This window comes from Mustelus asterias, chromosome 1 (assembly GCF_964213995.1).
Source record: "Mustelus asterias chromosome 1, sMusAst1.hap1.1, whole genome shotgun sequence".
Lineage (NCBI taxonomy): Eukaryota > Metazoa > Chordata > Chondrichthyes > Carcharhiniformes > Triakidae > Mustelus > Mustelus asterias.
In genome coordinates, this window is record NC_135801.1 from 49,672,281 (window position 1) to 49,916,073 (window position 243,793).

Here is a 243,793-nt window from a genome sequence, read left to right on the forward strand (position 1 = left end):
TAGTACATAGAACATAGAACAGTACAGCACAGAACAGGCCCTTCGGCCCACGATGTTGTGCCGAGCTTTATCTGAAACCAAGATCAAGCTATTCCACTCCCTATCATCCTGGTGTGCTCCATGTGCCTATCCAATAACCGCTTAAAGTGTCTGACTCCACTATCACTGCAGGCAGTCCATTCCACACCCCAACCACTCTCTGAATGAAGAACCTACCTCGGACATCCTTCCTATATCTCCCACCATGAACCCTATAGTTATGCCTCCTTGTAATAGCTCCATCCACCCGAGGAAATAGTCTTTGAACGTTCACTCTATCTATCCCCTTCATCATTTTATAAACCTCTATTAAGTCTCCCCTCAGCCTCCTCCACTCCAGAGAGAACAGCACTAGCTCCCTCAACCTTTCCTCATAAGACCTACCCTCCAAACCAGGCAGCATCCTGGTAAATCTCCTCTGCACTCTTTCCAGCGCTTCCACATCTTTCTTATAGTGAGGTGACCAGAACTGCACACAATATTCCAAATGTGGTCTCACCAAGGTCCTGTACAGTTGCAGCATAACCCCCCAGCTCTTAAACTCCAACCCCCTGTTAATAAAAGCTAATACACTATAGGCCTTCTTCACAGCTCTATCCACTTGAGTGGCAACCTTCAGAGATCTGTGGATATGGACCCCAAGATCTCTCTGTTCCTCCACAGTCTTCAGAACCCTACCTTTGTCCCTGTAATCCACATTTAAATTAGTCCTACCAAAATGAATCACCTCACATTTATCAAGGTTAAACTCGATCTGCCATTTTTCAGCCCAGCTTTGCATCCTATCTATGTCTCTTTGCAGCCTACAACAGCCCTCCACCTCATCCACTACTCCACCAATCTTCGTGTCATCAGCAAATTTACTGATCCACCCTTCAGCCCCCTCCTCTAGGTCATTAATAAAAATCACAAAGAGCAGAGGACCAAGCACTGATCCCTGTGGCACTCCGCCAGCAACCTGCCTCCAGTCCGAAAATTTTTCATCCACCACCACCCTCTGTCTTCAATCAGATAGCCAGTTACCTATCCAATCGGCCAACTTTCCCTCGATCCCACACCTCCTTACTTTCATCATAAGCCGACCATGGGGGACCTTATCAAACGCCTTACTATAATCCATGTATATGACATCAACTGCCCTACCTTCATCAACACACTTAGTTACCTCCTCAAAAAATTCTATCAAATTTGTGAGGCACGACTTGCCCTTCACAAATCCGTGCTGACTATCCCGGATTAATTCGCATCTTTCTAAATGGTCGTAAATCCCATCCCTAAGGGCCTTTTCCATCAACTTACCAACCACCGAAGTAAGACTAACCGGCCTATAATTACCAGGGTCATTTCTATTCCCTTTCTTAAACAGAGGAACAACATTCGCCACTCTCCAGTCCTCTGGCACCATCCCCGTGGACAGTGAGGACCCAAAGATCAAAGCCAAAGGCTCTGCAATCTCATCCCTTGCCTCCCAAAGAATCCTAGGATATATTTTATCAGGCCCAGGGGACTTATCAACCTTCAGTTTATTCAAAACTGCTAGTACATCCTCCCTCCGAACATCAACTTCCTCCAGCCGATTAGCCTGTAACACCTTCTCTTCCTCAAAAACATGGCCCCTCTCCTTGGTGAACACTGAAGAAAAGTATTCATTCATCACCTCTCCTATCTCTACTGACACCATACACAAGTTCCCACTACTGTCCTTGATTGGCCCTAACCTCACCCTGGTCATTCTTTTATTCCTCACATAAGAGTAAAAGGCCTTGGGGTTTTCCTTGATCCGACCCGCCAAGGACTTCTCATGCCCCCTCCTAGCTCTCCTAAGCCCCTTTTTCAGCTCATTCCTTGCTAACTTGTAACCCTCAATCGAGCCATCTGAACCTTGTTTCCTCAACCCTACATAAGCTTCCCTCTTCCTTTTTACAAGACATTCCACCTCTTTTGTGAACATTCCTACAGGAATAGGCAAGTCAGAGGTAATAGAAAGGGTAGAACTTGCAACAATCAACGTCGATAGGGCAAAGGGACTCAGCAAACTATTGGGATTGAGGGCAGACAAGTCCCTCAGGCTGATGGCCTACATCCAAGGGTATTAAAGGAAGTGGCAGTGGAGATAGTGAATCCATTGGTTATAATATTCCAAAATTTCCTGGACACGGGAAAGGTTCCAGTGGATTGGAAAAATGCTAATGTAATGCCCTTATTCAAAAAGGGAGGGAGGCAAAATGTGGGAAATTACAAACCAGTTAGTTTAACATCTGCTGTTGGGAAAGTGTTAGAATCAATTATCAAGGATGCAATATCAGGACATTTGGAAAGTCAAAACGCTATCCATCACAGTCAGCATGGTTTTATGAAGGGCAAACCATGTTTGACTAATTTGCCAGAGTTCTTCGAAGATATAACAAGCAAAGTGGATAATGGGGATCCTGTAGATGTACTATATCTGGACTTCCGGAAGGTGTTTGATAAGGTGCAACACAAAAGGATAATTCACAAGCTTAGATCATATGGGATTATGGGTAATTTCTTAACTTGGATCGGTGACTGGCTGATGGACAGAAGACAGAGTCGGGATAAATGGGTTTTTTTCTGCATGGCAGGAAGTAAATAGTGGGGTGCCACAGGGTTCAGTCCTTGGGCCCCAGCTATTTACAATCTATATTAATCTGACTTGGATACAGGGATAGAAGGCTCTATAGCCAAATTTGCACATGACACAATAATAGGTGGGACAGTAAGTTGCAATGAGGAAATAAGAACATTACAAATGGATATAGATAGGTTAGGAGAGTGGGCCAAAATGTGGCAGATGGAATTTAATGTGGATAAGTGTGAGGTCATGCGTTTTGGTCAGAAAAATGGGAAGACAACTTATTACCTAAATGGGGAGAGACTTTGGGGTGCTCCAGTGCAGAGGGATCTGGGTATCCTCATTTATAAGTCACAGAAAACTAGCATGCAGGTACAACAGATAATAAAGAAAGTGAATGGAATGTTGGCATTTATAGCTAAAGGAAAATAATATAAAGGTAAGGAAGTATTGTTGCAACTATACAAGGCATTTGTAAGACTGCACACGGAATATTGTGCACGGTTTTGGGCCCCTTATTTGAGGAAAGATGCAGTGGCATTGTAGGCAGTTCAGAGGAGGTCACTAGATTGATTCCAAAGAGGAGGGGTTTGAAGAGAGATTGAACAGTTTAGGCCTATACTCTCTGGAATTTAGAAGAATGAGGGGAGATCAAATCGAGATGATAAAAGGTATGGATAAAGTAGACATGGAGCGGATGCTTCCTCTTGTGAGGGATTCTAGGACGAGAGGATAAGGGATAGAAAATTTAAAACAAAGTTGAGGAGAAACTACTTCTCCCAAAAGGTTGTGTTACCCAAAAGTATGGTGGATGCTGGGACAGTAAGTAAATTTAAGGAGGAGTTAGACAGATTTTTAATCAGTAATGTGTTGAATGGTTATGGGGAGAAGACAGGAAAATGGGGATGAGGAGCATATCAGCCATGATTGAATGGCGGAGCAGATTTGATGGACTGAATGGCCTAATTCTGCTCCTGTATCTTATGAATTTATGAACTTATAGACACATACATAACTGTTAGTAGTGAATTTTGGACAAATATTGTATATCTAAAATGTAGCTTTAAATGTTTTGTAAACTTTGGCCAAAAGCGACCTGCCCTAAAGCTTAATGGGAAAAAGCAGAACCAGGCAGGCCACATTCTCTGGAAACAATAAGGTCTTGAAATATCAGTGAAAGGCCTTGCAGCTGGAAGCTACCAAGATTATAAATGAATAGAAGGATTCAGTTTCTAGTTGCAATGAATATATGTATTCAGCTTCCATTGATAAGGGTGACTCCCTTCTCATTCCCATGGCTTGCAGGTGGTGAGAGGGATCCTTGAACCTACTGGATATGCATAGGTAAGGTTGATAGGCACTGGGGGAAAGACTTTCGGGTCTAGTTGACCAGTGAATTCCTAATTCTGTTAGGTGGTAGAATGCTATTGACCAAGGTAGATAATGTGTATCAATGTAATTGGATGATCCAGTTTGGATGACAGATTGGATGGGAGAAACGAATCTTCAAAAATGTGTATTCGTTTTGCTCATGTGTTGTAACATCAGAGGGAAATTAGAATCCTCCAGCTGTCTCTCTCCCAATACATGTTGGTCAAAAAGGAACATCTTTAACTGCATACTGTCTTTTGCAAGTCTTTGTGTTAGCTGAGATTGGCTGAATGTAAGAACCCCCCAGAGGGAAACCCCCGAGAAATCCCCTTACAGTAATTCAGCTAGGTTCTGCAATCTCGTCCTCTCTTTTCTCCATCATTATGGATCAATTTGGTTATATTCTTAAAATGCAATTCTTAAATTAGCGAAGTGAAGGCCACTTATTTGCAGATTCACACGCCATGAATTGTTGTAGAGGTCGCATGCCGGTGCTAGAAACTGTAACAGTCTACTGATTTGCAGTGCAGTTAGCAATCCCAAAACAGCCACAATCAACATGCAACTTGATAGGCTGAACATTGACATATCATCCCTACAAGGCACATGGCTTTGCAAGAACAGATCATTGAGTGAAAAATATGACATTCACCTGAAAGATTTCAGAAGAAATACAGAAGGAACTCACTCCTCACGAAGATCAATTCCCCCACAGATGGTTAGGAACATGTTCTCTCCATCTACCTCTCAACTCAAACTAAGCCAGTTTACCTCAAAAGTATTTATACTTCAATGCTCAGCTCCCCTACAGAGACAAAGGAATTACAAGGAATTTGACACTACTATCAGCAGAATTCTTAAGTCAGAAACATCCTTACCTTTCAAAGCAAGAGTGATCACAAACCATGAGCATGGTCCTCCTGCTTTGGACATCAAGGCCTGGGAAAGATAAGAAAGAACAGATAAAACCTACTTGACTAACAAGAGCATTGTGTAAGCATTGAACAAACCATGCCATGGAGTGTTCTGGAGACCTCCAAGATCAGGGCATTGGCAGCAGCTGGATCTGGTCATTGCCAGATGTAACTCTCTGAACACCACTCTCAACACACACAGCTGACTGTGATACAGATCACTCTCTAGTGTACTCTGTTGTAAGGTGTAGGACATAGTCGGTAAGTCTTATAAAGGCATTCGAAGTTTTAGGTAGTTCAAAATTTATCATCTACTAAAAACTATATACATAGGTACAGTAAAAGTCCAAGCCAGTCACAAAGACTTGCATGTTTGCTTCAACACCATTACAAGAAAAATCTGAATGAGAAGACTCTAAATGCATGTTTGCTTCAACACAAGTCTCTGAACAACACTTCACTGATCCCTAATAGCAGGTCATGTGTTCTGACATCACTGTGTGGATCCCATGTTAACTCTTTATGTGCCAGACGCCATGCACCAGGGTTAGGATGCAATCCTTTTTCTTCATTCAAAGTGCTATCCTGGCATCAACATCAGACATACTCCCTCCCCAGATAAAAAAAAAAGTTCCTCAACTTGATTGAATAGGCACTCTCTGGCATTCCCACACAGATCACAGAAATGAAAAGGGACATACTTTGTGGCACCATCTGTAATACTGCACTCTCAACATATGGGTAGCAAGAGTGGAAAGAAATGCTGACTGGTTCGAGTCTAACATCACCATGTTGGAAGTTGCCATTGATGCCAAGCAGTCCACTCTCCTTCATTACAAGAAAAATCTGAATGAGAAGACTCTAAATGCAGTTAAAAAAAGTCCACCAGACTGATAGGCAATGCGCCAATGACTACTGATCACAGTTTGTCTGAGTATCCAGATGTCCTTCAACAGGGAATGCTAGGAACATATAGAAGGAACAGGTCCATCAGCAAAGAAAATGGCTCCATTGAAAATAAAAGCAGCTGAGGTCTTTATTAGACTGCAATAAACAGTTGGAGAAGTGGGTGAAGTGCTGCTGTGAGTTGTGCTTTGAGGAGAACAATGTCACCAAGTTAGCTCTAGATACCATAAGAAGCCTGCCTGTCATAGCAGAGCTGGATAATACTCATTGCCATGGGGATAGCTCTAGGTGCTGATGCTATATACTATCTGAACTCAAAAACTGGCACTCCTGCAGCATTTGGAGGGACAGGAGAGTGCCCCAGGATGTGCATGATGCAAAGATTGTGACCTTGACCAAGAACAAAGGTGACCACAAGAATTACAACATCCTTTGAGGCATCTTCCTGCTAAATATCATGGGAAAAGTATTATCCAATGTTGCTGTTATCAGACTGCAGCTCCTGACTGAACAGCTCCACGCGGAATCTGTGTGTTTCAGAACTGGAACATCCACAATTGACATGATCTCCTCAATCTGGCAGGTGCAAGAGAAATGCCCTGAACAAGAGACCACAATATATTACCTTCATCAATCTCATCAGGGCACTGAACCACATGAACAGAGGCAGTCCGGTTAAGCTGCCGAAGCTGCACAGTGTGATCTCCTCTCTCTATGACAACACAATGGCCAAGGTTAGCTATGATGTGGAGATGCCGGCGTTGGACTGGGGTAAGCACAGTAAGAGGTCTCACAACACCAGGTTAAAGTTCAACAGGTTTATTTGGTAGCACAAGCCACAAGCTTTCGGAGCGCTGCCCCTTCACCAGGTGAGTGGGAGTTCTGTTCACAAACAGGGCATATAAAGGCACAAACTCAATTTTTAAAATAATGGTTGGAATGCGAGTCTTTACAGGTAATCAAGTCTTAAAGGTACAGACAATGTGAGTGGAGAGAGGGTTAAGCACAGGTTAAAGAGATGTGTATTGTCTCCAGCCAGGACAGTTAGTGAGATTTTGCAAGCCCAGGCAAGTCGTGAGGGTTACAGATAGTGTGACATGGACCCAAGATCCTGGTTGAGGCTGTCCTCATGTGTGCGGAACTTGGCTATCAGTCTCTGCTCAGTGACTCTGCGTTGTCGTGTGTCATGAAGGTCGCCATGGAGAACGCTTACCCGAAGATCAGAGGCCGAATGCCCGTGACCGCTGAAGTGTTCCCCAACAGGAAGAGAACACTCTTGCCTGGTGATTGTCGAGCGGTGTTCATTTATCCATTGTCGTAGCGTCTGCATGGTCTCCCCAATGTACCATGTCTCGGGACATCCTTTCCTGCAGCTTATCAGGTAGACAACGTTGGCCAAGTTGCAAGTGTATGCACCGTGTACCTGGTGGATGGTGTTCTCACGTGAGATGATGGCATCCGTGTCGATGATCCGGCACATCTTGCAGAGGTTGCTGTGGCAGGGTTGTGTGGTGTCGTGGTCACTGTTCTCCTGAAGGCTGGGTAGTTTGCTGCGGACAGTGGTCTGCTTATGGTTGTGCAGTTGTTTGAAGGCAAGAAGTGGGGGTGTGGGGATGGCCTTGGCGAGATGTTCGTCTTCATCAATGACATGTTGAAGGCTCCGGAGAAGATGCCGTAGCTTCTCCGCTCCGGAGAAGTACTGGACGACGAAGGGTACTCTGTACGTCGTGTTCCGTGTTTGTCTTCTGAGGAGGTCAGTGCGGTTGTTCGCTGTGGCGCGTTGGAACTGTCGATCGATGAGTCGAGCGCCATATCCTGTTCTTATGAGGGCATCTTTTAGCATCTGGGGGTGTCTGTTGTGATCCTCCTCATCCGAGCAGATCCTGTGTATACGGAGGGCTTGTCCGTAGGGGATGGCTTCTTTAACGTGTTTAGGGTGGAAGCTGGAGAAGTGGAGCATCACGAGGTTATCCGTGGGCTTGCGGTACAGTGAGGTGCTGAGGTGAACGTCCTTGATGGAGATGCGTGTGTCCAAGAATGCAACCGATTCCGGAGAGTAGTCCATGGTGAGTCTGATGGTGGGATGGAACTTGTTGATGTCATCATATAGTTGTTTCAGTGATTGTTCACCATGAGTCCAAAGGAAGAAAATTTCATCGATGTATCTAGTGTATAGCATCGGTTGAAGGTCCTGTGCGGTGAAGAGGTCTTGTTCGAACCTGTGCATGAAGATGTTGACATATTGAGGTGCGAATTTGGCCCCCATGGCTGTTCCATGTGTCAGGATGGAGAACTGGTTGTTGAAGGTGAAGACATTGTGGTCCAGGATGAAGCGGATGAGATGTAAAATTGCATCTGGAAACTGGCAGTTGTCGGCGTTGAGTACTGAGGCAGTTGCAGCAATGCCATCATCCTGGGGGATGCTGGTGTAGAGTGCTGAGACATTCATTGTGACAAGGAATGCTCCATTATTTTGTAAATTGAGTTTGTGTCTTTATATGCCCTGTTTATGAACAGAACTCCCACTCACCTGATGAAGGGGCAGCGCTCCGAAAGCTTGTGGCTTGTGCTACCAAATAAACCTGTTGGACTTTAACCTGGTGTTGTGAGACTTCTTACCAAGGTTAGCTATACCAGGCAACATCAGAATACTTAGAGACCCACACTGAATTCAAGCAGGGTTGTGTTCCAGCACCAACTATCTTTGGTATATTCTTCTCCTTGCTGCTGTCTCTTTGCTGCTGTCATATGCCTTTAGGCCATCTACACAGGGTGACCACTTTTACATACCACTTAGAAAGTTGTTGAGACTTGTTCACCTGAGATCCAAGACAAAGGTGCATCAAGTCCTCATCAGAGAGCTGTTCTATGTTAATGATGTTGCACTAACATTCCAACACCTTCAGTTGAAAATGAACAGGCTCTCATGCCTGTAAAGAGTTTGGTTTGACCTTCAGCATCAGGTGGACTTATGCCATGTTCCAGGATGTTGCCACAATGCCATCCATCAGCATTGACAATGTACCACTGGATGTTCTTGACAGCTTTACATATCTGGACTCCACAATCACTAACAATCTATCACTTGATGTTTAAATCAACATACATATTCCAAAAACTGCAACTATTATGTCCAAGCTAAGCAAGAGAGTGTGGAACAAAAGCAACCTGACTGAGAACACCAAACTGTGAGTCTACCAAGCCTGAGTCCTCTGCGTACTCCTCTACCAAGGTAAGACCTGCACAACATATGCTAGGCAGGAGAAAGTGCCAAACAGTTTCCATCATTGATGTCTAAAAAGTGTACTTGGCATCTTTTGACAGGACAATATCACCATGCAGCATGTGAATTCCATCAGCGTGCAAAGCTAACAACACCTCCACTGACTCAGCCACATTCATCAGCAGGACAATGGCTGTATACCCAAAAACCTTCTGGACACTGAATTGATCACTGGTCATGACCTCTGCAAACAGACAACTGCAAGTAAGATATGAAGATGGTCACTGACAGCTGAGGCCTTTGTGTTTCACTGTTTTCGAAAACATTGGAAGAGATGAGCAGAAACAAGAAAAACTCAGCTGGCTGAGGAAAAGCTCCAGAGAAAATAAAGACCAACAAATCATACACCTTCTCAGCCCTCGGCCCACTACAGCAGCAAAAACAGCAGAGATGGCCATGCCAGAGTGTGGCTCCTGAGCTACATCAGGTGATGCTTAGCACAAAGTTGCCCACCGTGGCACCAACTGTCATCTTACAAGGCTGCCACAAAGTGCCCAGTGACATATCAATATAGGCTCTGCTTTGTTTTAAATACTGAAGAAATTGGACTCTCAGCCACTGAATGATCCTAGAGAATGAAAGGTGGGAAGAAGAACAAAAGTGAAGGTCTGTGATCAGGTGCAGGACAGGAAAAAATAATTGACAGAGGTCTCATGTTGTAAGACCAAAGGAGTGGTAATGGGACAATTTGAGAGACGAGTAGCGTGTCTTGTGGGAACTGTGAATGGCAGGAGAGCAGCATCTGAACAAAAGGTAAAAGGATTATGAAAGAAATGAGAAAAAAATGAAACAGCAAAAAGAGAAACAAAATGGACCAAGGTAATGATTTAAAATTGTTGAGCCCAATGTTGAATCCAGAAGGCCCGGTTGAAAGTGGAGGTGCTGTTCCTGTAAGCTTTCTGTGCCAACAACATTCATGGTACTAAATTGTATAGATCTCTTTTTGCACAATAACTGCAACTGTGCATTTAAGTGCAAAGTTGCTACATTACTACAGGGAACTTCCAGTACTTGTATCAATGTTTATTATCGTTTTGAGAATGGGTACTGGCACCAAAAGTCCTGCCTGCCTTTCTCTGCAGAAGAGGGAATGGAAATGATTATATGAAAGACTGTGAGAAATGAAAAGACTTGCAACTAAAATACTGACAGAGTAAACTTCCTAAAATAGCCTCTTCACGCAAAGTAAATCTTTGATTTGAAACTTATAGAAACATAGAAAAACTACAGCGCAAAACAGGCCCTTCGGCCCCACAAGTTGTGCCGAACATATCCCTACCTTTTAGGCCTACCTATAACCCTCCATCCTATTAAGTCCCATGTACTCATCCAGGAGTCTCTTAAAAGACACTATTGAGTTTGCTTCCACCACCACTGACGGCAGCCGATTCCACTCGCCCACCACCCTCTGTGTGAAAAACTTACCCCTAACATCTCCCCTGTACCTACCCCCCAGCACCTTAAACCTGTGTCCTCTTGTAGCAGCCATTTCCACCCTGGGAAAAAGCATCTGAGAGTCCACCCGATCTATGCCTCTCAACATCTTATATACCTCTATTAGGTCTCCTCTCATCCTACGTCTCTCCGAGGAGAAAAGACCAAGCTCCCTCAGCCTATCCTCATAAGGCATGCCACTCAATCCAGGCAACATCCTTGTAAATCTCCTCTGCACCCTTTCAATATTTTCCACATCCTTCCTGTAATGAGGCGACCAGAACTGAGCACAGTACTCCAAGTGGGGTCTGACGAGGGTCTTATATAGCTGCATCATTATCCCCGGACTCCTCAACTCAATCCCTCGATTGATAAAGGCCAGCACACCATATGCCTTCTTAACCACCTCCTCCACCTGTGGACCCCAAGGTCCTTCTGATCCTCCACAGTACTAAGAGTCTTTCCCTTTATATTGTACTCCTTCATCCCATTTGACCCGCCAAAATAGATCACTGCGCATTTATCTGGGTTGAAGTCCATCTGCCACTTCTCCGCCCAGTCTTGCATCCTATCAATGTCCCTCTGTAACTTCTGACATCCCTCCAGACTATCCACAACCCCACCAACCTTCGTGTCGTCGGCAAACCTACCAACCCATCCCTCCACTTCCTCATCCAGGTCATTTATGAAAATGACAAACAGCAAGAGTCCCAGAACAGATCCCTGGGGCACACCACTGGTGACCGACCTCCATTTAGAAAAAGACCCATCTATACCCACTCTCTGCCTCCTTTGGGCAAGCCAGTTCTGGATCCACAGGGCAGCAGCCCCTTGGATCCCATGCCCTTTCACGTTTTCTAGAAGCATTGCATGGGGGACCTTATCGAGCGCCTTGCTAAAATCCATATAAACCACATCTACCGCTTTCCCTTCGTCAATGTGTTTAGTCACATTTTCGAAGAACTCCACCAGGCTCGTAAGGCACGATCTGCCTTTGACAAAGCCATGCTGAGTATTCTTGAGCATACTAAACCTCTAAATGCTCATAAATCTTGACCCTCAGGATCTTCTCCATCAGCTTACCAACCACTGAGGTTAGACTCACCGGTCAGTAATTTCCTGGGCTATCCCTATTCCCCTTCTTGAAAATAGGACCCACATCCACAATCCTCCAATCCTCCGACACCTCTCCCGTCTCCATTGACGACGCAAATATCATCGGCAGAGGCTCTGCAATCTCTTCCCTCACCTCCCACAGTAACCTGGGGTACATCCCATCCGGACCCGGTGACTTATCTATCTTGATGCCATTCACAGATTCCAGCACAACCTCTTTCTTAAAGTCCACATACTCAATCTTTTCAGTCCACCGCAAGCCCACAGTACATCCACCCAGGTCCTTCTCCTCTGTGAAAACCGAGGCAAAATACTCATTCAGCACCTCTGCCATTTCTACTGGTTCCGTACAGACTTTCCTGCCTTCACCTTTTATAGGCCCTATTCCTTCACGTCTCATCCTTTTACTCTTCACATATTTATAGAACGCCTTAGGGTTTTCCTTAATCCTACCTGCCAAGGCCTTCTCGTGACCCCTTCTGGCTCTCCTAATTTCCCTCTTTAGTCCCTTCCTACACGCCGTATACTCATCTAGATCCCTATCTTCGCCAAGCTCTCTGAACCTTTTGTACGCTTTCCTTTTCTTCTCGACTAGGTCCCGCACAGCTTTCATGCACCACGGTTCCTTTAACCTACCAACTCCTCCCTGTCTGCTCGGAATGTTGTCCTGTAGAACTCGAGACAGACATTCCTTTAAAAACTGCCACCTCTCTTCAGTACATTTCCCCGAGAGTACCTCCTTCCAATTTACTCCTCTAATTTGCTGCCTAATGTCTTCATATTTCCCCTTACTCCATATAAACACTTTCCTAGCTTGCCTGATTCTCTCTTTTTCCAATGCAAGCATAAAGGAGGTAGAGTTATGATCGCTATCCCCAAGATGCTCTCCCACTGAGAGATCTGACACCTGTCCAGGTTCATTGGTCAGTATCAGATCAAGTACAGCCTCTCCTCTTGTAGGCTTGTCCACGTGCTGTGTCTGGAAACCCTCCTGAACACACCTAATGAACTCCTCCCCATCCAATCCTCCTACCCTAGGGATATTCCAATCTATGTTTGGGAAATTAAAGTCTCCCATCACAACAACTCTGCTATTATTGCAACTCTCCAGGATCTGTTTCCCTATCTGCTCCTCCACCTCCCTGTTACTATTGGGCAGCCTATAGAAAACTCCCAGCAATCTTAGAAACTTATTTTGCAAGCACAATGGGCTGGATTTGATGGTGTGGGTGGGAGGGGACACAAACGGATTGTTTTTGTTCCTTTCACTGGATGGGGGCATCCTGCCCATTCCTAATTGAGAATTTTACTGACAATCCTAACAGCTGCCTTATGACTAAGGCTTGATTTGAGGCATTGCGCCTTGCTGTTGCTGGCCTGCCCTGGGTCAAGTCACAAACCTACTCACCCATGCCTGCTCTGCCCGGTGGCTGACCCCACTTGGTGATGGTTTCCCGTGCCTTGTGCCTCACTGTTGCTGGGTCACCTTTCACAAAAACAGTAAAACCTCAGCAGCCTCTGGCTCTCCATCCTCACCTAATCATCTCTCTTCATTCCTTGTGCACGTATACCTCAAGTTAACTGTTTGGATCAGTGTTTTTCTACTCTTTCAAACTCACCAGAGTCTGAATTTGCTCAATGAGCCTGTCAGCAAATGCAGAGTAATCAGGCTCTGATTGGATGCCCAGTGCACTGGTCGGCGTGCCCCCCACATTGGTCAGGGCCCTGTGCCTAGGCATGGTGTGTTTCAATGTAAACCCACCTCTGCCCCTGACAGTAGGCTCTCAATTAACAGAAAGCCAATTGGGCACAGAGGTCAGCTCAAAAAATTCATGTCCTTCCAAATTCTCTGTTTATTAACATTAAAAAACAGGAATGAGAAAAATTCAGAACTTAAAAGTTTGTCCTTTGTCATTTTATACTATACTGTGAATTTTTTTTCAATAGAAGGTACACGATCCACCTTTCACATTTTGTCACATACAGAATACATTCAAACTGTGTGGGTGCGCACAATAGGAACTTGAACTAACACTTACCATTCCAAAATCCAATTTAGTTTTGTTCAAGAATGGAGGTAAGACTATTAACCTAATGCCCACATCTGCTCTTGGCTTGTGATCATTTTGCAAATGATGCATGCTTTTAGCATGCTTTTGTTACTGATGTGCCATTTTACATTTTTATTTTATCATTTTTCCTCATTGCTTTGTGCCAGTTTCCAGTATGTGGAGGTTTTATTTTATGTACAACCAACACAAAACCATTACAACCCTGTAACCTTCGTGCAAAGTATTAGAGACATGAAAATTGAGCCCTTGGTATCAACAAGATATGTGTGTGAAAAATACAAATGAGAACCATTATTTAAATCCACAATTACTGTTCAAATGGTTTATTTGAAAAACAACAAATGCTAAAATTAAGTACAGGTCAGCAACAGGGAGAAAGGCCTATACAATTGCATAATCATTAGGGTGGCAAAAAGGCAATAAATTATAGCTGTGATCGAGGAAATAATTATTTGATGCAGACTACAAATGCAAGATATTAAACGCTTTGAAGACTGTCGTGTCAAATCTTTGAAAGCCCACACTTTTACAAGATGAACATTTTCTCTTGTTTAACTTTAAAAAATTTCCCAGCCACGTCCTCTGGTCTTTGTTAACAAAATCCTTAATTGTTTCATTCCCTCCCTACGTTTACACACGCTCCAATCCTGCATCATATACCTGTCAATTCCTTATCTTGTTTGCCTATGAATTTGTCCTTTCTGCTGCTCATTTTTCAGTGACAGGCCCTCCCAGTCTTGTTTTCTGACATACCCTCCACAAACTGTAACACAAACCCTTCTATCCTGCTACCTCTCTCCAGACCTTTTAAGTCTCCTCCGTAACTACCTATTTGTACAAATTGGGTGTAACTTTGAAAGATGCGGGGGAGCTCCTCAGTACTTCAGAAGTGCAAACTTCCACTGGGCAATAGCCTGCACTGAGAACCATCTGAAAAATGGGATTTAAAAGGATCACACCATGAGTGACCCTGAAAAAGTTAGAAGAATAAAAACCTCTTCTAACTTCTGGGTAACTATTATATAGACCCAGATCAAATTTCCATGGGATTCCAGCACCTCCCCCACCAACACCTCCCCCCCACCCCCCTCAGCCCCTCTCCACCTCTAAACCCCAGGTTGAATGACAAAACCATTGAAAGGCTGATGACTCAAGAGATAGAATGTGAACCTTGTCAGGACATGTGAAGCAGAATAAACTATTGGAAGGATGTGGAAGTGTTGGAAAGGGTGCAGAGGAGATTTACCAGGATGTTGCCTGGTATGGTGGGAAAATCGTATGAGGAAAGGCTGAGGGGCTTGAGGTTGTTTTCGTTCAAGAGAAGAAGGTTAAGAGGTTACTTAATAGAGGCATACAAGATGATCAGAGGATTAGACAGGGTGGATAGTGAGAGCCTTTTTCCTCGGATGGTGTTGGCTAGCACGAGAGGACATAGCTTTAAATTGAGGGGTGATAGATATAGGACAGATGTTAGAGGTAGGTTCTTTACTCAGAGAGTAGTAAGGGCGTGGAATGCCCTGCCTGCAGCAGTAGTAGACTCGTCAACATTAAAAGCATTCAAATGGTTATTGGATAAACATATGGATGATATTGGAATAGTGTAGATTAGATGGGCTTTAGATTGGTTTCACAGGTCGGCGCAACATCGAGGGCCGAAGGGCCTGTACTGCACTGTAATATTCTATGTTCTATGTTCTATTGGGCCACGCAACTAGGTTTTGATTTGAAATAAAGATTTTTTTTAAATTGTAAAGACCAAACCTATTAAGGGCAAAGAATCTGTACAGGAAAGGATTTAATTGAAGGCCTGAAACCTGGAGACTAGAAAAAGAAGGATATCTTGGGGGGCGGGGGGAACGTGGCACAAGGGACAATCGGTGGTGGGTTCCGATGTCCATGTGGAGGGGTGGGGGGGAAATGGCAGGAGATCTCCAGTTCACTGGGAGATCGGGCGCATGCGCACTGCTGTCCCTCAAACTCAGCAGCCAGCTTCCCGGTGAGATTAGGCTTTGCCCCCTCCCCCTGCTGGTGAGAATTGCATTGTGGCTCTCTTTTTCGACTAAGCATCATAAGTTGCATTTTTCAACTCACTGGAAAAATGAGTCTGAAACTCTCCTGTTTCCTCGCTCGTTCAGCATTTAGAATTTTTTCATAAGATTGCCCCCTTGGTCTACCAATTGCCTCCTCGCTGTCTAAACCAGGATTTCTTTCCACCACTCCCATTTGCCTTGGGACTGCCGCTGCCCACTTTGGCCCAGACTTCCAAATGCAAATAGCAGCAGAAGACTATGATCCTTTGGAAAGTCTTCCTGCTTCCTGGGGCCATCACTGGGAAAGGAGATCTGGGCCTTAGGGAGTGATAACAACAGCCTCAAGGAAAGAGGATACACGGATGTGATAGCATGGCCCCTGTGAGGGGCGGTTGTTCATGGGTAACATAACCCAACTTGGGACTATCAGAAGAAGCATGCAAACTGTCACCTATTGGGTGTCCTCATGGGAGGCAAAATTCAGTGTGAGCCCAGGAGTTGAGGGGACCAGACCTGTATCTGTTCTGAGCTTGCTTGTATATAGTTTTAACTATTCTTCAATAAATCACCATTGTGATTCAAGGCTTCCTCACTGTGTTACCTCATACTACAATAATGGAGAACTGTGCCATGGCCACAATTTAGACAAAGTTCGAGAGATTAGCTGAAGCTGAGTATATCAACAGAACTGTAAGTAAGTACTGGACTTGAAAGATTAAGAGAAAGGATGAGGAGCACCACAATATAGAAGAGACTACAAATTAAGGTCACTTGAGAAGCAGAAAATGACAGGGAAGGGATGAGACGAATTGAATAGCTTGTTCAAAAAGTGGGCTTAGGCCCGATGGACTGAACGGCCTCTTTCTCTGGGATTTTTCAGTCCTGCTGTTCCAGCCTGAAGTCAATAGACCTTTGTTTAGACCATCAAATCTTACATCCTGTTTGTGGCGATTCCTCTCACGGCTGGGACCAGAAAATTCTGGTCTTTGGTTCTATAAAAAAAAGTCACCAGCAGAACAGCTGTGAAGAAAATAAATTCAGAGAGAAACTGAGGAAATTAAGAAATAGAACAAAGTGCAAGAATGATAAAGTACATGTAAAACGCTTGAAGGAAAATTTGGAAATAGAACTGTTAAAACAAATGGTGAGAAGAAATTTCCAGTGTTTATCTGGAGTAAGGGGAAATATGAAGCCATCAGGCAGGAGATTAGAGGCGTAAATTCGAAGGAGGTATTCTCGAGGAAAAGTACCGAAGTAAGGTGGCAGATTTTCGAGGAATGTTTGTCTGGAGTTCTGCATGACAACGTTCCGATGAGACAGGGAGGTGTTGGTAGGTTACGGGAACCGTGGTGCACGAAAGCTGTGCTGAACCTAGTCAAAAAGAAAAGGAAAGCGTACAAAAGGTTCAGAGAGCGAGGCGATGATAGGGATCTCGATGAGTATACGGCTTGTAGGAAGGGACTTAAGAAAGAAATTAGGAGAGCCAGAAGGGGTCACGAGAAGGCCTTGGCAGATAAGATTAAGGAGAACCCTAAGGCGTTCTATAAATATGTGAAGAGTAAAAGGATGAGATGTGAAGGAATAGGACCTATAAAAGGTGAAGGTGAGAAAGTCTGTACAGAACCGGAAGAAATAGCAGAGGTGCTTAATGAATACTTTACCTCGGTATTCACGGTGGAAAAAGACCTGGGTGGTTGTACTACAGGATTGCGATGGACTGAAAAGATTGAGTATGTGGACATTAAGAATGAGGATGTGTTGGAAATTTTGAATAGCATCAAGATAGATCAGTTGCCGGGACCGGATGGGATGTACCCCAGGATACTGTGGGAGGCGAGGGAAGAGATTGCAGAGCCTCTGGCGATGATCTTTGCGTCGTCGATGGAGACAGGAGAGGTTCCGGAGGATTGGAGGATTGCGGATGTGGTTCCTATATTCAAGAAAGGGAATAGGGATAGCCCAGGAAATTACCGATCGGTGAGTTTAACCTCAGTGGTTGATAAGTTGATGGAGAAGATCCTGAGGGACAGGATTTATGAACATTTAGAGAAGTTTAGTATGCTCAAAAGTAGTCAGCACGGCTTTGTCAAAGGCAAATCATGCCTTACGAGCCTGGTGGAGTTCTTTGAAAATGTGACTAAACACATTGACGAAGGAAAAGCGGTAGATGTGGTTTACATGGACTTCAGCAAAGCGTTCAATAAGGTCCCCCATGCAAGACTTCTCGAGAAAGTGAGAGGGCATGGGATCCAAGGGGCTGTTGCCTTGTGGAACCAGAACTGGCTTGCCTGCAGAAGGCAGAGAGTGGTTGTAGATGGGTCTTTTTCTGAATGGAGGTCGGTCACCAGTGGAGTGCCCCAGGGATCTGTTCTGGGACCCTTGATGTTTGTCATTTTCATAAATGACCTGGATGAGGAAGTGGAGGGATGGGTTGGTAAGTTTGCCGACGACACGAAGGTTGGTGGTGTTGTGGATAGTTTGGAGGGATGTCAGAAGATGCAGCGTGACATAGATAGGATGCAAGACTGGGCGGAGAAGTGGCAGATGGACTTCAACCCGGATAAATGTGTAGTGGTCCATTTTGGCAGGTCAAATGGGATGAAGGAGTTATAATATCAAGGGTAAGACTCTGAGCAGTGTAGAGGATCAGAGTCCGGGTCCATAGGACTCTTAAATCGGCCTCGCAGGTAGAGGAGGTGGTTAAGAAGGCGTATGGTGTGCTGGCCTTCATCAATCGAGGGATTGAGTTTAGGAGTCCGGGGATAATGATGCAGCTTTATAAGACCCTCGTCAGACCCCACTTGGAGTACTGTGCTCAGTTCTGGTCACCTCATTACAGGAGGGATGTGGAAATTATTGAAAGGGTGCAGAGAAGATTTACAAGGATGTTGCCAGGATTGGTTGGCATGCCTTATGAGGATAGGTTGAGGGAGCTCGGTCTTTTCTCCTTGGAGAGACAAAGGATGAGAGGTGACCTGATAGAGGTGTACAAGATGTTGAGAGGCATAGATCGGGTGGATTCTCGGAGGCTTTTTCCCAGGGCTGAAATGGCTGCTACGAGAGGACACAGGTTTACCGTGCTGGAGAGTAGGTACAGAGATGTCAGGGGTAAGTTTTTCACTCAGAGGGTGGTGGGTGAGTGGAATCGGCTGCCGTCAGTGGTGATGGAGGCAAACTCGATAGGGACTTTTAAGCGACTTCTGGATGAGTACATGGAACTTAATAGGATTGAGGGTTATAGGTAAGCCTATATATAAGCCTAGGTAGGGACATGACCGGCACAACTTGTGGGCTGAAGGGCCTGTTTGTGCTGTATTCTTTCTATGTTCTGTGTTCTAAATGAGCTTTTGGTGACTATTAAATTTGCTTTGTGTCAGTATTATTGAGTGCACTGGATCCAAATTCAGAAGAACTCTTTCCATTGTCACTATGAAATTGAAAATGTTGCAATTATACAGCATCTGAATAAGAAAAAGACAGGTTAATGATACGGGTAGAATCTGACAGGTCATGACATTGAAGAACATGGAATCTTATCAGTTCTGTTCAAGAACCAAATAATCAGTTTGTTTCTCTCTCTTTCCATATGCTGCTCTGCAGTTCCAGTCTTCCCTGTCAATTTTGTTTGTATAATCACTAAAGATATGCACTGACTTTGAAGATAATAGCCAGAAAAAAATCAACAGGCTATAATTGCAGCAGATATGCCAGGATTGCTCCAGTTGGTATCTTCAAGAGCTGACCCCGATGGGTAGGTGGGCATTTCAGGGGCTGGTAGATACCAGCAAAATCTTGTGCAGCTCCAAGGTTCCCACCTGTTCCACTGTGTTGGGAAGTCTAGTGAGTGGTTGCGGCAGGGGAGAAAGGAGGAGTTTGCTAGGCCCCAGTACAACTCTTCACTGTTGCTCTTTCGTCTCTCCACTGGAGGTCAAACAGGAAAATGCATGCTTGACCTTTATTTCCTTAAACCACACTTCAGCCATGCTAGTCCACATTTCTGTCCCAGGTTTATTGCTAAGAACACCAGAGATCTCCTCAAACAGAGGTTAAGGTCAGGCCTCTCCAAAATATGTCCAACAAAATGCCCCCTGCCTTACAGTGTTACTGCATCCTGCACAAGCTCGCCATACAGGGAGGCCTACCTTTTGACGAGGCAGAGCATCAGTCCTCACTGGGTGAGGAAGGCCAGTGTGAAAGCAAGGAAGCAGCAGGAAGAGGACCATGTTGATACCTTCAAGCAAGAAATGTCAGAGAGGGGTTAATTGCTCTACAAATCTTGTCACCTGCTCCTTCTCTAGAAATTGCTACAAAACCCCTCTGCATTAACATTATTCATTATATTCTTCTCCATTCCCTTCATCCATATAGCGGAGCTGAGTCCATGAAAAGATTGTTTTACAGATCTATCGCAGTGGAGGCAGGGCCATATAATGCAGCAAACTTGCCTTCAGCAGGACCCGAAAATCCTGCCAGCGGGAGAGGCTGGAACATTCCACCCATAATAGTCTAATGTTGAGTAAATAAGAACATAAGAACTAGGAGCAGGAGTAGGCCATGTGGCCCCTCAAGCCTGCTCCGCCATTCAATAAGATCATGGCTGATCTTTTCATGGACTCAGCTCCGCTTACCTGCCCGCTCACCATAACCCTTAATTCCTTTACTGTTCAAAAATCTATCTATCTTTGCCTTAAATACATTCAATGAGGTAGCCTCAACTACTTCACTGGGTAGGGAATTCCACAGGTTCACAACCCTTTGTGTGAAGAAGTTCCTCCTCAACTCAGTCCTAAATCTGGTCCCCTTTATTTTGAGGCCATGCCCCCTAGTTCTAGTTTCGCCCATCAGTGGAGACAACCTCCCTACTTCTATCATATCTGTTCCCTTCATAATTTTATGTTTGTATAAGATCCCCCTCATTCTTCTAAATTCCAATGAGTGTGGTCCCAGTCCACTCAATCTCTCCTCATAAGCCAACCCTCTCAACTCCGGAATCAATCTAGTGAATCTCTTCTGCACCCCCTCCAGTGCCAGCACATCCTTTCTCAAGGAAGGAGACAAAAACTGTACACAGTACTCCAGATGTAGCCTCACCTGGAGAAGATTATATTTCACTTCAATAAACTGATAGTGCATTTCTGTCACAAATGATCACCTTGAATCAGAGAAGTAATTTAAATTTGTAAATGGACCATCAGAAGTTCCAGGGTTTTAAATCTAATCTTCTGAATTCTCCAAACTCTCATTCTTAATTATTTTGTGTATCTCCTACATCAAGCTCCTAACAGTCAAAGAAAATCGAACATTATAAAATATAGGGTGGCACGGTAGCACAGTGGTTAGCACTGCTGCTTCACAGCTCCAGGGACCTGGGTTCGATTCCCGGCTTGGGTCACTGTCTGTGTGGAGTTTGCACATTCTCCTCGTGTCTGCGTGGGTTTCCTCCAGGTGCTCCGGTTTCCTCCCACAGTCCAAAGATGTGCGGGTTAGGTTGACTGGCCATGCTAAAACAATTGCCCCTTAGTGTCCTGAGATGCGTAGGTGAGAGGGATTAGCGGGTAAATGTGTAGGGATATGGGGATAGGACCTGGGTGGGATTGTGGTCGGTGCAGACTCGATGGGCCAGCTGGCCTCTTTCTGCACTGTAGGGTTTCTATGATTCTATGATTTTTAGGTATTAAATCAAGCCATTACATATACTGGAGGTAGAGCTGTCCATTAAAAAGAATAAAACAGCAGGAACTTTACATATTTTGGCAAAACAATTGTCCCATATTACCTCAAATGTTCCATTGAATAGTGGCCTTTATTAGCTTTCCCTCAAATGTGTATACAATGTGCAAACCCTATAAAACTTTAATGAGTTAAGACCTTTGTCTGATCTGATGGCATTACAGACTGCATGACAACATTATTTTAATTGAATAGTTTCTATGAAAAATTGATAAACAATATTTCCTTTTTCCTTGTTGATGTGATGCAGAAATAGATATAGGAGTATAAAATAACACTTTTCGTACTGTTCACTGCAGTTCTACTGACACTGGGAGTTAATATAACAAAAAATGAGACAAAAAAAGATTTCCATTTGGCAACCCCGTTTTATACCTAACCCACATCCTTTGACAATTAAAAAACGTCTGAATAGTAGGAAACTTGAAAACATTGAATTAATTTTTTGTATGAGGGTTTTGATAGAGTGCATCGGGAGCTGCAGGCAGAAGGCTCAGTAACCAGAGCACACAGATTTTCAGTAATTGCGATAAGAATGTAGGTAACATGAGGATAAAGTTTTTTATGCAGTGTGTCATTATGATCTCGAAAATACTGTCTGAAAGTGAGCTTGAAGCAGATTCAATAGCAACTTTGAGAAGGAAACTGGACCGCTATTCGGAGGGGGAGAAATTGCAGGGCTATGGGGCAAGAACTGCATTAAGCTCTTTAAAAGGCCTGGCACAGGCATAATTGGATTAATTGTCACCTTCTGAGCATTTCATTCTAGAATTCTATGCATTAGCTCTGTTCTGAGTATCCCCCCGCACGGATATTAAATCTAGGATGAGAAATTGGACTCATTAGTGCCTTTTTTTAGGATAACATGAGTTCCCTTATGGCTATAAAAAGTCAACGTTAGCAAATGTATGCACTTGTGGGGTGAATCGTGTCAGACGCCATGTTCACAGATGTGGTGATGCCGACATTGGACTGGGGTGGGCACAGTAAGAAGTCTCACTCACCTGATGAAGGTGCAGCGTTCCGAAAGCTTGTGATACCAGATAAACCTGTTGGACTTTAACCTGATGTTGTGAGACTTCTTACCATGTCCACAGAATCACAGAATTGTTATGGTGCAGAAGAAGGCCATTTGGCCCACCGTGTCTGCACCAGCTCTCCAAACGAGTATTATGACTTAGTGCTATTCCTCTGCCTTTTCCCCAAACCCCTGCACATTGTTTCTATATGAGTAATCATCTAATGCCCTCTTGAATGTCTCGATTGAACCTGCATCCACCACACTTCCAGACAGTGCATTCCAGACCTCAACCACTCGCTATGTGAAAAAGTTTTTTCCTCACATTACATTTGCTTCTTTTGCAAATCACCTTAAATCTGTGCCCTCTCGCTTTTGATCCTTGGACGAGGGGGAGCAGTTTCTCCCTATCTACTCTGTCCAGTCCCCTCATGATTTTGATCATCTCCATCAAATGTTGATACAGGAATTATTGTGTGCGTGGTGAATATACTCTGAGTAGGGAATAGCAGTGTATAGATTGGCATGGTAGCATCATTACTGACCAAGTTCTGAAAGACATATCTGCCTGCGGCAGGTGGTGAGAGAATTAGCTTAAGGCAAAAACCAATTGTCCTCCTCAACAAGCTACCTGTCGCAGGTGCATCTTGTTGTAATGTGCTTTAAGGGATAACAGCATGCCATCACTGGAAGGGAGTGTCATGTGATCCAGTCTCAGTTTCACTTTGGTCTGTGAGCAGAGATTACACACACAACTCCCTCCTGGTGTCTTCATGTTTTCTACTTTTGTATAAATATCTTCATGTGCCTTGTCTAAATAAATAAACCCGCAAGGTGTTCACACAGTCCTTTTGAGTGATTGGAGCCTTTAAATCAATATTACAACACCACAGACTGTTCAGTGGTAATCAAATAGAGATCTCCACATCATCAAATAGAGTGGCAGGAAGAGTAATTACAGATAAAATATAGTAAACAGTTTTAAATCATGCTACATGCTATGAGAGGACCCTTGGCATTTTGGTCAGACTGCAACAGGTTTACAGCACTGGAGAGTGTTGAATATGTAGCTTACTGGCTGCATAGAAAAGCTTTGAACACACATGGGGCGATTCTCCCAAAAAAATTCTAAGTGTCGAATTTGCGTAAAAACTGGAGTAAATCACAGTTTCAGTGGGAGTTTCAAAATGAGTCTCCCACACTCTGTGCACTGCAGAGTGCACCAGTGTAAATCAGTCCAACAATCAGGGGGCAGAGCCTACTCCCGCTGGAGAGGCCGGCAACATAGCGCTGAGTGGGCCACTGCACATGTGTCGATTTGTCAGCGTCGAGGTCAGCACATGCCCACTGGCCCTGTATTGCCAGCCTCTCGACTTCCGCATCACTGACTGTTTGAGCCCCCCACAGCCCGATCATTGGCCCCCTGAATATGCCCGGGCCAGCCTCGACGCCCCCTCTCCTTCAGCCCCAATCTCCTGATCCACCCCTAACCAACAGCCCAAATCTCCACCCCGCCCACCCCCCCAACGGAAGCCCCGACACCCCCCCAATGGCTAACCCCGATCGCTGGCCACCCTCCCTCTGTCACTCAGTCCAAATGCTGAGTGGCAGCAGGACACCCCACCCCCACCAATTGCTCCCCCTTGGCACTGCCTGATGCTCAGTGTCCAAGATGCCCCCTGGGAATTGGCACTGCCAAGATGGCAACGGCCAGGGGGCACCTGGGCGCCCGACCCTCTGGAGGGGCTCGATAGCCCCCCCTTCACTCCAGGAGGGTCAGGCCACCAGCTACCCGCAAGTGGGGAGCTATTGTAAACCCCGCTGGAGTGAACCACTCCTGGCAGGGTTGGGGGGTGAGGCTAACGGGCCCTGAGATTTCAGCCCTGGGCCCACTAATGAGATTTAAAAGAGATGGAGATGCGCATCTACATAAATTATTCAGCTCCGTGCCAGAAATCGGTGGTACAAAAGCAACACAGCGGGATGGGAGAATCGCCCCCCCATAGTGCTAGGATAGTGCTGATGGCTCCTTCATCATGAGATTGCAGTGCATATAAAGAACAAAGAACAAAGAACAATACAGCACAGGAACAGGCCCTTCGGCCCTCCAAGCCCGCGCCGCTCCCCGGTCCAGGATTGAATCCTGAATCCAGGATCCCCGCCCAATTTTCCAGCCTATCTACATCCTAATATCCTATCCACCGAGCTGTCCCTCACAGCTACGATGCTTTGTTCATCACAACCTATTAACTCACCCCCACCCCCCCATTCCAGACCATGTGATCTCCAGGGAGAGGCGAAAACCCAGAGTGAAAACCCCAGGGCCAATATGGGGAAAAGAAAATCTGGGAAATTCCTCTCCGACCCCCTGAGGTGATCGAAACGAGTCCAGGAGATCACACTGGCCCTGATCAGAAAATGCTTCCCAACGCTATTCATTTCCACTTCTGCTTTACGAACACCATCTGAATTCCCTGCCCCCGAGACAGGTTCCCAACTATCCACAGTCTCGCTCTGTACTGGCACCAGCAAGATGATCATAGAATGAAGCCTTGAAACGAGAAACAAAGAACAATTAGCCCGCGCCGCTCCCTGGTCCAAACTAGACCACTCTTTTGTATCCCTCCATTCCCACTCCGTTCATATATTGCATAGCCTGTCAGTTTCATGAGTAGGACAGGATGTTGAGAGGACCAGCACCGTTTAGCTTAGTAGGGAAATGTGATGGACCAGGATGTGGGTTGGAACAATAGCAAATGATTTGATTTATTATTATCATATGTATTGAGATATAGTGAAAATTATTGTTTCTTGCCTGCTATACAGACAAAACATACCATTCATAGAGTACATAGGGGAGAAGGAAAGGAGAGGGTGCAGAATATAGTGATGCATTTACAGATAGAGTCTTGCGAAAGATCAGCTTAATAAATGGTAGGTCCATTCAGAAATCTAAGGGCAGCAGCTGTTCTTGAGTCAGTTGGTATGTGACTTCAGACTTTTGTATCTTTTTCCCCAACAGAAGAAAGTGGAAGAGAGTATGTCTGGGATGCATGGGATCCTTGATTATGCAGGGGGTGTCAATGAGGGAGAGTCAAACAAAAAAACAACAAATATTGTCATAAAAGTCAGACCAGTGGAGGTTGCGATTAAAAATTATGGAGTTTCAGAAAAGTGCAGGAAAGCAGCTAGTGATACTGATCCAAGGAGACAAGGTGATGACAGAAGATTGCTTCAATAACTGGATGCCAGTGTCCAGTGGAGTGCCACTGGGATCTGTATTGGGCCCGCTATTACTCATCGTTTATATAAATGACAGAGGTGATGATGTGGGGGTAGGATTAGTAAGTTTGCTGATGACACAAAGATTGGCTGGGTGGTTAATAGTGGGACTGAGTATCTTGGGTGATAAGAAGATATAGACTGAATGGTCAAATGGGCAGAAAAGTGGCAGATGGAATTTAACAATGAAAAGTGTGAGGTGATACACTTTGGAAGGAGTAATTTGACAAGGAAGTATTCAATGAATGGTAGGACACCAGGAAGTTCTGTGGAACAAAGGGACCTTGGTGTGTTTGTCCACAGATCTCTGAAGGCAGAAGGACATGTTGGCAGGGTGTTGAAAAAAGCATATTTTGAAGCATGTTGAAAAAGCATGTTGAAAAAAGCATAAAAAGCACTTGCCTTTATTAGGCATAGATTACAAAAGCATGAACTTGTATAGAACTCTGGTGAGGCCACAGCTAGAGTACTGTGTGCAGTTCTGGTCACCACATTATCGGGAGGATGTGATTGCATTGAAGGGAATGCAGAGGAGATTCCCCAGGATGCTCCCTGGGATGGAACATTTAAGTTGTGAAAAGAGGTTGCGTAGACTTGGGTTGTTTGCGATTGAGGTGTACAAAATTATGAGAGACATGGACTGAGTGGATAAGGAGCCACTGTTCCCTTAGTTGAAGGGTCAGTCACGAGAGGATATAGGTTCAAGGTGAGGGGCAGGAGGTTTGGGGGGATGTGAGGAAAAGCTTTTTTTACCCAGAGGTTGGTGATTGTCTGGAATGCGCTGTCTGGGAGAGTGGTAGAGGCGGTTGCCTCACATTCTTTAAAAAGTATCTGGATGATCGCTTGGCACGTCATAATATTCAGGGCTATGGGCCAAGTGCTGGCGGATGGGATTAGGTGGGAGTTCAGGTGTTTCTAATGTGTTGGTGCAGACCCGATGAACCAAAGGGCCTCTTCTGCACTGTATGATTCTATGATACAGATGATGAACACTTCCACTGAGCCAAGCTAAAGTATGATGCCCTGAAGAAAACAATTGTTCACCTGCAAAACAGCTGTGCAATTGACATTTATATCTCCCAGATTGATGAATTACAAAGCTGCAAAAAAGATAGTTTGAGGAAGTGATTCAGTTTCAGATTCATCCCAAGAGGTGTGTAGCGTGTGGTATCTCTGACAGAGCTATATAGAGACCAGAAAAAACTATAGAATCACTGCAGAAACCATAAGCAACACTTTTCAAGAGAGCACTTCAATGACCCTCATCCCAGGATCAGGTTGGTGCAAGTTTGACCTTGTCATAAACATGTACATCTTCTGCCCCCTTGTGGTGGATTCCAATAACTGTGCAACATTCACCTCACTTGTGAAATGTTAGAATTTCACTCAGTTATTGGGATCCATTTTAATTGATTCCACGCTGAAATAAATGGACATGGAATTTAATTATTATTTGTGTGCAAGTGTCTCAAGTGCAAGTGCAAGTATTTCATCGATGGTCAGCTTCTTTTTCTGTCTTCAAAACTGAAATATCCAGCTGCTGTGTCTGGATAAAAAGGTTCAGGTTTTGAGAATGAACACAACTTCAGTTGCTGACCAAGCCGTGTATTTCTGTCACTCTTTTTGTACTTCAAGATTTGCAGTTTCTCCCCTTTACTCATTCACCTGTGACTTGTGGTTTTAAAACATCCTCAGTAACTGCAATTTTCAGGCTTCCCGCTGTTTAAAGTAAATAAATTACATACTAACAACGTTATGTAAATGGATTTGTTTGATTTTCATTGCCTGCAAAGTTTAATCCAGAAAGGCAAAATACAGAGATTGTTTCAGTTTTAAATGAAACTTTTATTTTAAACACTATTAAATAAAGCTGGCCCAGCTCTGCCTGTTGCCATAGAAACTGTTGGTTTCTATGGCTCTTCCAGTTTTGAATGTTTTTGTGAGTCTGAGAAGTTGAACAAGACTGGTGCTTAGCATGTCACTGAAATGAAGAAACACTTGCTCAAATATGACTGGGACATGACAATTTCTATTGGAATGATTACCATGGTACCAGGCAACCAGCTACAAACCCATGAGAAGAGTAAAGGTATACATCACTCACCCAGCTCAGAACTTTTAGACTGAGTTTGAAAACACACTCGATGTAGATTCAATAGCCAATCAGCAGCCAGTTTATAGAAAAGAAACATAGAAACATAGAAAAATACAGCACAAAACTGGCCCTTCAGCCCCACAAGTTGTGCCGAACATATCCCTACCTTTTAGGCCTACCTATAACCCTCCATCCTATTAAGTCCCATGTACTCATCCAGGAGTCTCTTAAAAGACCCTATTGAGTTTGCCGCCACCACCACTGATGGCAGCCGATTCCACTCGCCCACCACCCTCTGTGTGAAAAACTTACCCCTAACATCTCCCCTGTACCTACCCCCCAGCAGCTTAAACCTGTGTCCTCTCGTAGCAGCCATTTCCACCCTGGGAAAAAGCCTCTGAGAGTCCACCCGATCTATGCCTCTCAACATCTTATATACCTCTATTAGGTCTCCTCTCATCTTACGTCTCTCCAAGGAGAAAAGACCGAGCTCCCTCAGCCTATCCTCATAAGGCATGCCACTCAATCCAGGCAACATCCTTGTAAATCTCCTCTGCACCCTTTCAATCTTTTCCACATCCTTCCTGTAATGAGGCGACCAGAACTGAGCACAGTACTCCAAGTGGGGTCTGACGAGGGTCTTATATAGCTGCATCATTATCCCCGGACTCCTAAACTCAATCCCTCGATTGATAAAGGCCAGCACACCATACGCCTCCTTAACCACCTCCTCCACCTGCAGGGCCGCATTTTAGCATCCTATGGACCCAGACCCCAAGGTCCTTCTGATCCTCCACAGTACTAAGAGTCTTTCCCTTTATAATTGTACTCCTTCATCCCATTCGACCTGCCAAAATGGACCACAACTCATTTATCTGGGTTGAAGTCCATCTGCCACTTCTCCGCCCAGTCTTGCATCCTATCTATGTCCCGCTGTAACTTCTGACATCCTTCCAGACTATCCACAACCCCACCAACCTTCGTGTCGTCGGCAGACTTACCAACCCATCCCTCCACTTCCTCATCCAGGTCATTTATGAAAATGACGAACAGCAAGGGTCCCAGAACAGACCCCTGGGGCACACCACTGGTGACCGACCTCCATTTAGAAAAAGACCCATCTATACCCACTCTCTGCCTCCTTTGAGCAAGCCAGTTCTGGATCCACAGGGCAGCAGCCCCTTGGATCCCATGCCCTCTCACCTTTTCTAGAAGCCTTGCATGGGGACCTTATCGAACGCCTTGCTAAAATCCATATAAACCACATCTACCGCTTTCCCTTCGTCAATGTGTTTAGTCACATTTTCGAAGAACTCCACCAGGCTCGTAAGGCACGATCTGCCTGTGACAAAGCCATGCTGAGTATTCTTGAGCATACTAAACCTCTCTAAATGCTCATTAATCTTGTCCCTCAGGATCTTCTCCATCAGCTTACCAACCACTGAGGTTAGACTCACCGGTCAGAAATTCCCGGGCTATCCCTATTCCCCTTCTTGAAAATAGGAACCACATCCGCAACCCTCCAATCCTCCAGCAACTCTCCCGTCTCCATCGACGACGCAAAAATCATTGCTAGAGGCTCTGCAATCTCTTCCCTCGTCTCCCACAGTAACCTGGGGTACATCCCATCCGGACCCGGTGACTTATCTATTTTGATGCCATTCAAAGATTCCAGCACAACCTCGTTGTTAAAGTCCACATACTCAATCTTTTCAGTCCACCGCAAGCCCACAGTACATCCACCCAGGTCCTTCTCCCATGTGAAAACCGAGGCAAAATACTCATTAAGCACCTCTGCCATTTCTACTGGTTCCGTAGTGATTTTCCCACCTTCACCTTATCTTCTGTCTTGACTTCTCTATTCTGCTGAAATCAAGGGAAGGGAAAATCAATCGGGATGGCAACCTGATTGGCCATCACCATTTCTGAGATACTGCCAAAAGGTCAATTTCACCCTCTCAGATTCCAAGCCTTCCTGAAGTGCTGGACACATTGAGTAACAGAGAGATAATGCTCCCTTTATATTCGGCAAACCTCTAGGTTCTGGGTAATATAATACACTACACAAATGATGGATAAGAGAAGATAGACTGTCCTACACAGTTATGATGTCCCATCCATCACAATAAAGTTATTCTCTGAGCTACATAATCTCCTGATATCGGCTAAAAGATCTTTCCAAACTCTGTAAGAAATCCAAACTAGTCCAGGAGACCACACCGATCCTGATTTATATTATTAGATATCCACAAGGTGAGGCAGATGATGAACCACAATTATACTGAATGGCACAGCAGGCTTGAATGAATTGAACTGGGGGAGTCTGTAGGAAGGCAAAGGGACGTTTGGTAAGTGGGAGGCTTTCAAAAGTGTGTTAACCAGGGTTCAGGGTAAGCACATTCCTCTTAGAGTGAAGAGCAAAGCTGGTAGAAGTAGGGAAACCTGGATGACTCGGGATATTGAGGCCCTGGTCAAGAAGAAGGAGGCACATGACATGCATTGGCAGCTGGGATCAAGTGAATCTCTTGAAGAGTATAGGGGGTGTAGGAGTAAAGTTAAGAGAGAAATTAGGAGGGCAGAAAGGGGACACGAGATTGTTTTGGCAGATAAGGCAAAGGAAAATTCAAAGAGCTCCTACAAATACATAAAGGCCAAAAGAGTAACTAGGGAGAGAGTAGGGCCTCTTAAGGATCAAGGTCATCTATGTGCAGATCCACAAGAGATGGGTGAGATCATAAATGAATATTTCTCATCAGTACTAACTGTTGAGAAAAGCATAGATGTTAGGGAACTTGGGGAAATAAATAGTGATGCCTCGAGGAGTGTACATATTATAGAAAAGGAGGTGCTGGAAGTCCTAAAGCGCATCAAGGTAGATAAATCCCCGGGACCTGATGAAGTGTATCCCAAGACATTGTGGGAGGCTAGAAAGGAAATTGCGGGTCTCCTAGCAGAAATATTTGAATCATCGATAGTCACAGGTGAGGTGCCTGAAGATTGGAGGGTGGCAAATGTTATGCCTATGTTTAAAAAGGGCTGCAGGGAAAAGGCCAGTGAGCCTTGCATCTGTGGTGGGTAAGTTGTTGGAAGGTATTTTGAGAGACACGATCTACAGACATTTAGAGATGCAAGGACTGATTAGGGACAGTCAGCATGGATTTGTGAGTGGAAAATCATTTCTCACAAATTTGATTGAGTTTTTTGAAGGGGTAACCAAGAAAGTAGATGAGGACAGTGCAGTTGATGTTGTCTACATAGGCTTTAGCAAGGCCTTTGACAAGGTACTGCATGGTAGGTTGTTGCATAAGGTTAAATCTCACGGATCCAGGGTGAGGTAGCCAAATGGATACAAAATTGGCTTGACGACAGAAGTCCGAGGGTGGTTGAAGAGGGTTATTTTTCAAATTGGAGGCATGTGACCAGCGGTGTGCCTCAGGGATCAGTGCTGGTCCACTGTTATTTGTCATTTATATTCATGATTTGGATGAGAATTTAGTTGGCATCGTTAGTAAGTTTGCAGATGACACCAAGATTGGTGGCATTGTGGACAGTGAGGAAGGTTATCTCAGATTGCAACAGGAACTTGATCAATTCGGCCAGTGGGCTGATGAATGGCAGATGGGAGTTTAATTTAGATAAATGCGAGGTGATGCATTTTGTAGATTGAACCAGGGCAGGACTTACTTAGTTAATGGTAGGGCATTGGGGAGAGTTACAGAGCAAAGAGATCTAGGGGTACATGTTCATAGCTCCTTGAAACTGGAGTCACAGGTGGACCGAGTGGTGAAGAAGGCATTCAGCATGCTTGGTTTTACTGGTCAGAACATTGAATACAGGAGTTGGGACGTCTTGCTGAAGTTGTACAAAACATTGGTAAGGCCATACTTGGAATACTGTGTACAGTTCTGGTCACCCTATTATAGAAAGGATATTATTAAACTAGAAAAAGTGCAGAAACGATTTACTAGGGTGCTACCGGGACTTGATGGTTTGAGTTATGAGGAGAGGCTGAATAGGCTGGGACTTTTTTCTCTGGAGCGTAGAAGGCTGAGGGGTGACCTTATAGAGGGCTATTAAATAATGAAGGGCATCGATCAGCTAGATAGTCAATATCTTTTCCCAAAGGTGGGGGAGTCTGAAACTAGAGGGCATAGGTTTACGGTGAGAGGGGAGAAATACAAAAGGGTCCAGAGAGGCAATTTTTTCACACAGAGAGTGGTGAGTGTCTGGAACAAGCTGCCAGAGGTAGTAGTAGAGGCGGGTACAATTTTGTCTTTTAAAAAGCATTTAGACAGTTACAAGGGTAAGATAGGTAGAGAAGAATATGGGCCAAATGCGAGCAATTGGGACTAGCTTAAGGGTTTTTAAAAAAGTGCGCCATGGACAAGTTGGGCCGAGGGGCCTGTTTCCATGCTGTAAACCTCTATGACTCATAAAGTCCATTCCTGCTGTACCACTTATGCTCTTACATTCTTGTGTTTTTATGATGACAGCTATAGCCAGAAACAAGTCCAGCTTTCTTTCAAGTGATTCAGTAAATTCACTGTGAGCTGGATACCTGTTCTGCAAGACCACGAGCGAAACCGATCCCTGTAGAACTGCAATGATAACCGGACTCCAAACACATTCAAATCCATTGACTTTCTCCCTATGAGCATTCAGCTATTTCTCAATCCACTGCAGTGAATTTCCATCAATTCCATAAGATTCTATCTTCCAGAGAAGCCTCTTTTGAGATACCTCACTGACAATGTCTATGAGTTATCCTCCTCAGCTATCCTGGAGACTTCTAAAAGAATACATCAAATTTCTAACACTCGACCTTTCTTTCTGTGGCCTGTCCTAATTAGTTTCTGCATTCACCCTCTAGGATTTGCAAGTGTTATTATAATCCACAGGGTTACCTCCTCCCTGTGATCATGGTATTCTTTGTGTCCTTGCTGCACTGATGGATCACTCCATTACATTTGAATGTCACAATGCCACTTTTTTTTCTTGGAATGCTGTTACTTGCTGTTTTTTTGATGTATGACTGCACTTATTTTCTCCTTGTGTGTCACATTACATTTCCACCATGTTATATACGTTTGCAGCTCTGGTTCTTACATGCTTACAACATGGCTTCCAGATGTATCCTGTCCAAGAGAGGACTCCACCCTCTGGGATGATCACTCACTCTCTGTTCCCATTCATCCCTCAGGCCAGGTGACACTCTTCTGTTGTGCTGTCTTAAAGCGACAGGCCCCACACTCACTACATAAACAAGCATTTTAGGTCCAAAAGGATCTAAAATGTAAAAGTATTGTGCGCATTTTGTGTTGGTGTCCTGGGTTACAACAAACTTAATAAGGCAGCCATGCATAGGCCACTTTTCAAGATGGAAATTAAAACCTGGCAGCTGTTTCAGGATCCAGCTATAGAATTCATCAAGTGCTGGGCCTGTTCCACTCACATGGTCTACACGCCAACAATCATTAAAGGTGCCACCAAATATATATATTCTCTTTGCATGTTTAGCTTGATGTGGTTTTTCTCCAGTGAGACTGTGGGTTGCTGCTAGCCCCATCTCAGCTGTCAGCCCGAGTGAGTTAAATTAGATTGGGTTCTGGCAGAGTGACGGATGCCTCTGTGGGCTACTTGTCCCAGAAGCCCAAGGACCAATTTAGGATGGGCCTTAGGCCATCTTCTTTGGTCACATGCTTGGAACCGCTCAACCAAGTTATGCATCTGAAAACAGGCCACAACCAATTTAGTGCCCAAAGCTCTCAATTATGAAAGATTTGTGAAAAAGGAGCTTTTGCTCGCTCCAAAACTGGAGCTATCTATGCAGCACTAACTTTACAGCTTCATATTGCTCTGGCTGAATGTTTGGAGCTGAAGCTGATTGTAAAGTTGAGAGGAAATACAGTTCACCCAAGTCACAAATATTTACCCAAATAAACAGAAGCACGAGACAGTTTTTGCTTTAATTTATGAAATGTATTATTGTCTTTAAAAAGAAATTCAGCAAAGTCTGTCACTTAATCCATCAGAATGCACAGTCAGAGCTCATGATAACAATAGTTGCTTCCTGCTATCAGTTCTCTGTCAGATGCTAACTGACTTGCTGTATATGTTGTGTTTCTAGTTCAGTTCTCCAGCACTGGTGTTTCTTGTTTTTTATGCCATTCTCACATTCCCTGAATCTGGCTAAAGCTCAGGTAAAGTCAATAAAGAGACCCAAGTTAGTTTCCTGTCTCATGGGCTTTGACAGTATGTGTCTGTTCCTTTGTTAAAGAGTAGTTTCAGTTAAAATTAAAACTGCAAAATCAATCACCATTTCTAGTGTCAATATTTTGCAGTGACTGAATTAAGGGTAATTCTGCTTTGTAATATAAAGGATTCCTGGATATTTGCGAGATTCAGATTCCATAAATTCATCTTGCAAGTTTCAAGTCACTGAATAAGTTGAATTTACTTATGGGAATGGTGTTCCATAATAACATTCATTTTTGAGTAAAAACCTCAAATTGTTTTGAAAAGTGGAATGACCTTTTCTGATTACCGGAATCAAAAATCTTCTGCTCTTGTTACTACAGTGGCAAAGTAGAATGTTGAGGTAATAATGTCATAACATGAATCTGAATATATAAGATTGTCCACGTCCTCTAATGTAATACAGTTTACAAGTACCATACATTCACTGAATGTACACATCAACAGTTGTTATAATTAACAAAGAAAGTCATTCAAGTTTTGTTTTATACTCAGATTTACACTAAATGTAGGACTTCAAAGTCCAGCTATAAAGCACCATCATGTGTGGAGAGATTTAACAACCTGTTTCACTGATATACCAGTTTGAACTAAGCAAAGCATTAACAGGATTCATGTTTAAGACAAAGGAGCAGCAGACTGAAAACATCTTCAGCATTGAGTAGTTGCACTGAACTCACGTTACCAAAAAAAACCACAACGGAAAATCAATCAGTGGCTAAGAACAAAATGACATGAGATACATTCTGCAACAATGAGCTCCTAAGAAATTCACAGTGAGCGAAATCATACCAAAAAATGGCTGTGTTGTTTCTGGTGAGAAAACCGGCATGTTTCTCTCAGTAAACCGGTTGGTTTTCCTCCACTGCTCACACTTCCAAAAAAAAATCTGGGGGCGTGATTCACACTGTCATAGAGGTGGGCGGGGCTCAAACACTCCAGCACATGTTGGCACTGCCAGGGTGGCATGGTGCCATCTTGGCAGTGCCAAGGAGCAGTACCAAAGAGCATTACCATGGTATTGCCTGGACATGTCCCTCACACCTCGGGATTATACTTATCTTTACGCCCCCGGGGAGACCCCAATGACATGTTCACATCTGTGTGAACTAGCTGTGAATCGTGCTGTGACATCATGTCGGTGCAGTAACAATATCTGGTTCGGGGGGGCAGGGGTCACGATACGGCGGGTGGCAGGTTAATAGTATGGAAATACATTCTAATGCATGCAAAGCAGATTCCTGCCCGCTATGGGCATGAACTTGATGACGTTGCCTGTGAGGGGCGGGGAAGATCCGAAGTTGCTTCCTCGCCGGCGAGAACTGCAACTCCGGGATCTTGAGCCTCCCGCCAGCATCCTTGCAGACGGTAAAAATGGCAAGATTTTGCCCAATAAAACTGTCTGTGTGCATTCCACCAGTGTCTGGATTTAAAAGTGAGAATCTTCCTGCTCCACAAAGAGAATGAACTGACTCATTTTCACCCAAAGAGCAAAGATTTGTAAAATAAATCAGAGAGGGGTATTGTGGTTAATGTTTGAAATGGGTCCAAGAGGCATGGCAATGCATTTTGGAAGGAACGAAAAGATTGAAGATTCTGCTGAGAAGATGGGTGAATAAGATTGAAAGAAAAAGGAATAAAGCACATGTTGAGAAGTTTGGTAAATGTCATTGAGATGTAAAGAATTGAAGATATAAGAGAGTGGATGGATGAGATTGCAGAGAAAGTGACTTGAGGGATAAGGGATAAGGTTATGTAATGTTGAGGTCTATCAAAAAGGGAAAGGCTGGTTCAGCAAAATAGCCTCTTCCCATTCTAAACAAATGTTATATTCTCATGATTTCCATTGTTTTGTAATCTACAGGCATTAAATCAGGATGTATATGGCATTACAAACATACATTTACAATAGTTTAAAATTTATACACAGCAATCACACACAAGGCCTCTTCAAGTCTGTCAGTGTGTGTTTGAAACCTCCTGCTGGTTCTGGTTAGCTTATTCTTGAGTCCTCCCACATCTCATCACTCTTGAATTTCATAACAATATATAATCCTAAGCATTCACAGCTATCCCAAGAAGAGGTATTAAAGTAGAATGTTTTTTTAAAAAGCTAAGAACAAAAACGAGCTAAAATCTGCACAGGTAATACAAGCATTACAATACATATGAATAACCATTATTAAGAATTCAAGGTTCAGGTATTAAGAACTAAAAGGAAACAGAAATCATTATAATCCCTTTCCAAGAGCACCAGGCTGCTAGGCATCAATTGTGCCACATATTTCACAGCATCAATTTAGCCACTAAAGAGATGGCATTCAGCCCCACCAATAAGTGGATATCATCAGCTTCAAACACCAGAAACAAAACAGCAATGTGTATTAAAAAAGTTAGAGGGTACAATCTCACAGTGCCACATGCTAAAAGAGGATGCTACTTTCCAAACATAAATTACTTGTTCAAATTCAAAACTTGTCATTAACTCTTTGCCATTTGTGCCAGATGCACCCTAACAAGAGTTTTACAGTTTTCGTTCCTCAGGTCTCACCATGAGAGAAAAATTAAACAATCATTTGCCATTGTTGCTCCAAGTGTTCATGCAAGGCACTATGGGATAAGGCACTGAGATTTTTCTCTTTTTCAAACAGTTTTTTCTGTTGAAGTCACAGTGACAGCTCTCAGCACCGTTAGACCTCTGAACTGTCAGTGCTGTAGCTCTGTCCTGTGGTCATTGTTTCATTGCTTCCAGCCCGTTTCTCGTTCGACGACTGCTTCCCACCAGCAGTGCTGTTCCTGCGCTTCAACAACAGGACAATGATGGTGGCCATACAGACCAAGAGCAGCAGACCGCCAGCTCCACTAACCATGGGGAGGATACCACCTTCCAACTCCTCATTGGTGGTGGGCTGAAGTGGTTTCTGATACTGCTCACCACTGGGCAGGTAGTCCTTTTGAGTGATGATGATTTTATTGGCACGGTCCAGTGCTATATGCTGGATATTAGTGCCTCGGCTATTCTCTGCTCCAATGTCCTGGGCCAAATCTGGTTCCCTTTGAGCTGATCGCCGGCTGCGGTTGAATACCAGGCTGTTGGAAAGGCTTCCTGTGGAGGGCATTGAATGGTACAAAAACTCCACACTTCTCTTGCCGATTCCTCTAATGGAATTCTCTTTGGAACGGACTGTGTATATAACATGGACATACCACTCTCGGCCAGCAGCTACCTGGAAGAGAATTAGAGAAACACAGTTTGAACAAAGAACAAAGAAAATTACAGCACAGGAACAGGCCCTTCGGCCCTCCAAGCCTGCACTGACCATACTGCCCGACTGAACTAACACCCACCTACCCTTCCGGGGACCATATCCCTCCATTCCCATCCTATTCATGTATTTGTCAAGACACCCCTTAAAAGTCACTATCGAATCTGCTTTCACTACCTCCCCCGGCATCAAGTTCCAGGCACCCACCACCCTTTGTGTAAAACACTTGCCTCGTACACCTCCATTCAGAAACACACTCTTCCACTGCTACCCTCTGCCTTCTATGACCAAGCCAGTTCTGTATCCACCTTGCCAGCTCACCTCTGATCCCATGCAACTTCACCTTCTGCACCAGTCTGCCATGAAGGCCTTACTGAAGTCCATGCAGACAACATCCTACCCTCATCAATCATCTTCGTCACTTCCTCGAAATACTCGATCAGGTTAGTGAGACACGACCTCCCCTTCACAAAACCATGTTGCCTCTCGCTAATACATCCACTTATTTCCATGTGGGAGTAAATTCTTTCTCCAAACATTTCCCTACCATTGACGTAAGGCTCACCGGCCTGTAATTACCTGGATTATTCTTGTTACCCTTCTTAAACAAAGGAACAACATTGGCTATTCTCCAATCCTCTGGAACCTCTCCTGTAGCCAGTGAGGATACAAAGATTTCTCTCAAGGCCCCAGCAATTTCCTCCCTTGCCTCTCTCAGTATTCTGGGTTTGATTTGGTCAAGCTCCTTCATTTGTACTGTAAATTGAGTAAAGTTAGGTGCACTATAACTGAAGCAGAAAATTTCACTGTTATGTCTTCCAAGAGTTTTTTTTTCATTATGATTTCATTTCCTGCAACAAGCCTCAGCAATGATCTAAATATGGCTCCCCAGAGTTTGGAAAAAAACCTGAGATAGCATTATTAATTTTTAACTGATTGCTTTCCATGCTTTCCACTGTTTAGAGCGGTTTGATTGCACTATCCTTTATACAGCTATCACCTCTGTTAGTGCCTGAGGTACCTGACCTCAGTTGCAACTGAGACACATCTTAACTGCTCTTTACAGAAGTTGATCAGGCAGATTGATTGCTGGGTGTCTATTACACATACTCACTACCCTGTGAGATAAAACATTCTCTCAATCTCTGGTTTCAATAGATGTCGATCGATTTTATTTTCTTTCAACCTGTATTTTCAGCCTTTTGAAGGCCTGAATCACTTGGACAGAGCAAGGGAATGGGACTGCTTGACAGAGAGCTAGCATTGACTCAGTTGGTCAAATGACCTTCTTCTGTAGCATGATGGATCAGTGATATCGCCTGTCCTTGTTCTTTATTCCATTGGGCACACACCCAATTCCTTCAATATTCTTATCCTTCCCACTCTTTCTGAATCCTCTGAGGATGAAGGGAGGCATTTAAATTTACAACTGTAAAAGGCACACCTGGGCCATCCGAAGACTAGCCATAGACTAGCCATGGGATGAAGGAATACAATATTAAGGGAAAGACTCTTAGTACTGTGAGGATCAGAAGGACCTTGGGGTCCGGGTCCATAGGACTCTAAAATCGGCCCCGCAGGTGGAGGAGGTGGTTAAGAAGGCGTATAGAACATAGACATAGAACATTACAGCGCAGTACAGGCCCTTCGGCCCTCGATGTTGCGCCGACCAGTGAAACCAATCTAAAGCCCCTCTAATCTACACTATTCCAATATCATCCATATGTTTATCCAATAACCACTTGAACGCTCTCAACGTTGACGAGTCCACCACTGCTGCAGGCAGGGCATTCCACGCCCTTACTACTCTCCGAGTAAAGAACCTACCTCTAACATCTGTCCTTTATCTTTCACCCCTCAATTTAAAGCTATGTCCCCTCGTGCTAGCCAACACCATTCGAGAAAAAAGGCTCGCACTATCCACCCTATCTAATCCTCTGATCATCTTGTATGCCTCTATTAAGTCACCACTTAACCTTCTTCTCTCTAACGAAAACAACCTCAAGCCCCTCAGCCTTTCCTCATACGACTTTCCCACCATACCAGGCAACATCCTGGTAAATCTCCTCTGCACCCTTTCCACATCTTTCCTATAATACGGCGACCAGAACTGTACGCAATACTCCAAATGCGGCTGCACCAGAGTTTTGTACGGTTGCAGCATGACCTCCTGGCTCCGAAACTCAATCCCTCTACCAATAAAAGCTAACACACCGTACGCCTTCTTAACAACCCTATCAACCTGGGTGCTAACTTTCAGGGATCTATGCACATGGACACCCAGATCCCTCTGTTCATCCACACTCCCAAGTATCTTACCATTAGCCCAGTACTCTGTATTCCTGTTACTTCTTCCAAAGTGAATCACCTCACACTTTTCCACATTAAACTCCATTTGCCACCTCTCAGCCCAGCTCTGCAGCTTATCTATGTCCCTCTGTAACCTGCCACTTCCCTCTGCACTGTCTACAACTCCACCGACTTTAGTGTCATCCGCAAATTTACTAATCCATCCTTCCACGCCCTCATCCAAGTCATTAATAAAAATGACAAACAGCAGTGGCCCCAAAACAGATCCTTGTGGTACACCACTAGTAACTGAACTCCAGGATGAATATTTCCCATCAACCACCACCCTTTGTTTTCTTACAGCTCGCCAATTCCTGATCCAAACCACTAAATCACCCTTAATCCCATGTGTCCGTATTTTCTGCAAAAGCTTACCATGGGGAACCTTATCAAACGCTTTGCTGAAATCCATATACACTACATCAACCGCTTTACCCTCATCCACATATTGGTATGGTGTGCTGGCCTTCATCAATCGAGGGATTGAGTTTAGGAGTCCGGGGATAATGATGCAGTTATATAAGACCCTCGTCAGACCCCACTTGGAGTACTGTGCTCAGTTCTGGTCGCCTCATTACAGGAAGGATGTGGAAAAGATTGAAAGAGTGCAGAGGAGATTTACAAGGATGTTGCCTGGATTGAGTGGCATGCCTTATGAGGATAGGCTGAGGGAGCTCGGTCTTTTCTCCTTGGAGAGACGTAGGATGAGAGGAGACTAACAGAGGTATATACGATGTTGAGAGGCATAGATCGGGTGGACTCTCAGAGGCTTTTCCCCAGGGTGGAAATGGCTGCTACGAGAGGACACAGGTTTAAGGTGCTGGGGGGTAGGTACAGGGGAGATGTTAGGGGGAAGTTTTTCACACAGAGGGTGGTGGGCGAGTGGAAGCGGCTGCCGTCAGTGGTGGTGGAGGCAAACTCAATAGGGTCTTTTAAGAGACTCCTGGATGAGTACATGGAACTTAATAGGATGGAGGGTTATAGGTAGGCTTAGAAGGTAGGGAAATGTTCGGCACAACTTGTGGGGCCGAAGGGCCTGTTTGTGCTGTAGTTTTTCTATGTTTCATACCACTGCCCTGTGACAGGTGAAATGTCTGATGTTACCTGAAGTGCTTTATCTAGGTTAGGAGGCTAGGAGTGAATCTTTTCAGCATGTGGGCAATAATTACAGCCAGGTCTTTAAACAGATTTTTATAAATTGGCAGTCCATCATTTTGTCTGACCTTACACATCAAATAAACAGGTTTATACATCAACTTCCTGAACAGAGGAGTACTGCAGAGCTGTGCTGAGACACATTTTAAAACTGTTCTAGGTTTGCTACTATATATTATTTGTCAATCACTGCTGCATTGATTGGGATATTCTTGCCTCAGGAAGGTTTATTTTTCTTTTGTGAGTAAGGCTCTGTTATACACTTTGCATTTTGCCCTCTTCCTCTTTGTAATTTCCAAAAATTCCACTAACCCTATTGAATCTGACCACTTGAGAGCAGCCTTGGTGATGTCTTCATTGTTCAGCATCTCTGCATAGAGACTAATTAGGCTGATTTTTAACCTAAAATAGTGCTGGGTTTGGGTCAAAATGGGGAGCAATTAAAAGTCTGATAATTTAGTTTCCTGACCCAAATCCACCTCCAACTTGCCCTTTTCCAACTTAAACTGAGGCTGGAGATTGGAGGGGACAGCTAATGTGCTCCAAGGAAATGGATTGAAGTTTTAAATAAGTTGAAGAACTTCATCATAATTCAGGATTTTAACCTTAACTCTGGTCAGCCAGCTTTCCTAAGTGTTAGGCTGACAATTTCACCGAGGTGATGACTTGATGGATTCAGGGGACGTGCCTTCACTCCTACCTCCTGGATCCATCTGCCTGCCAGAGGAGCTACCTCAAATGGGCTTTCTCGTTTGAGGTGACTGATCACATTCGTTGATTCCATCCCCCACCCAAAATAAGGCTTTCGACGAACTCTGTCCAACCTTCAAACTTTGATCCACTCCCCTGCCCCTAAGGTATTCCCCATCCTACTGAGACCTGTGATCTTCCCCAGTCACAATGTGTCTGACACCCACTGCCTTTAGAGCGGCAGGTGACCCACCCTATCAGAAACCCTCATATTATCTTTCCAATTGAGGCCCTCCCCTATCAGCTCCCCAATGCCCCCTTCCCCCCTGAATCGCCCTCCCTCCTAATCAGCAGCCTTCCCTCCACGTACCTGCGAGAGTTATCTTCTGCCATGATTTTCACTGACAAACCCCACTCCCCCCCCACCCCAACCTGTCAATCAGTGGCATCACTGACATGCTTTGGAGTTAATACTTTACAGTGTGTGGCGGAACCCTGACTTGCAGTTCTTTGTGAGTTAGATAAGCAAGTCTCCCCCCAGTGTGCAGAGGATTTTAGCAGCAAACTTCTTCATGTCACAGCACTGCACACCATTGCTTCCAACAAGCTGCAAAATTCAAAGTTCCTTCAATTGTTGTATTTTAAGTGAAACAACATTACAAGATAGGATAAGAGTGCCAATTCTCCTTAAACACGTTGGAATAACTTGCCAAAATAAACCATTACAAACTGTCCAACCCCTCATTTCAAAACAAATGATAGTCACAGTATAAGAGTAACCTAAATTCCATCAGGAATGCAGGGATTAATATCAAACATTCACCTGGAAAAGTGGAGCAGAAGCGAAGCTGAAACCATCAGATCCTGGCTGTTTCACAAGTGGTAATGCATCTGGGGCATCAATGGCCAACTTGGCATCGAAGGCAACATTACCAAAGGCTGGAGCTTGGGACTCAGGCTGAGCTCTGTCCTGAGGAGGGCAAGAGAATTTATGTTGATGCTTGGCTACTTATGAATAAGCAATTTGAATTACATTTCCATTTTTCTTCCCAATAATTAACAGAATCCAACGTACCAGAATCTTAAACCTGTATAATAAAGATGCGGAGTCAGCCAGACAACCAAATTCCCGATTTGTTGGGCTGTATTTGGGAACATATCCATCTGCACCAGTACAAAGGAAAACCTTCTCAATGTTGCAAATGAAAGAATCTCCCAAGTTCTGGACTGGGTCTACCATGACACGTCCATAAATGAGTGAACCTGAACAGAAAAATCATAGAAGACATCAAAATGAAAATAAATAGATAGTTAGAGGACACAAGAAGACCATTCAGCCAACTGCATCTGTGCCAACCTTGTTAGAGCAATTCAAAACTAATTCAGCTGCCCTATTTTCTCTCCACAGCAATGCATTTCATCCTGGTATTAATATTTGCATTGGATTGAGACAGAGACCATTGCCTCTTTTAGAAAACAGTTCAACAAGAGATAATTTAGATCTATATAATATATCTATATAAATATATCTATAGCTTTAATGCCCTTCCTATAATGGGTATCTAGAACTGCACACGGTGCTCCCACTGTCTAATAATGTTGTATTGTACAATTTTAACCTCACCCCTCTGCTCAGTTCTTCTAAAATTATAAAACCTCTTTTACACAGGAGAAGGGGAGAGATCAGAAAAAAGTGGGTAAAGTAAAATAAGTTACAACTTCAGGAGAATGTCCGTAATAACGCCTGTTAGTTGGAAGGAAAAGGTTAATAGATTGGCTCCAAGTTCAAAGAGTGGAAACCAGATGAGTACGATACTCAGTTTCAATCAGTCACAGGCAATCACAGCGGGACAGGAAAAAGTCCTTCTGTGGCTGAGCCAATCGAAGAAAACTTTGGAATATGGTAAACAACTGACAGCCAATCATGCGCCCAACTAAATAATTTGTATGTAGAAAACATTTTACATGAGCTCTTCCAAAAATTGAATTCTGAAAGGATGAGTGGTGTCCCAAGGGTAAGGTGTTGGATTGGGGGAAGGCTAACTTTATTGGGATCAGGCAGAAATTGGCAGCTCTTGATTGGGAGAGGCTGTTTGAGGGTAAATCCACATCTGGTATGTGGGAGTCTTTTAAGGAACGGTTGTTAGGGCTACAGGACAAGCATGTGCCTGTAAAAAAGGATAGGAAGGGTAGGATTAGAGAACCGTGGATAACCAGGGAAATTGAGGGACTGGTCAAAAAGAAAAGAGAGGCGTATGTTAGGTCTAAGCAGCTAAAAACGGAGGGAGCTCTGGAGGAGTACAATGAAAGTAGGAAAGTACTCAAACGGGGAATTAGAAGAGCAAAAAGGGGTCACGAAATGTTCTTGGCAGACAGGATTAAGGAGAATCCCAAGGCATTTTATTCATACGTTAGGAACAAAAGGGTTGTTAGGGAAAAAATCGGACCTCTCAGGGACAAAAGTGGGGACTTATGCTTGGAGCCCAAAGAAGTAGGGGAGATCCTAAATGAATACTTTGCGTCGGTATTCGCAAAGGAGAGGGATGTGTTGACTGGGAGTGTCTCTGAGGGGAGTGTTGAACCGTTGGAGAAAATCTCCATTACAAAGGAGGAAGTGTTAGGTTTGTTAGAGAATATAAAGACTGACAAATCCCCAGGGCCTGATGGAATCTATCCAAGGCTGCTCAGGGAGACGAGAGGTGAAATCGTTGGGCCTCTGACGCAAATCTTTGTCTCGTCACTGGACACAGGTGAGGTCCCAGAGGATTGGAGGATAGCCAATGTGGTCCCGTTATTTAAGAAGGGTAGGAAGGATAACCCGGGTAATTATAGGCCAGTGAGCTTGACGTCCGTGGTGGGGAAGTTGTTGGAGAAGATTCTTAGAGATAGGATGTATGCGCATTTAGAAAGGAATAAACTCATTAACGATAGTCAGCATGGTTTTGTGAGAGGGAGGTCATGCCTCACTAACCTGGTGGTGTTTTTTGAAGAAGTGACCAAAATGGTTGACGAAGGAAGGGCCGTGGATGTTGTCTACATGGACTTTAGTAAAGCGTTTGACAAAGTCCCTCATGGTAGGCTAGTGAAAAAGGTTGGATCCCATGGGATAAAGGGGGAGGTGGCTAGATGGGTGGAGAACTGGCTTGGTCATAGAAGACAGAGGGTGGTAGTGGAAGGGTCTTTTTCCGGCTGGAGGCCTGTGACTAGTGGTGTACCGCAGGGCTCTGTATTGGGACCTCTGCTGTTTGTGATTTATATAAATGATCTGGAAGAAGGAGTAACTGGGGTGATCAGTAAGTTTGCGGACGACACAAAACTGGCAGGACTTGCAGATAGTGAGGAACATTGTCAGAGGCTACAGAAGGATATAGATAGGCTGGAAATTTGGGCAAGGAAATGGCAGATGGAGTTCAATCCTGATAAATGCGAAGTGATGCATTTTGGTGGGAATAATGTAGGGAGGAGCTACACGATAAATGGAAGAACCATAAAGGGTGTAGAGACGCAGAGGGACCTGGGTGTGCAAGTCCACAGATCTTTGAAGGTGATGTCACAGGTGGAGAAGGTGGTGAAGAAGGCATATGGCATGCTTGCCTTTATAGGACGGGGCATAGATTATAAGAGTTGGGGTCTGATGTTGCAGATGTATAGAACATTGATTCGGCCGCATTTGGAATACTGCGTCCAGTTCTGGTCGCCACACTACCAGAAGGACGTGGAGGCTTTGGAGAGAGTACAGAGGAGGTTTACCAGGATGTTGCCTGGTATGGAGGTGCTTGGTTATGAGGAGAGATTGGGGAAACTGGGGTTGTTCTCCTTGGAAAGACGGAGGATGAGGGGAGACTTAATAGAGGTGTATAAAATTATGAAAGGCATAGATAGGGTGAACGGTGGGAAGCTTTTCCCCGGGTCGGTGGTGACGTTCACGAGGGGTCATAGGTTCAAGGTGAAGGGGGGGAGGTTTAACACAGATATCAGAAGGACATATTTTACACAGAGGGTCGTGGGGGCCTGGAATGTGTTGCCGGGCAAGGTGGTGGAGGCGGACACACTGGGAACGTTTAAGACTTATCTAGACAGCTATATGAACAGAGTGGGAATGGAGGGATACAAAAGAGTGGTCTAGTTTGGACCAGGGAGCGGCGCGGGCTAATTGTTCCTTGTTTCTCGTTTCAAGGCTTCATTCTATGATCATCTTGCTGGTGCCAGTACAGAGCGAGACTGCGGATAGTTGGGAACCTGTCTCGGGGGCAGGGAATTCAGATGGTGTTCGTGGAAGTGGAAATGACTAGGGTTGGGAAGCATTTTCCGATCAGGGCCAGTGTGATCTCCTGGACTCGTTTCGATCGCCTCAGGGGGTCGGAGAGGAATTTCCCAGATTTTTTTTTCCCCATATTGGCCTGGGGTTTTCACTCTGGGTTTTCGCCTCTCCCTGGAGATCACATGGTCTGGAATGGGGGGGGTGGGGGTGAGTTAATAGGTTGTGATGAACAAAGCATCGTAGCTGTGAGGGACAGCTCGGTGGATAGGATATTGGTATGTAGATAGGCTGGAAAATTGGGCGGGGATCCTGGATTCAGGATTCAATCCTGGACCGGGGAGCGGCGCGGGCTTGGAGGGCCGAAGGGCCTGTTCCTGTGCTGTATTGTTCTTTGTTCTTGTTCTTTGTTCTGTATGTAAACCACTGTAAAATCCCACATAGATGCATCCAAGAAAGATGATGGAGATACGTATCGATGGGCAGTGTGTGGGCGAATCAGACAGGAAGATCTTGCTCAAAGATCACTCATACCTGTGACCTACAGTCACCTCAGATTGGCTACCTGAGAGGTAAATGTATCATTTAATTGAAACTATTTTGTTTAAAATTCTCAATATAAGCATTGGACATCATTCTGTCAAGCATAATTTTCAGTTGGCGTGGTAGCTCAGTGGTTAGCACTGCTGCCTCACAACATCAAGGACCTGGGTTCAATTCCAGCATTGGGTGACTGTGTGTGGAGTTTTCATGTTTTCCCCTTGTCTGCATGTGGGGTGCTCCAGTTTCCTCCCACAGTCCAAAGATGTGCAGGTTAGGTGGATTGGCCGTGGTTAATTGCCCCATAATGTCCAAAGATGTAGATTAGGTAGATTATTCTTGGTAAATGTGCAGGGCTATGGGGATAGGGTGGAAGGGAGGGCCTGGATGGGATGCTCTTTTGGAGAGTTGGTGCAGACTCGGTGAGCCGGATGGCCTCTTTCTGCAGTCATCGAGTCTGCCCCAACTCTCCGAAAGAGCATCGCATCCATTTCACTCTGACATGTTAGTTGGGACATTGTCGAATATTGACCCAGATATATTCCTGGATTCTCTGTAACTAAGTTCAGATCCTTTTTAGGTGAGATAACATTACCCCATCTATAGATAATGTTGCCCCGTCCTGGCCTACATACGTAATGTATAAAATAAGAATGACTGACCTGCTTTTATTAATATAAATTGCCTCTGGGTCTGAATCAGAGGATCAACAGCTCATTTACCCTTCAATTTACTAATCCTAATTGTGGATTCATATCTGATCTTCTGGATCAGAAATTTGGGGAAACGTTGATGCAAATCAACATCTCAACTTAACATATTCCACAGCAGAAATTCCCAAATCAATGTTTGCCAAATCTCCCCCTGCTATAATGATTCAACCTGATAGTGTTGGAACTCCTGAAAACATCTTTTATCATCTACTTTGTTTGCGGGCGGCAGTGAAATGTTAAGGGGTTAACATCCCATGAATCTCCTATGATCTTGGCCATTTGTAAAAAAAAGTGAGCTCCTGCAAAAATGCAAACGCAGCTGGTTGCTGTAAGATAAAACATTAAAAGATAAAAGTTATTCTGAACTGTCACCCCGGCCTTGCAAAATAACAATTCCTCCTCGAGTAAACCGGTTTAGAGGAGACTCAGTTGATACATACATGATCTGCTGTCCTTGTTTGAAGGAGATAACATTCGCTTTATGGGCAAAGCAGCGTCCCAAGATATATGGGAACGGTTGCTATCTCACACTCGAGCAATGGTGGACGTGCAGTTTCGTTTCGATGGCAACCGGGGCTGGGTTTTCGACATATTTATGGTTTTACTCACATACTGTCTTTGTATTTACTCTTGCTGTTGCTAAGCACGTGATCTGGGTGAAGTTATACTGTGTGTACATGACTAATTGCTGAAAAAATAGTACAAAGGGAGAGACTGCTCTCTGATTTGGGGAGTATCGTTCGGCGAAGCTCAGCACACTGTGCTGAGTTAGTAAAGTGACCCTCCATAAGCTTGTACTTGCTTGAAAATAAAGGACTGGGTTTTCTTATACAGATCAGGTCTTGCTCTTGCATCAAGTGCGTAAGGGTCTCTGAAAAACGAACCTGACATTTGGCGTCACGAACAGGATTCCAAGATATACAGCTGTCCTCTGAGGCGGACTGAATAAGTGATCGCCTGGGTGTCGGTGGCGTGAGACGGACGGGCCCACAAGGTAAGATCTCTCTCACGACACTAAGACTCAGTCGACCCCTCATCCCCCGAGGCTCTGTGTTGACAGAACCCTGAGACGACGTACGTCCTTGAACACTGACTAGTCCTTCACCGGGAGGTTCGAGTCCCCCGGTTGCCCTGGTGGTTAGAGTCCCCAGGTTCGGGGTTAGAGTCCGCAGGTTGGTTCAGTGAAAAGGTCCAGGGTTAGAGTCCCCAGGTAAAGGGTGGTTAGAGGCCCCTGGGTTCGGGGTTAGAGTCCCCAAGTTAGAGTCTTTCGGTGGCTGGGGTGCGAGTCCCGAGGTCGGTAGAATTTGAGGTTCGAGTCCTCTAAGACGTAGTAACAGGTGGGAATTACTGGGGAAATATTATAACTTAATTGGCAAATTGATTAGAGAAAATCTAAGGTTGACCTCATAATTTGAGTAGTTTTTGTATTTCAGTGTGTTTGTGTGGTGTGGTTGCTTGTCGAATGTAGGTGGTTGTTGTTGCATTAGATTGAAAGCAGGAGTTGTTAAAGCATGTTTGTCTTTGTGGAATATTTATTCAATTGTTTTCACAAAAAAAAAGAAAGGGTGGGAATTAGGTGAAGTTGGGGGCGTGACTGCTTGTGCCGATTGAAAGGAGATGCCTGTTTCAAACGCGCAGCCTTAGACTGGTTGTTGAGGGGAAATCCCCCACGCGAAGGTCAGGACACTGAAGTGGGCGTAGAGACAACAAGGCACTGCAGATCGTGAAGCACAAGTGGTCAAAGTCTCTTAACAATGGGTCAAACTTTGGATAAGTCAGGGGATGGGACCCCTTTATATAAAATGTGTCGTGAAAACCCAAAGGACGAGGAGCAACTCAGACGCTTGTCAGGGTGTTTAAACAAAAAACTGGGAAATGAAAATTGGCCACTAGGGGGAACTTGGGATTTGGACAAGTGTATTAAAGCAGAGGAGACTATTTGGAAACGCAATGCGGGAAATAGATGGAAGATTTTAATGTCATCTTGGAGAAAAAGAGCTGAGGAGTTAACCGAGAAGTCAAAGTTGGCCAGTTGGGTGGATAACGCACGTAGAAGAGGAATTAGCGCCTGTGATAATGAGGGGAAATTCAAAAATTGAGCGGCAAGCCGAATTGATGAAAGAGAAAAAATTGGAGGTACCTCCTGACATATCTGGTCTGCTGATGATGTTCCAAAATAATGATACGGATGAACAGCAGGGGGAGGATTGGTGGAATCGACCCAGTGCCCCACTAGAACCACCACCCCAACCGTTGTATCCACCTCTGCCACCACCAACTCAACCCCTAGCCCAGCTTCAACCCCAGCCTTCCTCCAATTATATCGTGACGGACTGAGTCCTGCGCACCAGGCGATACTAAAGACAGGGCTGGTACCTTTTAACAATTATGATGATTTGGAAAGTTGAGCAACGGCTGTAGATAACCACCAGAAATCTACGGTAGCCGTCATTGCCCCGATGAATATAACAGACACCGGCGCCTGTGCCGCTGCAAAGACAGAAGGGACTCAAATCAGGTTAAATTGGTTGGTCTGAAGCGTGATAGACCAAAGAGGGGAGTAAAGGGTTAAAAGAAACAAGCAGGCACTGACTGTATGGCACAGAGAGAGAGAGAGGATGTAATTGTGCGATCGAGAGCCTCATGTGCTGGAATTGGGTATAACAGATCAAAGTGAATTGCTTCTGTGTGTGCGAGTTTAATAAATTACTTTCCCTCAGTTGAAATTTTATGATAGTGCAATTGAGGCAGGGTCAGGATTCCTTAGTCTTGGTGGCCATGGTCATTTTCAAGAGTAGGAATCGGACAGAGATTTGAGCTCTGCCATGTGGGAAAGGTGGCATTACATTACATCTGAAAGGTTGTAAGGAGAGTTAACCATTTAGGCACACAGTAGATTTGAGCTTGTATCTGCCTGTGTTGGTTACAAAGGCAGAGCGGGAGAAATAATTAATCATGCACATTTTTGAGCGCCCCTCCAGATGAGTTCTTAGAACCCCCACATGACTGCTTACTAAGGAACCAATTTCTAACCGCTCCCCGCTGTAAGTTTTAGGGCAAGTCCTCCATGATTAAAGAACCCAGGGATAAGGAGAATGGACAATTTGTTGAAATGGCCTGCTGGCTGTCAAAACTCCCAAGCGCAAACCTGTCGGTGGACCTTTACAAACACATGAATATGCAAGAGGCTGGGAATAACGAGAAGGTCGAGACAGGGATGATCTAATCAACCGGAAACAAAGGAGAAACCATGGCCAGCAGACGAGGGGTAAATAGCCCAGCAGCAAGACAATGAAAACGGAGATCAGCCCATCCACGGAAAACATTAAGACCCATCTCGCTGATGGGATACCGATCAGGCCGATTCAGAAAACATTAAAAAAGACATTAAAATATCGATTAAGGGCGGCCCCGACAGTTCCGGCCCTTTGTTCCAGTCGATCGAAACTACCAGTGATCAAAAATTGCTTTGTGCGAGAGAATCACCGGGGAGGCTTAAAAAGGACAAGCGAGCAACGGCTCGCGCGCTCTCTCTCTCTCTCTTGCTCTCGATGTGTGCCCGCTCTCTCTCTTAGCTTTTCGCCTCTTCCTCCTGGCACTTGGCTCTTCAGCTCTCGCACCATGTGTCCCCGCTCCTGCCCGCCAGCCGGACCCACATCAAGACAAGTAAAGCCGCTCTCAAAGTTGTAAGTACCTCCGCCGGCTGAAGTTCCCGATATAAGGTAGAGGACGAGGGTTGAAAGGGGGTGGTGTTTAGTGAAGTTAAGTGTGATAAGACTGTGTAAAAGTAAGAATTTACGTTGTGCCGATAGTGTTTCCTCCCATAGAAAATAGTTTAAAGTATAAGCTTTGTTATTGTATGGTGTGGTGTTGGGAAGGTTGATTTGCTGTTTGAATAAATTATTGTAACTTTGAAACCCATTTGGAGTTCGTCTTGCTTTTCTGTTCTCTCATCCGTGTACTCTGGCGGGGTCACAATTTCAAGGGCTCTCACCGTAAATCCGGAGTCTAGAACCAGGGGTGATCTGAGCGCCTCGAAAACGCTCACTCGGGGGAAACGACTGGTCAGGGATAAACAGTGCAGTTTCCCTCTTTCTCTCTCTCGTGGAAACTACCCAAGTGAGGTGGTTACAGGGTGGCCGTTTGCTCCACCAACGAGAGAGAGACTCACCCAGGCGTCAGTGGTGGTCAGGATACCTGGTGTGGAATAAGGTCCAGGTCACTGGTTAGGTATAAACAGTGAGCCTGGCCCAGCGCTCTCTCCAGCGGAAACTGCCCCAGTGCGGCGTTCCTCGGCTTTGAAGTTTCAGAGCCCGCTGGAAAGAGACCCCACAGGCATTGCTGTACACCGATACCAGCCTGTGCGTGGAGTAAAGGAAACAGACCCACTACACCGCCCAGACCTTACTGACGTCCCACTCCCTTCTTTGAACCTTATCTTGTTTGTTGACGGCAGCTCATCTATGTCCCCCTTGGGTACCCCCCTCTCTGGATACGCGATTGTCGATGCCGCCTCCACATTAGAATCGGCGGCGTTTGACCCCCCGGTGACTGCTCAGAAAGCAGAACTTTTTGCCCTCACCCGTGCTTGCATTCTAGCCTCAGGAAAGTCAGCAAATATTTACACTGACTCTCAGTATGCCTTTGGCATCTCCCACGACTTTGGCCAAGTATGGTCTCAGCGTGGGTTTTTAATGTCCTCGGGCATGCCCATCCAGAATTCTTTGTATGTCCAAAACCTTCTCCAGGCAATCCTCCTCCCGAGATAATTGGCTATTATCAAATGCGCTGCCCATGCCTCTGATGACTCTGCAGTTACTCAGGGCAACGCTCAGGCTGATCAGGCTGCCAAACAGGCTCCGGCAGATCAAACTTTTATTGTGCCCTCTATGAGCAAGCAGGCGATAAATCGCTCGCCTTCTTCGAACACGACGGGCATGCCAGATATTGTCACTGTTCAGCGCTTGTAGGGGGACGCCCCTGCCTCTGAAAAGGACATTTGGAAGGCGCATGGATGTTCGCATCCTGCGTCATCAGGCCTTTGGGTTACTCCAATCGGCCAAGTGTGTATACCTGATGCTTTGTTGCCTTTGCTTATTGATTGTCTTCATTCTGATATCCACCTTGGCAAGGAGGGAATGAGTGGTATTATGCTCCGTACCTGGTGGCACCCCCGACTAGCTGAGGCAGCCCAGTCTCGTATAGCATCATGTTTGACATGCCAGCAAAACAATGTTGGTCAAGGGGTGAGATGCTCACCAGGAAGAACACCCTTGCCAGGTGGACCGTTTGAATGTATTCAGCTAGATTTTATTGAATTGCCGCGTGTACATTGCTACAAGTATTGTCTTGTGATTGTTGATGTATTTAGTCGATGGATAGAGGCTTTCCCAACGACAAAGCCTCGACGGTCGTAAAATTGTTACTAACTGAAGTAATACCAAGGTTTGGGGTGCCTCGACAAATTAGTTCAGATAATGGCCCCCACTTTGTAGGAAAAGTCAATAAGGAATTGTGTGATGCGTTACACATCCAACAACAATTCCACTGTGCCTACACCCCCAGGCAGCAGGAATAGTGGAAAGAGCTAAAGCTAAATTGACTAAGTTAACGTCCGAAACCGGCCTTAACTGGTTAAAAGTTTTGCCCCTAGCTCTGTACCACATGAGAATAACACCCCACTCTACTACTGGACTCTCGGCGGCAGAGCTAATTTATGGCCGACCCAGTAGATCACCTTGGGACGCCAATACAAGCCCGCCCACCCAGATAGACTTCAATGTTATGGGTGAGGAAATGCAGAAGTACTTCCAGCAGCTAACGTTGTCTCTAAAGTTTCTCCATTCACAGGTAAAGTGTGCCTTCGGGCCACCCTCACGGATATCAGACCAAGACCTTGAGGATCAGAACTGCTCCACATGGCTGCAGATAGGAGACTTTGAGCTGATTCGAGATTGGGATCGCCCCAAACTTGGACCAAGGTGGAAAGGACCGTTTCAAATGCTTCTCCAAACTCCGACGGCAGTTAAAGTCAGAGGACAGAATCGCTGGATCCATTCAAGTGACTGTAAAAAGTGGAAGCCAATTTCAGCTAATAAATCATGAGGATCATCTTCACCATCTTCAGCCTTTCGGCTATTTTCCTGTCACCAGGACAACCGGATCAACGGAAAGATAGACTGACTAATGGACGATTTCACTCTAACACCTTTTTGTACATGTGGTGTGACTAGTGGTGTTCCGCAGGGCTCTGTATTGGGACCTCTGCTGTTTGTGATTTATATAAACGATCTGGAAGAAGGTGTAACTGGGGTGATCAGTAAGTTTGCAGACGACACAAAAATGGCAGGACTTGCAGATAGTGAGGAACATTGTCAGAGGCTACAGAAGGATATAGATAGGCTGGAAATTTGGGCAAAGAAATGGCAGATGGAGTTCAATCCAGATAAATGCGAAGTGATGCATTTTGGTAGAACTAACGTAGGGAGGAGCTATACGATAAATGGCAAAACCATAAAGGGTGTAGATACGCAGAGGGACCCGGGTGTGCAAGTCCACAGATCCTTGAAGGTGACGTCACAGGTGGAGAAGGTAGTGAAGAAGGCATATGGCATGCTTGCCTTTATAGGACGGGGCATAGAATATAAAAGTTGGGGTCTGATGTTGCGGTTGTATAGAACGTTGGTTCGGCCACATTTGGAATACTGCGTCCAGTTCTGGTCGCCACACTACCAGAAGGATGTGGAGGCTTCAGAGAGAGTGCAGAGGAGGTTTACCAGGATGTTGCCTGGTATGGAAGGGCTTAGTTATGAGGAGAGATTGGGTAAACTGGGGTTGTTCTCACTGGAAAGACGGAGGATGAGGGGTGACCTAATACAGGTGTATAAAATTATGAAAGGCATAGATAGGGTGAACGGTGGGAAGCTTTTTCCCAGGTCGATGGTGACGTTCACGAGGGGTCATAGGTTCAAGGTGAGGGGGGGGGGGGAAGTTTAACACGGATATCAGAAGGACGTATTTTACACAGAGGGTGATGGGGACCTGGAATGCGCTGCTGGGCAAGGTGGTGGAGGCGGACACACTGGGAACATTTAAGACTTATCTAGATAGCCACATGAATGGAGTGGGAATGGAGGGATACAAAAGAATGGTCTAGTTTGGACCAGGGAGCGGCGCGGGCTTGGAGGGCCGAAGGGCCTGTTCCTGTGCTGTATTGTTCTTTGTATGTCTTACGAGTATGCTGTAAAGTTTAATGTAATTGGGTGTTGGGTCTGCTCACACATACCACCACATGTTAAAGAAGGGATTCCTCTGTTCCCTATTCCTCTCAACCTCCAGGAAATGATAGAGCGGATTTTGTATCAAAACAAGACTAAAAACGGAATGAGGGCTGTGTTCGATCCTATAGGCTTCATAAAAGTTAACGGACTCTATGTGCTAACGTCCCTCTATGGGTACCTTCGGGCAAAAATATTGCTCAACTTGCAGAGAGCTGTAATATAATGAATTCTTTTAAGAACCATTACCAACCCAACTATGATAGATCCCCACCCCACTTTGTTGTAAAAAATCAACAAAGAGGATCTATCTGCCTGATAAGAAATGGAACCATACCCGTTGGCCGTAGCTACTGCATTCAGCAGTTTAATATTACCTATCCCAGTCGGAAAGAAAAAAAGGTTTCTTGTTCCACTACACAAACTGGGATGTTCATACAGAACGCCTTCTTCTTATCAAAGGAATGTGAAGGTTGAGGTTGGGAAGGGAGAAAAATTACATGTCCCAATGCAACAGTTTGCCAGCCAATCCTAGCCTATTAGACGATAAGGTAGCGTACAATGGCACCTATTTTGTCTGCGGAGATTACACCTATCCTTGGCTTCCCTGGGACTGGTCCGGATCTTGCTACCTAGCATATGTGGTTCCCTATGTCCGACATTCTGACTCCCTGCATCTCCACCCCAAGATACATCTGTTAAGATCTAAACGGGCCATCACCGAAGCTCAACGGGTTTTGGATGATAGCCTTTCCTGCCTATGGGATAGCAAGGGCAGCTCGAGAGCTGATCAATATGGCATCAGCTCTTGAGAAAATAGCTAATGATACTGTGGATGGATTAGAGGATGTGAGCACCGCCATCTCTGAAGTTTCAGCTGAAGTCATAGCTACACGGACGGTGGCACTCCAAAATCGAATGGCTTTAGATTACTTGTTGGCAGCAACAGGAGGCACCCATGCCCTAATGGGCTCTGAGTGCTGTATATACATTCCAGACTCCTCCCACAATATCACTGATTTTGCTGAGCATATTAAAAAGACCGCTGACAAAATTAGGGCTGAAGGGCAAAACTTTAAGAACTACAATCCTCCTGGCTGGTGGCCTTTTGATAACCTCTTTGGAGACTGGGGAGGGATGCCGATGCACCTGGGAGTCATTATCCTGGTAGTTTGCTTACTGCTAGGCTTATTGAAGGGTGTCTGCCAATGCCTAGCATATCATAGAGCACAAGTTCCCCTTTAAAGAGGTTAGTGTTATCATGGAATGATAAAAGGAGGGAATGAGATGTTAAGGGGTTAACATCCCATGAATCTCCTATGATCTTGGCCATTTGTAAAAAAAGTGAGCTCCTGCAAAAGTGCAAACGCAGCTGGTTGCTGTAAGATAAAACATTAAAAGATAAAAGTTATTCTGAACTGTCACCCCGGCCTTGCAAAATAACAATTCCTCCTCGAGTAAACCGGTTTAGACGAGACTCGGTTGATACATACATGATCTGCTGTCCTTGTTTGAAGGAGATAACATTCGCTTTATGGGCAAAGCAGCGTCCCAAGATATATGGGAACAGTTGCTATCTCACACTCGAGCAATGGTGGACGTGCAGTTTCGATGGCAACCGGGGGTGGGTTTTCAACATATTTATGGTTTTACTCACATACTGTCTTTGTATTTACTCTTGCTGTTGCTAAGCACGTGAACTGGGTGAAGTTATACTGTGTGTATGTGACTAATTGCTGAAAAATGAGTATAAAGGGAGAGACTGCTCTCTGATTCGGGGAGTATCGTTCGGCGAAGCTCAGCACACTGTGCTGAGTCAGTAAAGTGATCCTCCATAAGTTAGTACTTGCTTGAAAATAAAGGACTGGGTTTTCTTATACAGATCAGGTCTTGTTCTTGCATCAAGTACGTAAGGGTCTCTGAAAAACGAACCTGACAGCAGAACCATCAAAGTGAGGAGCACAGGCGTTACCAGTGATGAAAATACAATCTCTCAGATCTAATCTGTTCAGTTACAAAAGCACATTAGCCATACAGAACATATCAGGGCTGCATGGATGACTCTGCTATACCAGTACATTAATCAGCAATAAACATCTCGTCACTGATAGTGTCAATGGTGTGCATGTGTGTGTAGGGAAGTTTCACTAGTTATGTTGTGTGTGCGGGCAAACCTTGGGAAAATGCGACATCCGTTCCTTCTCCAAATCCCATTGAGCCATCAGACAGCCAGAGTTCTCTTTTGGACAGGAGGACCATCTGGGTGTTCAGGCTAAACTCAGCAGCCACAGGGTCACTCACCTTTTACAAAGAAGAGCAGCAAACAGAAATGATTAGGTTCTGCCATGGTTATATCATATGATGTTAGATTAATAATTTTAGTTAATTATATTGCAATTAGAAAATATCACATCATAGTTTCTATCAATGATGAGGTTAAACACTATATCATAGACGCTATATTATGTACATTCAATAAACTACAGACAAATGTCTGCAGATATTCTACCATACCTGCTGGAATCGAATATCCAGATCAAATGTAATGGGTTCTCGTGGATTACAGACAATTGGCAGATTATACTCCAGGTTGGGTGCTGAGCTGCATGGGATAAGTTTCACTGTATATGTACCTGAATAATCCCTGATCTGGAGGGAAAAAGAACAAAGAGATATGTGGATAATGAGAATAGTAAAGTTACATGTTGGAGCGGAAAGCTCTTTAACACTGATTCAAATGCACACCTCTGGTGTAGAATTTTAAATGATTATTGTGGCTGCAGTCATTTTGGTGGCTTATTGTAGAATACCGGCTGTGAAACCACAGAATCATTTGAAAATCAAACAGATACAAAAATGGACTGCAGGGTCTTCCTTGTTAGATGGCCTCTCTCCTGTGTAAGTATTTTGTAATATTGAACCTCGAGGCCTATGTCTGCAAGTTGCAGCCTTTGCTTCATGAAAACACTCTTACCTCTGACTCCGAAGGCAGGGGTTCATCCTTACTTCAGAGATTTGAGCATGTAATTAAGGCTCACACTTCAGTACAGTATTGTGGAAATGCTGCACTGTTGGAGGAGTAATCTTTCTGATCAGATGTTGAACAAAGGCTTTGACTGTCCTCTCATTGGGTGTAAGCGATCATTATGGCAGACGAGCAGGAGAGTACTCAAAGAACAAAGAACAATACAGCACAGGAACAGGCCCTTCGGCCCTCCAAGCCCGCGCCGCTCCCTGGTCCAAACTAGACCATTCTCCACAGTGAACTTCTCAATCTTTATCCTTCCATCAGCAGCACTAAAATTGATTATAGGATTCAAAGAATCCCTACAGTGCAGAAAGAGGCCATTCAGCCCCATCGATGCTGCACCAAAACCAATCCCACCCACACCATATCTATTTATCCTGCTAATCCCCCTGACACCTACTATGGGGCATTTTAGCATCTAATCCACCTAACCCGCACATCATTGGACTGTGGGAGGAAACTCACGCAGACACGGCGAGAATGTGCAAACTCCACACAGACCCGAGGCCGAAATTGAACCTGGGTCCCTGGTGCTGTGAGTCAGTAGTGCTAACCACTGTGCCACTCAGAGTAGAACCCAGTTGTCATGGTCCACAAACCAATGACATAGGTAGAATGAGGAATCATATCCTGTTGAGAGAGTTTGAGGAGTTAAACTCCAAATGAAAACTCAGAACTTTATCAGACTTTGATTTGTTACCTCCGCCATGTGCAAACTGGCAGTTAAGCTGTTTAGAGAAACAAATGTGCGCTCAACAATAGGGCTGCTCTCAGATATCCCCAGGGATATATCCCCGGGGAGCATCACGAGTGAGTAGATGGAGGAAAGTAAGGCAGTGTTAGCTGCAGGCTGTCCCCTTTGGAAAATGGAGAACAGACACAGCCATGCTTCATCGAGTGATGAGGCTGGACCTTTGGTGTCCAGACAAGGAGGGTCTCTCTGGAGAATTAGAGGCAGATGAGTGTCGGAGATTCCCAAGGCACTCCAGAGGCCATGGGCTGACAATAGAGGAGTCCATGTAGCACATGTGCTCTATCAGGGCTTAGAAACTTGACTACATGAACTTTGAGAGAGTAATTCTGATGGTGAGCCATATATACCACAGGGTGTAGGTGCAGCGGGCTGACATGCACAGCAAGACTTAGATTCCCTGTCACATGACACACTCCGTGCTGTTCATGCTGCAGAGATATGAGGAGTCAATTACATCCCAGCTGGTAACCTCATCCAGGTATCACTAGAACCATGAAAGGGACGGCTGAAGTAGTTGGGGAGGCTAATGATTAGACCACCCCATGGGGGAGCACTGGCGTCATCCCTCTCCTCCCCAGAGAGGACATCACCCGACTAGTCCGTGCAATGACAGCACATCTTCAACATGTGGGTGGTCTGCTGAGTAGGATCTTGTTAGTAGATGGCTCTGGTTATAGTGCCTCTCTGCTTCCATGTCTTGGACAGGAGTCAGGAGCTACCTCCACAGGGGATAATCCCGATCCGCCAGCAGCTTAAACACGAGGGTGAGAGTTTTAAATCTGAGGCACTGAGTACAGGCAGCAGCTATGAGACATTGGCAGCAACTTGCATTCAATCCATGAAGGCAGGAATGGAGTGAGGAGTCGGTAAGGGATTCAGGATGTGGGAAAGGGTGCACCAATACCTTGACATAGTAAACTTACAGCAAAATCGGAGATGAAACTCCACTGTTGTGTTGGCTGGTTGTAGGTTGGTTCACTGCGCACGAGACTGAGTGTGAATGTAAGGCCAGGGTGATCAGCAGACATTATCATTGATGCTAATGAGGTGCCTGGAACACAAAGCAGTAAAGACATTACTTCAATCACCATTAGTAAGGAGTAAAAATGCAAAAATAAGAGCATATGCAGACAAAGCTTAAGTAGGACACCAAAGGATTAAGGATCAATTTCTTTCCTCTGGCCATTTTCTTAGGAAGTTAATACAAGTACCAGTACAAAGAAGACTTCATTACTTGCAATTTTTCTGAAGCAATTACAGGAGGTAAAATGAAGGATTTGTTTCATATTTAGGTGGCGGCAAAGCATTTGGTAACCGGACTCATTTATAATGGAGAATGTGTGGAAATGATAAGAACATTTAACAAATACAGTATTTGTGTCTGTGAAACACAATCAAAGTAGAAAACTTTCCTAAAGGATCTGTTTGGATTGTGTGCATTTTTACCTGGGTTTGAATCTGAGTGTTCCCAGCCACTCAGAAGCAAATGGGTGGATTTCTCCATTCTCCATTTTTAAGACTAAGTGAGCAGCGTCATTCTTGCTGGCCAGAATGGAGGGATCCTGCTTCAGATTCTACACTTGGAGCTTCATTAATTATGCCAGGAATGTTCCCCTCTGAATTTCCTGGCAACTGGTGGGTTTGAACATCCCACTGCCATACTTAAACATCGGTTCAGCACACTGACATCACTCACTCCAGTCCACCTGCCTTCACTAGACCAGGCAGGATGTCAGCAACCCAGAGTGAAAAGGCTAGCAGCCTCAAGAGAAAGTCTGTTTCTGGATTCAACCACCCTCCCTGCGAGCCCATCACCTGCATGGCACCCATCCCCCACTTGGACCCCTATACATCACATCTGGAATCTTTGTACATCCCTTCCAATAAACGATGCAGTATCCCTTGCCTCCCCCACCATGCTTGTGAGCTCTTCATGAGGTTTTGTTGTGGTCTAGCTTCCTTCCTCTTGATTTTCGTCATCTTCACCCACTTCCTTGTCCCTCTGCCTGCCATTGTGAGATCTCACCCTTCCGCCCCCTCCTTGCACATTCCTCCTTCCACATTGCCCCCTTGTCTTCGTCTGGTCACACCTGACCCCCCCTCCCCCCACCCTGTGTGTGTGGCATCAGGCTGAAAAAAGACACTGCACTCCCCAACCCCGGCCCAGTACTGATCTGAGACAGTGACACAGGAGGGTCCATGGGTCCAGCAACACAAGGCTCTCCATGAAGACCAGCTCGGTATGGAGATAGAGGGCAGGAACCGGCAGAATGGTGAACAATGCATCAGGAGCAGCACAGTGTGCAAATCATTCTTTGGCAATTGGGTTTTAGATTGATGTAATTTTCCATTTTCGTGACGCAAGATTGAAAGGCCTGATGGGACACGTGGGAAGATGGTGGCAGTGTGGTATTATCAGTGGACTAGTCATCCAGAGACCCAGGGTAATGCTCTGAGGATCCGGGTTTGAATCCCACCACGGCTGATGACCGTGAAACCTTTGTCGATTGTCATAAAAATCCTTCAGGGAAGGAAATCTGCCGTCCTTACCTGATCTGGCCTGCATGTGATTCCAGACTCATGGCAATATGTTTGATTCTTAAACATCCTCTGAACAAGGGCAATTAGGGATGGCCGAGCCAGCGACGCTCATATTCCATGAACAACTAAAAGAAGTCCATGTGTTGGCTTGTTTGTGGAATCCAGAACACACGATTTAACACTAATAGAAATTATTTACCTGGGTGGGACATGACAAACTGGCCTCTGAATCGAACCTCCGTCTTGAAATTTACCACGAGTCGCCCTTCTTCATTGATCCTCATACTGGTTGGATACAAGGCACCTGCACAAAGTAGTCCAAACAGTGCAGTTCCTCATTCAACGTTTCCACATCTTAGGGAGTTATATCACACAATCATATTAAAGTAACAATTGTATTCTACTCAGGAACTGTGACTAATCTACAGGATTATTAGTCAAGTACTTCACTCTGTTTTCTTCAGTTCTCTTGTGTTTAGGCTTTTTTAATGCTTTTGATAACAGTTTCTGTACCTTTCCATGCCTTTCACAGCTTTTTAAAAAATCACAGCTTGGTTTCCAACAGATAATTGTTTTGTTGCTGTTCGCACACCAGCTGAGCTGAATGTCCCCCCTCCTCTGCACTCATCTTTGTCCTAAATAGTCTATAGTTTGACACTTGCTAGATTGTCTAGAATGAACTCACTACCTAAAATAGGTGGTGAGTGAGGCTGTCAATAATCTCATGAGAAAATTGGATGGTCACTCGGGGGAAATAAACTTGCAGGGTGATGGGCATACAGTGGGAAAATGGGACAGACTGGATTCATCGACAGAGCTGTCATGGACTCAATGGGCTGAATGGCCTTCACAATGCCATTGTGACTTGATGACAGTAGCTTGAGCCAATTGATTTAATTAATTAGATTCTTCAAAATACACAACTTAGACTACAAAGAGGTAGACCCCATAATTCCAAATGCAGGTCCCGATTTCAATCTTGAAAACTTGCTCTGAATAGTGATGAACAAGTAAAGAAGGAATGGAAATATTTGCATTTATATAACATTTTTCATTACCACCAGATGCCTCAAAGCACTTTACAGCAAAGTAATCACAATTGTTATTTGTCATTTATATTAATTATTTGGACGGAGATTTAGGAGGCATGTTTAGTAAGTTTGCAGATGACACCAAGATTGGTGGCATAGTGGACAGTGAAGAAGGTTATCTAGGATTGCAACGGGATCTTGATCTATTGGGCCAGTGGGTTGATGAATGACAGATGGAGTTTAATTCAGATAAATGTGAGGTGATGCATTTTGATAGATCGAACCAGGGCAGGACTTACTCAGTTAATGGTAGGGCGTTGGGGAAAGTTGTTCATAGCTCCTTGAAAGTGGAGTCACGGGTGAACAGAGTGGTGGAGGCAGCATTTGGCATGCTTGGTTTCATCGGTCAGAACACTGAATACAGGAGTTGGGACGTCTTGGTGAAGTTGTATAAGACATTAGTAAGGCCACACTTGGAATACTGTGTACAGTTCTGGTCACCCTATTAGAGAAAGGATATTATTAAACTAGAAAGAGTGCAGAAAAGATTTACTAGGGGTGCCACTGGGACTTGATGGTTTGAGTTATAAGGAGAGGCTGGATAGACTGGGACTTTTTTCCCTGGAGCTTAAGAGGCTTAGGGATGATCTTAGAGGTCTATAAAATAATGAAGGACATAGATCAGCTAGATAGTCAACATCTTTCCCTAAGAGTAGGGGAATCTAAAACTAGAGGGCATAGGTTTAAGGTGAGAGGGGAGAAATACAAAAGAGTCCAGAGGGGCAATTTTTTCCACACACAGGGTTGAGAGTGTCTGGAACGAGTTGCTAGAGGTAGTAGTAGAGGTGGGTACAATTTTGTCTTTTAAAAAGAATTTACACAGTTACATGGGTAAGATTGGTACAGAGGGATATGGGCCAAACACAGGCAATTGGCACTAGTTTATGGTAAAAACTGGGCGGCATGGACAAGTTGGGCTGAAGGGCCCGTTTCCATGCTATAAACTTCTATGACTCTATAAACAATCAACATGAGCTCAATAAACTCCCACACAATGCCAGGTGATCTTTTTTCTGTGATGTTGAGTGAGGTCAGGTCACTAGGGATAATCCCCCTGCTCTGCATTAAAATAGTGCCATGGAATCTTGGACTTACCAGGACAATCACAAGAATACCAACGTCAGGGAAACAACAACTTTATACTGTGTGAGAACAGTTGATTTGCAAGTAGATTCTGATTGGAAAGGCATTACTATGGAGAATGCACCACTTGATGGTGACTGACAGTTAACTATCAAGTACTGTTTGAAATTTCATGCAGGCAGCTTGACTCTGATTGGTCAAGGCATTGCCCTGAGCATTTAACCAATGAATGGCTGTCACTTATGTTGTTTCACTGAAATAGACATAATGTTAAATACAGTTAAATGGTTATTCATTTTCTTTCTCTATACAAAGAACAAAGAAAATTACAGCACAGGAACAGGCCCTTCGGCCCTCCAAGCCTGCACCGACCATGCTGCCCGACTTAACTAAAACCCCTACCCTTCTGGGGAACATATCCCTCTATTCCCATCCTATTCTTTTACTCGTCAAGATGCCCCTTAAAAGTCACTACCGTATCCGCTTCCTCGACCTCCCCCAGCAACGAGTTCCAGGCAGCCACTACTCTGTGTAAAAAATCTGCCTTGTACATCTCCTTTAAACCTTGCCCCTCGCACCTTAAACCTGTGCCCCCTAGTAATTGACTCTTCCACCCTGGGAAAAAGCTTCTGACTATCCACTCTGTCCATGCTCCTCATAATCTTGTAGACTTCTATCAGGTCACCCCATAACCTCCGTCGTTCAAATGAGAACAAACCAAGTTTCTCCAATATCTCCTCATAGCTAATGCCCTCCATACCAGGCAACATCCTGGTAAATCTTTTCTGTACCCTCTCCAAAGCCTCCACATCCTTCTGGTAGTATGGCGACCAGAATTGAACACTATATTCCAAGTGCGGCCGAACTAAGGTTCTATAAAGCTGCAACATGACTTGCCAATTTTTAAACTCAATGCCCCGGCCGATGAAGGCAAGCATGCCGTATGCCTTCTTGACTACCTTCTCCACCTGCATTGCCACCTTCAGTGACCTGTGTATCTTTACACCCAGATCCCTTTGCCTATCAATACTCTTAAGGGTTCTGCCATTTACTGTATATTTCCTATCTGTATTAGACCTTCCAAATGCATTACCTCACATTTGTCCGGATTAAACTCTGTCTGCCATCTCTCCGCCCAAGTCTCCAACTGGTCTACATCCTGCTGTATCCTCTGATGGCCCTCATCGCTATCCGCAAATCCACCAGCCTTTGTGTCGTCCGCAAACTTACTAATCAATCCAGTTACATTTTCCTCCAAATCATTTATATATATTATAAACAGCAAACGTCCCAGCACTGATCCCTGAGGAACACCACTTGTCACAGCCCTCCATTCAGAAACACACCCTTCCACTGCTATCCTCTATCTTCTTTGACCGAGCCAGTTTTGTATCCACCTTGATAGCTCACCTCTGATCCCATACGACTTCACCTTCTGCACCAGTCTACCATGAGGGACCTTATCAAAGGCCTTACTGAAGTCCATGTAGACAACATCCACTACCCTACCCTCATCAATCATCTTCGTCACTTCCTCGAAAAACTCGATCAAGTTCGTGAGACACGACCTCCCTTTCACAAAACCATGTTGCCTCTCACTAATACGTCCACTTATTTCCAAGTGGGAATGAATCCTGTCTCGAAGAATCCTCTCCAATAATTTCCCTACCACTGAAGTAAGGCTCACCGGCCTGTAATTACCTGAATTATTCTTGCTACCCTTCTTAAATAAAGGAACAACATTGGCTATTCTCCAATCCTCTGGGACCTCCCATGACTACCATCGACACCGCAAACTGCCGGCTCCAAGTGGAGAGGATCTCCAAGAAGATCGCGCATATCGACACAGACATCAAGTTTCTACAAAGATGCAAGAAAGCAATGTGTTTACCTCCCATGTAGCCAGTGAGGATACAAAGATTTCTCTCAAGGCCCCAGCAATTTCCTCCCTTGCCTCTCTCAGTATTCTGGGTTATATCCCATCAGGCCCTGGGGACTTGTCTACCTTAATGTTTATCAAGAACCCCAATACATCCTCCTTTTTAATCTCAACATGACTCAAACTATCTACACATCCTTTCCCAGACTCATCATCCACCAAGTCCTTCTCTGGTGAATAGTTACGCAAAGTACTCATTCAATACCTCGCCCATTTCCTCTGGCTCCACACATAGATTCCCTCCCTTGTCCTCAAGTGGGCCAACCCTCTCCCTGGCTATCCTCTTGGTCTTTATATATGTACTGTTGACATCCTCCTGTTCTTTCAGCATGTTCAAAAGCATGATATTGAAAGCTCAGAGGTGAAACTGATCTGGCGTGGCAGCACAAACAGGCCAATAGTGAATCAGTTGCCTGCTCACAACTCCCTTCAATTTTCTTCTCCGCTCAGTTCAGTAGGAATGAAAACAGGGCAGGAATAAAATGCCAATTCCTTATTGCCTGTTTTGCATTACCACCCAAGACCAATTTCACCTCTTCATCTTTGTAGTGTTAGTGTTACTATTACAGACAAGGCACTTTGACCTGGTGACGTGATTTGTACAACAGTATTGTGGCTAGTGCAACAACTTTCCAAATATGACTTCTAATAAAAGAAATGGAAATCAAAAGCATTTTGACATTTTGTGAAAGATTCACTGGCAGCAGATATAAAGCCTGAAGCAGCACAATCGTACTACATGGGACAAACTGATAGTCCTGCAGTGTAATAGCTGGAAGGACCGGTTTAACATGTGTAGAAGTTACAAAGAAATTATAACACAGAAACAGGCTATTTGGTCCAGCCAGTCTACACCGGTGTTTAACCTTCACCTGAGCAATAGTCCTAAAGCCCATGTGTGTGCCTATTCCATATCCTTTTGTTCTCTTTCCCTTCAATCACCTAAATGTTGACCTGGTCTTTGCTCACAAGTCTGTGTAAAAATGCTTCTCCTGCTCTTTATCCTAAACATTGTGCATTTAATCCTACATTAAGATCAAGGTGACTTCCTAAATAAATCAGTCTTTTAGACTTGTTTTTTTCAAATTTATCAATATACACCAGAGATATTCTTGTTGGAAGCAGCATAGATAGTGTTTTTCAGTGGAGGCTTAAGATTTGCAGCTTTATTTCTGAATGGTGTATTGCTGTAATGTTGCTGGCTGTTTATCATCACATCCCCACAGGAGTAGTGATGCCTTCATCTCCAATGGACATTTCATGCAAATCAGAGGCTGAATGAGAGTGATTATAATTCTTTACTGGAATGAGAATCAATTTGAAGGCACCAGTAATTCATGTTGCTCTCAATAGGAAAAAGATTAATTTCACCTAACTTCAACATGTCAGGTGAGGCGAATTGGGTTTCGTTTTTTGATGTTATGTTTTATATTTCAAATTGGCCGTGTTCTCCCTGTTATTACACATTTGGGCAGCAGTTTTTAAAAAAAATATGCCCAGATATTGGCATTAAAAATTTAACTACCCCAGCCAAGAAACAGCTGCAATCAGCTGGTCTATTTTCATACACCCATACCTATCAGCCCTGACAATAATGAAGTAGATTCTTGGACATAGTTTGTTTCAATCTAAAACTATTCAGCCTATGGCAGGCTAACAAACAAAATAATTGTAAGAATTTCTCAAAGATGTTGTGAGCATGGGCACTCTGTAATCCGAGCAACTGCTGAACCACTTTTTTCTTTTAAAATACCTTGTAGCTCTGCCTCTGGCGGGCTGCCGATACCATCCTTCCACAAGATGGCGGTATCATACACAAAAGTGAGCTTCAGTTCAGATTGCAGGTCAAAGTGCTGCCAACCACCAACAGCTGCAGGGGAGTGGAAGACATAGGAGACGAAAAGTGGCACCCGAAGTGTGACATACGACTGGACTAGGTTCAGAACCTACAGGTCAAACAGAAATAAAATTGACAAAAATGAAGAAGAGAGAAACTTAACCCACTGAGATCCATCAGTGTCCTGAAGCATAATCAATGCTTCAAAGTGAAAACTTATCCTTGGAAATCTGCAAATTTAAAAATGTTTAAATCTACTTAATTGCCATAAGAACAACAACAGTTGCCTTTAATGGACTGAAATTCCTTTCATGGGTGCAAGAAGAAGTTAGATCCAAATATTCCTGCTGAATTCTGCTGATATTTAGTTCTACTCGAATTTCCTGCAATCTCATTAAAATATGGTGAATGTAAAAAATGGGGAAAAAGGAGCATGAACTCACACCATGTATTCCTCTTCTTTAAAGCATGGAAATTCAAGTTTCAATTCATTGCATTCAACATTTTGTGATCTTTTCAGGCAGATAATTGATTTGTGCTCAAGTTACATGTGTCTCTGGACGCAAACACAGAAGAAATTCAAAATCATACTGCCCAAACAAAAATAACCACATTCAGTATAATATTTTGAAGAAGGTACCATTAATCACTGAATCATAGAATTCCCACAGTGCAGAAAGAGACCATTTGGCCCATTGAGCCCACCCCGGCAACAATCCCACCCTGGCCCTATCCCTGTTTACCCTGCTAATCTCCCTGACACGAAGGGGCAATTTAGCATGGCCAATCAACCTAACCCGCACATCTTTGGATTGTGGGAGGAAACCCAAGCACCCAAAGGAGACCCACGCAGACACGGGGAGAATGTGCAAATTCCACACAGACAGTGACTTGAGACTGATCCCTGATGCTGTGACGCACCAGTGCTAACTATTGTGCCACCATGCCACCCACTGGTTGTTGTTAACTTAGTATAAAATTCAGTCAGTACCATTTTTTATGTCAAATATTCTTCAAAGACAACAGTCACCAAGTTTACACATCACCCTCTGTTATGGAATCTTCTGAGTGAAATTCAAATTAATTTGAATCAAGTAGAACAGATTTCAGTCCAATTATCAGTGGATATAATGGCAATAAAAGCAGTAGAACATAGAACATAACAGCGCACTACAGGCCCTTTGGTCCTCAATGTTGCGCCGACCTGTGAAACCAAACTAAAGCCCATCTAACCTACACTATTCCAATATCATCCATATGTTTAGCCAATGACTATTTAAATGCCCTTAATGTTGGCGAGTCCACTACTGTTGCAGGCAGGGCCCTTACTACTTTCTGAGTAAAGAACCTATCTCTGACATCTGTCCTATATCTATCACCCCTCAATTTAAAGCTATGTCCCATCGTGCTAGCCATCACCATCCGAGGAAAAAGGCTCGCACTGTCCACCTTACCTAATCCCCTGATCATCTTGTATGCCTCTATTAAGTTATCTCTTAACCTTCTTCTCTCTAACGATAACAGCCTTAAGTCACTTAGCCTTTCCTCATAAGACCTTCCCACCATACCAGGCAACATCCTGGTAAATCTCCTCTGCACCCTTTCCAATGCTTCCACATCCTTCCTACAACCAGAACTGTACGCAATACTCCAAGTCCGGCCGCTCTAGAGTTTTGTACAGCTGCAACATGACCTCATGGCTCTGAAACTCAATCCCTCTACCAATAAAAGCTAACACACTGTATGCCTTCTTAACAACCCTATCAACCTGGGTGCCAACTTTCAGGGATCTATGCACATGGACACTGAGATCTCTCTGCTCATCCACACTACCAAGTATCTTACCATTAGCCCAGTACTCTGTATTCTTGTTACTCCTTCCAAAGTGAATCACCTCACACTTTTCCGCATTAAACTCCATTTGCCACCTCTCAGCCCAGCTCTGCAGCTTATCTATGTCCCTCTGTAACCTGCAACATCCTTCCGCACTGTCCACAGCTCCACCGACTTTAGTATCATCCGCAAATTTACTAACCCACCCTTCTACACCCTCATCCAGGTCATTTATAAAAATGACAAACAGCAGTAGCTACAAAACAGATCCTTGCGGTACACCACTGAACTCCAGGATGAACATTCCCCTTCAACCCCCACCTCCGTCTGTCTTCTTACAGATAGCCAATTTCTGATCCAAACCGCTAAATCACCCTCAATCCCATGCCTCCGTATTTCCTGCAATAGCCTACCATGAGGAACCTTATCAAACGCTTTACTGAAATCCATATACACCACATCAACTGCTTTCCCCTCATCCACCTCTTTGGTCACCTTCTCAAAGAACTCAATAAGGTTTGTGAGGCACGACCTACCCTTCACAAAACCGCATTGACCATCCCTAATCAAATTGTTCCTTTCTAGATTATTATAAATCCTATCTCTTATAATCCTTTCCAAAACTTTGCCCACAACAGAAGTAAGGCTCACTGGTCTATAATTACCAGGGTTGTCTCTACTCCCCTTCTTGAACAAGGGGACAACATTTGCTATCCTCCAGTCTTCTGGCACTATTCCTGTAGACAATGACAACATAAAGATCAAAGCGAAAGGCTCTGCAATCTCCTCTCTAGCCTCCCAGAGAATTCTAGGATAAATCCCATCCGGCCCAGGGGACTTAGCAATTCTGGAAAGTGTGAAAATAGATAACACCTCCTCCTTATGAACCTCAATCCCGTCTAGTCTAATAGCCTGTATCTCAGTATTCTCTTCGACAACATTGTCTTTTTCCTGTGTGAATACTGACGAAAAATATTCATTTAGCGCCTCTCCTATCTCTTCGAACTCCACGCACAACTTCCCACTACTGTCCTTGACTGGCCCTAATCTTACCCTCGTCATTCTTTTATTCCTGACATACCTATAGAAAGCTTTAGGGTTTTCCTTGATCCTACCAGCCAAAGACTTCTCATGTCCCCTCCTGGCTCTTCTTAGCTCTCTCTTCAGGTCCTTCCTGGCTAACTTTTAACTCTCAAGTGCCCTAACTGAGCCTTCATTTCTCATCTTTACATACGTCTCCTTCTTCCTCTTCACAAGAGATTCAACTTCTTTAGTAAACCAGTAGTCTTGATCTATTTTCTTTTCCCTCCCAAAAATACATGAACAACAGGCACAGTAGATTCAATTCCAGACAGACTTTATTTTAGTATGATTCTAATGCTACAGACTATTTAGTGGGAATAGTGGGAAGATAACTAATTAAAGCACCACATACAGGCAAATGAGCTTGCAGTCCACTGTTTTTCCATAAAACTTCAGTGTTCATTAGGATCATTCGTAGATGAATTGTGAAGGAATTACTGAGTAGGGTTTTACCATGCATCATTGCAAATGGGATCCTCCAGATTCAATTATCTTAACCAGTTTCTCACGATCCAATGCTAAAATATCTTGGCATCACCCTTGACCATACATTGATGTATCCGCAAAACATCCAGAACACCGGAACCAAGCCAAGAATGAACCTTGTATGAAAGCTCGCAGCGACTTACCCGAGGCAGCAGAGTCAAAACACTACTCACTGCTTAATTTGCCCTGGTCTACCTGATAGCAGAGTACTGCTACCACACAAACATGGTTGTTATCCCCCTTTGGGAAGGCATGAGGATTATTGCTGGCACAGTAAGACCAACGCAGCTCAAGTGGCTTCCTGTGCTAGCACACAATGAACCTCCTGATGTCCAGAGGGAAAACATCCTGCTCAAAGAACACCAATAGCTGACAGCTAGCAGAGTATTTCCATTGACACAGGACCTCAAAGAAGCCCTGCTTACTCGAATGAAATCCTGTTGTCCCTCCTCAAACAAACTACAAACTGACGACTGTCCCATCTCTCAATGACACACCTCTTGGTTGACTGAAAACATTACCAACCACAATCTGGTAAATGACCTGAGTAGTCAAGTCCCAGGTTTCAACCTTCCATGGAAAATCTAGATGATCCTCAACCACTTGCAGATGGGCCAAGGAAGATGTGACCGTTTGTTCCACAAGTGGAAAATGAGGAACAGCTCAAATTGTGATTGCAGCCATTCAAATCAGTCGATTTCCCACAGACTGAACTCCTGCCCTGAGAGGTCCATTCCTGGTGGCAGCATTCACACTGAATAGATTGTTAACCTCAACATCCAACTGTAACTGCTAACCCAGCCATACAAATAACAAATGTTACAATAAGTTGAAGGTAGTAACTTTACTTTTAAGTAGTCACTTTCTGACTGTTTCAGGAGGAAGGAGCTGTGCTCCGAAAGCTTATGGTATTTGCTACCAAATAAACCTGTTGGACTTTAACCTGGTGTTGTGAGACTTCTTACTGTTTCAGGAGATACCAGAGGGGCAGTGTGTGAGGGGCACCCAGTGTGTGTGCTGGGTCAGTTTGGAGAGATTATCCCACAAGTTAAGCATATCCTTTATTGTTCATAATTCGAGATCCAAGGTTTAAGCTGTAAAGGACCTCCAAGGATTAAAGACTTAGGAGGAGGGAAGGTATGTCAAATAGTAGTAAAGTGAAATGAATGTGGGTTTTGAAAGCGTGATGGTTGTAGGGAGGTAAGGTGTTACATTGATTTGAAGTTCTAGAGAAAGAATGATGCAGAGTGAGAAATGATACAACGAGCCTTGGGAATTTTCTCTGAGATGCTATTCATTGGCCAACAACATGGTTGGAGCATTCAGTAATGATTGAACTAGGTGAGAACTTTACTGACTGCAAAACAATAAAGTTCATGAAAATCTAATGAAGCAGCAACACTTTGCAATCTTATATTAGTCACCAATCTTATGCTAGAAGGTACCATATTTTTTGCACCCAAATAACAATAACTCATTCTGGTATGTTTGGACTGGTGAACAGGTTCTCTGATGAAGTGTGTACGCACCAGTTTTGTTATAATGGTGTAAGATCATGACTGCACTGTGGTCTTTTCCAAGGATGATATGCTGGTTGTTCTCACACTGTAATGTGTTACTAGTTAACAAATGCCAATAAATTGCGTTAATCCCTAATTTCCTCACTTGAATGAGGATAGTTGGACCGAACAAACCAAGTAAATGGCTCAGTCTCAGGACTAGCTTGGTTAGCACTGCTGCCTCACAGCTCCAGGGTCCCGGGTTCGATTCCCGGCTCGGGTCACTGTCTGTGTGGAGTTTGCACATTCTCCTCATGTCTGCGTGGGTTTCCTCCGGGTGCTCCGGTTTCCTCCCACAGTCCAAAGATGTGCGGGTTAGGTTGATTGGCCAGATTAAAAATTGCCCCTTAGAATCCTAAATTGCGTAAGTTAGCGGGTAAATATGTGGGGGTAGGGCCTGGGTGGGATTGTGGTCGGCGCAGACTCGATGGGCCGAATGGCCTCCTTCTGCACTGTAGGGTTTCTATGGTTTTTATGGTTTATAGGTCCCCAGTAATAAATGTTAATCATACAATCATTTACTGTTTGCTTTAAACAACAATCCATAAAGTCAAGTTACTAAGTTAATAAACACAAACAAGTCCTTCACATCTATTTGTATCAGGATTTGTCAAGGCTATTTATTTTTGCAATTGCACTATTTGAACCTCAATAGAAGGTAGATGGCAGACGAATTGAGCAAGTATTTTGCATCAGTCTTCACAAGAGGGGATCCAAGTAACGTCCCAGGAATAGCTATAAATCAGAAAATTTACAATCACCAGGGAACAGTAAGACATCTCACAACACCAGGTTAAAGTCCAACAGGTTTATTTGGTATCACAAGCTTTTGAAGCGCTGCTCCTTCCTCAGGTGAGTCACCAGGGAAGTGTTACTGAGCAAATTGTTGGGGCTGCAGGCTTTCAAATCCCCAGGTCCTATGATCTTGAAAGAATTGGCTAGAGAAATAGTTGATACATCGGTTTTAATTTTCCAAAGCTTCCTAGTTTCAGGGAAGATCCCAATAGATTGGAAAATATCAAAAGTACCTCATTTATTCAAGAGAGAGGGAGACAGAAAGCGAAAAACTCAGCTTAACATCTGTCATAGGGAAAATGTTAGAAGCTATTGTTACATCTTTTATAGCAGGACAATTAGAAAAAGTCAAGACAGTAAGACAGAGTCAACATGGTTTTGTGGAAATTATGTTTAATCAATTTATTTTCTCTGAAGGAGTCACATGTGCTGTGGATAAAGGGGAACTGGCGGATGTCATAGAGGTTTACAGCATGGAAACAGGCCCTTCTGCCCAACTTGTCCATGCTGCCCTTTTTCTTAAACCCCTAAGCTATTCCCAATTGCCCGTGCTTGGCCCATATCCCTCTATACCCATTTTATCCATGTAACTGTCTAAATGCTTTTTAAAAGACAAAATTGTACCCGCCTCTACTACTACCTCTGGCAGCTCATTCCAGACACTCACCACCCTCTGTGTGAAAAAATGCCCCTCTGGGCCCTTTTGTATCTCTCCCCTCTCACCTTAAACCTATGCCCTCTAGTTTTAGACTCCCCTACCTTTGGGAAAAGATATTGACTATCTAGCTGACCTGTGCCCTCACTATTTTATAGACCTCTATAAGATCACCCCTCAGCCTCCTACGCTCCAGAGAAAAAAGTCCCAGTCTATCCAGCCTCTCCTTATAACTCAATCCATCAAGTCCCGGTAGCATCCTAGTAAATCTTTTCTGCACTCTTTCTAGTTTAATAATATCCTTTCTATAACAGGGTGACCAGAACTGTACACAGTTAAAACGTTTATCTATTAGTCTCACAAGTAAGGCCTACACCAACACCGCAACAAAGCCAGTGTGAAAATCCCCTAGTCGCCACACTTCGGCACCCGTTCAGGTCAATGCACCCTAACCAGCACGTCCTCCAGACCATGGGAGGAAACTGGAGCACCCGGAGGGAACCCACGCAGACACGGGTGTTTTACTTGGATTTCCAGAAGAAATTTAGTAAGGTATTACATTGAAGGTTATTGCACAAAATAAAAGCTCTTGGTATTTGTGGTAACATATCAACATGGATAGGAGATTGGTTAGCTAACAGGAAACAGAGTACGGCACGGTGGTACAGCGGTTAGCACGGCTGCCTCATAGTACCAGGAACCAGGGTTTGATTCCAGCCTTGGGTTGAGTGTGGAGTTTGCACGTTCTCCCCTTGTCTGCATGAGTTTCTCCTGAGTACTCTAGTTTCCCACATAGATGTGTAGGTTAGGTTGATTGGCTATGCTAAATTGCCCCTTACTGTCAGGGGAACTAAAAGGGTAAATATGTGGGGTTACGGGGATAGGGCCTGGGTGAGATTGTCATTGATGCAGTCTTGATGGGCCAAATGGCCTCTTTCTGCACTGTAGGGATTCTATGCGAGTAGGCATAAATGGGTCTTTTTAGGTTGGCAGGATGTAATGAGTGGTGCACCACAGGGATCAGTGCTGGGATCTCAATTTGTTACAATTTATATAAATGACTTGGACGAAGGGACTGAAGGTACGGTTGTGAAATTTGCTGATAACACATACGTAGGAAAGTAAATTGTGAAGAGGCCATAATGATGCTTACAAAGGGACATAGATAGTTCAAGTGAGTGAGCAAAGATATGACAAAATGGAAAAATATGAAATGGTCCACCTTGGCAGAAAGAATTGGAAAGATGCATATTATCTAAATGGTGAGAGATTGCAGTGCTCTGAGATTCAGAGAATTCTTGGTCAATCACAAAGTGCTAGTACACAGGTACAGCAAGTAATTCGGAAAGCTAATAGAATCCCTGCGGTGCAGGAGGAGGCCACTGGGTCTGCACCGACTCTCCAAAAGAGCATCTTCACAGGCCCTATCTCCATAACCCCACATATGTACTCTGCTAATCTCCCCGAACTACACATCTTGGGACACAAAGAGGCAATTTAGCATGGCCAATCCACCTAACCTGCACATCTTTGTGGGAAACTGGAGCACCCAGAAGAAACCCACGAAGACACAGGGAGAATGTGCAAACTCCACACAGTCACCGAAGGCAGGAATCGAGCCCGGGTCCCTGGCGCAGTGAGGCAGCAGTGCTAATCACCGTGCCACCATGTTATCATTTTTTGAGAGGAGAATTGATTACAAAAATAGGAACATTGCTTCATTTGTACATGGTAGTGATGAGACCACATTTGGAGTATTGTGTATAGTATTGGCCTCCTTATTTAAAAAAGAATGCAAATGCATTAGAAGCAGTTCAGAGAACTAATATCTGGAACAGGTGAGTTGTTTTATGAGGAAAGGTTGGACTAGGTAGGCTTAACTGAAAGTTAGAAGAGTAAGAGGCAACTTGATTGAAATCTTCAAGATCCTGATAGTGTGGTTTCCTCTTGTCGGAGAATCTGGAACTTGGGATCACGGTTAAAAAATTAGGGGTTGCTTATTTACAACTGGGCTCCTTCGCTCAAGTACCAAAATGTATGTTGACTTATCACATTAGCAGCTGCTCCAATGTGTTTTTACATCTTAAGAGGCTTTCCATTTACCAAGAGCATTACAATAATGGGGGCTATCTTGCTCACTTTCACATTAAACAGAGAGTGAACATCTAAATAGTTGGTGCTCGCTTCTTCCACGTTACATACTGGTAACGCTCTACTTAATCAGCTACTGGGTAGACTTGACTTGCTTTTGCACCGCATCTTAAATGGCCTTTTCTGTGACAGAAAAAAAAAATTCTGCCTCTTCATAGCAACAGGATTCAGGGGAGTAGTTTCCCCCAAAATGATAAAATTCTGCTTCAATATTTGCAGATTTCCTCTTCTAAAGCTTGTTTTTTTATGGCTGAATTCACTTCCCACTTTTACTTTTTTTTTGGCACCACTGCTGACTGAAAGTTCCTGTCCTAACTGATGAACAGCACCATTTTGCATGCTTTGTAGCTCTTGTGCACCCTTTTCAGTGCTCTCCATTGCCAGTATTATCTCCAACACACACTTAAAATATATATCCACCTTTACTACTAACTACCATTGAATAGCCTCATTGTTCACCTTGCAGACTAATCTGTCCCACAGCATATCATTCAAGATGGTTCCAAAGTGACAGTGCTCCAAGATTTGCTTCAACTTGGTGATTAAGTCGCAAGAGCTTCCCTGGGACTCTCCCCCCTTGATTAAACTGAAGTCTCTGCAATATGACTGATGGTTTTGGTTGGAAATGTGACTTTACCAATTCATAGATCTGTCTTGGAGCTGTGAGACTGTAATTCAAATTGTAAACCTGAGTCCCAGACACACACAGGATTGCCTTTCTTTTCCCTCCTCCTCTATTTCATTGGCTGAAAGTAACAGTCCAAACACTCTATGAATTGTGTCCAATCCTCCACAGAAGCATCAAAAGGATCCAAATAGTGGCATTTTTGTAATTACTCTTCGTTGTCTCAACTTCATTGGAACTTGTGTACTCACAGTTCAAGGCTCACTTTTACAATCATTGCTCTTATTCACCTGTATAGGGAAAAACAACACACTTATTTACAGGTAGACTTGCCTCCCAAGAAGGTTCTGGAACAGCAAGCCCTGCTGACTAGGGAGATGCCCCACCCTGTTCCCTGCATCATCTGACCTTACTCTGCAGATTGATCCTTAAAGAGACAATCACCACAGGGAGCTTATACCTAAAAATGCAATAGGTTTTGCAGTGCATCAAGCAGTTCAGTGCACACAACCAAAAACTCTTTCTTTAATCATTCATGTCTTAGCTATAACTGAACTCTTTACCATTGAAATTATTGTGAATGACATTAGCAACAACAACTTATATTTATGTAACATCTTTAGTGAAATAAAACAACCCAAGTTGCTTCACAGGAGCATTACAAAACAAATTATGATACTGAGCCACATAAGGAGATATATCAGATGGCCAAACGTTTGGTCAAAAAGGTAGATTTTAAGGAATTACTTAAAGGAAAAAAGGCTAAAAAGCAGGGTCAGAATTTCAGAGCCAAAGGCCTAGGCAGCTCAAACCACAACCACTAATGGTGTCAAAATTAAAATTGAGGATGCTCTTGAGGCCAGGATTAGATAAGTGCTGACAGGACTTTAATGTAATAATACCTTGTCTGCTACTTTGATAGGGCCATTATCCATTTATTCTAAAAGGCCAGATAAGAAAAACTTTATTACCACAGAAATAAATAACTACCCATACAGGTTTGAACACAATCCATCTTACCTGTCCATCAGTTCCAATGGTGCCTCCACACTCAGTCAATAGTTCAGACATGTCATAGTAGCTAGTGAATTCCCAGATACATGCTTCAAGATTGAGATTACGGTAGAATCGAAGAGTACTGGCAGAACGCAGGGCAGTGCTGTATTGATATGGAGATGTTTCTCCAATCACCTCAGGGTTCTTTGTGGCATCATTAATGAAACCATAACGAGTGGGTATTTCATTATGATCTAAAAGATTGGAACATTTATGGTTACCAACTCGGGTGCCATCCGGGCTTAAGGTCAACTCGAAATTGGACAGTGGCCTAGATGAGATGACAGGGAGCATGCCTGTAAATTAAAAGACAGTCAGTTAGCACATGCTACAGAAGAGATCATTCTAACTGCAAGAGATTACACGTGGACTTGCGGCAACGTTCAAGCTTTGAAGTACAGGTTGAGTAGCCTGCATCTATAAATCCAAAAACCAAACACATCCAAAATTTTATTGACCTTTAGTGCGGGAAGTCTAGTCCTTTGCCTGCACTGTGATTTTTGTGGTGAACATGTCAAAAAAGCTTATTACAGGTACCTTGTATTTATTAGTGATGCATTTACTTTTCTAGCCATTTATATTAATTTAGACTCTAGCTAGCCCAGGCTTAGGCTATTATAATACATGTTTATGTGGGGTATCCAAAACCAGAATGATCTGAAATCCAAAATGCAATCGGCCCTGAGGGATTCGGATAAAGGATACTCGAGTTATAAAATAGACCACTGTCAGAGGGAAAGCTCAGCTGCCAAACAGATATTTTGATTTGACTAATTCAGACTATAGTTTTAAATGCCTGGTGAATTACACTAAAACTCGAGTTTTATAACCTGCTAATAAACAGCTTTAGGAATCTCTGAGGCTACGTTTTAAAGGAGGCAGAATCCTATCTTTTTATCTTCCAAATGGCATTTCAAGCTGCGGTTTTCCACTTGTGTGCTCACAAATCTGCATTTATTTTAATGAACAGGAAAACTGTGGGCTGGTGAACATAGAGCTGGGAATCTCCAGCTTCCCCCCGTTTGCCACCAGTTATTTTCCTGATATTGATCATTTGCTGTCTGGTAAATTATTACTGTCCGGTGCATCCTCTTTCAGCTTCGATGTCAGTATTCCTTGGTGGTATTTCCAAATGTTCTTTCATTATTTCACATGGAAATCTCTAATAAGACACCAGCCAAATATGAAAAAATAAGTTAGAGCATAAAGCTCAATTGTGAGCTGAGCAAAGCATTGTGAGGGGAAGGCCAGTGCACATGAAGAAATTCAATGTCTGAGAGCTGTAATGAATTGATGTAAAATTGGTTGTTTTATTATAATTCATTTTGTAATTACCAAAATCTCTATTAATTGTGAGTTGTTGATCAATATCTGGCCTAAGCCACAAGTGCCACAACCATTCTCAACATGAGTGTTCTACTGGGCCTCGTCTTTGGCTGAAGGACACTATTGCTCACTTACTGCATTCAGAGCAAATCCCTTTCTCTGCTAATTTACTGAAGGCAGTAATCAATTAAACATAGCAGAGAGGAACTTGATGGAAGGGTAAATGGCAGCATTGCTCACAATAAATTCTTGACAATAATATTACCGTTTGCAGCCAAAAGCTGGTCCTGTTGATACATCTGTGCCCTATAGTGAACCTACTTTTTCCATTTTTGATGCAAATGCAAAATGTGTTATCTATTTTTATTATTGACCATCAGCTGTATCGGTTTGGAGAGATGTGCCTGTGTGCTAGTGTTACGACTGATCTCTTGTTCTCTTTGTTCTTTGATCAGCATTTATTGGCAAGCTGAGGCCTCCTTTTATTATCCAACTCCAATCTCTGACAGTGGAGTCAATGAGACGGAATATCTCATGGGTGTAAGAGGGTAGTCATGATGTGGAGATGCCGGCGTTGGACTGGGGTAAACACAGTAAGAAGTCTCACAACACCAGGTTAAAGTCCAACAGGTTTATTTGGTAGCAAAAGCCACTAGCTTTCGGAGCGCTGCTCCTTCGTCAGGTAAGCGGGAGTTCTGTTCACAAACAGGGCATATAAAGACACAAACTTAATTTACAAAATAATGATTGAAATGCGAGTCTTTATAGGTAATCAAATCTTAAAGGTACAGACAATGTGAGTGGAGAGAGGGTTAAGCACAGGTTAAAGAGATGTGTATTGTCTCCAGCCAGGACAGTTCGTGAGATTTTGCAAGCCCAGGCAAGTCATGGGGGTTACAGATAGTGTGACATGAACCCAAGATCCCGGTTGAGGCCGTCCTCATGTGTGCGGAAGTTGGCTATCAGTCTCTGCTCAGCGACTCTGCGTTGTCGTGTGTCGTGAAGGCCGCCTTGGAGAACGCTTACCCGAAGATCAGAGGCCGAATGCCCGTGACCGCTGAAGTGTTCCCCAACAGGAAGAGAACACTCTTGCCTGGTGATTGTCGAGCAGTGTTCATTCATCCGTTGTCGTAGCATCTGCATGGTCTCTCCAATGTACCATGCAGAGACTGATAGCCAAGTTCCGCACTCATGGGGACGGCATCAACCGGGATCTTTGGTTCATGTCACACTATCTGTAACCCCCACGACTTGCCTGGGCTTGCAAAATCTCACTAACTGTCCTGTCTGGAGACAATACACATCTCTTTAACCTGTGCTTAACCCTCTCGCCACTCACATAGTCTGTATCTTTAAGACTTGATTACCTGTAAAGACTCGCATTCCAATCATTATTTTGTAAATTGAGTTTGTGTCTTTATATGCCCTGTTTGTGAACAGAACTCCCACTCACCTGATGAAGGAGCAGCGCTCCGAAAGCGAGTGGCTTTTGCTACCAAATAAACTCGTTGGACTTTAACCTGGTGTTGTGAGACGTCTTACTGTGTAAGAGGGTAGCCAGGGCATACTGCCTCTTTGTAAAACTGCCTAAGCTGAATTTCCATCCCTTTCTCTGTTGTCAGCTTCCTCTCTCTCTCTATTTATCAATAATACTTTGACTAGTGCTCCTCTAAACTTTAATCCCGTCTTCATTGTTGACTTGAAATCTGCCACCTTTCACACTTTTTTCCTCTGACTTCATTAAAGCCATTATTTTCCAAGATCTGAGTTGCAGGAATCCTTAATTTATCATGCTTTCCTTCTGTCTTTTAAAACCCAAGTTTTGTGTCATCTAATCACTCTATTATCATTTACTTCATTTTCCCTTTTACTGTTTAAATAAACTAAGTTGATGTATGTTTTTAACAGTTGCTGATGTTTCTGTTATTCCCATAAATACCAACAGTTCTGAAGTTGGCAGGGTTGATGCTAAAAGCAGCAACTAAAAGAGAGGATGGTGAAATGGACATTAGACAAATACGACAGTGAAGATGCAGTTACCATCCATGTGAGGCATTGTCACAGTTAGCTTGATAAGGTTTGGATGGTCAGGGTCGTCTGAGCCAGTGTAGCGCAACTTTGCAGAGAAAGGTTCTGCACCAACTGCTCCCGGAACACGTGACTGGCAAAGACCTGCAAACAACAATCATATGGGGATTTCAGGCTGTAACCACATAAACCATCGAAAATAGCATCACTAAACCAGCACGTCTATTCAAAGTATGGTGACCGTCACTTCTCCACTGTTGGAAGCAGTGTAGCAACAACTTTTATTCTTGGTGTTGTGTGATATTTATTGCTAATTTTATAATCCAAATGGATTTTCAGAGCTTCTTAACTCAAAGCATCAGGATTAAAAATAATTTATAATAGAATTCTTTCTTTCATCAAGATGTTCTTCAGATACAAATTTCTTGTGACCAATTAGACTTTAAAGCAGGAGCTGTGTATGCAAGACAAGTCAATCATGTGGTAAGTATAAAAGCCAAGTCACTGAAATGACACGAGAGTAAGGCAAGATATTTGATTTCAAACAATAAATGAAACTCTTCTCTCTATTGTTTATTTGGAGTAACATCAGTACTAACAGTACATTAGTAAAACACAATGAGGATTAAAGTTTAAGTTATAAATAAGTGCTGCATTATTTGTCTGCTTAAAATAAAGACGTGGAGGATGAGCTCAAGAGCTGGAAGTAAATGTTCTTTTTCTAAATTATTTTTCGCTGATGTTAAGCTTAGCTTTGTGTTTTGAAACATCGAAGCTATCTCTGTTATTTGAACAGTGATTTTTACAACTCAGAGGAGTTATAAAAATACAAAAGGCTTCTGTGGGGATTTGAAGTGAAACTTCTGAAATAAGCAGCTAAAAATGGCCATTGACCTCATTTCGCCAGGGATTCATAGAAACCCTACAGTGCAGAAGGAGGCCATTCGGCCCATCGAGTCTGCACCGACCACAATCCCACCCAGGCCCTACCCCCACATATTTTACCCGCTAATCCCTCTAACCTACACATCCCAGGACTCTAAGGGGCAATTTTTTAACCTGGCCAATCAACCTAACCCGCACATCTTTGGACTGTGGGAGGAAACCAGAGCACCCGGAGAAAACCCACGCAGACACGAGGAGAATGTGCAAACTCCACACAGACAGTGACCCGAGCCGGGAATCGAACCCAGGACCCTGGAGCTGTGAAGCAGCAGTGCTAACCACTGTGCTACCGTGCCGCCAATTCTACAAATTCCTCCAAATGGGGTGTGAATTCAAAGCTGTGGTACTTTGAAGGCTTCCTAATATAGGCCTAATGCTAGAAAAATGTACTATTGAGTCCAGAACTAGGAGTCATAGTTTGAAGATAAGGGGTAAATCTTTTAGGACTGACATGAGGAGAAATTTCTTCACCCAAAGAGTGGTGAATCTGTGGAATTCACTACCACAGAAAGTAGTTGAGGCTAAAACGTTGTGTCATTTCAAAAATAAATTAGATATAGCTCGAGGCTAAAGGGATCAAGGGATATGGAGGGAAGGCAGGATCACCATATTGAATTTGATGATCACCCATGATCAAAATGAATGGCGAGTAGGCTCGAAGAGCCAAATGGCCTACTCCTGCTTCTATTTTCTATGTTGACGGCACAACCTAACTTAATTATAAATTTTGACCAGCTTTTACACTCTTAGACCGTAAGACCATAAGACATAGGATCAGGATTAGGCCATTCGGCCCATCGAGTCTGCTTGCCATTCAATCATGGCTGATATTTTTCTCATCCCCATTCTCCTGCCTTTTCCCCATAACCCCTGATCCCCTTATTAATCAAGAACCTATCTATTTCTGTCTTAAAGACACTCAATGACCTGGCCTCCACAGCCTCTGTGGCAAAGGGTTCCACAGATTCACCATTCTCTGGCTGAAGAAATTCCTCCTCATCTTTGTTTTAAAGGATTGTCCCTTTAGCCTCAGGTTGTGCCCTCTGGTTCTAGTGTTTCTTACTGGTGTAAACATCCTCTCCACGTCCACTCTATCAAGGCCTGGCAGTATCCTGTAAGTTTCAATAAGATCCCCCCCTCATCCTTCTAAACTCCAACAAGTACAGACCCAGAGTCCTCAACCGTTCTTCATACGACAAGCACTTCATTCCAGGGATCATTCTTGTGAACTCCTCTGGACCCTTTCCAAGGCCAACACATCCTTCCCTAGATATGAGGCCCAAAACTGCTCACAATACTCCAAATGGGGTCTGACCAGAGCCTTATAAAGCCTCAGAAGTACATCCCTGCTCTTGTATTCTAGCCCTCTCGACATGAATGCAAACATTGCATTTGCCTTCCTAACTGCCGACTGAACCTGCACATTAACCTTAAGAAAATCTTGAACAATGACTCCCAAGTCCCTTTATGTTTCTGATTTCCTAAGCATTTTTCCATTTAGAAAATAATCTATGCCTCCATTCCTCCTTCCAAAGTGCATAACCTCACACTTTTCCACATTGTATTCCATCTGCCACCTCTTTGCCCACTCTCCTAACATGTCCAAGCCCTTCTGCAGCCCCCCCTGCTTCCTTAATACTTTGTATCTTTGTATCATCTGCAAACTTAGCAACAGTGCCTTCAGTTCCTTCTTCCAAATTGTTAATGTATATTGTGAAAAGTTGTGGTCCCAGCAGACCTCTGAGGCACACCACAAGTCACCGGCTACCATCCTGAAAAAGACCCCTTTATCCCCACTCTCTGCCTTCTGCCAGTCAGCCAATCCTCTATCCATGCCAGGAATTTACCCTTAACACCATGGGCACTTAACTTATTTAACAGTCTCCTGTACGGCACCTTGTCAAAGGCTTCTGGAAATCTAAATAAATCACGTCCACTGCTTCTCCTTTATCTAACTTCCTTGTTACCTCCTCCAAGAACTCTAACAGATTTGTCAGACATGACCTCCCCGTGTTGACTCAGTCCGACTTTATCATGCACTTCCACTCTGCGATCTCATCTTTAATAATGGACTCTAAAATCTTGCCAATGACCAAAGTCAGGCTAACCAGCCTATAATTTCCCATCTGCTGCCTCCCTCCCTTCTTAAACAGTGGTGTTACATTAGCTACTTTCCAGTCCTCTGGTATCCTCCCTGCCTCCAGTGATTCCTGAAAGACCACCACCAATGCCTCCACAACTTCCTCAGGGATCTCTTTTAGAACCCTGGGGTGTAGTCCATCCGGTCCAGGTGATTTATCCACCTTCAGACTTTTCAGTTTCCCCAGAACCTTCTTAGTGATGGCCACTACACTCACCTGCGGCCCCTGACTCTCCTGGAGCTCTGGCATCCCACGGGTATCTTCCACCATGAAGACTGATGCAAAGTAACTATTCAGTTTCTCTGCCATTGCTTTGTTTCCTATTATTACTTCTCCAGCCTCATTTTCCAGTGGTCCAATGACTATTTTTGCCTCTCTCTTACCTTACCTCTATTTTTGCCTCTCTCTTCTCTGATGGAGTGAGTTTAACAGCTTTGGGACTGGGACAGGCAAGATAAAAAGCTTCTTCTACAGGTCTGGCTCCTGCTCAGAGCTGATCAACAGAGCAATACATGGATTCTGATTTGCTTGCGGCCCCACCCACGCCCCCCTCTAACCACATTTTTTATTTTTCCATGGGATGTGGACATCATTGGCAAAGCCAGCATTTGTTGCCCATCCCTAATTGCCTGGAACTGAGTGACATTCCAGAGGGCTGTTAAGGGTCAACCATTGTTGTGGGTCTGGAGTACATGTAGGCCAGAGCAGAGCCGGAATTTGTCCTCAGCCAAATCTCCGTTCACTGCAGTGGGACCAAAGAATCCCAGCTGTGGGCGAGGTTGGTGAATCCCAGCCCCAGGTAAGGGTGGCAGATCTCCTTCCTTAAAGGACTTTACTGAAGCAGATGGGTGGTTATAACAATCAATGACAGTTTCACAGTCATTATTACTGACATTAGCTTTCAATTCCAGATTTATTGATTTAATTCAAATTCCACCGGCTATCTCTATGTCTCCAGGACATTGGTCCAGGCCTCTGGATTACCAACCCAGTGATATTGCCACTGTGCCACCATCTCCCCATTATAATAGAACAATAACAATTCAAGACAAGGAAAAAAAGCTCTCTCAGTGTCTGAGTTGCTGAAGGAACAGACCAAATTCAGACATGTTCTACAGTGAATTTGCTAATCTCAGCAGAATTGCACTTGTCTTCACTGACCCTTAAAACAAAAAGACAGATTTCACGGTGTCCCAAATTGCTTCACAACCAATGAAGTACTTTTGAAGCTGATGTTGTGTAGGAAACATGGCAGCTAATTTGCACACATCAAGCTTGCACAGACAACAACCTGATGATGGCCAGATAATCTGTTTTTATTGTTGATTAAGGGATAAATATTGGACAAGACACCAGGGATAAATCCCCTGGTGGAAAGTTTGCATGTGTGGGCAATGGACAGTCAAATTTAACTGTGATACCCCACCTCCCCCTTGGGCAAATAGTTTGCCAGCACTCACACATGGAGAATTCCCACCTGGCTGAGGTGCAAGAGGTTGGTACCCAAGCAATGATTCAACACTCTCAAAAAACAGGAAGAGAAGAAAAAATATGAGAAAATTAAACAATTTTTTAAAGGACAGAACTGGTGAAAGGTGTTAAAATGAATCTTTCAAATCTTGGCTTGCTGCACCCAACTGCTTACCATCTTCCATGCTGATTGTACTGATGGGACTGAGAAGTTCGAGACCTGCTTCACCAGTGGCAGTAAAAGCTCGGGCAGCACACTGCACCCTGGAGCCTGCCTGGAAGTAGACAGAGTCCAAGGTGATGAGCTTGGTGCTGGTGAAGAAGGTGTTGGAATCCACTTCACGCATGGGACTGGTCACTCCATCCTGGCCGCTAGGAGCACTGACAAGCCAGCGGTATTGGGTCAAAGTGTCATTAATATTCTCAGCTGAACAGATCGACCCAGTCTTATCATAGTCTGAATATTTTGGATTGCAGGCCTGCAGAAGGAAAGATAATGTGTAAGCTCTGTGCCTAAACAGATTAAATTAAAACACAGGCTATTAGAGAGTGGCAGGAGCTGTATTTCATAGAAACCCTACAGTGCAGAAGGAGGCCATTTGGCCCATCGAGTCTGCACCGACCACAATCCCACCCAGGCCCTACCCCCACATATTTACCCGCTAATCCCTCTAACCTATGCATCTCAGGACTCTAAGGGGCAATTTTTAACCTGGCCAATCAACCTAACCCGCACATCTTTGGACTGTGGGAGGAAACCGGAGCACCCGGAGGAAACCCACGCAGACACGAGGAGAATGTGCAAACTCCACACATCTCCTAGTGGCCAGTGGCACTGAAGCATTTCTGGACTGCCTGAATGCAGACTAGGTGTCCACTATAGGGCCAAGGGAGCTGTGTGGAACAGGTCAGTAGGAAATATCAAGTAGAATCATAGAATCACTATAGTGTAGGAGGAGGCCATTTGGACCATTAAATTCTGCACCAACAACAATCCCACCCAGGCCCTATCCCCGCAAGTCCACGTATTTAATCCCCTTGACACTAAGAGGCAATTTAGCATGGCCAATCAACCTAACCTGCACATCTTTAGACAGTGGGAGATAACCGGAGCACCCGGAGGAAACCCACGCAGACACAGGGAGAATGTGCAAACTCCATACAGTGACCCGAGGCCGGAATTGAACCCGGGTCTCTGGAGCTGTGAGGCAGCAGTGCTAACCACTGTGCCACCGTGCCGCCCACAGTAGATTGCGGTGATAAAATCTGTTGCCAGGTGGGTGTTTAACTGTTAAAGCAGCTCACCGAAAAGCTACATTTTCTAATTTAATTTCTTTATATTATTCCCAATAATAATGTGACACTAAAAGCAGTTTTTTTTTTAAACAGCTTTTACCGTAACGCAGACAGTGGGGTAGCCAGCTGGTGGGTTGGGAGTTTCTTTTGCTTTGCTGGTGTCATCGTACATTAGCAGTGAAACGACCTGTGGGACAGCTGGGAAGGTGACATCAGCCACACTGTCCATTTCTTCAATGTACACAATAGCTTTGTTCATCTGAATAAGCAGCAAACAAATAAAACACACGCACAGTCACTGATATGGAATAAATGAACATCACACTCTAATTGGAATGTTTTCACTAAAGCAGCCAATAGCACAGAATCATTAAAACTAATACAACGACACTCTTTACTTTCACAATACATCACAACATTTTGGTCAGCAGAAGGAACAGCATTCACGAGGTGAATACAGGAAATTTCACAATGCCATTTCAACGACATTTAGAATTATGTCACAGATAATAAAAGCATCAAGTGAAACGAAAAGATACCAGAAAGTATGTTGAGTAGTTTACCAAACTGAATAGCACTTATATCTCCAGGCTGATGAATATTAAAATAAATTGCTGTTATAATCCCACAGTGAACCCACGTTATTGGCATCATTCTGCATCATAAACCAGCTGTCCAGCCAACTGAGCTAACCACCCCCATAGAATTATACACTACAGGAGACCATTTGGCCCATCACTCATATGCAGGCACTTTTGTAGTGCTTTCCAATTAGTCCCATTTCTCTCCTCTTTTCCCATAGCACTGTAATATTTTCTCTTCAAGTATTTATCCAATTGCTTTTGAAAGTTATTTTTGATTTGCTGCCACCATTCTTTCAGGCAGTGCATTCCAAATCACAACTTGCTGCAAAAAATATTTTTCTTCATGTTGCCTCTGGTTCTTTTGCAAGTCGACTGAAATCATTGTCCTCTGGTTACCAACCATTCTGTTACTGGAAATAGTGTTTCCTTATGTATTCTATCATGAGTTTGAACACTTGTCAAATCTCCTATTAACTTTTTTCTGCTCTGAACAGTTGCCCAGTAAATCTTAGACAGAAAAATCCTAGTCTAACACCTTGATAACTACAGAACTGACCCTCTTAATCACTCATATTGGAGACCCCTCGCCCAATTCACACTGACCCACCAACTATCACCCCCCGACTACACCCTGCCACCCAACTACCACCCTACGCACCTACCGCCTCACCCACCTACCAATTACATTACCCATCTACCACCTCACCCACCAATTACCTGAACCACCTGCCATCCTACCAGCAACCACCTTACCCAACTGCCACCCTACCACTACCACCTCACCTATCTGCCACAGTATCCACTCATCCACTTACCTAACCCATCCTGCCACCCCACTTAAGCCATCCTGCCACCCAACCCTATCACTCATTCACTAACATTCACAATGAACATACAAACTTACCAACTGGCAGCTAGCACCCCAAAACTGGGATGTGTCCAGTCTTCCTCTGGACACTCTACTACTGTAAAAATGTTTTCCGAGGGATGCTGTACTCCACATTCCTGCCGAATCATAGAATCCTTACAGTACTGAAGGAGGCCATTCGGCCCATCGAGTCTGCATCGACAACAATCCCACCCAAGCCTCTAACTACCCTCCTAATCTCCCTGACACTAAGGGGCAAATTTAGCATAGCCAATCAACCTGATCTGCATAACTATGGACTATAGGAGGAAACCGGAGCACCCGGAGAAACCCACGCAGACACAGGGAGAATGTGCAAACTCCACACAGTCACCCAAGGCCAGAATTGAACCCGGGACACTGGCGCTGTGAGGCAGCAGTGCTAACCAGTGTGCCACCATGCCGTCCCTGAGAAGCCAGACATAGAAGACCCAGTAAGAAATGAGGAGTTGTGTTCAGGGGTGGAAAATTTCAAGTGGAGTGCAATCTAATAATGATTGCTGGTCAGGGGAAGATTGGGCCCTGTGTCTCTGTTAACAAGGTGAATAAACCTATTTACTTATTTTAACAGCCTTCTCAACCTGTCCAGCCACTGTCAATGACTTTTGTGCCCACCGAGAGTTTTGTCCACTCACAACACCCATGGGAATTCCACCCATAGTTTCCCATTTATAATCATTGGAGAATAGTGTGTCAAATGCAATAAGCACTGCCAGCAAGGGTGGCTCAATTGTAGCAGCATTGAGTTGGAAGATTGCTGTTCATTTCTGGGAATGTAGCAGTGCCTGGGTGAACAAAAGTCCTTGCTTCTGGAATTCACTCAGTGAATTCGCACAAACCGTCTTGACTTCTATTCTTGAGACAGTGGAAAAATAAATGCTAATTCCAGGGGACTTTCTCCGAACTTCCACTGTAACTTTGGGAGAAGTCGGGAACAATCCAAGGCAACAAAATAAACAGCTTTCCGCTGATTTTCCACTGAAGTTACAGTGAGAATTGGGAGAGGCTTTATGGAAGTTACAAGTGCACATGTGACTTAGCCTATAAACTACAAACCATTAACGATAAAAAGTAAACTATAATGGAATGTCAATACAGCAGACTTTACTTCATTACAGGACTCATGCCAGGTAATTAATGACTCACTTGATAACTCATTCAACTAATATTAAACTTGAACCAGTTTTTGTGACAAAGCCTATATGCCAAGTTTCATGCCTCAACCACAAGGTTCCTCATGGGTGCAGGGCAGTGATGCAGAAGATATATATTAGGCAAAATATATCTCTCATATCCTCTGAAATTCAAAACGGGAAATCAAAGTAGTTTCTTCCTTTGTTGAATAAAGCTTACCAAATTAAAGTCGTGACTTAAAAAGTTGGGTGTGTGGCTTTTGCAGATACCAAGGTGTGTTCCAGATGTGGGCACTGCTAGAGGAATTTTCTTTTGTCATTTCAAGGTATGGTGGGTGAGAGTGTGTGCTGGCTTCCTTCCTGACATACTGAGGCTTCGGTAAGTCTGCCGGCCCCCAGAAAATGCATCACATTTCTCCATCCACATTCTGGACAGAATCTAGTTCCATAATTTTACTAACCCCTTTACTTAAACCTGATTGATTTTTAAGCCAAACCAATGGAATGTTTTACATGGTTTGAAAAAAAATCCTTGCATAGCATTAGTTATTTTCCAGTAATATTTTGCACAGAGCAATATGCATTCACTTCAAAACTCAGCAGACACAGACCCACATGCAGATTTATTAAGCCTAGAGTGTAGAAACCCAGCTATCAGCAGCAGAGGGACAAACCAGTACCTGTGTTTCAGCCACCATGTTCTCATCAGGCTTCAAGTGAACAGTAAAAGCTTCTCTCATCTCCCGTTCTCCATCATATACAACTTCTATATGTATAAAATGTTCAGTCTCCCCTTCCTTAAACTCGATATCTGAAAAAAAGGCCACAGTAAATAAAATAGCTTCTCCTTATTAGATTGTTGATACCATCCGGTTTTCCGTTCTGACACTGGTCTGCATTAATGTATCTGAATGAATGATTGCTGTGTAAAGGTCCAGTCATTGCATGGTGGCATCATTTATTCAGCCGTTTAAGAAAGTTGTTGCATTACTATCTCACTAACCACAAAATTCAATTATTATTTGTTAAATTGGAACAAGTTTAGATTTTGCATACAAATTATTGACAATATATTTAGAAATATCTAAAACAAAAGCAAAATACTGTGAATGCCAGAGTATTTTTTAGAGAAATATCTAATTGGGGGCTGAATTTTCATGCCTCTATCCATGTCGGAAAAGAGCAGGAGGGCTTTAAAAATAGTGGGCTGGACCCGATTCCAGTATTCTAACCCCTATTCCCCTTCCTGACAAATTTGCCGGTGTGGAACAAGAATGCATGTCATGAGCCTGTACTCAGCACTCCTGACCTTACAGGATCCATCATGGGGGTGGACATTTTAGACCAAGCCCCAATTTTGATGGAGTCAGGCCGGCTTTTGCAGGAGACTAGGTTCACAGCACCTTGGACGAACTCTCACAGCACCTTGGGGAACTCTCTTCTGGAATCTTGAACTTTTTGACAGGTAAGTTTAAAAGGTGTTCATGGTGTATAATATATATTTTTAAGTATTAAGGTTGTGTTTAATGCTTTTTTATGGCTTTAAGTATGTTTTCAATGCAGTGATAGATCGTTGGGCTCTGTCCTTAAAAGATAAGGGAGCATTAAATTTTCCAGCACCGTGCAAGGGTTCGGATGCATCAGAGTCCTTTCTCCAGAGGAAAAAAAACTCTCTTCTGCATTCTGCAATATGGAGATTCAGATATTAATGTATGTCAGAGACCTTGGATGGGATTTTCCAGCCTCGCTTGCCCCAAGACCGGAGAATCCCGCCCAAGGACAACAGACCTTTGCATGGTCCATGTCCTGCCTGTTACAGTTCCCATAGCAGGTAGGACAGGAAAACTCCACCCCTCGTGGCTTAATTTTCAAATTCATTTAATGTCCTGAAATGCTCATGAAATAAACAAACATACTCAGCCATTCAAAAGTCCCTTTGAAAAACATTGCCGCATTCACATAGAACAGTCAAACGCAAAAGTGAAAGATGTATTGAAGAAATCTTTAATCCTCTCAACACCTCTTAATCCTGTCCAAATATACAAATGAAAATCACTTTAAAGACAGATCAACCAAATAAAGCTAGCAGTCCCCTTTGCAACTGTGTTAACAGTACCCCCGCCACCCCCACAGGCTGAGTCCATAATTTTTGGAGCTCAGCGAAGCATTGAAATAGGCTGAACAGATAGCCAGGCATTTGTTTTCCCAGAAGGCCTCAGTATGAAAACTTGGCTGAGTTCCAAGACTGACTAATTCATTTAGGCCATGGTGGGCGGGTTACACAACTTGGATGGTGCAGCTAACTTTGTTTGATTGGTAAGTTTATTAATTTTTAACATGTTTTGTTAAAAATTAATTTGAACTGGTATTTCAATGCTTGTGTGTTTATTTGGATAATATCAAGAGGTATGCCAAGGATTAAAAGTTTCTTCAATAGGACTTTCACTGCATGTGTTTGATTGGCAGTGTTATGTGAATATGGGAGGGTCAATGTTTTTCAAAGGGATTTTTGATTTTTTTTTTAAATTTCATGAATATTTCAAAGATTTGCAAGTGTTATTACATGGCTCAGTCGTTCTCTAGTGCAAAATAAGTGAGTGGGCATAGAGAGGAAATGACAAAATTAAGGGGACATTGAAGTGGCTTGGGATATGGTTGGCGAGTGAGGACTAAAGAGCTTAACGGCCATGAATAGAATGGAGTAAAAGGAGGCGAGTTTTCTAGTCTCACCATCTTCCTCCCCAGTTGCCCCTAGGCCAGCCATAGGAGGCAATGTCCCTGACTCCAGCCCATGCCGACCTCCTCAGTTGAAAATATGGAGGGCAGGCATTGCAAGGATGGAGGTCAGATCATGAAATTGGGGACATTCCCAATTCCCACTTCGAAGTTGAAAATCTCACCCTGGATGTTACATCCCGGTTGAGAATATTTTCATTAATTTATTAGTGTAAAGCTGGCATGTTAAAAATAAAATTCACACCAGGTTGTAACTGGAATGTCATTTCAGACTGTAAAGAGAGCAGTTTTTCTGTTCGTTATCTGACCTTTAGATATTGGGTTGTAGTCTTCACCAGATGTGGCTGAACCATCTTTGGTGTGAACTCGTACAATGGAGACCTTTGATGCATCACCCAGACGTAGCACAGGGATTGTTACAATTGCTAATTCCCCAGCTTCTTGAGGTTCTTGAATGCTGTACTTTGTTTCAGAAAACTTTATAATTGGTTCTATTGAAAACAAAGTTGTGTGTCAGTCACTGATTTACCTTCAAAAATAGCAAAGAGGGATAACGAATACACAAGTCAGAAACGTACTGTCGCCTTCATCCGTGATCGTGATTAGTGTTTCATTCTGCTCTCCCAAAGAAGCCCCAAACGGTGATTCACTTTGGGGTGTCCCAAGTACCAGCCGGAACTCTTCCTCTTCTTCATAAATGGTATCATCCACAAGAGGGACGGTGCAGGATTTTTCTATCTCCCCTAGGTAGCAAAGGCACAATGTCCGTTAAAAAAACTCATTAACAAGTTTGGCCAACGTTTTGCAGATCACTGCCAAAAACCTGCAGTACAGGCATCATCCAAATTAATATTCGTGTAAAGAGTACTTTCAAAGGAAAAACGCAGCACAGATCTGATGTCTGATTCCCTGAACTTAAGTGGAAGGAAATATGAATCAGTACAAGGGGTTAATTAAGTAGCTCAGCAAGCAGTTAAAGACAAACGTAAATGTATTTAATCATAAAACAATTTGAATGTTACACTGGTTGAAGCACAGCCTGGTAACTGATAGTAAATTCAAAACTGGCAATACTACATGTGAGCATCATCATCAATCGTGAGTATAATGCATGCTGACACCTGTAACTGAAACCAATACAAATACAAAAATAGAATCAAAAATTCAACAGCATATGTTTGAAGTGGCAGAGTGCATGGAGTGAGTTCAAGGCTGGACTGGAGGGTTGAGTTTGGATGACAGTTATGAAGTATTAGGACCAACTGGACCCTCTCCACTAAGACAAATTGCTCTAGCATAGTTAGGGGGTAGAGACTATTCTCTCCACACAAGAGCATGACGCACAAAGACTTATGCCTGCCTGGTAGCAGGTTTAAGGACATCTCTTCAAGGTGGGACAAGAACTTGGGAGTGGGTGGGGAAGGATCAAGTTGTTGTGGTCCACATGGGTAACGATGACATAAATAGGACTAAGAAAGAGTTTCTGCTAAATGTGTATGATCAGCCAGAGGCTAAATTAAAAAGCAGAACCACAAAATAATCTCGAGATTACTACTTGAGTCATGAGCAAATTAGCACAGGCAAAATAATCTCAGGCAGTTGTAAGACTGGTGTGGGAGAAATGGGTTTTGATTTGTGGGCAACTGCTGCAGTACTGGAGAAAAAGGAAGCTGTGCTCTTGGGATGGCCTTCACTTCAACCCTGATGAGACCAGTTTCCTGGAGAATCAGATCACTAATGCTATGCAGAGGGTTTTAAATGAAACACATGGTGGCAGGAGGAAAGGGTTCATTTGAGGGGAGATTTAGAAAGTTAACGAGAAAGGACAAGGTTAGAGTGCAGAGTAGCAATATGGGGAATGATAATCAGAGTTTGAGAAGGAAGTGACAGACCATACAAACGTTAGAGTCAACCTGGAAATAAGATCTGATGGCCTGATGAAGTGTATCCCAGGACATTGTGGGAGGCTAGGGAGGAAATTGCCGGTCCCCCAGCAGAGATATTTGAATCATCAATAGTCACGGGTGAGATGCTTGAAGATTGGAGGGTAGCAAATGTGCCTTTGTTTAAAAAGGACTGCAGGGAAAAGCCTGGGAACTACAGGCCAGTGAGCCTCACATCTGTGGTGGGTAAATTGTTGGAAGGTATTTTGAGAGACAGGATCTATAGGCATTTAGAGATGCAAGGACTGATTAGGGACAGTCAGCATGGCTTTGTGAGTGGAAAATCATGTCTCACAAATTTGATTGAGTTTTTTGAAGGGGTTACCAAGAAGGTAGATGAGGGCAGTGCAGTTGATGTTGTCTATGATGATGGACTTTGACAAGGTCTTTGACAAGGTACCGCATGGTAGATTGTTGCATAAGGTTAAATCTCACGGGATCCAGGATGAAGTATCTAAATGGATACAAAATTAGAGGGTGGTTGTACAGGGTTGTTTTTTAAACTGGAGGCCTGTGACCAGCGGTGTGCCTCAGGGATCAGTGCTGGATCCACTGTTATTTGTCATTTATATTAATGATTGGGATGAGAATATAGGAGGCATGGTTAGTAAGTTTGCAGATGACACCAAAATTGATGGCGTAGTGGACAGTGAAGGAAGTTATCTCCGATTGCAACGGGATCTTGATCAATTGGGCCAGTGGACTGACGAATGGCAGATGGAGTTTAATTTAGATAAATGCGAGGTAATGCATTTTGGTAGATTGAACCAGGGCAGGGCTTACTCAGTTAATGGTAGGGCGTTGGGAAGAGTCACAGAACAAAGAGATCTAGGGGTACATGTTCATAGCTCCTTGAAAGTGGAGTCACAGGTGGACAGAGTGGTGAAGAAAGCATTCAGCGTGCTTGATTTCATTGGTCAGAACATTGAATACAGAAGTTGGGATGTCTTGTTGAAGTTGTACAAGACATTGGTAAGGCCACACTTGGAATACTCTGTGCAATTCTGCTCACCCTATTATAGAAAGGATATTATTAAACTAGAAAGAGTGCAGAAAAGATTTACTAGGGTGCTACCGGGACTTGATGGTTTGAGTTATAAGGAGAGGCTGGATAGACTGGCACTTTTTTCTCTGGAGTGTAGAAGGCTGAGGGGTGACCTTATAGAGGTCTATAAAATAATGAAGGGCATAGATCAGCTCGATAATCAATATCTTTTCCCAAAGATAGTGGAGTCTGAAACTAGAGGGCATGGGCTTAAGGTGAGAGGGGAGAGAAATCTATGATTTCTATGATTCAAAAGTATCCAGAGGGACAATTGTTTCACACAAAGGGTGGTGAGTGTCTGGAACAAGCTGCCAGAGGTAGTAGTAGAGGCGGGGACAATTTTGTCTTTTAAAAAGCATTCAGATCGTTACATGGGTAAGATGGGTATAGAGGGATATGGGCCAAATGCGGGCAATTGGGATTAGCTTAGGGATTTTTTAAAAAATGCGGCATTGGCAAGTTGGGCCGAAGGGCCAGTTTCCGTGCTGTAAACCTCTATGACTATGACTAAGATGAGAGTGAAGAAAAATGGCAAAAGGAAAGAATTCATAACAAGATGGATGAATTGATGGTACAAAATGAAACAAATGTGTATGATATGATCACCTTTAAAAAATTTGGTTGCAAGATGGTTAAGGCTGAGAAATGAATATTTAAGGGTATTTGACAGTTCGGGAAGATAGAAAGAAAGAGAAACAAAGTGGGTTTGCTCTGTTAATAAAGCATAAGATCAACACAAAAGGGAGAAGTGATCTTGGGCTTGGAAGGCCAAGATGTAGAATCACTTTGGGTGGATTAACAAATATCAAGGGAAAGAAGTCACTGGTTGAATTAACTTATAAGCCCTCTATCACTACACTGTAGGACCCTTTTGCCCCTTGTCATTCAATGGCGTTATCATCACTGAATCCCCCACTATTAACATCCTAGGGGTTACCATTGACCACATAACTATATAAATACTGTGGCTACCAGAGCAGGTCAAAGGCTAGGAATCCTGCCGGGCTTAACTTGCCTCCTGATTCTATAAAGCCCATCCACTATCTACAAAGCACAAGTCAAGAGTGTAATGGAATATTCTACGCTTGTCTGAATGAGTGCAGCTCCATCAAAACTGAAGAAGCTCAACACCATCCAGGACAAAGCAGCCCGTTGGATTTCTACCCCTTCCACAAACATTCAATCCCTCCACTGCTGATGAACAGTGGCAGTTCTGTGTACCATCTACAAGATGCACTGCAAAAACTCACCAAGATTCTTTAGGCAGCACCTTCTAGACCCACAACCATTACCATCTAGAAGGATAAGAGCAGCAGATACCTTGGAACGCCACCTGGAGTTCCCCTCCAAGTCACTCACCATTCCTGAGCAGTTGCTGGGTCAAAATCCTGGATTTCCCTCCCTAACAGCACTGGGGATGTACCTATACCTCAGGAACTGCAGCAGTTCAAGAAGGCAGCTCATCACCACCTTCTCAAGGGCAACTAGGGATGGGAAATAAATACTGACCTAGCCAGTGACACCCACATTGCGCAAATGAATTTTTATAAAATCAAGAAATAATGGTTTTTAAGAAAGGTACTGCAATAATTTTGAGTGATTTTAATCTTGATATAGATTGCACAAATCAAATTTCCAAAGGTAGCCTTTAGGATGACTCCATACTGTGTATTCTGAACAGTTTCTGCAGGATCTAAGGAAAGCACACAATGTTATATTTTAGATGTGTAATGAGTCAAGATTAATTAATGATCACATAGTAAAAGATCCCCTAGCAAGAGTCACAATATGATAGAATTTCATGTTCAATCTGAGGGTGAAAAATGTGGCTCTGAAACCAATGTTGTAAACTTAAATAAGTGAAGTGATAATAGTATGAAACCACAGTTAGTTACAATAGACTAGAAAAACAGTTTAAGTGGTAACATGGCAGAGAGGCAGCGGCCAGTGTTTCTCTACAAAGATGTATTCTATTGAGAAAGAAAGGTTTGAAAGGAAGAATGCACTATATGTGCTAACAAAGGAAGTTAAGGATGGAGCCAAATGGCATACGATAATGCAAAGATTAGCAGTAGGCCAGAAGATTGGGAAAACTTTAGAAACCAGCAAAAGGTGACTGAAAAAAGAGGAAAAGATTCGGATGAGAGTAAACCAGCATGAAATATAAAGTTGTCATAGCTTGGAATGAGGCCATTCGGCCCACAGTGTCTTCACCAGCTCTCCATATTAGCAATTCACCTGGAGTCATTCCCCCACCTTTCCCCCGCAACCCTGCACATTCTTGCTTTCCAGATAAAAGTTTAATTCCCTCTGGAATGCCTCCACCACATACCCAACTCCAGAAAAGAGAGTAGCTAAAGTGAGCAATGGCTTCTTCGAGGACAAGACTGGTGTGTTAATAATGGGAAACAAGGAAATAGCGGAATCATTGAGCAAGTATTTGTATCTGTCTTCATGGTAGAGGACACAAAATACATCCTAATAATGACAGGAGAAAATCAAGGAACAAAGTGAGGTCTGCAAAACAATCACCATCACAACAGTAATGTACTAAGAATACAAATGGCCAGAAAGCGGTGGAGGCTGGGCGACTGTATATATTCAAGGTTCAGCTAGACAGATCTTTGATCTACAAGTGAATCAAGGGATGTTAGGTTAGGGGACTGGTAGGAAAGTGGAGTTAAAGTCACAATCAGATTAGACATGATCTTAATGAATGCGGGAGCCAGTTCGAAGGGCCAAATGATCTCTTTCTTATGCTCTCGTGTTCATTTGAAGTAACTATATTAAAATAAAGGGGAAAAGAAATCTGATGAATGTCTAAAGTGTCCTTATGATAATATTTTCACATAAACCTTGGGCAAATTTCAGTTATAATTCTTAAAAGTGTGGGGCCAGAAACTCAATTCGCATTCTCCCAGTTTCCGGCTATAACTTCAGTGGTGAAGCGGCCAAGACCCCAGAGAAAAGACTGTAACGCCATTTTGCTGGAGTTGTCTCAAATATCCCACTGAAATTACAGAGATTGGGAAAACATCTTCCTCTAATGAAACTTCAAAACCATGAATATCCTCTTTCTTTATCCAGTTTATATTCCCTCCTCATTTAGTCTCTCTTCCCTCTCCCTTGGCTTTTTATCATTCATAATTATGATGCACAACTCACAAAATGCTGCACTGGAGCCTGTCACTTGTAGAGTATCCCAAGGTTGCCTGTTCACTATGTGTTCCCTTCCATTCAGTGTAACGAAGCACAGAGTCTCGATGATGGTGGATAGGGGATTTGTAAATGACTGCGTGGTGAAATATCTACAGCAAACATCATAAAACACACAATGCAAAGATATGCAGGGGAACACCAGCCGTTTTGCACTGTTCACAGGTCAAGGCGTTTTCAAAGAATTAGTCTGTTAATACTGCCTACTTACCAGGTTGGAAAGTAACGCTGGAATCATCTGTGTTTGGCCTTTCCTCATAGTCACTCATAACCTGAGCAGTGCCTTGGCGCGTGTAACAACGCACTGTGGACTTATAACTAATATCCCCACTGCGGTAAACAACAGCTGTAATCTTGCCAGCTTTTTCCTTCCCCACATAATGAAATTCTTTGAACTGCATCTTAGGCACTGAAGACACACAGGAAGAAAAACAAAGGCACTTTGGTTAAAATGAGAAGAATCAGATGATGTGGTTGAGAAGATGGGTAAGACAGTTGGTTCCTGACTCCAAACTTACAATCAGACGTGGAATCATTAATGGTCACTGTCGTCTTGCTAGGTTCCCCAAGCACTGCATTCATTGGCATACGGAGCACAAGCTCAAAATTCTCAGGCCCCTCGAGGACAGGCTGGCCCAGATCATCCAGAACAGTGACGCGGAATGTCTGCATCGTGACGCCAGGAGCAAAGTCCAAGTTCCGGCTGATTCCAACATAATCAACTCCAGCTTGTAAAACAAAATCAGATGACTTACATTATCGTGCTTCTGTTTTTTACATGATGAAATAGGTAAGATTTTTACAAAGCCTCCTTTAAGTTTGGTGCCTTCCAGTACAAATGCTTAGCTCAGTGGGTCATTCTCACCCCTCTACATCAGCAGGCTTCAGGATTTGAGCACAAAACTAGGCTCACACTGTACCGAGAAGGTGCTGCAGAATCCTGGGGATAGCCCTTTGGATGGGACTGCAGCAGTGTCTGCCTGTTCAGCTTGACATTAACGACTCCTTGGTACTGTTCAGCAAGAAATTCTCTTAATATTTTGATCAATTGCCATTTGTGGGAAACTGCTGCGTGCAAGTGTGGCTGCTGGATTTGCATTGAAAATACAGTGATTGAAATTCAAATTGTGTGATGAGATTTGAGAATTTCTGAAAAATGTTCTAAAGCATTTTATTAATTTAAGATTTCTTTTGTTCTTATATATTTCCATATTAGCACGGTTAAGAAAAGATACACAGGACTAACTTTTGGAACGCATAATTAGAGCATGGTCTCGTACCTCCCAAATTCTATGATCTCCACCAGTCCTACAAACTTCCAAATTGTCTCAGCTTTTTAAATTATGGCCTCTTACGCAACCCTGATTTCCACATTCCCCCATTACCATCACTCCCTCCGTTGCCATAACTACTGCTCCCCCATTACCTTCACTCCAGCATTACAGTCACTCCCCCATGGCCATCACTCCAGCATTACCATCATTCCAGCAGTACTGTTTGTTCTCCCATTACTATTCGTTCCCCATTACCTTTCACTCCCCCATTACCGTCACTCCAGCATTGCCAGCAGCTGCCCAGATTTTGGGGGGATTTTCCACCCACATTTTCGGTGGGCGGGAATGCCAGAGGATTTGGAGAGTCCAGTGGACATCCCAAAATGCCTTTTGCATTGGTGGGATTTTCCATTGAAATTGTCTCCAACCCCGCCATTGATGCAATGGGGTTCCTGCCATAAAAGGTTAAAACCCATTGGCATACATTAGCATCCACTTAGCAGGCCTACATTCTTCACCATACTGTCAGACAGGGATTTCCGCACTCCCCCTCCCCACTGAGTTTCCTCTATCCTCCAGCAGGGTGAATAATGTTGAGCCTCTGTTGTCTCATGGCATCTGACCTGCACATTTCACGACTCCCGTTTAGGCATTTAGCTTGTGGCTGCAGTGAATAGACATATTCAGCTTTTACTGATAAGGGGTAGCCATCAGGTAGGATGAAATGACTCCCTCTCTGTTCCCATGGTTTGCAGATGGCAAGGGCAACACTTGAACCCACTGGATTTGCGTAGGTAAGATTGGCAATGGGGGGGAGAAACGTGTCCGGTTGACCAATGAATTCCCAATTCTGCTAGAAGGTAGAATGCTATTGGCCAAGATAAATAATGTGTACTAATGTAATTGGATCATCCAGTTTGCATAACAGCTTGGGTAGGAGAAATGAAAAGGTATATCTGTTTTACACATGTACTGTAATGCAGAAAGAAATTGGAATCTCCGACTGTCTCTTCCCAATGAGTGTTGGTCAAATAAAGAATGTCTTTAACTTCATACTGCCTTTCATGAGTCTTTGTATTAGCTGAGTTAGGCTCAATACATGGAACTAGAGGGAAGCCCCCAGAAAACCCCCTGACAACTGGCTTAGTCGGCAGGATCAGTCACCGGCGGCAAGATATGTTTCACAGAAGTGACTAAGTACTTTTTTAATTACCACCCAGTAGTTCGGGGATTACACGTCTGGCAGCCAGAAGCCATAAGTTGAATGATCTGAACCACGCTGCTATTCCCACACACAGAAGGGTCTCGGCTCAAGATTCCAAATGTCCGCCTATTATCTATCAAAATCCTGCATGATTTTAAGCAGCTCTACCAGGACACTCCTTTGCCTCTTCTTTCTGGAGAGAAGTGCTCCCCAGCTCAGGCTCCCCTGTACCATTTAGTTTTGATAAATCAATTTTGCACCTTCTCAACTGCCCCTACATCCTTTGTAACAAGGAGACCCAACTGTGTAAAATCCTCCAAGTGTGCTTTGGACAAGGATATACACAACTTTAATGTAACTTCTTTGCTTTTAAGTTCTATTCCTCTGGAATTTAGCCCCAGTGCTTTGATTGCATTTTTACTGCCTGCTAACCTGAATTGCCCCTATTAATAATTTGTACCCCGGATCTCTTTGCTCCATTATCCATTTAAATATATATTTTCCCAGGAGTATATGGTCGTCTGACAAAGGTTCATCCAGACTTGAAATGTTGGCTCTCTCCAAATGTTGGCTCTCTCCATTCGCCACAGATGCTGTCAGACCTGCTGAGATTTTCCAGAATTTTCTGTTTTGGTCCTATTATTTCTCCTCCCAAAGCACCACACACACACACATATATACATATATATATATATATTAAAATTCATTTGTCATTTACACACCCATTCTGAAAATTTATTAAGATGCAATTTTCCACAAATAATTTCTAATTTAAAAAAAAATTGCTTCTTTGCTGAAGTTCTGAGATGTAGAATATGGTCCTGGAAGTGCCAATCCTTAGTGCATGTCTGTTACTAATTTCCAGTTGGAAGAAGAGAAAGAGAGGGGGTTGGATTCTATGTTATGAGTGGTAGAGGGTTTCACTTTGATCAATGATCTCTGATCTCAGTGACGTTTCACTGGTTGGAATAATAACAGAAAGATTGACTGGTGAGATAAGGTTGCATATCTGTCAGTGAAATTCATCTGCACAGGGTACACATGAGCTCAGTGCCCCTGGGCTACAGGAAGCAAAAATAAAAATCAACCTTTGGTGCACAATTTTTACCCAGTGACCACCGCTAGAAAGATCAAAAGTAGATTTGAGTAAAGATGAGATTAGACTTGATTGTGATGACCCCCCGGGGTTAAATGTTGTCATGCACTGTCTAGGTTTTCACATGTGGAGAGTGAAATAGCAGAAGGTTGCTGAGGAGGCTGCAGGTGGGGATTATAAAAAAACAAATTCAGTCCACAAATAATACAATTCTAACATTAAGCTCAAATTAAATCTTTAATGATGCAAGATGGAAAACATCACCTATAGCCTTGGAGACTCACATACCTTCTGCTGACATTGGTTCAGTTTTGCGGGAACGCACAGTGACTGTAGCAGTCTTTGACAGGTCAGTTCCTGTCCTCCAGACACGTACGTCCACATAGCCAGCACTTTCATCGACCTGATATTCTGTGTCTCCAAAGTAGAATGCAGGTTCTGTGCACAGGGATTGAACAGAAACAAGAGATGGTGAAAATCTAGCACAATGTTAAAATGAAGCTACTGAGGCTCTTCCAAATAACTTCAATCCACAACTGTATTTTTTCTGAGTGGCAATGTCATCTTTGATCTTGTAAAAAGCCCAGGTAGTGTTGCAAAAGGTGATGATTTCGGAAACTTCTAATCACACATCCATGTGGCTACTGAATGCTGATGAAAGGAGAGTATCATGTTACCATCAGCAGTGTCCTTTACCTATCCTATCTGATGTTGTAATTAGCTTCATTGAATAGGGCTGCCACTCAAACTTATTCATTATAACAAACAGGCCTGACTGATTGGTAAGAAGTTGATAGGAACAATCAATTTGCCCGAGAGAAAAGAGAAAAAACCTGGATTGTCCCTCTTTTGAACCTGCGATCAACTTTAGGGTGAAACATCAAACAAGTCAGTTTCCTTGTTCAGAACAATCTCCTTATCAGTAAGTAAACTAATTAACATGACTTGCCACTGGCACTCCACAGCAATCATACCAGACAAAGGCTGCACAGTAATCAATAACTTCACAAATGAAACTATCAGCAACCAGCCACCTTCATAATGATTATTTTTGTTCTTAATCAGCATGCAAATTAATACACAGCACAGTATTAGATACAAAGATGTATTTTATATATTTATTTAAAATATTAATGGCCCATTATTCCCACAATTTAAATAATATTCCTGGTCAAAGAAGGTACCTGCTGCCACTGATATGATCACCATCAAATACAACAGACAAGAGACTGGACATCCTCCAGTAAACAGCTGGAACCTCTTCCTACCTCATCTGCACCACAACCACGAGTGTACCAAACACCGGCTTACTTAAGCATTTCAGATTAAATTGGAACTCCAGATGAAGAAACTACAGCTGTGATACAAAAGGGATTCTAATTTCCCTCAAATTCCTGAATACTTTTGTTTACTGTGTAATTGTTATTTTCTTTCAAGACAGATCGGGTAGAATTTAACTCAGGCGATGGGTTACTTGTCCACTGGCTGGAGAGGCAGTGTTGTCTCCTTTGGAGAAAATCAATCACATTAAGGCCAAACACAAACCTTCCCTGGAATCAAAGATCCCAGCGTGGAAATCCCATAGTCCGAGAGCTGTTGACCAATCAGAGGCAGCAACTGTTCATTGCAGGCAGCACCAGTGAGAATGCAGCAATCTGCCAGCAATGCCAATGCACTCACCAAAGGCCCAGGATCCGTGAAGGATCCAGGTCACAGGTGAGTAAAGGTGGATAGGGATTGCAGGGTAGAAGTTGCTCTGCCCCCTTCCCAATGCTAAGTTCCTTGAGCAAGTACTGAGTGCCTAACAGCGAGGCATCCCCCGGGAGTTCGCAAACAAACAAAGCGGTTTGCTTTTCCGGTTCCATGCTTAGCAATTGCCCTCCAACCACTAGCTGAACACCAGCAGTAGTGTGATGAGCCCCTTAGGAGAGCATTACTTGCCTGCTTAGGGGCCTCAGTCAATAATGGAGCAGAAAGGCCATTCCTTAGCCTTGCTGTTCTAGATTTATTCAGTTCCTGTACTCAGCACACTCTAGCCTGATTAAATAAATGACCACATCTGAAGTCACCTCAGGAAAGAGCATTAAATTTTACCCATAATTGATGCAGATATATACTTGAGATAATCAGCTTGAGACAGGCACTGATTTACAATTGACACCTGTTGTATAATTGTTGCTTCTGGTTTACAGTAGAGTCCTGTTGTAGTCATGTGTGCAAGGAAGTGATGTAATGTGATGCAGAGTGGGAAACACCTGGGGCGGCGCAGTGGCACAATGGTTAGCACTGCTGCCTCACAGTACTAGGGACCAGGGTTCAATTCCCGGCTCGGGTAACTGTCTATGTGGAGTTTGCATGTTCTCCCCTTGTCTGCATGGTTTCCTCCGGGTGCTCCAGTTTCCTCCCACACTCCAAAGATGTGCAGGTTAGGTGGACTGGCTATGCTAAGTTGACCATAGTGTCAGGGGATTAGCAGGGTAAATATTTGCGGTTAAGGGGATAGGGCCTGGGTGGGATTGTGGTCAGTGCAGATTTGATGGGCCGAATTGCCTCCTTCTGCACTGTAGGGATTCTATGATAAACAGAGAAGCAGCAGGTTTGAGGATGAACTCAAGACAATAAAGTTATGTTTGTTTATCGAGTGTTCCTGAGTGTCATTCTCCAAATACACAAAAAACTGATGATGAGGATAACTGAGGTGCACTTACTAAACCACTCAAAAAAAGAGGTTTAAGCAAAGAAAAGTCAGAATGTGGTTTCACATGTGGTGCCAGATTGCTTATTATGGAGAAAATCAGTTGGCTTGTGTGGACGCTGGTAAAAGACACCCTGAAAAACAGATCCTAAAGCTGGCTGTAGTAAATGACAGAGTGAAGCTCAAATTAATGCCTTGTGTAAATAAGAAAACTGAGGTAGCTGCTAGTAATGTGGTTGCAAAATACGCATACAGGAAACTTGCATGAGGAGTTTGGGCATCATTGGAGCTTTTGATGAGAAGGCGGAACAGTGGAGTTCTTATTCTGAGCATTTTGATTATTTTGAACTGGAAAACAAACTGGATGAAGACATTCCTGAATGTGATGGGAGGAAAAACCTTTAACCTCCTCTGGAGTCTTGTGCAACCTGATAAGCCAGGAGGAAACTCTTTACTAAAACAGACAAGCAAATTGTGGAAATTTTGCAAGCACATTTTTCATTTAAACCTCTGGTAATTGTAGAGCACCTTAGACTCCATAAAAGAAATCAGGAGGAGGGGGATTCAATCACACAATTTGTTGCAGTGCTTAAGAGACTTGCAGAATTTTGTGAATTTGGAGACGTGCTTAATGACAGCATTAGTGACAGACTTGTTTGTGGTCTGTGCAGTGAATCAACACCGTAACTTATGTTAACTGAGAGTAATCACACTTTGCAGAAAGCCATTGAAATCACTGTTTCTGACTGCAAAGGAAGCCCAGCAGTTGAATTCATTCACTTGGGGGTCCACTGAATCAACACCCAAAGCTGTCAGGGCCCATACATGCTACCAGTGTGCAAAGTCACGGCATTCTGCTGCTGAATGCTGGTGAAAGGACATGGAATGTCGATGCTGTGGAGCAAAAGGACACAGAGTGTGCTTGCAGGAATAAAAAGCCAACTATAAATAAAAATAAAATCAAGAACAAAGCAAGACAACATTTAAACAAAATAAAAGGAGAAATGTCCATGCTGTACAACAGAGTCAAGAAGAGTGAAGTAACACACAGTCAGAGGAGGAACAATCACTACATGTGTTAGCCAGCATCGGTACTACACACAGAAGTAAGGATGGAAGTTGACACTGGGGCAGCAGTCTCGCTTTTGCCAGAGACTAATGAGAAATTCCAACACATTCCCGGCATGGTGGCACAGTGGTTAGCACTGCTGCCTCACAGCCAGGGACCTGGGTTCGATTCCTGACTGGGTCACTGTCTGTGTGGAGTTTGCACAATTTCCGTGTGTCTATGTGGGTTTCCTCCGGGTGCCCCGGTTTCCTCCCACAGTCCAAAGATGTGCGGGTTAGGTGCATTGGCCATGTTAAATTCTCCCTCAGTGTACCTGAAGGTGCCACATTGAAGTGACTGTGCAACTCAATGGATAAACAGCAGATTTGCCTCTACACAAAGTGAAGGGAAACTACCCAGCGTTGATGGGGTGGCACAGTGGTTAGCACTGCTGCCTCACAGCGCAAGGGACCTGGCTTCAATTTCCAACTTGGGTCACTGTCTGTGCGGAGTCTGCACGTTCTCCCCGTGTCTGCGTGGGTTTCCTCCGGGTGCTCTGGAACATTTGGAATATTGTGTGCAGTTCTGGTCACCTCACTATAAGAAGGATGTGGAAGCGCTGGAAAGAGTGCAGAGGAGATTTACCAGGATGCTGCCTGGTTTGGAGGGTCGGTCTTATGAGGAAAGGTTGAGGGAGCTAGGGCTGTTCTCTCTGGAGCGGAGGAGGCTGAGGGGAGACTTAATAGAGGTTTATAAAATGATGAAGGGGATAGATAGAGTGAATGTTCAAAGACTATTTCCTCGGGTGGATGGAGCTATTACAAGGGGGCATAACTATAGAGTTCATGGTGGGAGATATAGGAAGGATATCAGAGGTAGGTTCTTTACGCAGAGAGTGGTTGGGATGTGGAATGGACTGCCTGCAGTGATAGTGGAGTCAGACACTTTAGGAACATTTAAGCGGTTATTGGATAGGCACATGGAGCACACCAGGATGATAGGGAGTGGGATAGCTTGATCTTGGTTTCAGATAAAGCTCGGCACAACATCGTGGGCCGAAGGGCCTGTTCTGTGCTGTACTGTTCTATGTTCTATGCTCTGGTTTCCTCCCACAGTCCGAAAGATGTGTTGGTTAGATGCATTGGCCATGCTGAATTCTCCCTCAGTGTACCCGAACAGGCGCTGGTGTGTGGGGACTAGGAGATTTTCACAATAACTTCATTGCAGTATGCCTACTTGTGACATTAATAAATAAACTTTAATAAACTGGGTTGTGCATGGCTGGGGAAGATTCAACTGAATGGTGCTGAAGTCCACATGATGGCAATGGAGAATCAGGCCTGATGAAAATTTTTTAAAAGCACATTGTTGTTTTCAATGGAGGATTAGAGAGCATGAAGAGCATTACAGTCAAAATGAAAATAAAAGAGGGAAGCCAAGTAAAATATTAGAAGGCATGGACTGTACCATTTGCTGTTAGGCTGAAGGTGGAGGCTGACTGGAGTGGCTTGTGAAGACTGGAGTTCTGGAACCTGTCAGCAAATGGGCTATGCCTATTGTTCCAGTCATCAAGAAAGATGGCTTCATGAGGATCTGTGGGGACTTTAAGATGACCATAAATCCAGTATTGTGTGCTGAACAGTACCCATTGCCTCACATTGGGGACCTGTTTTTCGGATTGGCAGAAAGCCAAAATTTCAGCAAAATTGACCTGAGTCAAGTCTACCTGCAGAAGAATGTGGACAAGTTACAGGAACTTATAACAGTTGTGACACATAAGGGCAGCACGATGGCACAGTGGATAGCACTGCTGTTTCACAGCACAAGGGACCCAGGTTCAACTCCAGTGTTGGGTGACTGGGTGACCCAAGACTGGAGTCGAACCTGGGTCCCTTGAGTGTGGAATTTGTGTGGAGTTTGGACGTTCTCCCCGTCTCTGTGAGCGTTTCCTCCCAAAATCCAAAGGTGGACAGGTTAGGTGGAGTGGGCATGCTAAATTGCCCCTTCGCATCCCAAGATGTGTAGGTTAGATGGATTAGCCATGGTAAAAGTGTCACAGGGATAGAACGGGGGAAAGGGCCTAGGTTAAATATTCTGTTAGAGTGTCGGTACAGACTCAATGGGCCAAATGGCCTCTTCTGCACTGTAGGGATTTTATGATTCTATTTCTAAGATTTTTTTCCAGTACCGAAAATTGCCATTTGATATCACATCTGCTCCTGCATTGTTTCAAAGGGCTATGGATCAGATCCTGAGCAGACTCCAGTGCTGTCCGGACAACATCCCAGACACTGGAAGGGATAAAGAGGAACACCTGTGAAACTTGGGACCACTCTTCAGAGATTGGAAGACTATGGTCTGAAAGTCCATAAGGACAAGTGTGAGTTCATCCAATCGTAAGTATCTGGGACATGTGATTGATGTCACCGGTCTTCACCAATCTCCTTCTAAGATTAAGCCATCACAGAAGTGCCTGCACCTCAAGAATATAAGCCAGTGATGTTCCTTCCTGGGATTGTTGAATTATTATCAAAGATTTGTTCCAAACTTGGCAACAATTCTGAAGCTATTACATAACCTCTTGTGCCAGAAAAGACATGGAAGTGGTTGGATCAATGCAATAACACCTTCACATAGGCCAAAGAGGTGTTACTTAAATCTGAAGCTCTCACACATTTTGATCCTACTTTACCCTTACAGTTAGCTTGTGATGCATCTCTTTATGGTGCAGGATCTGTGGTCTACCATATCATGCCATTGCATTAAGGAAGACTCACAGCTTTTGCTTCTCCCAAACCATAAGCAAAGCTGAGATTGAAATAAAAAGCTAGAACATATTCTTCCAGTGCAAAGATAAGAAATCTACCCCCCTCAGTACCCCTGCATCCATGGGAGTGGTCTGAAGCGGCTTGGCAATGTGTACATGTGGATTGTGCAGGATCTTTCAAAAGACACATGTTTTTAGTAACTGTTGACGCTCACACCAATTGGCCAGAGGTCGCTATGATGACATCACCCTCATCTCAGAAGACCATTGAGAAGCTGCGAGTCGTATTTTGTCACTCTGGATTTCCAGAACAGCTGGTGAGCGACAACAGACCTCAATTTGTTTTGCAGGAATTTGAGAACTTCCTACAAGAAAACAGCATTCAACACATTACATCCGCTCCATATCACCTTGCTATTAATGGGTTAGTAGAACGCTTCATTCAAACCATGAAACAAACCTTGAAAGCAATCAAAGAATAAGGCTCTTGTCAGTGTGAAGATGAAAATACGAGAGGTTTGCTGCCAACCATTCTGAGTGATGACCTCCAGACCACCTGAATTTATTGTCGTGACTCACCCATTGACTATTGTTCATGTTGAACTTGTTTTGGGAATGTTCAAGTTAAGGGGGAAATTAAGGCTCACCATGTAGTCATGAATGCAAGGAAGTGATGCAATGTAGAGCAGGGCACAGAAAAGCAGCAGCTATGAGAGAGAACACACCACAATAAAGTTATGTTTGTTTATCGAGTGTTCTTGAGTGTCATTCTCCAAATGCACAACAAAACAGGTCTGCCTTTTCCCACTGCTTTTTGATTTCTTTGAGAAATTGAAGGAGATGGTCAAGGTTCTCAATGAATATTTCTGTGTTTATTGTGGAGAAAGACATGAAGACTTGTAAACCTGGGAAAGTTAGTGGCGATATATTGGGGACAGTTCGCATTATAGTAGAGGAGGTGATGGACATATTAAAATGTATGAAGGTGGATAAACCTCCTGGCCCTGACCAGGTATATCCAAGAACACTGCTTGAGGCTGGAGAAGAAATTGCAGGAGCCCTGACTGAGATGTTTGCATCATTGTTAGCCATGGGTGAGGCACCAGACGACTGGAGAGTAGCAAATGTTATGTCCTTATTTAAGAAGGGTTGCAAAGAAAAACCTGGGAATTATAGACCGGTAAGCCTAACATCTGTGGTGGGTAAGTTATAAGAGAGGATTCTGAGGGGTAAGATATACAGGCATTTGGAAAGACAGGGTTTGATTAGGAGGAGTTGGCATAGCTTTGTGCATGGGAGATCATGTCTTACAAATTTGTTAGATTTCTTTAATGAAGTGACCAGGAAGGTTGATGAGGGCAGGGCGGTAAACATAGTCTATATGGACTTCAGTACGGCCTTTGATAAAGTTCCACATGGTAGGCTGCTCTAAAAGGTGAGATCACATGGAATCCAGGGAGAGCTGGCAAATTGGAATTGACTAGATGGTAGGAAGAGGGTAATGGTGGAAGGATGCGAGTCAGACTGGAGGCCTGTGACTAGTGGTGTTCCTCATGGGTCAGTGCTGGACCCATTGCTGTTTGTTATCTATATCAATGATTTGGATGAGAATGTACAAGGCATGATCAGTAAGTTTGCAGATATCACCAAAATAGGTGGTATTGTAGACAGTGAGGAATATTATCAAAAATTGCAGTAGGATCTTGATCAACTGGGGAAGTGAGCCAAGAAATGGCAAATGGAGTTCAATACAGATAAGTGTGAGTGTTGTATTTTGGAAAGTCAAATCAAGGTAGGACTTTCACGGTGAATGGTAGGATCTTAGGGAGTATCGTGGAACAGAGGAATCTTGGAGTTCAGCGGCACGGTTCTCTAAAGGTGGAGTCACAGATAGATAGGGCAGTGAAGAAGGCTTTTGGCATGCTGGCCTTCATCAGGGCATTGAGTATAGAAGTTTGAAAGTTATGTTGCAGTTGTACAGGACGTTGGTGAGTTCTGTGTTCAGTTTTGGTCACCTTGCTATAGGAAAGATGTTGTTAAACTGGAGAGAGTGCAGAAGAGATTTTCAAAGATGTTGCTAGGGCTCAAGGGACTGAATTATAGGGAGAGATTGGACAGGCTAGGACTTTTTTCTTTGGAGCATCGGAGACTGAGAGGTGATCTTATAGAGGTGCATAAGATCATGAGAGGAATGGATAGAGTGAATGCACTCAGTCTTTTCCCCAAGGTTGAGGAATCGAAAGCGAGAAGGCATAGGTTTAAGTTAAGAGAGAAAAGAATTAATGGGAACCTGAGAAGCAACTTTTTTACACAGAGGTTAGTACGTACGTGGGATGAGTTGCTAGAGGAAGTGGTTGAGGCAGGGACATTGACAACATTTAAAAGGCATTTCGACAGATACATGGATTGGAAAGGTTTCGAGGGATATGGGCCAAATGCAGGCAAATGGAGTTAGCTTAGATGGGCATTTTGGTCAGCATGGACCAGTTTGGGCCGAAGGGCCTGTCTCCATGCCGTAGATTCTATGAAATATTCCATCGACATGAATATTTCATTCTGCATCACTAAGCACAATGGACCATAGATCTTCCCACCACACAAGTCTATATTTGTAGAATCCATACTTTTGATGCATTCTGCTACATTTTGAGAGATGACCCACTTGCTGTTCTCCTTCAAGTCTGGATGCAAAGCAAAATATGGACCGATGTGCAGCAGTAATATCGATGGCTGCCCAATGCACGCTCTCCCAGCTTTGGTTCAATTGGTAGTGAATCAGAAGGCTTTTCCTTCACATTAACAGTGACTTTACTTCAAAACCATTTAATTGTCTGTAAAAGTGCTTTGAATGTCCTGGTGCCAAGAATGGCGCAATGTAAACTCCATGTCTTTCTTTCTTCTCCGGTAGCAACCTCCCTGGAAGACAGGCCAATGCACTCTCCTGCAGGGGTCCTGTGAGCTGTAAAATCACCCCATTTCTGAGATGCAGCAGAATGAGATGTTACAAAGTGGGAACACCCATCCTGTAGCTGACAAAGGATTCACTGTTATGGGCATCACAAAAGGTACCATGACATTTCCATGAAATGCCTCACCCATTAGCATAAAAAAGAAAACTTGCTACAGTAGCAAAAAAAATTGCTTCAGCTACAAAGCTAATAAAGAGTTTTAAAAAGAGCTTTTACTAAGTCAATCGAACCACTCACAAAAGCATGCACAAAAAGCATGACCCCAACACTTTTAAACTGAAGAAAATAAAAACAAAGCAAAAGAAATAAAAACATTCATCAATTTAATTCCTAAACTGCCGATCGAATAAGGTTTTAGCTGAATATACTGAATTGCAGCATTGCCAACATCTTTGCAGTTCAACTGATAATGTGCAAACCATCGAAACTGCATCTAAATGCAGTTATGTACCTTCAATCTATATACCCACAATGTAGTCCATTTATAATTACACATTGTATTAGGGTAATTAAAATGGACAGGTCATGTGATTCCTCCATCCACCAAGTGAATTTACCTAATGAGCAGTTCATCCACACAGACCGGTGAGGTCGAAGGTACAATCCACACTCCATGCTGAATTGACTTGACTCAATGGCATACAGCTACAATTATCCTCATCAACTCTAGGTCATGGACAAAGAAAGTCAATCAGGGTTTCTTCCACTGACAAGCACTTAATAATGCTAGGTGTTAGTGCATGAATGTGGGCATAAAATGTAAATAGAACCATGTTCTGCAGTGATACCCCACATAATTGAATAGCTTGCCACCTCCTCCTGTCAAGGTTCAAAAATGTGTACTGGTAACTAGGAGGTGGGTAATCAATCACATCCTAAAGCAACCAGTGTTAACTGCCCCAAAATACTGAAGGGAATATTTGTGGTGTGGTCTCACAGGGCGGGTGGAGCAGATCATGTGTTTTAAAAAGAGAAATGAGAGCAGAAGCAGCCTTAAAATTGTAGCCTACCTTGGATATCTGCCCACAGAAACAGGCTGTCTAATGCTCAAGTGATATGACAGTATTGTTTAAATAACTGGGCTTCTTTATATTCTAATCAGTGTAGGCCGTTGACATTTTCAAATGATTTATATTAACTGTCTCCTTTTTAATCTAATCTGTGTCCGGGGTCCCATCAGACAAAATGGAACGCAATTTCTTCATGTCAACTGCTTCCTGAATTGAAGCCCACAATTTAGATAAAGAACCCATTACAGCTAACTGAAAGCTTCACCACTGGCATTTAATTAGACCTTACTGAGTTTCCATGGCACTAATAAGCCATAAATATTGTTCACATTTGTCAAAGTCATCAGTTATATCAAACATTCGTACAAAGAGACACGTAGTCAAGCATGCTGCCGAGGCACTGCTGAAATGTCTGCTTCTATTTATGTGACTGTTCCAACATCTGTTCGACACTCCCTGTCACCAGGCAACTGTTTGGTTATTTTCGCAAAGACCCTACCTGAAAGAAATACTTTGAACACTCTTTATCTTAAGAGGTTTTAGGGAGCAAACTATTGCAAAAACAGGATTCATCCACTGCAACGATGTCTTTTTACTCGTAATGGAATTCATAAGAAAATATACAAGGGCTTCATACAAAACTCCACTCTGTATATATATAAACCACTAAGGTTATGGGACAGAAGTAGTTATTTATATTTGGGAAAAGTGAACCGACTCACATCAGCTTCTACTAATACACATGCAAATATTCTGTCAGGGATGTGATCACCAGCTGCTTGTGTTTAATGAACTATGTCATCAATTGATAAAGGTAAGGTTTCTTTTTCAATTTTCTGCCCTTTCATAGAATCATAGAATTATACACCACAGAAGAGGCCATTTGGCCCATCAAGCCCACACCGACACATTAGAAATACCTGAACTCCCATCTGTCAGCATTTGGCCCATAGCTCTGAATGTTATGATCTGCCAAGTGCTCATCCAGATACTTTTTAAAGGATGTGAAGCAACCCGCCTCTACTACCCTCCCAGGCAGCGCATTCCAGACCCTCTGGGTAAAAACCAGCCTCCCATCTATTGACTCTGTCTACACTTCCCGCTGCCTCGGCAAAGCAGCCAGCATTATCAAAGACCCCACGCAACCTGGACATTCTCTTCTCCACCTTCTTCCATCGGGAAAAAGATACAAAACTCTGAGGTCATGTAGCAACCGACTCAAGAACAACTTCTTCCCTGCTGCTGTCAGACTTTTGAATGGACCTACCTCGCACTAAATTGATCTTTCTCTATACCCTAGCTATGACTGTAACACTACATTCTGCACTCTCTCAGTTCTTTCTCTATGAACGGTATGCTTTATCTGTATAGCGCGCAAGAAACAATACTTTTCACTGTATGCTAATACATGTGACAATAATAAATCAAATCAAATCAAAACGCTTTTCTTCACATGTCCCCTAAATCTCCTGCCCCTCATCTTGGACATATGACCCCTCGTGACTGACCCTTTAACCAAGGGGAACAGCTGCTCCTTATCCACTTTGTCCATGTCCCTCATAATCTTGTACACCTCAATCAGGTCGCTCCTCAGTCTTCTCTGCCCCAACGAAAACAACCCAAGCCGATTCAACCTCTCTTCGTAACTTAAATGTTCCATCCTAGGCACCATCCTGGTGACTCCCCTCTGCACCCCCTCCAGTGCAATCATATCCTTCCTATCAGGTGGCGACCACAACCGCAGACAGTATGCTAGCTGTGGCCTCACCAATACAACTCCAACATGACTTTTTGCTTTTGTAATCTATGCCTCTATTGATAAAGGCAAGTGTCCCATTTGCCTTTTTTACCACCCTATTAACATGCTCTTCAGAGACTGTGGACAAACATGCCAAAATCTTTTTGTTCCACAGAACTTCCTAGTGCCATTCCATTCATCGAGTACTTTCTTGTCAAATTACTCCTTCCAAAGTGTATCACCTCATGCTTTTCAGGGTCAAATTCCATCTGCCACTTATCTGCCCATTTGACCATTCCGTCTATATCTTCTTGTCGCCCAAGACACTCCGTCTCACTGTTAACCACTTGGCCAATCTTTTTGTCATTCACAAACTTACTAATCATACCCCCCCACATAGTCATCTATGCCCTTTCATCTTCTGCTGACAGCAATGACTCATGATATGGCACAATTTCTGGTAGCTGGCCCAAAATGCTAGTCTTAATGAGTGAGCTTCAGTAGTGAGCAGGTAATTCATAGAATCATGGAAACCTTATAATACAGAAAAAGGCCATTCGGCCCATCAAGTCTGCACTGACCACAATCCCACCCAGGCCCTACCTCCATATCCCTACATATTTACCCACTAATCCCTCTAACCTACGCATCCCAGGGCACTAAGGGCAATTTTAGCATGGCCAATCAACCTAACCCGCACATCTTTGGACTGTGGGAGGAAACCGGAGCACCCGGAGGAAACCCACGCAGACACGAGGAGAATGTGCAAACTCCACACAGACAGTGACCCAAGCCGGGAATCGAACCCAGGTCCCTGGAGCTGTGAAGCAGCAGTGCTAACCACTGTGCTACCGTGCCATCCACGGTAGGTAATTAGCCATTGTCCACAAGGGACATGATGTATGGTGAAAAGCTGAATATTATTGCACTGTGTTTGATGGCCAATTTCAAATATTTGCAATGTTCTTTCAGATATTTTACGAATAAAGTATACTTTTGAAAAAAGAAATCTCTATTAGAAAAAGACAATTGATTATATATTCACACTATTAACAAAGGTTGGGTGAGAAAGCAGGTCCTGAGTGTACCTTAGCTTGAACCTGCACTGTTGACATTATTCTGAACCACATGCTAGCCACCTAGCTTCCAATTGCTTCCGTATAGCCAATATACTTACACTGCCTGGACCGCTCTGCAGGAGTCCTGCAGTATACAGCAGAAAATGCAGCATGATTCATGGTCAACTGCTTGAAGATCTCACTATCCAGTTAAGCACTATCTTCTCCTCTCAATTGTGCCTCTTGGTGCTCTTTTTGTTCATACTTTCTTTTGCAACCAGTTTCAACACCTACTCTAGCCTGAATGCACCTGCCATTTAAGAGGTGCAAGCTGGCTTTACCATAGAAAATTACAGCTCAGAAACAGGCCTTTTGGCCCTTCTTCTCTGTGCCGAACCATTTTTTGCCTAGTCCCACTGACCTGCACTTGGACCATATCCCTCCACACCCCTCTCATCCATGAACCCCTCCAAGTTTTTCTTAAATGTTAAAAGTGACCCCGCATTTACCACTTTATCCGGCAGCTCATTCCACACTCCCACCACTCTCTGCGTGAAGAAGCCCCCGCTAATATTCCCTTTAAACTTTTCTCCTTTCACCCTTAACCCATGCCCTCTGGTTTTTTTCTCCCCTAGCCTCAGCAGAAAAAGCCTGCTTGCATTCACTCTATCTATACCCATCAAAATCTTATACACCTCTATCAAATCTCCCCTCAATCTTCTACACTCCAGGGAATAAAGTCCCAACCTATTCAATCTCTCTCTGTAACTCAGCTTCTCAAGTCCCGGCAACATCCTTGTGAACCTTCTCTGCACTCTTTCAGCCTTATTTACATCCTTCCTGTAACTAGGTGACCAAAACTGTACACAATACTCCAAATTCGGCCTCACCAATACCTTATATAACCTTACCATAACACTCCAGCTTTTATACTCAATACTCCGATTTATAAAGGCCAATGTACCAAAGGCACTCTTTACGACCCTATCCACCTGTGACGTCACTTTTAGGGAATTCTGTACCTGTATTCCCAGATCCCTCTGTTCAACTGCACTCTTCAGAGCCTTACCATTTACCCTGTACGTTCTACTTTGGTTTGTCAGTTTAGGTAGTGCAAGCATAGCACAAACTTGGAGACCCTGCCGAGGTGTGCAGCCTCTTGGCAATACATTCTGTGCTGTCTGCAAATCAGCAGACAGCATGAGGTTTATATGCTCCGTACCGAGGAAGCAATGGATGTGAATAAATGACACATTACAATGTGTGCACTATCCAGTCTAACTTTGAGAGTTTTGCGTTATCAGCAAACTTAGATAGATGGGCCAGAATTCTCTGGCCATTCACGTCGGCGGGACTCACCGTTCCTGCTGGCAGTGCACCTCTGCCCGTGGTTTTCCCACTGGTGTGGGGTAACATGAATGGGAATTCCCACTGAGACCACAGAATCCCACTGCTAGCAAACAACACGCAACCTCTCGCCGATGGGAAACATGCGCTGGGAGGCCAGAGAATCTTGCCCCTAGGGGGAGGGGGGGGATTTTCCGAAAAAAAAGTGCCCAATGGGCTGGAATACAGGAGTTTTTCCTAGCCGTTATTTGGGTGAGCGGCCAGCCCAGCACCCCCTCCCCATGGCTAGCCCGACCCCCCCCCTCCCCATGGCTAATGGCCAGCCTGACCCCTGTCCCCATGTCCAGCCCGACCCCCCGCCCGTCCCCATTGCCCATGGCCAGCCCGACCATCCCCCCCCTCCCCATGGTCCATGACCAGCCTGACCCCCCCTCCCCATGTCCAGCCCCAATCGCCTCCTCCCTCCCAACCACCGATCCCTAGTGCAGAATGCACAGCATGTCCACCCCCTCAGCACCTCTGATTGCCCCCACCTACAGTAGGACCCATCCCCCTCAGGCCCCACCCCCTTGGCACTGTCCAGTGCCTGGTTGACAGTGCCAGGGTTCCCAATAGACACTGCCAATGTGCCAGGCTGGCACTGCCCAAGGGGCACCCCCCCCACCTCCAACCTCCCGGGGAGAAAGGGGAGAGGTGGCCTCAATGTCCTCTGTCCCCACCAGTGGGGTGATCATGTCTTGTCCCCGTTGATGGGGCCCATCCCCACTGGTGGGAACCTCTCCTATAGGGGGGGAAACGATACCGTGCCCGGCTTACGAGTCATAGAGTCACAGAGGTTTACAGCATGGAAACAGGCCCTTCGGCCCAACTTGTCAATGCCGCCCTTTTTTTAAACCCCAAAGTTAGTCCATCTTATCCATGTAACTGTCTAAATGCTTTTTAAAAGACAAAATTGTACCCGCCTCTGGCAGCTTGTTCCAGACACTCACCACCCTCTGTGTGAAAACATTGCCCCACTAGACACTTTTGTATCTCTCCCCTCTCACCTTAAACCTATGCCCTCAAGTTTTAGGCTCCCCTACCTTTGGGAAAAGATATTGACTATCTAGCTGACTATGCGTAGATATAGATAGAACAGTACAGCACAGAACTGGCCCTTCGGCCCACGATGTTGTGCCGAGCTTTATCTGAAACCAAGATCAAGCTATCCCACTCCCTATCATCCTGGTGTGCTCCATGTGCCTATCCAATAACCGCTTAAATGTTCCTAAAGTGTCTGACTCCACTATCACTGCAGGCAGTCCATTCCACACCCCAACCACTCTCTACATAAAGAACCTACCTCTGATATCCTTCCTATATCTCCCACCACGAACCCTATATGTATGCCCCCTTCCATCCACCCGAGGAAATAGTCTTTGAACGTTCACTCTATCTATCCCCTTCATCATTTTATAAACCTCTATTACGTCTCCCCTCAGCCTCCTCCGCTCCAGAGAGAACAGCACTAGCTCCCTCAACCTTTCCTCATAAGACCTACCCTCCAAACCAGGCAGCATCCTAGTAAATCTCCTCTGCACTCTTTCCAGCGCTTCCACATCCTTCTTATAGTGAGGTGACCAGAACTGCACACAATATTCCAAATGTGGTCTCACCAAGGTCCTGTACAGTTGCACCATAACCCCACGGCTCTTAAACTCCAACCCCCTGTTAATAAAAGCTAACACACTATAGGCCTTCTTCACAGCTCTATCCACTTGAGTGGCAACCTTTAGAGATCTGTGGATATGGACCCCAAGATCTCTCTGTTCCTCCACAGTCTTCAGAACCCTACCTTTGACCCTGTAATCCACATTTAAATTAGTCCTACCAAAATGAATCACCTCACATTTATCAGGGTTAAACTCCATTTGCCATTTTTCAGCCCAGCTTTGCATCCTATCTATGTCTCTTTGCAGCCTACAACAGCTCTCCATCTCATCGACTACTCCACAGGCCCCTCATAATTTTATAGACCTCTATAAGGTCACCCCTCAGCCTCCTATGCTCCAGAGAAAAAAGTCCCAGTCTATCCACCCTCTCCTTATAACTCAAACCATCAAGTCCCGGTAGCATCCTAGTAAATCTTTTCTGCACTCTTTCCAGTTTAATAATATCTTTTCTGTAATAGGGTGACCAGAACTGTACACAGTATCCCAAGTGTGGCCTTACCAATGTCTTGTACAACTTCAACAAGATGTCTCAACTCCTGTATTCAATGTTCTGACCAATTAAACCAAGCATGCTGAATGCCTTCTTCACCACTCTGTCCACCTGTGACTCCACTTTCAAGGAGCTATGAACATATACCCCTAGATCTCTTTGTTCTGTAACTCTCCCCAACGCCCGACCATTAACTGATTAAGTCCTGCCCGGGTTCAATCTACCAAAATACATAATCTCGCATTTATCTAAATTAAACTCCATCTGCCATTCGTCAGCCCACTGGTCCAATTGATCAAGATCCTGTTGCCATCTGAGATAACTTTCTTCACTGTCTACTATGCCACCAATCTTAGTGTCATCTGCAAACTTGTTAACCATGCCTCCTATATTCTCATCCAAATCATTAATATAAATGACAAATAACAGTGGACCCAGCACTGATCCCTGAGGCACACCACTGGTCACAGGCCTCCAGTTTGAAAAACAATCCTCTCCAGCCACCCTCTGGCTTATGTCATCAAGGCAATTTTGTACCCATTTAGCTACCTCATCCTAGATCCCGTGAGATTTAACCTTATGCAACAACCTTGTCAAAGGCCTTGCTAAAGTCCATGTAAACAACATCAACTGCACTGCCCTCATCTACCTTCTTAGTTACCCCTTCAAAAAACTCAATCAAATTTGTGAGACATGATTTTCCACTCACAAAGCCATGCTGACTGTCCCTAATCAGTCCTTGCATCTCTAAATGTCTGTAGATCCTGTCTCTCAAAATATTTTCCAACAACTTACCCACCACAGATGTGAGGCTCACTGGCCTGTAGTTCCCAGGCTTTTCCCTGCAGCCCTTTTTAAACAAAAGCACAACATTTGCCACTCTCCAATCTTCAGGCACCTCACCTATGACTATCGATGATTCAAACATTTCTGCTAGGGGACCCGCAATTTCTTCTCTCGCCTCTCACAATGTCCTGGGACACACTTCATCAGGTCCTGGGGATTTCTCTACCTTCATGCGCTTTAAGATTTCCAGCACCACCTCCTCTGTAATATGTACACTCCTCAAGATATTACTATTTATTTCCCCAAGTTCCCTAACATCCATGCTTTTCTCAACAGTAAATACTGATGAGAAATATTCATTTAGGATCTCACCCATCTCTTGTGGATCCGCACATAAATGACCTTGTTGATCCTTAAGAGGTCCTACTCTCTCCCTTGTTACTCTTTTGCCCTTTATATATTTGTAGGAGCTCTTTGGATTCTCCTTTGCCTTATCTGCCAAAACAATCTCGGATACTGAAATGTCGATTTCCATATTGTAATCAGCCTCACGCTGATTTCCAGCATGAGGCTGATTACGTTTAAAAAAAGGGCCAAGGAGAGTCACAATCAGCTGGACACCGGTTGGGAATCCCGCTACAGGTCCCCCACATATTTCCCGGCCCATTATACTACTCGAGCAGCACAGCGGGCCGGGAAAATCACGCCCATGCTTCTTTATTTCTTCTTTCAAGTTTTTATAAGCAGTGAAAAGCTCTTGCCACAGAGCTGTCAGTTTGAGTACTTACCCATTACCACTACTCTCTGTCTGCCACCACTTAGCCAAATTCCTATCCACGTCAACAGGCTGCCTCTAATTAAATGTGCTTTCATTTCTGCCGAGAGGTTCTTGCATGATCAATTTGTATCCCTGGTACGTTATAGGATTGCCACTAACACAATTACAGACATGCTACCATTGCAAGTGATGACATATTGCAAATAGAGTGGAGCCCATCAGAGAGCAGGGATCAAATCTCAGACTGGGTAGGAGGCTTCTGATTGGTATATAAAGTAAAATGAGGTTGATGAGGTTGCAGTGAGTACAGAAAAAGATCAACATGGAATATAATTTAAAATTAAACTACATGAGCAGATATAGGGGACTGTGATTCAAACTAACGAACTCCGCAAATCAGCTGATGTGAGAATCTTCCAGCCCGCTACGCTAAAAGATTAGCGCAGCGGGATGGGAGAATCGCGGCCCTTATGCTTACAACTCTGCCTTTGCACCTCCAGCAGTTTTGCGACAATTAAGCCCAGGGATACATCATCGATAAGGGGTCCAGCAGAGATCTAGCCTCCGGCATCCCTCTGAGTGTCACTTCCTGGGATGTTCCTTCCTCCTCCTCAGCTGAAGTGCTCACCAGCGAATGACCCAGAAGCCTGTCTGCTTAGTAAAGCCACTGAGGTGTGAGTATCTGCGCTGGTGTCGGGTGCGGGTGACAGCTGTAACGCCTCTTCATGGAGGGCCTCGTGTCTGGGATTGGCAACCCCAAGGTGGCTGGGTGAGAGATGGAATTGGAGCTGCGAGGGGGTCCAGAGAGAGACTGGAGGTTCCTCATTTACACTGGCTGAGCAAAGAAGATTGGTCTTCTCACACTTGTCCTGTCCTCTTATGCAGTGAGCTGGAACTCACAAGGGCTGCCACTGCATTCCAGGCGGGAGTGGTGGCCTTGCTGGAAGGCCTTTTTCTGGAGTGGGGCTAGAGTGTGCTTCTGCTGCACACCATCCAGCAGTAGGTCAGGGCTCCCTCTGAAAAGTGAGTTGCAAACTTCTTGGCTGCTATCTCTGGGATAGATCTGGAATGACTAGCAGGATAAATACATGGGGTTATGGGGATAGGGTCTGGGTGGGATTGTTGTCAGCGTAGGCTCGATGGGCTGAATGGCCTCCTTCTGCACTGTAGGGATTCTATGATTCTATCATTCTAAATACTGGCGAGTCATTTATGGAGCTCCCCGGTGATTACAGCGATTAGGTTGTGGCAGAATGGGCGAATCAGAGGGAGCATGCCACGGACACGGTGTGATTCTCGAGTGCAGAAAATTTTTTACTAATGAGGCATAAGATTCGATCAGAAATCATGCTGGAAGCATCAGTGCGAATCATTCCATCTTTTACGCCAGAACCAACACTCTGCCAAAGTCTGATCATTTCCTACCCTGTGATTTGGAGTATTGTTGAATGTACCTTTGGTGCAGTGACAATTACACCAAAACATTTCCATTGTAGATTAAGTTGGGTTAGGTTGGCTCTAAGGACACAATATTCAGTTTCACAGCACCACTTTCCAGGGGTGAGTAGTGTTGCTGGACGGCGCAAGTGGTGAGGCCTGTTCAAAATGGTGCTCTTGCAGACACCCGAGCCTAATCAGCTGATGTAACATGAAGATCCTTGGTTTGAGCTCTGCTACTCCTGGCAATGGATCTGCAGTATGTGGCCTTGCACTGGTGTTCCTTAAAGGGTCAGGCGCTCAAAGTAATTTCTGACAACTTTACCCTATTGCAAAATACCTGAAACTACTCTAAAATGTTTCTGAAGGTTGCTCATATTGTATTTGGCAGGGAGCGTTGCTGCATTCTCCCAGGGAGGACAGCAGAGTAGGTGACCTGCGGTACAAGAGTATGAGGGCAAATTGGCAGTACTTTTGGGTCTGCAGCACACAAACAGGAAGATGGAGGCAGGGCTGCAGACAGGGCAAATTGCATGCCGTTCCCTTTTACAACTTGGAGCCAGACCCCTCGATGTTCCATCACATTGACAGGCTTCATATCTTCCAGCATTTGGGAGTACATACCCATCAGTGCTTTCCTGAATACCACACCTTTGAAGCCCTCATTTGAATCCTTGGCAGCAGAATCTTCTCGGTTCGCTCTCAGGTGAGCTGACAAATAAACACTACTTACTCTTACCCTGATTGCAGCCCACTCATGTCCAATTCATCACATGCTGATCCCAACTTCTTACTAGCCTCCAAGATACATGCAGTGCCAATAGCTGAGAACGTTCGATCAAGTGATAAGGCCTCTTGGTCAATGCCGTTGCTCTCTCTTCCTCCTGGAGCTGCTGTGGCTCAGCAAACACCAATTCTTGGGTATCTGATAGCAAGAATTGACTGGCTACGGTTAAGCTGAGGGAAGGAGGCTATGTGAAGCTAGGGTTCCATGGTGATACCATCAGCAGTTTGCTCATCATGCCAGATAGTGAGGTGAGAATGAGCTGGGATTGAGAAGGAGCATAAGGCAGGAAGATGCAATCATCCTCAATGTTCTTAGTTGCTCCAGATATTGCAGGTCCCATCACAGCCAGCATCATGAAGCTGAGGAGCATCTCGTCTGTAAGATTCAGGAGGTACAAGTGCCCTGTCTTTCATCGGTTCTACTCTCTCTTCAACTGTGTGTTACCTTGTCTTGCAAGACAGCGAACAGGGTGTCAGTGATTGTGTTGCATTGTACCCTGGGTGATGCGCCTGACTAGTTGGATGTGTGTGAATGCGAATGTGTGAGAGGGTCAGCTGGAGTATCTGGACATTGGGTGTAAGCCCCGAGTATCAGGGCATGCTGCTGGGTGAGTGCATTGAGACATGAGAGGCTGGTGGACTGGGAGATACAAGATGTCATGTGAAGATTCAGTCACCGATTTTAACCACTCACAAGAGATCATTAGACATCTTGAGGCACTGTTGCCCAGTCTTTGGATCCAGACTCCAAGAGTTGACTTCCCCAGCTATTTACTCCCACTCCCTTCTGTGAGATGTCTTTGAGAGTCTCCTCCCTACCCACAGAAGCACAGCATTGTTCTGCCCACCTTCCAACTAGAGAGGGAGCTATACTGGACCTAGTACTGGGGAATGAGCCCGGTCAGGTCATCAAAGTTTCAGTAGGGGAACATGTGGCAAATAGTGACCACAATTCTGTAAACTTTAGGACAGTAATGGAAAAAGATGAGTGTTGTCCTATGGGTAAGGTGCTGAATTGGGGGAAGGCTAACTACAGCCGGATTAGGCAGGATTTGGTGGCTGTTGATTGGGAGAGGCTGTTCGAGGGTAAATCCACATCTGGCATGTGGGAGTCTTTTAAGGAGCAGTTTATAGGACTGCAGGACAGGCATGTGCCTGTAAAGAGGAAGGATAGGAAAGGTAGGATTCAGGAGCCGTGGATAACCAGTGAAATTGTGGGTCTAATCAAAAAGAAAAAAGAGGCATACATGAGATCCAGACAGCTAAAAACAGATGGAGCACTGGAGGAATACAGAGAAAGTAGAAAAGAACTCAAACAGGGAGTTAGAAGGGCAAAAAGGGGTCACGAAATGTCCTTGGCAGACAGGATTAAGGAGAATCCTAAGGTATTTTATACATACGTTAGGAACAAGAGGGTTGTTAGGGAAAGAATCGCACCTCTCAGGGACAAAGGAGGGGAATTATGCTTAGAACCAAAGGAAGTAGGAGAGATCCTAAACGAATACTTTGCATCAGTATTCACAAAGGAGAGGGACATGTTGATTGGTAGTGTCTCAGAGAGATGTGTTGACCCGTTAGAAAAAAATCTCAATTACAAGGGAGGAAGTGATAGGTTTCTTAGGAAACATTAAGACAGACAAATCCCCACGGCCAGATGGCATCTATCCTAGACTCCTCAGGGAGGCAAGAGATGAAATTGCTGGGCCTCTAACAGAAATCTTTGTCTCTTCACTGGACACAGGTGAGGTCCCAGAGGATTGGAGGATAGCAAATGTGGTCCCGTTATTTAAGAAGGGTAGCAAGGATAAACCGGGTAATTATAGGCCGGTGAACTTGACGTCCATGGTAGGGAAATTGTTGGAGAGGATTCTTAGAGATAGGGTATATGCGCATTTAGAACTGAATAATCTCATTAGCGATAGACAGCATGGTTTTGTATGAGGGAGGTCATGCCTCACAAATTTGGTTGAGTTTTTTGAGGAGGTGACAAACACGATTGACGAGGGAAGGACCGTGGATGTCGTCTATATGGATTTTAGTAAAGCGTTTGACAAGGTCCCTCATGGCAGGCTGGTGCAAAAGATTAAATCTCACGGGATAAAAGGTGAGCTCGCTAGATGGATGGAGAACTGGCTTAGCCATAGAAGACAGAGGGTAGCAGTGGAGGGGTCTTTTTCTGGTTGGAGGTCTGTGACTAGTGGTGTTCCGCAGGGCTCTGTACTGTGACCTCTGCTGTTTGTGATATATATAAATGATTTGGAGGAAGATGTAGCTGGTGTGATCAGTAAGTTTGCAGACGACACAAAGATTGCTGGAGTTGCGGATAGTGATGAACATTGTCAGAGAATACAGCAGGATATAGATAGGCTGGAACATTGGGCGGAGAAATGGCAGATGGAATTTAATCCAGATAAATGTGAAATGATGCATTTCAGTAGATCTAATGTAAGGGGGAGCTATACAATAGAAGGCAGAACCATCAGGAGTATAGACACACAGAGGGACCTGGGTGTACAAGTCCACAGATCCTTAAAGGTGGCAGCACAGGTGGAGAGGGTGGTCAAGAAGGCATATGGCATGCTTGCCTTTATTGGACGGGGCATAGAATATAAAAGTTGGCATATAATGTTGCAGCTGTATAAAACGTTGGTTAGGCCACATTTGGAATACTGCGTCCAGTTCTGGTCGCCACACTACCAGAAGGACATGGAGGCTTTGGAGAGAGTGCAGAAAAGGTTTACCAGGATGTTGCCTGGTATGAAGGGTCTTAGCTATGAGAAGAGATTGGGTAAACTGGGGTTGTTCTCCCTGGAAAGATGCATGTAATATTAGGTCGAGGGGCGACCTAATAGAGGTGTATAAAATTATGAAGGGCATAGATAGGGTGAACAGTGGGAAGCTTTTTCCCAGGTCGGTGGTGACGAACACAAGGGGTCACGGGTTCAAGGTGAGGGGGGCAAGGTTCAACACAGATGTCAGGGGGACGTATTTCACACAGAGGGGGTGGGGGCCTGGAATGCACTGCCAAGCAAGGTGATTGAGGCGGACACGCTGGGATTGTTTAAGACTTATCTAGATAGCCACATGAACAGACTGGGAATAGAGGGATACAAACGAATGGTCTAGTTGGGCACATGAGCGGCGCAGGCTTAGAGGGCCGAAGGGCCTGTTCCTGTGCTGTATTGTTCTTTGTTCTTTTGTTCACCATTAAAGCCTCCAGCGCCACATCCATGACTCTGGAACCTCTCCACCCTGGTGCTCACTTTGCCATCATTTAAATTGCAGCAATGTTATTTAATCGAATTTCCCTTTAAGAGGGCAACTTGCCTTTAACAAGGCAGGCTGGCTTCTGAACAACAGTGCCAAGTGCCAAAATACAGCAATGTGGGACCCGCTCAGTCAGAAGCTACAATCTCAAAAATCTGCATTATGCCAATCTCAATCTGAATGGGTGTAGATTGTTCATGAAATACGGTTCTTTCAAAAGGTCCCATTAGATTAAGTTGTACATGGTTTGTGAAAGGAATGGTTGTGATGGGATGCACTCAAGCTTGGGACAGCCACGACAGAGGCACAATGAGGAAAGGCCACTGTCTAAGATTTTTCACTGAGAGTTTTAACAACACCAGGTTAAAGTCCAACAGGTTTATTTGGTACCAAATAAACCTGTCGGACTTTAACCTGGTGTTGTTAAAACTGTAAGAAGTCTCACAACACCAGGTTAAAGTCCAACAGGTTTATTTGGTAACAAATACCATAAGCTTTCGGAGTTCCGAAAGCTTATGGTATTTGCTACCAAATAAACCTGTTGGACTTTAACCTGGTGTTGTGAGACTTCTTACTGTGCTTACCCAAGTCCAACGCCGGCATCTCCACATCGTTGTTAAAACTCTCAGTGTTTACCCCAGTCCAACGCCGGCATCTCCACATTAAGATCTTTCAACCACAGTGAACTGAGGGGAGTGGGATTATATAGAACCCCTCAAGCTGCATGGCTAACATTTAATGCACACAGTAAATATTACATGCATCACAATTATATTGAAGCATCTCAGAGAGCAATTTGATCTATATACACCCTTTGTAAAGAGCACTTTGAAATGTCTGTCATTTTTATTTTGACTGTATTCATAGAACCATAGAAACCCTACAGTGCAGAAGGAGGCCATTCGGCCCATCAAGTCTGCACCGACCACAATCCCACCCAGGCCCTACCCCCATATCCTACCCACTAATACCTTTAACCTATGCATCTCAGGACACTAAGGGGCAATTTTAGCATGGCCAATCAACCTACCCGCACATCTTTGGGCTGTGGGAGGAAACTGGAGCACCCGGAGGAAACCCACGCAGACACGAGGAGAATGTGCAAACTCCACACAGACAGTGACCCAAGCCGGGATTCAAACCCAGGTCTCTGGAGCTGTGAAGCAGCAGAGCTAACCACTGTGCTACCGTGACGCCCAGTTGTACTCTGAGGTATTGAAACACCTCAGAATACAACATGTATGTAGAAAATCTGAATATCATCGCACTTCCTGTGATGGCCATTTTGAAATGTTTGTAATGTTCTTTCAGATATTTTACGAATAAAGTATACTTTTGCAAAAAAAAGTAAATGCTATTCTTACATTGTTCCTATGTCTCCACGGCTCCGACAGACGAGTAGAAGATCCCTGCAGAAATCTACCTCCACAAAGATCAAAAAGCAGATACCAAAGTCACTGAGTACAACAAAGCAGCTGATGGATTTTCTGAGCAGAGAAAAGCTACTTGCAGACAACGTTAGGTAGACCAGGGATATGATGTGGGGGTTGGGAGGGGGTGCGTGCGTGCAATAAAGTGACAGTTTAAATATAAAAGAAAATGAATGTGAGTCCAGCTATTCATTCAGCTGGAGTACAAACTAGGGAGAAAAAGTATCTTCCAGTTATTAGCTTGCTCTTTTATTTCAAATGTTGTAACAAGGTAATCAGGACTCCAGAAAACTGAGAGAGGTTCCATATGAACAGCTTTAAGAATCCTCACAATCTTACCTGTCAACAATTCCGATTTGTTTACTATTTACACATGAATGCCCAGTGCTTGCCAAATGTTTTAAAAGATTAGGACTGCTGTCTTCTAACTGGCTCAGTTCATTTGATCTTTACAGCCTAAATGCAGAGGCTAACTTTTCAAACACTGCATGCATACGGTAAAAATCGATCAACTTGCCTAAAAGAATTTGGCGCTTAAACAACAAATTCCTGTGTGCTCTTAACCCGTGGCAATTGATTTCAAAGGATTAGAAAAACACTGTGGTATTTCAAGTGGCAGTAGACTGGAGTTAGGCATCATGTTATTATGCCATGCATTTACTAACCTCAATCCCTTACTAAACTAAGTAGGCACATTCCTTCACTAATTTTGGAAAGGTTTGACCTGTGTGGCAGGTTTCAGTTACTTTTGAAAATTTCTAAATATTTACACATTAATATTTTTGGACAGAATTAAAACATTTGGCTTTGAGTGCCATGGCTAATGCAAATGGTTTAACCTTACAAGAAAGGCTGCCTTGAAGCTGTCATTGAGGTGCTGTGAGTGGAAACTTATTCCAGCATTTTCCTCCCTCCCCTTTGGACACCCACAAAAAAAATAAACTTCAGAGCAAATTTTAGGATTTTGTATTTCCACTCCATGATGCTCAAAACCAGATGCACTAAGTCTTAATATTTACCAATTAAATTTCACCTCAATCAAATATTTTAGATTAAACCCTAACTTCTTCCTTATTGTCAACAGAAGTCAAAGGATCATTCAAGTGATAGTGACAATATGAATTAGATGAACTAATATCAAGTTACCTAAGCATTGAAATATATACTGTGTCTGATAAATCTGTTGAAAAGAATACTCATTCATAAATCATGGTATAATCTCTGGAGAAAATTGTTTTTCAATATTTGGTTTGTCTCTGATGATTCCCAACTTCTAAAAACATGATTAATGAAAATTAGTGAAAAGACATGCCAAAAGCTGGTGCTTGTTGAGGGTCAAGATGGCACGGCCACTTTCTACCCACCATCTCTTTTTGAAGAATGTGACAGCCCATGCAGGCTCGCAATGTTGTTTTCACACATTGCTCTGTGTAGTCCTCTCTCGTCAGCTGGGCAGACCCATAGTCAATACAAATCCATGATCTTTCCCCAATCTTATTTCACACAAGCCTCTGGGGAGACAGTGGTGTAGTGGTAATGTTACTGGGCTAGTAATCCAGAAACCCAAATGAATGCTCTGGAGACAGTGGTTTAAATCCCACTATGTGTTGCATCCTTTCCGGTTGTATCACAGCTTGGTATGGCTCCTGCCCTGACCAAGGCCGCAAGAAACTACAAAGGGTTGTGAACGTAGCCCAGTCCATCACGCAAACCAGCTTCCCGTTCATTGACTCTGTTTACACTTCCCGCTGCCTCGGGAAAGCAGCCAACATAATCAAGGACCACACGCACCTCAAACATAACCTCTTCCACCTTCTTCCGCTGGGAAAAAGATACAAAAGTCTGTGAACACATACCAACCAACTCAAGAACAACTTCCCTGCTGCTATCAGACTTTTGAATGGACCTACCAGATATTAAGCTGATTTTTCTCTACACCCTAGTTATGACTGTAACATCCTGCACCCTCTCCTTTCCGTCTCCTCTATGTACTCTATGAATAGTATGTTTTGTCTATATAGTTCACAAGAAACAACGCTTTTCACTGTATCCCAATACACGTAAGAAGTTTAACAACACCAGGTTAAAGTCCAAAGTTGGACTTTAACCTGGTGTTGTTACACTTCTTACTGTGTTCACCCCAGTCCAACGCCGGCATCTCCACATCATCCCAATACACGTGACAGTAATAAATCAAAATCAATGCAAAGGTTTAAATATTTATTTATTACTGTCACAGTAGGCTTACATTAACACTGCAATGAACTTACTGTGAAAGTTCCTCGTCGCCACACTCTGGCGCCTGTTCGGGTGCACTGAGGGAGAATTTGGCATCGCCAATGCATGTGGCCAGCACATCTTTAGAACTGTGAGAGGAAACCGGAGCACCTGGAGGAAACCCACGCAGACATGGGGAGAACATGTAGATTCCGCATAGATAGTGACCCAAGCCAGGAATCGAACCTGGGTCCCTGGCACCTGTGAGGCAGCAGTGCTAACCATTGTGCCACCCTACCCACATCCCAATGGTGGGATCCCAATTCAATGATGGAACTTAAATTCAATTAATTAATAAATCTGGAATTGAAAGTTAGCCGCAGTAATAGCGACCATGAAGCTATCGTCAATTGTTATAAAATCCCATCAGGTTCATTACTGTCCTTTAGGGAATGAAATCTGCCATCCTTACCACTCTGGCCTACTGTGACTCCAGACCCATACCAATGTGGTTGACTCTTAACTGCCCTCTGAAATGGGCTAGCAAGCCACACCGTTCAAGGGCAATTAGGGATAGGTAACAAATGCTGGCCTTGCCAGTGATAACCACATCCAATCATGAGTTTGTGAGGAAAGGGCTTTTATCCTGGATTCCTTATCAAAGGAAGGATATCCACAACTATTCTAAAGTAAGAAGATGTTTTACATTTCTTTAGAAGCCAGTAGTGGAAGTGAACAAACACCAGCACTGAGGATAAGCAGATTGTCAGTTGCTTTCATCTATCTCCACAGAATATTTGCATTGTTCATGCTGAGCAGAATCACCACTATTTCTGGACTGTGGTAGACCTTTGTGCCATTTTGAGCATAACAACAGGGGCTTTGTATGTATGGAGGTGCTTGGCAACTATTCATTTCCTAATACATCAGCTATCAATTTCCTTGCCTTGCATTTCAGTCTAACTTGTGAGTTGGATAATGTAGAAACATTGCAGTGTGGACAGGAATAGATCATTGATCCACTTAGCCAAACCTTTCAAACCTCCCATGAGCTTTCCTATTGTGATTCTGGAACTAATAGCTCTAAATCCCAGGTATTAACAGGAATTTGTCCAGTTTTATTAAAAAAAATACATTTTTTTCAGTACCACTAACCCTGCTAGTTCTGTGTTCCACAATACTATCACCACAACACTTTCCGCTGGCCTCTAAGTCTAATTCATCTGCCTGACAGAAGATCTTTCCTGAGTTGGGATTGTCCTTAATTGTAAAAATCATATAAAGAGCTTTATATCAGGCCTCTCTCTTAACCTCATCAGAGACCAGGGACCTCAGTCTCTCATTGCTTCTCTGTTACCAATCTTTCTTTATCACTCAGCTTTGTTATTTCAAGAACCAGATTCATTGGTCTGACATTGTCTCCAAAGTCCCTTCTTAAATGATGCTCTTGTTTACAAAGCAATGGCCCTCAAATCTATTTCACTTCAGAATATCAAAGGTAAGTCGACAATTTACCAGCTGCTTACAAATTAGAAAAAGAGTTTACGCTCCCACCTCAGCTTTGGATTGTCACTCTCCGAAGAAAAGAGAGGCAAAACCTCTGCTGATAGTTAAGATGTTCCTTAGAAATGATATATTCCACTTTGTCATTTTGTTTAATGAAGTGCTAACCCACAGGCCCCAAACTTCACATCTGATTTTCTAAAGAGGAAGATCAAGACTAATTTCTCCTCAAAGCTCAGAGAAGTTTCAAGATGACAAGATTCGAGTGGTGCAGGCTCAAGGGGCCAAAGAGCCTACTTCTTCTCCTATTTCTTATGTTTAAATATCATCTTCCATCTCTGTTTATCTCATTACATACCAAAGCCTGGGTCAACATTACAAAAAAGACACTGTTGGCCAGATGGTTAAGTTCTTTAGCTAGTTATCCAACCAATTCAACTGCCTTCATTTTTGTTAATAACTTTTCTGCACCATCTCTTGGGACCAGCATGGGGTATCAGCAACTCTGATTAATCTATTGATGGCAGATTTGTGTACAGGAAGTGGAGAGAATCTATTCAGCCTTTCTGCATCATCACAGTTGTATTTGTGTGGCCTTTAAATAAAATCCCATGGGACAGGCATTCTCAATGCTTTTCCTCTTTCCAATTTCAGAGTCAGACATGTAATCATTTTAGGCACTTCATGATATCTTATCTCCCTTTTTACTCCTTAGTGAATAAACCTAAGTGATTCTAATTACTTTATATCTTGTACTGTTTTCTTATTTTTCAATTTCCCAACTGCTTCGATTTTTGAATCATTTTCTTTGGTTTGTGTCAGGGTTTTTTTTGCAGATAGGGCAGAGATAAAATCATCAGAGGGCAATGAGGGGTTAAATTCAACTTTGATAGAATTTAAAAATGTGCGGCACATCCCACTCAATCTTTTTTTCAATTTGCTTACGCCTCAGTTTATGTCAAATTTCCTCTCAATGTGTAATTTCTGATTTTTGACCTCTGCTGAAAAAGTAAACAACTTCAGTTAATTGCAAAAAGAATTTAATTCCAGTTTTTGCAACACATCCATTCACTTGCAACCTCTTCCTGTTGCACATATCAAGCACTACCTCTATCTTTCCAATCCTGATCAATAATGCAATTCCTCACATTCCATCCAGCTTTGTCTCCAACGGAGAGAGAAAAACAGTGTTAATTTTTCAGGTCGATGATTTTTCGTCAGATCTGGGACTGTTCTGATTGGCAAGTTCTAATGAAAGGTCAGTGACCTGAAACTTTGGGCTGAATTTTACTGATTGGGTGGATGACCCAACATCAGCTGGAAAAGTGGTTTACCAGCACACACTGGCTGCTGGAAAGATTTCCAAATGTACAGAGAGTGCAGACTATCCTTGCACTCACAGTCAGGGGTGAGAGAGTGTAGACTATCCTTGCACTCACAGTCAGGAGAGAGAGAATACAGACTGTCCTTACACTCAGAGTCAGGTGTTAGAGTGGGCCATGCTACAGGGCTCGGTATGGCACATATGGTGTACTCCTGCTCCAGGGAGGGATAAGGTTTGTGTGTTCATATGGGATATTGCACAGCTTGCTGTGCAAAGCGCTTTCACACTCTTTCCATTGGTTTGTCTGACTCTGTACTGGTCTGTAGATGGGATGGTAATGGTTATAGAAGGCATCCACAGCTTGTATGTAGGGAAAACATAATAAGGGGAGTGAGCTATGTGGGGCGTTCTTAGGTAGGGTGAGAGTCCCTGTAGGTGATCGTGCACACAGCCTCTGGATGGGGTGGGGGTGGGGGGGAACGGGTAGAGGTCCACATGGGTATGGGTACATCTACAGGGATGGGTTCGGGAGGAGGGTAATGTTGACCACAACAACAACGGTGTCCAGTATTAGTGGGGAAGGGTAGAGAATAACAGGAGGGAACTCTACATTCACATTGTGAGGTTCCAGGTAAGTATGGTCAGTGAGAGGGAGTGTCAAAGCTGGTCTCAAAGTAATAGCACAGAACCACCATCTTGCACTCTCGAACTAATGACACAGTTACAAATTAAAATTAGAAGCAAATTTGCACAGGGTGGTCTGGGGCCTGTGAAGAGTGCACGGCTAGACTAAGGAGCCCTTTCTAGAGCATCCTCTAACTTGCTATGCCACAAGTTTCAAATGGAGTCAGAGCTGAGAGAAAGGAGGTGTCTCTCCTTGAGACACTAGCTCTTGGAACCCATGCCTTTTGCCACACTGTTAAAGGGGAAATGTAGGAGTCACTGGTTTAACATCAGTCATTGCATTTCAACATGAATGTGTATTTTGGGAATGCAGACAATAAATAGTTAAAGAGGTACAGATGCTGCACATATGGCAGACCATCAATGAAAGACTTTCATATCCTCTCCAGAATTGGAATTCATAATGGGCCAAAGGGCATCCAGTCATTAATCATAGAACATATAGAACATAGAACAGTACAGCACAGAACAGGCCCTTCGGCCCACAATGTTGTGCCGAGCTTTATCTGAAACCAAGATCAAGCTATCCCACTCCCTATCATCCTGGTGTGCTCCATGTGCCTATCCAATAACCGCTTAAATGTTCCTAAAGTGTCTGACTCCACTATCACTGCAGGCAGTCCATTCCACACCCCAACCACTCTCTGCGTAAAGAACCTACCTCTGATATCCTTCCTATTTCTCCCACCATGAACCCGAAAGTTATGCCCCCTTGTAATAGCTCCATCCACCCGAGGAAATAGTCTTTGAACGGTCACTCTATCTATCCCCTTCATCATTTTATAAACCTCTATTAAGTCTCCCCTCAGCCTCCTCCGCTCCAGAGAGAACAGCACGAGCTCCCTCAACCTTTCCTCATAAGACCTACCCTCCAAACCAGGCAGCATCCCGGTAAATCTGCTCTGCACTCTTTCCAGCGCTTCCACATCCTTCTTGTAGTGAGGTGACCAAAACTGCACACAATATTCCAAATGTGGTCTCACCAAGGTCCTGTACAGTTGCAGCATAACCCCACGGCTCTTAAACTCCAACCCCCTGTTAATAAAAGCTAACACACTATAGGCCTTCTTCACAGCTCTATCCACTTGACTGGCAACCTTTAGAGATCTGTGGATATGGACCCCAAGATCTCTCTGTTCCTCCACAGTCTTCAGAACCCTACCTTTGACACTGTAATCCACATTTAAATTAGTCCTACCAAAATGAATCACCTCACATTTATCAGGGTTAAACTCCATTTGCCATTTTTCAGCCCAGCTTTGCATCTTATCTATGTCTCTTTGCAGCCTACAACAGCCCTCCACCTCATCCACTACTCCACCAATCTTGGTGTCATCAGCAAATTTACTGATCCACCCTTCAGCCCCCTCCTCTAAGTCATTAATAAAAATCACAAAGAGCAGAGGACCAAGCACTGATCCCTGTGGCACTCCGCTAGCAACCTGCCTCCTGTCCGAAAATTTTCCATCCACCACCACCCTCTGTCTTCGATCAGATAGCCAGTTACCTATCCAATCAGCCAACTTTCCCTCTATCCCACACCTCCTTACTTTCATCATAAGCCAACCATGGGGGACCTTATCAAATGCCTTACTAAAATCCATGTATATGACATCAACTGCCCTACCTTCATCAACACACTTAGTTACCTCCTCAAAAAATTCAATCAAATTTGTGAGGCACGACTTGCCCTTCACGAATCCGTGCTGACTATCCCGGATTAATCCGCATCTTTCTAAATGGTCGTAAATCCCATCCCTGAGGGAGCAATTTATCATGAGCAATTTATTGTCAATGAGTATGGAGAGCTGAGATTAGGGCACTGAGCTACGTCAGGTTCCACATGTCATTCAAACCTTCTCCAACCTCTGTGAGCTGGAGATGTTAAGTCTTAGTTTTGGTCGCCTCACCTAAAAATGGACATACCTGCCAGAGAGGGAATGCAGTGAAGGTTCACTGGACTGATTCCTGGGATGACAGGGTTGTTGTATGAGGAGAGATTGGGTCAACCGGTCCTGTATTCACTGGAGTTTAGAAGAATGAGAGGGGATCTAATTGAAACATATGGGCCGGGATTCTCCCAAAAAGATTCGAAGTCCTCAATTCGCGTGAAAAAGGGAGTAACTCCCACTGGTTTTTTAGCAGGATTTTCAGATTGAATGTCCCACACTACATCACAGAGTGCCCTAGCGAGATTCCCTCTGAAAATCAGTGGGCGAGGCATGGTCCCGCAGGAAAGGCTGGCAGGATAGCGCTGAGTGATCTGCAGTGGCCCTGCACTGCCGGCCTCCCAATCGCTGGCCAACCCCGCAACCCCCCATCGCTGCACCTCCGACACTCCCCATTCCCGGCCTCCCGTAAATTGAGTCTGTGTCTTTATATGCCCTGCTTGTGAACAGAATTCCCACTCACCTGAAGAAGGGGCTTGGAGCTCCGAAAGCTTGTGTGGCTTTTGCTACCAAATAAACCTGTTGGACTTTAACCTGGTGTTGTTAAACTTCGTACTTTGTTTACCCCAGTCCAACGCCGGCATCTCCACATCATGACTCCCGGAGCTCCCCAGGCCAGCCCCTATGTCACCACCCCCCCCCCCCCCCACCCTTCCCCAGGGAGTCCCATCACTCCACCCCTCAGCACTCCCAAACCCCCTAGCACCCAGCACTTTGAATACCAATCCCCCCACCCGATATCGTCCTCCCTCCCTCTACCCGCGATCCTTTTGCAGAGTGGCAGTGGGAACACCCACCCGCACTGATCAGCCCCCTATAGGCCTCACCCCTCTAGCCCCACCCCCTTGGCAATGTCCAATGCCCAGTGGGCAGTGCCAAGGTGCCTCTGGGACATTGCCAGTTTGCCCCTTGGACAGTGCCAGGGGCCCATGCTGGCACGGATTCCCAGCGCAGTGCTGATGGCAGCACGATGGCACAGAGGTTAGCACTGCTGCCTCATAGGGCCAGAAGCCCAGGTTCAATTCCCGGCTTGGGTCACTGTCTGTGTGGAGAGTGCACGTTCTCCCCTTGTTTGCGTGGGTTTCCTTTGGGTGCTTTGGTTTCCTCCCACAGTCTGAAAGACATGCTGGCTAGGTGCATTGGCCATGCTAAATTTTCCCTCAGTATACCCGAACAGTCACCGAGTGTGGCAACTAGGGATTTTCACAGTGACTTCATTACAGTGTTAATGTAAGCCTACTTGTGACACTAATAAATAAACTTAAACTTGAACAAATCTTGGCCCTGGACATGCGTGGAGGTCGCGGCGCCCAGTGGGGAGCCCTCTGAACAGCCTCCGCTGATGTCTCCCGGCCCATTGCGCTGCTCGAGCAGCGCAGCAGGCTGGAGAATCGCCCCCCCATAAAGCTCTGACAGGCTGGACAGACTGGATGCAGGGAGAATGTTTCCCCCCTGGCAGGACGCTCTAGAACATATGGATCACGGTCTCAGAATACAAGGTAGGCCATTAATGACTGAAGTGAGGAGAATTTCTCTCACTCAGATGGCAGTGCACCTGTGGAATTCTCTAACACTTAAGGCTGCGGAGGCCAAGTCACTGAACATATTTAAGAAAGAAATCGATAGATATATTTCTAGACACTAAAAGCTTCAAGGAAATGGCATTGAGCTTAAGTATCAGCCATGATCACATTGAATAGTGGAGAAGGGTCAATGGGCCGAATGGTCCACTCTTGCTCTTATTTTCTATGTTTCTATGCTGAAAAGCTTCTGGAATCTCTGCCAGTTTCCGGGCTGTTAAATCATTGCTCCTAAAGTGAAAACACACCTCCTATCCTGCAGCCTGCCTTTTATTTCAAACAATGGGTTAATTCCTCTTTTCTTCTTGTGTTTAAAGCAAGATTTTTGGTCTCAGTTTGAATTTCAATGGCCAGAGCTTCTTAATCTCTTTACTGCTAATCAAATTTCCATTAATTTTAAAGCTTTTTGAGGAATAAGTACCACATCCTCTCATACTTGGGAACTCACAAAGCCCAGTATGATTAAGAGTGTGTATTGTTAAATCTGTGGAACAATGCTCTTTCATTTTCTTACAGTGTTCTGTTTCTTTGGGGCAATTTTTAATATACTTTAACAAGTAACTTTATTATTATGCCAAGTGCCTGGCCACTACATATAATCCCTTACAGTCCATATCTTTAACTTCTAGGTAATGTTGATACAAATAACTGCTGAAATGGAAGTCTTTATTAATATGTACCGGTATGGTATTTTCAAAGGATCTTTTTTAATATGTAATTGATGGCTCATATGTTATACACTATACAATTTAAGCTTTGACATGTGTATTGTTTGAAACTCTTGGAAGTTAGAATAACAACATGGCTAAGGATGGAAATCTTACTATATCAAACTGACTAATGAACTACCTCTGTAATAACAAATGACTTGATTACCTATAAAGACTTGCATTCTAACTATTATCTTGTAAATTGAGTCTGTGTCTATGTATGCCCTGTTTGTGAACACAATTCTTCATTCATCTGAAGAAGGAGCAACAGTCCGAAAGCTTGTGCTGCCAAATAAACCTTTTGGACTTTAACCTGGTGTTGAGACTTCTTACTGTGCTTACCCCAGTCCAACGCCGGCATCTCCGCATCATAACAAAGCATAGCCAGGGAAAAAAGTGATAAATACTCACTAAATCTGATGAAGCAGATTGTAGAATTTGTTTGTAAATCTACAGCAATTAAATTATTTTGCCAGTTCGATTCAAGCGGTGACTGTTTGGCAAACAAAGGGGAGGGTTTTTTATGAAAGTTAAATGAAGTAGGATGAATACTGATCTCGCACTCATCCTGCTGGTGATGTGGAAAGTTCAGCTTAAGTTGTACTGAGCTCAGCCTAGCTACTGTCATCAGTGAGACCGCTGCAATGAGCATCAAGAGAAGTGGCGTAAAAAGAAAGATGACATCTTGGTGTATTACCTTAATCTGTGACCCATGACCTTTCCTTTCTCAGTAAAACCGGAATTCTTCCTTAATCAATTTGTGGTATTCAAAATTGTTTGTTTCTTTGGGGCAATGCTCCAAGAAATGGTTTCAGATTTAAATTGCTGATTGTCCCAAACTCTGTGAATGTTTGAATATAAGAATCTCACAACAGATGGACTTACTTGAAAGATTTAAAACACTTCAGTATCTTGGCAAAGGAAACAAAAATGCTTGTCAAAATCAAAACCTCCAATTGCTGGGCTTGGCAGTTAATTGCATTTGTAAATAGGCATTAAACTCTTGTCAGTTAGCCAAGGTAAATGATTTATGAATGTCTAATAGAGTATAGAATCATAGAATTCCTACAGTGCAGAAGGAGGCTATTTGGCCCATCGAGTAGGTACAGCAGGCAGTAAAGAAGGCAAATGAAATGTTGACCTTCATAGCGAGAGAATTTGAATATAGGAATAGGGATGTTTTACTGCAATTGTACAAGGCATTGGTGAGGCCACACATGGAGTATTGTGTGCAGTTTTGGTGTCCTTATCTGAGGAAAAATGTTCTTGCTTTGGAGGGAGTGAAGCAAAGGTTTACCAGGCTGATTCTTGGGATGGCAGGTCTGTCATATGAGAAGAGATAGTTAGGGTTGGAGTTTAGAAGAGTGAGAGGGGATCACAGAGAAACTTATAAAGTTCTAACAGGATTAGATAGGGTAGATTCAGTTTGAGGATAAGGAGTAAACCTTTTAGGACTGAGGTGAGGAGAAATTTCTTCATCCAGAGAGTGGTGAATATGTGAAATTCACTACCACAGAAAGTAGTTGAGACCAAAGCTTTGTGTGATTTCAAGAAAAAATTAGGAATAGATCTTGGGGCTAAAGGGATGAAGAGATATGGGGGAAGCGGGATCAGGATATTGAATTTGATGATCAGCTATGATCATAATGAATGGCTTATTCCTGCTTCTATTTTCTATGTTTCTATGCTTCTATGAGTCTGCACCGAATCTCTGACAGAGCATCCCACCCAGGCCCTATTCCTGTAACCCCATATATTTATCCCACTCATCCCCTAACCTACACATTGAGACACACTAAGGTGCAATTTGGCATGGCCAATTCACCTCACCTGCACATCTTTGGACTGTGGGAGGAAACGGAGCACCCGGAGGAAACACATGCAGACACGGGGAGAACGTGCAAACTCCACACTGTCATCCAAGGCCGGAATTGACCTGGGTCCCTGACGCTGAGTGGCAGCAGTGCTAACAACTATGTAACCATACCCGAGGGTATGGGTGCGATTTTCTGATTGCATCCACCCCGAGACTAGAAATCCCTATCGGAGGTCAATGGACCTTAAATGGTTCTTCAAATTGTCCGTCCCGCCCACGATTATTTCCATGGTGGGTGGGGCTGGAAAATGTACCCCAGTCCATGCATTGATGAACGCGCCTTGATTTGTAGATGTTAACAACTGTAAGGATGAATAGCTCAGTTTACTTTATGTAATAACATCCTGTTCCGAGCAGACAGGGAGGTGTTGGTCGGTTAAAGGAACCGTGGTGCACGAAAGCTGTGCGGGACCTAGTCGAGAAGAAAAGGAAAGCGTACAAATGGCTCAGAGAGCTTGGCGAAGATAGGGATTTAGAAGAGTATACGGCTTGGAGGAAGGGACTAAAGAAGGAAATTAGGAGAGCCAGAAGGGGTCACGAGAAGGCCCTGGTAGGTAGGATTAAGGAGAACCCTAAGGCGTTCTATAAATACGTGAAGAGTAAAAGGATGAGACGTGAAGGAATGGGGCCTATAAAAGATGAAGGCGGGAAAGTCTGTACGGAACCAGTAGAAATGGCAGAGGTGCTCAATGAGTATTTTGCCCCGGTTTTCACAGAGGAGAAAGACCTGGGTGGATGTACTGCGGGCGTGCGGTGGACTGAAAGGATTGAGTATGTGGACTTTAAGAAAGAGGTTGTGCTGGAATCTTTGAATGGCATCAAGATAGATAAGTCGCCAGGTCCGGATGGGATGTACCCCAGGTTACTGTGGGAGGCGAGGGAAGAGATTGCAGAGCCTCTGGCGATGATCTTTGCGTCGTCGATGGAGACGGGAGAGGTGCCGGAGGATTGGAGGATTGCGGATGTGGTTCCTATTTTCAAGAAGGAGAATAGGGATAGCCCAGGTAATTACCGACCGGTGAGTCTAACCTCAGTGGTTGGTAAAGTGATGGAGAAGATCCTGAGGGACAGGATATATGAGCATTTAGAGAGGTTTAGTATGCTCAAGAATACTCAGCATGGCTTTGTCAAGGGCAGATCGTGCCTTACGAGCCTGGTGGAGTTCTTAGAAAATGTGACTGAACTCATTGACGAAGGGAAGGCGGTAGATGTGGTTTATATGGATTTTAGCAAGGCGTTCGATAAGGTCTCCCATGCAAGGCTTCTGGAAAAAGTAAGAGGACATGGGATCCAAGGGGCTGCTGCCCAGTGGATCCAGAACTGGCTTGCCCAAAGGAGGCAGAGAGTGGGTATAGATGGGTCTTTTTCTAAATGGAGGTCGGTCACCAGTGGTGTGCCCCAGGGATCTGTTCTGGGACCCTTGCTGTTTGTCATTTTCATAAATGACCTGGATGAGGAAGCAGAGGGATGGGTTGGTAAGTTTGCCGACGACACGAAGGTAGGTGGGGTTGTGGATAGTCTGGAGGGATGTCAGAAGTTACAGAGGGACATAGATAGGATGCAAGACTGGGCGGAGAAGTGGCAGATGGACTTCAACCCAGATAAATGCGTCGTCGTCCATTTTGGTAGGACAAATGGGATGAAGGAGTACAATATAAAGGGAAAGACTCTTAGTACTGTAGAGGATCAGAAGGACCTTGGGGTCCGGGTCCATAGGACTCTAAAATTGGCCCCGCAGGTGGAGGAGGTGGTTAAGAAGGCGTATGGTGTGCTGGCCTTTATCAATCGAGGGATTGAGTTCAGGAGTCCGGGGATAATGATGCAGCTATATAAGACCCTCGTCAGACCCCACTTGGAATACTGTGCTCAGTTCTGGTCGCCTCACTATAGGAAGGATGTGGAAAATATTGAAAGGGTGCAGAGGAGATTTACAAGGATGTTGCCTGGATTGAGTGGCATGCCTTATGAGGATAGGCTGAGGGAGTTTGGTCTTTTCTCCTTGAAGAGACGAAGGATGAGAGGAGACCTAATAGAGGTGTATAAGATGTTGAGAGGCATAGATTGGGTGGACTCTCACGAGGCTTTTTCCCAGGGTGGAAATGTCTGCTACGAGAGGACACAGGTTTAAGGTGCTGGGGGGGTAGGTACAGGGGAGATGTTAGGGGTAAGTTTTTCACACAGAGGGTGGTGGGCAAGTGGAATCGGCTGCCGTCAGTGGTGGTGGAGGCGAACTCAATAGGGTCTTTTAAGAGACTCCTGGATGAGTACATGGAGCTTAATAGGATGGAGGGTTATAGGTAGGTCTAGAAGGTAGGGATGTGTTCGGCACAACTTGTGGGCCGAAGGGCCCGTTTGTGCTGTAGTTTTTCTATGTTCTATGTTCTATATCCACTGGAGCTTATAAGAATGAAAGGTAATCTTAGAACCATACAATGCAGAAGGAGGCCATTCAGTCCATTGAGTCAGCACCGACTCTCTGACAGAACATCTTACCCAGATTTTTGATAAAGCAGGGAGCAAGGGTTATGCAGGGCAGAGAGCAGACAACAACCAGAACAGTCATCATCTCATTGAATGGCACAGCAGGCTCAAAGGGTCGAACGCCCTACTTCTGCTCCCTAAGTCCTATGATGATACATAATTGAAAAAGGTGAATTTTAATGAGCAATAAAGTTATAGTTTATAGAAGGTCTTTCTGCTGAATATTACGACAGAACATCGCTCATCCTAAACCTCTTCTGGTGTACATACAAAGAATTTCTTCAAATAAATTACTGCCTTTAAATACTTCTAATGGCCCAGTCTCCACCATCCTTTGGGGCAGAGCATTCCAGAGATTCACCACCCTCTATGGGAAGAAATTTCTGCACACCTCAGTTTTACCTTGTAGCCATGTCCCCTTGTTCGAGACTCTCCCACTGGTGAAAACGTCTCACCATCTACCCTGCTGAGCCCCCTCAGGATTTTATATATTTGAATAACGTCACCCCTCACTCTTCTAAATGCCAAGGAATGCAGACCCTACCTATTTAGTTTCTCTTGATAGGACAACCCTCTCGTCCCAGGAATTAGCCTGGTGAATCTCCTTTGGACTGTCGCCAATTTTACTGTATCCTTTTTTGGATAAGTGGACCAAAACTGTATTCCAGGTGAGAGCTTACTAACACCCTGTACAATTGCAATAAAACCTCCCTATATTTATACTCCAACTCCTTTGCAATAAAGGCCAAAATGCTATTTGCCTACTTCACTACTTGGTGGACCTGCCTGCTAGTTTATTTGTGATTCCTGCACCAGAACACCTCGATCCCTCTGTACTTCACTCACCTACAGTCTCTCTCCATTTAACCTGTCTTCTGATTCCTCCTACCAAAATGATGAGTAATTACTGTGAAATGCTGTCCATAAATATTTTCGTGGAATTTCTTTATCCCAAAAATGATAGCCAACCCCTCTTTCTCGATCTGAGAGGATGCCTTTTCTGCATCAGTTCGGGTCCTTGAAGTATAGCTGATGGGTCCTTCTAAGCTGTCCTTCATTTTATGTGACGAAACAGCTCAAATTCCATAAGGAGATTCATCACCAGTGAGAATGATTTATTTTGAAGGGTCAAAATGGACTAAAAGGACAACTGCAAGGGTTGTTTCACTTATCTGAAAGCTTCATTTTGCAGTGTCTTCCAGTACCATTTCTGGCATTTATTTAATAATGCATGTAGTGGTGCCAATATTGTAGACAAGTTTTGAATAAAACTTCCATAATAATTTACTATTCCAAGAAAATATTTTAGCTCTGACACTTTCTTTGGGGCTGGTGCTTCTTTGGCGTATAGGTCCTCGATTTTAGGTATGAGATACAGTGGAGCCCCGTTTTAACACGATGGTTGGGGTCCATAAAATGTGATCGCGAATGTTATCGGGGTCGCGCTAATTCACTAAACCGGAAATAGTAAAAAAAAGGGTCCATCGCACGATCGTGTAATGTCGAATTTTGCCACTTGATTTACCATTAATTTATACTCCCCACATATTCCAATGGTTTTGTCCAGCTTAACTCCGCCAATTGCACAGGCTTGATAATACCCAAATCTTCTAACCATCTAAGTTCAGTCTCCACCTTCTCACGGAGTGAAAAGGATGCAAGCCTTGCTCTGTAAAATTTTGGTGTAGCCTCAGGATGCACATAAATTTTGGCTTTCAAGCCTAGTATTTTGTCCAGTTCTTCTTGAAATATCTCCTGGTATCTCTTGAGGATGTCATGTAGGTCCCCTTCATTAATTTTTAAAATTTCTATCTCATCCAATTTCATTTATTGAAGCCAATCACATCTCATCAAGCTTGGCTCTTTGTCCTCCACTACAATTAAAGGCATTTGGACAGACTGCTGTCTATAACTTACAGATGCTGTTGTTGTTCCCAAAATCCGTATAGCTTCATCCATATACGTCACCAGCCTGGTTGCAGTGTTTTTTAATCTCAGGGGCTGAACCCTCCCTGTAGATATTGATGAGTTTGTTCTCCCACTACTTTTTGTTCTCCCACTACCTCCATTAACCATTAGTGAGGGGAGTCACTTTGCCCATCTTAATAGCGTTCAATCTGAATACACCTGATCCTTCTTCAGAATTACTCTCTTCGCTGTGCAGTGGAGCAGATTTTTTTTCCTCTAGCACCGGGTAGCTCCTGTTCAGCTTTGCACTTGATACTTATCTGCCCCTTTCTCCCAAAGGCATAATACACACTTCCCTAAACCTATACTTTTCCTAGGGGTGGGCACACCAATAGCATTCTTCACATTCTTCGTTTGTAGACTGAATCTCTTCTACCTCTGCACTCTCTCTGGTTCTCTCGCCACATCCCTGGCACTACTGCCATTGGCAGTTTCCCTCCAAACCTGGTGGAACTCGCCAGCTTGCAAGCTTTGAATTTCCATCGCACGTTTTTCTAAACTTTCCATAGCAAGAGCAATTTCTAATGCCTTCTTTAGGGTATTTCTGCTGACAGTATTTTCTATATGGCAGCATTATTCACCCCACATACTAGCCGGTTCTCAACATCTCATTAAGGGTAGACCCAAATTCACATGTTCAGCTGATTGCCTCAACCTGGCCGTGAAAGCTTCTATCACCTGCCCGAGGGCTCTTGTTATCGAGTTAAACTTATATCTCTTCATAGTCACAGAGCTTTGTGTGATAATGCCCTTTTACTATTTAAAGTTTATTTATTAGTCACAAGTAGGCTTACATTCACACTGCAATGAAGTTACTGTGAAAATCCCCTAGTCGCCACACTCTGGCACCTGTTCGGGTAGACTGAGGGAGAATTTAGCATGGCCAATTCACCTAACCTGCACATCTTTGGATTGTGGGAGGAAACCGGAGCACCCGGAGGAAACCCACACAGACACGGGGAGAATGTGCAAACTCCACACAGACAGTGACCCAAGCCGCGAATTGAACCAGGTCCCCAGTGCTAACCACTGTGCCACGTTCATTTCTATGAGTCCTTTGAAGGTTTTAATGTCAAGAGCGTCCGGAGAAGTCAAGCTTATCAACCTATTGGTATGGACACCACAGGCTGTTAGCAAAATTACCTTCTGCTTCTCCTCCCCCGCTATTTTGTTTACTCTGAAGAAGTATCGCAGGCGTTCAACATATTGAACCCAATCCTCCAAATTAGGGTCAAATGCCCCAAGCTGTCTGAGCAGAAGCATTATGATAACTCACTGACTGCTGGATAGACGAGCTACCAACATGTACACAAAGTCTGCTCTACCGTTTTCCGTGGCAAATGGAAAATGCTTCATTGATCCTCATCACCAAATGCAATATCTCAGAAAGAGTGGCGATCACCAAGTGGAATAACTAAAGAACTATTTATTAACAGGAATGACTATATACAGAGAGTTAAAAAGCTGTTACTGATTGCTTCGACCCCAGTCTCCAGGCTTCCTGGAGAGCCCATGCTCAACTCCAGGATTCGCACACTTCTGCCTGATTGGCAAAATGGGTCACATGACCCTCCGAAACCTCGTCCCTAAAAGGAGCTCACTACGACAATAAAGGATGTTTTTGAGGTTAGTTTCAGTATTAATTTTTTACAAATGTCATTGAGGCCAACTTTACCCCAACCTGTCTGATGGTATAAGATGCACTGTTGGTTTTTATACACAGCATGGTTTTACACTCTACAGAAGTTAATGGAGAGCAAGTAATTCCACAGACCAATGGTCCCCTGAGAAAAAAAATTCTCACATTGTCACCAAATTCTTGTATCCCCCATGAGAGGAAACATCCTCCAGGTATCCACCCTATCAAGACCCCTCAGTATATTTTATGTTTCAATAAGTTCATGGCTTATTCTTCTAAATTCCAATGGGTATAGAGCCAACCTGTTCAAAAGTTCTTCATAAGATAAGCTCTTCATCCCAGGAATGCGTTCAGTGAACCTTTTCTGAACTGTTCCTTATGTAATTATATCACTATACAAAGAAGAACTATGTGACTGGGAGTTGGTTTTCAGTGGGCTGGTGCCCTTGCTATTTATGATGTATATTGATGATCTGGACTTTAATGTAGGGGCTATGATCAAGAAGTTCATGGATAACACAAAAATTTGTCGGGTGGTAAATAGTAGAGATGAGAATAACCAGAGATTGCAGGAGGATACCAATGGACTGGTCAGGTGGGTAGAGTAGTGGCAAATGGAATTCAACCTGGAAAGGTAGAAGTATTGCACTTGGGGAGGACTAACAAGGCAAAGGATTGCGCTATGGATGTTAGGACCCTGGAACATACTGAAGATCAGAAGGACCATGGAGTGCATATCCACAGATCTCTGAAGGTGGCAGGGCAGAGTAGCTAGGTAAGGTGGGATACCTGCCTTTATTAGCGACGCATAGAATACTCGAGTAGGAAGGTCATTCTGGAACTATACAAAATGCTGGTTAGGCCACAACTAGATTACAGCATGCAGTTCTGGTCACCATGTTATAGTACATAGAATCATACAGTACAGAAGAGACCCTTTGGCCCATCGAGTCTACAGCGATAAAACTACACTAAATCTACACTAATCCCACTTTCCAGCACTTGGCCCATAACCTCGAATGTTATAGGAAGGACGTGATTGCACTAGAGAGGGTGCAGAGGAGATTTACCAGGATACTGCCTGGGCTGGAGGGTCTGAGCTATGAGGAGAGATTGGATAGTCTGAGGCTGTTTTCCTTGGAGCAGCAAAGGTTGAGAGGGGACCTGATAAAAGTGGATACAATTATGAGGACCATATGTAGGGTGCTTAGGAAGGCACTCTCCATTTGTAGAGAGGTCAATAACCATGGGACATTGATTTAAGAGAAGAGGGGAGTTGAGGATAAACCTTTTCACCCAGAGAGTGATGGGATTCTGGAACTCACCCCCTGAAAAGGTGGTTGAGTCAGAAACTGTCATAACATTTAAGAAGTATTTAGATATTCACTTGCGCTGCCATAACCTTTGACTTTGGGCCAAGTCCTAGAAAATAGGATTAGTGATTTTTGTGGACTAGCATGGACATGCTGGACTGAATGGCCTCCTTTTATGCTGTAAACATCTATGAATCTCAAAATAAGGAAACCAAAAACTGTATATAGTACTCAGAGGTGGTTTTATCCAAGGCCCTGTACAGTTGCAGTAAAACTTCCCAACCTTCATATTCCATTCCTCTTGCAATAACAACATTCCGTTTGCCTCCCTAATCACAAGTTGTACCTGCATACTAACATTTTATAATTCATGTGCCATGACACCCAGATCCTGCTGTAGCACCAAGTTCTGCAATCTCTCTCCATTTAAATTATTTGCTGCTTTTCTATTCTTCCTGCCAAAGGAGACAAGTTCACATTTTCTCACATTATATTCCATCTGTCACATTTTTGACCACTCAATCTATCACTATCCCTTTGTGTTCTGCTATTCGGATATTTTTTGTCTTTGGATATATAGTTAGGAGGAATAAGTAGTGAGTTGTGAAAACCAAGCTAATAATAAGAAATTGGAGGAAAGGTTTTGTGTCCTTCAGTGGTGCATTAAACAGTTTGTGAAGCAAGGGAAAACAACCTCTGTCAGAGGAGATTTGGCGCTCATACCCGTATTTCCAAAGACTTGCTGATTCCATTTGATTCCCGAGGGATAGTGGTTTCTCGGTGTTGCCCTTCCTGCTAGCGGGATCTTCTGGTCCCACCAATCTCAATGGCCTTTTGCATTCCTTGCTTGTCACAACATCGGGAACTGACGATGACAATTTGTGGTGCCAACCATCATGGTGGGATGACGTGTGTTTGTCATTTCTGCCAAAAGCCATCAGAAAGCCACACCCTGCCTCACCCTCTTGCACTTGATAAGATCGGACCCATAGAGTACTCATCTCTCTATTCGTACCACATTGCCACCAACTAATATTTTGTCTCCTGAATTTTGTGTGGCTCATCGAAGTCTGTGCCATGGCAAGCAAGAGGCTCATAAATATTTAAAATCTGAAGGCATTCAACATTATTTGATTTCCAGTGTTAATTTTAAACCCTGCTATGCGACTCTCATTGAGTGTCAGACCTGCCTGGCAAATCTGGCAGCAATTATAATCGCATTAAAAAGAGGCCTGGTTTCCTCATTGACCATGAGGACCCGACCAGCTCTGGGCTGCACGACCACAGCGTGGTCTCTTCTGCCTCCTTGAACATAACTGCCTCTCTGGTCCCCATCCTGCACCTCCCACCTCTGCAATGACTTATCTTGGTGTGAGGGAACGCTTCCTTTAGTCCTGCAGTGACAGAGTCCAGGTGTCCAAATTCCCACTCACACCCATCACATCATTGCCAGCAGACTTCTGTGGGCCTCAACATTCTAAAAATTAAATAAAGCCCCGGAGATAAAACAGCAAGACTAGATTAGCTCTAAGTTGAAAACTGGGATTAATAGATTTTTGCTAACTTAAGGTAATAAGGGATTTGTGGCAAAATTGGATATGTGAAGGATCAGCCATGATCTCATTGGCAGCAAAACAGGTTCGAGGGGTTAAATGGCCAAATCTTGTCCCTATGTTTCTGTCTGTAGCCTGTCACTACCTCTCATAGCACTGACACACCTAATTAAAGTCAGCAAGAAAGTGATAAAATGGGCCAAGTGGGTGCTGTGCATAAACTGAAAGACAGTGAGCGTAATGGGCTTTATAATATTTTTATTCCCCTCTCCATTTATGCCCGAATGCTAACAATTGACATTTTCCCCCATTACCTAATAGCTGACTACTTATATACATCAAAAAGCTCACACGGAAGTAAATACCATCAACACCAATTAACATGCACCCCTCCTAATTAGCAATCAATTAACTTATGGACCAGTTGTCTTTTCTAACAACTGTAAGCCCACTATCCAGATAATTTTAATGCAATAGGATAACTGACAGGTCTACCATGTGTATATATGACTTACCATCAGCCATATCTGGAAGAATGATGATACGAGAAGTGGGATATTGTTTGCCAACCTGACCACCCATGAACATGCTGAGTGTGATGTTGAAGCTCTCTTCCTCTTCATAAAGCGAATCATCAATGATGACAATGCGACAGAACTTTTCTGTCTCCTCTTTGTCAAATCGAATGATGCTGGTATGATCCTCTGGACGGGAGATGAAGTCTGAATAGGACAAGATGGTACTTGGAATAGTGCCAGTGGCAGTGCCTGCAGGATAAGTGTAAATATGTTAAACACATCATCTCTCCAGAGAAAATCTGAATTTCCCTTCTTCACAGAAAAAAAAACATGCATTTTCCCAGTGAGTTTCATGACTGCAGAAGTTCCAAGGCAAATAAATTCTGACTGGAGTGCAGTCACTGTTGTAACATAGGAATGAAAGGATGCGAATGGGAAAGATTCTGAGCCATTCAGGCGAAACATGGAACCCCACTGTTTTCTTCCTATTTATTAAATTCCTTGGGCATAATTGTAATATTTTAATGATATAAAGCACTTTACTGGATTTGTGATGCTTCTGATAAAGAAAACAATGCATGGATTTACAGAATCAAAGAATACTACAGTGCAGAAGAGGCCCTTCGGCCCATCCAGTCTGCACCGACACATGAAATGCCCTGATCAGCCCACCTAATTCCACTTGCCAGCACTTGGCCCATAGCCTTGAATGTTATGGTGTGCCAAGTACTCATCCAGGTACTTCTTAAAGGATGTGAGGCATCCCGCCTCCACCACCCTCCCAGGCAGTGCATTCCAGATCGTCACCACCCCCTGAGTAAAGAAGTTTTTCCTCAAATCCCCCCTAAACTTCCCACCCCTCACTTTTAACTTGTGTACCCTCGTAACTGACCCTTCAACTAAGGGGAACAGCTACTCCCTATCCACCTTGTCCATGCCCCTCATAATCTTGAACACCTCAATCAGGTCGCCCCTCAGTCTTCTTTGCTCCAACGAAAACAATCCAAGCCTGTCCAACCTCTCTTCATAACTTAAATGAATGAATACTTTTCTCCAGTGTTCACCAAGGAGAGGGGCCATGTTTTTGAGGAAGAGAAGGTGTTACAGGCTAATAGGCTGGAGGAAATAGATGTTCGGAGGGAGGATGTACTGGCAGTTTTGAATAAACTGAAGGTCGATAAGTCCCCTGGGCCTGATGAAATATATCCTAGGATTCTTTGGGAGGCAAGGGATGAGATTGCAGAGCCTTTGGCTTTGATCTTTGGGTCCTCACTGTCCACGGGGGTGGTGCCAGAGGACTGGAGAGTGGCGAATGTTGTTCTTCTGCTTAAGAAAGGGAATAGAAATTACCCTGGTAATTATAGACCGGTTAGTCTTACTTCGGTGGTTGGTAAATTGATGGAAAAGGTCCTTAGGGATGAGATTTACGACCATTTAGAAAGATGCGGATTAACCCGGGATAGTCAGCACGGATTCGTGAAGGGCAAGTCGTGCCTCACAAATTTGATTGAATTTTTTGAGGAGGCAACTAAGTGTGTTGATGAAGGTAGGGCAGTTGATGTCATATACATGGATTTTAGTAAGGCGTTTGATAAGGTCCCCCATGGTCGGCTTATGATGAAAGTAAGGAGGTGTGGGATAGAGGGAAAGTTGGCCGATTGGATAGGTAACTGGCTATCTGAAACCTGGTGTTGTTAAACTTCTTACTGTATCTGATCGAAGACAGAGGGTGGTGGTGGATGGAAAATTTTCGGACTGGAGACAGATTGCTAGCGGAGTACCACATGGTCAGTGCTTGGTCCTCTGCTCTTTGTGATTTTTATTAATGACTTAGAGGAGGGGGCTGAAGGGTGGATCAGTAAATTTGCTGATGACACCAAGATTGGTGGAGTAGTGGATGAGGTGGAGGGCTGTTGTAGGCTGCAAAGAGACATAGATAAGATGCAAAGCTGGGCTGAAAAATGGCAAATGGAGTTTAACCCTGATAAATGTGAGGTGATTCATTTTGGTAGGACTAATTTAAATGTGTATTACAGGGTCAAAGGTAGGGTTCTGAAGAATGTGGAGAAACAGAGAGATCTTGCGGTCCATATCCACAGATCACTAAAGGTTGCCACTCAAGTGGAAAGAACTGTGAAGAAGGCCGATAGTGTGTTAGCTTTTATTAACAGGGGGTTGGAGTTTAAGAGCCATGGGTTATGCTGCAACTGTGCAGGACCTTGGTGAGACCACATTTGGAATATTGTGTGCAGTTCTGGTCACCTCACTATAAGAAGGATGTGGAAGCGCTGGAAAGAGTGCAGAGGAGATTTACCAGGATGCTGCCTGGTTTGGAGAGTAGGTCTTATGAGGAAAGGTTGAGGGAGCTCGTGCTGTTCTCTCTGGAGCAGAGGAGGCTGAGGGGAGACTTAATAGAGGTTTATAAAATGATGAAAGGGACAGATAGAGTGAACGTTCAAAGACTATTTCCTCGGGTGGATGGAGCTATTACAAGGGGGCATAACTATAGGGTTCGTGGTGGGAGATAAAGGAAGGATATCAGAGGTAGGTTCTTTACGCAGAGAGTGGTTGGGGTGTGGAATGGACTGCCTGCAGTGATAGTGGAGTCAGACACTTTAGGAACATTTAAGCGGTTATTGGATAGGCACATGGAGCACACCAGGATGATAGGGAGTGGGATAGCTTGATCTTGGTTTCAGATAAAGCTCGGCACAACATTGTGGGCCGAAGGGCCTGTTCTGTGCTGTACTGTTCTATGTTCTAAATGTTCCATCCCAGGCAGCATCCTGGTAAATCTCCTATGCACCCGCTTCGGTGCATTCACATCCTTCCTATAATGTGGTGACCAGAAATGCACACAGTACTCCAGCTGTGGCCACACCAAAGTTCTACACAACTCCATCATAACCTGTCTTCTTTTGTAATTTATACCCCGATTGATAAAGGCGAGGTTGCCACATGCCTTTTTCACCACCCTATTTACCTGTCTTTCCGTTTTCAGAGATCTATGGACAAACATGCCAAGGTCCCTTTGTTCTTCGGAACTTCCCAGTGTCAGACCTTTCATAGTATATTTCCTTGTCAAATTACTCCTTCCGAAGTGCATCACTTCACACTTTTCAGGGTTAAATTCCATCTGCCACTTATCGACCCATTTGACCATCTCGCCTATGTCTTCCTGTTAACCCATTCACTCAACCTCACTGTTAACCACCCGACCAATCTTTGTGTCATCGGCAAACTTACTGATCCTACCCGTCACATAGTCATCTATGTCTTTTACATAAATGACAAACAATTGGGGGCCCAGCACAGATCCCTGTGGTACGCCACTGGTCACTGGCCTCCAGTCACTAAAGCAGCCATCTGTCACCACCCACTGTCTCCTACCGCTAAGCCAATTATGAATCCACCTTTGTCAGATCACCCTGTATCCCAGGTGCATTTGTCTTCTTAATAAGTCTCCCATGTGGGACTTTGTCAAAGGCTTTGTTGAAATCCATGTAAACTACATCAACCGCATATCATCTACACATAGATTCATAGAAGCCTACAGTGCAGAAAGAGGCCATTCGGCCCATCGAGTCTGCAACGACCACAATCCCATCCAGGCCCTACCCCCATATCCCTATATATTTTACCTGCTAATCCCTCTAACCTACTCATCTCCAGACACTAAGGGCAATTTTTAGCATGGCCAATCAACCTAACCCGCACATCTTTGGACTGTGGGAGGAAACCGGAGCACCCAGAGGAAGCCCACGCAGACACGAGGAGAATGTGCAAACTCCACACAGACAGTGACCTGAGCCGGGAATCGAACCCAGGTCCCTGGAGCTGTGAAGCAGCAGTGCTAACCACTGTGCTACCGTGCCTTGGTTACATGCTCAAAAAATTCAATCAAATTTGTTCGGCATGACCTCTCTCTGAGAAAACCATGCTGACTATCCCTGATCAAACCTTCCCTCTCCAAATGGTGATTTAGACATTCACTTTTTTATTACAATTAAACAGCTCCGCCTCGAGGTTTTTCCTTGACTGGTTGATGCTCTAACTAGGAAGCTGAAAAACAAAATCCCTTTTTATTTGAAAGAGCTTCTATCTCACTGAGGAAAAGTCAGCACCATCCATATCTAACAACCTGCTCTGTAAACTCTGCTCACACTTTGACAGGTGTGACAAATTCCACTACAAATCCTGAGGGAACCTGTGCTGCAATGTATATTTTGTTCTCGGAACTTTTTCAGTCTTTTTCGCTTTATCTTTTATAAAGACAAGATTAAAGGATGAAAATAACTGCGTAAGGGGTTATGATCAACATGGAACAATGTTCAATTTCTTTATCCATAAGCCAGATAAAATTTGCGGAAAAGACCATTAAAAAACTGCCAATGTAAATATATTCCTTTGTACTCTGAAATACTGACGTTCACTAGGACGCAATGCTTTTCTATTTGTTGCATAGAACATAGAACAGTACAGCACAATACAGGCCAAGCTTTGTCCGAAACCAAGATCAAGCTATCCAACTCTTTATCATTCAGGTGTGCTCCATGTGCCTATCCAATAACTGCTTGAAAGTTCCTAAAGTGTCTGACTCCACTATCACAGCAGGCAGTCCATTCCACACCCCAACCACTCTCTGAGTAAAGAACCTACCTCGGACATTCCTCCTATATCTCCCACCATGAACCTTATAGTTATGCCCCCTAGTAACAGTTGAACGGTTGCATCACTTGAAGTATTTCATGTACCTCACATCTGTAGCATTGTATATGTTATGCTTCAAATGGGTGATCAGCAATGCTGCAGCAGTCATGAAAAGCTTCAGTTAAAATGGATATGGTATGAGAGTTGTCATGCTTACTGTGGTTGCCCTCTTCCAAATGATAAATTGGCTTGAAGGGAGGTTGGCATTCGGGTTTATCGTAAGGAGTTTCATTTTAACATTGTTTCGAGCTGGGTGTGACATAGGATCATGTGACCCAATCAGTGCTATTTTGGAGTGACCTCTCCCTCTTCGCGAACTTTCCTCTCACTGGCCAACCAACCCAATACCCGACTGTGAGAGGGGGTTCAGAATAATCTGGGACTAAAAGATTAATGAATTAGAGTAGATTAATTTAGACGAAAGTCACAAATTGCCTGGAATATATGTTACAAAAGTACCTCTTTGCTTAGAGACACATATAACAAAGAACAAAGAAAATTACAGCACAGGAACAGGCCGTTCGGCACTCTACGCCTGCACCGACCATGCTGCCCGACTGAACTAAAACTCCCGACCCTTCCGGGAACCATATCCCTCCATTACTGAGTAATGCCTCAGTAATGTGAGTCACTGCAGTTTGGCAGCATGAACAGAGCAGTAGCTGGGCACTCAGTCTTTCTGATCTAAAGCTCAGTGTTCTGACTGGTTTGGCGACTGGTACATGACAGGAACAAGAGGGGTCCCAGCCTCCTCCCACCCCTGGCAGTCTGAGTCTAACTGGAGGAACACTAAACATTCCCAGTCCACAGTGATTAGAGGGCAGAGGGCCGGGAACAGTGGGCAGGCAGTGTTGAATAAAATTCAGAAGTGATTATTAACGAGGCCAAAAGAATTCACCCTGTCCAGAGAAAGACAAGACAGCTGAGGCAGCAGGAGGATTTGATTTGATTTGATTATATAACCACTGTTGGAGAATTTAAACATGTATTTTTGAATATTCTGTACTAAAAAGCAGATACCTTGGTCAATGGCACGGTGCTCTAGGTATGATGGGATGTAGTCAAGTAAAAAGAACCACATTCTTTGGAACAATACAGGTACTGAGTGCAGCTCTTATCAGTGTGGACTCCAGATAGTCCTAGCAATCCCAGACAGTTAATGCGAGGAGCCTGTGAGAAAAACTTTCAAAGCCCATGAACTCACATAGTCCCATGCTGTCAGAGAGTAAATGTTATTGGCCATGGTAAATAACCCACACTAATAATGATTGGCTCACACCCTGCTGGGGTGAGCAGAGAGGACGGGCAAGTGACTTTTCAAAATTGAATAACTGTAATACTGAAAGTGATGTGCTTTTAGAGTAGCTTTGGATCCCCACCAAAACTGCTCTCCCTCGCTGCGTTGAACCAGGTCTGGGAAATAAAGGAACGTCATTACCAGAATACTGTCTTTGCGAGTCTTTGCATTAGCTGAACCATAGTTCAGCTTAATGCTTCGTGTTTGAAGAAAAGCTCTAACACTGACACTCCCAGTCACTGGGTGATCCTTTCAGTCATTGGCTGATCTTCTCAGTCCACAACCCTCCTTCTTGTGGCTTACCTCTGTTACCCTGCCATTTGAAGTTGCTCTCGCTCCAAAGATCCTCATCCTGCCTCTCACTGCCATTCTCCCTGACCTCGGAAAATGGAGGTGGGACAGGGAGCAGCAGGGTCAACCAGCAATCAAGGAGCGGAGTGCGAGAGGCGAGGAGAGGAAGAGAAGGGGACTGGGAAAGGAAGAAATGAGGAGAGGAAGGGAACAGGAGTGGGAGAGGGAGAGTTGAGGAAAGATGAAGAGTGGAGAGGCGAGGAGAGGGAAAGGGAGAGGGAGAGAAGAGGAGAAGGAGTGGGAAAAGAAAGGGAGAGGTGAGATGGGGAGAGGTGAGATGAGAAGAGGTGAAGAGAGCAGAGGGAGAGGAAGTGGAGAAGAGTGGAGTGTGAGAGGAGAGGGAGTGGAGAAGAGTGGAGTGGAGTGGAGTGGAAGAGAAGGGGGAGGGGAGAGGACAGGAGGGAGAGGAGAGGAGTGAGAGGGGCAGGGGACTGGAGGATTGGCAAGTGATACAAGTGGCATGTGAAAGCTAAGTCCAATTGGTTTATTCCTTTTATATTTTTTAATTATTGTATTTTTAAAATTATTTCATTTCCAAATAGGAATTTAGTAATTACAGTATTTCAGCTTGTAAGCTATCATGTTTCAATTTTTTTTCTGATTGAGTTAGTTCCTACAGAACCAAACTACACTTTTCACATTGGCTATAATGGAAAAATCTGATTCATTTAACATGGCCTTGCGTAAGGTTGCACTTTTCAATTACACAGTGGGCACTTACTGTAAAGGAAATTTTGAACATGGAACATCCCATCAATGTTCTGGTATGTAACTGTCCTAAAGACAAATCAATCATTGGATTGGAAAGATGGGGGCGAGAAACTCTGAGGGAAAGACAAAACAAAGTGGATCTGAGAAAGTCCAACTCATCAATTTCAAGCGGTTAGCCTTACAGAGGAGGTTTAGCAGCCTGACACTGTGGGGCAGGAAGCAAACTCTCCCTGAGATTTTGTATGACCTCAACACTTAGAAAACTGCTTTCCCCAATGATCCACTGCTACCTAAGGAGTTTGGATGACCTTTAGCCCTGTGACTTTCTAAAGATCATTGTTGGCAGATGAAGCTGCCTTGCTGTGACAAACAGAGGGGTTAAAAGGTATTACATTTTCTGATGGAAGGCCAGTTAGAACTTAAAAATCACTAACCAGAACAAACATCAGCCTCTGTTTATGTGTCCTAGCAAAACTATAGGACTCCTATACTATTAATGTAGAAGGGAAAGATAGCTCCGATATGTAATATATTCACCATGTTCCAAAGCAAACCTCTGTTCAGTTATTTAGTTGCTCAGTAGCCTTCATTAAACCTGTACCTTTGTGGAACTTGCTTTACAAAGACATTGTCAGTAGATTAACTTTCTGGACCAGACACCTCTGGTATCCAGGTACACCCCTTCAGCCCTCCTGTGATTTTAATGGAACCCAATTTCAAACACGCACAGACTAATTGCTTTTCTTCAGCTGCAAAAAAAGCTTCAAAAAAATCGAGGACATCTGTTGATGTACATTGATCTTACCTCTGATTTAAAAGCATTGGGGCTGAAATTCTGTGGCTGTCACCACAAAAGGCCAATGCACCCTCCCCCAGAGAATTCCAACTAATGACAGAAGACCCTCACAATCTTACCAGTGATATTGGTACAATAAGTCTGTGTTTTACACTGCCCTGCTTTTAAGTTGTTTTGTTTTAAAGCCATTTTTATTTTCGGTCCGTATTCCCCTATTTAAGTCAAGATTTCCACTCTAGAGTCATTGCTATCATCGCTGTCTTTTCCCCTCTCTTCCACTGTTCACAAACGTAAACGTCTCAATTGAATTCCCTTTAGAAAGTCCCTCTCAGTCCATCTATACCAGATGTACTGAAGAAACAGCAAACATGTGGAGGAGAACCTATTTTCAATCTGGAAGCAGTGATTCACATCTTCCATTTGATCTGTTAATTCAATGATTTGCTATCTGTGTGCTCTTGGGATGTTGGATACTAGACTGCACATGTTCATGAATGTTGTCAAAATCAAATTATTTGATAAGAAATACCTTCATGCAGATCTCCACTGAATTCTACAGAAACTTCTCATTTACTTTTGATTCACCTTCCATATCACTCCTGGATGATTAATTAGATTTTTGAAAAAAAATCCTCGATGTAATCCTCATTTTCCTTTACCTGCATTATTTGCATTATCAGTATTTGTCCACATAACAATCCCTGCACTCCAGGTGTTTTGATGATGTCCCAGAAATGTAAGTATTTGTAATTACCTTGCTGTGTGAAGCAGATGACCATGAGTTCCTGGCTCAAATCACCAGCCCTCCTCACAGGAATGAGCACTTCTCCAGTATCCTCCTCAATTCTATATTCTGACAGGGGAATGTACACTGTTGATTCTGTTGAAAAGGAAAAAGAGTGATTGGATATCAGTATTGAACAACGTTAAATTCTTCGCTGGTCACTAATTTAAGCGCTCTAATATATTTGGGGAGGAGGACTGAAGTGTCATTCCATCATAAAGCAGTTGCAAAAGACATAAAGGTAAGTGATTCTCTTTCAAATGCAGCCAATTCAAGCGAAGGCTAAAAATTATGTTCAAAATCCTTCCAGCGGGCTAGCTGTGAGGTGGCAGAGCTGGGAAAATAACAGAGATTGGCATCAGAATATTTGAGAGACTCAAAACTGCATCAGACACGCACACAAAACTGCATTAGACGCACACAACAAAACTGCATTAGACATGCACACAACAAAACTGCATTAGACACGCACACAACAAAATTACATTAGATGCACACAACAAAACTGCATTAGACATGCACACAACAAAACTGCATTAGACACGCACACAACAAAACTGCATTAGACATGCACACAACTGCATTAGACACGCACACAACAAAACTGCATTAGATGCACACAACAAAACTGCATTAGACACGCACACAACAAAACTGCATTAGACACGCACACAACAAAACTGCATTAGACACGCACACAACAAAACTGCATTAGACACGCACACAACAAAATTACATTAGATGCACACAACAAAACTGCATTAGACATGAACACAACAAAACTGCATTAGACACGCACACAACAAAACTGCATTAGACACGCACACAACAAAACTGCATTAGACACGCACACAACAAAACTGCATTAGACATGCACACAACAAAACTGCATTAGACACGCACACAACAAAACTGCATTAGACACGCACACAACAAAACTGCATTAGACACGCACACAACAAAACTGCATTAGATGCACACAACAAAACTGCATTAGACACGCACACAACAAAACTGCATTAGACACGCACACAACAAAACTGCATTAGACACGCACACAACAAAACTGCATTAGACACGCACACAACAAAATTACATTAGATGCACACAACAAAACTGCATTAGACATGAACACAACAAAACTGCATTAGACACGCACACAACAAAACTGCATTAGACACGCACACAACAAAACTGCATTAGACATGCACACAACAAAACTGCATTAGACACGCACACAACAAAACTGCATTAGACACGCACACAACAAAACTGCATTAGACACTCACACAACAAAACTGCATTAGACATGCACACAACAAAACTGCATTAGACACGCACACAACAAAACTGCATTAGACATGCACACAACAAAACTGCATTAGACATGCACACAACAAAACTGCATTAGACACGCACACAACAAAACTGCATTAGACAAGCACACAACAAAACTGCATCAGACACTCACACAACAAAACTGCATTAGACACCCACACAACAAAACTGCATCAGACATGCACACACTACAACTGCATCAGACACTCACTCTACACTGGGACCTTATAATGTGAGATTGTAATGAGCACTCACTCACACAGCCTGTATAATCATTCTCATTGTTGGACTTTATGGACATTTACACTCTCAGGGAGATGATATCACCCACTCCCCCACTTGCTGAGACTACTGAATCTACATATTGAAGTTATTGAATGAAAAATCATGCAGAGCAAATTGCAGGCAAGCAATTCCAAACACCGCTTTTGTGCTTCTGTACATGTTTGTCTCCTCTTGCACTTCTTTCCAAATATGTCCTTCCATTTCATCGTGTTCACACTATTGTCTTCATTGATGATCTTATCACTGTTTTTTTCTCATTGACTTCACTTCAGTAACGCAAAACAGCAAGTCCCTCACCTGCCAGTCCTCCATCTTCTCTAATGATCCAAATGTGATTTGAAATGTCACCTCCGAGAAGGCGAGCCATAAATATCATAAAAGACTGAATTGCAAGCTAGTCTCTGAGTGAAGAATTCAGTACTCTGAACATGTTATAAAGTTATTTTCAAGCAAACTAGTGAACTCCATAACAAGGTCATTTTAATCAAATCTGCCTTCATGCAATTCTTACCATCAGCAGGATCAATGATCTCAACTGTCGCAACTTCTGGGAACTCCAGAGCAGCCATGACAGGGTCAGACAGAACAATCTGGAATGTTTCAGAGGTCTCAAATTGTTTATCAGCAAGTATCTTTACTCTCCAGGTAGCAGTAGACTGGCCCGGGTTGAACTGGACCTGTTTTTGGGACTTCCCTCTGAAATCTTTATCCTTTTCAGCACTGCCATCCTTGGTGGAAATACCTAGAAGGGGTAAATGAAGCTGATGCCATTCTTTATTACATGACTCTGATTTCATTACAATTTTAGCTCCTATATCCTGAAGAAGTCCATTTTTAAAATATAAGCATTTTAACTTGTTATGGTATTTCTAATCACCGTGAGATAAAGCAGGGTGGGTGACCCACTCCACCAAATTCATCCCCAAATATGAGAAAAGAATGCAAAGCCACCCCCTGCCTCCTCACCTTCATTCCCCAGCCCCTGGTCAATCTATCTGTCATATGATGAGTCTTAGGGCCCGATTTTACCATCAAGTTGCGTCCGTTTTCGGGCATGAAAACTTGGTAAAGTCGGGCATGAGGTGAGTAGCATGATCTGCGACCACCTACACACCAGTTCCCCCTTTACCAAGGGGGCAGGGGCAGGCATTATCCAGCCCAGGAGGGATGTGGCAGGGGAGCAGCATTCTATCATTTTTTTTGCGCATGCGTAGCTGTAGGCTCCGATCGGAGCGGCAGGGTTTCAGGGGCATTAAGCCCCACCCTTAAGCTTGTGCAGCGCGATTCGGAATCGCTGATATTTTTGCAGGCAGAGTGCGTATGGGGGCACCTCAGAACGGGCCTAAAAGTCCGATCTGAAACTCCCAGTTTCAAGTCCGCCCAGCACTTAGAATCAAAATGGTAAAATAGGGCCCTTGGAGTATTATAGTGCTATGCACTGTGTGCCTATGTGTCAGAGGGTGAAGAAAACATTTGTGACTGTTTATATTGTTTCAAGATGTTTGCTCTGCTAGGTTTTGTGCATGTTCCCAGTTATAGAAATCGTTAACTTCGTGATTGAAGTAAGAAGATGAGGAAGATGTTATCTAAGACCACTTGGTTAAAGACAATACCCCAGAAAACATGCACAATTTACCTGAGTTGGCTCAAACAGCAACATTTCTGTAAAGATGCACTTCCACAGACTTAATTATTGAACACAAAAGGGATTTATTAATAAGAATTGTTCAGCAGCCTCATGGCTACAGCTCGCTCTTACATATATCTCCTGCACAGGAGAGCTCCCCCTCCTGGAGTGATTCTTACTCTGAGTCCCAATTGGTCCCCCAGGCCAGGTGACCCTTCATCTGCTGTGTTGCCCTTAAAGGGACACTCATCACAGCGCCTTGTGTTCTTCATCACTGCAATGTGAATAAGTACCACCCATGCCTATAATCTTGCTTCAAATGGACATAAGCTTGGACCGAGGAATATGTGGAGAGAAATGATCTGCCACCTGGTAGCTTTGAGGGTAGAAAGATTGATGTGAAAGTGTCCCAAGTTCTGACAGTTGGCCCAAATAACATTCCAGCAGCATTATCCACAGAAGGCAAGTTTTATTTGTTTGAATTAGCGATGCAGATGGTGGGGGGAGATGGAAGGTAAATCAGCTGGGTTCAATAGCAGGCAGGTGATTCAATCACCAGATTACCTGCCGTTCATGTGTGAAGACAAATATTTACACCGCTACCTGCGTGTCTGCGTGGGTTTCCACCGGGTGCTCCGGTTTCCTCCCACAGTCCAAAGATGTGCGGGTTAGGTTGATTGGCCATGTTAAAATTGCCCCTTAGTGTCCTGAGATGCGTAGGTTAGAGGGATTAGTAGGTAAATGTGTAGGGATATGGGGGTAGGGCCTGGGTGGGATTGTGGTCGGTGCAGACTCGATGGGCCAGATGGCCTCTTTCTGCACTGTAGGGTTTCTATGATTCTATGATTTCTTTGATACCTTTAGTAGAATCTTATTCCAATAATCGATTTAATTATGTATTCACTATCATATTCCAAGCTCAGCCAAAATGATTAAAGCAAAAGAAACTTGGGTTTGAAAGCAATTCTCCAGCCATAATCCATTTTTGTCAGAATAATTTGAGGCATTAATTTGTCTTTAAAACCCAGTTGTTTCTTTCATAAATCGGTTAATCCACATCATCTTTGTGATTCTTTTTAAAGCGTATTTAAAAAATTTGAGCATCAGTCAAAGGAAGGGAGGTGATGGCTGTGTGATATTATCACTAGAGTATTAATCCAGAAACTCAGCTAATATTCTGGAGACCCGGGTTCGAATCCCTTCACGGTAGATTGTGGAATTTGAATTCAATAAAAAATATCTGGAGTTTAGAATCTACTGGTGACCATGAAACCATTGTTGATTATCAGAAAAACCCATCTGGTTCACTAATGTCCATTATACAGTAAATGGTAGAACGCTTAGGAGTATTGACAGGCAGAGAGATCTGGGCTACATGTCCACTGATCGCTAAAAGTGGCAATGCAGGTGGATAAGGTAGTCAAGAAGGCATACGACATGCTTGCCTTCATCGGTCGGGGCATTGAGTATAAAAATTCACAGGTCATGCTGCAGCTGTACAGAACCTTAGTTAGGCCCCATTTAGAATATTGTGTACAATTCTGGTCACTACATTACCAGAAGGATGTGGATGCTTTGGAGTGGGTACAGATGAGGTTTACTAGAATGTTGCGTGGTCTGGAGGGTATTAGCTAGGAGGAGAGATTGGATAAACTCGGTTTGTTCTCACTGGAATGACGGAGGTTGAGGGGTGACCTGATTGAAGCTTACAAGATTATGAGTGGCATGCACAGAGTGGATAGTCAGATGCTCTTTCCTAGGGTATAAAAGTCAAGTCCTAGGGGACATAGGTTTAAGGTGTGTGGGGAAAAGTTGAGGAGATGTGCGAAGCAAGTTGTTTTCCACAGAAGGTGGTGAATGTCTGGAATGCGCTGCCTGGGGAGGTGGTGGAAGCAGGTACGATAAGATACATTAAAGGGGCAACTAGGCGAATACATGAATAGGATGGGAATGGAAGGATACATATGGTTTTAGTCTAGGCAGGCATCATGATCAGTGCAGGCTTCGAGGGCCGAAGGGCCAGTTCCTGTGCTGTACTTTTCTTTGTTCTTTATCCTTTAGGGAAGGAAATCTGCCATCCTTACCTGGTCTGGCCTACATGTGACTCCAGAGCTACAGCAATGTAGTTGACTCTTAACTGCCTCCCAAAGGCAACTAGGGATGGACAATAAATGCTGGCCAGACAGCAATTTACACATCCCAAGAATGAATGAAAAAAATTAATAATATTGTTAGATTTGCAGTTACTATCATTCAATTATAAATAAAAGGCAGAACCTCACTGAAATTACCTTTCCTGGACACAACTAGAGACCTGCTGATAATGGAGTTGAATAAAGTCTTATGTTTCCAGCCTTTATCCCGGTAATTCTATTTTCTTTTTTCTGGCAGTTGACATATTACAAAATACACAATGGCCAAAAGGGAGCACTGATGTTTTCCTTTGGGCAATGTTTGAAAAGTGTTATTAAATTCTTTCTTCATGCAAAAAAACATTAGGATGACTAATTGAGACACTCACAGTGAGAGGCAAAGTGGTAGTAATTATTGAGTGAGTACAAATGTTTATCGTATGCTTTGGTCCAGTCACATACTCCTGGTGAAACACCAACAATCTTTGAGGTTCCTGCTGTAAAGCAGCAGTGATACATTAATAAATAGAAATAAATAGAAATCTAGGCACATGCTTACCGATGAAAGATGTTTCTCCCAAGTATCCTCTTCGTTTCAGTGTCACTTCTAGAAACCGGGAGTCCTCATCCACCAAATAATATTCTCTCTCCAAGGAAATCCAAGCCCAATTCAGACGGAATGGCTGACTTTTCAGTTTATTTCCTCCTGTGGTGATGTGAGATAAATAAGACAATCATGTTGGAAGACAGTCACATGCATAGGCTGCACATACTGCAGTAGCAGTCAATCTAGCAACACACAGTATTTTACAATCAGGATGGACTACAAACAGGGTCATAGCATCTTTGGTTTCATGCTCAAACGTGTTTTTTACTCAATTATCTCAGTATCTACCTTGTGGACGGCTCATTGGAGTAGTTTCTTTACACATTGACTGGAATGCTGTGATATTTTACCGCATTGTCTGCAGATGCACATTTCTATTGTAATACAACAATAGCTTGCACATATAAAACATTTTTAGTGTAGACAAAATGTCTTAAGATATAAGGCATGAAAATGAAGAAGGTATTGGATGGGGTAATCGAAAGCTTGGTCAAAGAATTTAAAGGAGGATCCTAACAGAGGAGAGGTTGGTGGAGGAGTCATAGGTCTAGCGAGGAAATTGGAAAGCATGGTGCCTCACTGACTGAAGACAAGGGAGAGCACTATTTTAATTGAATTTGGAGATAACAAAAGCATGGGTGAGAATTTCAAAAACTATAGAAGAAGTTAAGGTAATGGGAGATATTTTTGAAGCTATTGTTAAGAACAATGTGTAGCCTTAAGTTTAATTGATATTTATATTTGTGTGTTAAGAAAGGTGGAACATGGTTTCAGTTTCATTTATCGTGTTTTTGTGAGCTTGGTCCAGGAGGTCTGGAGGGTCTCCGAGCAAAACGTTCAGGCTTTCTGGATTTATTTGTATGCATGCATTTTTAATGAGATTTTACAACCCTTAAAGTGAAGAGATGAGTCACAAAGTGATTTGGGGGAAAATACAAAGAAGAAAAAACAGTTCTGCTGCTTAGTGATAGTGCTCCAGTGACGCACAGAGACACTGGAAAAGATAGAAATGAAGTTCAGAACGTGTGGGTGGATTTTTTCCATCCTGCCTGCCATGGGAATTGTAGCAGGCAGGACAGGAAATTTGATGGACGATGCAAAGGTCTGTTGACCTCGGGCGGGAATTTTTGGTCTCGAGGGCGAGCACAGCCCGAAAACCCTGCCCAGAACGTCAGACAGTGAGGACAGGAGTTCGAAACTCTCTAATAAGAAATACTGCATTGATGTTAAGATAGTGGTAAATCTTCACTTTTTTTTCTGCCTGTAAGCTTGGATAAAAGGAATGGTGTGCATCTCAACCATTTTCTTGGGCTTATTTTGAGGTCTTTACAAACTTTTTGCCTGGTGTAAATAGTTTTTTTCACTTGCTTTAAAATGTTTTATTCTTTATCTCAAAAGTTTATCAGGAAACTTCTGTGATTCTGTTCAATGCTTTTCCTTCACAGTTTCTAAAAAATACAAAGATAGGATCTATCAAGCCAGGTTTGACTCTTGGATCTGTCTTGTCCTGTGTGATCATCAGTTGGGATCGTGACACTAGCATACATCCAATAAATGTATACAAAAAAGCTTGGTTGAATGGAAATAGACTCTGGTGATATCTGATGCACAATACCATCAGAGAATGAGCTGCCAAATATATCTTGAAATAATAACCATTGAAGGGATTCTCCAGTCAGTCTTTGTAAGGGCCCTTTGTAAGGGAAATTATGCGTAGAACGAAAGGAAGTGGGTGAGATCCTTAATGAGTACTTTGCATCAGCATTCACAAAGGAGAAGAACACATTGATTGATGGTGTCTCGGAGTGTATGTAAATCCTCTACAGCAAGTCATCATTACGAGGGAGGTTAGGTGTGTTAAAAAGCATTAAGATAGACAAATCTCCAGGGCCAGATGGCATCTATCCCAGGAGGGAGTCAAGAGAGGAAATTGCTGGGCCTCTAACAGAAATCTTTGTTTCCTCGTTGGCCACAGCTGAGGTCCCAGAGGATTGGAGGATAGCCAATATTGTCCTATTATTTAAGAAGGGTAGCGAGGATAACCCGGGTAATTATAGGCCAGTGAGCATGACGTCAGTGATAGTGAAATTGTTGGAGAAGATTCTTAGGGATAGGATTTATACACATTTGGAACTGAATGGTCTCATTAGTGAGAGCATGGTTTTGTATGAGGGAGGTCATGTCTCACTAATTTGATTGAGTTTATTGAGGAGGTGACAAAAATGATTGACAAGGGAAGAGCCATGGATGTTGTCTACATAGACCTAAGTAAAGCGTTTGACAAGGTCCCTCATGGCAGGCTGGTACAAAATATTAAATCACGCGGGATCGAGGGTGAACTAGCTAGATGGATTCAGAAATGGCTTGGCCAAAGAAGACCGAGGATAGCGGTGGAAGGGTGTTTTTCTGAATGGAGGTCTGTAACTACTGATGTTCCACAGGGATCAGTGGTGGGACTTCTGTTGCTTATAATATATAATTGGAAGAAAACATAGCTGGTCTGATTAGCAAGTTTGCGGATGATACTAAGATTGCTGGAGTTGCGGACAGTGGTGAAGATTGTCAGAAAATACAGCAGGATATAAATAGGCTGGAAAATTGGGTGGAGAAATTGACAGATGGAATTTAATCCAGTCAAATGCAAAGTGATGCCTTTTGGTAGATCCAATTCAGGTAGAAGCTATAAAATAAATGGCAGAACCATCAGGAGCATAGACACACTGAGAGATCTGAGAGTACAGGTTCACAGATCCTTAAAAGTGGCAGCGCAGGTGGAAAAGGTGGTGAATCATAAAATCCTCATAAAATCCCCACAGTGCAGAAGGAAGCCATTTGGTCTATCGAGTCTGCACCGACCACAATCTCACCCAGGCCTTATCTCCGTAGCCCCACTTATTTACCCTGCTAATCTCTCTGACACCGAGGGGCAATTTATCAGGGCCAATCCACCGAACTCGCACACCTTTGGATTGTGGGAGGAAACCAGAGCACCCGGATGAAACCCACGCAGTCACGGGGGGAACGTGCAGACTCCACGCAGACAGTGACCCAAGCCGGGAATCAAACACACGTCCCTGGCGTTGCAAGGCAGCAGTGCTAACCACTGTGTCACTATGCCACCCAAGCATTTGGCATGCTTCATTGGCCGAGACATCGAGTATAAAAGTTGGCAAATTATGTTACAGTTATAGTTATATAAAATATTGGTTAGGCCACATTTAGAATACTGGGCCCTATTTTACCATTTTAATTCTAAGTGCTAAGCAGACTTAAAACTGGGAGTGTTTCAGATCTGGCTTTTAGACCCATTCTCAGGCGCCCCTATACGCACTCTGCCCAAAAAAATAGCAGTGATTCTGAATCGCACTACAGAAGCTTGTGGGCGGGGCCTAACGTGCACAAAACACTGCAGCGCCGATCGGCGCCTCCAACTGTGCATGCGCAGTAGAAAAAATAGAAAAATGCTCCCCTGCCACATCGCTCCCAGGCCGGAAATTGCCTCCACCCTGGCCCCACAGACATTGCCCCAGCCGCCAACATAACTGACCCCCTTATCCCACCACCACCCCGCCACCCAGACCAATTGTGGACCCTTCCCCCCTCCCCCCCACCAATCACACACAGAGTGGCAGTGGACCCCCCTCCCCCCCACCGATCACACGCAGAGTGGCAGTGGACACCCCTTCCTCCCCATCGATCACACGTAGAGTGCTAAGGGACCCCCCTCCGCCACCCCTGCCCCTATGCCCATCACCCTCCCCGCACCAGAGAGCCTTCTGACCCACCTCCCTCCTCCCCCCCACCAGAGAGCCATCTGACCCGTCTCCCTCTCAGCGCCCCCTCCAGAGAGCCATCTAACCCGCCTCTCTTGCCCCTCCCCCACCACTGATCTACGTCAGAGAGCCGCCAGAAGCTCAGAACATATCTTCTCAGAAGCTGGAGCGCCCAAATCAGACCGTTGTGGATCATGTCTGCTTCGCACCGAATCTGGATGGGCGAACGCGGTGGTAAAGGGGAAAGTGTCGGTAAGTTTGGGCGTGCGACCCATTAAGTCAATTTAATTGATACAAATGCATTTAAATTGATGCTGCGCCCGTTTCGGGCGCGGTCCCAATGGTGGTCATTTTCGGCCCTTGGTAAAGGGGGAACCGGTGCGGAGGCAGGCGTGGATCACGGTACTCACCTCACGCCCGACTTTAACAAGTTTTCGCGCCCGAAAGCAGGTGCAACTTGATGGTAAAATCGGGCCGACTGTATCCAATTCTGGTCGCCACATTACCAGAAGGACATGGAGGCTTTGGAGGGAGTACATAAAAAGTTTACCAGGATGTTGCCTGGTATGGAGAGTATTAGCTATGAGGACAGGTTGAATAAACTGGGATTGTTCTCCCTGGAAAGACAAGGCTGAGAGGCAACCTGATAGAAATTTATAAAATTATGAGGGGCATAGATAAGGGGAACAGTTGGAAGCTTTTTCCCAGGGCAAAAATGACAATTAAAAGGAGACACAAGTTCAAGGTAAGGGGGGAACGTTTCAGTCGAGATGTATGGGGAAGCTTTTTACACAAAGGGTGGTGGGGGCCTGGAATGCACTGCCAAGTGAGGTGGTTGAGGCAGACACGTTAGCGACACTTAAAACTTATCTGGATAGACAGGTGGGAAATAGAGGGATACAGGTGGTTGGTCTGGATAGGACAAAGTGATTGGCGCAGGCTTGGTGGGCCGAAGGGCCAGTTCCTGTGCTGTACTGTTCTTTGTTCTTTGTGAAGGGCCCCACTCAATTCATTAACATATGTTTCTTATTCTTATACAAAGTTTTCTGTTTTTATTTCATGTTAACTGCTACTAGATCATCTTCTGTGATATCAATTGCCTTTATAGTAAAATAAAAGCAAAATCCTGCCGATGCTGATGATTTGAAATAAAAATAGGAAGTGTTGGAAAAACTCAGCTGGTCTGGCACCACCTGTGGGGAGAGAAACAGAGTTAACGGGTGGAACTTTCCTATCCTGCCCATTGCAGGAATCATGGCGGATGGGACAGAAAATTTGGCAGACAATTTAAAGATTGGTTGACCTCAGGCGGGAAAAATCTTGCACATTATTTCAAATCCTTCTTCTGTGACTCTTCTTCAGAACAAACTACCTTTTAGTAATTCTAGCAGGCCAATGGACCTTTCCCTCCTCTCCCTTCGCCTCCCTTTCCTCCTGTCTATTCCCATTCTGTGATTCCCTGCATTTATATTATTTTCTTCTCTGTGCTTTTGAATAATCATTGGTATAGAAGAAAAGCAACTAAAGAATTTGTTCTTTGATACCATAAAATTCAGACATTTGTTTTGCAAATTAGATTGTTCTTCGTAGATCATTGATTGCAGCTGGTAGAGCTAAGGAAGAACTTCCATTCATGCAAAACCTTCAACATCTGGTCCAAAGAGGAAGGTGACATTGCTGGATCTGGACCTGGGGAATGAGGTAAATCAGGTGGATCAAGGAAACATTCAGGGAACAGTGATCATACTATGATAAGGTTTCGATTTGCTATGGAAAAGGACAAATGAAAATGCAGAGTAAAATTAATGAATTTGGGAAGGGCCAGTCTCAAAGAGATGAGGGCCACGATCATACCAACCACCACACCCTGTTGCTCCTGCAAGTGAGGACAGAGAATTTGGTGCTCAGCCAAATCTCCATTCACTGCAGTGGGATCAAAAAATCCCGCCCGCATGAACAGTTGGAAAATTCTCCCTCTGGTAAACTGAAATCAAAGATTGGCAGGGAATATTGTAACAGAACAATGGACTGCCCATAAAGAGGCAGTAATTCAGATACAGTTGAGGAACATTCCACCTGAAAAAAGATATGACAAATAAAGACAAAGTTCCCTGGATAGCAAAAGAAATAAAGAGTAAGATGAAGTAGAAAAAGCAGATGCCAGGTTGACAATGCAATTGTGAACCAGGCTGAATATAGAAACTTCAGAGGGGAAGTGGAAAAAGAAATAGGAGAAGCAAAGAGAAAACATGATTAGAGATTGACAGTCAATGTCAATGAGAATCCAAAAATTTGCTGTTGGCACTTAAAAAATAAAACAGTTATAAGAGGAGAGATGGGGCTGAATAGGAAGCTAAAAGAGGATCTATGCATTGCAGTAGTGGCATGGCTAATGTACTAAATTATTATTTTATATGTGCCTTTATGAAGGAAGAAGATGCTGCCAAAGTCATAGTGAAAGAAGAAGTAGTTGGACACTGGATGGGCTAAAAATTGATAAAGAGGTATTGGGAAAGCTAACTATGCTTAAAGTTGATAAATCAGATGCACCCAAGGAAATTGTGGGTGGAATTTGCGGAAGCATTGGCCATAATCTTCCAATCCTACTTAGATAAAGGGGTGGTGCTAAAGGGCTGGAGAATTGCAAATGTCGCACTTGTGTTCAAGAAAGGGTGTAAGGATAAGCTTAGCAACTGCAGGCCAATAAGCTAAACCTCAGGGATAGGAAAGCTCTTAGATACAATAATTCAGGACAAAGTTAACAGTCACTTAGACACAATCTGTGGGGCGTCATGTGGCACAGTGGTTAGCACCGGTGCCTCACAGTGCTAGGGACCTGGGTTCAATTCCCGGTTTGCGTCAGTGTCTGTGTGGAGTCTGCATGTTCTGCCCGTGTCTGCGTGGGTTTCCTCCGGGAGCTCCGGTTTCCTCCCACAGTCCAAAAGGTGTGCTGGTTAGTGCATTGGCCATGCTAAATTCTCCCTCAGTGTACCCGACCAGGTGCTAGAGTGTGGCGACTGGGGGATTTTCACAGTAACTTCATTGCAGTTTAATGTAAGCCTACTTGTGAGACTAATAGATAAATTTAAACTTTAAACAAACGTGGATTAATTCAGAAATGCCAGCATGGCTTCAGGGCAAATTCTGTTTAATTAACTTGCTTGGATTTTTTAATGAGGTAACAGAGAGGCAAGATTATCGTAATGTGATTGATGTGTGTACATAGAATTCCAAAAGGAATTTAATAGTGTCACATAACAGGCTTGTCAGCAAAGTTAAAACACGTGGAATAAGAGGGGCGGTGGTAGGATGGATAAGAAGCTGATTGTGGGACAGAGAATTGGGGTGAGTGGTTGGTTCCCAGACTGGAAGAATGTACACAGTAAGGTTCCCCAGGGGTCTGTGATAGGATTCCTGTTTTTCTTCCTACATATTAATGACCTAGATTTGTATGTACAGGGCACAAATTCAAAATTTGCAGATGACATAAAACTTGGAAGTATAGTGAACTGTGAGAAGGATGGTGATAGACTTAAAGAAAAAAAAGCACGTGTTTAGCCTCAAAGGGAGAATTGCATCCAGCAACCTTTGAAAATGTTGAGAGGAGATTTGGGTAGAGGTATTTAAAATAACAATAACAATAATAATTAGTACAGAATAAGTAGAAAAAAGCTAGGGTACAGAAGGGTGGAGAACAAAGGACATAGATTAAGATGAATGAAAAAGAACCAAAGCGGACATGAGGAGAAACAATTTTACACAGTGAGTGGTTAGGATCTGGAATACACTGCCTGAGGTTTAATTGTGGCTTTCAAAAGGGAACTAGCTAATTATCTGAAGAGAAAAGCTTTGTAAGGCTAATGGTAAAAGGCAGGGGAGTGGGACTATATGATTTTCTCTTGCATAAAACCAGTATGGATACAATGGGCCAAATGGTCTCCATTAAAGCTGTAAATATTCTATGATTCTATATCACATGGTGCTTTATAGTCAAATAATTCATTCTGAAATGTAGTTCTTGTTTTCTTATTCAGCAGCCAACTTGTACACTGCAGGATCCCACAAACAGCACCAAAACAAATGATCAGTTAATCTTGTTTTGGTGATATTGATTGAAGGATAAATGAGACACCAGGTATACACTCCCACCCTTTCTCATAGGTGTGGAATCATTTATGTCCAACAGAGAAGAGGAAGCTTAACATCTCATCAGAAAGACAGCACCTCTGAAAATGCAGTGTTCGCAGTACTGCATCGGCAGCCTACATCATATGCACAAGTTCTAGATTTGGATTTAAACCCACAGGCGTTGCCTCAGAAGTGAGAATTGTTTCCACACTGAGGGTGGATTTTCCACCCCACCCTACGTGGCATATTTCCCACTGGCAGAGGTGGCTTGCCATTGGCCGCTGGCAGGATATTCCTGTCCCGCCAATTCCTACAATGTTTTGGGAGGCTTGCCCATCCTGCCACCAGGAAACCTGCCGCGGGGTCTCCTCGACTGGACTGAAAGATCCTGCTGGCAGGAATGGCTGGAAAATCCTGCTCTGAGTAAAGGCTGACTTTGATCCTGTCATAACATCCTGTCTGCCTGTTTGGATTGATACTGACAATCTTATTTGACTATTTGATGTTGTCCTGGCTAACATCCCTTTTCCAACAACACCACCACCAAGTCCAGATTGTCATTCATTTCATTATTGTTTGGAATCTTCCTGAATAACTGCTGCCTTTGCCTACATAGCAACAGTATGCACACATCAAAATAATCCACTGCATTTCAGACATTTCCGAAAGACATTTATTTGAACCACCCAAGCATACGCAAGCATTATGCTAAGAATGTTGACATTTTTATTAAATGCTGGGTTATTTATTCAATGCCTTGAAACCATGCCATGTGATATCAGCGATAAACTATGTCAACACATTTGCATTGAATTCTTCTGCCTACAATTTTATCAATGATGTTAACTTGTTTCAGGAGCTGTTTTAAATAAAATCTCAATAATTTGAAATATTTTGAATTATGTTGTTTTTTTTCTCCTGTGTTTTAGAATTTGACTTTGGCCAGAGCAGTTTTAAGTTTTTGATAAGATAATCTCAGTCACATTTTCTTGTTTCTCATGGCGGGTTTTGATCAGGTGGACTGGAAGTAATATTGCTACAAAACAGGTCTGTAAATGTCATAATCGCATTCTGACAACCTAACACCATGTGACCTTTCCCAAAGGCCAGCTTGAAGCAGTCTGACCATCAAAGGCTGCGAAACCTCGCACCAGTGGGCACAGAGGCAAAGGCCAGAACTGGCAATGACCTGACCTCGTGAAGAATCTGTTAGAGGAAGTGAAGTGTGAGAAACACTGCAAAATGAGCCATTCTACTGTTGTTGCAGTTTCACTGGTCTTGACTTGTGCTTTCTCTCCAGTCACTGATGCACTAACATAAACATCCAACTTTTTTTTAAAGATAACAGACTGCTAAACTGTGCCATGCCTGTCTCAAGTTACAAATGTATTTGCTGCACTTTTATTGTCTGTGATGTGACACTGAGCCCGTGTTGAGACACAAAAAAAGCTGCTGTCTTTCCAGATCTATCCATCCCATTCATTTGGCACAAAACTCAATCATTTTGGTTTGAAAATTAGCCAATTCCACCTCATTTCACTTCAAAAAACAAATGCAGCTCCATTGCTCCTGGGTTGGCAAAGTGTCAAAAATTGTAGAAAGAATGATTTACACTGATATAGCACCTTTCCAACCCTCAAAATGTCCAAAAGCCAACAAAATACTTGTATGAGGAGTAGCCACTGTTGGAAAACAGGAAATGCATCAATCAATTTGTGCACAGCAAGGTCCCAAAAACAGCAACCAGTTAATCACCAGATTATTTGTGCTTGGGTCTCCTGGGATCTTTTCCATCCACCTGAGGGGGATAACAGGGCCTCAGTTCAATGTCTCACCTCAAGTCAGTACAGCATTCCCTCAGTTCTGCACTTCAGACTCAGAGGTGGGAATGCTCCCACTGAACCATGGCTGAAACACAACTTCATAAATCTCACTCTAAATATTTTCCCAATGCTACAGCTTTGAATCTCACTTTTCTTTGCTTATACATTGCCATTTTTCCTGAATTGTCCAGATCGCCAACAACTTGGCCTAGCCCCTCCATGCCAACGCTATAGTTAAGAAAGTCCACCAATGCCTCTACTTTCTCAGGAGGCTAAGAGAATTTGGCATGTCCGCTCTCACCAACGTTTACAGATGCACCATACAAAGCATCCTTTCTGAATGTATCACAGCTTGGTATGGCTCCTGCTCGGTCCAAGACCGCAATAAACTACAAAGGGTTGCAAATGTAGCCAATCCATCACGCAAACCAGCCTCTCATCCGTTGACTCCATCTGCACTTCCAGTTGTCTCAGAAAATGGGTGGCACGGTGGCGCAGTGGTTAGCACTGCCGTGCCAGGGACCCAGGTTCAATTCCCGGCCTGAGTCACTGTCTTTGTGGAGTTTGTACATTCTCCCCATGTCTGCGTGGGTTTCTTCCGGGTGCTTTGGTTTCCTCCCACAGTCCAAAGATGTGCAGGTTGGGTGGATTGGCCATGCTAAATTGCCCCTTAGTGTCAGGGGGACTAGCTGGGGTAAACACATGGGGTTACAGGGATAGGGTCTGGGTGGGATTGTGGTCGGTGCAGACGCGATGGGCCGAATGGCCTCCTTCTGCACTGTAGGATTCTATGATTCTATGATAAAAGCAGCCAGCATAGTCAAGGGCCTCACACATCCAGGATATACTCTCTTCCACCTTCTTCCATTGGTAAAAAGATGCAAAAGTCTGAGAATGCGTACAACTGACTCAACTGACTCAAGAGCAAATTCTTCCTTGCTGCCATCAGACCTTTGAATGGACCTGCCATATCTTAAGCTGATCTTTCTCGACACCATATCTGTGACTGCACCCTCTTCTTTCCTTCTCCCCATGTACTCTATGAACAGTATGTTTTGTCTATATAGCACGCAAGAAATAATACTTTTCAATGTATCTCAATACGTGTGACAACAATCAATCAAATCAAATCAAATCTCAGGCTGTCATGCATCATTACTTCAGGGAGGTCACCATGGCCTGTATTAAAAGGAAAGTGAACTTCATTATCTTTTCTCGAAGCAAAGAGAAGCAGGAGTAGCAGGACATGGTTTTTCCCAGGATAATGGACTCCCCAGGATTTAGAAAGCCGTCAGTTGTACACATGTTGTTCAGTGGGTACTACATGTCAATCATGAGTTGCACAGAACCGCACAGGATTCCACTTCCTGAATGTATAGTTGCAGGTGATCATGATGCTGGTAAATGCCCCTATCCTGGCAGCAGTCATAGAGTGTGGTATTTAACACAGGTAGCAGCAGTCATAGATCATAGAATACTACAGTGCAGAAGGAGGCCATTTAGCCCATCGAGTCTGCACCGACCGCAATCTCAACCAGACCCTATCCCCATAACCCCATGCATTACCCAGCTAGTCTCCCAGACACTAAGGGGCAATTTAGCATGGCCAATCAACCTAACCAGCACGTCTTTGGACTGTGGGAGGAAACTGGAGCACCCGGAGGAAATCCATGCAGACACAGGGAGAACGTGCAAACTCACACAGATAGTGATCCAAGCCGAGAATCAAACCCAGGTCCCTGGCGCTGTTAGACAGCAGTGCTAACCACTGTGCCACCGGCTTACTCATCAGCTGGAGAGCTGGCAAGAGCCTGGTGACGCATCCTTTTGGGAATGTGCCCGGCAAGTGTCCACCAACAACCTCACCTTCTCCCCCCTCACTGACCTCCCACAACCTGTGAGCTGCTGACCAATTAGAGGCCAGCAGCTGTGCATGCAGCCAACACAATGGGGAGCAGAAGCAGTTGCTGGCAATGCACCCACCAGAGGCCCAAGATTGCCGAGGGACCCTCAAAGGTGAGTGATGGTGGGAAGAAGGGGGAGGGGGGGGGGGCAGCGAAGGTGAGCCTCCTTTCCCAGTGTTGTGTGGCTCAAACAGGCACTGAGTGCCTTTGAATGTTGAAGCCCTTCTCAGCAGCCTGCACGCAGCCCCGACAGGATTTGATATTCGGGATTCCCGCGTGGAGTTCTCAACTCTCTGGTTGTATACAACATTAATTGGCTCATGTACAGTCTTACTGCCCAGACTTAATTGGGCCAGAGGTGAGTAGGCAGTGGGATCCCCATGTAACTACCCTCCCACCTAATTAACGGGCCCCCTACTCCAAACTCACCTCAGAGCAGGACATTAGATTCCTCTCAATGTTTTTGTCCCATGCAAGTCAGTCATTTCTGTCATCCTCAAGCTACCATATAGAACCAGTGGTAAGGGTTACCTACTCTACACGTGGCAATGAGTCTCCTCTACCACCCACCACCTAAAACAAGAACCATGCTACAGCTGGGATTGTGTTAAAGCAGATCATCAGCACCCTCAAACACCAGCTACCTTGACCACACGGGGAGGGAGAGGGAGCAGTGCCCTATGGCACTCAGCAAATTCCTGACTCTTGGCAATTTGCTAACCTGGCAATAATGAGGATGCAGTTGGTGTCACGAGTACTTCGTCAACCGTCCTTCAGAAAGAGCAGCAATAGAAGGGCAGCATGGTGGCACAGTGGTTAGCACTGCTGCCTCACAGCGCCAGGGACCTGGGTTCAATTCCGGCTTCAGGTGACTTTTTGTGTGGAGTTTGCACATTCTCCCTGTGTCTGCGTGGGTTTCCTCCGGGTGCTCCGGTTTCCTCCCACAGTCCAAAGATGTGCAGGTTACGTGGATTGGCCATGCTAAATTGCCCCATAGCATCAGAGGGATTACCAGAATAAATATGTGGGGTTATGGGGAGGGGTGGGATTGTTGCCGGTACAGACTCGATGGGCTGAATGGCCTCCTCCTGCACTGTAGAAATTCTATGATTCTATGAGAAGGAAGAAAGCATGAGGTATTTGCCATGTCATTTTTCCAGGTAGGTTGGCTGTGAGTATTTCAGAAGACCCCAGTTCCACTGAAAATCCGTAGATCACCTCGACTATGCCCACTTTTGTATCATTTTTATGGACCCTTACAACGTCCTCTTGGCCAAAATTCTGAAATAAAAGGTACTGCACCAGGTGGGTACGTTGGGCCAGTAGTCAGGATTGGCTGACTGACAGGCAACAACATCCTGTTAACATCCTGTAGTGAATGCCACACACTAGAAGATACCCACAAAAAATTGCAGTTGTCATAGTGTATGTATTGAAAAGGTGCTTCATTTAACACAGGGGGGAGGAGATTCTCCCAATAAAATTCTGTATCAAATTCGCGTGAAAACTGGAGTAAATCACACTGCTTTTTTCAGTGGGAGTTTAAAAACGAATCTCCCACATTCTGTGCACTCCAGAGTGCAATAGCATAAATTACTCTAAAAATCAGGGCCAGGACCTATTCCCGCTGGAGAGGCTGGCAGCATAGTTCTGAGCAGGCCACAGCGCATGCGCTGATCTATCAGTGCCAATATCAGCGCATGCGCAGTGGCCCCTGTCTGCCGGCAGCCGATTAATCGCTGGCCAGCCCCGTGACCCCAGCAACATCGGCCCTCCACCACCCCCCCCCCCCTATGGCCAGCCCTGATTGCTGGCCTCCCTCCCACTACTCGCGATCTATATGCAGAGTGGCGGCAGGAATCCCTCACCCCCACTGATTGCCCCCAATTGTCCCACCCCCCAATCAGGCCCTGCCTCAATTAGGCCCTGCCCCCTTGACGCTGCCCTATGCTCAGTGGGCATTGGCACTTTGCTTCTTGGGCAGTGGCAGGGAGCACAGGCTGGCACTGCCAGGGTGCTAATTGCCTAAGGGGCACCCCTCGGAGCCCGACCCTCTGGTGGGCCCCAATTGTCCCCGTCACTCCAACAGGGTCGGGCCGCTAGCTCCCCAAAAGTGGACAGCTACCATAAATGCCACTGGAGCGAAATACTCCTGGCGCGGGTGGGGGGGGAGAGAGACTAGAGGACCCGGAGACTTCAGTCCCGGGCCCATTAATTATATTTAAATTAGATTTGCATGATCCTTTGCGTGCCTAATGCAGCTCCATGTCTATTTCCAGAGGGGAGCTTGCGGCGCCGGATATCCGGAGCTGTGAGACGCGCTAGGGGCCAGATGCCCAGTGCAGATCGCACTAATCCGGCCCCACTGAAAACTCCTGGACGGCTGCACGAAAAATTAGTGCAACGGGATGGGAGAATTGTCCCCAGGATTTTAGCTATCCTCTCACCACAGACTTTAACAGGATTAAAAGTTCTCACTGGACAAAATGATGAATAGCTGTCCATATTTAAAACAGACCTAGGAATGTAAATACAAATTTTGTCAAGAGTCTGGCCTCAACCTGTTCATAATCATCGAATATAAAAGTCTAATTGGGAATTGTTTTATTCAGATTTGAAAAGGCAGGGTTACATCTGATGGGCTCAAAATTACTCGAGGAACAAACACTACTTTCTTCAAATCTGCCTGTTATAATCTCAGTAAGAAGTTTAACAACACCAGGTTAAAGTCCAACAGGTTTATTTGGTAGCAAAAGCCACACAAAAGTGTGGCTTTTGCTACCAAATAAACCTGTTGGACTTTAACCTGGTGTTGTTAAACTTCTTACTGTGTTTACCCCAGTCCAACGCCGGCATCTCCACATCATGTTATAATCTCAGCATCTATCATCGAGGAGCACAGCTTCCTCACTACCAATCTTGTTCCATGACCAAGTCCTTGCTCAGGATTCCAGTTTCATAGTAACATGCCCCTTTCTCGAGTCTAGGTTTGTGTGATGGTATATACTCATTGCTGTTAGACTGTGTAGAAACTCTGGAAGTGTTCTTCATCTATTGAATTAATGTTGATGTATCCTTTTAATTCAACTGTGAACTCTTCTTAAAATTTTTCATTCAAATCCAGTGAACCTTCATTATTAACACAAAGAAAAACTTTCATATAAGTTGAATCCATTTTGTCACACTTTACCAATTCTAACATCTCATCCACCTTGGCACTCCCATCCCATCTCTCACAGACACAGTCTCTCCAGCCAGGGTAACTTTGTTGTGAGGTCCCCCTCTTTCAGCTGTTTGTGCTCGACATCAAGCACCCTGTCGCCACTGCCACCAATTGTTGGCAGCTGCACTGCAGCTGCGTCACATGCTCCAGTCCTCTGCGCAACCCACATGCCTCAGGGTACACCAGGCGTCATCCACCAAATAAATCCACCAATAGACTTGTCCCTTAAACTGACCAATCAGCATAGTCCAGACAAACAAAAAATGAGTATTGTAGTAATGAATGTTCCAAGCCTGAGGCGATTTTGAGGTGGGCCTCTCAAAAGGGCAAGCAGATCACCTGTCTGGGACAAGAGGAAAGCTGTTTAAATATACAAGTCAGGTTGCTACAACAATTCAAGTACAATTGAGGTGAGGGACTGCAGAGTAAAAATAGCATCGGTGAGTTTCTGACAGGAACAGGGCGGGAAATCAGTATCTCCCATTTTGAGCAGTCATTGCCCTGTTCCTTTTGTTGGAGTTAAAATTGAAGCCTTTATTGAAGTTAATATCTATAACTCCATAGAATCCACAGAATCCGTAGAATCCTTACAGTGCAGAAGGAGGTCACTCAGCCTACTGAAACTGCACCAACTCTGAAAGAGCATCTTACCCATGGCCAACCCTCTCCCTCTCCCCATAGCCCCGTGCATTTATCATGGCTAATTCCCCCTAACCCACACATCTTGGGACACTAAGGGGCAATTTAGCATGGCCAATCCATCTAATATGCACATCTTTGGACAGAGGGAGTAAACCGGAGTACCCAGAGGAAACCCATGCAGACACAGGGAGAATGTGCAAGCTCCACATAGACAGCCACCCAAGAAATGAATCGAACCCGGGTCCCTGGCACTGTGAGGTAGCAGTGCTAACCACAATTGATTGTTGGTAAGTCAGACAGCAAATTCCTGCTAATTAAAAATCAGGATCCTGGAATAGAATAGTCTCTTAAATGATGAGTATTCAAGAATAAGAGAATCCCTTCATAAAGAACAATCAAACTGCTCTGAGGCGTAGCAAAATTCAATCTACGCCCTGAAGGCAAAAGATTAGCGTGTGAAACATAGCTCAGCCTGACATGTGTGCAGGGTTTATATGGCCCACTTTTCCCTATTCAGAACAGTGGCAACTTCAATTGAAAGCCAATCGCTTTCCTGCTGTGAAAGCTGAACCGTGGCCAACCTGTGGACCCTTAACAAAAAGTACAATAACCTCCATGGTCTGTATTGCATGCTACTTTGTTGCTAGACAAGAGTGTCTTCCTTTCTCTTGCTGAGATGCAATTGAATTGTACTGACCCTTACTGAAGAGAGGCGTGTGAGGCACACACGGGAGCTTCAGATCTCTCAAGCAATGTGCCCAGGCTGACACCAACGATGTCAAGTATTGTTAGTTTTAGAAAGAAGGATATAGTCATCGGTGACAAGCTGGATTGTAAGGCCTCTTCCTCCATGGAGGCAGCTGTCTGAAGTCAGGTTTGGATGCTTTTCCTCCCGCAAGTCAACTGAGCTTTGCCAAGGCCCTTAGTTCAGCAGCTACTATCAACCTTCATGGTAAAGTTTCTCATGTGTCTCACATGAGGCCATTTGGATCATGATCACTTGCTGACTTTCCTAAAAAGAACCAAATTCAGTGAACCAGTCACATTCAAGAGGTTTAGTTATTTAAACACTGGCTGGGACCTCTCTTCCCTCTTTCCTTCTGGCTTTGTGGAAAATGTCAGCTGAAGTAATAGTTAGAAAATTATAAATTCTGAATGGTCAAATTTCAAATTTCTACTTCAAATGAGGCTCCCAGTTGACACAGGATAGTTCAACATGACTCCTTTAATCACAAGGTGCTCGTGATGGCATAATACAGCACAGGAAAAATTCTCAGAGTTAAAGGTAAAGAATCTGAAAATATTACATTTAAACTGCATTAACGAACACACCACTAGACCCAATGCTGCAATTTACTCTAGTTATAGATATGGTGATCCCATTTAGCATTAATTGGGTTTAAAACATTTCTTTCATGGATCAACTACACTTTGCAATAGCTCAGCTTTAAACCTCCACCCTATTTTAATGACGGATACAATCTTATTTCACTGGCTGCAGTCCATCGGCATATATTCTGACTATATTTACTGTCCACTATCAAAAAGCATACACAAGATTCATTCCAAATGAAATTTCATTTGAAAGATACACTTGTAAATGACCTGCATTTTAACAGATCAAACAAAACTACATTTTTATATATCATCTTATTGCAGCTGAAATGTGCTTAGTGGTATAAGTGACATGTTTATCTAACTATTTTGTACACCTGTTTCAGCATCTATGTATCGATAATATAATTACATACATAAATATACATATATATAACCTGCTTGTGTTTTAGTTGTATCAAATGGACATTTAAGTGGATATTTATATGCACCAACTGTATGTATATATCTTGAACTGGGAGTTATGTTCATCCAGCTTTGGTCTCTGTGCTCTGTGTGACAACCTCAGGCAAGGGCTCCTTGGCTATGGATTCACTCTGGAATTATTGAAAACCACTTAGGCACTGATGTATAAGTGAAAGTATAACTGCAGCCTAAGCTTGCGTAACATGATGCAAGTGAAAATACATTTACATGTGCTAATATTAGTGTGTACTTGTAGAATTATGCATATCTATTGAATCAAAGTGAAGATTGATAGGCAACCTGTTATACGCCAATTAAAATGATGATATCATCTTAACATAGACCATATGAAATGCAGAGCACTCTGCACTATTCTACCATAAAAACTATTACATCAATACTATATATATATAAAACAAACAGTCAATGTTTACAGCTGCTGTTCATGCAATATTAAATATAACACTGACATGGCATTATGATTGCCCATAGTAGATTTTTCTAATATCCTCTTATATGGTACACTGGATTTGTGTTCAATTAGAGCTGGTATGACATGACCGAGAATGATTTCTTTTGTGATAATTAAGAGCTGTCAGGGACATGAGCTTTTCACATTATCTGTCTAGACTAGATTGAACTCCCAATAGCAGAGATGAAAGGTCAATACTCTTTCTAACTGACTGCATCGCCTGTTACCCTTCATACAATGCACATTGGGCAGTTTCAGAACCGTAATAGCAAAGTTTATACAAACAAAGACAGCGATTACTTTGGGAAACAATCATTAAAAGATTTCAAATATGTTTCATAGAAAATAACAATAGAACAATTAAGCCACGTAAAAAACAGAAACTCCCTGTTAGACTTCAGCTGGTGAAAAAAAGAATATTTTTACATTTCCAGAAAATAACCTACACATGAACAAATATCCAAATTTAATTTTCTTTATCATGTAGGCCATAATATTTTCCATGCACCCACATGCAATGCCAGAATATTCATATAAACATGTCAAGTTGGGTTTTGCTGGAAGATTTTTTGACCAGATTGCAAGTTAAGCTTTTTCCTTGCTCTGTGATCATTGCATTGAGGTAAGTAATCCCATGACAGTGGCTGGAACTCATTAGAAGAATTAGCCAAGGTGTCATGTTTTCTTTTATATAGACATCTATCTTTATAAATGGGGTAACGGGAAGAATATCTGAGGTACTCCTGCTTTGTGATAGACTATTAGCTAAAGTTGAAGCTCTGGGAATGAAGGCAAATGATTGACTTGATTGGGAGATTGGTGATAGAACAATGTTCCTTCCAGGCTGCGCACAGCATCCCAAAGGTTCCCCTGGAGGCTGAACATAAAACGACCCTTTTATATTACCACACATGGGTGGTCATGCAAAAATATTCAAAGCTCTCACGCTCTCAAGTGAATAGGCTGTGCACAACAACAACAAAACATCAAGGTAACACTGTCTTGGAAGACAGAGAATAGGGATAATGGTTATGAATTCAAATTGGAAGGAAGTAACAAGTCCCACTGGGTCTATGCTAGGGTCTCAATTCTTCACTATATTTCTTAATGATTTTGATAACACAATAAAAAGCCACGTATCCATATTTTCCAAAGACATAAAGATTGGCTGCATAGTAAGAAGTGTGAACAAAAGCATAACATTACAAAGAGATATAGGTAGGCAAACAGGTATATGACAATTAAAATGATATAGGCTAAAATGATTGCTTTCAACACAGATAAGTGCGAAGGAAAAAGGCAAACTACCATGTGTGTTGAAAATATAAAATACAAATACAGGTATATCCCGTTGTTACGTAATACCATTTTACCGGAAATGCTGGCTTTACAGAATGAAAGTGATGTTGGCTGCTCCCCTCAACCACGTGAAATCACTTCAACGCACACTTCCCTGTTCAATAAGTTGTGCAGGAAAGCAGAGACAGCAGACTTTTAAGGAGCATTTTCACATTTAACCAAACGAGAGGAAATGCAATTCTAGACCTAGTTTTGGGAAACAAAGAAGGGCACGGTAGCACAGTGGTTAGCACTGCGGCTTCACAGCTCCAGGGACCTGGGTTCGATTCCCGGCTTGGGCCACTGTCTGTGTGGAGTTTGCACATTCTCCTCATGTCTGCGTGTGTTTCCTCCGGGTGATCCGGTTTCCTCCCACAGTCCAAAGATGTGCGGGTTAGGTTGATTGGCCATGCTAAAATTGCCCCTTAGTGTCCTGGGATGCGTAGATTAGAGGGATTAGTGGGTAAAATATGTAAGGATATGCGGGTAGGACCTGGGTGGGATTGTGGTCGGTGCAGATTCGATGGGCCGAATGGCCTCTTTCTGTACTGTAGGGTTTCTATGATTCTATGAAGTGGATAAATGACAGTTGGCGACGATATCAGGGATAGTTATCACAATTCAGTTAGATTTAACATTACCATGGAAAAGGACAGAGATAAAGCAGGAGTAAAAGTTTTGAACCGGGGGAAGAAATTTTGCAGGAATGAGAAGGGGCCTGGCCGAGGTGGACTGAACAGCACTGCAAGGGGATAATTCAGTGGAAAACCATTTGGAAGAACAAAGAACAAAGTGAGATCCTAAATGTACAAAGTCGACATGTCCCCTCCAAAAATAAGATTAGTACTGCCAAATCTAGACCCCCCCCCCAGGTTATCTAGAGGAATAAAGGGAATGATCAAACAGAAAATGTGTACAATAGACACAAAGAAGTAAGCATTGCAAATAGCCTAGCCGAATATAGGAAGTTCAGGGGCAAAGTAAAAAAGGAATTAAGGAAATCAAAGAGAAGGCATTAAAATGGATTAGAGAGTAAAGTTAAAGAAAACACGCAGATGTTTTACCAATATATTAATAATAAAAGGTTAGTAAAGGAAAAAGTGGGACCAATCAGAGATGAAGAAGGGAACTTGTGTGCAGATGCAGAGGCTATGAGAAGTGTTTTAAATGAATATTTTGTCTCTGTGTTTACAAAGAAAAGGGATGATGCAGATATAGTAGTCAAGAGGAACTCAGATATTGGATGGGATAATCATAAAGAGAGAGGAAGTACTCAAAGGGTTAGAATCCTTGAAAATTGATAAGTCACTAGAGCTAGATGGATTGTTTCCGAGGCTGCTGAAGGAGGTCAGGGGGAGATAGCAGATGCTCTGAGGATGATTTTCCAATCCTCACTAGATACAAGGGAGGTACTGGAGGACTGGAGAATGCAAACATAGCTCCATTGTTTAAAAAGGGATCAATAGAAATGCCAGACAATCATAGGTCAGTTAGTTTTACATCAGTGGTGGGCAAATTAGTAGAATTTATCCTGAGAGATAGAATTGACTGTCACATATAAGGTATGGACTTGTCAGGGGTGGTCAGCATGGATTTGTGAAAGAAAGGTCTTGTCTCACAAATTTGATTGAATTCTTTGAGAAAGTGACAGAAAGGGTTGATGAAGGTAGTGCAGTGGGTGTTGTGTGCATGGATTTTAGCAAGGCATTTGACAAGGTCCCACATGGCAGATTGGTCAAAAAAGCCTATGGGATACAGGGTAATGTGGCAAACTGTATAAAAAGTTGCCTTAGTAATGGGAAGCAAAGGGTAATGGTTGATGGCTGCCCTTGTGAATGGAAAGTTGTTTCAAGTGGTGCTCCACACAGCTCGGTGTTGTATTATATTAACAATTTAGACATGAACACGGGGGCATGATTGGGAAATTTGCAGATGACACAAAGATTGACCGGGTAGTGGACAGTGTAGAGGAGAGCTATAATCTCCAAAATGATATAGATGGATTGGGCGAGTTGGCGGTAAAGTGGCAGATAGACTTTAACAGAGAAGTGTGAAGTAATGCTTTTAGGGAGGTCAAACAGTTACAGGGAATACACAATAAATGGGAATATACTAAGAGAAGTAGATGAAATGAAGAGATCTTGGTTTACAAGTACCCAGGTCCCTAAAGGCAGCAGTTCAAGTTGAGGAGGTTATAAAGAAAGCATATGGAATGCTCTCCTTCATTGGCAGAGGTATAAAATATAAAAGTAAGGATATTATGTTGGAATTGTATAAAACAATGGTGAGACCACGATTGGAATATTGTGTACAGTTCTGGTCAACATATTACAGGAAGGACATAATTGCTCTGGAGAGAGTGCAGAGGAGGTTTACAAGAATGTTGCCAGGGCTGGAGAAGTGTAGCTATGAGGAGAGATTGGATAGGTTGGGGTTATTTTCCTTGGAACAAAGAAGGCTGAGGGTGACTTGATTGAGGTGTACAAAATTATGAGGGGAAGAGTGGACAGGATTAAATTGTTTCCCTTGGTTGAGAATTCTGGAACCAGGGGAAATAGATTCAAGATATATGGCAGGTGTAGAGGGGACATGAGAAAGAGCTTTTTTATGCAGAAGGTAGTGGGTGTCTGGAATTCCCTGCCCGTATTGGTGGTGGAGGCTGAGACCCTAAACTCTTTTAAAACGTACCTGGATCTGCACCTTAAGTACTGTAAACCAAAGAGCTATGGGCCAGGTGCAGAAAGATGGGGCTAGAAAGGACACCTGGGTATCCTCGAGCTGGCATGGACAAGATAGACCAAATGGCCTCTTTCTGTGCTGTAATTTTTCTATGGTTTAAAAGGAGTGAATTCCTGGAAGAGGTTTTCTTCAAACGTGGGCAGATCTCTGAGGTGAGAGCGATTAAAGACAAAGATGGGGACAAATTAGCCAAATGTAATCTCGCTGGGGAAACACATGGCTGGGAAGTTAATGGATCTCCATCTCTCCCCTCAACAATAAATAAGTACCTGTAACTGAAAGACAGGATCTCACAACAATACCAAGACTCAATGTCACTGGTTGTAGGAGCTGCGTCCTCGGTAGCTGCTACGAAGGTTGGTGGTGTTGTGGATAGGTTGGAGGGATGTCAGAAGCTGCAGCTTGACATAGATAGGATGCAGGACTGGGCGGAGAAGTGGCAGATGGACTTCAACCTGGATAAATGTGTAGTGGTACATTTTGGCAGGTCAAATGGGATGGAGGAGTATAATATCAAGGGTAAGACTCTTAGCAGTGTAGAGGATCAGAACGACCTTGGGGTCTCAGTCCATAGGACTCTTAAATCGGCCTCGCAGGTAGAGGAGGTGGTTAAGAAGGCGTATGGTGTGTGCTGGCCTTCATCAATGGAGGGATTGAGTTTAGGAGTCGGGAGATAATGATGCAGCTTTATAAGACCCTCGTCAGACCCCACTTGGAGTACTGTGCTCAGTTCTGGTTGTCTCATTACAGGAGGGATGTGGAAATGATTGAAAGGGTGCAGAGGAGATTTACAAGGATGTTGCCTGGATTGGTTGGCATGCCTTACGAGGATAGGCTGAGGGAGCTCGGTCTTTTCTCCTTGGAGGATGAGAGGTGACCTGATAGAGGTGTACAAGATGTTGAGAGGTATAGATTGAGTGAATTCTCTGAGACTTTTTCCCAGGGCTGAAATGGCTGCTACGAGAGGACACAGGTTTAAGGTGCTGGGGAGTAGGTACAGAGGAGATGTCAGGGGTAAGTTTTTCACTCAGAGGGTGGTGGGTGAGTGGAATCGGCTGCCGTCAGTGGTGGTGGAGGCAAACTCGATAGGGTCTTTTACGAGACTTCTGGATGAGTACACGGGACTTAATAGGATTGAGGGTTATAGGTAAGCCTATATATAAGCCTAGGTAGGTAGGGACATGACCGGCGCAACTTGTGGACCGAAGGGCCTGTTTGTGTTGTATTTTTTCTATGTTCTACCTTCCCGACCTCAGGAATAGCAGACTTCCTGAGAGTTGAACTGCCGAGAACTGTAACTGCCGTCTCCTCGCATGCGTCCATAGCCACCACCTCCTGACTTGGATCGGGGGGTCAGTATGGGTCATGGGGGCCTTTGGGTCATGGGGGGTGTTCAGGTCATGTCAAATTAAGGGAGTTTGGTCAGGTTGGGGGTAGACCTGGGTAGACCAATTAGGGGTTGGGCGGGAGTTGGGTCAGGGGAATCAGGTCAGTTCATTGGAGACAAGTCAGGCCTCAGGCCGATGTGGGGATGAGAGTCTGGCCTGCATTGGGGGTGGGGTCTATCCAGTTAGGGGGAATCTCATGGGGGGTCAGGGATGGGGAATAGCTTGAGGAGGGATGGTTAGTCACGGGGCGGGGGGGGAGGGGTGGGGAGGGGATGGGTTGTTGTCCCCCGAGGGAATCAGGGGTGAATGGGAAGTGCTGAGGGTGTAACTCCGGTGGAATCATCGGAGGCTTGCGATCTAAATCACATTTTCAGGTGGTTCCCTGTACTGGGTAATTACCCAGAGGAAGTTGGCACATCTGGGCAATTGCTGTGCAAACCCAGCACACCTAGGGATATTGCTGCAAGCCTCATACACATTTCACACTTTACACATAATGCCAACTATTAAAAATAACAGCCACATCACCCAAGCACATTGCACCACACTCTGTGACACACTTCCCTTTCTCTTGCAGGACAAGGTGTCACATGACCAGAGGTAGCAGCATCGAACCAGCAGGGACATGGAGGGGATGGTGTTCACTACTTTTGAAACAGACATTACCAAGGTTTTGGTCAACGATGGGGCTAAAACCATAGAAAATGATGGGATGCTCATATGTAATCATCATTCTCTAGTATGCCAAAAGCAATGTTCTATGGTGATCTATGAGACTGGGGTGCACCTCACATACATCTGTTAACTCTCTCCACTGACATAGACCAATGGGTGTGGGAGCAGGGCAGAAACAGCTGGCACACAGGAAAGAAACATTCAAGTTCAAAAGAAACAGATGTGTGGTTTCAGGAGAAAGGTAGAGATACCAGACCCCTTCCAAACCAGGAATTCCTGTGCTCCCACCGTAAAGAACCTGCAGAAGTCTCTTCAGTCACCTAAGATCATCCCCAACACCACAGAGACAAGCCTTCCCCTGATCTTCACATGCAATAAACCTGCCATCATTTCTGCCAATTGGAGAATCTAGGGCTAGGAGGCATAGTCTGACAATTCGACCCAGGTCTTTCAGGAGTGAAGTTAGGAACCACTCCTACACACAACTTAGACACTTAGAACTGCCTTCTGCAAAAAGACATTGGTGCTGCATCAATTGTTAATTTTTCAATCTGAGAGTGACAGGTTTCTGTTAATCAGGGTTAAAGTAAAGTTAAAGTTTATTTAGGCATCACAAATAGACTTACATTAACACTGCAGTGAAGTTACTGTGAAAATCCCCTAATCGCCACACTCTGGCGCCTGTTCGGGTACACTGAGGGAGAATTTAGCATGGCCAATGCACCTAATCAACACGCCTTTCAGACTGTGGGAGGAAACCGGAGCACACAGAGGAAACCCATGCAGACATGGGGAGAACGTGCATACTCCGCACAGACAGTGACCCAAGCCAGGAATTGAACCTGGGTCCCTGGTGCTGTGAGGCAGCAGTGCTAACCACGGTACCACCGTGTTGCTTTATCAAGGGATATGGGGCAAAGGTCACAGGTCAGTCATGATCTTACTGAAACAGCCTTGAGATCCAGAATGACCTACTCCTGTTCCTGTGTTCCTGTATGTCAAATTTAAATTCACAGAGGCTTGCTTGCACCACCAAGCCCAGCTGTGGAGGTTTCCTTTCTGCCACACAATGTGGATCAGTAACTTCCTGCCAGTTTACTCAACAAATTATTCTGAAAATGTTCCTTTTGTTTTAAGTGTGTGTTTGTCTGTGCTATAGTGAACCATTTCTGAAGACCTGGATAGCAGATTGAGACGTGCATTGTGGTGTCACCCAGGCATGTGTCATGATTTACAGCTTGTACACCAACTGCAACAAACCATAGCAGCAACATCAGTACAACATGAAGTATAGTGAATAGTGGTGTGGAAAGGTAAGTGTTTCCCAAACACCAGGTGTAAATTGTATTCCTTGTGGAGAGAATCTACTGCACAAAACATATTTGTCCCAAGTTAAGGCACTAATAGTGCTGTGTGTGAGGAGGGTAAACCGTGCCCAGAAAAACAATATTCACTCAATGAGGTTGACATCTGTGACAAATTGATCCCTTAATCTTGCCTTTGTGGAGTGCATTGGCTGTTCGGAATTCAAGACTATTCTACGCAGATCTGTCTGATGAATTGGGAATTATTGGGGTCAACAGCAAAAGTAAAATAAATGCCCATAATTTAAACAATGTTAGTCACTGAAATGTTTTTTTTGGTATTAATTTGTTAAGTCAGATGCTCCAGAGAAAACAGGTCAGCTGAAACATAAACAGAAATAACGCCGCATAACACACATGTTTCTGAGGGACAATTAAATAACTTAAATGAGTAAACAGCAATTATTTGAAATACTTAAACAGTGTGATTTTTAGATCCTTTTCTGGGTGTGGGTGGGGGGCGGGGGGGGGGGGGTCGACGGCGCGGGGGGGGGGGGGGGGGGTGGTTTGCATTTTTTTTCTTGTCCCAACATAGATGGCAGCTGCAAACCCTTAAAATTTCAAAAGCTGACAGCCTTGATTGTTTGAGTGAAACTGTAGCAATGCCCTGCACTGTGAGGGGGAAGGATGGAGACTGAATGGGTGGCCCTTCCATAAAACGTCTGATGGTGATCATGACAAAAGCCTGCATAACTTACTAAAGAAATCACGTTTATTATCACACTTTCTCCTTCACTATTGTTTAAAATGGTTTTTTAAATATGCAGCTTTTGCAGTTGTCTGGAAACTGTACTTTTTGATTTTTAAATTGATACACATTAAATATTGTCTAACATTGTAACACACTTATTCATTTCTTCATTCTTTGATGTAAATTTATGTCACCTCATGGATAGGAGAACAATCCTGTAAATTTGAACATTTGATTTTCTTCTAACTTGAATATGGCACCCCTTGATATGAGAGGTACACATTATCATTATTTAATTTCTGATCTCGACACCAAACACTTCCAATTCATCACAGCACGATTAAAACTTGCTTTTGTCTATCCTACAAATGTTCCTTAAAAACAACCTGAGGAGAGCATAGTGTGATATCATTTATCTCCCACATTAAACATGTATTTAATGGTTCTGTACCATTGGGAATTGTGTTACATTGTTCAAAATAATTTCACATAGGACCCTTAACGTCAGCAAAGAGAGGAAGCAGTCTTCTATCTGACTCACAGTGTCTATTCTAAACTGAGGGGCAACCAAGGGCGAGACAACTTTAAATTTTACATTTAGTTATTCGAATCAACTGCTAACATAAGTAGAATTGAGGGATACTGTTTATCCCAACTCATCATCCTTCCACTGGAAACCCACCATCCCCCATCTTAGCATGGAAGTTTCTCTCTAATGATCCCAAACTTTTTATCTTCACAGCTCTACCCTGAGAATTCCAAGTATGAAATACCCTTTGAGTTGCATTCATGGCTATTTTTGGGTCTGAGAGGGAAGTTGGCAATGGCTGCTGATGGCTGAGAGGATGTTGGCCCTCATGCCTCGTTAGAAGGCGAATGATATCCTGGGGACAATACTTAGACCTCAAAGGGCTGTTCATCTATCGTGGGAAGGCCCAAACTTATCTGGCTGTGACTCTCGCCAAAGACATTTGACCAGTCTAGTGGGGAAGGGGAGGTAAGGGGGAAGTAGTGGCTGGCAGCAGCCCAATGTTTTAATGTGGATCTAGGAGAAGAGCACGGTAGCACAGTGGTTAGCACTGCTGCTTCACAGCTCCAGGGTCCCGGGTTCGATTCCCAGCTCGGGTCACTGTCTGTGTGGAGTTTGCACATTCTCCTCGTGTCTGCGTGGGTTTCCTCTGGGTGCTCCGGTTTCCTCCCACAGTCCAAAGATGTGCAGGTTAGGTTGATTGGCCAGGTTAAAAATTGTCCCTTAGAGTCCTGAGATGCGTAGGTTAGAGGGATTACTGGGTAAATATGTGGGTTGGGCCTGGGTGGGATTGTGGTCGGTGCAGACTCGATGGGCCGAATGGCCTCCTTCTGCACTGTAGGATTTCTATGATTCTATAAGATGCACCCACCTTTCCATATTCAGCTAGGATTTAGAAACTTACCTTTCATTTCTTTTGCAGCCTCTTTAAAGATTGCTGCTTAGGCAGTTTTTTAAACAAGTAAAAACCTTTCTGATCTTATTTCAATGACTCACTCTTTGGAGACACCTCAATTTTTACATTCCCATTACTTTCTTACCTATCTCAAGTTTGTACAGTAAGATGAAGAATAGTTCATGAACAGATCAGGTAGCTTCTCCAGAGCAATTAGGAATGGGCAATACTTGACAACCTTGCCAACGATGCATATATCCCATGAATAAGTTTTAAAAAAGCATTAATGTCTTCTCGATGCTGTATTTTAATATTTCTGATCTGGCACCAGCAAATACCGATGATCTTCCGAGTAATACAGTTTTGGTCACCTAGTTACAGGAAGGATGTAAATAAGATTGAAAGAGTGCAGAGAAGGTTCACAAGGATGTTGCCGGGACTTGAGAAGCTGAGTTACAGAGAGAGATTGAATAGGTTGGGACTTTATTCCCTGGAGCGTAGAAGATTGAGGGGAGATTTGATAGAGGTGTATAAGATTTTGATGGGTATAGATAGAGTGAATGCAAGCAGGCTTTTTCCGCTGAGGCTAGGGGAGAAAAAAACCAGAGGGCATGGGTTAAGGGTGAAAGGAGAAAAGTTTAGAGGGAATATTAGGGGGGGCTTCTTCACGCAGAGAGTGGTGGGAGTGTGGAATGAGCTGCTGGATAAAGTGGTAAATGCGGGGTCACTTTTAACATTTAAGAAAAACTTGGATGGGTTCATGGATGAGAGGGGTGTGGAGGGATATGGTCCAAGTGCAGGTCAGTGGGACTAGGCATAAAATGGTTCGGCACAGACAAGAAGGGCCAAAAGGCCTGTTTCTGAGCTGTAATTTTCTATGGTTCTATGGTAATATAATAGAAGAATTCTGTAATAGGCAAAAACCCCTCTTTGCATACTTAAATTGAGGCATTGCTATTTCCAGGTGGCTGCAGTCCAATGTGGTAATGGTAATGCTGCCATTTGACATCAGGCATGAGATCAAACAGCCAGAAATTGGTATGCATTACACTCGTTTTATGCTCAAGAAATGGGCAAAGTGCATACCAATTCTTGCCTTTCTCTGTTATGATCTCAGTCCTGAATTTAGCCCTTGCACTTTACACAGTATATTGTGCATGTTTTGCAATCAAAACTTGCTATCAGAAACGGCCCTCACTATTAACTCTTCTAATCCACTTAGTATCTTCAAGTTACAAGGAAGTGAATAAGAGAGGACCTTTCAACCAGTTGCATCTCCTTTCACCCCGTCTACAGATAATCTAGAATGGCAGATGCAATCATGAACTTATCATATTTGTTGGCATTCACTGCGTTGTCTGGGAAACAGGTTCATAGTGCTGGCAGATGGGAACACACTGCTGCAAACTAACTAGTTTATTTGCACCACATTATAGCATTGACAAGAAAGTGAAAGCCAGTTATACATGAATTCTGTTTTGTATATTGAAAAATACATTTGCATTTCCACATTCATTTTCATAGTAACTTCATTACAGTGTTAATGTAAGCCTACTTGTGCCATGAATAAATAAACTTCTTAAACATTCGGCAAAAAGAGATCAGTATTAAATGCAATAATCTTGCTCAGAACAATGTCAGATTAGGGACTCAGTTAAATCTATAAAAAGGAACAAAAAATGCTTAGCTATTCTCAGTACTTTTGATTGACTGGTTAACTCTCAGTCTAGAAACCCTTTACAAATATATCAAAAGAAAGATTTTCTAAATTATTCAAAATAAATCATGCTAATATAAATACTGACGAATACTTGAACAGCATTAAGATAATGCAATCTTTACATATAGCCCTAGAATGTGGTTCTCTGGGCCTGGGAAAAGAACTATGGCCGGGATTCTCCCAAAAAAAACTGAGCGGGCCACTGCGCATGCCCCAATCTCTCAGTGGGGAGATCAGCTCATGCAGGCTGGCCCTCCCATTGTCAGCCTCCCAATCGCTGGCCTTCCAATATTGGAATTCCCACTCACCTGACGAAGGAGCAGCGCTCCGAAAGCTTGTGGCTTTTGCTACCAAATAAACCTGTTGGACTTTAACCTGGTGTTGTTAAACTTCTTACTGTGTTTACCCCAGTCCAACGCCGGCATCTCCACATCATGACTTCCAATATTTTCCCAGGCCCCTTTCTCCCTGAGTGCTGGCCTCCCCCTCCAGATCGCTGGCCTCTTGACCGCCTCTCCCTCCCTCCCCACCCCGACTGCCGGCTTACCGGACCCCCCCCCTCCCCACGCCCCGATCTCCCCACCCCCCAGCCCCGATTCCCTGCTTGGACAGTCCCAAACCCCCGATGGCCAGCTGTAACCCCCATTCCCCCCAAGGCCAGCCCCGATCGCCTCCTCACTCCCTCCCCCACTGACCTCATTGAAGAGTGGGTCATCATCACCAATATCCCCCCCTCCCGTATGTCTCAGCCCCCTCTGGCCCTGCCCCGATGCCTGATGAGTAGTGCCAGGGGCTCCCCGTTAGTGGGGAGCAGTTGTAAACCTCGCTGGTGGGAACTGCACCAGGTGGGAGGGGAGGGGGGGGGGGGGGAGGGGGGGAGAATACCATCCCAGGCCCACTAATCATATGGAAATAGCTATTTCCATATGGTATTCAGCCTCTCTTGCCCTCATTAGCAGTACAAATCTCTATCGCGGAAAGCAGGAGTGACCAGAGCTAGGGAGAGCTTCACAGAACAATCCTTGCTATGTACATAATCTCTTAACAGCATTGACAGTAAGGTGCCTAGCCTGAAGATGAGATGCTGTTCCTCCAGTTTGCGTTGAGCTTCACTGCAACATTGCAGTAGGCCAAGAATAGACATGTGGGCATGGGAGCAGGATCGTGTGTTAAAGCTAGGCACTTTACAGCCTTCCGGTCTCAACATCGAAGTCAACAACTTCAGATGATTAGCACCATCCCACCTCGACCGCTTTGTTTTCATTTTATTTAATTTTTTACTGTTCCCAACCTTTTATTTCTTTATTGTCTTTCTTCATTTTTCTCCCCCACTCTTTCCCCTACTTTATCCCCCTTTCCTTATCTTGTCTCCCTCTTTGCTTCCCCTTTCCCCCTTTTTCTAAATTTCACCTCTCTCCCACCTATTTCACCCCCCTCCCCACATCTTCACCTGTCACAGTTTACCCTCTGATTTCAGCTTCTCTGGCGTTTGGCCATTCACACCCTTTATTATCTATATGGACTGCCATTAGCAGCCTTTCCCCTTGGTTTTGTGGCTAAAACTCATCTTTCATTCCCCCACCTTGAAGTATAAACATCTCCCACTTTGTAAGCCTTTTAACTTTGACAAAGGATCATCTGGACTCAAAACGTCAGCTCTTTTCTCTCCTTACAGATGCTACCAGACCTGTTGAGATTTTCCAGCATTTCCCTTTTGGTTTCATATTCCATCATCTGCAGTAATTTGCTTTTATCCAGGAAAACTAAAGATTAACAAGTTCCTGGACCTGATTGCTTGCATCCTAAGGTCTTAAAGAAGCGGTTGCAGAGATAGAGTGGGTGCATTAGTTATAATCTTCCAAAATTTCCTAGATTTTGGAAATGTCCCAAAGCATTGGAAAACTGCAAATGCAACACCCTTATTTTAAAAAGGGTGAGACAGAAAGCAGGAAACCATAGGTCTAACATTGGGAAAATACAGTATTAAACAAGTTATTCAATAAGGTGCCACATAAAATGTTACCGCACAAGATTAGAGCTCATGGTTTGGTGATAATATATGAGCATCAACAGAGGATTGGCAAACTAAAATAGGTTGTCAGGAGAAATGGATCATTTTCAGGTTGAGAAACCATAACTAGTGGTGTTCTGCAGGGATCAAGGCAAGCGCCACATTTAAAAGCTATATTAATGACCTGAATGAAGGAACAAACACATGAAGCTAAAGTTAATGTAATTCAAAGATAGCTGGGATAACAAGTTATGAGGAGGACACAAGGAGGGGTATTTTCTGGCCTCCCAGAATGTTTCTCACAGCGAGAGGGGCACACCCTTCATTGGCGGCAGGATGTTCTGGTCCCCAATGGGATTTCCCATTGACTACATGTAATGCCACCGGAAAACCCATGGCGAGGGTGGGCAGTCAGCGACAGGACTAGAAGATCCTGCCAGCCTGAACAGCCAGAAAATTCCAGCCAAGGAGTCTCAAAAGAGATAGAAATAGATGACTATTAATAATAAAATTAAAAATTGGCAACTCCACACCCCTGGGAGCAAATTGCTGCTGAAGACGCAACCTGTCTGTTGGTGTTGCCATGACACCCAAGCCATTTTGAGGGCCAAGCCTCATTGGTATTGATTAGACAAAGCTGCACTAGCCAAATATTCTCATCAACACAGCATAATACAGGATATTGTTTAACTCCAATATGGAGTCAGCCAACAGTCCACATCTGAAATGAGAGAAGGTAAGTTTGTAAGGTAAGTGGTTAGGACTGAGGTGTGAGGGGAACAGTTGTTTGTTTGGGGCTGGAGTGGGTTGGTTGAGAGGTTGGGTGCTCGGCTGGTCAGTGGAGGCAGTGTGAGGTCAGTCAGTTATTGAGGGGAATTAGGTCGTCGGTTTGGAGTGGGGGTCAAGAAGTCAGAGGGTGGAGGCTGGATGGTCAGTGGAGGTGGTTGAGGTCATGCAATCAGTGGGGTGGGTCGGCTAGTCATTGGGGAGGAGGGGGTCAGCTGGTCACTATTACCCAGGAGTTAGAAGTGGTCTTAATTCTTCAAACCTTTCCTTGATAATAATTCTGATGAGACAGTCGGAACCAACCAAAGTTTGTGATTTAATTCACAGTATCGGATGGTTCTGATTACAGGGCAATTGTCCAATGGAAATTTGGACATCCCACGCACTTGAGCAATGAGTGTCACAATTTCCAGGCAATCCATACCTGGGAACTTCCAGGGGTGTTTTCCAGAGCATCATTGTGGTTCATCCCTCACCCCATCCCACAAGCTCGGAAATTAGGGGCCATTAATAAGCGCACAGGAGGGCGGGATTTTCCGCCAGCGGGATCTACCAGTCCCGCCAGTGGCACACCCCCACCACAGGTTTCTTGCCACCGTGGGTGGATTCAATGGGAATCCCATTGACAGCGGCAAGACCTGAAGATCCTGATGCTGGCCAGTGGCAGGCTGCCTCCCGCCTCTGAGAAACACACCGGGGATGGGGGGGGGGCCAGAGAATCCCGCCATCATAAATGCCAAATGAGAAACTCTGCAGTACAAATGACTTAAAAGCAATAATGAAGGATAGATCAATCACATTTAGTATAGGGAACAAAGACAAACGTAATAAACAGGTTGAAACCATGATCCCCAGGCTGGAGTGTACTTCTCGGCCTTTTGGCTAAGTCAAGCATTAGACCAAGCCCAAGATCCAGTGCGGTACCTTATCTTGTCAGCTTGCATCTTGTATGTCTCTCTTGTGGGACTATGAATTGGATTCAATTCGAATTGTTTCTTGGAGAAAGCAAGGAGCTAAAAGCAGAACTTGGTAGATTGTAGGTGACTTCCTGATGCATTGTAACTTCCAATCCTTTTCAACCAGCCATCTGCTCCGAAACACTTGCTTTTATAGGGTAAAATCCCCTCCTACATTTTCTTTATCATTTACAAAGTAATTTCCTGTCCTGCTGTGCTCAGCAATAAGAGTGTCTTGGTAAATACTACAAAGTATTGAAATGGAATACATGGAGAAAAAATAGTTATGTGTAATAACTCCACAGAGGCGAAAGTCCCATCACCAAGTTACTTTATTTACATCATACATCCAGCCAGCTGTCCAGTTGCTGCTCCCTGCTGAATACCGCTGGGAGTCTGACACACCTGCTTTAAATAGGGAGCATGAGGCTTCCTGATTTAATCATCAATTAGGACTCGGTAGTTCATACTCTAGCAAGCCAACCTCATTAGCCTGGCTGAAGTCATCACATTATGAATCAACAAAAAAAAACACCGAACAGTGCATGTCTTTGTGGATGGTGTAAACATAACACTGGTGCTCGTGGGAAACAGAGGAGTGTTGTTGGAAACCTTTGGCTCCCCTTCCACCCTTGTCTCTTTGCCCCAGAGGCCATGTTATTAATTTGGAGTGCTGCATATCATTCAGCAGGGTTTTATGAGATTGTGACCAACAGCTAGTGCATTATCACATTGCTGTGAAATAGCATGGAGTTAGTTACTTTTTTAGTTACAACATTCTTAGTTACAACATCAGAAAATACATACAACCACAATCAATCAGCAAATGCTTCTTTACCAACTCAAATGACAAAAAGGGTGAGGGACTTCAGATATGTAGTGAGGCTGGACAAGCTGGGATTGTTCTTTATGGAGCAGGGGTAGTTCTGGGATAATTTAATAGAGGTGTTGATGTTATAAAGGGTTTTGATAAAATAGATAGGGATAAGTTTTATCCATTGCAGATTTGGGGAAAAAGAGTAGGAGACTGAAACTAATTGGTAGCTCTGCTGGAGAGTCAATGGTCTCCTTCTATACTATATCATAGAAATCATAGAAACCCTACAGTGCAGAAGGAGGCCATTCGGCCCATCGAGTCTGCACCGACCACAATCCCACCCAGGCCCTACCCCCACATATTTACCCACTAATCTACGCATCTCAGGGGCAATTTTAACCTGGCCAATCAACCTAACCCGCACATCTTTGGACTGTGGGAGGAAACCGGAGCACCCGGAGGAAACCCACGCAAACACGAGGAGAATGTGCAAACTCCACACAGACAGTGACCCGAGCTGGGAATCGAACCCGGGACCCTGGAGCTGTGAAGCAGCAGTGCTAACCACTGTGCTACCGTGCCGCCATGATTCAATGAAATCAGGAGCACTGTCCCCGGCACAGTGACATCATGTTGGTGAGGTATGAATATTTAGTGAGGGGGGATAATTTGGCGGGGGGACTAGATAATTATATTTAAGTTTATTAAAATCTATTAAAATTACATCACCGGCGAAGGGTGGGGAAAATCAGAAATTGAGACCTCGCCTGCAAGATTCGGAATTTCTGGTTTTCTCCAGATTTTGTTCAGAGTGTGCAGGCTCCAGATCCCACCCACTGTGTTTTCATAAACAACTTGGAAACAGAAATAATGTCGATAAACAAGTGGTAGGAAATGGAATCTGCTTCATTTGACAAATCAAAAGGACAATTTGAGAACAAAGCATAAAAGAATAAAGATTAACAAAAGCAAATTTTCAAACATGAAGATCAAAAGTCAAAACTTAGAAAATTTTCAGGAGTTGCTGCAACTTCACCCAATTATACAATGCTAAAAACTGAACAGTTAGCTAAAACATAGAACTGAAGTAATAAAGAGGTCAAATCGCTGTGAGCTTATTATGACTCCTCTCTCTGGATATCGAAGCTCACCCTTTTCAACCTCTACATCTTTCATTGCGATTTAAATATTGCACAAAATGCCAACACATATTTTGCACATATGTACTATTCTTGTTATGTAGAACATAGAACATAGAACATAGAAAGCCACAGCACAAACAGGCCCTTCGGCCCACAAGTTGCGCCGATCACATCCCCACCTCTAGGCCTATCTATAGCCCTCAATCCCATTAAATCCCATGTACTCATCCAGAAGTCTCTTAAAAGACCCCAACGAGTTTGCCTCCACCACCACCGACGTCAGCCGATTCCACTCACCCACCACCCTCTGAGTGAAAAACTTACCCCTGACATCTCCTCTGTACCTACCCCCCAGCACCTTAAACCTGTGTCCTTTCGTAGCAACCATTTCAGCCCTTGGAAATAGCCTCTGAGAGTCTACCCTATCCAGACCTCTCAACATCTTGTAAACCTCTATCAGGTCACCTCTCATCCTTCGTCTCTCCAGGGAGAAGAGACCAAGCTCCCTCAACCTATCCTCATAAGGCATGCCCCCCAATCCAGGCAACATCCTTGTAAATCTCCTCTGCACCCTTTCAATGGCTTCAACATCTTTCCTGTAATGAGGTGACCAGAACTGCGCGCAGTACTCCAAGTGGGGTCTAACCAGGGTCCTATAAAGCTGCAGCATTATCTCCCGACTCCTAAACTCAATCCCTCGATTAATGAAGGCCAGTACGCCGTACGCCTTCTTGACCGCATCCTCCACCTGCGAGGCCGATTTAAGAGTCCTATGGACCCGGACCCCAAGGTCCTTCTGATCCTCTACACTGCTAAGAATGGTACCCTTCATATTATACTGCTGCTTCATCCCATTGGATCTGCCAAAATGGATCACCACACACTTATCCGGGTTGAAGTCCATCTGCCACTTCTCCGCCCAGTCTTGCATTCTGTCTATGTCTCGCTGCAACTTCTGACATCCCTCCAAACTATCCACAACACCACCTACCTTGGTGTCGTCAGCAAACTTACCAACCCATCCCTCCACTTCCTCATCCAGGTCATTTATGAAAATGACAAACAGCAAGGGTCCCAGAACAGATCCCTGGGGCACTCCACTGGTCACTGACCTCCATGCAGAGAAAGACCCCTCCACAGCCACTCTCTGCCTTCTGCAGGCAAGCCAGTTCTGGATCCACAAGGCAACAGCCCCTTGGATCCCATGCCCTCTCACTTTCTCAAGAAGTCTTGCATGGGGGACCTTATCGAACGCCTTGCTGAAGTCCATATAGACCACATCCACCGCTCTTCCTTCGTCAATGTGTTTGGTCACATTTTCAAAGAACTCAACCAGGCTCGTAAGGCACGACCTGCCCTTGACAAAGCCGTGCTGACTACTTTTGATCATACTAAACTTCTCTAGATGATCATAAATCCTGTCTCTCAGGATCCTCTCCATCAACTTACCAACCACTGAGGTTAGACTCACCGGTCGGTAATTTCCTGGGCTGTCCCTGTTCCCTTTCTTGAATATAGGGACCACATCTGCAATCCTCCAATCCTCCGGAACCTCTCCCGTCTCCATCGACGATGCAAAGATCATCGCCAAAGGCTCCGCAATCTCCTCCCTCGCCTCCCACAGTAACCTGGGGTACATCCCATCCGGTCCCGGCGACTTACCAACCTTGATGCCATTCAATAGTTCCAACACATCCTCTTTCTTTATGTCCACATGCTCGATCCTTTCTGTCCACCGCAAACCAGCAGTACAACCACCCAGATCCCTGTACTTTTATAGTCCTGGAGATAATCATTTTAAAAGTTTACAAATATTGAAACAATACCCTGGCTTAAGGACCCTATGTGAGAAGTTCCTTCTTCCACCAGCTAGCAAACTGGAATATCACACTCTATAATTAAAACTCAATCTCACATCATCCCAAATTGACAGAATATCAACCTTTAGCCAAACATAATCCCTAGAGCTAACGCCAGATAGCAATCAGTAGATGGGCAGATAAGCGGCAGGTAGAATTTAAACCCTGAAAAGTGTGAGGTTTGGAAGGAATAATTTGACAAGGAAGCATTCGATCAATGGCATGACTCTCGGACGTTCTGTGGAACAAAGGGGCCTTGAAGTTTGTCCATAGATTTCTGAAGGCGGAAAGACATGCTAGTAGGGTGGTGAAAAAGGCATATGGGACACTTGCCTTTATCAATTGAGGCATAGATTACAAAAGCAGGGAACTCATGTTGGAGTTGTATAGAACTTTGATGATGCCACAGCTAGACTACTGCATGCAATCTGGTTGCCACATTACAGGAAGGATGTGATTGCACTGGAGAGGATGCAGAGGAGATTCACCAGGATGCTGCCTGGGATGAAACATTTAAGTTATGGAGAGGGTTGGATAGGCTTGGGTTGTTTTCATTGGAGCAGAAAAGACTGAGGGGTGACCTGATCGAGGTGTCCAAGATTATGAGGGATATGGACAGAGTGGATAAGGAGCAGCTGTTCCCCTTAGTTGAAGGGTCAGTCATGGAGGGACATAGGTTCAAGAAGAGGGACAGGAGGTTTGGGGGGCGGTGTAAGGAAAAATATTTTTTACCCAGAGGGTGGTGATGGTCTGGAATGAACTGCCTGGGAGGGTGGTAGATGCGAGTTGCCTCACATCCTTTGGAAAGTATCTGGATGAACACTTGATGCATTAGAACATTCAGGGCTATGGGCCAAGTGCTGGTAAATTGGATTAGGTGGGAGATCAGGTGTTCCCACGTATCGGTGCAGACTCAATGGGCCGAAGGGCCTCTTCTGATTTTATGAATAAAGATTGAATTTTTTTCTGTTTTTAGTTTTTGGCCATTGATACCAGCTTAAAGAAAGAATTGAGCTGCGAGGAATAGGCAAATCCTTGTCAAAATGAACAAATTAATAAAAGACTATGTAACAAGTTGTATTGTGTTTAATCATGTGAGAATTCCATTTCATCACATGGAACTTCCCTCTACATGTGGTTCTATTTTGCTTATTTTCATAAATGAATATGATCATCTTTGGAAATATGTTAGAAGTGATCAGTAATACCATCACAGTTCCAATCAGTAATAGCATCACAGTTGGTAAAATCACATAATATTTTTTGTTTTAAGGCTGACACACATCAAAACAAACAATGTTTGAGTGGCATTTGTCAGGTCCCTTCTCAAACTAAAATCCAAGAAATAATCATATTAAAAACACTTACAAAACAGAAGTTTAATTGGAAAAATCTGATCCTTTTGCATATCCACAACAGTTTATCATCAGCAGCTTGGGATAAGCATCTTTGAATTTGAGCAATGATGTGGAATCAGATAAGGGTCAAATATAAATGAAGGATTGCTTACTTCAAATTATCTAAATTATGAGCTGATTGAAGAGAGGTTTGTGACAGATCTCAATTTTTCAACAACTCACAGCTCGACTCTATTCAAGCCATTGATTGACAATATCATGAGGGAGATTCCTTTATTTCAAAACAAAAGGAATACTCCAAACCAAACCTAGAAATACCTCATAGAAATAAAATCTTTTAAAGAACTTTTCTGCTTAATATTTGACCATGGAGAGCACTGAGTATTTCTGTAAACTGGCAGTAGACAACAGACAAATTTGTTCTTTCATAAAGCAAAAACTTTTCAAGCTGTCAAAAAAGGATCAAACAAGTTACATGCTTGTCTTAATGCATTAAATCAAAACAGACTTTTTTTTAAACACAAATAAACATTGTATATTTGTTATAAGATAGTCTCCCAATACCAAACACATCTCTTCTTGCTGAATTTATAGAGAGGGTTCTGAACACTTTGATAAACTGAATGCTTTTGGTTATTTGTTTAACAGTTTCTCTGGAATCTATTTCGTGATGTTTCTTTTTCATTAAGACCAGCCGTTAGATATGGCGTACACATGGAATAGTGCTTGTTAAACACTATTATATACAAAAAGGTTTCAGAATAAGCCACTAAATAAGTCAGCACCTTCTGAAATATGAGGAAGAAATTTTCAACTGAGAGGCATTTTGCTTAATAATGTAAGCTAAAATTTGCTAGTTTACTGGGTCACATTATAGAGCCACTGTTCTGCAAAGTGAATTTTCAAACCAGAAATAAAACTTTGCATGGTTCCTCACATAATTATATTGCTGCTAATTTAAATAAACCCAAAGGCTAATGCTAGAAATTTCAAATTACAAAACGCTAGGAGTAAAACTAGGTTGTCAGAAATTAGATGCCATGTCAATTTTGAGTCCAAGAATTGTAGGTTGGAATTTTATGCTGTCCCTGCCCAGAGAGGAGGAAGGCAGGTGGGGGTTCATAAAATTAGATGCCATGGCTATCGCACAGTGCACACTGCAGGCCCATGTCTCTGCAATTTTACCAGCGGGAGAGGAGTCGGGAAGTCTGCTAAGCCCATTGACCAATTGAGGCTTAAGTAGTCAATAAGAGCCACGTAAGGGCCTCTTCCCACCACTGCAGAGATTTTATCTGCAGCAGGAGAGACTGTTACCAAGATACTAACACACCAAGTGAAATCTGGCAGGTGTGTCTCCTTTCAAGCCCCCTCTGCCAGTCACAGTCCCATCCCCATAAGGTATTCCTCCCTATGTTTCCCCTCCACCACATCCAGGCACCATGGCTCTCCTACCCCCTTGTTGTGTCCTCCCAGCCTGGTCTGAGTATGGTGTAAGTCTACTCAGCTCCATTGCTGAATTCCTTCCTTGGGGATTGTTGCCATCCTAGTAGTGGCCAATGTTCCCACTGGCACTGTTGGGACAAGAGAGCTGCGGGCTATTTGATTGATTAGCAGCTCCCAGAGAAGGAACCTCCTCCACAATGGGTGGGCAAGACCCTGCTCAAGCCAATTGACTGCCCAGTGGCTGCAGGATGAACTCACCAAGTGGGGGTGGGCTCATTCCCAATCTTTACATAAGGGGACACCGACCCCACTCCCAACCTGCAATGGAAAACTCAGCCATAGAATTAGAAAGCAAGGAAGGAGGCCACTTTGACCCATCATGCCCATACTGATATTAATATCTTACTCCCCTCCTCCATTTGCTATGCTGAACATAACACTGTTCTCAGCACTATCATTCTTACAACCAGCTGTACATTTTTCTGTTGACAGTGAACCAACAAACCTTGAGTTAAAGTAGATTAAACCAACCAATATGTCTGAGTGCAGTTCACACAAAGCACCAATTAGAAAGCTCTGTGATTCCATTTGTGATGGGGAGACGCCGGCGTTGGACTGGGGTAAACACAGTAAGAAGTCTCACAGCACCAGGTTAAAGTCCAACAGGTTTATTTGGCAGCACAAGCTTTTGGAGTCTCGCTCCTTCTTCAGGTCAGTGAGGAGTTGTGTTCACAAACAGGGCATATACAGACACAAACTCAATTTACAAGATAATCGTTGGAATGCGAGTCTTTACATAGAACATAGAACAGTACAGCACAGAACAGGCCCTTCGGCCCACGATGTTGTGCCGAGCTTTATCTGAAACCAAGATCAAGCTATCCCACTCCCTATCATCCTGGTGTGCTCCATGTGCCTATCCAATAACCGCTTAAATGTTCCTAAAGTGTCTGACTCCACTATCACTGCAGGCAGTCCATTCCACACCCCAACCACTCTCTGCATAAAGAACCTACCTCTGATATCCTTCCTATATCTCCCACCACGAACCCTATAGTTATGCCCCCTTGTAATAGCTCCATCCACCCGAGGAAATAGTCTTTGAACGTTCACTTTACAGGTAATCAAGTCTTAGAGGTACAGACAATGTGAGTGGAGAGAGGGCCAAGCAGACCCCTGTGCTTGGTCCTCTCTCCAATCACATTGTACCTCGAAGACTTGATTACCTGTAAAGACTCGCATTCCAACCATTATCTTGTAAATTGAGTTTGTGTCTGTATATGCCCTGTTTGTGAACACAACTCCTCACTCACCTGAAGAAGAAGTGAGACTCCGAAAGCTTGTGCTGCCAAATAAACCTGTTGGACTTTAACCTTGTGATGTGAGACTTCTTACTATACTATTTGTGACCTCTGCTGGTGAAGTAAATAAATTGTTTCAGTTTTGTAATCAGATTAAACTAAGAGCTGTAAATAATTGTTAAGAATGTTACAAAAAGTATGTAGTGGGTAGGATTTTCTGTCCCCAGTTTTGGGGAGCGGAATCAGCAGCAGGAGTGGGAAATCCTGCCAGAATCTCAAAATACTGTTTATGCCGGCGGGATTTCCCATTCCAAATGTCCCAGCCAATGATGTCGCGGGAATCCTGACATTCAGCATCGGGATCTCTATTTGAATGTATTTAAATAAAATGATCGGATCTTTACACCTAATTCTGCCCAATGTCCATTCACATCAAATCACCGCAAGTCCCCCACAGTGTGCATCTGGTGAGCAGGACGCATGCAGGTGAGTCCATCCCCCAGAGAGGACAGGATCGCTCCTGCGCAGTGCAGGGTGCAGTGTTGGGGGTGTTCCATGGATAGGTGTTCCTTTAAGGGAGAGGAGAGGCGAGGCGGAGGGGTTTCATAGGGAGGACTCTGTGAGGGTAGAGGAATGCCCCATGGTGGCGGGAGGGCAGTGTTCCATAGGTCATGACCATAAGGGGGGATTCCGTGGGGAAGACTCGTGGGGGGGGGGGGGGGGGGGGGGGGGCGTATTTTTAACAGTTTGTATCGGGGCATTCTTTAAAAACAGTACCCTGATTTTTACAAACTAAATTGCTGGTTGGCCCACCAGCATGATGCCGTGGGACCCACCCCGTAATATTTTTTTCTTGGAGGAAGCCACCGTCGGGGGCGGCAGCTTCTATGCTGCTTTTCCTGCTTGCTGCACCACTCTTGCCTAAAAATGTGAAAATTCTGCCCCCTATTTTCTACATTATTTTAAAATGAAAATTGAGATTTCATTAAATGCCACTGAAGAAGCTAAGCTTAACCATTTACAGTCTCTCATAGCTGCTCTTTCTTTCAGTGAGATAAATACCTCCTTCCATCCACAGGATTAATAGCATCATAAAGCAAAGCCCTCGGGTGTACTGGATTGTAAAATGTTTCATACCATTCATCTTTGGTGGCCTTTTGTCTTCGGGGTTAGTTAATAACCACCAATTCACAAAACAAAAATAGTGAAGACAACCGTGTTTAAATGTAACATTGTTCACAATCAGCATAAATCAACTCCTTAATGTGATTATAAAGATCAGTGAGATATCAGCTCTTGTAGAAAATGTGATTCTAGAGCCCTAGGGAGGTTTACTGTCCGTTTGTCTGTTCTATTATAGGGCTACTTCAAAGGGAAGTTAAGAGTCAACCACATTATGTGACATTGAATATGGATAGCAGGTTCATTTCCTTCAGGATATTAGTTGAAGAAGTTGGAATTTCATGACAAACTGACAGATTCAGTCCATTTTACAGATAGCAGTTGTTCATTCCTGATGTAATTATCAAATTGCCACAATATGATTTAAACACGCTCTGGATTCTCAATCTAGTAACAATCATATACATTAGATTTACATCTTTCATTCAGTACACCCAGTTTGCCATAGTTACACATGATAAGATCACTCTTTTAATGTTACATTTTGACAATTAGTTTAAAGTAAGGCAGCAGCATATCAGAATTATAGAAATAGAGAACATGCAACATTTTAAATGGAGTAAACAGCTGGAAACATGCAGGTGAGGAACTCTGCTGGAATTATGCAAAAATAACTCCTGACTGATCAATCAGGTGAACTTATCAATAAAAGAGAAAAGCTGTACCACTGAATCACCTCAAAACACTTCCTGAAAATACTTTGCATGGCAGTCTTTTCTTAATAACTCTTATGTTCAGTATAATAGAACGATAGTAACAATGATATATCAAAATAACACATTTAACTTTAACAAATAAATTGCATTTATGGCCTTTATGAGTGCCTTCATTAAGGCTTTTTCTTGAAGGTCTCCTTGTCTCAAAAGTCTGGATTTAGACCAAAACTATATTCTCTGATGAGATGGGAGTGCCACCAAAGTGTGGCCAACCAGATTGTGTGCCTGCCTTTCCCAGCGAGTAAGAAGTTTAACAACACCAGGTTAAAGTCCAACAGGTTTATTTGGTAGCAAAAGCCACACAAGCTTTCGGAGCTGCAAGCCCCTTCTTCAGGTGAGTGGGAATTCTGTTCACAAACAGAGCATATAAAGACACAAACTCAATTTACATGAATAATGGTTGGAATGCGAATACTTACAGCTAATCAAGTCTTTAAGAAACAAAACAACATGAGTGGAGAGAGCATCAAGACAGGCTAAAAAGATGTGTATTGTCTCCAGACAAGACAGCCAGTGAAACTCTGTGAGGGTTACAAATAGTGGGACATGAACCCAATATCCCGGTTGAGGCCGTCCTCGTGTGTGCGGAACTTGGCTATCAGTTTCTGCTCAGCGACTCTGCGCCGTCATGTGTCACGAAGGCCGCCTTGGAGAACGCTTACCCGAATATCAGAGGCCGAATGCCCGTGACCGCTGAAGTGCTCCCCAATAGGAAGAGAACAGTCTTGCCTGGTGATTGTCGAGCGGTGTTCATTCATCCGTTGTCGCAGCGTCTGCATAGTTTCCCCAATGTACCATGCCTCGGAACATCCTTTCTTGCAGCGTATCAGGTAGACAACGTTGGCCGAGTTGCAAGAGTATGTACCGTGTACCTGGTGGATGGTGTTCTCACGTGAGATGATGGCATCTGTGTCGATGATCCGGCACGTCTTGCAGAGGTTGCTGTGGCAGGGTTGTGTGGTGTCATGGTCACTGTTCTCCTGAAGGCTGGGTAGTTTGCTGCGGACAATGGTCTGTTTGAGGTTGTGTGGTTGTTTGAAGGCAAGAAGTGGGGGTGTGGGGATGGCCTTGGCAAGATGTTCGTCTTCATCAATGACATGTTGAAGGCTCCGGAGGAGATGCCGTAGCTTCTCCACTCCGGGGAAGTACTGGACAACGAAGGGTACTCTGTCCACTGTGTCCCGTGTTTGTCTTCTGAGGAGGTCGGTGCGGTTTTTCGCTGTGGCGCGTTGGAACTGTTGATCAATGAGTCGAGCGCCATATCCTGTTCTTATGAGGGCATCGTTCAGCGTCTGGAGGTGTCTGTTACGATCCTCCTCATCCGAGCAGATCCTGTGTATACGGAGGGCTTGTCCGTAGGGGATGGCTTCTTTAACGTGTTTAGGGTGGAAGCTGGAGAAGTGGAGCATCGTGAGGTTATCCATGGGCTTGCGGTACAGTGAGGTGCTGAGGTGACCGTCCTTAATGGAGATGCGTGTGTCCAAGAATGCAACCGATTCCGGAGACTAGTCTATGGTGAGTCTGATGGTGGGATGGAACTTGTTGATGTCATCATAGAGTTGTTTCAGTGATTGTTCACCATGAGTCCAAAGGAAGAAAATGTCATCGATGTATCTAGTGTATACCATCGGTTGAAGGTCCCGTGCTGTGAAGAAGTCTTGTTCGAACCTGTGCATGAAGATGTTGGCATATTGAGGTGCGAATTTGGTCCCCATGGCTGTTCCGTGTATCTGGATGAAGAACTGGTTGTTGAAGGTGAAGATATTGTGGTCCAGGATGAAGCGTATGAGATGTAAAATTGCATCTGGAAACTGGCAGTTGTTGGCGCTGAGCACTGAGGCCGTTGCAGCAATGCCATCGTCATGGGGGATGCTGGTGTAGAGTGCCGAGACATCCATTGTGACGAGGAGCGCTCCTGGTTCAACTGCTCCATGTGTGCCGAGTTTCTGTAGGAAGTCCGTCGTGTCACGACTTCCCAGCGAGTGCAGACACTGGGGGATCTTTTAAAGATAGCCGTCCGTCAGTGGCAGGCTTCCCAGGTGACTTTTGCTTTGCTCAGGGAGAGACAGGATGAGAAATGGTTACCACACCAGCAGCTTTAGATGGCCAACTACATTGGCAGCAAGAAGTTAATTTTTTTAATTGCCCAACTTGCCTAGTGGAATCAATTTCTCTATGTTCAATCATACTAAGCAAATGGAGATGAAAGTTAATCCTCATTCCCTCCACTCCCTGTTTATTTAGCAATGTGTACAAGTATTATTGACAACCAGTATTGCTAAGGCATTACTGATGGGAAATCTATCACCTGATGATTTCATGTCATTAACCTCAAATTTGAAAGTCTCTGCTCTGCGATGTCTGCCTTCATTCTGGTTGCAAAGCCCAGCAATGGTGTGGGAATACTGGGAATCAAGTGAAATAGCATAAGATAGGAACCTCCCACAACTGTACAAAAAAACTGCAGCATGGACTCCACTTAATGCCCTAAACACACCGGAAATATACAAAAGAGGCCAGAATCTGAAAATAGTTTGGGCTTTCCCAACATTGGTTTCAGGCAAGTGGTGTAAGCAGTTAGTTGACTTTGTGCTTGTTTCAGGCATAGGTTAACAGTTCAACCTCCCTCTAACATGCTCTGTATTCCATTCTACCTTCCTGTGGATCCTGAGTTTTCAAAGTCGAAGAGATAAATATCAAAGACCTTGATAGATCAATGTAGTATAAGAAAATACAAAATGGTGTGGTAACCATTTAGTATAGGGCGGCACGGTAGCACAGTGGTTAGCACTGCTGCTTCACAGCTCCAGGGACCTGGGTTCAATTCCCAGCTTGGGTCACTTTCTGTGTGGAGTTTGCACATTCTCCTCGTGTCTGTGTGGGTTTCCTCCGGGTGCTCCGGTTTCCTCCCACAGTCCAAAGATGTGCGGGTTAGGTTGATTGGCCATGCTAAAATTGCCCCTTAGTGTCCTGGGATGCATAGATTTGAGGGATTAGTGGGTAAAATATGTTGGGATATGGGGGTAGGGCCTGGGTGGGATTGTGGTCGGTGCAGACTCGATGGGCCGAATGGCCTCTTTCTGTACTGTAGAGTTTCTATGAAGAATAATCAGAGCCATCTACCTTCATAGAAAATGGGCATTATTGCAGAATTCGGTCTTCAAAGCCTAGAATATCAGGTACTAAAATAGGGTTTATCAGAAGCAAAATTGTTAATATAGTGGAAGGGAGAAATGGATGCGAGTGAATCAATGGAAAATAAAACCAAATGCTGTGCAAATGGCTGAGTGCGCAGCAGTCCCCCTTCTTCTCCCAAGTCCGGCTCTCCCCCTGGTCTGGGCCTGTCCCCCAGAAGGCCCACCCCTCTCAGGCCCCTCCCCTTGGCACTGCCTAGTGCCAGGCTGGCAGTGCCAGGTGGGAACTGCGCAAGGGGCACCCCACCTTGCCCCTGACCTCTCAGGGGGGCCTCAATGGCTTCCAATTCTCCCGGTGTGGCCATCACGTTTGGTCCTGGTTATGGAGAACCATGCGTGATCCTCCCTGGAGAGAACCTCCCCTGGTGAGGCCACACAGGCAAGTGAGCCCAGACGATACTGTCTGGGCTCGCTAATTTCATTTAAATTATATTTAAAATTAAATTAAATAATTTATTGAGCCTCGCATCAGAAATGGACACAAGGCTGATCGCGCTGGATATCCAGTACCGGTAAGATCGTGAGAGGCGGAAAATCGGGCGTGAACCTGATTTCTCAGCTCTTTCGTGATCCTACCGGCTTGCCCCACCCAACAGCCACCAAACACAATGGTAAGATCACCCCCAATGTCTTTTTTCAGCAAAAATGTGATTTCCTTATTCAATATCTTTGACATTCTCAGTCCACCTACAATCTCTCATCTTGTACACATCACCAGCTTGCAACTTAAACAATATACGGTATAGAAGAGTTACTGATTTTGAAAGAAAAAGAATGATTTCTGGATACTGAACAAAAGAAGAGTTGAAGGCAGGGATATTTCTGAGTGCACTGGAGGTCTTTGTCACTTGACAAACACACAATTCTGACATAGTTTGCTGTTGGATTGCAGATTTTATTTGCTGGTTCCAGTACAGTTTTGAAATAATTCTGAAGTTAGACATTAAGCTTTGTCTTAACCTCTTGTGGTAAATCAGGTTATAGTTTGATGTGCTTCAAGATTAAACATTTGACAGCAGAGTGTGCTGCAGTTTTTAGCTGGTTCACAGCTTGAGTTGCTGAGCTTTTGGTTGAACCCATGATAAAACATTATTTTCATACACTTCTACATTTGAGTCAATGTCAAACATTTATTTCAAAGGTATTATTGGTTTAGACTCTTCATGTAGCAAAGTCATATTGTCAATTTATCTACCTTTAAAGATATGTTTTCCACTGGGTGGAAAGTTTGTTTATACAATTCTCCAATTTAGGAAAATAATTTTTCTTGATAATTTATACACAGAGAAAACACATCCATTAATAGTTCTGCAACAGACTTGCAGTTAACACAGAATTATCAATCCTTCAGTATAGGTCTCATCAGACATTAAATACGAGTGGAAAACACAGCCTATACAGCAGCAACATAAATATTGAAAAAAATTGCGTTTTGGAGATGCTTAATAACAATTCCTTCCAAAGGGGGTCAGAGAAGGAGATTATTATTTTCAACGTGTAAGGGGTAACCATGTGGTGCAGGAGGGGAGTTCATGATAGAAGCATAGAAACAGAAAATAGATGCAAGACTAGGCCATTCGGCCCTTCAAACCTGCACCACCTTTCAATATTATCATGGTTGATCATGCACTTTCAGCATCCCACTCCCGCTTTCTCTTCATACCCCTTGATCCCTTTAACAATAAGGGCCACATCCAGCTCTCTCTTAAACATATCTACCAAACTGGCACAACAGCTTTCTGTGGTAGAGAATTCCATAGATTCACAACTCTGAGTGAAGAAGTTCTTCCTCATCTCAGTCCTGAATGGCTTACCCCTTATTCTTAAACTGTGATCCCTAGTTCTGCACTTCCCCAACATCGAGAACATTCTTCCCGCATCTAGCCTGCCCAGTCCCATCAGGATTTGATATGTTTCTATGAGATTCCCTCTCATTCTTCTAAATTCCAGTGAGTACAAGCCCAGTCGATCCAGTCTCTTCATATGTCAGTCCTGCCATTCCAGGAATCAGTCTGGTGAACCTTCACTGGACTCCCTCAATAGCAAGAATGTCCTTCCTCAGACTAGGGGACCAAAACTGCACACAATACTCAAGGTGTGGCCTCACTAAGGCGTCCTATATAACTGCAGCAAGACATCCTTACTCCTATACTCAAATCCTCTTGCTATGAAGGCCAGCATGTCAATGGCTTAGAATAATGATAGAATAATTGATGCTGGATGGAGAAACAGTGAGAGCCAAATTTTTTATCTCACTTTAGATTATCTTCTGCCGTAATGGACCAACAAGGAAGCTTCATATACTTTGCATAGATTGATGGTAAATTCTCTGATATAACTGGACTATGATGTGACAAATGATTGATGGCTGCATAAGAGAACCTATGATGAAAACCCTCTATTCCTCAAACTGATTTCAGTACACCAATCGAGGGATTAAATTGAGACTCCACATGTTTAATCTATACATGATTTTCAAGGAAACAGAATATACAATATATAAATAAAGCAGAATTGTTAACACTCATAAACAGCTGTTCCACTCCATCAACATACTTGTGGAATCCTTTATCTGGTTGATTGGGATTGGGTTGGTTTCTCAGCTGTTGTGTTTAATAATACATCAAGCGCTTTACCAAATAGTTTTGATCCCCACAATCAATTTCTCATCACTGTAAAGTGGTCATTTATCATGTGGTTACATTTATTAACACGCAGCTGTCTGGTTGCAGTGTTGACACTTGCTGATGATATATGTTTTCTACAGACAGATTGAGTAACAACTTCTTAACACATGACCAGAACCCCTGAAGCAAACCATTCAGGACACTGGACACCAGTTTAGAAATCTGTGATATATATCTACCCCTGCATGGGAGTTTTTAATAGACAAATGTATAATCATGGGGTGACACTACTGAATGTTTCAGTTTATTGGTAGCTTATTAGAACATCAAACATTTCAAAGCAAAGGAAGGCAATTTGACCAATCAAATTTGTTCTATCCAGAGTCCACGGCCCAATTTTCATAAAGCTGGATTAGCCAAGATAATGCTGGAGCCCAAAATCTGGAAGTTATGCCTCTGAATCCGGCATCCTCCATTTTTACTGAGAGAGGGAACGGGAGTGGGATGTTTTTCACACATCCATAGTTCCTAGAGGCAGCTGAACATTTAGAAGTTATTTGGAGAGGCAAGATACCCCTTTGGCAGGGGGTCAGGTACACTTTGGGAGAGGTTAGGCACATAAATATGCGTGAAAAGTGGATTAGGACTGATGAACTGTCAAGGTGTCAAGTCATTTCAATCTCGTGGCCTTTAAATTTGGAAAATAAGAGCAGCATTGAAAAAAGTGCTTGCAATTTCAATAGATGTTGTTGATATCAGCATGAGTGCTATCATTATAGTATTACTTCCGTTTCATTGCTTCCACAACCTCAATCATTATCACAATGGGGACCTGGAAATTCACAGTTTGATTGACAGCTCCAACTGGTCATAAAGAGATATCATGTCTTTGCTGTGGGGCTATGTATATAAATGTTTGTTTGAGATTTAAAAGTAATGATTGGCTTTCACAAATGGCAGTGTCTGCTATATATAGTGAAGGCTATAACAGATACTTCAAACTTTCTTTTATTTCATCTCAGCATAGAAGCTGAGGTCTGTCCATTGTGGGTACTGAGTGAGTTGGCATGAAGAGTGTAAGAGTAAAGCATGAGTTGGCACCAAATTGGCTTAGGAGCTATAAAGGGCCATGGAGAAGAGCAGGGATCAGTGATGACCGCCTTCATGGTCATGGAAGAATAGACTGGGGGCATAGAATAGAATACACCTATTTGAGTGTTTTCTGTTCAGAGCACTGAGGACTATAATCTTGTTTTAATGCCAAAAAGAAATGTGAAAGACTGGCCAGAAAAAAATGCTCCATATGACAACAGTGTACAAATCACAATTCCTGAACCCCAATTGTTGGGTTGGTAAAAATTTGCACAAAGGTTAAATGTATACACCAGATCACACAGTGATTGAATTTAACCTGATGTGAGATGTTGAGAGTTGCCGGATATAGTTATGCCATTATTTAACTTCTGATTACTGCTCTGATGCTACGACTGGCACCCAGTACTCAAAATGATGCCCGCTGACAGGATTCACGGTACATCACTCTTTTTTACACCTCAATGCTTGAATTGGGGTTCCAATGGGTAAATTTGTTGGGTTTTATGTGCAATTAACAGGGATAAGATGACCAAATCAGAAAGCCACATTATGAATATATAAACATAAATGAAAATATATTTTAAGACAAAGTACTTTTGCTCATGACAGAAGTTTCATACTAAGAGCACAATTTGTTTCAAAACATAGTGATTTCCAGTAGCCTGTGTTCATTTACAATTAATTTAACCGAGTCTCCCAAACTATTTTTGCTTGCTTATTATAGCAGAATTTTTATTTCACTAAGCTCTAGTTTAAGATTCCCAGTGAAGACAGCAAACGTTCTTACTGAAGGCACTTCACAGACACAGAGGCAGATTCAACACTGAATGTCACAAATTTCATCTGTAGCCAATTTATCTGCCGACTGATCATTATTCAGTATATCCCGACATCATAAATGGGTTAAATCTGATTGCAAATTACTGGAAGTCAGTTTTTCTTCATGCAATGCATTCTTAATGTCATCTGTTTCTGTATCTCCTTCAGGAGAGCTCCTTTAGCACAATGGTTAGCACTGTTGCCTCACAGCGCCAGGGACCTAGGTTTGATTCCAGCCTTGGGTGACTGTTTATGTGGAGTTTGTACGTTCTCTTCGTGTCTGCGTTTGTTTCCTCCGGGTCCACCGATTTTCCTCCGGGTGCACCGGTTTCCTCCAGGTGTTCCAGTTTCCTCCAGGTGCACCAGTTTCCTCCAGTTTCCTCCGGGTGCACCAGTTTCCTCCAGTTTCCTCCAGGTTCTCCAGTTTCCTCCAGATGCTCCAGTTTCCTCCCACTCTCCAAAGATACATTGGCCACACTAAGGTGCATTGGCCACGCTAAATTTCCCCTAATTTGTAGGTTAGGTGGATTAACTATGGTGGATGCACTGGGTTCCAGGGATGGGGTAGAGATTTAGGCCTGGGTGGGATGCTCTTCAGAGGGTCAGTGCAGACTTGATGGGCCCAATGGCTTCCTACTGCACGATGTGGAGATGCCGGCGTTGGACTGGGGTAAGCACAGTAAGAAATCTCATCTGACGAAGGGGCAGCGCTCCGAAAGCTTATGGTATTTGCTACCAAATAAACCTGTTGGACTTTAACCTGGTGTTGTTAGACTTCTTACTGTTCCTACTGCACTGCAGGGACTCTATGATTCTATGTCTAGTGGAGACACAACTGTTCCTTTGGTTGATTTTGGGGAGTGAAATAGTAGCTGACAGTGCCATGGGTGGCTGATCTGCATTAACTTTAACGATGCATCAAAAACATTTGTAGCTAATTACTGTCAATCCTATATGGCCGGATACATCAAGAATGTGAGCATTCCCGATAGCCAGGTTGAAAAGAATAGGTAATTTCACTGTAGTGAAGTATCTATGTAGTATGATCCTGAACACATTTCATAGTTAACAATTCATCAGTCATGGCATATTAGAATGCCTTTCCCCTGCTTAAATGAACACCCAACATAGCCTGCTTGTACCTGTGAACTTTGGGATATGTGTCTCTTACAGACTTATAAAAGAAAGAGGCATCACATGAGTGATATTCTATATGTAGTTTGTCTGAAAGCTGCTCCTTAAATAAATTATTTCAAGCCTATTTGTTCTTCTTAATAGTGAAGAATGAATGCAGACTACAGCATCACTTACAAGGTCACTAATCACTAGAACATCCCATTGAAAAAAATTATCACTTACCAAGAAATCAAATATTACATCCAGACAGATTTCCATCAGTAAGATTAAATATCTTTAGTGCATGGAGAAGGCTCTACCATCTCAATAATGCTTTGCTAACCAAACTATAATTATTCATTTGTGCTTATATTCCTTTTGAATCTTGGATTGACTAAGCTTTCCTGGGCATATCTTAACCATCGCTCATCCATAACAAATGTTCAAACTGTGTCAGCTATTGGCAGCTGCTGCAGAAAAGTTGCTTGAGCAGACAAATTGCTCTGATCAATCTATCTTGCTCTCTCCCTGCCAAGCTGTCGACAAGGACAAACTGGCCTGGGCTCAATATTGCTCTATCACTTCTATTCAGAAGAACAGGCCAAAGACTCTTTAACTATCAGTTACAGAGCCAGCTTGTTAAGTGCTCATCCCTTCCAGCTGTAGGTTTGTCAATGTTAATTATTGCTAACAGTCTGGTATGCATGTATATTCTTACCTGGTTTTGCTTTCAAATGACAGTTTTATTTTGTACACACCCACCATAAAATCAGTCAGCTTAATTATGATGGATATCTTCTGCCCCTTAGCTACATCAAACACAGCTCATTTTCTTTGATCACTTACAACAAATTTTCCTATGGGTAGAGATTCTGCCAGAAGAAAGCTGTTTTACATTGAAAGACTGAAATAGTAAAACAGATGCGTAAAGAAGAAAATCAGCTAAAAATATAGCATGATATAATTCCCTCATCTCCCATTATTTTTACTGACCTATAATTGTGCTCATCTATCAATTATACTCTGTATAATATCTATTATTACCAGAGTCAAGGATGCAGGTTATGGTTAAATAATGAAAATGCAGGAGAGGACATATCAATCTTGATATGGGGAAATCTCACTGAAACATACAAGATTCTGAATGAGTGTGACAGAGTAGTCACTGACAGGTTGCCTCCTCCCAGTGGGGAATCTAGACATGGAGCTGTAGCGGGTGATTCTGTGAGGCGGCTAGCCCAAGCCAGTAATCCCAATAGCCCATTGAATCAAATATGAGGGTCAAATCGGGATTCTTGCTGGCTGTCCCATCTGTTGTGAGTCTCACAGCCCACTGCCCCGATCAGGTTCTTGCTCAGAGCAAGTGATCACTACTGTTTTAAACATAATCACCGGGTTAGAGGTCAGATGCTCCGGCCTCCCGGTATGCCCCCAGCAGGAAATCCAGTGGGCGCCAATCTCTGACCCCAGCAAGCAAGGACAAGGTGCTGTGGATGCTGAGGGATGCAAGGAGGTAAGTACTGCCTCCAACTGTGCCCATTGGCCCCTTTGCCACTGCCAGCCTGCAAAGGGAGGATCCTTCCTGGGGCCTGGAGGTTGTGGGGAGGGGGAGGAAATGGTTGATTTTGGGGCTCTCCCCAGAGATGGGGTTCATGCTCTCCTTCCTGCCCTGGGAAATGTGGAAATCCCTCTTAGGATGGTGACTTCAGGAACTTTTTGGTTAAAATCTTTATTATTGTCTGTGTTCTGTAAAATCTTTGAAGTGGCCTGGTCACTTTAAAATGCATGCCCCTTAAAACACCTACCTGGAATCCTTCAAAATCACAGCAGCACTCCTTTCTACAGTTGGGATTGCCCTTGGTTGATTTCAGAAGCCTCAATTGTTACTAGACATCTTTGAAGGAGTTTCATAGAAATCATAGAAACCCTACAGTGCAGAAGGAGGTCATTCGGCCCATCGAGTCTGCACCGACCACAATCCCACCCAGGCCCTACCCCCACATATTTACCCGCTAATCCACGCATCTCAGGACTCTAAGGGGCAATTTTTAAGCTGGCCAATCAACCTAACCCGCACATCTTTGGACTGTGGGAGGAAACCGGAGCACCCGGAGGAAACCCACGCAGACACAAGGAGAATGTGCAAACTCCACACAGACAGTGACCCGAGCCGGGAATCGAACCCGGGACCCTGGAGCTGTGAAGCAGCAGTGCTAACCACTGTGCTACCGTGCCGCCCCTGTTTCATTGACAAGAGCTGTCAGTTTCACTAGACAGATCCTCTTGCTTTCTCTCATAAGCCCTAAACGCTCTGAAAGCTCTTTGAAGTGCTCTTATTGACAGGAGCTTTGAATTTTATTAGGGGTTCCCCTTTTCTGGCTTGAATGAGTCCCTGATGCTCTGAAGGATCTTGGAACTGTTTTGATTGACAGCTCCAGAGCGGATCAAAGAGGGGATTACCCGAGGTTTATTTACACATGGAACTAATGTTCCATTAGCTGCTAAAAGCTTTTCTGACTGACAGCTTCAGAGCAGATCACACAGTTCATGGTTGATACATTCCACTAAGCCTGATGTTCTTCCTCTTTTGAGCTGCTGCAGTTTCTAACCCTAGTTTTTTAGAGCAGGCTTTCTTTTTTGATTAAATTTGATTGAGTTTGTTGAAGGGGTAACCAAGAAGGTAGATGAGGGCAGTGCAGTTAATGTTGTCTACATGGACTTTAGCAAGGCCTTTGACAAGGTACCACATGATAGGTTGTTGCATAAGGTTAAATCTCATGAGATCCAGGATGAAGTATCTCAATGGATACAAAAAATTGGCTTCTTGACAGAATGTGAAGATGCCAGCATTGGACTGGGGTAAACACAGTAAGAAGTCTCACAACACCAGGTTAAAGTCCAACAGGTTTATTTGGTAGCAAAAGCCACAAGCTTTTGGAGCGCTTGCAGCTCCTTCGTCAGGTGAGTGTGTCATGACACACGCTGTCGTGTGTCGTGAAGGCCGCCTTGGAGAATGCTTACCCTAAGATCAGAAGCTGAATGCCCGTGACCGCTGAAGTGCTCCCCCACAGGAAGAGAACAGTCTTGCCTGGTGATTGTCGAGCGGTGTTCATTCATCCGCTGTCGTAGCGTCTGCATAGTTTCCCCAATGTACCATGCCTCGGGACATCCTTTCCTGCAGCGTATCAGGTAGACAAAGTTGGCCGAGTTGCAAGATCAGGGCATTCAGCCTCTTATCTTCGCGTAAGCGTTCTCCAAGGCGGCCGTCACGACACATCACAGCGCAGAGTCGCTGAGCAGAGACTGATAGCCAAGTTCCGCACACATGAGGACGGCTTCAACCGGGATCTTGGGTTCATGTCACACTATCTGTAACCCCCATAACTTGCCTGGGCTTGCAAAATCTCACTAACTGTCCTGTCTGGAGACAATACACATCTCTTTAATCTGTGCTTAACGCTCTCTCCACTCACATTGCCTGTACCTTTGAGACTTGATTACCTGTAAAGATTCGCATTCCAACCATTATTTTGTAAATTGAGTTTGTGCCTTTATATGCCCTGTTTGTGAACAGAACTCCCACTCACCTGACGAAGGAGCTGCAAGCGCTCCGAAAGCTCGTGGATTTTGCTACCAAATAAACCTGTTGGACTTTAACCTGGCGTTGTGAGACATCTTACTGTTCTTGACAGAAGCCAGAGGGTGGTTGTCGAAGATTGTTTTTCAAACTGGAGGCCTGTGACCAGCGGTGTGCCTCAGGGATCAATGCTGGGCCCACTGTTATTTGTCATTTATATTAATGATTTGGATGAGAACATAGGAGGCATGGTTAGTAAGTTTGCAGATGACACCAAGATTGGTGGCACAGTGGACAGTTAAGAAAGTTATCTCCAATTGCAATGGGATCTTGATCAATTGGGCCAGTTTCATGCTGGTGGATGTTGTAGTATCATTGACTTCAGTGGCAATAGAAAATTGGAAGAGATGTAAAATCGGTTTGTCAACTCATTGTCAGCCATGTTATACTATTGCACAAAGTTATGATCTATCTCCATATCTCTCTCCAGTCGTTTCATTGGGGTGGGCAGCCTACCTGCCCTTGGATTTAATGCAGACCCTACATAGCCAATTAATAGCCTCACCCCAGAGCTTCCAGTATTTTACCCACGCGGGACAAGGCCCCCAAAGCTTTAGCTCTATTGGGTGGTGTCAAGCAAGAGGATGGGAACCTCCTTTACCTTCCCCTGGGCCCATCGGAGGCAACCCCTTCAAGGTGACACCCCCCTCCCTTTAGCCCTCCCCTGAACCTCTCGATCCCAGAACCTCATCCCCCTCATTGAGACTCCTGACCCAGACTTACCTGGGCTCCGTGATGTGGTAGGATTGTCAATAGTCCCAGCAATGATCACCATTCCCACTGCTGGGATTACAGAACTGCTGGCTATTGAATTGGCCAGGAGCTCTCTCAGGCAGGACTTTCTGCCAAGATAAGGGAGTAAGTCTCACCTGAAAGCAATGAACACTGTTCCGAGCCTCAATTACAGGCAGCAAGAATCCACTTGGATTATGGACTCTTGCTGCCTGCAGACTTTTTAACCTGGTGGGGACAGGGATCACGGCATCCTGTAACATCCAACCCATAAATGTGTTTCACCCATCACTGCTTAATCACCAGGATGTTCTGGATGAGAACATGTACGAAAGATCTCACCTCTTGCTGATCCTACAGGAGAAAGAGAATAAATCCCTCCAAATGAAAAGGATAATATCTATTGAAGGCTAAAAGTGTAACGTAGGCAAATGTATAATATGTAAAGTGTGTCTCTTGAATGTTAAATATTCTGATCTGCCGACCCAATTTATTCCCCTTGGAATGTGTCTACTCATTTATCACATTCTCGAAGCCAACCCAATTTACACGCCATCGCAAATATAGCAGCTCAAGTTTCATCGTCATTATTTTACAACAGCTGTGAATGGTAAAGGCAGTCAAAGGAACTCACTAGGAACTGGACTAGGATTATTGAAACTCACTTGATTTTGGAGCTGGAACAGCTGTCGTAGAGTATGTGAATGTGACAGGGGAGAGAGAAAAGAGAAAAAAAAGGAAACAAAAAAATGAGATTTCATCCAATTTATGAGAGCCGCAATCAAGTCCCAAACTCATATTTAGACGTATATTCAAAACTACCCAGTAACTACCTTGCCGCACTTGTGCTGCTGCATTGGTGCTGCATTGCTGCTGCATTTTGCGGCATTGGTGCTGCTGCATTAATCCTGCTGCATTGCTGCTGGATAACAATGGGGTGCTGCTGCACTACTGCTGCATTGGTGTTGCTGCAACAAATGGTTGGTACAGGGCTGATGCATTGGTGCGGCTTCTACTGCTGCATTGGTGCTACTGCATTGCTGCTGCAAGTCGCTGCATTGGTGCTGATGCATTCCTGCTGCATTGGTGCTGGATCACAATGTTGATGCTGCACCCAGTGTAACTACCCTTGGATGCACTGGAATTCCTTGTTCATAGAATCCCTCCAGTGCAGAAGAGGCCATTCGGACCATCAAATCTGCACCGACTCTCGACAGAATATTTTACCCAGGTCCTCTTCCCCTGCCCTATCCCTGTAACCCCACACGTTTCCCATGGCTAATCCATCTTTCCTAAATATCTTAGGATACTAAAGGGCAATTTAGCATGGGCAATTCACCTAACCTGCACATCTTTGGAGTGTGGGAGGAAACCGGAGCACCCGGAGGAAACCCACACAGACATGGGGAGAATGTGCCACCATTACCCAAGGCCAGAAATTAACCGGGTCCTTGGCACTGTGAGGCAGCAGTGCTAACCACTGTGCCACCGTTCTCTACCCAATTCTAAAACATGCTTTCTGTCAGCTTTTCAGATTCTGAAGCAGTGCATCAAATTGAGTGTACCGCACAAGGAATAAGGGTTGAGAAATTGAAACAGAATGGGGCCAAAATTGCAGTATCCTGGCACACTTCTGCTGTAACTCTGGGGCTAGATCTGCTTTAAGAGGTCTCAGCGCTTTCAAGCCCAGTGATATCAATGCGACAGGCAGGGATCCCAACTTGGAGTCTCTTCAGATCGAGCTTATCAGAAGCTTGTTGTAGGACTGGAGTACAAAGAAGGACACAGATGCACCACATTTGAAAAAGATATGCAGGTTAAGTAGATTGGCCATGCTAAATTGCCCCTTCGTGTCCCAAGATGTGTAGGTTAGTTGGATTAGCTATGGTAAATGCATGGAGTTACAGGGATGGGGAGGGGAGAGTCGGTGCAGATTTGATGGGCCAAATGGCCACATTCTGCCCTGTAGAGGTTCAATGGTTCTGTGGAAGATCTAAGTCAACAAAGTGACCCGGACTGTTAAAATATGTGAATTTGCTCCCTAACAATGGGAGCTATCGAACCTGTTGCATTTCGTTTGGATGGTGGCCCAGCGTCATTGGTTTCCAGAAAAGTTGATAAGCAGGTGCTAGAGATCCGTACAAAGTGACACAATGGTCAGTAACCCTGTGAACTCTGCTGAGGTCATGTTGGAGGGTAAATCCTGACATAACTTCAGGAATCACAAACTGTGGCTCTGAGAGTCCCATTTTTTTTCACTATTTAGCAAGATATTATAGAAATCTCACGTCCCCACAACTCAGCTCAAGCTTTTGATGGTTTTCCCAGTTTACTTTCAAATTCCATTCGCTTCACAAAATTCCAATAAATTCAGAATTAACATACAAGATCCAAATTGCTATATATTTACCAGTCATTCATAGTTAATGGGCAAAAATGTAGCCATTTTTAGAATGAATTCAGATTTTCTCCTAAAGAACAAAGAACAAAGAAATTGCAGCACAGGAACAGGCCCTTTGGCCCACCAAGCCTGCACCAACCATGCTGCCCGACTGAACTAAAACCCCCTACCTTCTGGGGACCATATCCCTCCATTCCCCTCCTATTTGTCAATTCGCCCCTTAAAAGTCACTATCATATCTGCTTCCACTACCTCCCCTGGCAGCAAGTTCCAGGCACCCACCACCCCTCTGTGTAAAAAACCTGCCTTGTACATCCTGTGGAACAAAATGCCCGTTAAAGGCAGGATGCAAACCCAGTTTAATTTTCCCTTTTTCTGCAGTGTAAATCTAATTTGCTCTCGGTTCTAACACGGTGAGTACACACTTAGCTTTCTCTCATTACGTTTCTATTATTTCCAGTTTGTCTTGACCTGCGCTCTGTGGAATACTCTTCAGAACATATTATTACTTTGAATATTAATAGTGGAAATATAAATTCCTTCTTGGAACAAGTTTCACCTTTTCACTGAAAGGATTCCAGAAATCTGGAAAGGCAGTGTGTACTGGATAACTAAAGCTTTCCATGCTGAGATTAATAGAATTTTATTGGCTAAGAGTATTCAAAAATATTAAGGTGAGTAAACAGTTTTGGTTTAATTTGGTTTGATTTATTATTGTCACATGTATTAACAAACAGTGAAAAGTATTGTTTCTTGCGCGCAATGCCGACAAAGCATACCATTCATACAGAAGGAAATGAGAGCATGCAGAATGTGTTACAGTCATGGCTAGGGTGTAGAGAAAGATCAACTTAATGCAAGGTAAGTCCATTCAAAAGTCTGACAGCAGCAGGGAAGAAGCTGTTCTTGAGTCGGTTGGTACGTGACCTCAGACTTTTGTATATTTTTCCCAACGGAAGAAGGTGGAAGAGAAAATGTCCGGGGTGCGTGGCGTCCTTAATTATCCTGGCTGCTTTGCTGAGGCAGTGGGTAGTATAGACAGAATTAATAGATGGGAGGTTAATAGATTGGGCTACATTCACGACCTTTTGTAGTTCCTTAAATGGTTAGTTAGGGCACAGATCGGTCATGATCTACTTAAATGGCAGAGCCAGCTGGAGGGTCTGAATGATCCATTTCTGTTTCCTTATTCCTAAAGCTGTTTGGTCTTAAAGGGAATAAATTGCACACACTTGACAGTTTCTTTATCCTGTGGACTAATTGCTGGACTTCTCAAAATCTATACATTCAACACTACATCGACAAAGAATCAACACTACATTCTGCACGCTCTCATTTCCTTCTCTATGAATGGTATGCTTTGGCAGCACGGTAGCACACTGGTTAGCACTGCTGCTTCACAGCTCCAGGGACCTGGGTTCGATTCCCGGCTTGGGTCACTGTCTGTGTGGAGTTTGCACATTCTCCTCGTGTCTGCGTGGGTTTCCTCCGGGTGCTCCGGTTTCCTCCCACAGTCCAAAGATGTGCGGGTTAGGTTGATTGGCTATGCTAAAAATTGCCCTTAGTGTCCTGAGATGCATCGGTTAGAGGGATTAGTGGGTAAATATGTAGGGATGTAGGGGTAGGGCCTGGGTGGGATTGTGGTCGGTGCAGACTCGATGGGCCGAATGGCCTCTTTCTGTACTGTAGGGTTTCTATGATTTCTATAGGCACTACATTTTGACTTTCTCGTGGATATTCTGTACCTTGCATTTTGCCTTGTCCTTGTTAATGGTTCAGACAGTATCAAACATACGTTGCAACAGAAAATGGTGTATACTGGCAAAAAAAGGATTTTCTCAAATCTGAAGTTCAGCTATGCTCCTCAGGTCTCCAAGGAAACCCAGTGCAACATTTGTCGTTATGTGAAGGTTTCCCTTTCCTCACAGGGAGGAAGTTACATTCACTAAATACTTTATAATAAACAAATAAATATGATTCAACTGTTGCTATATTACCCCAGCATTTTGGATTGATGAGGCCAGATTTCAATTTATTACAAGCTCTGATGAAGTGTCACCCAGATTTGAAATGTTGGCTCTATTCTCTCTCCATAGATGCTGTCAGACCTGCTGAGATTTTGCAGCATTTTCTGTTTCTGTTTCAATTTATTCTAATGATAGCATCAGTTGTATCCATCAAAAAGAATAGTTCGGCTAGATTTTCGGCAATAGAACATTTAGCTTAATATATTTCTTGGTTTGTAGTGATTTTGGAAGAAGGAGGGTTACCCTACCATCAGCAGAGTTCAATACTTCAGTTGAGCCTCACAAAATGACCCCAGTCAACACTGGCACCAAGCTGCGCTCCTAATAATGGAACACCACATGGCAGCTGTACAAGTTTTAAATTCTGGAACAGTAAGCAACCGAGGAGGATCCATTTGTAGAAATGACATGGCACTGTGGCCATGGAGATTTTGAAGCTCAGTCTGCCTGGTTGGGCCCACTGAGATACTGCAGCCACTTTAAAGGGTAGAATTTACTGCCAGCAATATTAGTGAGCGATGGCTTCACGCATATTTACAAAGGTTGCATTGTCCATTACTTAAACCTCCATTAAAACAGCAAGATTAAAGAATGCCACACGGCTACATTAAATCACCAACAGTAGTTTCTAACTGAATGGTACCAATTTACCTGGAAGCAACATTTGGTAGATGGATACAAGCTGACTGCTGCTGATCTATTTTGCAATGCCATCCAGTCTCTGTTGTTAAGGTCTCAAGCAGTTAAATAGTGGAAGAAATTAGCCCCCAATAATCCTAAAAGCAGCTGTGAGTAATTCCACTTCCTTATAATCAGCAAGTTCCTGTCAAATGAGCTGAAAGTATTTCCGAAATAATGGTGTTCCATATGATTACTATAGACTTGCTTCAGGTGTTAGTGGAGGGATGAAAACTATATAAATAACAAAATAGCAGTGTAGATCTATTACAAAACATTTCTTTCTTTGCATCCAGCATTTATTTTACCATTAATGAAATCCTAGAACAAAAGCTCAAATATCATCTGACTAAAATTAAAATTTCCTGCTAAAAATAAACACTTCTTGAAATTCTATGCTGAATTGTGAATGGCTGAAGCACCACAGTGAGTGCTAATGTCAGACTTGAAGCCAGAGCAGTACTTTCAGCCAGATTGCCTGAGTTTCACGACATTGAGTTCTGCATTTTACAAGGTGCACTAGTTTGCACATATTAAATAAGAACTTACATCTCTCTGAAACACCCCAAAGCACTGCGTATAATAAATTGCTTCAAATTAGTCATTGTACAGCAAATGGAGCAGTTATTTATGCACAGCAGAGACCCAAAGAAAATTATATCAATAACCAGTTAAAGTTTAAAGTTTATTTATTAGTGTCACAAGTAGGCTTACACTAACACTACAATGAAGTTGCTGTGAAAATCCTCTGGTTGCCACACTTCGATGCCTGTTCAGGAATACTGAGGGAGAATTTATCATGGCCAATGCACCTAACTAGCACGTTTTTCGGACTGTGGGAAGAAACCGGAGCACCCAGAGGAAACCCATGAACACACGGGGAGAACGTGCAGCCACCGCACAGACAGTGACCCAAGCCGGGAATCGAACCGGGTCCCTGGCGCTGAGGCAGCGGTGCTAACCACTGTGCCACCATACCGCCCAAAAAAAGTATTTTTGGTGATATTGGTTGCAGCAGGAATATTGGGCAACACTCTGACAGCATTCTTCTGCAAATAGTGCAATTTCAGAACATTAACAAGGCTTCAGCACAACATCTTTGAAGCGCAGTTTCTCGAACAGAGCAGCATTCCCTCAGCACAGCACTAAAATGACAGCCTAAATAATGGACTGGATTTTTCAGTCAGAAACATCGTGCAGCTAACTGTGCTCACCTTCATTTACATGAAAATCAATTAGAAACTTTCATCGACCACACATGTGCAGTTAAAAGCTGAAATGAGAAAGCTGCTATCTGAGATGATCTGCTCCTGCAAAAGCTGTGCTAGAGCAGCATCTCACTGCCTGATTCACCATAAAGTATTGAACAGCATAAAGTTTCTGTACTTAGCTTATATAAACTAAACTCACCAGAAAAAGCTAAGGTTTGTCCATTTCGATTCAATATCCTTTTCACTGAGTGATAAATCTTCATTACTCCCCAAAATCTCTGCCAAACTGAAAATTAACTTTTACAAGTGTGGAGTCTCATTCCTTTCAGAATTCAACATTTTAATTGATACTTACTATTTCAGACACTGTGACTGGAGGACACACCAGTTTCGTTGCACATTCCCCTCTGTCACTGAAGGCATGCAGGTGCGGCAGGCAGTAAAAAAGGCAAATGGGATGTTAGCTTACATTGCAAGAGGATTCGAGTACAGGAGCAGGGATGCTTTGCCTTAATTATACAGGGACTTGGTGAGGCCACACCTGGAATATTATGTGCAGTTTTGTGAGGAAGGATGTCCTTGCAGAAAAGGTTTACCAGATTGATTCCTGAGGTGGCAGAACTGAAGTATGAGGAAAGATTGAGTCGGTTAGGATTGTATTCGCTGGAGTTCAGAAGAATGAGGGAGAATCTCATAGAAACCTATAAAATTCTAACAGGACTAGCCAAGGTGGATGGATGTTCCCGATGGTGGGGGTGTCCAGAACCAGGGGTCACAGTTTACAGAGTAGATCATTTAGGACAGAGATGAGGAGAAATTTATTTGCATGGAGAGTGGTCAGCCTGTGGAATTTGCTACCACAGAAAGTAGTTGACGCCTTGTATATTTTTAAAAAGCAGTTAGATATAGCACTTGAGGTGAAGGGGATCAAAGGATATGGGAGGATGGTGGGATCAGGCTATTAAGTTGGATGGTCAGCCACAATCATAATGAATGGTGGAGCTGGCTCGATGTGCTAAATGGCCCCATCCTGCTCCTATTTCCTATGTTTCTAAGGTGATGCTGCGATGATAATGTTGTGATGGTGATGTTGTAATGGTGACGTTGTGATGGTGATGTTGTGATGGTGACGTTGTGATGGTGACGTTGTAATGGTGATGTTGTGATGGTGACGTTGTGATGGTGATGCTGTGTTGGTGATGTTGTGATGGTGATGCTGTGATGGTGACGTTGTGATGGTGACGTTGTGATGGTGACGTTGTAATGGTGATGTTGTGATGGTGATGCTGTGATGGTGACGTTGTAATGGTGATGTTGTGATGGTGACGTTGTGATGGTGATGCTGTGATGGTGATGTTGTGATGGTGACGTTGTGATGGTGATGCTGTGTTGGTGACGTTGTAATGGTGATGTTGTGATGGTGATGCTGTGATGGTGATGTTGTGATGGTGATGCTGTGTTGGTGACGTTGTAATGGTGATGTTGTGATGGTGATGCTGTGATGGTGATGTTGTGATGGTGATGCTGTGTTGGTGATGTTGTGATGGTGATGCTGTGATGGTGATGCTGTGATGGTGATGCTGTGATGGTGACGTTGTAATGGTGATGTTGTGATGGTGATGCTGTGATGGTGATGTTGTAATGGTGATGTTGTGATGGTGATGCTGTGATGGTGATGCTGTGTTGGTGATGTTGTGATGGTGATGCTGTGATGGTGATGCTGTGATGGTGACGTTGTAATGGTGATGTTGTGATGGTGATGCTGTGATGGTGATGTTGTGATGGTGATGCTGTGATGGTGACGTTGTAATGGTGATGTTGTGATGGTGATGCTGTGATGGTGATGTTGTAATGGTGACGTTGTAATGGTGATGTTGTGATGGTGACGTTGTGATGGTGATGTTGTGATGGTGATGTTGTGATGGTGATGTTGTGATGGTGACGTTGTGATGGTGACGTTGTGATGGTGACGTTGTAATGGTGATGTTGTGATGGTGACGTTGTGATGGTGATGTTGTGATGGTGACGTTGTGATGGTGATGCTGTGTTGGTGATGTTGTGATGGTGATGCTGTGATGGTGATGCTGGACTAGTTCAAGGATGGAGAAGTGTGGTGTTTTAATTTTCCCTTGAATTCTTTTTGCTTTTTGCTGCTTATCACTTTCTTCTATTTAGTCTGTCAGTTATAAGGGAAATTGTAGGTTGATGTTGGAATCTATTAGTATATTACTGACTTTGATATTTTATATATCAGTCTGGACATCAAGCCTTGCTTGTACGATTTCTATCTAAACAATAATGCAAATCTTGGAGGCGATTCTCCCAAAGTGCTGAATTGGTGGGAAAACTGTTTTTTCAGTGCAACTTTAGACCTGAATCTCCCCACTCTGTACAATGCAGAGGTCACAATTGTGAATATCATAAAAAATCCATGGGGGGGGGGGGGGCGGTGAGGCCTATTCATGCTGGAGTCTGACAATTCTAGAACTCTGGCTCCAATCTCTCAGTCTCCCCATTTGCTGGCCAGCTCAGTCGCTGGCCAGCCCAAGACCACCACAGTGCTGCACCTCCAGGCCCCCCCATGGCCCGATCGCAGCCCCCACAACAATTCCCGGGCCAGCCCTGACCCCCTCCATCCCGGAGCGCTCCGATGTACAGCCCACCGCCCCCCCCCCCCCCTCCAGCAGTGGTAATTCCCCCCAACCCCCTCACCCTAGCAGAACCCCCCGGTCACCACCACCCCCCGCCCCCCCCACCCCCCCCCCACCCCCTCTGGGAGGAAGACGTTCCCCACCGCCCCCCCAGCCCGCCTCAATAGCTGCCCTCCCTTCAGCCAGACCTAATGCAGAGTGGCAGCAGGACCCCCACCCCCACCAATTGCCCCAGGCCCTGCCCACAATAGGCCCTGCCCCACTGGCACTGCCCACTGGGCATTGGGCAGTGCCAAGGTGCCCCCGGACATGAGCGTTTTGCCCCATTGGCAGTGCCAGGGGGCACAGGCTGGCACTGCCAGGATGCCCATGGTAAGAAGTCTCACAACACCAGGTTAAAGTCCAACAGGTTTATTTGGTAGCAAAAGCCACAAGCTTTCGGAGCGCTGCTCCTTCCCAATAGCTCCTCCTTAGAAGGAGCAGTGCTCCGAAAGCTAGTGGCTTTTGCTACCAAATAAATCTGTTGGACTTTAACCTGATGTTGTGAGACATCTTACTGTGTTTACCCCAGTCCAACGCCAGCATCTCCACATCAGGATGCCCATGCTCATGGGGCATCACCCCCCCCACCCGACTCCCTGAGGGGCCCCGATTGTCCCCCCCTTTCATTCCGGCGGGGTCTCCCACTAATTGCCCGAAAGTGGAGAGTTACTCTAAACCCCACCGGAATGAAGTACTCCTGGCGGGGTGGGAGATGCTATCGGGCCTGGCAAGTTCTGTCCGGGCCTGATAGTCACATGCAAAATATATTTAAAATACATTCAAAAAAGATTCAAATGACTTGCCTCTCTTCCCGCCGGCTTCCAGTGTGTTCTGAACTGCGACTGTTCTCCAGCTCTGGGAGACATGCATGCGTTCCCGACGCATGCGCGAATCCCACCGACACGCGATTCTCCGGACCGGACCCGCCAGAAAAGTTGCGGATCGCGATGGGAGAATCGGGCTCCTTATTTCTAAACAATAAACTTCTTCATGATTCTGTTGCAGATGGTGCAGAGATTAAATCTGCCCCATAGCTTGTAATATCACACTGTTTCACCATAACCCAGAGTAATTCTCTGATTGTAATTATCTATTTCTCCTCTTTTTCATAATAACTAGGATAAATAGACAGACAAAAAGGCATGGGGATAATTGTAACATTGTCTTTTGCCTGGATTTCCTGAACTAACTGAGTTGGATGGAACTCAACATTACTGTGACAAGGGCACCAAAATCCACAACTATTATTAAACACTTTCACATATTAACAATGTGGTTACAGGTGACATTGCAGTATATATCATAATTAAGAAAATAGCTTTCTCATTTCATTAACAACATCTTTAATGGAATTAAAGCTTTTGGAAAGTAAGGCTTATGTGTTGAAGCATTTTAAAAATATTATCCATTTAAAAAAGAGTCCTACCAGAATCTTCAATAGAGAAGTAGAAGATGTCGTTTGTTGCATTGTCACCATCATGCAAAACATAGGAGATCTTCATGTCATCGATATCAGCTGTTAAAAGGGAATTCATAGACAATGAATAATTTGCGTGATGTATTACCAAATAAATATTGTTAATACCATTCTAAACACACATAATCCATTTACATTTTCCAGCAGTTTGGCTCCAATCTTGCACACACAGCTCAGCCTTCTAAATTACAGCTGTGTGAACAGTCAGCAAGCACCCATCGCTGGCTGCTTACTATCTGTTTTCAAATCATTGCGTTGGATGTGTGGTACATTTTATTGTACTTTGCCTAATGATAATGAATAACAAATGAAAACAGAAAATGCTGATTCAGACAGCATCTGTAACTCGATCTGATGAAAAGTCATTGGCCTAAAATAGTAATTCTGTTTCACTCTCCAACTCAAATGTAGTAACCTTCCAGCTTGAGAAGAACAGCTGGCTGCAGCAAAGCGCAAGTAACTGAGTAATGCTTCCAAATGAAGATTCCCAGAACTTCTTTTGAAAATCACTAAAAATGGAAAAATAGTCAGGTGACTATTGTGATGGGATTGGTGGGGATCCCCTCTTCATAATGATTTTGAGTGTCCATATGCTGCAGTTGATTGGACAGGGAGTCTGTTTCCTCACTGATTAAAGGAATGTCCCAGTTAAAATCCTATGAACCTGGGGCAGGTTTTGGACCCGGGCCTGGGTGACTGTGTGGAGTTTGCGTGGGTTTCCTCCAGGTCCTCTGGATTCCCCTGGCCGGAATGGGGAGGTCTCATGGCTGGACTGCCCTTTCTAGTCCAGGTAGCATTGCTAACCACTCTGCCACCGGCCCACTTTCAAAGCACTGCACTTTGAAATTGACAGAGATCAAGGGTGCAGGGTAGGCGGCACGGTGGCACAGTGGTTAGCACTGCTGCCTCACAGCACCCGGGTTCGATTCCCGGTTTGGGTCACTACCTGTGTGGAGTTTGCACGTTCTCCCCGTGTCTGTGTGGATTTCCTCCGGGTGCTCTTGTTTCCTCCTACATTCTGAAGGACATGCTGGTTATGTGCATTGACCTGAACAGGTGCCAGACTGTGGTGACTTGGGGAATTACACAGTAACTTCATTGCAGTGTTAATGTAAGCCTTACTTGTAACTAATAAATAAACTTTACTTTACTTTGATTTTCCCAGACATGGGAACTGTAAGCAGGAGGGCTGAAGCAGGATTTGCGACCGGCGTCCAACTGATCGAGACTTTCCCAGGCCATCTTGTATGGCGTTATCAGCCTCGTGCCGGAAAACAGTGCGAGGTTGATTACAATATTTAAATCGCCATTTCAAAGTCATTAGCAAGCTCGGGATGGTATCATCCGGGCTCGCTAATGTTTCCCACCCCTCTGGGAAAGGTTCCCACCACGGGGATTAAAGCTAGGCCCCATCAATGGGACCAGGTGTGATGGCCTCACTGGTGGGGGCAGAGGCCTTTGAGGTCCCCCCCAGGAGGTCCAGTGCAGGGGGCGTGGTGCCACTTGGGCAGTGCCAGCTTGGCACCTGGCAATTCCTGCTGGGCACCAGCCAATGCCAAGAGGGTGGGACCTGAAGGGGGGGACGGGGGGAGACTGGGGCGGTCGGGCTGGCCATGGGGTGGATTGTCGGCGATCAGGGAGGTTGGTGAGGCCGGCGGTCAGGGGTGGGGTCAGGGTGTTGGAGAGGCCATCGGGAGGCCGATGATGGGGGGGGGGGGGGGGGGGGTGGGGTGCAGTGTGCATACGACGCGGGCCTGTCGGGTGGGATTAGGACCCTCCAGCCCCTGTCCAGTGTGTATCCCCCAGTGGACTCTGTGAAGCACAGAGTGCCAGAAATTCAACTGACACCCAAAAAATGGACGGTTAAATCTCCCGTTTTCCCGCCCGTTGGGCACTTCATTTTTTGGGGGGAAAATCGCCCCCCAAATGTTTCCAATGCAATAGAGAGGGTTTGAACGCTTTCAGCTTGCTATGAAGGCTCAGAGACTTCTAATCAAAGCTGTGTGAATGCACTGGGGCTGAGTGCACAGCTGTGCAGACTGGGAACCCCCACCCACCCCCACGCAAAATTGACATATCCTCTCTGTCAGAGATTTCATAAGGGTCTGCTCACACCTGCAGCTTCTGACATGGAGTAAGGAAAATTTCTGCTGCAGAATGGAGTGCTGCAATGATTTACAATCTTGAGGTTGGGGTGGGGGTGGGGGGGCATGGAGATTAAAGTGACCCGGTCACTTCAGAATTTGCATAGCAGGCAGGAATGCAAATATTGATCACGGGGCTGCCTGAAATCACCATGATGTGGAGATGCCGGCGTTGGACTGGGGTAAACACAGTAAGAAGTCTGACAACACCAGGTTAAAGTTCCCACCCACCTGATGAAGGAACAGCCTGTTCCGAAAGCTTGTGTGGCTTTTGCTACCAAATAAACCTGTTGGACTTTAACCTGGTGTTGTTAGACTTCTTACTGTGAAATCACCATGCCAGGGATGATCTTCAGGTCTGCCAAGGCTAGAAATGGTAGTCCAGCCACTAGATCTCCAAGCTGGGGGACAGTGTCAAGGTCAACACCTTGCCCCAAGCCCTAGTCCATCCAGCCCTCAGGACCCCTCGGGGACCCTCCCCCTGCAGCCTGGCAGTGGCAGGGGGCTAAAACCAACCTCGGGATCCTAAGTGCCAGGCCAGAGGGCAGTTCATTGTTGGCACTGCCAAAGTGCGGGGCTGAATGGGAGTCTGAGTGGTGGAGGGCTGAGTGGAGGAGGGGGCTGACTAGGGGAGGCAGTGGCTGAGTGGGGAAGAGAGCTAAATGGGGATCTAAGTGGGTAAGGGAGCTGAATTGCAGATCTGAGTGGAGAGGGGTTCGGGTGGGATCGGTGACTGGGTTATTTGTGGGTGATGGGGGGAGGATGGCCCTCTTTGGTTTGGTGGTGCTCCCTTTGTCAGCGGGCGGGGGGAGGGGGAGGGGGGGCACCATTTCATTTTTTGAGTGGAGAAGGCCTGTCTCTGAGTGCGGAGATCAAAATAGCATCCCGATCTTAAAAAGCCAGGCTAGCCAACAGGTTGCTCAGGATGCATGAATTTGCATCTTTCACATGGGTGGGAAACCATCCAGTTTGCCAGCTAGTGTGGGCGCTTAGTTCCAATTTGGGAGAATCGAGGCCCTAGTCTTTGGAATTATAGTGTGGATCCTCAAAACCAGTCATTTTGTATTGTTTGTTCCTGCATAATAACATCAAAGAATTATTTGTATGCGCGGGCGTGGGGAGGGGCGGGGGGGCGGGGGGGGGGGGGGGGGGGGGTCGGGGGTGGTGGGGGCGGCGGAATCAAAAGTGGTGGATTTTTTTTACTGGATTTTTCAACAAGCTTCTTTAAATATAAATAAAACATTTCTTCTCTGAAAATAGCCATGAGAAAAGCCAATTAAAAATTGGGATAGGATGTATCTAGTTACCCTCAAGTACATGTTTCTTAGTGAAATCTCTATTGATCAACCATATCGTTCTTACTACCAAAGTTCAAAACAAAAACACCATGAACCTCTAGTAAAGTTATCACTGAGATCCCAAATCAGATGTCAAAATGTCTCCCTCAGGCACCTGAAAGCTTTCCTGAGGCCTTTATGGAACACCACTTAGGGTTAATAACAGCCATTCATCTTATTAACAAAGGCATGGATGAGAAGATCACTAGATATAAACTTTCAGTGGACCACAATTATAGGAAAAGCCAAACACATAATAGATCAGTGGAATGGCAAGAATTTACAGCCAAGAGAAGGCATTAACGTTTTTCTACTCATGCTTAATGTTAAAGGACAATTAAAGAATTAGTCAGGGAATTGTATATCATGGTCATTGAGAAGTTAATCTTTACATCTAGTCAAATACAGTATGTTCAAATTACAATTTAAGAAGTATGCTTAGAACATTTTGGTAAAAATAAAAACCCAGAAATAAAGATCTTTTGCAGCTAACAGGTTGAATGTTGATTGCAAAAGAACTGTTCTAATAACATGTTGCATTGTTCTAGTTCTGATAGCTTTCAAAGATAAATATCTAAGGTTACTTCCAAATTAGAGCATCTCAGAGCAACCAAAAGAATGGATGGTAGTACAATGTTATGATTTGTGAGGAGTTAAAGCATGAAAAACAAAAATATGATTTTTGTTCATCATGAAAAGCCTGATGGAATTAATATATTTCGCCCAGAGCAGTGTCATAGGGAAACATTCTGATGTTTTTCGACACATTTTACAAAAGTAATTTGAAATAGTAACAAAGGCATTTTTTGTTTCCAAAGAATATGCTGTTTTGTACTTTTCTCATTTTTTGGTATAAATATTTCAAACCATTTTGGACCGTATTGCAAGTTAAAGGAGTTCCTTGAAATACTGGAAAGAAAATTTAAAGAAAACAATGGCCATTTGTCACTAAAAATGCAAATGTTAATTTAACATCAATAGTTTCTGAGTATAAATCAGCCAAACTGAAAGATTCCAACTTTGAATAATATAACCATTAAATCAACATAAAATTACAACATTTGTAAACATTGAGAGTTCACAGGATACATATTCAATTACAAATTATTTACATATCTAAAGCGAATTGATTTTGAAATAATGCTGATGCTACAATCATGGGACGGCATTATCGTCAATACACAAAAATTTGATGACCAGCAAAATTTAAAAGTTCCAAACAAATCAAGGATTGAAGTCAGAGGTTTACTTTATTTATTTATGCCATCTATTAAAATTCATTTCAATAAGATGTTTCCTTAAACAACTTCTCCCAGACTACAGTTTGAGATTCTTTTTCAATTTACCTTCCAATTCATCCATTGTAATGAAATATGTCTCATTGCTTTTTTTTGACATCGTCTCCAAATGATGTAAATGCTTTCAGTGGTTGGATAGCCAGAATTGTACACTTGTTTGCAAAATGCATATTATTCAGGAACTCTGCGTTCCCCCAGCTATGCTTTCTGGTGTAAACCCACATTCTTTCTCCATCACTGGTGTTTGTTCTTTCATCTGTCTGAACCCCAGATTCTGAAAACTCCCCCTCTAAGTATGCCCACTTCTCCTCTCTCCCCTTCTTTAAGAAAATCTTTAAACTCAACTCTGTGGCCAAGCATTTAGTCACAGACCTTAATCCCTTCTTTGTTTCATGTCAAATTATATTTCTGTGAAGAACCTTGGAACATTTTTTTGCATTAAATATTCTATAAAAATGTATGTTGCTCTTCTTTTATCATATTGTCTATCTGTTGATGGTGATGGGCCAAAAACCACTCCTAAGTTTCTTGCTAAATATCCTTCAATCAATTCAGTTTCATTCATCCTCTATATGTGATGGACACATACTCTAATCCTTGCTTTCCTTTAAATGTACTATCTCACACTTCTCCACATTAAATGACAGTTGTCACCTGCCTACTCATTCCACGAATCAGTCTGATTTTCTGTTGAACTGGTTTAGTCCTGCTCACTGATTATCAAACATGCACAGCCTGAACACCTATTTTCTGAGTTATCAACAAAGATTCATGAATGCACTCCTTAGTCTTAAGTCCCAATCAATCATTCGACCTTCAACCACGTAAGACACAGAAAATCAGCACAAACTGCAGAATTAGCTACATCTGTGTGACCTTTAGTCATGCCACTGTACTGCTGAAAAAGTGTGGGACTTTTAGCTATTTTAGTGAAATTTAACATTTAAAGTCCTCTTTTACACCATTGCAGCCAAAGGTTCAAGATTCATCAATTCAAACTGTTAATTAGGAACATTTTATAATATTAGAATGTAATAAAACACTAAACACTTGGGCGGCATGGTAGCACAGTGGTTAGCACTGCTTCTTCACAGCTCCAGGGATCTGGGTTCGATTCCTGGCTTGGGTCACTGTCTGTGTGGAGTTTGCACATTCTCCTCGTGTCTGTGTGGGTTTCCTCCGGGTGCTCCGGTTTCCTCCCACAGTCCAAAGATGTGCGGGTTAGGTTGATTGGCCATGCTAAAATTGCCCCTTAGTGTCCTGAGATGCGTAGGTTAGGGGGATTAGCGGGTAGATATGGGGGTAGGGCCTGGGTGGGATTGTGGTCGGTGCAGACTCGATGGGCCAAATGGCCTCTTTCTGCACTGTAAGCTTTCTATGTTTCTTTCTAAAGGCTGAACCATAAAAGGAAGAGGTGATAGCTATTGATTGGACTTGTAGGATATATGAAGGAACTGTGTCCAAATATATTGTCGGCTGTACTGACTGATAACTTTCCTTTTTGTATTTCAAGGAAGTGCTTTAACTTACAATATGATCCAAAATTGATTGAAATATTCATACCAAAAAATGAGAAAAATACAAAACAGCATATTATTCTTTGTAAACAAAAAAATCCATTTGTTACTAATTCAAATTACTTTTGTAAAATGTGGTGAAAAACATCAAATAATAATGTTTCCTATGACACTGCCATGGGCAAAATATATTGACCTCATCATGCCCTTATGTGCGGCACAGTGGTTAGCACTGCTGCCTCACAGTGCCAGGGACCAGGGTTCAATTCCGGCCTCGGGTCACTGTCTATGTGGAGTTTGCATATTCTCCCCGTGTGTGCGTGGGTTTCCTCCAGGTGCTCCAGTTTCCTCACACAGTCCAAAGATGTGCAGGTTAGGTGGATTGGCCATGATAAATTGCCTTTGTGTCAGGGGGATTAACAGTGTAAATACATGGGATTACTGGGATAGGGCCTGGCTGGCTCAATGGGCCGAATGACCTCCTTTTGCACTGTAGGGTTTCTATGATACGCTCATAATAATGAACAAAAACAATGTTTTTATTTTTCATACTTTAACTCCTCACAAATCATAACATTGTATAATTAAACTCGGTTTACTATCATCCATTCTTTTGGTTGCTCTGAGTTGCTTTTGGAGAAAAGTTCAAAAGAATAATTTTCAAAATAAAACAGGTAATTGTTTGGTTGATTAATGTTAATGAACCGTGTACTGGACTAATGTCTCAAAGGCTTGTATGAGTGTTTCAACAAAGTTATCAAATGTTTCTCATATGGATTGTCTCTTATTGAAAGTTGTTCACAGCTACTTTCCACTAGACTCACTGATCAGAATTAAAAAGGACAATTTCTGTTCAACCAGTTTCAGCAAAAACAGTCATGTAAGGACAAATTGAGCACAAAATACTTTACTACACAAATAAAAGAGCTGAAATGATCTATTTGATGCCCACTTAGAACATAGAACATAGAACATAGAAAAGCTACAGCACAAACAGGCCCTTCGGCCCACAAGTTGCGCCGAACAATTTCCTTACCTTCTAGGCTCATCTATAACCCTCTATCTTACTAACAAAGAACAAAGAACAAAGAACAGTACAGCACAGGAAACAGGCCCTTCGGCCCTCCAAGCCTGTGCCGCTCCTTGGTCCAACTAGACCAATCGTTTGTATCCCTCCATTCCCAGGCTGCTCATGTGACTATCCAGGTAAGTCTTAAACGATGTCAGCGTGCCTGCCTCCACCACCCTACTTGGCAGCGCATTCCAGGCCCCCACCACCCTCTGTGTAAAAAACGTCCCTCTGATGTCTGAGTTATACTTCGCCCCTCTCAGCTTGAGCCCGTGACCCCTCGTGATCGTCACCTCCGACCTGGGAAAAAGCTTCCCACTGTTCACCCTATCTATACCCTTCATAATCTTGTATACCTCTATTAGATCTCCCCTCATTCTCCGTCTTTCCAAGGAGAACAACCCCAGTCTACCCAATCTCTCCTCATAGCTAAGACCCTCCATACCAGGCAACATCCTGGTAAACCTTCTCTGCACTCTCTCCAATGCCTCCACGTCCTTCTGGTAGTGCGGCGACCAGAACTGGACGCAGTACTCCAAATGCGGCCTAACCAGCGTTCTATGCAGCTGCATCATCAGACTCCAGCTTTTATACTCTATACCCCGTCCTATAAAGGCAAGCATACCATATGCCTTCTTCACCACCTTCTCCACCTGTGTTGCCACCTTCAAGGATTTGTGGACTTGCACACCTAGGTCCCTCTGTGTTTCTATACTCCTGATGACTCTGCCATTTATTGTATAACTCCTCCCTACATTATTTCTTCCAAAATGCATCACTTCGCATTTATCCGGATTAAATTCCATCTGCCACCTCTCCGCCCAATTTTCCAGCCTATCTATATCCTGCTGTATTGCCTGACAATGCTCTTCGCTATCCGCAATTCCAGCCATCTTTGTGTCATTCGCAAACTTGCTGATTACACCAGTTACACCTTCTTCCAAATCATTTATATATATCACAAATAGCAGAGGTCCCAGTACAGAGCCCTGCGGAACACCACTGGTCACAGACCTCCAGCCGGAAAAAGACCCTTCGACCACTACCCTCTGTCTCCTATGGCCAAGCCAGTTCTCCACCCATCGAGCCACTTCTCCTTGTATCCCATGAGCCTTAACCTTCTTAACCAACCTGCCATGTGGGACTTTGTCAAATGCCTTACTGAAATCCATATAGACGACATCCACGGCCCTTCCTAGGGCAGTCTAGGATAGATGCCATCAGGCCCTGGGGCTTTGTCAGTTTTAATGTTCCCTAAAAAACCTAACACTTCCTCTCTCGTAATGGAGATTTTCTCTAACGGGTCAACACCTCCCTCCGAGACACTCCCGGTTAACACGCCCCTCTCCTTCGTGAATACCGATGCAAAGTATTCATTTAGGATCTCCCCTATTCCCTTGGGTTCTAAGCATAATTCCCCTCCTTTGTCCCTTTCTTACTAACCACTTGGTATCTTACTAACCTCCATGAACCACTTGGTGCAAACTATGCTCAATTACCAGCACTCATCACTCTCGAGAAGTAAATGATAGAGGTGTAGATATGCAGGCAAAAATGCAACAAAAAGACAGCACATGTAGAAGACATCATTGTTCTCAACACAGAGCTACTTGTTCAAGCTGCTCTTTGCTGTAGGCCTAACATATTTAGTGATATTATGGAAGTTAAATCAGAGATCAAATTTAGTTCACATGCAATTAATTTTTATTCTTTGGTAGAGATTAAATAAATGCTGCAACATCATTTGAGAAAATATTTCATTGTGTAAAACAAGATCCTGAAAAATCTTGCTGACTAACCTTGACTGAATGTGGTAACACTGTCATTGCCCAGATCAGTGTTAATAATGTAGCCATGCTCTGGTCCATCTGTGATTCTAAACTTCAGGAGTTTGTGTGGGCTATCACGGTCTTCGGCCTTCAGTGCTTTGCTAGTGATCAAAAATCCAAGTTGACCTGTGTGTACAATTCGAAGGGTTGGAGCCCCTTTGTTGACAACAACTTGTGGAACACCATTATCAACTGCTGATATTTGGATCTTCATCATTTGAGGCCTGCGGGTCTCAAGCACAGTATCTGGGAAAACAAAGTATTCAGTGTGCGTGCCATCCGTTACCGTGAAAGAGAAACTGTCTTCATTTGTCTCTGTGCCATCATGTTTATAGCTGATAAGATTTTCATTGAGGTCCTGCTTGGTGAAGCTGGTGATCGGTTGGCTTCCATTAAATAACAACTGACCATGCACAGGAACTTGAATAATGGTGAAATGCAGAAGAGAGTCTGGAGTGTCACGGTCCTCAACTGTGAGCTCAAATGGAGTGATCAACTTCATTTCCCCTTCACTTACAACCAGATCATGGATTGTGAGAATCGGTTTCTTATTATCGACATCTGTTATCGAAACACGAAACGTACGAAAAACTGGATTGTAACCATCAGTCACCTCAAATTCAAAACTATCCATTTTGACTTCATCATCTGATGTGTGGATGTAATAGATTTTGTTTCCTGCTAATTCTAACTGAGTGAAGGAGGTAATTGGGACACCAGGATTATTAGTCTTTTCCAGGTGACCACGACTCGGGGCACGAGTGATGCTAAATCTTAAGTATTCATCAGGACTATTAATGTCACTAGTGCTCAGCAAGTCAGTGGTCAGTGTAACTTTACCGCCTTCCTTCAGTGTAACTCCTTTGTTAATTACTTCTGGGAACAGCATATCAATGCTGCCAATAATAACATAGAAATAGCGATCTATCAAGGTGTTGATGCCATCTGTTACGTCAAATTTAATAAGATCACGTACACCTTCTTGCCCAGTGTGCACATACTGAATCAATCCTTTATCAATTTCATTCTGAGTAAAATTCATGCCGACAGTGATATTCTGAATCACATCACCATCTTTCATTAGATGTTGCAATAAGCCTTGGTTTTGGCCATAACGAATTATATAAGTCAATGTTTTGTCATCTGAATCTAAGTCTGTTGCTTTTAGGATTCTGTTGGTTATTAGCTTTGATTCGCCTATTTCAACTTCTAGTCCATCATTAATGGCCATCCGTGGTGTTTCATCATCAACGAGAATTATCATGATGAGGACTGTCTTGTCCACTGCATGTTTGCCATCTGTGACTCGAATATCAAAGCTGTCTTCTTTGGTCTCAGAGTCATCATGTTCATAGACAATATTGGAACCAATTGAAATTTGCTCTAAAGTAAAATTTTTGACTGGAACAGTGCCATGTGCTAACTGTTGCACAATCCGTCCATGTTTTGGTGCCTTGGTTATAATAAAGTGGAGTTCATCAGCAGGAATATCTGCATCAGCTGCATTCAAAATTGGGGTGTCAACAACAAGACTCATCCCCTCCATCACAACAAACTCACGGATGAAGATCTCTGGCTTTTCATCATTAGTTGGGATGATGACAATCGGGAAAAAGTGACGCTGAGAGAAGTTAATGCCATCAGAACAGCGGAAGGTGAATCTGTCCTCGACCTTTTCAACCTCTTTGTGAATGCTTTGCACATAGTAGATATGCCCATCACGAACATCTTTAATAGTAAATGCACTAATTGCTGTACCAGTCCTTGACTTCTCAGACCCAGGAGCTGGGGAAATATTTTCAACATAACCAAAAGTAGATTGAACAATTATTGTGCACAGGATATCATCACTGGGAGTATCTATATCTTCAGCATTGAGGTTTGCCAATGTAATCACATTTTTCTCTCCCTCTAAAACTATATATTGCTCCCCAATCCTGACCTCAGGTGCCATACTGTCGACAGGCAAGATTGTGACTTGAACTCTGACACCTTGTACATTGTTTCCACCAACAACCCATTCATTTGACATATCAGATATGGTCAAGTTGAAGGAATCATGTTTTTTCTGAGTTCCAATTTCACCACTGGTATGAGCATACACCACCACTCCACTGATGATATCCTCCTGGGTGAACCTCTCCACTGGTAAACCATTTACTAATATCTCACCAAGCTTAGGTGGGTCTTCCACAATGAACGTCAGCATTAGGTCATCAGTGTCTTCATCAGTACCCTGGATGACATTGGTGGTAATTTCAGTGGCCCCATTCTCAAGGACATCTATGTGTGAGCCAAGTTGTCCTTCAGGAAGCATAATGGTTGGTATCTCGTCATCTACTGGTCGCACAGTAACCCTGATAATTATTGGAACTTCATGAACCCCATCACCAACGTTTATTTTAAATGAATCACTTGTAGATTCGTGCCCGTTGTGCCAGTACACAACCCGCCCCCTTGCAATATCATCCAAGATAAATGCTTCACCCATAGAAATAGTGACTCCTATATACTGTAAATGGCCAAACTTTGGAGCCTGTGACAAGGTAAAGGTTATTTTGTCTTCATCAGTATCCTGGTCAGTGGCATCTAATTCTGCGGTGGTTAACACAAAGTTACCCCGCTCAGGTACAGTGAAGCCAGTGTTTGTGATTTCAGGGGGTTTATTGTCCACTGGTTGTAAGAAGATGGTGAAAGTGCCTTGCACAGAATTTCCTGCCGTGTCTTCCAACGAGTAGGTCCACTGGACCACTTTAGGGGTGATGCCAAGCTCCTGGTCTGGGGGGCTGTAGGCCACTTTGTGGTGGTTCACTTGGGCCTGAGTGAACTCGGTCAGAATCACAGCCGGGTTTTCGGTCAAAACGATTTGTCCCGTCCTCACCGGATGGTTTTCATCCACATCGGTGGGGGGCGTGAGCACGGTGTACTTCAGGTCCCGGTCATCAGAGTCCAGATCGGTGTAACGCAGGAACTTCTTGCGGAAATGGGTGAGCTCGTACTCCTTGACCAACATCTGCAGCAGGCAGCCAGGGAAGAGGTAAGGGGGAATATCATCTACAGGCTGGATCTTAACGGTGAAGGTGTGCTCACCTGATTGGTTTGGAGGGTCATTGTCATCCTGAACACGGAAGCGGATAGTGTCCATCACAATGCTGCTGCTGTGAGCCCCAATGTGACGGTAATACAGCTTCCCATCCAGGATGTCCTGCTGGGACCACTCGCTCACCACCTTCTCATAGACCCCCTGGCTCTGCAACTCCTTCCAGCCAGAGGCTTCAGCGGGCATCTCCAGCTGCCTCAGCAGCATGGCACCGACTGCAGAATAAGGAGCTTCCAGGAGGAAGCGGATGGTGGAATCTTCCGAGTCAATGTCGGTGGCGCTGAGGATGAAAGGGGAGATTTGTAGCATTTCATTCTCAAACAGGAGCAGGCCGGTGTTAGCGTTAATGATGGGGGGCTCATCGTCAGTGGGTGCGATGGTGATGGGGAAGAGGAATTCCACCCGGTGTTTGGCATCACTCATTCGGAAGATGATATTGTCACTGTGGGTGTCCGAGCCATCATGTTGATAAACCACCAGGCCCGCCTCTAGGTCAGCCGGGGTGAAGAATTTCCTGCGCTCTCCCAGCACAGTGAGCTCTCCATGTCTCAGCCCATCCAGCACTGTGATCTGTACATTGCCCACATCATCCTCATCACTAACCTGCAGGTTGTGCCCACTGGCCAGCGGGCGCGACTGCCCTTCAAACAGCAGCTGCCCGCTGTTCCTGGTGGCCACCGGTGCCAACGTGTTCATGGGCTTCACCACGATCATGAAGGCGAATGTGTCCGAGGCGGCCCCTTCGCTGTCCACCACCTCCAGCTCCATCTGGAAAATCCTTTCCGTGTCCGAGTCCCCCGGCGGAGGCTGGTAGGCGATTTTCAGCTCCCTGATGTCCCTCTGATAGAAGGAAGTGATGGGCAGGTTCTGGTCATCCGTGCTGATGATGTGGCCTTGCTGGGAGCCCAGAGCTGAAGTGATGTTAAAGATCAAATCATCAGGATCTGACTCCACATCCTCAGCAGCCAACATGTCACTGGTGATGGCTGTCAGCACAAACTGGTTCACCTCCATCATCATCATCGCCACAAAGCTGGGTTTCGGGGGGGTATTCTCCGCGCCCTCCCGAATCCTCACCATGATTTGGAAATGTTCCTGTTTGACTGGGTTGCCATCTCTATCCAGCAGCTCCACCAGCATGGGGATATAGTCTCTGTTGGGAGAGCTGGTGCTGGCCGTGTGCTTGTAACGAATGCCTGAGTTCAGGAAGGTATCGCAATCCACCATCTGCCCGTTGGAGGTAAAGTTGGAAAGTTTGCCATACCTGGGCAGGCCGCCGGTGCCCAGTAAAGTGGTGATCTTACATGTTTCCGAGCTGCTGCCGAAGGTGTAACCCAGCACCTTCTTATCGATAGGGTTACTGCTGCTCCTCAACTTCTCCACGAGCAGGGGGATGTTCCGGGTGAGGATCTGCAGCTGCTGGAAGAGCACCTCCACCTCCAGCATGAAGGGCACGATGATAGTGTCACTCTGGCTGTCATACCTCAGCTGCAGCCTTACTCGGTCTCTGCTGGGGCTCCTGGAGCCGAAGTGAGTGTACTTCACATCCTCCGGGCCGAAGTCACAGGGGAATTTCTTGGGGGACAACATGCCGGGTCTCTGAGAGAGGGGGTCGTTCTCCAGCACCGTGACAAAGCACCTGTGCCCCGGCCGCACTTGGATCACCAGGTCGCTGACAGGGTCGATGTAGACTGATCTGCCGAAGGGGACTCTCACTCCGCTGTTAGACAGCAGCACCGAGTCCAGGCTGGCTCCATACACCAGAGAGGGCTCAAAGTGTCCTTGAGCCCTCACTGCCAGCAACAAGCACAGAGAAACAACACAACACACCACAGAGCTGCGGCTCACTCTGCAACTGGACACATCAGGCAACCCGGGGACTGCAGTTTCCCGACAGCCGGCCATCGCTTCTTGCTGCAAACCGCCAGGACAGTGAGCAAGAGGGCAGAGAGAGAGAGAGAACTGCACTAAAACTGCTGCTGGAGGGCAGAGAGAGAGAGAGAACTGCACTCACCCTGCTGCTGGAGGGCAGAGAGAGAGAGAGAACTGCACTCACCCTGCTGCTGGAGGGCAGAGAGAGAGAGAACTGCACTCACCCTGCTGCTGGAGGGCAGAGAGAGAGAGAGAACTGCACTCACCCTGCTGCTGGAGGGCAGAGAGAGGGGGCTGCACTAAAACTGCTGCTGGAGGGCAGACAGAGAGGGGGCTGCACTCACCCTGCTGCTGGAGGGCAGACAGAGAAGAGAACTGCACTAAAACTACTGTTGGGGGGCTGCACTCGCACTGCTGCTGCTGCTGGAGGGCAGAGAGGGGGCTGCATTCACTGCTGCTCACACATGGACACAATGAATTGCCAGCAGGTAAAGCCCAGAATATAGACCCGCCCATAGAGTATAAACCCCGCCCCAGCGCATAAGCCCCGCCCATAGAGTATATTTGATTTGATTTATTATTGTCACATGTATGGGGATAGAGTGAAAAGTATTGTTTCCTGCACGCTGTACAGATAAAACATACCATTCATAGAGTACATAGGGGAGAAGGAGAGGGGCAGAATGTAGTGTTCCTGTCACAGTTAGGGTGTAGAGAAAGATCAACTT

At 44.0% G+C, this 243,793-nt stretch overlaps 1 protein-coding gene across 1 annotated transcript; it reads right to left on the minus strand.

Moving 5' to 3' along the window:
- Positions 1-33,851: 33,851 nt before the first annotated feature.
- Positions 33,852-242,890, minus strand: frem3 (Fras1 related extracellular matrix 3). The gene is made up of 24 exons (XM_078212092.1): positions 238,064-242,890; positions 228,849-228,938; positions 162,470-162,616; positions 158,663-158,893; positions 156,499-156,624; positions 147,877-148,128; positions 101,535-101,684; positions 98,191-98,400; positions 97,884-98,081; positions 92,047-92,211; positions 91,777-91,959; positions 89,413-89,543; positions 86,209-86,367; positions 84,988-85,291; positions 80,269-80,400; positions 76,867-77,198; positions 66,576-66,768; positions 60,909-61,013; positions 59,092-59,219; positions 56,901-57,035; positions 56,561-56,687; positions 42,674-42,861; positions 42,422-42,568; positions 33,852-37,365 (listed from the first exon to the last, which is right to left on the minus strand). Exons 1-24 carry the CDS (start codon positions 242,781-242,783, stop codon positions 36,829-36,831), a joined length of 9,090 nt encoding a protein of 3,029 aa, XP_078068218.1. The 5' UTR covers positions 242,784-242,890; the 3' UTR covers positions 33,852-36,828.
- Positions 242,891-243,793: the final 903 nt, after the last annotated feature.

What these genes read in the sequence shown, in the direction of transcription:
- frem3 (XM_078212092.1), bottom strand. Translation starts at nt 242,783, where the DNA reads ATGTTGTCCCCCAAGAAATTCCCCTGTGACTTCGGCCCGGAGGATGTG. An exon ending in CTACAACCCAATATCTAAAG is followed by an intron (nt 89,544 to 91,776) that starts GTCAGATAACGA and finishes CCTTTTTTTCAG; the next exon opens with ATATCGAGTTTAAGGAAGGG. An exon ending in ACCCCACTGTCTGCGTTACG is followed by an intron (nt 85,292 to 86,208) that starts GTAAAAGCTGTT and finishes TTCCTTCTGCAG; the next exon opens with GCCTGCAATCCAAAATATTC.